General features: G+C 38.1%; 5 protein-coding genes across 8 annotated transcripts; 3 read left to right on the top strand and 2 right to left on the bottom strand.

The window, feature by feature from the left end:
- Positions 1 to 28,389: 28,389 nt before the first annotated feature.
- Positions 28,390 to 199,340, bottom strand: LOC101746443 (uncharacterized). Its single transcript, XM_012694336.4, has 15 exons — positions 199,146 to 199,340; positions 198,682 to 199,066; positions 149,290 to 149,613; positions 45,191 to 45,331; positions 44,512 to 44,689; positions 42,898 to 43,149; positions 41,921 to 42,169; positions 40,988 to 41,247; positions 40,145 to 40,286; positions 39,535 to 39,675; positions 37,721 to 37,875; positions 37,321 to 37,391; positions 34,411 to 37,157; positions 33,793 to 33,945; positions 28,390 to 33,212 (listed from the first exon to the last, which is right to left on the bottom strand). The coding sequence occupies exons 3-15, from the start codon at positions 149,574 to 149,576 to the stop codon at positions 32,958 to 32,960; spliced, it is 5,031 nt and encodes a 1,676-aa protein (XP_012549790.2). The 5' UTR covers positions 149,577 to 149,613; positions 198,682 to 199,066; positions 199,146 to 199,340; the 3' UTR covers positions 28,390 to 32,957.
- On the top strand, positions 81,527 to 101,821 carry LOC101744332 (uncharacterized). Of its 3 annotated transcripts, XM_038019521.2 has the most exons (9): positions 86,693 to 86,974; positions 91,902 to 91,992; positions 93,078 to 93,212; positions 93,705 to 93,805; positions 95,238 to 95,264; positions 95,588 to 95,614; positions 97,638 to 97,775; positions 100,925 to 101,048; positions 101,682 to 101,821. In XM_038019521.2, the coding sequence occupies exons 1-9, from the start codon at positions 86,902 to 86,904 to the stop codon at positions 101,752 to 101,754; spliced, it is 789 nt and encodes a 262-aa protein (XP_037875449.1). In that variant the 5' UTR covers positions 86,693 to 86,901; the 3' UTR covers positions 101,755 to 101,821. The 3 variants fall into 3 exon arrangements, 2 of the variants coding, with proteins under 2 accessions (XP_037875449.1, XP_037875452.1); XM_038019524.2 differs by lacking the exon at positions 91,902 to 91,992 and having other exon boundaries at positions 86,834 to 86,974; XR_009976298.1 differs by lacking the exons at positions 91,902 to 91,992; positions 95,238 to 95,264; positions 95,588 to 95,614; ... (1 more) ...; positions 100,925 to 101,048; positions 101,682 to 101,821 and adding an exon at positions 94,316 to 95,231 and having other exon boundaries at positions 81,527 to 86,974.
- Positions 199,341 to 204,161: 4,821 nt separating the features above from the next.
- LOC101744096 (THAP domain-containing protein 1) lies at positions 204,162 to 207,798 on the bottom strand. Of its 2 annotated transcripts, XM_004930650.4 has the most exons (5): positions 207,527 to 207,798; positions 207,310 to 207,393; positions 206,704 to 206,818; positions 205,685 to 205,877; positions 204,162 to 204,802 (listed from the first exon to the last, which is right to left on the bottom strand). In XM_004930650.4, exons 2-5 carry the CDS (start codon positions 207,386 to 207,388, stop codon positions 204,206 to 204,208), a joined length of 984 nt encoding a protein of 327 aa, XP_004930707.1. In that variant the 5' UTR covers positions 207,389 to 207,393; positions 207,527 to 207,798; the 3' UTR covers positions 204,162 to 204,205. The 2 variants fall into 2 exon arrangements, with proteins under 2 accessions (XP_004930707.1, XP_004930708.1); XM_004930651.4 differs by having other exon boundaries at positions 207,310 to 207,776.
- A 2,628-nt stretch (positions 207,799 to 210,426) lies between these two features.
- On the top strand, positions 210,427 to 217,423 carry LOC101743947 (ras-related protein Rab-39B). Its single transcript, XM_004930649.5, has 3 exons — positions 210,427 to 210,649; positions 210,721 to 211,072; positions 211,734 to 217,423. Exons 1-3 carry the CDS (start codon positions 210,542 to 210,544, stop codon positions 211,940 to 211,942), a joined length of 669 nt encoding a protein of 222 aa, XP_004930706.1. The 5' UTR covers positions 210,427 to 210,541; the 3' UTR covers positions 211,943 to 217,423.
- Positions 217,424 to 221,469: 4,046 nt separating this feature from the next.
- Positions 221,470 to 223,705, top strand: LOC101743795 (trafficking protein particle complex subunit 5). Its single transcript, XM_004930648.4, has 5 exons — positions 221,470 to 221,830; positions 222,088 to 222,214; positions 222,822 to 222,905; positions 223,134 to 223,232; positions 223,542 to 223,705. Exons 1-5 carry the CDS (start codon positions 221,673 to 221,675, stop codon positions 223,638 to 223,640), a joined length of 567 nt encoding a protein of 188 aa, XP_004930705.1. The 5' UTR covers positions 221,470 to 221,672; the 3' UTR covers positions 223,641 to 223,705.
- The last annotated feature ends 2,359 nt before the right edge of the window (positions 223,706 to 226,064 follow it).

The raw sequence follows: 226,064 nt of genomic DNA, 5'->3' as shown, positions 1-226,064 counted from the left end.
TGTTGATTTGGAGATGAAGTCACGACTTACTTAGTTTTTTTTATCAGCCCACAGACTTCCACTGCTAGGACATAGGCTAGTGTGTAGTAATAATAGACTCACCTAGTGTTAAGTGGTAATCGGGTTTCATATCTCAAGGCGAATGCCAATATCCACTTTGAGTTATAGAGTCGAAGTGTTTGTATTTTATTTGTCGATAGGATGTCGTGTGTCGATGACTAAGCAGTCGATAAGCATACTGTCTATAAGCATAGACAGTCTATTAGCACAGCATGCTTTTTTTACACTTGTTAGGTAGACGAGTACACGGCCCACCAGATGGTGAGCAGTTACAGTCACTCACCCAATAATGCCAAGGGTAGAGTCAAGTCGCTGCCTATCGGGGAGTACTCTCAGTAAGCATTGTTTGAAGAAGTACACACCGTGGAGGGCAATGCATTCTGAAGCCGGACGGTGTGTAGGATGGTATGCATAGAAGACAATAGAAACTACTTCCTAAGCAAATAATCGTTAGTTAATAATACCCATTTACTCCTGTCGCTGTTATTCTTATTTTTATAATATTATCAATTTAATATTAGGTATGCGGAAAGTGAATTTACCGCCTTTTTCTTCCAGTTACTTTAACTAAGAAAGTATAAATTATAAAACATAAGTTCGACTCTGAGCACAGAGGCAGGGACATTGCCCGGACGAAAGCTGTGTGCGTGCTTTGTGTGTATTGCTGTGAGCGTGTGCGTGTCTAAGCACACATTACGCGGAACTGGAGCTTTTTTACACTGTAATGTGGCTGTTTAATTTAAAAAAATAACGATTTTTATTTTTATGAAACGAAATATGGACATTAAAAAGAGACAAAGCCTATAAGAGAATGAGACAGAATGCTTCTGTAGGATTTGCAATTGTTTTTATTTATTTGCTATAAATAAGCTCACAATGACTTTGTGTGACTCCGGTGCTATGTAGTTACAGAATCTCGTACCCCGGTGCTTTGTAGTTACAGGAGTTCACCGAGCCGAGAATCAGGGACTGCTTCAGGGGCATAAATGGGCAGTATCCGTGTACAAACAACGCCCATCCTTCTTACCCTCCATCAGTCAATTTGTAAAAAGAAGTCACGTATATCCGTGAAGCAGTAATCCGTTTCGCTTTGAAGGATGGAGCAGCTGTTGTACTACAAATCTGAGACTTAGAACTCAATGTGGGTGGCGGCGTTTACCTCACGTCCATGGTCTCCGGTAACCACTTAACACCGGGTGGGTTGTGAGCTCGTCCACCTATTTAATGATTGAAAAATCAAAAGTAATATTAAAGAGCAGTTTTGAAATTGTATTAGTTATTTTAAATTGACGGTTCGATTTTGGCACACTGTATAACATCAGCTCACAGCTTGATAGTAGGAGAACGAAGTTCATCTATGCTTAGAGTATATAGAAAAAGGTTGACGCACTATTAAAAATTATTTTGGTCATTAAAGTTACGTAACGGTGTGAATACGGACATCGCATCTGACAAGTACCAAACGGGTAGTGAGTTCAGTGCCAACGCGGCACCGTCCTATGTAAATGGCAACACCGTCATTACGGAACTACGCCGGTGTTGCCATTACATAAAAATTGTTAAGGGAATTATTTTCCAACGTTGACTATTGTTTTGTTGTGTTCGTATGTGCCGATAATTTTTTTAGTAGATTTTATTGGTTCTTTTCCTAAGTCGTTCAGGGTAATCGTGGTTGATGACAATGCATTCACATTGGCTACAGCAGTCCTCGCGTTGCGCTTCCACTTGTCTCGGTGTTCAGCAACTCTGAACCTTACACCATGGAGCTTCGTGTCACAACTTTGATGAACTCTGTCCAACGCTGTGGTGATCGACCGCATGACCTTTTATTTGTTGCAATGGCGCTTTTAACTTGACAAACGAGCACAACGACACTAGTGTCCTTAGTGCTTAGTTTTCTAACGTTCTCGATAGCGTAAAAGTTAACTCTAATTTGTATGGAGTTGCCTACGTTTGCCGCTAGGGGCGCTGTTCCAACTGCATAAAAATTTGAGTTAACTTTTATGATATCGAGAAAGTTAAAAAAACTCGCACTAAGCATACAGGACGTGTTCAGGAGTTACCAAAATCGATAATCTGAATAGCACGAGGATAACGGCGTTCCTATAGCTCACCACTCCAGTCCATCTTCTCCCGTAAAGGTTATTAATGACTTCATTAAAGAATAGATAGCAGATTTAGTACTGCGATAGCCAACCGACATGAACTGATAGGACGTATTATGAAACCCCACGGGCTGGTACCACAATCCTGTTTATATCTTTAACGAAGCACTAATTTGCTTCGGCTTGAAGATTAAGACTGTATTCCGGCTTGAAGACTGAAACAGACGTGACACAATACAATTAAGGCTTCGAGCTTATGTTACAAGGTGAGTGGCGATATTTTTTTAGGATTGAAGGATTACTGGTGGCCCGGAGGCCTTTCCAGTTTCACCAGGACAGGTGGGCGAGCAAAAGCTCAGACAAGATGGGAGGGATTTGCTAACAGCTGCCCGAGCGCCTCCGAAGAAGATCTAACAACTCGAGAGCAGCTGCTTCGCGAATGAATGTACTACTACGGATCGGAATTGCGACCCTCTGAGAAGATCCAGCGAGAAATTCAGCGGGCTGATGCATGGGTTAGCTTGCACATTGAACTCGTTGTCGTAACAATGGGCTCTGGTAACCAGTTTAGACCAGGTACGCAGTGAGCTTGTTCATCGATCTAAAACAAAAATGGAGCTCATGATGGCTTCACGATACGGCTTACCCATAAAGAAACAAGCTATGTGTTTCACTTCATAGAACACACTCGTTATTTATGAGCGATTATTTTTTTATTGCTTAGCTGGGTCAACGAGCTCACAGCCCACCTGGTGTTAAGTGGTTACTGGGGCCCATACACATTTACAACGTAAATGCGCCACCCGCCTTTAGATATAAGTTCTAAGGTCTCAAGTATAGTTACAACGGCTTCCCGCCCTTCAAACCGAATCGCAGTACTGCTTCACGTCAGAAATAGGCAGGGTCGTGGTACTTACCCGCGCGGACTCACAATACGTCCTTCCACCAGTAATTACGCAAAATATAATTATGTGCGTTTGATTTTTATTACACGATGTTATTCCTTCACCGTGGAAGTCAATCGTGAACATTTGTTAAGTACGTATTTCATTAGAAAAAATAATTCATATTTTGATATCTCAAATGCTTTTGGCGTTATGGATTGTGGTGTCCATAGGCTTCGTTATAGGTAGCTTCGGATAGCAATAGGATCTTTAAACCAGCCCTAAGAGCTTCTGGACGCCGACGCGTTTTAAAAACAATTTATTAATACCAAGCTCGTATTCTCGAAGATTATGCAATTCGCGTCACAAGTTGCGTATTCCCACGGACTTGCAATTAAACCTGCCGTATTTTATTGAAGCGGCGAACAAAAAGTAGCCCTTAATGGCTAACGCACATACTGGTTCTAAGTCTTGAACAACGTTATGGATCGTGCACACGAATGTACAAAATGCTATAGCTTTAGAGACGATTTCTTTTAATTATTAACTGCTGTTTTTATACCTTTAATTATTCTAGTTAGTGTCATCATCATCATCATTATCCTGCCCTTCTCCCAGTCACCTGGGGTCGGCGCAACATGTTTTCTCCTTCCATACTCTTCTATCATATGCCATTTCTTCGGTCACATCCCTCTTACCCATATCATCTTTCAAGCAAACCATACATTTCGTCTTAGGTCTACCTCTTCCTATATATCCTTCCACATTTATAGTTAACACTCTCTTACCAACCTCATTTTAATTTCGTCTCATCACATGTCCATACCATCCCAAACGCGCACTTCTCAACTTCTCTGTCAAAGGTGCCACTTTCAGACTTCCTCTAACATATTCTTTCCGTATTCTATCCATTCTCGTTACGCCACACATCCATCGCAACATTCGCATCTCTGCTGCATGCAATCGCCTTTCATCCTCGCCATAATTATTGTAGTTAGTGTATTGACAAGCAAATGACCTCACGGTCTACCTGGTGTTGGCTAGTGACCAGAGCCCCACTATCAGATGGCTTTAGTGAAGATCATGACCTTAAAACCGCAAATCATCTGCTAAATCCTTGTTTGGTGAACAGCTGCGATGTCATGACTTTGTGTAGTCACTTTAGAAGTTTTAGCACAAGATAAAGTCAGCTTTGTGTACTTTCAAACTATTCATTAACAAGGAGATTATTTTATGGTAATATAGATATGAGCATGTAAGAAAATTACCTCTACTTTGTCTGCAGCGTGTTTTTGTTGCGTAAACGCCACTGACTATTAAACACAGACATTATTAATTTAAAACTTTAATTCGGTATATCAAGGTGACACTTACTTTTGATATCTATGAGCATCGACGATCACATAATACCCGCTGGATCGTGGTCTGTCCATCTAGTGTAATGATAAAAAATAAAAATTAAGTTCATAACCATAAAGGAATATCTTTTGTGATAATAAAAACAATATGAAATATTACAGCAGGGTGTTACTACGATTTTTAATGATAACGAAATCTCGATAAGAGCGCTATAAATAAAGGCATGAAGAATGTAGATAGGCGCGAAATTTTAAAACAATTCGGATAATTTACTTGTAGATAAATTGGTAAAGACAAAAGACTACCAAGTACTACAATAGTATCTTGGTCAACTGTTCTTTTTTTGTATTAACATGCTTTAAGATTATCAAATTGAAAATGAAATTGCAAATACACAGTTTCTTTTTTCAATATGAATAACCTAAGAAACGACAAAACGTATTACATAAATTACTAAATAAAATGATACTGAAATAATACTGAATATAATCGAATTTCCGACCATAGGACGAACGCTACTAAATATTATTAAATGGGCACGATTAAAAACACTTTCACAGTTTAATCTCCCGTTTATTTATACGATAAATCGTTCGTGCCCACGACATTTTATTGGAAATTGTAAACAATAAACGTCATTTATAAAATCGTTAAAAAGCGAGAGAAGTGCGATTTACTTTACTTGAAATCAGTAAGAAAAACTGACATTTTAATTTTGTTGCCCACACGTACGTGCCTCAAAGATGATTTCTTGATTCAACTAGTGTGAAACAATTGAAGAGCCCGCATCAATGGCACCGCCGCATTGGCTTCTTCGAGTTTCAAATGGTCGAATCTGCATGTTGGATATTTTCACTTCAACCAACCTAGTTCCCTAGAATACTATTCATTTTCGAGACTAATTCGTAATTTCAAATACTGACACCTAAACTTCTAAAGTTACAATTTAATTTCGCCAAAAATATTTAAAAAAAATATTGCAGAAGTGGTGACCAACATTCGTCTACATAGTTAGTTCACTTCAATATTATCTGAATACATATATGCGATTTCAACTAGTGATGCTTACGCTACGATTAATAATATAATAGAGTGCATTGTACGTAACATTTACACTAATTGGTCACGAAGGGTGGAACAGTCACAAGGGTCGAACATTATACCAGTGATTCTCAAACTTTTTTGTCACACTTTTAAAGCTTTCTAAATTTTGACAGCACATAAAGAACAAAATTTCAAAAGTTGTTTACTCACCTAAAATAATGACAAAATTTAAGCGCGTATTTTAAGAAATTGACGGCACACAAATGTACCGTGGCACAGTGGTTGGTAATCACAATTCCTTAAGCTAGCATTGGCCCTCTTGGGTCTCGAAGCAAAATTGAAATTTATGGGCTCTAGTGACTGCTTGGCATCACCTGTCCGGTTTCACAGAATAGGACTCCCTGATCTCTGCAACTGTCACAAAAAGCGATTAAGAACTTTACAGAAGAACGGATAGGAACGACAAACAGTCGCCGTCGCTTAAAATATGTCATTTCGGATCCTCCCGATCCATTCTCGGAGCTTTTAGGCATGCTAGGCACCGGCCATCGTTCTCGTCGAACCTGTTGTAGGTTTCGTCGTCTAACTTGAGCCACAGACATAGCTCACTGAGTTTTTCTTTGAGTTAGACGAGATGAGAGTTTTTCGTCTGATTTTCTTCACTAAGATCAGACGAAAAACTCAGTGGGCTATGTCACTCACTAGTGGCGATTTCGATTCACTGGTACTTTTTTTAATATTTTTTTTATTGCTTAGTTGGTTGGACGAGCTCACCGCCCACCCGATGTTAAGTGGTTATCGGAGCCCATGGACATTTCAAACGTAAATGACACCACCCACCTTGAGACATGAGTTGTGAGGTCTCACTTTAAGCAGAACAACGGCTGCCCCGCCCTTCAAACCGAAGCGCATTACTGCTTCACGACAGAAATAGGCAGGGTGGTGGTACCTATCCATGCGGACTCACATGACGTCTTTCCACCAGTAATAATAAACCAGTAAATAAGTAAATTTATCATAGCACTGCTCTTACTGGGGCAGATGTTGGCGAAGTCTCCCGGATTGAGCCCCGTGAGCTCACCTGCAAGTTTGGTGAAGCTAGCATAACCCTCCGAAGCTACTAGCAATAGGTAGGTATTAAAAATAGAACAGGTGACGAAGCTATCGTTGGAACAGCCCCGGCGGTAGGGTCTATTGGAAGCCCGCATGGTGAGGGTGAGTTCCTTCGCGCTGCCTCTTTCTACGGAAAAACAATTATGAGTCACGGTTGATAGGCGAGACTGCTTTTAAATACGAAAATTGTGACTACTTATGTCTCAAGGTAGATATAACTGGAGACCGGTGGGAGGAGTTTCCATGCCAACAGCATTACGCTGAGATTTTATGGTGAAAAATCATACTTATTTATTATATACTTGTTAGCATTGATGACATTAATTTTTTTTCCACAAGCAGTTCCGTTTCTTGTTGTAAAAAATAATAAATAAGTACGATTTTACAACATAAATAATGCTATCGTTTAATAAATAGAAACATCTCACAACCATACGTATAAAATAAGCGAATAGCAACCGAGTTACGCAAATAATATAACATAACACGGGATGGAGCACACGACGCGGGAGCATTGAAACTAGATTTTTTTCTCGTTCTAGCCTGTTCAGACCCAATTTAGAGCCACATCTAACGTAGGCCTAAGGTCTTAGACCTTATAACAAGGCGTATGTGACTCCTATGGGATCCATAAAAGGACTGTGTCAATTTATTGAACACAGTATTCGCTTACGTTCCCGCGTAAACAAGATGGCCGGATGTTTTCTTAAGTTATTTATTTTACTATCCGACATTGAATTTAAGATTAAAATAAGACATTTAACTAGATTTACTGCATGTTTTATACGCTGTAAATATTTTTTGCCAGGCTAACAGACGCAAAACGGTTAAAAAGATAACATTTTCTAAATTAGCTGTATCTTAAGTTTCATTCGTATTTATAATTTGTTAGAAGTTAAAATTTCCGTCACTCTGCGACCTAACTATAAACTCGTTTGAGAATAAATCATGTCGATTCATTGTTGCGTGAAAGAAGAACAAATCGTCGCTGTCAAACCAAAACTATGCTATGTGCAAAAATTCTATTTTGAATTAATGAGTAAAAACATTTTCGTATAAACTTTTATATGAAAGTGATTTTTTAAGAACTATATATATCAAATGAAAGCTATAGATAAATATGAAAGCTATATATATTAAAGCTATATATTACCCATAACAGTTTTTTTTATACGGTACATAGGGCTTTGAATTATATGAAAAGGTCAAAAAGTAAAAATCACGTAATCACGAAAAAGTTACCGCAATTTTTCTCGCTTTACCCCTTTATTATTTCTACCTTTTTTATATCGTTAAATGGGAAGACGAATTCATCTAGCATTGAGTGATAACTGGAGCCTATTTACTTGAAGTCCTGTCCAGAACGATACAAAAACACACAATACGATTTACGAGCAGAGATTATTTAAAGGACATATTTTTTTGGTCGTAATGTTTCCTAAAGTTGAGTGCAATAAACCGATTTTGGCCGCATTTAATTTAAGCATCAGAATTATCAACGAAAACAGTTTTTACATCAAAAACGCATTCACTTGAACATTCATCGTATTCGTTCTTTGCAAAAGAAACAATCATGTATGGTTGTGATAATTTTTTTTAATTTTTTTTTTATTGCTTCGTTGGGTGGATGAGCTCACAGCCCACCTGGTGTTAAGTGGTTACTGAAGCCCATAGACATCTACAACGTAAATGCGCCACCCACCTTGAGATATAAGTTCTAAGGTCTCAGTATAGTTAAAACGGCTGCCCCGCCCTTCAAGCCGAAACGCATTACTGCTTCACGGCAGAAATAGGTAGGGTGGTGGTACCTACCCGCGCGGACTCACAAGAGGTCCTACCACCAGTAAGTACAGTATGTTTCCATTTATTAAGCTATAGCATAATTTTTTTTTTAAAATTGTATTTATTTATGAGTTGTTACAACAAAGAAACAGAACTGTTTGTGGGAAAAAAATTAAATGTCATCAAAACTGACAAACATATATAATAATAAATACGAATTTTCACCATAAAATCTCAGCGTAGTGCTGTTGGTATTGAAAATCCTCTTTAAATCTCTATGTTCTTAATAAAGACTCCACAGTTTTTAAAATCTAACATAGCTGTAAAAAATATTTGAATCAACATGCATTACTGGTGGTAGGACCTCTTGTGAGTCCGCGCGGGTAGGTACCACCGCCCTGCCTGTTTCTGCCGTGAAGCAGCAATTCGTTTCGGCTTGAAGGGTGGGGCAGCCGTTATAACTATACTGAGATCTTAGAACTTATATCTCAAAGTGGGTGGCGCATTTACGATGTCTATGGACTCCAGTAACCACTTAACATCAGGTGGGCTGTGAGCTCGTTCACCTATCTAAGCAATAATAAAAAAACACTTTTTACCGCGTTACATTTCACGTCTAATATAATATATTCGCAAAGTTGATGCTGAAAGCAAAAATAACATATTTTGATAACACACATTATCTATCGTTGCAATTCTGATCATAAACCACGAATGGTCGAGAATTCTTGTTATTCCCTCCTCGGAGGTTCGGAGGAGGGATGGAATCCGTTCGCAGTCTGGAGTGCTTTTTACTAGAGCTCTCGTCGGAACTTTAAAAGGGCCCAGTTCCAGTGTAAAACGTTAATGAAATTTAAACTTTATTGCATGATATTTTCTAAAGATGTCTTGATGAAATTTAATCATAAAAAGTATGAGGCCACTTACGTTAACCAAAAAAACCCTTTATGATTTTATCTTTGGGCATATCTATACAACTATAGCTGCGAATTTGGTATCGCAAATAAATTTCTCTCTAACCTTTCTAAATGTGCACGATTATTTTGAAATACAAATTAAAATGTTGTCAATTAGAACGAAATCCTTTTAACGCCATTTTTATTGTCTAAGGGTTAGGGATTTGTCGAGATGTGTACTGTAAGTAGGATACGAGTGATATTCCGTGGCGATTCCCAGCCATAATCTTCGTAAGAGATCCGAGATTTAGGCGCATTACGATTTTACGAATTGTTTTAAGCTTTTGTGGTTGTCTACGTTAGACTCCGGATAGGATATCTCTTCCTCCACCTCTGTTCCAATGCTGAGTGTAGGTCTCTTCATAGTTACTGGATTATTTTAGGCTTCCTGCTTTTCGTATAGGAAAAAGGGTAGGATATCAGGATCAGACAAATCGGTCTACCCTTTTTGTGGTACATTTTTGCGTGCTATCATTGGAACTATATGAGCGGGGGAGGGGGTAAACCCGGCCTTACTTTTACGAAGTAGTCGTGCTTTTCTGTTTGGATGTCGAGAGAACCGATTTATATAATACAACTGAAACTCATTCTTTATCTCGAGTGGGTGACGGAGTTCATGTGACGTGATGGGACGTGAGATCGACTGCACATACAAAATTACAAAAAATAGTTCGCGCACAGCCGATAAATAGCGACGGCTCTACTTGTCTTGAGATTATTAGACGAACAAAATAAAAGCGTTCGCCTAATCTATCGGCATCGTGTCTTATGATATAGTGACTGTTCCATCTTTTGAATTTACACGCATTACCTTTTTTTCCTTCCCTACGCTGGCAGCCTAAGGGGCTATGAGGAGGTGAGCTCACGGGCTGAACCTGAGAGAATTTGATAAAACTAGCCCTAGCAAGAGCAACGCATCGCAGCGTCTGCCATCGGATCGGAATTGCGACCCACTGAGTGGATCCGGCGAGAAACTCAGGGGGCTGTGTCTATGCCTTTCACCCCACGATATGCGCTAAATTGTATTTGTTTGTACAAATTGTCATTCATAGAATCCTATTTGATGTTATGAATGCAAAAACTTGTGATGATAAATAGATCTTTGTTAGGCTTCCACGCAAAAACTCCTGGATATATTTTAATGAAACTTCACAATATCATATAGCCTATATATACATCGGAATTGAATATATAGCGAAAATAGTTTCAAATAATTAATGTTTTTCGTACAATTAGTGTAGATCACACGTCATCAGTGTCAATTATATTTGAATAAAGGCTTTTTTTACAAAAGAACGAGACTGTAATTTCATTTAATTTCTTTCAAATTATACAGGAGAGTGGAACAGAAAAACTCGCTGTGCCGATCCCACCTAGTGGGATAAGGTGGAGTCAAAGAAGAAGAACGACACTGTTACCTTACACGTAAAATTGTTTTAATGACAATTTTAAATTTAATCTTTAACATTTAAATTATCAAATTAATTAAATCTAAGCGTTTACATGTCGTCAAAATTAGAAACAAACGGAAAATCTGAAGCCTGTTACTCAATACAAATTCACGTTGATATTTCTATATACAAACATACCATACATCGTCGGTTATAAATATGTATATACACAGCTCGCATTCCGTATTGGGCAGTTTGTCTGTCTGTTCTCAAAGTCATTTTTTTCGTTTAAATATTTTGACGAGCGAAGCCCACGCCCGAAACGGTGGCTCGCCGGTGTTAAATACCCAATCGTTGCAAAGGGTTGCCAGCCTATAGCTTAGAAAAGCATTTGTTGGATTTCGTGCTTAAGTTATTTGTACGTAACAACAAATGCCACTAAAAAGGAAATATTTTGCAGAAAGCTGCATTTTAATAAGTCTTAAAATGAAATATAACTGTTAGGGACAGTAGAAACTTTTAAAGAAGACATGTAAAGAAACTATGAATTCTAGAAGTATTAATTATTAAAACTATCAAAAATTATCTTAACCAAGATTTTAATAACTTAACAATGTCTAATTCCTATATTACTATTGTTTTATTGTCCACGTAGGCGTCGTCGTAGCCTAAAGGATAAGACGACCGGTGCATTCGTATCGAGCGATGCACCGGTGTTCGAATCCCGCAGGCGGGTACCAATTTTTCAAATGAAATACGTACTTAACAAATGTTCACGATTGACTTCCATGGTGAAGGAATAACATCGTGTAATGAAAATCGAACCCGCACAATTATAATTTCCGAAATTACTGGTGGTAGGACCTCTTGTGGGTCCGCACGGGTAGGTACCACCACCCTACCTATTTCTGCCGTGAAGCAGTAATGCGTTTCGGTTTGAAGGGTAGGGCAGCCGTTGTAACTATACTGAGATCTTAGAACTTATATCTCAAGGTGGGTGGCGCATTTACGTTGTAGATGGCTATGGGCTCCGGTAACCAGTTACCACCAGGTGGGCTGTGAGCTCGTCCACCCATATAAGGAATTAATTTTTTTTAGCTAATATATTATTAGCGGTGGGATTGGTTTTCGTTTTTTTTTTTTATATAATAAGTTGACAACCCAAGCCCAGACAGGTTTGTTCTGTTGTCCTTGGGGAGAAATGCGTGGTCCGAGCGAAAGTGCGCCCGGCCGCGCCCGCCGTTCCTGATTGACTCTTTTACACTGAATGGAAGCGCGCAATCGTGAATTAACTCGGATAATCACATTCTTGTACGCAATACGATTAGAAGATTGCACAAAGTGAGAATGAGTTGCTCGCTCCGGGCATTTCAATATAGCAATAATTGTTACGTTATAATACTCATTGTAAAAATGAATATTAAAAAAAAAAAAAAAGGTATGCCCGCTGAGTTTCTTGCCAGTTCTTATCAGGACGGAGGCTAGTTTTTGTGAATTGGCGGTAGTTCTTTTTGACGTTCAACAAGTATGTACTTTCATTTATGTTGATTTTTTTTTAATTGATTTAATTTAACAAATCACAATCGAACTCTGGGATTGTTGCGTATGAATGAATACTAGTGGTCCCGCAGTAGTCGAAATTCGACTATAATTAATTTTAATTATAAGTTTGAACATTATTATGGTTCTATTGTCAAAGACTATTTATACTTCTATAATCACAGATTTCGCTAAGACTACACTATAGACAAATAATATTAAACATAAACTATATTAGCCTATTCTAAATTTCATTTACAGATTTTAAGCAATAACAAAAGTTTGACAATAAACAAAGAGTATATGTGTGTGTGTCAAATACATGGTAGTGCGTGTAACGTTTTCTTTATTGATTTAATGTATTTTTATGCATAATTTAAAAAAATATTAGCACTCTGCTCTTCTCCTCTACATTCTCTATAAGTGTGTGAAATTTCATATTCCTCCGTCCGCGCAATTTTCGTAAAAAGGGGTACAAAGTTTTTGCTTCACGTATTAATATATAGATTAGCATTTTTGACGTATTGTCAACAATATCGGTTTTGCTGCAGTCAAACTATGAAACAATTTTAGCTATTTGGGTCGAAGTGATGATAATTTAGGCAGGGTAAATAAGTGGTAAGGTGATAGGGGATAGGGGACAATCAACCACCATTCAGTTCTTAACAAAAAATACAAAGTCGTTTATTCCTGTAACTATATTTTGAGCGGGCGCGGTGCTCACATCAGGCCAGCCTGCATTGTGAGCATATGATAATAATTATTTCATCTCGGCTACCGAATATGACATAAAGTAGGTACAACACTATAACCTTCCCTATTTTCTTGGAAGTTAAAGACGTTATCAATTAAGCATTTAGTATAGATACATAATTTTAAAAGAAAGTTAATTTTAATTGAAAGATTAGTTAACACATCGAAGAGTGGCAGGTTATTTGGCTTAAGCGACATTTCTGTAAATACGCGACAATTGTCTTTGTCGTGTCCGTTTTATTTGTTACTAGCTGACGCGGCAGACTTCGTAGTGCCTGAATCGATAAATAAAAGACCTAAACTACTGTATAAAACAAACTTAAAACAAACTAAAGGAATCCGTCTGACGGGGGACACATCAAAGGGAAAACAAAATTGTTATTTTTATTTAATTCCGAGCAATTTCATATTTATCTACGTTTTAAACCTTCTTTAGACTTCCACAAATAATTCACGACCAAAATTAGCGAAATCGGTTCAGCCGTTCTCGAGTTTTAGCGAGACTAACGAACAGCAATTCATTTTTATATATATTGTAGATTGTAGACGTAGATTAGCATCAACAATTCGATATTTTTAATCGAACTTCAATTATATTTACACCATTCAAATATGTAGCTGATGAACTTTTCTTTTCATGATATGTATTCAAAATTTTAATCTACAAATTATTCTCCTGTAAAGTTTCAAAAATTACGCTTAAACCACCTTTCACCCTTCGTTATAATATTTACTGTGATACTTGTACAACTCGGATTGCACGCGAAGCAAAGTTTGTATACGGAGCAATTTGTATGTGGAGGGTTTCAATTATCTGTACGTATCTTCACGGTATATTCTGGTGACTTCGTTTGGAAGAGTTGCGTGGGCGGCACTCCCACGCCGGCGGCTTCACTCAAGGGCCACGTAACTGGTTTATTAACGTCTATATTATGGATCGACTTGGCAATACTGTGAAAGGGTTTCTATTTTTTTATTGCTCAGATGGGTGGACGAGCTCACAGCCCACCTGGTGTTAAGTGGTTACATCTACAACGCAAATACCGCCACCCACCTTGAGATATTAGTTCTAAGGTCTCAAGTATAGTTACAACGGCAGCCCCACGCTTCAAACCGAAACGCATTACTGCTTCACGGCAGAAATAGGCAGGGTGGTGGTAAATACCCGCGCGGGTCACAAGAGGTCCTACCACCAGTAAAAGAATAACTTAGAAGAGTAACTACCTAATTTATGAGTAGTGCTTCGCAGAATCTATCGGCGGATCGGAATCGCGACTCATTGAGAAGATCCTGCGAAAAACTCAGTGGCCTGTGTCTATGGGTTAGTTCGCTCGTCGACCGGTGCTTGAGAGTCCTAAAAGCACCGAGAGTGAATCCGTGGGATCCGACCAGAGATGTTTCGGGCGACAGCGGCTTTGCGTCGCCCCATCGTGGTCGGATAAGTAAAACTATATTATGATCAGCAATTTACAGAAAGCATAGCCCATAGACACGACCCACCTAGTTTCTCGCAGGATCTTCTCACTGAGTCGCGGTTTCTATCCGGTAGTAGACTCAGCGAAGCGCTACTGTTCTGTTTTATTTTTTTTATTGCATAGATTGGTGGACGATCTCACAGCCCACCTGGTGTTAAGTGGTTACCGGAGCCCATAGACATCCACAACGTAAATGCTACCACCCACCTTGAGATATGAGTTCTAAGGTCCCAGTATAGTTACAACGGCTGCCCCACCCTTCAAACCGGAACGCATTACTGCTTCACGGCAGAAATAGGCAGGGTGGTGGTACCTACCCGTGCGGACTCACAAGAGGTTCTACCACCAGTAATTACGCAAATTATAATTTTGCGGGTTTGATTTTTATTACACGATGCTATTTCTTCACCGTGGAAGTCAATCGTGAACATTTGTTAAGTACATATTTCATTAGAAAAATTGGTACCCACCTGCGGGATTCGAACACCGATGCATCGCTCCACACGAAGGCATCGGACGTCTTATCCTTTAGGTCACGACAAGAAAAGGTCAGGAAAAGAAAAGCATTAATCGATTTGCAATGGTTAAAATATTTAGAAGCAGACAGAGAAAGAGCGTATACACCACCAAGTCCATTCCAGCTTGGAGCTATTATTTAGTACCGCTATTAATCAGTAAAATTCCTGCGATAGTAATACGATATGATTGACATTGTACAAAAGATTGCCTGTGACATTATGCGTGGTTAAAACGTTCGAATCATTACATTTTTTATCGGTTTTGTAGCGAGCTCACGGTTAATCTGATGAAGAGTGTTCACCCTAGTCAATGGACGTGCGCAATGCCAGGATACTTTTACGCGACAGCTGTAAAATCTAAAGTTATTATTGATCTCCACAACCAGGAGGACCTGAGCTGAGCGGTATCAACATTTTTAAGTAAATACGTTTTAATACGTTTGTTTACGAAGGACTTCCACGATGAAGGGATATTGTCTAATAAAAATCGATTCAGGAATTTATTTACGTACTACCCATCTACTAGCTATTTGTCCTGCGTATGACATATGACAGCATATTACGCAGAAAAACCTTGGACCTTTTAAATGCAATAATGCAATCTATCCTCAATTCTCCGGATCCCTGACGTATGTGGTATCAACCTGTGTGGTATAGCCACGGTAGGCACTCTTGCTTGGTCAGCATTCAAGGTATTTAGGTTCATGATTCTCCAATTACACTAACACTTTGAAGGTTAGTCTGAGATAAGGATTCAGTGAGTCTTGCATCGGATTGTTACAACGTCTAATTGAAACATGATATTTATGAACTATGCACACTGGTGCACAAAATCGCTGCTGTGACGTCACCGCGAGGCTTGAGGTTCGCATCTCGTTTGAGTTGGCAAATTAAACACAAAAACAACTCAAATTTACATTTTGCTGACCTAATCTGTAACGAACTCCGACTCTGATTGGATATCGAACCCAATAGGTCTGATACTATAGCAAAGAACGAATAATAGACAAGCGGTTACTGTGTCCCAAGCAGGCTGAGGTCCCATATCGATCCCTATATTAAGCTGAATATTTCCTCAGAAATTCCAGGAAGCATTTGACAGTTTACAATCTAGAAATGCTCCCGCAAGCAGAAAATGCAAACGAAAAAAAAAACCAAATCTCGTTGCATTTATTCTAAGTTTTTCTCAATGTCGGTCTGGCAGCAAAGCGCAGCCATTAGAACCGGTTTAGCATCGTTGGTCCATTGCTCTTTACGTGAAGAACTCAACACCGAGCGCGGCCCGCTGTGGGAACGGGGCGCAACGCTGACGTTCGGCTTTTGTGTTAGACATAACACAGTGTTGCCACATTTAGGAAACCAATTATCTGGAAATATTATACGAGCTGTGGGATTATGATAAAGGCTGCTTGTCGTACCTGTTTTGATGTAGGTTATGTATGTCGCATCTGGACACGACAAATGAAGCGAAAGCGCGCCACCTAGTGGATGCTAGGCGCAACTACTCGTCAAATATCAGCGTCAAAAAAAAAAACTTTGGGTGCTTCGGCAGAGTCGAGGTGTCATCGTTCGAGTGGAATCGAAGCACATTCATTGCCTGACTTATGAAGAATGAAGACGTCTCAGAACTGTCAGCGTTTCGTGGTGCGCAAGCTCTTTGCACGATTACCCACCGTGCGCCCACTATGTCAAGAAATATTTTGTTTTTATTTATCGCTTAGATGGGTGGATGAACTCACGGCCCACCTGATGTTAAGAAGTTACCGGAGCCCATAGGCATTTACAACGTAAACGCCGCCACCCACCTTGAGACATTTGTAATAAAGTCTCACTTTTAACAGTACAACGGCTGCCCCGCCCTTCAAACCGAAGCGCATTACTGCTTCACGACAGAAATAGGCAGGGTGGTGGTACCTATCCATGCGGACTCACAAGAGGTCCTACCACCAGTAATGGTGATATCGGCTCCCCCATGCGACATATATTATTAATGATTAAGTTTTAACTGGTGGCGGGGAGTCTTGTGAGCCTTGTATGGGCGTCTTAACTTTTTGTAAAATAAGAATAATAATATTAACTGGAAACAAATCAAGCACGGTCATCCGGTCACAAATTAGGATTCCCTGTGTTATGGCACCAGAGACTGACAAACATTTTTTAAACGTTTAAATATAAACATATATAAAAGAACTAGCTGTACCTGTCCGCTTCGCTGGGCATTTAAAATTAACATTATTATTTCTCACCCCCACAAAGATTCTCATCATTAACGTCCCTGCAACTGGTGTAGGGAGTCCAACACTCATATAAATATTAGCATCATATCCATTAAGTACATGTATTTTCTACTTCGATACCAAGTTTTAAGTCAATCGGATGCATGGTTCAGTAATTATAACGGAACATCCGTAGAAACCACTGTAGATTTATATACTAGTATAGATAAACATCCATCAAAGAACAAATAAACCTGTTCATTACACGAACGTTAGTCCGATGTGGGAATCGAACCCACGACCCTCGGCGCAGCAGTCAGTCAGGGCTGTTAACTCTTGCTACATAGAATTATTAACCGAGTTTCCAGATATTTCGTTTGAGCTGGCAATCGTTCCGTCGAGTAATGAGTTTCGCGGACGCAGCGCAGCGATGCATTCGCCCCTCGGAGTTAGGTTTTAGTTGAATAGACCGCTGGTCCCGTAGGAATGCTGGACGTCGTCTAGCGATAAAACGAAACAGGATTCATTGACATCGCTCCGACATGTTATATATTGCTTAGACTGGATTAGAAAAAAAAAAGTGGAATGCGAGCTTTGTTAGGCCTTAAGTTGAAACACGAGGCTTAGGTTGTTGGTATTTTGCTTTTATGAAAACGCTCATATTTGATAATGAAGATTTGTATTTAGAGTTTCAAGAATTTTTTTAAATACGTTCGAACCCTAAGATTTTCCTATTTTTAGATAGTTTATGAATACTCACTTAGGTATTTAAGAGCGAGATATTTTTATTCGGTAATTTTTAAAGCTCGTTATAAAAGTATTAAAAATAATTATTATAAAAACCAAAATGGTGTACTGGTCTTCCGTGAGTGACCACATCCGAAGGAAACCCTCTTACTCATTCATATCCCGATTTACCATTTCAAGACCTATTGCCCCTACGGTCAACTCTCCTTAGGTCGTCAAACGATGACCAGTCGTGTTAGAAATGATATAATAGTAAAAGTTACTCTTACGGATTCAACAAAAACACACCTGGCATGAGCTATTCTAAGAAGATTCTTTCTCATCTCCAGGGAGTTTTAGGATAACTAGTGGCCCCTCTGTAGTCGAAATTCGACTATAATTACTTGAAATTATAATTTTGTACACTATTATGCTTCTATTGACATTTCTGTAAGTAAGAGTAATCACAGATTTCGCCAAGACTACACTTTAGACAAATTTTAATATTAATAAGGACAAATAATTTACAATTTATATCTATTCTCAATTTGACCACAGACTTTCAACAATAACAAAAGTTTGACAATAAACACAGAGTATATGTGTGTGTGTCAAATACATGGTAGTGTGTGTAATGTTTTCTTTATTAATTTAATGTATTTTTTATGCATAATTAAAAAAAAAATTAGCACTCTGCACTTCTCTATATTCTCTATAAGCGTGGGAAATTTCATACTCCTCCGTCCACGCAATTTTCGTAAAAAGGGGTACAAAGTTTCTGCTTCACGTATTACCTACTTCGACGTATGTGCCACAATTTGATTATAACTGAATACAAACTGGCGTACGACGACTGTTAAAGTAATTAGTCGTTTGACATTTAATGTTGTTTTTGAACCTAATTAACGATTAACAAAGACATGACCTTTGTGTAATTATGGCTAAGTAGGTTTATGTTGAAGAGATCCAACCAATATTTTATTCAATTGTACGATGCAATAAGTCAATTAGTCGGTCAACAGTTGCACGATCTTCTAACATCTCAATTTAAACGTGATAACTTACTTAAAGTTATGGGCTCTATGGGATCTTCTGATATCTGTTTAATACCAAATGGAACGTGAACCCAACTATACTTAGTCGCTAAAAAGAAATTGTTAAATAAATAGCGGTTATTTCTATTATTATTATTTTATAGCTTAGACGGGGGGACGAGCTCTCAGCCCACCTGGTGTTAAGTGGTTACTGGAGCCCATAGACATCTAGAACGTAAATGCGCCACCCACCTTGAGATATAAGTTCTAAGGTCTCAAGTATAGTTACAACGGCTGCCCCACCCTTCAGACCGAAACGCATTACTGCTTTACGGCAGAAATAGGCAGGGTGCTGGTACCCACCCGCGCGGACTCACAAGAGGTCCTACCACCAGTAATTACGCAAATTATAATTTTCCGGGTTTGATTTTTATTACACGATGTTATTCCTTCTCCGTGGAAGTCAATCGTGAACATTTGTTGAGTACGTATTTCATTAGAAAAATTGGTACCCACCTGCGGGATTCGAACACCGGTGCATCGCTTCAACACGAATGCTCCTTTAGGCCAAGACGACTTCAAAATTCTATAAAATTAATCTAATTCTATAAAATTCTAAACTAATAGAATATTATTGGATCTTTACTGCATGAATGGATCAAAACACGACCGTGACATTTTGAAAGAAATAAAAAAACAGTTCACAGAGATTAATTACTGCGTTCTTATTGCTAATGTTAATGTGGGACTGTCATATCATACTTTCGCCTCAGACTTTTTTTTTATTGCTTAGATGGATGACTAGCGTTTAGTTAATTAATTTCGTTCGTAAACGGTTTTAATACTGTTACGCCGATAAGAGCAACGCCATCTATCCCCGAATAGCTGAAACGAGTATCAAAAGAACTAGTAAAACTGAGAACGCCCGAAAAGTACAACGCCATCTATTGTCAAATGGCGGAAACGTATATCGAAAATACTCGACTTGTTAGGAATATTCACGATAATTCTAAGGATGTCACGAAGGCGATTAGTAGGCCTTTCTACTCGAAGCGAAACAGCGAGCGGATCACCTGAAGCAAAGCGGAAGAAGTGAATTACAAGTTGTTAAGCGTTCTGAAGTCGTCGTGGCCTAACGGATAAAAGGCGTCTGGTGCATTCGTGTTGAGCGATGCACCGGTGTTTGAATCCCACAGGCGGGTACCAATTTTTCTAAAGAAATACGTACTCAACAAACGTTCACGATTGACTTCCACGGTGAAGGAATAACATCGTCTGATAAAAATCAAACCTGCAAAATTAAAATTTGCGTAATTACTGGTGGTAGGACCTCTTGTGAGTCCGCGCGGGTAGGTACCACCGCCCTGCCTATTTCTGCCGTGAAGCAGTAATGCGTTTCGGTTAGAAGGGTGGGGCAGCTGTTGTAACTATACTTAAGACCTTAGAACTTATATCTATCTCAAGGTGGGTGGCGCATTTACGTTGTGGATGTCTATTGGCTCCAGTAACCACTTAACACCATGTGGCTGTGAGCTCGTCTACCCATCTAAGCAATAAAAAAAAGGTGTCCTAAGTGTTAAATAGAGTTTTTATTTGTACTTTGGTGGAACGTTTACTTTTCCTGAACCCAAGCGCGTAACAATACCATCAAGTTAAAATTATCTATACCTATGTACCCTTGTAGCCTAGGAGCGGCCATCGTGGTGAACCTTGAGGAGGGCCTATGCCCAGTCATGGACCTCTGCGGGCCGATTATAATTACACTGGATCTATATCGTATATCAATCTATACTATCCATACTAATATTATAAAGAGGAAAGGTTTGTTTGTTTGTTTGTTTGTTTGTATTGAATAGGCTCCGAAACTAATGAACCGATTTGAAAAATTCTTTCACTGTTTGGAAGCGACACTATTCGCGAGTGAAATAGGCTATAATCTTTTTTTTTTAAAAAAAATTGGGATCCTTACTAAAACTCCAATATAGTAACCCAAGGTGTAAAAAAATTACCTAAAATATTTTTTACATCGCGTGCCCTGCGAAAAGAATAAAATAATGTACTATGACTTTGTAGAACACATTATTTATTACAAAAAGTGTCGCGACAGCATATGTATATCTATTGTAGTTATGCCGCAATACATTTTATTTAAAAAAATAAAATAACGTCAAATATCGTTGAAATATATGTTAAAGACCTGAGCGGAGCCGGAGCGGCCGCTAGTTGTAAATAATAGTGAAATTTTGGGTATTTTTTAGTTTTACTATTTTGGTATATTTTAGTTTTCAAGTTATTTGATATCGTTTAATCTATAATAGAGATAGAACCGATAGAATATACACATCGAAGGATACATGGAAAATTAGCATTCCTGTGGGGGAATCTATGTACATCCATTTTCTGAACCGAAAATGATCGAAAATATTTTGATTTTATTTATTTCTTTATTTTTACTTACTGTGGTATTGTAGAATCAAATAAATCCGGCAACAATCTGAATCACGCTAAAGATAGTTTCAAGATGAACTTGCATACAATCTCCGCAGTTGAGATTGTAACAGCACTCGCTGTGACAAAAAAAAAAGCATCAGGACTAAGTTTTACATTAGTACCATCTATTTCATCATGGCCCGCGGTAACTACATTGCCCACCCTGCGGACCGAATGGTGAACAGTCGACGTCGCCCAAGACACGTCATCTCGGATCTTCCCGATCCACTAATGGTGCTTTTAGGTACCCCAAGCACCGGTCATCGTTCTCGCCCTTCGATCAACAGTTACTATTGTTGATCGAAGTAAATTAACCCACAGACACAGCCCACTGAGTTTATCGCCGGATCTTCTCAGTTGGTCGCGTTTCCGATCCGGTGGTAGATTCTGCGAAGCACGGCTTTTGCTAGGGTTCGTGTTAGCAACATCGTCAGGTTTGAGCCCCGTGAGCTCACCTACTAGCCTGGTGACGCTGACATGGTCTCTCTAGACCATCAGCTTAGGTAGGAAAAGAAAAAAAAATTTGTACCATAAATTGATTTTTATCAACGAACTTAGCGTATGAAATGGAGATACTTAAATTATATCTCAGCTTCATGTATTTATCTTCGGTAATCACTTATCACGAAGTGGGCTGTTTCACCAGTCTCAGCGGTGAAAAAACCGGTTTTCTTCGTTCGTAAGCATCGCCCGCATGAGCTCAGCAACAATGCTGAGGAATAACAGGTGGTACAGATAACCGATCTACGTATTTGTATTTTTTTCCCTACCTATGCCTTCACCCTAGCATTGAGACGCTATTTCAGCTTCACCCTAACGTTTAGGTGGGCTCTCGGAGCTCAAAGCGGAGGTGTTGCTAATACTGGCCCTAGCAAGAGCCGTGCTTCGCAGAATCTATCAACGGATCGTAAACGCGACCTACTGAGAAGATCTGGCGAGAAACTCAGTGGGCTGTATCCGTGGTCCCACATAAATTAAATTAATTTGTGTTTTGACTAATGCCTGTCGATATCGATAATATTATCAACTTGTGCCATAACTACACAGTATGCGTTACAGTTTGAAGGTTGGCATATCTGGAAACTGTTTTTAAAAAATCTACTCAGCGGTGTGCCTGGTCTGACATCGGTCATCGTTCTCGTCGAACCCGTCGCTTGCGACGAAGGGCTCGACGAGTAAATTAACCCTCAGACACAGCCCACTGAGTTTCTCGCCGGATCTTCTCAGTGGGTCGCGTTTCCGGTCCGGTCGTAGATTCTGCGAAGCACGGCTCTTGCTAGGGTTCGTGTTAGCAACGTCATCAGGTTTGAGCCCCGTGAGCTCACCTACTAGTTAAGGTTACGCTGAAATAGCCTCTCAAGGCTCTCAGCTCAGTAGGAACACCGTCACATGGTCTGTATGCTCCTCGATCTTTAAGGGCCAAAAAACGTAAATTCTACACCACGATTAAGACTGACTCTCTTGAGATATATCTTGAGAAAACACTTTAGTATGTGATGGCATTAATTATTGTAATGATAGGTAACTAATAGTAGAGTAAGTAATTAAGATTAAGTACATATCCACAATAAGAGCGATAAAGAAAACCTGTTTTTCCGGTATAATAAGTAACTCTAATCTACCCACTACTACATATGTACAAACAGTGTGTTATTTTATTTATTTGATTACATTATAATATACTAATGGTCCCCAGTTGTCAAAATTCGACATAATTAAAATTAGAAGTTTGACAATAATTATGGTTCTATTGTCAAAGGCTAACTTCTTTAACTATGTTCTTTAATCACAGATTTCGCCAAAGCTACACTATAGATAAATAGCTTTAAAGACAAACAATATTAATCTATTCTTAATTTGACCACAGACTTTAACGTTAAACAAAAGAATTTAAATGAGTGTGCATGTGAAATACATGGTAGTGTGTGTAATGTTTTCTTTATTGATTTAATGTATCTTTTATGGATTATTTAAAAAAAATATTAGCATTGTACACTGCTTCTCTATATTCTCTATAAGTGTGGGAAATTTTATACTCCTCTGTCCAGGCAATTTTCGTAAAAAGTGGTAAAAACTTTTTGCTCACGTATTAACACAAAGATATTTGTTTGTTTTATTTCTTGTGTTAAAAAAAAGACAGTTTCTAATTTAGGTACACAAAATTAAATAAATTATATTTGTAACGTCATTTTTCCCATAAACAAAGATTTATTTATATCATTATGGGCGTAATGTGAACGAACTTTAGATCAGGGCAGCCTTATTTGTAAACACTGGAGACATAACTCGATGCGATCAATGCATTAAGACTGGGCACTCCAAAAGATATGTTGCTACTATCATTCTAAAGTATATTTTCTATTACGAAGAGAACAAATCTCTTCTTTTATAAATATCCACTAAAACTGGAAAAAAAAATGATTGGGGGCGTTGATACTGGAGATTGCTTTTTTTATTGCGTAGATGGGCGGACGAGCTCACAGCCCACCTGGTGCTAAGTGGTTACCGGAGACCTTAGACACCTACAACGTAAATGCCGCCACCCACCTTGAGATATTAGTTCTAAGGTCTCAGTAAAGTTACAACAGCTGCCCCACCCTTCAAGCCGAAACCGCATTACTGCTTCACGGCAGAAATAAGCAGGGTGGTGGACCTATCCGTGCGGACTCACTCATTGATTTTCAGTTACGCTTCGGTCTTTGTCCACCCCGTCTTCAGGCATGAGGTCTACATATGAACGAAATTTAAATTAAGGTATCATATGTATAATGTACTACTGATTTAGTTATATTTTGTTGATGTCATCTTTTGGGTCTGATTTTGATATATTTAGAACAAGCTCAGAGCCTCTTGCCGGTTCGTCTTAGTATAGAAACTGGACTACGAATCGATGGTAAATTGTAACCATTTAATAGGAATGTTTTTAATTTAACTTCAATTAAGTTTACGGCATTTGAATGACTGAAGAAGCTTTTGTGTCATGATATTTTTAAACTTTAAATGGGTTCCCTCTAAAGTTGCAAAATTGTCGTTTAAGCCAAATAGGATTTCATCCGTCGATATAATCAAAATGTAGATATACCAATGTAGATAAACCATAGTAGTTTTTCTATAAGAGCGCAATTTAATCTTGACTTATGAAGCGCATTGCACGAGCTATATGCCAGTGGATAACCTTCTTACAGATCCTGCATCTGGAATCACTTTTTTTGCTCTCTTGCTTATCGTGGACTCTTTTTAGGGATCCTTTCGAATAAAACATTACAAAAAAAAACCCTTCAGCAAACTCCTATTGAAGATAATTGATAAATATATAAGTAAGGCTATATAACATCACGCTAAGACCAATACAAGCGGAACACCGATAAAGAATGTTTCAAAATCGGGGCTATTTTTACCTTTTGAGAGCTTCCGGTGCGTGCGCTGCAGAAACGGTTAAATTTCGCTAAAATAATGATTGACAGAATTGTTCCCCTTTAAAAGATCGAAAAAAAAAGTCCGCGACAGCATATGCCTATATGTTAAGGTTGGCTCACTATAATTTTTTGTTAACCAAAACTGTTCTAAAATAAAGCATTATTTGTGAACTATTTCAACGCGGACGAAGTCGCGGGCAAAAGCTATAAATGTATAAATTTTAGAAGTCATCGTGGCCTAAAGGATAAGACACTGGATGCATTAGTATCTAGCGATGCAACGAATTTCGCAGACGGGTACCAATTTTCCTAATATATAGGTATCCTCCGTCTATTTCTGCCGTGAAGCAGTAATGCGTTCCGGTTTGAAGGGTGGTTTCCGGTTGTAACTATACTGAGACTCTAGAAGTCAGGTTTCAAGGTAGGTGGCGGCATTTACGTTGTAAGTGTCTATGGACCCCAGTACCACTTAACACCACGTGGGCTGTGAGCTCGTCCACAGATCTAAGCAATAAAAATAAAAAATGGTTTCACTTTGCAACGGATGTGTAATAGAATGCAATATTGTCGTCAGGCACGCGGCTGGCCGTAAAACTTATCCCAAATGCCTCGCAGCGTGTACACAGAGCCTATTGTGCCGATCGATACCACATAATGGGATAAGGACAAGAACAAGAAGAAATGTTTAAATCTGTCTTTTTATAGATCGTTTATGTCACGTCCCTACGGATCCATCAGATCCAATAACCTTTGCATTAGACGCCTTTAGCTCTAACACTAGGAGCAGGCTTAGGGACCCTGGGAGCCGTACTCGTCGAACTCGACAAAGAGATCGACGTGCAACCTAGCTCATGCATCAGCTCGCTGTGTTTCTCGTCGGATCTTCTCAGCGAGTCGCGATTCCGATCCAGTAGTAGATTTATTCGCGAAGCAGCTGCTCTTGAGTTGCTAGGTCTCCTTCGGAGACACTCGGGCGGCTGTTAACAAATCCCACCCACAAAGTTGATAACGCGTGCGCTTGTTCGATTGACATTACACATTTTTTTATAATTTATTGCTCAGAAAAAGATACGGAACCAAACATAAAATATTATTATTGATTAGTCTATACGTACGTAACCTGTACTAGTTGTCTGAGAACCTGACTCCTAGCTTCGCATGACAAACATCCTCTCTATTTATAAAACAACAGGGTTGTAAGTATTTCATTTTCTAATAAAACAAATATAATGTGACACACAAGCGGACAGAGATAGCGCTATACGAAGCCGAAATCAGCCGTTGGTCTCTTTCTAAAGGCTCGACCTTTATAGAGCAATATTTATTGGCTGGTATTGTAATTCATTGGAAATTTGCGAGCCAAAAAGCCTAAATATCACTAACGAGTAAAGATTAAAATCTGGAGTTAGAGAATAGCCGCTTTAATTCTTAAAGGCCTATCTACCGTTACCTATAGTCTTCATTTATGTGCTGCCAACGTGATAAAAAGCGACCAGGTGACAGTAATTGTTTTGATCCAAAATGTTATCTGGGAATGCATAGGGCACTGTCCATTCGAGGTCTATGTCCATGTCCTTCTTAAGACCAGGCTTGCGGGGAGTACTCAATGTTAGCCAGCGACTTACCTGTGCCCCTGGCATTGCTGACGTGTACGAGGGACGGTAACCACTTGCCACCGGATGGCCGTGTGATCGCCTGTATACCTAAGCAATAAATAAAAAGTTCGCTAGCCGAGAAGGCCTACGGAGGTGGCATTGACAATAACCCGGAATCACGTGATGTATTACTTAATTTACAGAACCCTTAAATCACAGTCTCGACGTCAAGAATGACTGGACAATTCAATCTGCCAGATTAAAAACAAGCCCGACATCAGAAACTTAATAATAACTGGCCCATACACTTTCTTTTGTCACTATGTTTATTTAAACCTACCAAGATACCCTAACTAATGGGCTAAAGTGTTTAAAAGATTTATTTCTACTGAACATTTTACTGTTTGTATAAAATGTTATTTAAGAACAAAACAAAAATCTGTTCTTAACTTCTTCGTCTGCATTAGTTAGTCAATTGTTTATTAATAGAACAGACAGCCCTGGTCTTGCCGTGTCTAATTAAGGGTATCATAGATAAACGCGTACAGAAATAAATAAATATTCTATGAACCTATTTCTAGTTATGTACCATCGTAAGCTCGATTTTTATTTTATTGTCATTCCATATCTGACGGCCATTACTTCGGAGTTCGCGTCTTATTTTCAGAATGAAAAATTATCGCTTTACGCCCAATTGATTATTATCGTTTGGAAGCTCTGCGTTTACGAAAGGACTTCAGTTTTGTTTCTGTCTTTTGGACCGTGTGGAGTACAGTACATCCATACTACGGCTGTGCTCATGCACAGTCCATTTCCAGAGATCGTGATTGCCACGTAGCATCCGGCTCTGGAATGAACTTCACGGGGCTTGCCGAGTGCTATGTCATCTCCTTCAAATGAAGCTTGCGGAGTTCTCTTGGTAGTAGGCAGCGACTTAGCAATGTTGATGTTTATGAGCGACTTACTTACCAAGAGCGCATCCATTTGTGACACACAGTCCACAGTGCGTTTTCAGAGGTCTTTTTTGCCAAGTACCATCCGGCTATGGAATGAGCTCCTCTCCACGGTGTTTCCCGAGCGCTATGACATGTCCTTCTTCAAACGAGGCTTGTGGAGAGAATTAAGCGGTAGGCAGCGGCTTGGCTCTGCCCCTGGCATTGTCCATTGTCCATAGGCAACGGTAAACACTCACCATTAAGTGTGCTCGTCTGCCTACAAGGGCAATTTTTTTTTTTGTGACAAATGGATCAACATGTGGGACGCAATGTCACTAGTTGTACGGTTAAGTTTTTATTATACGATATTGTGATAATGTTGATGTTGTGATTCTTCGTGAGCGCGTGTTAGGTACATTTTTAGGCATATTTCCTTAGATCAATTAGCACCTGCCTGCGAGGTTTGAACACGGATGGTTGTAACGCTTGCTAAGACTTTTTTAAAGTCCGATGTTAATTTTAATTCGTTTTAACATACCTTTTGTGTTATAAATGAAGACATCTGGTGGTAGGACCTCTTGGGAGTCCGCACGGGTAGGTACCACCACCCCGCCTATTTCCGCCTTGAAGCAGTAATGCGTTTCGGTTCGAAGGGTGGGGTAGACGTTGTAACTATTAGCCGTTGTGACCTTAGAACTTATATCTCATGGTGGGTGGCGCATTTACGTTGTAGATGTCTATGGGCTCCAGTAACCACTTAACACCAGGTGGGCTGTGAGCTCGTCCAACCATCTAATAAAATCCCACCCAATAAAAAAAAAACATTGTAAATAAGCGGGTAGACGAAAAAATCTTTCTTTCTTTGTCTGCTTTGAAATTCCGACTTTTGTTTGTGCGTACACAATCATACCTTAAGTATAGGTAGAAGGGAAGATATGGGAAGGGAAGGAAGAGATGCTTATCGTACCTACCTCGCAGCGAATGCTAACAAAACGAAATTTTTTTTCATTAATATTGTTTATTACATGAAATGCATTACATATCGGGCAATACAATGGGACTGCCCACGATACAGTTTTTAGATAATTTTAACCTTTTCAACACATTAATGTTTCATTTTATACACATTCAACTATCGATATTATTACTATAAGATCAGATGCGTAATAAGAACAATTTTTATAAATATCTAAAATCTTTTAAATACTGTTGTTTAAGTTGTGAGAATTACTATAATAGAGCCAGTAGCACTAATTAAAATGTAATGGATTCATTGCTTCGTAACGATCGTACCCCATTTTCTAAAGTCAAAGACATTTGACATAAATGATTTTTTTCAGACCAGTATCTTTTAATATAAAATTGCATTTTTTTGCGGGCTTAGCTCCCAGGCCTAGTGAATTACAGCCCATTGAGTTTCTCGCCGGATCTTCTCAGTGGGTCGCGTTTCCGATCCGGTGGTAGATTCTACGAAGCACTGCTCTAGCTAGGACCAGTGTTAGCAATACCTCGGTTTGAGCCCCGAGAGTTCACCTACACGCTAGGGTGAAGCTGAAATAGCCTCTCAAGGCTATCAGCATATGTAGGAAAAAAAGTGGATTATGAAAGGTAAAATGCAATTTGATTACTAAGGCTGATTTAAAAAAATATAAATACGTGACGATTATTAAGATATAAATACAAGTTAGAGAACAAGCTGTGGTTATAGTTTACTTTTGCGATTTAATTTTTTTTAAAGTATGTTAAATAAATTTGTATTGGATTTGAAAGTTACGAAGACACTGTGAACTTCCATCTAATATTTAGTAGTTCACAATTTGATTGACAATGATGAAACACCGGTTGATTTGCAACTAAAAGTCTCCATTTTTAATACTATTGATGCATAATTATATCCAAAATTTTCAGTTCTATTTGTATGATCTCACATCCAACCTTATAGTAATTATCACTTTATAAATAGTTCAGCTTGATACACGACACCGTAAAACTTCCATAAAGTATTTGAAAGAGAACAACAATGTGCTGACTGTTATAGAGACGTTTAATTTGTTTGCAAGATTATTTCATAGCTCCTAACTTACTTAGAAGAACTTAGTTAGTAGTTAGAAGTGTTGGGATTTAGATCTCGTGCTTAAGGCGATTGACAGTATTGACCCGCGTCCCAAAGACGTGTGACGGTATTCACGATGTGATGTCCATAGTCTCTGGTAACTACTAGCATCGGGTAGACCGGTTTTATATTGCCTAAGCAAATTATTTAACTAAAGACACTTCGTAAATTTCCTTAACACTACAAGTGTGATGATAATGGTTTACTTAATATATTTTTACTTTAAACTGGTAGTTTGTTCTTATTTCGAGGGATATAACGATCTTTTAACAAAATCTCTGTATAATGATTTGATTAGCCAAATTAAGACAACGGAAACAGGTAATAGAGCTCTAATTTCCTTGCATACGTCTAAAATCACGATCGAAAAACTGTTATTTTAAATCTCCTTCACCCTTCGGGAAGGGAAATCTAAAGTAAGCGAATGACGTCACATAGTAATTCAGTTAGATTGCACATCCTAAACAAAATAATACTAATATTTCCGTTGTGATGGGTTTGTTTGCAGTTTCAATTCTTCTATTTCGGAAAATCGATTCTATTTTTCAGTTTTGAAGTTTTCAGTTTGAGTCATGAAGAATTGATCAAATTAGTAATATTTTTGTATTAGAATTATAATGCGAGAAATTTTGTTTTTTACGTACTATTAAATAACATTCATGGACATGTCAATGAAAAGTCATGATTAGGTATTACGTGTATCAAGCTAAACAATTTTAACAGTTATTTTAATGGTACAAATTAATTTCTAAGGCGAAAATAGACTATACCAGCGTTTCCGTAAACAATTCACCGACTATTTTAATATCACTTTAACTATCAGACAAAAACTTTTAGGTTTGAGGAGAAAAAAATTAAAAGACAAACTGAATAAGAAGATACATTAATTTCTCACTTGTTTGAATATTATCCGTAACTAATTAAGTGACACACATTTATTTAGTAGTGTTTTAGATCGTAAATAAATCGAATTCAAAAAGGTCCATTTGGCCGTGAACTTCATCGGAAAATTGTTTACCGGAAAATGCGGAAATATTCGAAGGAATGATAATATAATACAGAATTGAAAAAAATGTTTTCAAAATAACATCGATAAAACTCTCGTCTTTGGCTAATTATAACAAGCTTTGGAATAAAATGTGTTGTACTAAACAGGATGAACGTAACAAATTTCTTCACAGCCACCTGGTAGATACGCGCTTAAAGATTGCAATATTTATTATTAAAATTTCCATTAATAAAATAACACAGGAGTCAGAATTGTTTGAAAACTCAGCGCAGTAGTCCTATATCGAATCTGAGTTTTTATTCTGGTGATACGCACTCAAATTTATTTAAAAAAAGCTGTCTAATAAATGATTAACGCATTTTTTTTTTATTGCCTAGGTGTGTGGACGAGCTCACAGCCCACCTGGTATTAAGTGGTTACTAGAACCCATAGACATCTACAATGTAAATGCGCCACACACCTTGAGATATAAGTTCTAAGGTCTCAGTATAGTTACAACGGCTGCCCCACCCTTCAAACCGAAACGCATTACTGCTTCACGGCAGAAATAGGCGTAGCGGTGGTACCTACCCGTGCGGACTCACAAGAGGTCCTACCACCAGTAGGAATTTATATACCACGTAATGTGTGGTATATAAATTCGCAAGCAAAGTAACATGCTCAATGGCATCTGAGTTTTAAGCTACATGATATTTCCGGAATAAGCGAATTTCAAATCACACCGCTTACGTAGACAAAATAATAATAATAAATATTTTCAGTGTCTTGAGTTGGAAATTGACGTTAATAAATGTACTTACCAGGCAGTTGTGGACTAAGATTGTGATTAAAATAGAGAGATCTATATTTTGATTTTACTACGTAAATGATTAATGTTGATTATAAGTAATATATTATTTATGTTCCTTTATATTATATTATATACACGCGTAGAATTTTCAAACTATAATTGGTTTTGCTTCCCGCATAAGTTCTTATTTCTAGAGTCAGTGTTGCCAGATAAGATTGTATCTAATCTCGTTTAAACTAATGTATTTGTGGTTGTAATGTTTGTAAGTATAATAATAAGTATTTTTTTTTATTACAACGATGTGTCTTTATTAAACATTGGTACGAATGAAAGTTTTGTAGACGAGGTTCAAGTTCTTATGTAGTCTTCGAAACACAAACAACAAAAAAGTTTTTTTTAAGTGTAATCACCCGCGAAAGTTTAAATCAATTCATACCAAAGTCGGATCAATGATACAGCAGTTAACGGTCCTAAGCTTAGCATAATATGTAAGTTCAGTAATAAAAAAGTCGTACAAACCGTGTCGGATGGGAGTCGCAAAACCAAAATTCATTTTTAGAGTAGGTACTCTGTAACATGAAGCAAAAACGTTATTGCTATAAGACCAAACTACAGATCTCTTTCTGACTCGTTTTCAGTCATTACGTCGAGCATCTCAAATCTCTAATGCATATACTGTTTTACTACCAAAAATGATACAGGTTTAAAAATTAAACAGCAAAACTTACATTATTCAAAATAGCACCAATGTTTTAGCATTTCACGCGAAATAAAACGCTGTTTATTTGCGGAAATTCTGGGAGTTTTTTATATCATGCAACACTGTGCTGTAGTTCGTTTTAAGAATAGATGTTTCAAGTTATATAATTGCAAACTTAAAGTATAATTCTGAAATTATCATTTACTATTTATTTTATGCTTAAATTCAATGTAAATTTTACAAAAAGTCAAATACCAATAGACTTGAGATGTCAATATCGATTTTATAAATAGCATTGAGATTTTTGTTCTTACGAAATTAAGATATGGCTCTCTGATATTAAGTAGATATGATTACAGATTTTATTTAAACTTGTTCACAAAACGTTCTACTAGAATTATAAAATGTACATTTATTTTAGTCATTAGATATATTTATAGGTAAAATTAATTAATAATTATGGTAACATAACTCCTACGGTATCCATAGACATTACGGCTTATAAAACAAAATACAGATAATCGAAAATTTGTTTAGCTGCACTCCAAAGTCTTAAGACTTAAATTATCTGTATCAATTTTTATTAATCGATTTTCATTTGTTTTTGGACATAATTAACAACATATTTTCTATAACATATGTTAAAATTTACAATTCTACAACTAAAACATTGTGTTGCCAACTACAATTAAAAAAAAACCAAGAAAACAAACATACCTAATTTTATTTGGTCTCATTTTAGTAACGGTTATGTTTTACAACGAAAAACTATCAAAATCTTAACGAATTAAACTTAATTATTGTAATGTGGTAATAATAACACATTCTACTATTGTACAGATAAAACTCTGTATTAAAGTATTATCCGTGCAAAAAGTGTTAACTATCATTCATAATAAAATTCAATGCTCTGTGGCGCGAGCGGTTAACGTGTCAGATGTTCCCGCTAAAAATTCACGGCGAAAACACCCTCAGACTTCTTAGTAATGTTGCCAGAACGTTCGCTAAGCATTCTGCCCTCAGGGCTAACTGCCCTTCTAGAGTGGACGCCGTGTCTTGATTTTGCTGCTTGTTAGATTTATTGTTGTGCTCGTGAATTATTTGTGCCATTTCCTGCCCGGCTAGTTCCTTAAAAGCTGCCGTGACGTCATGAACACGGAGCACCAAATTCCTTGTTTGAAGCGGTGAGGATGTGTGCCTTCCAAGCGCCTGTGAATGAATAGCTTTTTTTGGGCACAAATGAATAAGACGCTGACATTTTTTAATCAAATATGCAAAGTTGCTGACGGTATCTACTGCCGTAGTCCGCAGATGTAAAAACTTAAATGTAGCCGCTACGTAATACTGAAGACTATGTCACAATTTTGTTCTAAATTGGGCGTTCTTTTCGATCCTGCGACGCGGATTATCTTCAAGTTATTTTTTTATTTCTGACTTCATTTCTTACTGGTGGTAGAACCTCTTGTGAGTCCTCGCGGGTAGGTACCACCACCCTGCTTATTTCTGCTGTGAAGCAGTAATGCGTTTCGGTTTGAAGGGTGGGGCAGTCGTTGTAGTTATACTGAGACCTTAGAACCCATATCTCAAAGTGGGTGGCGGCATTTACGTTGTGGGTGTCTATGGGCTCCAGTAACCACTTAACACCAGGTGGGCTCGTCCAACCATCTAAGCTATAAAAAGAAAGGTGAACTGAGAAACAAAATAAATACCAGTAAACCGTGACCTTAACTGGCTTAGCTTAACTGGCAAGTTAAACAATTTTATCAAAACATCATGCAAATTTTCGAACCTGAGCGAGATCGGTCAGTCGTCGGAGAGGCGTCAAGCAGTCGGCTAGTGCAGTAGGAGCCGCACCTCCCCGCGCGACCCCCAGCGCCCCCACTAGTGTCCGTGAAGCCCCAACCAACGACACAGCGCACGAAGTCAATTCGCTGCGCGCTCGCTGGGAAATACAAATAGGCCTTTAAAGTTTTTTCCATGCTATCCTGGAATAGTACACTCAACGAACTCATGACATAGTCTTAAAATGACGAGAACTTTGCAATAAAAAAATTACATAATTAAAAGTAGAGTTAAAGAAAAACAGGATTCTAATAAGTTTGAGAGAATAATATATGGAAGAGCTTAGGTCTCATCGAGATTTTCCCTTTATCCTTCCCTAGATGTGTTACCATAACACATTTCTGTTTTTTCGCAACATCTTTAGTTTCTATTTTCGATATTATTGTGAAGATACCCGTTGTATCATTGCAATTTAGACTTCAATTTAGTTTATAGGATTCCAAAGTGAGCTATAGAATTGAAGGTGTGGTGTTTATCTTTTCTGGTAATTGTTTAGCGCTAGCCGGACCTTTAAACAAACTTGCAATGAAAAACGAAGTGCACAATGTTTTTTAAAGAAGCTTACCTGAAACTTGGCTTCATCAATATCTTCTCCGCCTCCGTGCGCGTGTTGATGCGAACATTTCTGTGCTACCTGATGCAGCCTCTGCAGCAACCCGTCGACGGCCACCTCCGTTTTACATAGCAAGTTCTCTATGGACACGTGCCCATTGTTCCCCGCCTGGAACTCTGGAAACTTCACCGTCGGCGGCGACGGAGGAGTCGGAATGTCATCCACTACGTCTTCTTTAAACCTAACATGATTCACTTTTGGTGTAGGACTTGAGCTAAAAGTCTTTCTGTCTAGAGGAGGGCTGAAGACTTTTTGGTCGCACGGAGCGCCGTTCAATATATCTGGTCTATTGCTAAACCTCCGATTCATCTGAGGTGAGCACAAAGATAAAGCTGTCGACATTTCCTTGTTCTTCAAGATTGTGGTTTTCGTTTCTGAATTCGATCTAACGTGTCGACTCTGCAGCGTCATGGAACTGTAGTTTGGGGTCGATCGGATGTGCACTTCGTCATCCGCACGGCTTTCGTTCTCAAGGTTCTTATAACTATTTAAATTTCTCTGAAAATGTGGCGATCCGATACTGGCCAGTCTTTGCTCTTGGTTCCTGATTGGAGAACTTTTTTGTAATGTCTTCAGTCTGAGTACCTCGATGCTCGGAACTGGTGGGAGAGGTGGCTTCTTTGGAGGTAGTAATATAGGTGGGGGTGGTGACAGAACCTTGTTCTCTAATCTAGGAGGTACTTGGGGTGGATTTTGTACACTTTTTTCATTAATATCGCAGATAACCTTGTAGTTCAATTGTCTATTATTTAGCGTGTTGAAATGATTGGTGCTGATTTCGACCGCAGTCAATTCGTTATTGAGACACGTGAAAGAATTGGACCGAGGTCTCGGAGGAGGTATTGGAGCTGTCTTCGGAGGTCTTTCAGGAGGTTTTTTGCAATCAGAACTTTTTCTTCTCGGAGGAGGCCTGATTTCGCACACGTCGGGCATTGAATCAGAGTTCTGTATTTGAGTTTCAACTTTTTCTCCCTCATCGTTGCTATCATCTGACTTATTTTTATCTTTACTGCAGCAGGAGAACATGCCTTTTCTTTCGACTGTCGGGTATTCTATAACGTGTATGTTACCGTTTGCTTGTTTATCACCTGAGACGCTCTTCCGTTTACCTTTAGGGGAATCAGATTTCGTTTGTGTTGTAGTTTTACTTTTATCTTTGAGCAACAAACTATTCCTAGCTTCACTCAGACTTTTAGCTGCAAACATATTCCTAATTTCACTGACACTCAGCTGTCCCTTAACTACATCTCCATTTGATGTTTTGGTGTTATCGTTTACGTTTTGTGCAAGTTTTGCTTCTAAGATCTGGGTTTGGTTCGCGTATCCTACTTCATCTCTGTCTAGAGTAGATGTATTGGACCCTGGGGGTGGCGGAATGATGTAAGACATTATCTCTTCTGGCGTCAGTTCTATTGCAGGCGTGACTTTAACAGTGGGCGGTTGTATTGTAACATTGGCGATGAATTCTTCCAAATCACTAGTTTTTGGTGCATCCGAAATATTTTCTGTTGAACTTGTTTTTTCATCTGCGAAAGAGGGTGGTACGACTGGGAGAATTTGAGGCACTTGTGTGGCGCAATCCAATTCATCAGGAGTTTGTGGGGGTGGTATTAAAGTTAAATCTATAAGCTCGACGTCACTATCAACTAGGCTCTCCTGATAATAAAATGGATGATACTCTGTACTTGCCGCTTCATCTCTATTGCTCTTTTCTCTTAGTTGCTTCAAGTAATCTTTCAAATTCGGTTCTTTATTTTCTTGTATTGCCTCTGGGCTGTGCAAACCAAAACTAGTTCTAACTGCTTTATTTGGCGTTTTGTTCTGATGTCTCCGTATGGGGCTGTTCGTAGGAGTGTATAATGAATCATTATCACTTTCTGAATGACAAATATCATTATTTAAAGCTATTAAAGCGTCTGTGAGACCACAATTATTTAATATGGTACTAAGCCCTTGAGACTGTCGCGCCGTCAAGCCACTAACATTATTGTCATTTTCTGACACAGGCAGTACACTCAAACCCTGATTTATAGTTTCAGTTAGAAGCAAAAGCGAATCGCTGTGTTTTAAGATGCCAGGAGCGTCATCAGCCATAGACATTCTACTATTATTAGACTCAGTATCGCTTTCCAAATTATCGACACTGGTCTCTCTACCAACTAACTCATCTCTTATAAACGCATCATGATATAAATCCTCACTATAAACATCACAGTTTTCAGTTAAATACTGTTCAGAATTCTCGACCAATTTCTGCATTTCTGCCACTCTCCTGTGCACCTCTTCATTCTTGGCTTCGACTAGTCTTGGGTTATTGCTGGCGTTTTCCAAGAGCTCTATAGAGAGTATGCTCTGAAGATCGAAACCCATACCGTCGTCGAGATAGCAAGGATCGTTTGGATCGAAGAGTCTAAAGTCTTCACCTCTCTTACACTTCTCGAAGTGCACATCGTGTCCAAGTAGACTGGACTTATTATCAAAACCAATCAAAGGACTGGAGTTATTGCTGCTATTTTTGTTCGTTATATTCGCGTTCATATTGGAATCTAAGCTATTCTTAGCTTGGTCCGGAGTGGAATGGTAGGGCGGAGGCATACTGAAGATCGCATAATGCTTTTTCGATAAAACGTTGGGATCGTCGTGGTGTAAGTAGCTCCATTTCGCTGGGACTACGTTGTGCTGGGACAAGTAGGGTGGAGCTGGAAAACAAAACCATTTCTTGCTTATTAGCGTAGTCCCCGTTTCGCCTTGTATGATAATAGTATTCATATCTAAATATTGGATAAACCGATATTGAATGTGTTTATTTATAAATGTAATAAAAAGCAATTAAATGAGTTACTATGGTCGCCATGCACCTACCTATATCCTCCGTGATGGGTTCCCGTTCAATTTCCACATTCAGCTCTTTACCGGTCGCCAGCTTGTAATATCTGTAATGGGATTAATAGTTCAAAGCGTTCAACTATGTGATTTGTGTAAATAAGAAGTAAGGTGCAGTCTTGACTGGTGGTAGGACCTCTTGTGAGTCCGCACGGGAAGGTAAGGTACCACCGCCCTGCCTATTTCTGCCGTGTGCGTTTCGGTTTGAACGGTGGGGCAGCCGTTGTAACTATACTTGAGACCTTAGAACTTACATCTCAAGGTGAGTGGCGCATTTACATTGTAGATACCTATGGGCTCCAGTAACCACTTAACAACAGGTGGGCTGTGAGCTCGTCCACCCATCTAAGCAATAAAATAAAAAGAAATCGGTACATACCCGGCGATGACGAGCGGCATCTCCGCGGCGTCCCTATCATCCATGAGCAGCGCCAGCACGCGGTCGCGGCGCAGGAACACGGCCAGTTCCGCGCATGCGCCCGCGCGCCGCACCCGCACGCACTCCACTTCGTCTATGGACGCTATTTGCTGTGGCTGTAACATAGACAAATACATCAAATACTTAGTTCCTCTCTCTTAGTAAACTTTTTTTTTTCTTAGATGGGTGGACGAGCCCACAGCCCACCTGGTGTTAAGTGGTTACTGGAGCCCATAGACATCTACAACGTAAATGCACCACCCACCTTGAGGTATAAGTTCTAAGGTCTCAAGTATGTTACCTCTCTCTAAGCTGCGGTGTGGTGCGGTAGCGGTTATGTCTGTGGGTTGCTTTTTTTGCCTACCTGCTCTAGTAACCTCGAGGGGTTATTCTAGATTAACCGAATTAGTAGGCACGAGCTCACGGGGCTTAGCCTGGCGAATTTGCTCTAGCCCTAGCAAGAGCAGTGCTTCACAAAATTTAGCACGGGATTGGAAACGCGACCCACTGAGAAGGTTCGGCGAGAAACTCAGTGGGCTGTCTGTGAGTTCATTTACTTGCCAAACTCTTCGTCGCAAGCGACTGGTTTGACGAAAACGGTGCTCAGGTACAAGCATCGATCGTGAATCGGGAGGATGCGAAATGACTTGTTTATGGGTTGCAGTAATCACTTAAAACTAAATATGTGTTTTTAAGGAAATAAAACCTGGATAAGTGTCCTAGAAAATTGGACATATTAATACGTTTTTATTAGCTTCAGACGTATATATCTTAGTATGTATGTTTGTAATGGAATCTTTGAACATGATTTTGAGCCCTTCAAAACGTCAGATCAACTCGAAATTTGGTATACTTATTAAGGACCGATGACAATTCAATCCTAAAAAAATAAAAATGTGTGCGTGTACTAGTGTACACACGTAAGAAGTGAAACTTGTTTATGGCCTTATTTTTCGAAAAATGATCTACATGCAACTTTCTAGAAATTGGTTAAATAAAGTTAAATTAGATAAAGTTTAAACAAAAGGATTTTATTATCATAGACATGAATACAAATAATACAATTATTTCACTTTACCTTTTTGCTACTAAGATTATTACAGCATTTCATTAATTGTAATAGAATTATTACTATCATTGTCATTGTCATTATATATTTTTGTAATTAATGGCTTATGGTAACTGAAATATGAAATATATGGTTTACATTCCACGAAATTTAGTGACCGAGTAAAAACTCCATCAATTGTAGTGCCAGATCTTGTTGTTGACGTTTGAGGACTGTTTTTCATGGATAAATTCAATTTATCTTTCAGAAATTCAACTAGCTTCAAAGAATTTTCCGATGCAAAATTTACATTAAAATCTCCACTTAAAATCATCGGTATTTTATAATTATTGTTACCGAGTAAAGAGGCACCTTCACTTGTGTACGGCAACAATGAATGGTGAAGAAAAAGATGGCGCGTAACGGAAAAATGTGACGCGTAACCGAAAAATGTGACGGTAAATTTTTTTCCAACGCCGATAAAGAAGTTTCACTTCAAAAAAAATTGAAATAATATCCTGAAAAGTGCCCCACGCTCTTTTTACAATAAAATCATTTTTTCTTACACTATTTTTAAATCAAATTTATTAGAATTTATTTTCTATAGTTGGATTTTCTATCAAAGCGTATTTTGTTCGTTTTTTTAAACTATTATTTTTTAGAAAATCAAAAGGCAACAGAATTCGTTGAAACCTAGATGGCAACGCCGGAAATAACGACAACGTACCACAGAGTTAGTTCTCCCCACGATCTGACTGAGACCGAACCTCGGAGAGACCAGCAGCACTCGTTCTGGTCTGCTGCTGCTGAAACATTTCGCTCCGTAGCTCGGCAGTCCTCCCACTATATCGAGATAGTGAAGCTTGGCCTGGAAATTTAACAAATTTTATATACCAAAAACAAAAGTCGATGAGAAAATTTTACATGCCATTTTATAATAAAACGTTTCACAACCCTATATCACGATCTTACGGTGGTTGGTTTTAAAGATTCGAGGACCCTGTTGTCTCCTCAGGTCTTTTTTTTGTTTTTATTTCTTAGGTTGGTGGATGAGCTCACGTTCACTTGGTGTTAAATGTTTACCGGATCCCATAGACATCTACAATAAATTCCGGCACCCCCGCCCTTCAAACCGAAACGCATTACTGCTTCACGGCAGAAATAGGCGGGGTGGTGGTACCCAGCGGACTCACAAGAGGTAAATAAAAATCGAATCTTCAATAATCTCTCAATAGTCCTTGTAGTACAGATATATTAGAAAGGAGGCTCCTATCATCATTCATCTTAAGCTGTACCTTTTACGAAAACCCGACTTGGAGCAGAAAAGTCCCACTAACCTGCAGCTGCGTCAGATGCCGCTGGCTGCCGGTCATCTGCGAGTTCAGTTTCAGGAAATGAGCGATCAACCTCCTGAGCTCTTTGCGTTTCATGCTCTCCAATAGACTGCTCGGCACGAACCTTTCCAGTCCGAATTCTCTTCTGAAAAGTTAATTTTGATCTTAGTAGATATTTGTTATTAGCTAAGTTGTTTATTTCAAAGACACTTTATGGCTTGGATTGAGGAACAAGATGACGACTTCCGCCTCTGTGAATGAGTCTCTACACCTTGAGTCCAAAGAATATAAATTGCTAAAATGTATTAAGCGCTGTGTGTCCCACATTTCAAACTGGTATGCCTGACTGCTTGCCTGCAGAAATAGAAGCACTGCTCTTGCTAAGACCAGTGCTAGCAACACTCCGGTTTGAGCCCCGTGAGCTCACCTACACGTTAGGGCGAAGCTGATATAGCCTCTCAAGGTTATCTGCATAGGTAGGGGAAAAATATATATATGAGATCTGATGATCGCTTAACGTCAGTATCAATCACCCTGAGTTCGATATAGTGTCGATATAGTTCACTCTGTATAGTGCCAAAGAAATCGTAAATCTGTGTATAGTTTTTAAGCGGTAGGCAGCGGCTTGGCTCTGCCCCTGGCATTGCTGAAGTTCATGGGCGACGGTTACCACTCACCATCAGGTGGGCTGTATGCTCGTCTACCTACAAGGGCATTAAAAAGAAATAGACATGATGATGGCGCCTACCCAATCGTACTTATAACACGCTTCAGTAATAACATGAAAATTAACTAGATGGATGATGATCTTGGAAGAACATGTGCGTAAACTCATCTGAAACTCACTCGACGGCTTTAACAGTCAACTTGGCCGGCGAGAGATTGTTGGCCAGGGCGTGTTGGTGCATGTGCAGGGCCGCTAGTCGGAGGGCCACCTCGGGCTGGAGCTCCGGGGCGAACCTCTCCTGGGCCACGTCGTTGCAGCACTGCAGGTACAAATAGTCCAGCGCCGCCAGGTCCTGCTGGGCCAGGTCGGCGGCAGACGTCGGCATGAAGACCACTCGGTACAGGCATCGCATCTTATGCGAACCGGGACGGGCTGCTATCTGGAGTTTAGAGAAGTACCCTATCTGTTAGTTAGAAGTGTGAAAAACACTAATTCCTACCCCAGTTACACCCATTACCTCGAAGAAGTTACCCTGAATTGTCTTCTGCTATACCCGAAACTTTCAAAGAAGAGCGACAGAAAACTAAAGTAACATTCTTACAGATTTTAAATAAAAAGAGAAATTTTATTATCATGTTAGCTGCTCTTGTTCCCTTCGGAAAAGAATAAGTGATATTGGAGGTTTAAAATGAAAGGTACAGTGTGATTATATTGGTATGTTTTTAAAATATAGTATACTATTGTATTTATTATATTGTGTAATTATCAGATTCAGTAACTACTTAACATCAGGTGCGTCGTGAGCTCGTTCACATATATTGGCAATAATACGAGTGAGCTCTCTAATATTAGTTGATTTAAAATGATCTTAATTGATTATTTCATTATTAAAGTTTGGTATAGCTTGGTCTGCTAATTGCGCTATGTTCTTTAATTAAGTTTAGTAGAAGGCATTCATCAAACCATCAGCTTAGCTGTGCCCCTGGCATTGCTAATGTCCATGAGCTACTATGATCACTGATCAGCAAACTCATCTGCCTATAAAGGCAATAAAAAAAAAAAAGTAGCAGATTAAAAAAAAGAATGTAATAACACATTTGATATACGCCTACCCTTGCCAAAGACTCCTTAGGATCGAGCAGAGTCAGTTTATTCCTTCTTAAGCTTTTCACGTGCTCCACCACCAGACTGAAATGCTCTTCAGCAATGATGCAGAGTTTCTCTTTAAGATTCGTCACCACGTCCGCGACTGTAGTTGTAGTGTCGTATTTGAAGGATTTCGTTTGACCGTTTTCCAGGAAGACTTTGAGGACGTTCGCCATCGGCGGAAGGCACAAGTCGCCCAGCGAGAATGCTGAGGGCTGAAACAGTGAACAAACTAGTTCAGATATAAAAATAATGGAAAGATAAACCCGCTGATTTTTTTGTATTTCGTCGATCTTTCTACTACTGTTATAAAAGTCTTGAAGAATTGCCAGCGCTAACCAAGATTTCAATATTAAATGCTAAATAAATTTATCTTAAGAATGCTGGTCACTTTTGCCCGATTTTAAAAGATCCGATTTCCAGGAAACATTTTTTGTTATTTCCCAATAAAAGACTACGATCTTCCAGGAGTGTTTTATTTCAGTAGACCCACTGCTGTTTAGGAAAATTTGCATCAACATTACACAACAAGAATATAAAGTGGATTTTAGATGCATAATCTACAGCTTTTACTGATGGTAGGACCTCTTGTGAGTCCGCACGGGCAGGTACCACCACCTCGCCTATTTCTGCCGTGAAGCAGTAATGTGTTTCAGTCAGAAGGGTGGGGCAGCCGTTGTAACTATACTGAGACCTTAGAACTTATATCTCAAGATAGGTGGCGCATTTACGTTGTAGATATCTATGGGCTCCAGTAACTACTTAACATCAGGTGTGCTGTGAGCTCGTCCACCCATCTAAGATATAATAGAAAAACGTAAATGCCGCCACCCACCTTGAGACGTTAATTGTGAATCTCTGTTCTTGCTGCTGCCAATCTCTGAGTACTCTCCGCAAGCCTAGTGGTACTTGTCCAGAAGAAACTAATGATTTCAATACTAACCGGATACATGGGAGCTCCATTCAATTGAACTGAGTCGGCGAATCGAACCCTCGGCGGTCTGGCTCGTAGCCTGGCTCTCTTGGCAGCTGATAGCAGCGCGGATCTTCTCGTGGGATTCCCAGCTCTGGCCGGTTGGCATACGCGAAGGGTGACCTTCTCCGTACAGGCCCTGACTGCGGATATGACGTGCTCGCGGGCAGCCATACTCACGTCTTCCCCATTCACGCATAGGATCTGATCACCGGGTTCCAACTGCAAATTTGACATATTTCTTGATCAGTTATAGCCATGACTAGCGACCCGCCCTCGCTTTGCTTCGGAAACAACAAATTTTATTATTAATGTTGCGCGCGGTACGACAATAACTGCGGGTGACGCCGCGGGGCGAAGCTAGTCTAAAAAAAGTAGCCTAAGTTACTCCTTATATCATCAGCTACCTCAAAGTCTCATCAAAATCGGTTAGACTAACTTCGCCTCGCGGCGTCACCCGTGGCACGACAATAACCGCGGGTAACATCGCGGGACTCAGCTATCAATAGTAAAATTTAATGTTTCCGAAGCGAAGCGAGGGCGGGTCGCTAGTATTAAATGAGGTAAATTGAAAGCAAACGCCATACGTCATTCAACATTATCATCAGCCCACCGACGTCCACTACTGGACATAGGCCTGTCCGAAGATTGACCACAATGACCGATCCAGCGCAGCTCCTATCCCGCAGATTCCAGATGTTATCGACTTTCTTTCGCAAAACGTTTCCTACTCAATATTGGCATAAAATACTTTTACAGGATACCTCATAATGTAGATATTACATATACCTTATTTCCTCACCCTCTCGTGTTTCAGGGCCGTAACTTTTACGTCCGCCCACCTCACGTTTACAACCACGGTGAAGCCAACGAACAAACTCCGGGTTATGGTACGAAGGAAAATTAGGTACTAAAGTACATATATTCATTTGTTCTATTGCTCTTTTTCCCTACCTATTCGCTGGTAGCCTAAGAGGCTATTCCAACTACACCCAGAGGGGTAGGTGAACTCACGGGCTGAACCTGAGAAAATTTGCTAACACTAGCCCTAGCAAGAGCAGTGCTTCGCAGAATCTACTACCGAATGGGAATCGCGACCCACTGAGAAGATCCGGCGAGAAACTCAGTGGGCGTTCTATTGCTCTTGATGGGTAGCTAAAATCAGGGCACGCCTAGTGTTCAATAATCTATATATATAAATGAATTTCTGTTTGTTAGTCTCGCTAAAACTCGAGAACGGCTGGACCGATTTGGCATTGGTATTGAATTATTCGTGGAAGTCCAGAGAAGGTTTAAAAGGTGAAAAATATGAAAATGCTCGGAATTAAATAAAAATAACAATTTTGTTTTCTTTTTGATGTCCCCCGTCGGACGGATTCCTTTTGTTTGTGTCTTTTATTTATCGATTGAGGCACTACGAAGTCTGCCGGGTCAGCTAGTGTTCAACAATTACAGTGTCCGAGTTTAATTGTTTTACGGGTCAACCTTAAAAGCGAATCGGAGCGTTCTTTTGCGAAATAAACTAGTCCCTTAGTAATAATTACTCTAACGGACTCACAAAACATGCTTGGGACAATAACTTACTTTTCCAACACTAGGTGAATTATCAGTGACGAATCGGACTAAGACAGGCTTCTCGGAGCCGGCCACGAATCCGAAGCCCAGCTCTGGGTCTCGCTCGAGCACAATGTCCCTGGGTGCCGGGGGAGATTCGCAGGAACAGCCTTCCGGAGCCACGTATGTTGTAGTCTTGTTGATGTGGCTGTGGAATGATATCTCGTGAAGTTCGTGACGTGGTTGGTATTTTTACCGCTTTTATTATAAAACAGTCTTAATTTCGAATTTGAGGGGGAGAAGCTGTTGGCTCCCAACGACCGTCGTCTGTATGTCTGTGAAGGCTTTGGCAAACTTTTTACGAGAGGTGGGTTGTAAACGCGTTTGCCATCTAACTCCAATTACTATTAAAATTGTTTAATAATATGTTATTTTGAACTTGATTCCTTTTGGTGCATTTATTGTCTGAGGACAACTGATAATGCCCGCGAAATATTGACGTACATTAAAAACAATTGCATTTGAAAATAATATAATATTTTATAAGCTGTAAGTTACGTAAGTATATTGAAATGCAGCTGATAAACGGGGTCAACGACCTTCTGAGTCACAATGACGTAGATTTAGATTACCCGTTCACAAAGCACGAATTGGTAGCATGGGGTAATTAGCGTGCAGTCTCACAATGACATAAATAGCGCTTACTTACTTGACATAATAAGATTTCCCTCGATTGTCCAAAGCCTGTTCCCAGCCATAAGGCAGTTCTTCTGTATCCGGCTCCTGACAGTCCCGCGGCGACGACCAGCTCTCGGCGGGGGGTAACCAGCTCGCTGTTCGTGTCATGTGACTGAAAAATAATTAAATCCATATTAATTTTCGTAAGCACTTCGTGAGACGCAGATTTCATTTAAGACTAAACGATTTCTCTTATACCTCAGTGTGCTTAGTGCGAGTTTTATAACGTTCTCGATAGCGTAAAAGTTAACTCAGATTTGTATGGAGTTAGAACAGCGCCCCTAGCGGCAAACGTAGCCAAACGTTAAAAAAACTCACACTAAGCACACTAAAAAATTCAAAATGATTGGGTCGTCTGAAATTTTGCAAAACTCCGAAACATTATGATTTACAGTAATATGTGCCTACAGCAGTATAGTGTGTAATCTGACAGCCACTTTTCAATACTTTAGTCCGGTTTTCGTTGGGCCCACGGTCTGCTCCCAACATCTTTAAACAATTAATCAACATATCCCGTGCACTCTGTAGGCGCGGACACCTCGTACGAGGTTCAGTTCCTTACCCGAGGAAAAGTTCCTTTCCAGGTCATTGACCAACGGTCTAATTATTAATCAGAAAATACAGTTATTCCACGCATTCAAAATCCCAATCAGAATATTCAAATTATAATAGGCACTTTACTAATTATCTTTCAAGAGCGCGAAAACACAATGGAAATTATAGCAGACGCGCATTGGACTCAGAGATATTAATCAAAAACAGAAAAATCGCAACAAAAGATCATGATTAATGAATGTACCTACTACGAAAATTAATGTATTTTAAACTACGCGCCAGTGTAATTCAAAAATGAACCGTCGAGTCCGATTAAATGGTATCGCTGCGTCAAAACAAAAAAATCTACACTTAGCGCTGTTTGAAAATCTTCGCAAGGCGTCTCTGATGATCGTCAAATAAATCCTGAAGACACGACATACGTATACGCTTTTAGAGTAATGAATGTCTGTGTTTATGTGTGTAGCGCCCTTAATGTTAGAACGTGAATTATATAAATACTCTTCAAACGGAAGGTACATATTTTTCAGCGGTACAGGGTCGAAATGAGGAAAAGACTTGTTTGCAGCATCCTACCTATTTCTTTGGCAAAGCAATTGTGATTTTTTTATTGCCCTTGCAGACAGACGAGCATACAGCCCACCTGATGGTAATAGTGGTAATAGCAATAAACATTTATTCCAAACATAAATTAGGTACAAAAAAATAAAAACAAAGACAAGAAAAATAACGAGGCTTGGAAACGGTTACCGGCTCAGCAATGCCTAACAGTAACGAAAAAATCGGTACTGGGGCGCTGATCTTCCGCCGGCACCTGCGGAGTGACGCGCACACTAGCATCAGACCGACCAATCGTTATGCACTGGAGTATGAGTTCAGCAAATTATTACTTTTCTTTTTAAAATTGGAACACGTTACACTTATTACGGAAGCTAGATTTAAACAAACACAAGTACACAACAATGTAAAATATAAAAAAAAAATCAAAAATTAAAAAAAGTGTTACGAAAAGGACAACGAAATGACATATATTAAATTAATTAAATAAAAATTGCAGTTGCAATGCACAATTATAGTACGGAATAATTAACTATATTGGATATTTTCGAATTTTACATTTTTAAATGGTGAGCAGTTACCCGTCGCTCAGGGACGTCAGTATGGCAAGTGCAGAGCTAAGCCGCTGCCTCCCATTAGGTACGTACTCTTTTGAAGAAGGATACGTCATAGGGCTCGAGGAACACCGTAAATTGGAGCTTATTCCAAAGCCGGATGATGCGTGGCAGAAAATATGTCTGGAAAGGCACTGTGGATGAATGCAGTGGTTCTAGGTATTATGGATGAACTCTACTCCGGTGGCGGGCGGTGTTGCATGAGGTTCGCGGAAAAGAACACACATCACGCATAATAAATAACCTCACACAGTACCTCACACAACCATGATTTCCAATCACATAGTATTCGTGTAGGTAACCATCGTTTTCTTGTGAAATTTAGGATTAGTATTTGGTAGAAGAAATAATTTCTTGTGTGTTAATTAGTTAATTAACTGTATTCCCACAAAAACTCAGTTGAAATAATTTAGCGGAAGAAAATAACTAATATTTCCTCTGGATTCGTTCCCTTGCAATCTCTCAGGCTACTCGTAGCTCCCACCGCGTAAACACTATGTCGTAATATTTGTTGTACCACGCATTGTCGACTATGATATAAATAAAAAAAATTCTCTTACCTCTGTGCGTAATTGTGGTTGAGGTGTGTTGTCTGTGCGGGCGGACTATGGTTTTTCTCTTAAGGTTCAATATCTAATCAAGATTTGGCATGAAATTTGCGCCCGACGACCCACCGACTCAACGCATGATTTTTTCCCTACCTATTTATTCGCTGGTAAATGAGCTTACGGGCTCAACCTCACGGGCTCAACATGATAGAATTTGCTAACACTTGCCCGAACAAGAGCAGTGCTTCGCAGAATCTACCACCGGATCGGAATCGCGACCCACAGAGAAGATCTAGGGCTGTGTCTATGGGTTAGTTATAGTTAGCTCGTCGATATAGTCGATACGTTAATAGCGGCAAACGTAGGCAAACGTTCCAACTCTATACATATTGAAGGTCCTTACGAATCCATCGGATAAAATAAACCTTGCATTAGACACCTTTATCTCTAACACTAGGAGTAGGAACCCCGATAACCGTACTCGTCGAACTCTGCAAAGAATTCGACGTGCAACCCAACCTAAGCATCAGCCCGCTGAGTTTCTCGCCGGATCTTCTCAGCGGGTCGCGATTCCGATCCGGTAGTAGATTCATTCGTGAAGCAGCTACTCTTGAATATCTAGGTCTCTTTTGGAGGCGCTCGGGTAGCTGTTAGCAAACCCCACCCTTCCTGGCTGATCCCTTGCTCACCCACCTGCCCTGGTAAAACTGGAAAGGCCTCCTGGCCACCAGTAACCTCTCAAACATAAAAAAAAACATATTGGAGTTAACTTTTACGCTATCGAGAACGTTAAAAAACTCGCACTAAGCACACAGATATATCCTGATCGACGCGGTCGAGAAACGCGATAATATTCTAGCAACAAGATTTAATAAAAACCTTCACACCAAAACTCAGACCACGCCTCGCACAGAAACATGATCTCAGTGATATCCCACATGTCGAGTTTCGCACTCGGCACAACGTTTGTGCTTCGATTGTGCCCCCGACGACGGCTCGACTCACACAATAAATCTGTGCAAATGTTAGGAGCACACACACGTTGAGAGAAATAAACTTTCCCGAATTTTTTCGTATGTTTTTTTTGTGATATCTTTTTAGTTGTTGGTGTAGGCCGTCGGTTCGTCACGGCGTACTTGCGATCGAGCTAATTTTGATGGTTAAACGTACTCACAGCCCACCTATTGTTAAGCGTCCCCAAAGACTAAAGACTCAAGATCTTGAATTCTGCCGCCTCTATTTAAAACTTAGAATAACATAATGGTAAATGACATAAATCAAATAGCGCCTGGTCTATGAATCTGTTATAATAACCACAACATTACATTATTTTATTTATTATTATTTATCTTTTTTTTTAATTATCATCATAATATTATTATTTGTTTTTATTTTATTATGTTTGACGGTCATGACATTACGTGCAAACGAATGTATAAGTCGACTGATAGTTTACTGACCAGAGAGTGACCCAGGTACGTCTTTGTTCCAGCAAAATTACACGTGTTTCAATCAATTTGAATAACAAATTCTAACAAATAAAACAACATTAAAACAAACAAAATTAAAACAAATTTAACCCGAATGAAACCGGGGGCCACGTTCGATCATTCATATTTCACACAAATAATGATAACTGGCTTAAAGACGTTTTTATCGGTGATTTTCGCTTCACTATTATACTGTTAAGATAAAATGAAAACCCAGCTGTATCCAATTTAATTAGTCGGGACATACATATGGGTATTGCAGGATTTTATCGCCGTTTCGCTCCAAGTGTCCCCGTATTCGCTTACATATTACACGACTATGTCCTTGTTGTTGTTGATGCTTGTTCTATTTGTTTTAACTTCATTCAGTAGTATTTATTACATTGGTAGAACTGACGAAGCTAATGTGTAGTAAGAGCGCTCTAACCTAGTCAACCTTTATGACATTAGCGGAAATATTATAGAAAAGTTTTTTAAATTTAATATAACTAATTTTTCTTTTTCTTTATTTAACAGAAAAGTAAACCTACTCTAACAAAATGAAATGACATGAATGTAGTTGAAGTCAGTTAAATATGACTTCTATAAAGATAACTCAAAAACTCCTGGTCCGATCTTGTTAAAACTTAAATAGAAATGCCAGATTTCATACCATAAATACCAGATTTCAAATAATAATAAGAAAACATTAATATTTTTTTTTATTCCCTTTTTTTATTGCTTAGATGGATGGACGAGCTCAAACGAGGGACGAGCCCTTACGAGCCCATACGAGCATACGGCCCACCTGATGGTGAGCAGTTACCGTCACCAATGGACTTCAGTAATGCCAAGGGCAGAGCCAAGCCGCTACCTATCTTTTTCCTATTCCTAGATCCTAAAAAACAGTCGACTTTATAACCCCCTCCTTTGTGTGAATTGGCTTACCAGACAAATTATAACTCAAATGACTCTCACTGGTGCTAGAGCAAATTGTCCACCCAAATGCATCAGTTCCTTCAAAAAACTTCAGGCTTCAAGATAATGAGGGAGACGAATGTAAAATTTCGGGAAGAAAATAATTGTAGGCTTTAGTAATGATCATAGTGATACAAAGAGTTTGATAATTATTTGACATTTTATTCGTATATAAGTATATTACATAGATTTATTCAGAATGTATTATGTATGAATATGCAGAGCACAAAGAGAACCACGAATATAAGTAACACTGTAAAATGCTTCCTATCTCATTTTCACCCACGTTAAATCTTATGAATTATGTGTCTATCTCTTTTTCCTGCCGCTTTTTCGTTTCACCAACTTTCGATTCACAACGATGCTAAATAAGTTTTCACTTCAAAAACGTAAATTTTATTTGGCAAATACTTTATGAGATTCTTGGAATTATTGCACAATTATCAGCTATTGTCATACACCGAGCCACGCCGAAAAATATCTTCCTCCACCTCGTATCAGATTTACTAAATAAGCAGCCCAACCCCGACGTAATATGTAGCGGTAATAACAACAAGCAATACAACGCGAACACAGGATGACCACGTAATGACCGGACCTTTCTGCGGTTTACCGACAATCTTGCACGTTTCGGTCGAATTCAATGTTACGGACAGGTTGTATATTTCGGGACCATGTCAAAGTTGCTAAATAAGTTCTGTAGTTGCTAAAAGCAAAAGATTTTCGTGGTATATTTCAATGCTTCATTCAACTGTAGAAAACGTCACTGTTTTCGTGGTCACGATCGAATCTTGACGGCTGTCTGAATGCTTGAGGAATACTGTGGCGTGTAGCCATCATACAAAGCAAACTATTTGACAGATGCCTGAATCTCCCTCTCTATCTTCTCTCCGTCGTTATGCATCCCGCATCCCTACAAATACTACGATGATGATAATTTAGCCTGGTGTACGATAAGTTCATGCATACCGCCGAGAAAAAAGGAAGATGGCGAAACATCAACCAGAGAAAAATTATGGGAGACGGTTACGACCCTCAGACATGAGGAATTCGATTCAAGGAGGAGAACCGTAAGTCCATAGACATCACAACATGAACGCCACCAGCCACCACCAGCCCTTAACCCCATGGTTAATGAACAACGACCCTATAAACTATGGCCGGTACCACGTCTCAGAAACTATCTCTCTTATAGCCATTCTATTTCGCGTCAAATAGTTGCATCGATCTATTACACGGCTTTAACAAGAACAGTATAATTTCGCAAGAATAAAACAACGAACAATGCCGGATTATATGGTATTGTTTCGCTTTATTGTTCGCCGAGATTACCTACAGAGCCACAGGAGACTCACGTTTTTGCCGACGGAACTCTGATAAATGCCTGGCTTAAAAGATTGCATAATGTAGGGGAATACGAGTGTATTGTTACGCGCTGGGATTCGGGATAAATAAAAATTCTACCAAATTAAAAGTTAACACTGTATTTATCACTTGAAACGCTTTAAACACTACACAAACACTTTACAACTCTCAATTCGCTTCTTCCGCTTCGCTTCAGGTGATGCGTTCCCGGTTTAGCTTCGAGTAGTTCAGATTACCGACTGCGTGCCACCTCTGCAACGCTTTTATAGTAGAGACGAAATCCCTAGAATTGTCGAGAATATTCCACAAAAGTCTAGTATTGTGTTTCCGCTATCTGACAATAGATAACGTTGTACTTCTCGAGCGTTCTAGATGCTACTAGATCCTTCGATATTCGGCGATAGAGTTACTCTTACCGGCGTAACAGGATTTTAGACCTATTTATTGGAATAATGTGGGTTTTCGTTTAATATTGCAGCGATAACTCATCATCATCAGCCTCTATTGCTGGACACAGAGCTCTAATTGCTCGCCACTGAGCACAATCCTCGGCTTCTCTCATCCAGCTCCTGTCAGCCACCCCGTATAGGTCATCACTCCACTCCTGAGGGCATCCTGCACTGCGTTTAACAATTCGCGGTCTCCACTCAATAACGCATTTATCCCAACGGCTATCAGTTGTTCGGCTAATATGGCCAGACCATTGCCACTTTAGCTTACTAATTCGATGAGTTATGTCGCTAACTTTGTTTATCTAGTATAGTAAGCTATAACTATTTACAAGTATTCTTTTTAAGCGGCACCATAAGGCCATGCCCCCGTGGAAGAGCTTCATTCTAATCAGATAAATACTACCGAGAGTAGCTAGAAAGTGTAGTAGAATTGTCGTAAGACTCATTTCGCACTGGGAGGTATATGTTTCATTTAAGTATCTTCAATCTCAGAGCAAACAGTCGTGACATTTCCTTGGTACTTTATCATGGACTATATCACGCCACATCAGTCTAACATCCTTTATTAAATAAATGTTTTGAACGATTTGGGTACCCGACCCACGACCCTCGGGCCACAGTCAGGGTTGCTAACTACTACACCGCCGAGTCAGCTAATTGTTGTCACGACTCAATAAGAAGCAGACAATAAGCTCTCGTTTGCACTCCCAATAAAAATAAATAAAAACAATTGTTTAATTAAATGAAAAACAGCTCCCCAAAGATTACAAAAAGTAGTAATTGATCTGCAGATCTTAGCAATCTAATAAATTGTCTTGACTAAGATAAATGGGTTGTTTTTAGATGTCTTATTTAGGTTTGTTTGTGAACGATCTTTGAAAATTATTGTTTTAGCCTCGAAGGAAATTCTTTTAAAAACATCACTTTTGAATTGGTTAAAAAACAATCACTTCAATAGAATAGACACGTCCTAGAATTATATCAGCGAGAATTTTGAACCAATGATAAGGAAATAGAAACAAAAACCCGCAATGTCCAGTCTCGGCGCTCAATAAGACGTAACGCACTAAATATTGCGTCGGCTACATCCCGGAGACAGGGCAAATGAACTGGAAACTTGCTGATACGAAGCCCGAGTCTAACTCAATCTGACTTGTACTAATGTTGTGTTGTGTTTGAGGTTTATATGTACCCGTAAGATTGAAATCTCAATTGATTCCTATCAGTAATAAGCAGGGTGCTGGTAGCTTTGCATGTGTATTTGAAATACGCCCTACCACCTTTTTTCCTACCTATTCGCTGGTAGTCTAAGGTAAAGTGCAGACGGGTAGGTGAGCTCACAGTCTCAACCTTTGAGAATTCGCTAACACTAGCCCTAGCAAGAGCAGTGCTTCGCCGTATCTACGAGCGGGTCGGAATCGCGGCCCACACAGAAGATCCAACAAAAAACTCAGTGACTCCCTACCCTTCACTGGTGGTAGGACCTCTTGTGAGTCCGCACGGGTAGGTACCACCGCGCTGCCTGTTTCAGTCGTGAAGAAGTTTCGTTTCGGTTTGAAGGGTGGGGCTGCCGTTGTAACTATACTGAGATCTTAGAACTTATATCTCAAGGTGAGTGGCGCATTTGCGTTGTAGATGTCTATGGGCTCCAGTAACCACTTATCACCAGGTGGGTTGTGAGTTCTTCCACCGATCAAAGCAATACAAAAAAAAAACACCATTTGACTACTATCACCACGTTCAATTCTCTGTCAAAGTATTTGCTAAGGCAAACAATCCATTCGCACTGGACCTTTGTCCCAATGATTAAAGATGATCAGTGAGATTGGCGCTACGGTTCTTGATGATGGGCTAACGTCATGTTAGTCGTGAGCACGATTTTAGCATCGAACGGATCAGCATTAGACTTTTGAAATAACAGCGAGCAGCGACATAAGATATTTCCATACGTAATAAAGAATATTTATATGCTGTGAGATTAAAATGCGATCGGCAGGTCACGTGGCAAGATTGAGTGACGATAATAGATGAACCTCTCGGCCGACGTCATGGCCAGGCCCTCGGGGAAATAGAAAAAGAGGAGCACCTACAAGCAGATGCGCTGACGACATCGAAGGGACGGCTGATGAACTGTGGATGGAAAAGGCCACAGATAGAGACTATTGGGTATCTTTGGAGGAAGCCTTTACCCTCAAACAGAGGAGTTCACGCTAATCTAAACTTAAAACAAATCAATTCAAAGTAATTAAATAAAGATTAGGTAGTTCATAGTAATATTAAAAAGAAAAACAGATTACGTAAAAGGTATTAGTTTTTTTACGGGTGAAATAAAAGGCTTTTCTATTTATTTATTTTTATATGTCGTGCAGCATTGCTTGCATCGGCAGATACGTTTTGAAAGTGCACATTCCGTCAAAAGGTCACGACCCTGTGCACAGCCAGAACGCAATGCAATTTTCTGATGCCCTTTTGTTAACTGTTATCCTTTCTACTATACGTTTGTATCAGCAATTACCGTATCGATCTCAAATATTTCAGTGAACATGAATCAGTTCTATAGAAGCGAGTAGAAGCAAAACTATTGGCAAAACTATTGCACCGATCTTAAGTAGAAATTTCAGAGCCAGGCCTTATGTATCGTATGACCTTATAATACGACTAGCTGTACTCGTCCGCTTCGCTGGGTATTTAAAATTAACATCATTATTTCTCACCCCTACAAAGATTCTCATCATTAACGCCCCCGCAACTGGTGTAGGGAGTCCAACACTCATATAAATATTAGTATGTCCATTAAGTACGTGTATTTTCTACATGGATACCAAGTTTCAAGTCAATCGGATGCATGGTTCAGTAGTTATAACGGAACATCCGTAAAAACCACTGGAGATTTATAAATTAGTATAGATACTGCCGCCTTCTTGGGTTGAAACTCTTTAACAATACTGTTGAGGCTACGGCATTAATTAAATATCCACCTTACCAACCTAGTTCTGATCGGAACAAGTATCCTTCCACCATGATCTGAAAAGATCGTGCCCAATAAAAGTTTAATTTATAAACTCGTGTCCCTTCATAAATTCTTAACAACCAGAACGTGATTAGTTCCACGCCCGGGTAATTAAGGACGGCCGTAAGTGAATTTCACTCGTGTCCGGATACACCCGGACGGATATTGAATTAGCCGGGCGAAACGCTCAGCGTTGACGTGTTGATTATAACAATGTTACGTCAGCCTAGATTCGGAATGCAATATTTAAATCAATATCTGTATATCGTACCTAATTGTATCGTTATAGTAAATAGTGTTAATAAAGTGGAACAAAGGGAAAATCTTCCACCGAGAGGGTGATATTGTTCGGTAGATCGATTTTTATTTTCTTGCCTATGCTGATAGCCTTGAGATGCAATTTTAGCTTCACCCTAACATGTAGGTGAGCTCACGGGGCTCAAACCTGACGACGTTTCTAACACGAACCCTAGCAAGAGCCGTGCTTCGCAGAACCAACCACCGGATCGGAACCGCGACCCATTGAGAAGATACGGCGAGAAACTCAGTGGGCTGTGTCTATGGGTTAATTTACGTCGTCGGCTTCGCCTTCGTCGCAAGCGACGGGTTCGACGAGAACGATGACCGGTGCTTGAGGTACCTAGAAGCACCGTTAGTGGATCGGGAGGATAGTAGATCGGAGGTCCAAATGCTGTATATATGCAAATTTATTTAGAAATGTCGTTAACGCGATTTAGGCAATGTTTAAATGTTGTTTTATTATAGCTACCGTTACATCTACTTTTGTAAATATATGAATATATAAAACTAATTTCGTAGACAGTAAAAAGCTCCACGCACTAAAGTTACTACAAACGAAATTTACGGACCATTATGACATGCGTCCATTATCAGCTTTAAGCACATTTATTAAGTTTATAATTAACCGCTTGTCCCGTTAAATCGGACATCGAAAATCCATTAACTTCGCTTCATATTTTGTATCGATCATTCCTCTTTGAATATTCATGGACGTCGACAAGTCCGGGAGGCTATTTTGGAGCTATATAATATTATAAGCAAAGGTCAGATACGCGCATTGTACTACATGTTAGTAAAATCAGTAGTGTATTTTTATAGCAAACTAGGTAATCCGGCAGACTTCGTAGTATCACAATCGATAAATAAAAGACCTAAACTTTTGTATAAAATAAACTTTAAACAGACAAAAGGAATCCGTCCGACGGGGGACACATCAAAGGAAAAACAAAATTGTTATTTTTATATCATTCCGAGCATTTTCATATTTATCTACCTTTTAAACCTTCTCTGGACTTCCGCAAATAATTCAAGACCAAAATTAGCCAAATCAGAGACTAACGAACAGCAATTCATTTTTATAAATATAGATAGATAATAATAGATAGATTGTCACTATTCGGGGTGATAACCAAGTTACAGTTTAAGCTGTTGTATACCAATTTATCGAGTAAGATCGATACATATTTAAGACAACTCCCTCACAATCGAAATAGTAATAAATTAGCTGCTCTATTGACGTAAATATTTTTGCGGCTCAGCATTGAAGCATAGGTTAGCAGTTTTAATATTGCAATTGCGACTATTACTGGTGTTAAGACCTCTTGTGAGTCCGCGCGGGTTAGTATCACCGCCCTGCCTATTTCTGCCGTGAAGCAGTAATGCGTTTTGTTTCGAAGGGTGCGGTAGCCATTGTAACTATACTGAGACTTAGAACTCATATCTCAAGGTGCGTGGCGGCGTTTACGTTGTAGACGTCTATGTGCTCCGGTAACCACTTAACGTCAGGCTGTGAGCTCGTCAAACTAAAACCGACCGCATACGATAACATAGTGTCACGGTTGACTGGCCACCACACGATACCTTGCGAGCTCACAAGCTTATTAAAGCTACAACTATTCATTCTTACGTTAGTGGATTGATGTTGCTTTTTAAGTGTATAGGTAAACAAAATGACCGTCGCCTGTTGTTAAGCGGTTAACGAACTTATAGGCAATAGAATGTGAAACCTTCCTCCAACCTGAAAATACTAGGTAGATGTTACAATTCAATGGCAGCTATAAAGAGCTTATGACTTAGCAGCACAAGTAGATAGGTACTAAGTCGTGACATCACACGTTACTTTTTGGTTTACAAGAGTTAAATAAGACAAGCCCATTGATTTACTTTCAGTGGCTTTTTTTGAAGCCGGTGGTAGCGTTAAATGCGACATTTAATAACGTTGCGCCGGTACGCTCGAGAATTACAACGCCATCTATTGACAGATAGCGGAAACTACGACTAGAGTTATGTGGAACATTCTCGATAATTATAGGGATGAGGTATCGACTATAAAAGCGTTGTAGGGATGGCACGCAGTCAGTCAGTAATCGGAACTACTCGAAGCGAAACAGCGAACGGATCACCTGAAGCAAAGCGGAACAAGTGAATTTAGAGTTTTAAAGTGTTTGTTGAGTGTTTTAAAGTGTTTGTGAAGTGTTTAACTGTTTTAAGTGTTGAATATAGTTTTTGAGTTGCACTTTGGTGAAATTTTATTTATCCCGAACCCTCAGCGCGTAACAATACCTAAGTACTTTAATTAACATGCAATTCGATGAAACAATGTTTCGAATTTGAATATCTTCTAGAACATTCTGCCAGTGGAGTATTTCATTTAATCGCCCTTTGTACGCTAGAGTACAGTATATTAAATTCCAGGGAGCTCAATAAAAATTCCTTTATCTAAACTTTGAACTCAAAAAAAATGAAAACATAACGAAGTCGTCTGAAGTTAATGCGAAATTTATGATTCTCTTACAATAAAAAGAAGTGAATAATATGAAATATTTTCAAGAAAAAACTTTTTATTAACACACTTTCATTAGCTTCGAATGTATTTAGGTTTGTACGTAATGGAATATTTGACTGTCATTTTTATTTGTAGCCCTTGTAGGCAGACGAGCATACAGCCCACTTCATCAAGTCAGTCACTCACCATCGTGAGTGATTGCGGTCACCCGTGGACTTCAGCAATGCCAGGGGCAGAGCCAAGCCGCTGCCTACCGTAAGCAGTACAGACTTCAGACTCACAGACTTCATGACATCCGTTTTAACTTTAACTGAAGTTTAATTTGAAACTTTGCCCACGCATCAAGGTCGTCTGTGACGACACAATAAAAGTAGGGTCGCTGTTTCAACTGCATACAAATTTGAGTTAACTTTTACGCTATCGAGAACGTTAAAAAAGTCACACTAAGCACACAAATACCCTGACCGGTATCAATAGGATAACAAAGATGAAATTTATTATTCGTTCGAGTCGGTATTTAAGTGAGTTTTTTTAAAAGATCTAATTCAGATCTAGAATACTTGTTAGTTGTTCGTTTTCTACCTATTCTAGTAACCTCGAGGGGTTATACTAGATTCACCGAACTAGTAGGTGAAATCACGGAGCTCAAACCTGAGAGAATTTGCTAACACTAGCCCTAGCAAGAACAGTGCTTTGCAGAATCTACCACCGGATAGGAAACGCGACCCCCCTTGTCTGTCGGTGTACTGATCAAGCTCTTCATAGCTAGCTCTAGCAGCTGTACTGTATCTAGAATCTTCGATGGAAACAAACGATAAAAATTCGCTGTTCTAAATCAAATGATATCGGAAAAGGAATAAAATCGATTTCCAAAGTATTCGAAACGTCTCACCCTTCTTATAATAAACCTGTTGGCCGATATAAATCGTTCGGCATAGGGCATACCATTTATCGGCTACGGAAACCCGTTGGCAGTTTATTAAAGGATGCCCGGAGGCGGAAAAATATTGATATTACCTATAACCTACCTCTTTCTTATTACATATTTTTCGTATTGAATACATTTCGTTTCTTACGTAAAATATATACGTAATATGAAATCTATTAAATTATATATTTTATTTAACGGTAGGCAGCGGCTTGGCTCTGCCCCTGGCATTGCTGCAGTCCATGGGCGACGGTAACCACTCACCATCAAGGGGCCGTACGCTCGTCTGCCTACTAGGGCAATAAAAAAAATATTGTTTTAAAAATCGAAGGCTAATTAATAAATAATTAAGCCTATTATTTACTTTTATTAGAGTTATATTTAGAAGTGGCTAGCGGTTTCGCTCGTGTTGAATTTAGAATTTACTAGATGATGACCGAGCTTTGCTCGTTTTTTTTTTTGATAACGCCATCTTGTTGTGTCTTTAAAGCGGTTAGTTGCTCTCAATTAAGAAAAATAGTATTCTTATTCGCCAATAGATGTCGGGAAGAGTTGATTATTGAAAACACGAATAAAACAACATTTTCTGAAAATTATTCGTAGCTAGATCGATTTATCGCCCCCGAAATCCCCTGTATACTAAATTTTATGAAAATCGTTGGAGCCATTTCCGAGATTCAGATTATATATATATATATATATATATATATTAATATACAAGAATTGCTCGTTTCAAGGTATAAGATAGACAGAGTCATGATAAGTGTGCACCTACGTCTGTGCTATCTTCGGTGTGATAAACGAAATTGAGTTTCCGATATCATGAGCCAGGATTCGGATCTCTGTAGCTGTAACCTAGTCAGTTGCCTTCTAGTTTTAGCTTGTGTTTTTCTGGGGAGAGCGGACTTTTTTGTTAACCATTTCTATGATCAAGCTACAAGAGCATAAAACATATATTTATGGGAACGTGACCTTCCCTTCTACTTTAGGACATAAGGCTGAAGTCGAATTAGTATAACGGCTGCCTCATCCTTCAAACTGTGATGGATGGAGTTGAAGTCGTCGTGGCCTAAAAGATAAGACGTCCGGTGCATTCGTGTTGAACCGATGCACCGGTGTTCGAATCTCGCAGGCGGGTACCAATTTTTCTATTGAAATACGTACTCAACAAATGTTCACGATTGACTTCCACGGTGAAGGAATAACATCGTGTAATAAAAGTGAAACCCGCAAAATTATAATTTGCGTAATCACTGGTGGTAGGACCTGTTGTGAGTCCACGCGGGTAGGTACCACCGCCCTGCCTATTTCTGCCGTGAAGCAGTAATGCGTTTCGGTTTGAAGGGTGGGGCAGCCGTTGTAACTATACTGAGACCTTACAACTTATATCTCAAGGTGGGTGGCGCATTTACGTTGTAGATGTCTATGGGCTCCAGTAACAACTTAACACCAGGTGGGCTGTGAGCTCGTCCAACCATCTAAGCAATAAAAAAAAAAAGACTGCGTCGCGGTGGAAACAAGAACAATGGTATCTACCCGTGCGGGCTGACAACATGCCCTGACAATCAAAGCGTAGACTAAATCCCTGCGAAAGACCAGACAACACCTAATTAATTGTCGCTCGATTTATTATCGTATGAATTCAGTCGTGAAAGTCATTGGTTATCGCGAGTTCAACACGTAATTACATTACCAAATTTGGTGTCTGCCATGTGATTCGCTTCGGTAAAGTCACAAGTCCGTCTTACCCACTAAGCCGGATAAATTTATGATATTTTAGACCCGGTTTTAACGAACTCACAATTTGCAGCTAGACCCCACTCACCTAACAAGTCCCGACCGCATCCTCATACATAGTACTTTCATTTTATTTCTCTGCACTGTGACAAGCGCTCAGAGTCTCACACTCGCCGGCAACGTGTTCGTTTCTGTGGAAACAGATCTAATTTTTCAGTATTCCGTAGACGAATAACAACAAAAAAAAACTTTGGAGGCTTTGATCTTGATCTTGTGACGATACTATGTTCGGCAGGTATTAAGAAAAGAAACGCGATTGCAATCCCAGTGTTATTGGAAGTTAAAAAAACAAAGATTTTGTGTGGTTTATTAAGACAAAAATTATAAGCGGTCATGATCTTCACAGCGTGAAACGTAACGCATATCCTAATTTTTTTTTATTATCTGTGCATTTTTACTCACTCACGATTTTGGCGCCTTTTTATAAATATTCTAATATTTTACCATACTATTATTAGCGGACTAAAAATATATAAAATCACTTCCACAAACCGACTTATTATTTATTCCGCGCATGGACAAAGAGGTTTTAGTTATTTTATTCGTGCAATTGCGTGAAAAACGCAAAACGCAAAACGTGAAAAGTATTAAAAACACCCTAAAGTTCGAACAACAGGTGCATTAAGCTAAGATTGCGAATAATTAAACATTGTACAATAACTTAACCATTATCACAAGATTATAAACATTAAAATGGATTAGTTAGTTATGTTTGTTACGCTTTCATGTCTTAATTATACAACAGATAATCATGGAATCTTGCCTAAAGGCTTTCATTGAGATAGAAAAAAACATAGGGTACCTTTCATTGAGAAAAAAGGAATATATTTTCTACAATAAATATAAAAAAAAAAGATTAATCTGTAAAATCAAAGAAATTAGATGTTCCGAATCGGGAAATTAATTGTCTGAATACCAGGAGGATTTTCCTGAGTTTCCACCAAAAACCACGCTTCCTTTTGAACCACAAGCTTTTAGCTTAATAAACAAACTTAGTAGTTTTAGCTTTGCAACTTGTGGGACGTTGCGTTATGCTGTTGGAAAACACTACGAAGCACCGTGTTGGCACTCACAGCACAAACTAGGTTAGACATGAATGAATGTGGATGTATGAGCGAGCTTTCTAGCTCCACTCTATTTTATTTTTAAACTATGTTTATGAAGAAAACCGCAGTTATACTTCAGCGCTGATTCTATGAAATTCTGTATTCTATAGCTTTTAGCGTGCACTTGTCTGCAATTCACATTTATGAAGAAAAAAAACATGTATTTGCTCACAATACATGAACATGTATAGTTCAAACCACGCGCCTCGTCTTCCGAATTCCTCATTCGATGTGACACGACCTGAATTCATTAGCAAAACGAGCTATGCCGCGCGTCATGTGCGCAGCTGATGGCGCCGCACAAAGCGAGCTTGGACCTCACAGAATGTTCGTGGCTGAGGTAATATGAATGTTCAAACAATGTCAAGTTGCGTGCTTTGCTTCGTATTTCTGAAGAAATGAACGAGGAATTTAGGGCTAGGAACGTGTTTAAGCTCGCTTATTCGAAGCAGACCGAGGGATTAAATTTAAACCTGTTTTATTAGCGCTGTCGCAACGCGTAACCCTTAAATATATAGTAATAAATACCATTTAATTATTTAATCATAAATTAAATTTAAAGTAAATATATAGTATAACTCGATGGCGTAACTTACACAGCCGCGTGTCAATGTCACTTGTGAGAAAACTTAGCCTGTCAGTTTATATGGTCGTCATTATCACGTGTGGGGGACCATGTCGATAAAGTTAATTGAGTTAGTGCGTGCAGGGGGAGTCCTCTAACGAAATATATCCGTTCTCATCCTATTCATCTGTGATTACTTGTGATTTGTAAAGTCATAGAGTAATTAAAGAAAATAGTTTTGTAGTCGTCGTGGCCTAACGGATAAGACGTCCGGTGCATTCGTGTTGAGCGATGCACCGGTGTTCGAATCCCGCAGGCGGGTACCAATTTTTCAAATGAAATACGTACTCAACAAATGTTCACGATTGACTTCCACGGTGAAGGAATAACATCGTGTAATAAAAATGAAACCCGCAAAATTATAATTTGCGTAATTACTGGTGGTAGGACCTCTTGTGAGTCCGCGCGGGTGGGTACCACTACCATGCTTATTTCTGTCGTGAAGCAGTAATGCGTTTCGGTTTGAAGGGTGGGGCAGCCGTTGTAACTATAATTGAGACCTTAGAACTTGTATCTCAAGGTGGGTGGCACGTTTACGTTGTGGATGTCTATGGGCTCCAGTAACCACTTAACATCAGGTGGGCTGTGAGATCGTCCACCCATCTAAGCAATAAATAAAAAAAAAACTGACTAGCTATCTGCAGTGTTATTTCACATATGAATAAAATGCAAGATCGTGATGGTATATCTAAGAATTTCTTTTTGGTCCAGTTTACCACTTTATTGTGGTCTCGAAGAACCTCGTACAGCACGGCAGGTGAAATGTCAAAGAGTAATAAACCACGTTAATGCTCACATTATTCTCATTTTAGGCCTTTTCTCACATCAAAATTTATTCGTCTAGAATGTAGAGTTAGTGCCCACAGTACTGATATTATTCAAGGGTCAAGTACATAGCAGGTACCCACGTATTCATGTATGCGACGTGAGGCGTTGAGGTCGAATCAAATCACTTCACGAGCCAAACATTACACATTGCTCATCTAGTTATTTATCGATTAAAGCATGGATAAAAGATATTTAATTTACTTATTAACCCTTTGAACCCGAATCGTTTACAGATCGACTCTATTAATGCGTATAAAGTGTGGAGCGTCAGAATACCGACTATTGCGCAGTTTGAATATGGTTATTAGATATTGACCTGTACGGACGTGTCTTAGCGCACGCACGTGAAATGTTTTAAAAAAGTTAATAACATTTATAAATAGCCATTTACGAGTATAATTATTTTACTGTGACATTAGCATTGATTTTTGTATTTTTTTAAATTAAATTTCTTCAAAAATCCTTTAACAAAATCTGTAAAATATGTGAAAATAAGCTCAACACTAGAAGTGTCAAATAAAAAACTTTAGGAAAATATTTAGAAAATTTTGTGTGAAAATGCATCTCATAAAGTTAATGATTACGTAATGGATAATATGATATGGGAATGTAATGCTTGCTAATGGCTGTTTCACACTATTTTTGCTCACTGCATTTCTTTGAATATATGAGTCGTCTATTATCAAAGGTGGCAATCTGTGCATTTGGACAAAAAAATGTTATTGATATGTCAATACAGATTGATTTGAATATAATCGTCTCCTTCAAAGAATACGGTTCAAAACCTGCATTAAATAAAGGTTAATACTTAACCTGTTATTTATCTAAGATGTCGTTCAGAAGAGTTTTGTGACTGCCAATGGAATACAAAGTCAATAAGTCGTTTTTCTGATTTACCAATAATTTCCAAAAGTCACATTGCCGGCTTTGATAATAGTCGACTTATATATAGCTTTGTCCATAAGTTTCTGTTATGACTAAAGAATAATAACACAAAATGATTACCTACTAAAAAACAATTCCGGTGAGCTTGTTTCGCAGTCTCTAATCGTGATTGTGCAGTGAATATAAATTTTACGACTTATTTTTGTATGAAAATTAGAAACATTGTCCCCACAAAAGTGTTTGAAAGTAAAAACCGCGCGAGTTAATAATCAAATGTATTATACGCAAAACCTATTGAGAATTACAGTGTAGCGTAGCAAATGTATTCCTGTTATTCGTGAAAAATAATAACTCAATATCATTTTTCGACGAAAAACATTTTGATACAAAACGGGTTATTTCCGAACTCTTCACCATTATACTTCACATAGCCCGTCAATATTCATGCTTGCCCTAAAGCTGCTCGTATTGGGACCGGCGGTACAGATAAATTATCTTGACATTCAACAAGTAGATTTTATCAAAGAACATGACTTGTTTTATTTTATTCAGTCAAAATTTTGTGGGACAGCAAACAGCCAGTTGAGTAGACCCACGCTTTCACACACTATGGGCATATCATTTCGGATCCTCCCGATCCACTATCGGTGCTTTTAGGTACCTCAAGCACCGGTCACCGTTCTCGTGAACCAGTCACCTCCGAAGAAGGGTTCGGCGAGAAAATTAACCCACAAACACAGCCCACTGACTTTCCCGCCGGATCTTCTCAATGGGTCCCGTTTCCGATGCGATGGTAGATTCTGCGAAGCTCTGCTTTTGCTACGGCTAGTGTTAGCAACGTCGTCAGGTTAGAGCTCCGTGATCTCACCTACTAGTTCGGTGAATCTAGTATGACCCCTCGAGGTCACTAGAATAGGTAGAAAAATAAACGCTGTCATGCGACAGTTGACGTTTCTTCAAGAGTTTAAAACACACCCTGTATGTTATCGGTTTTGTTATTAACCGTACAAGTTGTCAAAACGGTAATGACATTAAAGATTATACCAAGCCTGAAAATTTCAACCTCCTCCCGATCCACTAACGGTGCTTTTAGGTACTTCAAGCACCGGTCACCGTTCTCGTCGAACCCGTCGCTTGCGACGAAGGGCTCGACGAGTAAATTAACTCTCAGACACAGCCCACTGAGTTTCTCGCCGCATCTTCTCAGTGGATCGCGTTTCCGATCCGGTGGTAGATTCTGCGAAGCACGGCTCTTGCTAGGGTTCGTGTTAGCAACGTCATCAGGCTTGAGCCCCGTGAGTTCACCTACAAAAGTTAGGGTTACGCTGAAATAGCCTCTCAAAGCTCTCAGCTTAGGTAGGAAAAAAAAAAATCAACCTCAAACACACTAATCAACACTTTACTGGACGTGTATGTGTGGATAATAATTTATACGCACTGTTTGAAATTCCACCATGATCGATGATAGCTTAAAATATAATTTCATTATAATAAAACAAAAGAATATTTCAAGAAAGTATTGTAAGGGGTCGGCAATATAATAAAGATACTTACTAAGATACTCTTACTGGTGGTAGGAGGTCTGGTGAGTCCGCACGGGTAGGTACCGCCGCCCTACCTATTTCTGTCGTGAAGCAGTAATGCGTTTCGGCTTGAAGGGTGGGGCAGCCGTTGTAACTATAATGAGACCTTAGAACTCATATCTCAAGGTGGGCGGCGCATTTACGTTGTAGATGTCTATGGGCTCCGGTAAACACTTAACTCCCGGTGGGCTGTGAAATCATTCAGCCATCTAAGCAATAAAAATAAACAAGATGGCAATAGAAAAATCGGTTGGCAAAGAGTAAAGAGAGAATGATATAGTACCTTGTTTGTTATCTTTGCCTATTTACACTCTTAGTTCTACCAACCGCTTGTACAAGGTACAGATTGCGTCGTCAAGCACGCGAATGAGATTTCAACTCCCCTCCGAGTGATTTATCTACTTCATTGATATTTAGATTGGCTTCCTGTACTGACGTACCTTCAGCAAATTCTGTTTGCTACAACTTATCAAGAGCTAATTTGTTTGTTAAGGTACTAAGAAATCAAGTGGGAAGGATTACGTTCCGATGTGTTTTGTGACTCATGAATGCACATACGTTTACTAGTTATCTAGTAGATAGTTCCAGTGTAAGGTTGCTTTAGCAAGAGTAAAGAGTAAACTGCCCTTTACTAATGAAACAAGTTGATTGCAATTTGAACTCCGTATATTCACCAGTGTCTGCCGTGTCGGGTGGGCTATGTACGACTGACTAAATGCATGCGATGCACAAAACTGCATACGCTGCTAAATGTGTCCCTACATCCAGTAAATAAACTTTCTAGATTCAAATTAATGAATGGTAAGCCGATGCCGATTCGATTTTATATTAATTTTGCAAAATGCCAAAAACCTCCAGATAGTTAGTTCTGTGTAAAAAATAGTTATCTAAATGTTGTTTTGTAAATTGAATCCTACTAATATTATAAACGCGAAAGTTTGTAAGAATGTACAGATGAATGTTTGCTGATCTTTCACCCAAAAAACTACTGAATGGATTTTGATGAAAGTTTAGAATAATATACTTAGATGAAACATTAGAATAAAACATAGACTATCTATATCTATATATATCTATATTAATATTATAAAACTGAAGAGTTTGTTTGTTTGTTTGAACTGGCTAATCTCATGAACTACTGGTTCGATTTGAAAAATTCCTTCAGTGTTAGATAACTCATTTATTGAAGAAAGCTATAACAGTTGAAAGCTCCTCCTCATATTCCAAGGAGAGTCGAGGAATTCATGCATGCGAGCTTGCAGGCTGCCATTGTACTCTAAAAACTCAGAACTAAGAACTCAATATGTCATGGTACGCTGTAGATGTCTATGGGCTCCGGTAATCACTGAACGCCAGGTGGGCGTGAGCTCGTAAAAAATATATCGTCTGGTCACAAAGGGTATTTTTGCGTATCATTTTATTTAAAAATAGTTCGTGGTCGCAAAAATTGTATTCGACAAATAGGAAATTGTTAATCGAAAGAAATAAAAAAATATTTGAAGCTCGAAAACCGTGCTAATTAAATCTACGACTAGCGTTCACCTTGAGTGCCACAAAGTATCCTTCAACACAAATTACCGACGCCGGCATTGACACTGGCTTATCATGGCGCGGTTAATTTCCGTTGTCAATACACACTGACCGTGCGACACTGCCCCAAACGTTTTGCCTTTTAAAAGTATCAATCCTGACCGGACCCTGAAGTTGCAAAGTTCGTTTGAGAGTTCTTTGGGGGCATGCCGTTTATAATCAATTGAGTTGAAACTTTTTTTGTTGTTTTTGGCACTTGCGGTAAAGATTTTTTGATATGATCCAATTAAAGATGGATAGGTCGCATGAGGGCGTTTGAAATACGGTTCTTTTTTATTTACACACGTAAAAATAACTAATAATATGAAAAGTTTATTTGTGACCTCGAGTGAATTGTTAGAGATGATACCGTCATCTCATTTTTACCATCGCACCGCCCGCCACCGGAGTAGAGTTCATCCACACTACCTGGAGCAACTACGGTCATCAACAATGCGTTTCCAGAGATCTTTTTTGCCACGTACCATCCGGCTATCGAATGAGCTCCCCTCCACCGTGTTTCCCGAGCGCTATGACATGTCCTTCTTCAAACGAGGCTTATGGAGAGTATTAAGCAGTAGGCAGCGGCTTGGCTCTGCCCCTGGCATTGCTGAAGTCCATGGGTGACGGTAACCCGGGCAATAAAACGGGCAATAAAAAAAATACCTCTTTAACCTCTCTTAAGACTTCTATAAAAAAAAACTGAAGTTGAACATTAACACTTTGATGTTTAGACACTTTTATTCTAAAGATCAAAGTGTTAATAATAAGAAAAGAGTAAATAAAGAATATTAATTTCAAAAAAGTTTTTCAGTTCCGAAACTTTTCAATATTCCAATTTATTCGAAATTAGACACCATCCTTTGTTAATAATAAGTTCGTGTATTTTAAATTGGCGTTTCGAAGCCGAAGTTTGTGAAGTTGAATATTGAAGGTTACGGATTCAAAGCGACTTCCACCAAAACAAGTGGATTTCGTCAATACGGGGCATATATTTTCTAAATTTAAGTTTCATTCAATTTTATTTTACAATCAACTAATTTGAATAAAATACTGTACTGTTTACTGGTGGTAGGACCTCTTATGAGTCCGCATGGGTAGGTACCTCCACCCCGCCTATTTCTGCCGTGAAGCAGTATAGCGTTTCGGTTTGAAGGGCGGGGCAGTCGTTGTAACTATACTGAGACCTTAGAACGTATATCTCAAGGTGGGTGGCGCATTTACGTTGTAGATGTCTATGGGCTCCAGTAATCACTTAACACCAGGTGGGCTGTGAGATCGCCCACCCATCTAAGCAATAAAAAAAGGCGATACGCAATGGGTATTCGCACTAAACAAAAATACGTATTTTTATATTAGCGTATAAATGTCGCCTAGAAAACTAGTAAAGTAAAGTAAAGCCCAGTAAAACAGGAAATGTATCGTTGTGATTGTCGCAAAATGTGTCAAAAACACCTACTTCTTAAAGATATGTATAGTTTTAATGTAAATTTTCAATTTCTTTATAAACAAAAGTTAAAATGTAATAAAAAAAGCACTTGTTGCTCCCCTAACTATGAACCTGTCTCATTAAGATCAATATTGTAGCGGCAATAGATTTTCCGCATTTGTAATTACTATTAATATTTCTGGACTTGATATTTACGTGAAATTGCATTGCTGAATTGCTGAAGTCCATGGGCGACCTTAACCACTCACCATCAGGTGGGCCATATGCTCGTCTGCCTACAAGGGCAATCTATACTAATATTATAAAGAGGAAAGATTTGTTTGTTTGTTTGTTTCGAATAGGCTCCGAAACTACTGGACCGATTTGAAAAATTCTTTTTCCATTAGAAGCCGACATTGTCCCTGATGAACATAGGTTACTTTTTTTTAAAAAAAATTTTTTTTTTTTTTTGCTTTCATGTTTGTATTAATGTTTCCGAAGCGAAGCGAGGGCGGGTCGCTTGTAAATAAATAAAAATATATATATAATTAAAAGATGCGTTTATTTTAAAAACAAGTTGGCGTGTGTATTTCTGTATCACTAATGGTACAGTTTTATAGGATGGTCGGGTCAGGGAACAATATTCGGAATCAATTGCAACCGCACATGTTTCTTGCGTCACACACAGCTCGACTGCTCTATTGGTGGAGAAAATTTACACCACAATACCAACAGTAAAATTCAGATACAATAATTTCAAGGATCGAACATCAGCATGGCAGATGCGTGAACAATATTATTATTTATAACAATATATATAAAACTTATTAAGTATTATTATTATATAATGGTTCTTGTGAACCGGAAATTCGCAGACGGATTGGGATGGCAAAGGGTATCACGTCTCAGCTGGACAAAATATGGAAGGACAAAAATATCTCTATGAACACCAAGAAGAGCAACCTAGTCCGCACACTAGTGTTTTCAATATTCATATACGGAGCAGAGACTTGGACTATAAAGAAAGCTGACCGCAATCGGATTGGTGCCTTCGAAATGTGGTGCTGGAGGAGGATGTTGGGTATTCCCTGGACCGCACGCCGCACCAATGTATCCATCCTAGCTCAGCTCAAGATGCGGACTACTCTCCACCATTTTCCTGCGAGGGATTCTTGAATACTTTGGCCACATTGCAAGGAAAGACAGTGACAACTTGGAGAAATTGGTGGTCACTGGACAGGTCGAGGGCAAGCGACCAAGAGGCAGGAACCGGACCCGTTGGACGGACTAAATTCGTGCAGCCCTTGATACCACAGTGCACGATGCTCTGCACTCAGCTGCAGATAGGAACAGATGGCGGTGCATAATAAAAAACAAACTGTTTCAAGGCCATGACCACGACCCTTAGTAATGAGGAAACCGACGCAAGGAGGAGGTGGATTATTATAATATATTACTATTATTATGTGTCTTAATTTCAGTAAAGAAACCATGCATTTTGTTAATAAGTACTACTATTTTTTTTTCCCAAGTGCCAACTGCAAAGGCTATCAATTAGCAGATTCATAGCAATATTGTTATGAAAATTTAAACAGAATTTAACGTATCTGTGTGAATTCGTCTTGCATGCGTGCCATGAACCATTCATCTGAATGTGATTGAAGTTGGTACAGTTGTTTTAGGCAGTTCACGGAGGGTTTGAGTCGTAATGCCATCAACGCACAACAAATGGCAGGCACCCTACGAGTTTTAACAAATGAGTGTTGTTCACTTAGCGACAGAAGCCGCAGAGCGAAGTCGGGTTTGACTAGTATAATATTCGTATATATTAAATTTAAAACAAAAAACAAACACCATAAACCGTCTTAGTTTTAAAGGCAAAACCATTTGGCTGTTAAATTGAGTAGTTCGGCAATTTTAATCAAATCATTTAAGTCAACGTTTTACGCTAAACAGTGACAAAGCCCATGATAGTTGTACTCTGCCGATACATTAACGGTGCTTTTAGGTACCTCAAGCGCCGGTCACTGTCCTCGTCGAACCCGTCGCTTGAGACGAAGGGCTCGACGAGTGAATTAACTCATAGACACAGCCCAGTGAGTTTCTCGTCGGCTCTTCTCAGTGGGTCGCGTTATTTTGCGAAATAGTGCTCTTGCTAGGACCAGTAATAGCAACACTCCCGGTTTGAGCCCCCTGAGCTCACTTACACGTCACGGAGAAGTTGAAATAGCCTCTTAAGGCTATCGGCATAGGTAGGGAAAAAAAAACATGATTGTAGAAATTATTATTACTAGGTAGGCTAATGACTTTATTATTACTCCTTACATCGGAAGGATGCGGCTCGGCTCTGGCATTGGTGACGGTAAACACTCAACAAAAAAAAACTTAAAGAAATTTTCATGAAACATCCGACGATCATGTTCATCCTTATCCCTTGTACTATTTAACGATATTAAACTGTGCAAATCTGTTCACAGCAAGCGCGCGTATATATCAATAACTTATCAACTCCAGGCCGCAATATGGTAATGTGCTCTTATTTATTGCACTCTCCCCCAACGCTTCTAGTCTGGTTTCAATGAATAGAATGAATAGAAAATCTAATTATGGTTTTATACTTTTAATACCTGATCTGCAAACAGATTTCTTGACCCCGATCGCGTTAAGATTAAGGAACCTTTTTGGTGCGAAGTCTGCAAAGTAAAGACTGAAATGCGAATCGATACCAATGTAAAAAAAAGGACAATGACAGAAATGAAACTCATCCATTTCAGTTCAAAATATAACAAAAGACATACAATACCTCTGGCAAGATATAATTAACAGCTATGAAACAGAATCTTACCTGTAAAGAGAAAAAGAAAATTATTTTCACAAAAAATCATCTTAAAATATAGAACAAACTTAGGTGGTATTTTTTTAAGGTTAGGTTGCCGCGTTCTTGGGCTCAGCTTAGTATAGTGCTGGAGAGCTTAACCAATAATCCTGCACTGTTATGACAAAGTTTCACTACAAAGACTATGGGAAAAGTTGTAACAATCTTCCTTGGCGCAGGATGAAGAATATGAACCGGTTAAAATAGAAAAACCTCAAATTGTTTCGCGGTAGCATTTGGCAGAATAGTATTCCAGTAATTGTTAAGAACAGCTGTACGTATTGTCTTATTTAGCACGCCGAGGCTGCTAAATAGTAGCCGACTTCGAGGCTGAAGATAGCGTAAGAATACCTCCGTAAGACTCCACTATAATATCTTGTTATATGAAATGGAAACGATAGTGAAAGGCAGAAGGGGAAGAAGGTCGACTGAAGAGGACATGGATGAAGTGTGTGAATGGTGAATGACAATGAGTGTTGAGATGACGGCTTATAGAAGAGAATGGAATAGAAAAATTCGCTGTGCCGACCCCACCTAGTGGGGTAAGGTAGAGAAAAAAGAAAATAATATCTTGTTATATCGGGTTTTTACAACAATTTCCATAAGTGTCCTTTATTTCAACGTATCAAACTCCACGAAACGATATGTTTATCCAAGAATATACAATTGTTAAGAGAAAAATGGCTGAACTGAGCATTTTCAAAATTATAATATATAAATATAAATAAAAATATAAATTCTAGACAATAGCATTCGTATGAGATACATTCGGGAAAACAAATCTCTATCATTTTGTTTTTATGACAGTGTCCGTTACTCTGTGAAAGTTCAATTTGTATAATATTGGTGTTAATAAAAAATGAAAATACTGCATGTTCCTATCTATGACTAGGTGTTATAATAAAAGCTCGATATTTCAAATGAAATCGCTTTGGATCTGACTAGTGCAATGCCGCGGACGCTTCATCATAACGATTCAAATTCTAACCGCATTGTCGAGGTTAGTACTTGAATTTCAGTTAGCCCGACTGCAATCTTCGTATTTTAGACGAGTATTTCAGTTGCATTTGTATTAGTAGGGTAGGTCTGGGTTTATAGCGTTGTGTTTTGTGTTGCCAATGTCATTAACACCACTAACTTGGAGTTATTTAATGTGACAAGCTTAGTTAAGGTGCTTTTTTTTTATTGCTTAGATCATAAATGGGTGGATGAGCTCACAGCCCACCTGATGTTAAGTGGTTACTGGAGCCCATAGACATCTACGACGTAAATGCGTCACCCACCTTGAGATACAAGTTCTAAGGTCTCAAGTATAGTTACAACGGCTGCCCACCCTTCAAACCGAAACGCATTACTGCTTCACGGCAGAAATAGGCAGGGTGGTGGTTCACCCGCGCGGACTCACAAGAAGTCCTACCACCAGTAAGAGTGGTAATGTGAAATGAGCTTGCCTAAGCTTTACTGTTTAAGCATTTGAACCGTAAATTCGTCGATCGCAGCCGCATAAAGCATTTTCTCAACTAAAAATAGGCATGATTAAACAATACCGATGTAAAACTATAATTTTAAAAACAAAATGCGGCACAGTTCTATGAACTTCAATTGTTGTTTCAATTGAGATTAATTGTAAGAGCGAAATATTAATAGGTTTGTATTTTTGGCACCGTCATTCAAAAAGTATCTATTTTTTTTAACTATAATTAACATGTTCTCGTGTCTCGAGCGAGGTCTTTTAACTGGCAATAGAATTATTATATAAACTTAACGGCCGTCTGGTGTAGTGGTAAGTGACATGGTCACTACACGAGGGGGTCGCGGGTTCGAATCCCGCCAAGAGAAGATATTTGTATGATAAATATAAAATGTCTTTTCCAGGTTTATCGATGTATATTAAATATATAATATGTAAGTGTATAATAAGAATCTTACATTTATTTCCATTATCTGGTACCTGTAACACAAGTTCTTTACGAATTTAGCACGGGATCCGTTAACATGGCGTGATTGTTAGTAAATATTTATTTATTTAAACTTTGATGAACGCATCACACTGATTGGCCATTTCACTTATCAAATAAGCGAAGAAAACGAAAAAAATGAACAAAAAAGCACTGACACACTTAATATAGATGAATTTAATAACGAGATTTTAATACAACATAATATAAACGCATCCTTACGCTTCCTAAACCTAAATTAGACTTGAAGTCAATAAACTACATTACCCTTTACAAATCCCGAAACATTTAGGTCTGACAAATGATTTGCTCAACCGGCACTTAGTTGTTAACCTTTTGAAGGCATGGGCCATCAAGGGCGCGGCTAAGTAGACCGAAGGGACTGGCCTAAAAGGACTAAGCTTGATATGTTGGTTACCACCACAGATTACGCGAATTATAATTTGTCCCGTTTTGATTTTGACTACGCAACGTTATTACTTCATCGTGAACATGCATTAGGGACGTATTTTAAGGAGAATTGGTAAGATATCATGTTTCGAACAACTACATAATATACTAACCAGTGATTACTCATGAACCTTAGTTCACGATCGGGAAAATGAATTTAACTGGTGGTTTTTAGGTGAACACAATTAGAATCGCCTGATGCACGGCATTGACATCTCTTAGATATGTATGTTTCCGTACATATAAACTTTGACCAAGATTTCGGTCCATCAGTCTACAGAGTACGTGCGTGGAAGCCTCATTGTCGAAGATAGAACGAAATGGAGGAGTAGAATAAGGAAAGCTGACACCACCACCATGTGAGATAAATAGCTAGGAAGAGAGAAGGAGAGAGTCTGCAGAGTAATATCTCCCGTTCAGAAGGTTTTCTCCTTCGAAGTTCTCACCGCATGTTTATGCTGTTTCCAATGTTTCCCGAGTATGTGAAGGGACAATATGGCTCCCGTATAGTCATCCGACAAGTTCTGTACATAGTTCGTGCAGTACGTAGGTACTTATAATTTTCCATGAAAACCGCTATTCAATGTGTCCTTGCTACTTTCTAACACGCTAACTATAATTTTAAATGTAATGAAGTTTCTAAAGAAATTTACGGCACGATTTGACTGTTTTGGATTTAAATTCAAAATAATTTATTTCAATTTAGGTGTGGATTACCAAATTATCCGTTCGTGACTCTCTATTTCTATCTAACGTGAAGGTAAGAAGAGGACGAATGATATGAAAAGTTTTCAACGGTTTGCGGGCTTTAGTACAAAATGTCTGCACAGATTTTTTAAGGTACAGGTAATTTCAAGATCTCAAAACGCACTGTACTTGAAATAATTGGTTTCTGTAAAATATGGAAATAAATTAAAAAATTGATGTTTTTCGTGTTTTATGTTGTAAAGAGAAGATCTTCCAGCGATCGGTTGTTTTAGCTCGGAAGTGGGTCTGATTATTTTATTCAGATGCTTTTAAGCTCTCCAAGCACCGGTCACCGTTTTAGTCGAACTCGTCGAAGAAGACTAGCCCATAGACACAACCCACTGAGTTTCTCGCCGGATTTTCAGTGGGTCACGATTTCAATCCGGTAGTAGATTCGGCGAAGAACTGCTCTTATTAAAGACACTTCTCTTAGGTTAAGCCCTGTGAGCTCAATTGTCGGTGCGTGAGCAGCTGCAATAACTTTTCAGGCTACCAATAATAAGGTAGGGGAAAAATCGTTTTAACCGGAGCTCGACTTTGCAAATCTTACCTTTTAAAACTACAACGTAAATGCCACCACCCACCTTGAGATATTAGTTCTAAGGTCTCAGTATAGTTACTACCAACAACAAGTGGTGGTACCTAAACGTGCGGATTCACAAGAGGTCCTACCACCAGTGATTATGCAAATTATAATTTTGCGGGTTTGATTTTTACTACACGATGTTATTCCTTCACCGTGGAAGTCAGTCGTGAATAATTGTTAAGTACGTATTTAATTAGAAAAATTAGTACCCGCCTGCGGGATTCGAACACTGGTGCATCGCTACATAATACTGCACCGGACGTCTTATCCTTTAGGCCACGACGACTAAGCTCGGCTAAGAGTGATCCATAAACTCATCGCTAACGAATAAGTATTTAAAGTGACTTAAACAAACGCATGATTAAATCATAACAGATGTTAGTAATAAACTAATTATGTTCACCCCTATCTGCTATTGCAAGGTACACAAGCCCGGATTTCAGGGCTGCCCAAACGATTGGTCCTGATTTATAAGAACTATCGATCAAGTCGTGAATCAGCAGGCGCGTTGAGTGGTGACCCGGATCACTGTCAGTCAGCCTTCACTGTGAAACCACATGGCATTGGGACAGCTCCTCTGATATCTTCCAATTGCATTAACTTCCTTATACATGCAGTTGTAATGGTGAAGGTTGTTTATTTTTCTTTTTTCTTGTAGCGGCTAAAGGTACAGCCTATATTCGACCGTTGTGCATTCTTTTCTTAAGTTATTGAAGATTTTCATTATACATTATTTTCATTTACATTATTACACACACAAGTTTCAACTCGTCGTGGCCTAAAGGATGAGAAAGACGACGGTGCATTCGTATCGAGCGATTAAAAAGTGCTTATATTCAAATTCCTCCGACAGATAGTAACTTTTCTACTAAAGTATGTATATCTATACTAATATATAAATCTACAGTGGTTTTTCCGGATGTTCCGTTATAACTACTGAACCATGCATCCGATTGACTTGAAACTTTGTATCCATGTAGAAAATACATGTACTTAATGGATAGGCTAATATTTATATGAGTGTTGGACTCCCTAATAATAATGAAAATAAATAATAATATTAATTTTAAATGCCTAGCAAAGCGGGCGAGTACGGCTAGTACTTAATCTATTTGCACAAATTACTCCTACGTGTAATGGAAATCAGATCCGCAAATATAAGTTTTTAACTTCAAATTCAATTTTATAAACTTCAAATTCAATTAAAAACGTATATTAGGCTCCGCGATTACTCATCGTAGGGCGTGTTATGAGCTTGCACGGCTAGATGCCTAATGAAGTGAAGCCGTGAAGCAATAATGCGTTTCGGGTTGAAAGACGGGGTAGGGCAGCCGTAATATACGTATTACGTATAAAAATAAGACTTAGAACTTATGCCTCAAAGTAGGTGACTATTTACGTTGCTGATGTCTATGGGTTTCCAGTAACCACTTAACACCAGATAGAGTGTGAGCTCTTCCACCTATCTAAGTAATAAAAACAAAAACAGAATTAGGATTAAGTGCACGGACAATGTATTCTTAAAACTCTCACCGTGCGCGCAGTTAAGTTACCAAGTTTTTTATTCAATTATCAATATCTAGATAATGTTTACTCATTTTATGTCAAATGAAGTAAGGTACAAAAAAATAATCAAAGGAATAAAAATTATAATCTTGGACAACTATTGGAATCTCTACGAGCGGTCGTTTCAATCAGTATGTAGCTATTGTAGAAAGAATGAATAAATATGCAAACATTATTTTGCAATACCAATGCGAATTTCGATCTCAGGCAAAACAAATCTATACTTTTCCCATTTTTTGTTACTTATTGTTTTCTGTCGTCAATACTATTTTAAAACTATAAATATACATTCCACGTGCTACGACTGCTAGGATATGGATACCGTAAACAGATATATACGACATATGGCAAAACAACGTTTGCCGGGCCAGCTAATATTCCTATAACTCTCTGGCATTTAAAATACATTCTCATGCCTCCATTCCAATACTCGATGTAATTTTTGGACTTAAAACCACCACGCCATGCCGCGTGTAACTTTTGATAGAACAGCATTTAGAACGTTCGACTTTCCGTGATAAATAGAAAAGGGTTTGAACCTCTCAAACATTTAATTACCAAGGGTTTATTACGCCCCTCGGGCGAGGGCGCCGACACCCGAAACATTTCCGGAACGTATCGGCTTTCTGTTGTATCACCATGTTTTTTCAGATGGGAAACATAAAAGTGGTCTTTTCGGAGCCGGAGCCAGATGAAATAAAGAAAACAAAAACCAGGCAAGCGACTATCAAAGAGCGCACAGAGAAGAGTATGAACAGGATCAACAATCACGATTGAAAATTAAATTGAATATGTTTTTTCCAGAGTTTCATGTTAGAGGTTTACTGGTGGTAGGACCTCTTGTGAGTCGGCGCGGGTGGGTACCACCACTCCGCCTATTTCTGCCGTGAAGCAGTAATACGTTTCGGTTTGAAAGGTGGGGCGGCCGTTGTAACTATACTGAGACCGTAGAACTTATAGCTCAAGATGGGTGGCACATTTACGTTGTAGATGTCTATGGGTATGTAACCACTTAACATCAGGTGGGCCGTGAGCTCGTCCACCCATCTAAGCAATAAAAAAAGAGGAAGTCTGAAAGTGGCACCTGTGACTGAGAAGTTGAGAAGTGCATTGGGATGGTATGTGATGAGACGAAATGACAATGAGGTTGTTAAGAGAGTTTTAACTCTGAATGCGGAAGGGACTTTAGAGGTAAAAATAGGTAGATTGCGTGAAAGGCGATATCCGAAAAGGGGAGTGAGCGAAGAAATTGTATATGCTAGAGGACTATGGAAGGAGAAAACATGTTGCACCGGCCTCAGGTGACTGGGATTGATGATGATTATTTCAGACATTCGTTTTATTGATTCACACTTTTTAACTCGCAACTAAATTACGGGATCGGTATTATGGCCCGAAACGTATCTAAATCATTTATTTAGTGTCATCATTACATAATATGTACACTATGTTTAACATTTCAAATAATACATTAACTGCCTTCCATGTGTTGATAATTGTCATACGCAATATTTAATTTAGTTTAAAACTTTATTCGTTTTATTTAGGCTTATTTTATAGCCCATATTGGCTGGCATCATCTTACTGCTTAATTTTGACGCGAAGCTGTTATGCGTTGCGGTTCAAAGACTTTGAGATGTTTCAAGGAGAGAGATGAGGTCATGAGGATTTTTATATCTATCGATTCCAGTAAAATAAAACCAGTTCAATCATAGACGCTAAGATCAAAGAAAAACACATTTTTTTAAGATCAAAGTAAATGAAGTTAATCAAAAAGGACAATGTGCTAAACCTCGGTTTAAAATCTCGTTAAATCTGTCTGAAGCTTTGCTATGATCGAACGAGGAAGGAAAACAACTTTATATAATATTTATAGGACGATACCTACTGACCGCAGACGATTTGATACCAAATTAATTACAAGTGACGTAAGCATTGAAGACTTCGTTTTAGTCTGAATTAATCATTTTCATTTGCACGAAATCCGTCATCCACTGGACGTTTACTGGTTTAAATAAAATACATATTAATTTCAGTGTCAAATATTTCATTTCAAAGCATTTTCAAAGCTTCGAATTGTTTGACAGTTTGTAACTTTGAAAGTCGTCGTAGCTTAAGGAATAAGACAAGCTCTGTAATCGTATCGAGTGATGTGACTATGCCCGAGCTTAAAGCTCGCAGCCAAACTGCCTATTTCTGCCGTGAAATAGACAGTATGGCTGCCTATTTCACGGTAACGGCAACGGCACGGCAATTAACGTTGTGATTTCATGTGCTGAATGAGTGTGAGATCATCTGGCTATTTATGGCTATAATAAAAAAAGTGGATCAATTCCATTTTGAAATCTAATCTAATATTTATAAACCTTTGTTTAGGGCCTTAACGATGTTTCTTGAACACACATACTGTTCTTCTAACAAGGTTCGAAAAGAAGCATCTTCTATAGACCATGACAATTCACCCAAGGAAACCGCATCCGCTATTCATGCATGAAGAAGATCACACATAATCAGTTTAAATATTTTGTACATTTTTTTGAAAGTGAACATTGAAGACAAATAAGCGAAAAAGAATTCTATTCCATTGTATTTGGCACGGTATTCTATCGTTATCCGTGCATTGTTCTGTAGTTTGGTCCCATTACGGGCGGATATTAGAATCCTCTATGGTTATTACCTCGGGGAATTGCGATGTTACGTCCTGAACGATTTTTGATAGCGTCCCTATAAATGCTTTACTATAACAAGAATGGAGATTTTATTTCAGGAAAATTCACGTTCGCAACGCGCTGTCACAACAAGCGCCTCACAATCAGTGTGTTTAGTGCGAGTTTTTTAACTTCTCGATCGCGTATTTATACTTACTAGTGGTCCCGCAGTAGTCGAAATTCGACTATAATTAATTGGAATTGTAAGTTTGTACACTATTATGATTGTATTTTATACTTCTATAATCACAAATTTCGCCAAGACTACACTATAAAAATATTAACAGAGGTAAACGATATTAATTAATCTATTCTCAATTTGACAACAGACGTCAAGAACAAAAGTTTGACTAGTGTGCATGCGTGTGTGCGTCAAATACATGGTATGTAGTGTGTGTAATGTTTTCTTTATTGATTTAATGTATCTTTTATGCATTATTTTTAAAAAATATTAGGATTGTGCACTTCTTCTCTATATTCTGTATAAGTGTGGAAAATTTCATACTCCTCCGTCCGCGCAATTTTCGTAAAAAGGGATACAAAGTTTTTGCTTCACGTATTAATATATAGATATATAAATCAACAGTGGTTTTTACGGATGTTCCGTTATAACTACTGAACCATGCATCCGATTGACTTGAAACTTGGTATCCATGTAGAAAATACATGTACTTAATGGATAGGCTAATATCTATATGAGTGTTGGACTCCCTAATAATAATGACAATAAATAACAATGATAATTTTAAATGCCCAGCGAAGCGGGCGATTAAGGTTAGTCGTATATATTTGTATGAAGTTGGAACTAGCGGTAAACGAAAGGAAACTGTTCCAACTCCATATATATTTGAGTTAACTTTTACACGATCGAGAACGTTCAAAAACTCGCACTAAGCACACAGGTGTGAACAGATTCGAGACAGGACGAACACCAGTGTTTTCGTTGTTTGACTGTTGTGATTTCAAATGAGTTCTTGTGAATTCAAATTAGATAGAGGGCTTTTTTTATGAGCTCTTACATAATATATGGAACTTCCTTTATAACATACTATTGAGATTTCGACCTCGGTGTATATGAGATCTGATGATCGGTTAATGTCAGTATCACCCTGAGCTCGATCACTCTGTATAGTTCAAAAGAAATCGTAAATCTGTGTATAATCATTAAGCGGTAGGCAGCGGCTTGGCTCTGCCCCTGGCATTGCTGAAGTCCATGGGCGACGGTAACCACTCACCATCAGGTGGGCCGTATGCTGGTCTACCTACAAGGGCAATAAAAAAAAAAGATGGCGTAAAAAGCAACATTTATTTATTATTTGCGAAAACAAAAAAAAAAACACGCAAGGTTTTTCGTACATTATAATTAGTCATTAAAATTTTGTTGAGCCCAAATTCAAAACATTTGCATCTTAATTCATTTTCGGTCTCTATTTATGAATCGCTCAAAATTCTATAAATATTTGGGGACAAATCACACACGGTCATCTGGTTCTAGAATAGGGTTCCGTGAACTATGGGAAATAAAGATCGATAATTATAATAGTTTTATTGATTACATAGAGATAAACGGACGCGAAATTTGAAAATTGTTAATTACGTATAGTCCAGATATAGTTTTCTTTAGCAGGCTTGTTGTCATATCAATGTAAGTAAACGTAATGTCGTAAAATGATTAAAATTTAAACGTGTTTGTCCGCACCAGACGAACTTCATGTTTGAATTCGATAAGGCGTGATCGTATGTTTAATACATTAAGAACATCGGTCTGTTATGGTTTTAACATTAAACAAATGAAGTTGCACGAGGTCTGTGGACTTGGGTAAAAATTTAATTTGGTCATTTTTCTGTCAAAATATTATCTTTTTTTTTTCATTTATCTATCTATATATATAAAAATGAATTGCTGTTCGTTAATCTCGCTAAAACTCGAGAACGGCTGGACCGATTTTGGTCTTGAGTGATTTGTGGAAGTCCAGAGAGTGTTTAAAAGGTAAATAAATATGAAAATGCTCGGAATTAAATAAAAATAACAATTTTGTTTTTCCTTTGATGTGTCCCCCGTCGGACGGATTCCTTTGGTTTGTTTTAAGTTTATTTTATACAAAAGTTTAGGTCTTTTATTTATCGATTGAGGCACTACGAAGTCTGCCGGGTCAGCTAGTATCATATAAAAATTCACAAAATCAGCTTTGCTACTACATCAAAACGCATACGAACTATAATTTAAGAGTTATAGATTTTTAATATCTCAATTCTGATGATAAGGCGCTGGCTCGTTGACACAGATTGTCTCAAGCGACTTTTCAGTCTCCGAACCTTGACCACTGCACCCAGTCCGACAGAAGCACCCGCCGCCTGCGGACGTGCTCACCGACCACTCAATCGCCCGGCCATTGTTCGCCTGGTTTTATTGTTAGCCCGGCCTTTGTTCACCCGGCTTTTGTTCGTGGCACATCTGCCGACAAAGTGTGTTCCTGGAAGTGTTTGTTTTGTTTTGGTTTATTTTGTTGTTTCCTTTTTTTTTTTTTTGTTCTTTCTTTTTCCTGCAGTAATTGTGCCGCATCGCCACCTGTGTTCAATCGAACCGCTAAGTACCGAGAAGTTGGGGCCTCGCCGCAAGGCGAGTGTGTTTAAGACCCGGGACAGCCCCACCTGGGTCAGACATCATGGAAGCTTTATTTTCAGAATTCCTCCGACTTCGCCACCCAAAGCTCACTTCTGAGTTTCTGGCTTTCAAGGCCGATCACGCCGTGAGCCCTCTCGCGGATTCCGCCGTGCTCGTCGCTCCCGCGTCGTACACCGCAGCGTCCGCCATGCCTGCCACTCCCGCGTCGCCTATACTAGTGGGTAAAACTGCTGCGTCGTCCGCCGTGGCCGCTGCTCCCCTGGCGCGATCATCCGCGGGTTCCGTAGGGTCCGACGGACGTCCTGCATCTGCCCGTAGGTCGCCTGCTCCCGAGCCTGCTGCCTTCTCGTCCTCCGACTCTGACTCAGACATGGAGGTCGACCTCGCCCCCGCCTCATCGACGGATGGATTCACCCTGGTACAAAAGGGTAAGAAGCGCGCTGCGGAGTCCCGAGCTCCCGCGGCCGCTAAAATTATTAAAGCCGCGAACGCGTCGCGCCCTCGCCCTCCGACTCCCGTCGCTCCCCCTGCCCGTGCCACACCGTCGCCGCGTCCAGTGGCACAAAATAAAACTCAGACCCCTCCCCCGGTAATCCTTCAAGAGAAGGCAGCTTGGGACCGAGTTTCCCTGGCCCTTCAGGCCAAAAAAATTAATTTTATCAGCGCCCGTAACCTCGCGAACGGGATTCAAATTAAGTTAACGACACCCGATGACCATAGGGCCCTCTCAAGCTACCTCCGAAAGGAGCGTATAAGTTTCCACACTTATACGCTTCAGGAGGAGCGTGAACTTCGCGCGGTCATACGCGGCATCCCAAAGGAATTAGATGCCGATCTCATCAAGGCCGACCTTCTAGAACAAGGTTTGCCGGTCGATTCCGTGCACCGCATGCACACAGGACGCGGGAGGGAGCCATACAATATGGTTCTCGTCGCTCTCCAGCCTACCCCCGAGGGCAAGCAAATTTTCAACGTACGAACAGTCTGTAGGCTTTCCGGAATAACCGTCGAAACCCCCCATAAAAAAGGCACTCCGAGCCAGTGCCATAACTGTCAGTTGTACGGGCACTCTTCCCGTAATTGCCACGCGCGCTCCCGATGCGTCAAGTGTTTGGGCGATCACGCCACGAGCCTTTGCACTCGCGATCAAAAAACCGCTACGGAACCGCCTAGCTGCGTCCTGTGCCGAACACAGGGCCACCCCGCGAATTACCGTGGTTGCCCCCGAGCCCCTAAAATAAATCGCCGCGTCGCCCGCCAAAACCGCCTCCGAGCTTTCGGCCCAGACATCAAAGCCACGGCACCCTCTGTGCCGAAGGCTAAGCCTGCTTTCGTGCCGGCGTCGGTGCCCAGCGTCTCGGCCTGGGCTAAACCGTTGCCGTTCACGAACACGGCTACAACTCTCTCCCCCGCGACTCGTCCCACCCCCGCGATACGTCCCTCCCCCGCGACCTGCCCTCCGACCGCGTCCGACAATCTCGCTCTAGCGATCGACTTTTTTCAGTCGATCAACTTTGATCGCGTTAATGCTTTGGGCGACGCCATTCGCGCCGCCTCCACTGCACAACACTTCATCGCCGTTGTGCAAGAATACGCTGACGTATACGCGTCGTTAAATACGTACGTCCTCCCCTCACTCCGCCGGTAATCAATGGCGTACATAAGTAGAATCAAGCCCCTATCCGTAACGATAGGATTTTTTAACGCTTACGGTCTCGCAAATCAACGTGATCAGGTTTGTGATTTTTTGCGTGACCATCAAATTGACATCTTTTTGGTGCAGGAGACCCTGCTTAAGCCCGCGCGCCGCGACCCTAAAATAGCGAACTACAACATGGTTAGGAACGACAGGCTCACTGCTCGTGGTGGTGGTACCGTCATTTACTATAGAAGAGCCCTGCATTGCGTCCCACTCGACCCCCCCGCGCTTTCTAACATCGAAGCATCAGTATGCCGAATCTCACTGACTGGACACGCGCCGATCGTTATCGCGTCCGTTTATCTTCCACCGGATAAAATTGTTCTAAGTAGTGATATTGAGGCGCTGCTCGCCATGGGAAGCTCTGTCATTCTGGCGGGTGACCTAAATTGTAAACACGTCAGGTGGAACTCTCACACCTCAACCCCTAATGGCAGGCGCCTCGACGCGTTAGTCGATGATCTCGCCTTCGATATCGTCGCTCCGCTGACCCCGACTCACTACCCGCTAAATATCGCGCATCGCCCGGATATTCTCGACATAGCGTTATTAAAAAACGTAACTCTGCGCTTAAATTCGATTGAAGTAGTTTCAGAGTTAGATTCAGACCATCGTCCCGTCATTATGAAGCTCGGTCGCGCTCCCGATTCCGTTCCCGTCACGAGGACTGTGGTGGATTGGCACACGCTGGGCATCAGCCTTGCTGAATCTGATCCACCATCGCTTCCGTTTAGTCCGGACTCTATCCCGTCTCCTCAGGATACCGCTGAAGCCATAGACATCGTAACGTCACACATCACCTCGACATTAGATAGGTCATCGAAGCAAGTTGTAGCGGAGGACTTCCTTCACCGCTTCAAATTGCCCGATGATATTAGGGAACTCCTTAGAGCTAAGAACGCCTCGATCCGTGCGTACGATAGGTATCCTACCGCGGAAAATCGTATTCGAATGCGTGCCCTACAACGCGACGTAAAGTCTCGCATCACCGAAGTCCGAGATGCCAGATGGTCTGATTTCTTAGAAGGACTCGCGCCCTCTCAAAGGTCTTACTACCGCTTAGCTCGTACTCTCAAATCGGATACGGTGGTAACTATGCCCCCTCTCGTAGGCCCCTCAGGCCGACTCGCGGCGTTCGATGATGACGAAAAAGCAGAGCTGCTGGCCGATACATTGCAAGCCCAGTGCATGCCCAGCATTCAATCCGCGGACCCTGTTCATGTAGAATTAGTAGACAGTGAGGTAGAACGCAGAGCCTCCTTGCCACCCTTGGACGCGTTACTGCCCGTTACCTCAATGGAAGTTAAAGACCTGATCAAAGACCTACGTCCTCGCAAGGCTCCCGGTTCCGACGGTATATCTAACCGCGTTATTAAACTTTTACCCGTCCAACTCATCGTGATGTTGGCATCTATTTTCAATGCCGCTATGGCTAACTGTATCTTTCCCACGGTGTGGAAAGAAGCGGACGTTATCGGCATACACAAACCCGGTAAACCAAAAAATCATCCGACGAGTTATCGCCCGATTAGCCTCCTCATGTCTCTAGGCAAACTGTATGAGCGTCTGCTCTACAAACGCCTCAGAGATTTCGTCTCATCCAAGGGCATTCTCATCGATGAACAATTCGGATTCCGTGCAAATCACTCATGCGTACAACAGGTGCACCGCCTCACGGAGCACATTCTTGTGGGGCTTAATCGACCAATACCGTTATACACGGGAGCTCTCTTCTTCGACGTCGCAAAAGCGTTCGACAAAGTCTGGCACAACGGTTTGATTTTCAAACTATTCAACATGGGCGTGCCGGATAGTCTCGTGCTCATCATACGGGACTTCTTGTCGAACCGCTCTTTTCGATATCGAGTAGAGGGAACCCGCTCCTCCCCGCGACCACTCACGGCTGGAGTGCCGCAAGGCTCCGTTCTCTCACCGCTCCTATTTAGTTTATTTATTAATGATATTCCTCGGTCGCCGCCGACCCATTTAGCTTTATTCGCCGACGACACGACTGTTTACTATTCTAGTAGAAATAAGTCCCTAATCGCGAAGAAGCTTCAGAGCGCAGCCCTAGCCCTAGGACAGTGGTTCCGAAAATGGCGCATAGACATCAACCCGGCGAAAAGCACAGCAGTGTTATTTCAAAGGGGAAACTCACCGCTTATTTCCTCCCGCATTAGGAGGAGAAATATCACTCCCCCGATCACCCTCTTCGGCCAACCTATACCCTGGGTCAGGAAGGTTAAGTACCTGGGAGTCACCCTGGATGCATCTATGACATTCCGCCCACACATAAAAACAGTCCGCGACCGTGCCGCATTCATTCTCGGCAGACTCTATCCCATGATCTGTAAGCGGAGTAAAATGTCCCTTCGGAACAAGGTGACACTTTACAAAACTTGCATAAGGCCCATCATGACTTACGCGAGTGTGGTGTTCGCTCACGCGGCCCGCACACACATAGACACCCTCCAATCCCTACAATCCCGCTTTTGCAGGTTAGCCGTCGGGGCTCCGTGGTTCGTGAGGAACGTTGACCTACACGACGACCTGGGCCTTGAATCAATCCAGAAGTACATGAAGTCAGCGTCGGAACGGTACTTCGATAAGGCTATGCGTCATGATAATCGCCTTATCGTTGCCGCCGCTGACTACTCACCGAATCCTGATCATGCAGGAGCCAGTCACCGTCGACGCCCTAGACACGTCCTTACGGATCCATCAGATCCAATAACCTTTGCATTAGATGCCTTCAGCTCTAATACTAGGAGCAGGCTTAGGGACCCCAGTAACCGTACTCGTCGAACTCGACAAAGAGGTCGACGTGCAACCTAGCCCATGCATCAGCCCGCTGAGTTTCTCGCCGGATCTTCTCAGCGGGTCGCGATTCCGATCCGGTAGTAGATTCATTCGCGAAGCAATTGCTCTTGAGTTGTTAGGTCTCCTTCGGAGGCGCTCGGGCAGCTGTTAGCAAATCCCACCCCTTCTGGCTGAGCCTTTGCTCGCCCACCTGTCCTGGTGAAACTGGAAAGGCCTTCGGGCCACCAGTAATCTCTCAATCATAAAAAAAAAAAAAAAACCACTGCACCAGAGGGCCCGGATACGATTCTAAGTCGTATTCTATAGCAAATAAAAAAATATTTATTGAGTATTCGAAGTTTTAATGTAAATGCTGCCGTCTCGTAAAATCATATTCATTGTTTTGATAAAATGTGACAAGTTCAAAGTTTCCTGTGTCGTTATCGCATTACCGGCGTCACAACAGTACAGAAGTTATTAATTTACAGTGTTAGTATCGTTGCGGAGTCGCTAACATCACATTTATTCGCCAAACAACATTTATTGAATTTTTCGTAACAGAAATGCTTCAATTATGTTTCGTTATATTAATCATTAATACTGTGAATTCAATTGGAAAAACTCAACATGAATTCGGTAAGTGTTAACCAAAATTTTCGGTACAGACTATTTATGTAATTTAATATGTATTTACTTATTTTATTTTTATTTATTTTTTATTTATTTTATTAGGCTCACAATACACATCACAAGCTAGAGATACATAAAAACACAAATAAAAAGAAACAAAATCTGGCTTGCAACATAAGTTATGTGCGCACGACAAAACAAGACATATAGTGCTGAATTTATATAACAATGTTCCTTACAATTATGACAAAACAACACAATAACAAAAACTAATCTAACGAATAATGTAAGGAAAAAAATGTATTCACAATATAATACATTAAACAATTACATTAACCTACCTATTAATAAAGTGGAGGATGCCCTTGAACATTTTTCTAAACGTAACTAACCTACAAGTAAAATTACTAATACTATTTATGTAATTTAACCTCTTTATACTAATAAACCTATTTATACTAAAATATAATGAGCTGGTCTCCAACTTAGAATCAATCACTGTTGGAGCCACAGCGAATTCTATGCCGGCACAACGTCAAGTCTACCATGCACAAGTGTATAGTATTTAAATTTTTTTATGACATAGATTGGTGGACGAACTCACGGATCATCTGGTGTTAAGTGGTACTGAAGCCGATAGACATCTACAACGTAAATGCGCTACCCACCTTGAAATATGAGTTCTAAGGTGTCTATATAGTTACAGCAGCTGCTTCAACCTTCAAGCCGAAACGCATTACTGCTTCAGGGCAGAAATAGGCAGGGTGATGGTGCCTACCCGTGGGGACTCACAACAGGTCCTACCACCAGTAATCTATTCTAAACTATTTTAGTTAGATTGCCACCAGCCAGGTTGGCGGTGCTAACACCATCAATCTAACTGGTAATTGTTTTGATAGATGAAAGAGGCCCATCTTGCGATCCCTTACGGGGAGGTATCGCTCTACCTATTTCTGCTGTGAAGCTGTAATGCGTTTCTCTTTCAAAGGGCAGGGCAGGCGTTGTACTGTAAAGCTGAGACTTAAAACTCACTCACATTACTGATGGTAGGACCTCTTGTGATACCACCACCCTACCTATTTCTGCGTTCGTCTGCTAATGCATTTCGGTTTGAAGGGTGGGTCAGGGGTAAATATACTTGAGACCTGTAGAACTTATATCTCAAGGTGGGTGGCGCATTTACGTCGTAGATCTCTATGGGCTCCAGTAACCACTTAACACCAGGTGAACTGTGAGCTCGTCCACCCATATAAGCAATAAAAATAAAGCCTCGAGATAGATAGCGCCGTTTACTTTGTTGATGACTATGGGCTCCGTTAACCACTTAACATCAAATAGGATGTGAGAGCTCGTCAAACAATCCAAACAACAAAAAAGAAAAATAATGTCAAGAAAAAAATACATATATATACCGTAAAATTTTTGTATTAGCGTTTTTAATTATTTGCGTGTGGAAGTTCGTCATTTCCAAAATTAGAAAAAAGTACGAAATTTCATGTAATTTGCTTCTGAAGATGACTTCGGAGTTGAAAATTTATAAATCGTAGTCAAAGCGTCCTTTAAACAAACAAAAGAAAAACGATGCCAACCAAATTCATCACGGAGAACTCTTACAGCACCGAGTAAAAGCTATTATTATGCGGCATTTTCGTACGTCGAAGGTCCGTTTCCACTTCGTTCATTTCTCCTTATGTTAGACGACATTACGCGCGTGTGTTGCGACTCTGGAAATTGTGAAACGCGTCGCGAGATGGGCGCCCTAATTGGAACGAAACTTTGTTATAAGACTCTTTACAGCTCTGTGTTTCACTTTAAGTCATAATATTACGACTTCTTTGAGAAGTTTGTGTTGGAAATTTATTGCAAACATGCGCGCTTGATGTTATGTTAAATCATTATTGTCGTAAGACAAAGACTGGTTGTTGAACTTATATCGCCGATTCATCGCATTCATTCTTGGGAGAGGTAGCAGAGATTTTGCTATTACATTTCAACACGTATGTTCTAACGACATTTAAATTGTAATACGGAATTAAAATTTGTGCCATAAAATCATGTTTTTCGGTACTTACGTATTAACGCCACCGCAGCAAAAATTCTATTATAGTAAAATTGCTCGTGTTTTGTTGGTAATAAAATTGCACAAATATTCGAAAAATATGGAAAAGCGAATCAGAGCACCCCACTTTCCACCTGGTCTTGTCTGCCCTACCCCTAGAGTGTATATAAAAACTGGAGGCGCGGAGGGAGAGCAGTCCTCGCCCGCTGTGACGGAGCACGGAAACAGTGCGAGGCGGAGCGGCTGAGGCTGGTCGACCAACAAGCCGAAGCTACGGAGCGGAGCACGAGTAACCGTGCTTCGGCACGCAAGGGCGAAAGGGCTGCTCTTCCCGCAGCGCCGGAGATAAGGCGGATTCAAACTTAAGCTCAAAAATCAGCTAAAAATCAGCAAACAATAAGAAAACCAAAAGATAGCTTCGTGCGCAAATAAATAAAAAGTTGCTGCGTGCAAACAATAAGGCTACTATATAAAAACTTAAATATTGCTTTTTATCGGCTTTTTAATAGAATTTTTGCCGCGGTGGCGTTAATACGTAAGTACCTGTTTTTCTTTTAATTGTAATGACGCCATCTACCAAACTCAAACCTAATATGAATTTGTTAGTTAAAGTGTGTCTATTAAGCAATAAAGATCGAGATGTCACAGTCTCAAGATGATCGGTTTTATGAACGTTATGTCGCCTATGAGCTCTGTTAACATTTAACATCAGGTGACAAGTGAACTAGGTTACCCTATGGAGGGTATAGGAAAGGAAAACCGTCTCATATGGGAGAACCTAGAAAAAGGTTCCCACTAGTTCAAAAACCACCAGAATGGTGCTAGCATAGGCACAGGGTATGATATGAATTGAGCAGTGTTAACTGATTGAAGTATGCTGAGTTAGGAAATTTAATATATTTAATGACTAGAGTAGTTAGTCACAGTTTATTATAAAGACCTCACAATATGTTTACGTAGTCCAAACTAATTTTGTCAATATAACCTAAAATTATTGCTGTGGTAAAACGTGGAGACATCGATTGCATTTTCTTATCAGCTTTAAATAAAATATTTTTGTGATTTTGTAGTGCTTACAGTTCGTTCGTCCTTCTTTATTTCTCTATCTTATTCTAATAACTTTCAGCGCCTTTTTTAAAACTTACCCAGCTACTGTATCGAAACCCTTATTTAGCAGAATTTAACGGACAATGGGGTGGGGCAGCCGCTGTAACTATATTTGAGACCTTAGAACTTATATCTCAAGGTGGGTCGCGCATTTACGTTGTAGATGTCTATGGGCTCCAGTAACCACTTAACACCAGGAGGGCTGTGAGCTCGTCCACAAATCTAAGCAATAAAAAAAATTAAAAATTATATACACAGAGACTGTTTTCCTAACCTCTACCCTCCATAGGTTACCCATATAGCACAATAGAAGAATGCTTTGACTGTTCTGTAAAATGTATCTCAGTCGTACTTGGAGAGTGGTGCACGAGAACTTAGTCTGTGTATAGTATATAGTAAATTGGCTTTAGTGCGCTCTCCGTTAAATATGACGGCAGAAATAGGCGGGGCGGTGGTATCTACCCGTGCGAACTCCCAAAAGGCCCTACCACCAGTAGTTACGCAAACTATAATTTTTCGAGTTTCATTTTTATTACACGCTGAAGATTTTTTAAGTACGTATTTCATTAGAAAAATTGGTACGCGCCTGCAGGTTTCGAACAACGGTACATAGCTTGATACAATTGCACCGGACGTCTAATCCTTTAGGCCACGTTGACTTCTACATCTGCGACTTCTATGTCCTACCACCAGCTATTATTAGCTTTGACGAGGCAGTACACGCTGTTGAATCGACCTGCCTATTCTGTATGCTGTATGCACTTCTGCAAGTCATCACGATTCACGGTGCATCTCACGGGTTCAGTACAACCGTTTATCCTCTCATCCTCAGTTTGATATCATACAAAACACTCGACGCTCTGAACGCAAATAAGAAAGTGAGATTTAGTCTTAATCTTCACAGACGGGCTCCCGGTTCAGCGCAAACATTTCCTTCGCTGACACTCTTTATAATCACAACAGTATAATTTATTAATGAAATCGTGCTGGTCAGTTTATCCTTCCTATGTAATCAGTAACGGATCATCATAATAATAACGTAGTTTTTTGCACAAAACATCTGATTGGGCGGAGAGTAATCTGGATTTATTATTCAATTTAAACAACTATAGATCTGGCGTTTATCATTGTCACTCGTCCGCGAGAACGAAAACTGGTGGTAGGACCTCTTGTGAGTCCGCACGGGTAGGTACCACCGCCCTGCCTATTTCTGCCGTGAAGCAGTAATGCGTTTCGGTTTGAAGGGTGGGGTAGCCGTTGTAACTATACTGAGACCTTAGAACTTATATCTCAAGCAGGGTGGCGCATTTACGTTGTAGATGTCTATGGGCTCCAGTAACCACTTAACACCAGGTGGGCTGTGAGCTCGTCCAACCATCTAAGCAATAAATAAAAAAAAACTAAAATATTCGAAACATCGGACTGTACAATGACAGTAAAACCTCGAGACTAAACCGTAAAAGTGCTTTTAATTGCGTTGTTTTTACGTACAGGTGATGTCTTATTATAACACTACACAATAACTATGATCAATTGTGCGAAAAGCATTAGTTGATTCGCGTACCATTTTTCGTACGTTAATTAATTAATTAAATCATTAACATAAAATAAAACATATTGATTTGCTTATCTAAAATGTAAGGAATCGTTGAGGGCTCTCACGCCTCCACGTTTTATCAAAGCAGACTCAAAAGCCAGCGTTAATAGTGCCGTAAATGTGTAATGATTATCGATTATCAAACTAATATGAACCTAAACGATTCGCAGAACGCCACATTATTGCCTGCCACACAACCGACTTTGAATGTTTCAAGCGACAGTACAAGTCACTGAAAGACAACGCACTGCTTAGACCAGGGTGGGTCGATAATTTTTAAAACCAAAAAAATAATAGTGGGATGAAACCCATTAGAAAAGGAGGGGAATATTATAAAAATCAAAGAAAAAATTATTTACGAGCGATCTGAGGTCGGGAAAGGGGATGGGGGTGAGTTTTTAAGGGTAAAAAACGGATTTTCTCGATTTCCGGCAAAACTAAAAGTCCTATGGAAAAAAGTCAAATGGTAAAGTTGTAGGTAATAAAAAGATCTAAAAATTTTGTATTTACACTTTTTTCACATAACCTCAAAATTTATGTGAAAAATTCAAAAAACCAAGTTTTTGGTTTTTTATTTTTATCCTTTTAAAAAAAAAAAATCACGAAATTTGGTGAAAACTTACCTTTTTATGTCCCAAATACGCTGTAATTTATTTGATTAGAAATATTTATTTTTTTGCCTTATTTTGAATGAATATCGAAAAAGCACCCTAATTTTCAATCGAAAATTCACCAAAATATCAGCTTTTTCCAAAAAGTTGGTATGTTTTCTGTTCGTTGAAATCTCTACTTTCCGATAGTGAATGGTATCTAAAATATATTTAAAATATATGAAATATACATGAAAATCGGCCAAAAGTTAGTTATTAAAATTATATTTACTATACATATTTTTTATATATTTATACATTTTTATAGATTTTTAATATATTTTTTATGTATTTTGAAATATATATTTTTTTCACGGGAGTAACTAAATTTGTTTGTGCAAAATTAAGGAGATTATTATTTTTTAATCTTATACTAAAATATCATTCAATTTCAATCTTTAGGTTATGTTACGTTAAGTATACTATTTTTTAAAGAAAATATTACTATTTTTATCTTTGAGTTGATTGATACAGATAAAAATAGAGATAGTATTTACCTTACAATGCAGATTCAAAAAGTTTTTTTTTTTAAGTAATGATGGGCTAAAATTTTTCGAACTTAAAAACTCACCCCCATCCCCTTCCCGACCTCAGATCGCCCGTAAACTATTTTTCCTTTCATTTTTATAATATTCACCTCCTTTTCTAATGGGTTTCATCCTACTATTTTATTTTCACTTTTTATAATTTTTAAAGGCTTCTACCCTGGTCTATGCTGAGCAATATGAACCTCGGTATTGAGACTTACACGCCTTACGTGTACCAATATGCGGACACCGGAACTTGCATCCAGATATCCGGTCTAGAGCAAAGTGAATTAGTTGCTATCAGGTACAAATCTATTTAAAGTAATTTGATATATTTACAATTTTAATGCTCAGACGTGTGAACGATCTCATGGGTTAGCTGGTGTTAAGCGGTGTACATTGGTCATAGACTGTGGTAGGTGTGGTGGTAGGACCTCTTGTGAGTCCGCACGGGTAGGTACCACCACCCCGCCTATTTCTACCGTGAAACAGTAAAGCGTTTCGGTTTGAAGGGTGGGGCAGTCGTTGTAACTATACTGAGACCTTAGAACTTATATCTCAAGGTGGATGGGGCATTTACGTTGCAGATGTCTATGGGCTCCAGTAACCACTTAACACCAGGTGGGTTGTGAGCTCGTCCGCCCATCTAAGCAATAAAAAAAAAAATTATTCGAGAATCGATCAAGTTTCATGCGATCAATAAATAGTTCGATTGAAACACCGACTTCAATCACTTGTACTGAATTATTATAACTTACGTAGTTCATGACTCATAAATTAAACCTTCTTTTTTCAGTATGAACAGCCAGTATAAGGAATACTCTATTATGCTAGAAATGCCGTTTAAAATACAACAAATACTGAATGGAACCGAACACTGCAATGAACCTGATCGTGGTATGACCGAATTTACTACTTTAATCAACCTTACTATAGGTTTTTTTTTATTGCTTAGATGGATGGTCGAGCTGACAGCCCACTTGGTGTTAAGTGGTTACTGGAGCCCATAGACATCTACAACGTAAATGCGCCACCCACCTCGAGATATAGTTCTAAGATCTCAGTATAGTTACAACGGCTACCCCACCCTTCGAACCGAAACCCATTACTGCTTCACGGCGGAAATAGGCGGGGTGGTGGTACCTACCCGTGTGGACTCCCAAGAGGTCCTACCACCAGTGATTACGCAAATTATAATTTTGCGGGTTTGATTTTTATTACACGATGTTATTCCTTCACCGTGGAAGTCAATCGTGAATATTTGTTGAGTACGTATTTCATTAGAAAAATTGGTACCCGCCTGCGGGATTCGAACACCGTTGCATCGCTACATACGATTGCACCGGACGTCTTATCCTTTAGGCCACAACGACTTCTCCTAGGTAGTAATAGTGTGTTTTATCCTAGATTGCCGGTCCCCCTGAAATTAAGCGGAAAATGTGAGTTGTATAGCAACTGTTTCACTCTTCAAGTCCGAACCCGCTTGGTTGAATTTGCAGAATGATGCCAATTCGCTTGCGAATAATATGGCCCGCAACAAGTAACTAACATGATAGAACAGTTTAATTTTTGTAATAAATCCAAATGATTAGAAGTATCGGTGTTCCTGTACCTATTTAATGTAAACTCTTGGAATGTTTGCAAATTTAGCTAGCCATATGGATACGAAAGTAGTCGATGGTTGATAGGAAACAAAATATAAAAAGTTTGTAATTCATGTGTGGCGAGGAGCACATTCTCATAATAAATACTACAGGGTTTGCACGATGTACGGTCGACGGTAACTAATTTACTGGTCATCGTCGGCTTATTACCTCCACTGCTGGATATAGACCACAAGACTCGCCACAATGACTCAGTCGTGAAACTCTTTAACAAGCACGCGTTTATATTGTGTGTGCCAAAACACCAAACAATATACAAAGCATGTATAGCACGCTTTACCCCTGATTTCGAATGCTATTTCACCAAAGTAGTATCGGCATTTCAAACTCAAGCCTCGTGTCTGAAGGAAACTGCCGGTTACCACGTAATGTCTACGGGATCAGCAATCTACTGTACACCATGTACATCATAAACCAGGTGGTTCATGTACGCAATAAACGAAACAAAAATCTCCCAGAAACTTGAGCCAATACTGGTAAATTTACAATGATATTAAATGGAAAAACGGCTTTTGGTGAACAAAACTTTCTTTCCTCCTTCTAAACAGTTTTCATTTTTAACAGTTTACATAACGTAATATTGAATAGTAATCGAAAACGTATTCCGGATAAAAGTAAGCGGTTCCAATAAAAAAATTATTTATTCTTCGTTCTTATTATTTCAGCATTTCAAAAAATCGGACTTCATAAAGGTATGTAAGGAAATTTTATTTTTATTAATCGTTCAAGCCTGAAACGTTAAAGAATTTTAATTATTCCGTCTTTCAAATCGGAACCTAAGTTTCCTTGCACAGTACGGTAGGGAAAGGAACAAATTACCGAAGAAACAAAATATACAAAGCTAAATTTTAACTAATTAATATATGCGTCTTCATTTAAATTCCATAAGTAACATAATTTATGTTCAAACGTTACACATACAGCTACTGAATATAAGAAGTGTCTAAAACTTTTATTCTATGTTAAAAAAAAAACTATACAAAAAAAGAAGTTGAAATGAACAAATTGATTTCAGGGCCATTACGAAGATTCACTGGCAATGGTGAGTTATATTATATGATAATATATATTTTTTATTCACACTTCGCTAATTGTAATGTTAGGCCGGTGGAAGAATTCATTCCATCATTATGCACCCAACTCGGGTTCATTGAGCTGAATAATAATTGATTGATCAGCGCAGTGACATTATGGGCTGCAATGGCGGTTGAAGGTCACAGTGGATTATGGTGCCGGCACTAAGAATACTACCTAGTATATCTCAAGGAATAGTATCAAGCCTGGAAATATCGCTTGTGTAATCAAAAGCTAATTGATATCGAAGGGTGAAAAGCTGTTTAAGCGACACTTTTGTAACTTTACAGGAGAGTCATTCAAACTAAAAAATTTGGTAAAATATCATAACAAAAAAGCTTCTTCTGATATTTGTAACTTCTTTCTTTTTTTTTGCTTAGATGTATGGAAAGTTCACAGCCCACCTGTTGTTAAGTGGTTACTGGAGCACATAGACATCTACGACGTAAATGCGCCACCCACCTTGAGATATAAGTTCTAAGGTCTCAAGTATAGTTACAACGGCTGCCCCACCCTTCAAACCAAAACGCATTACTGCTTCACGGCAGAAATAGGCAGGGTGGTGGTACCTACCCGTGCGGTTTATATTCTCTCTATATATATACCTATATATACATTATGTATACCTATCTAAGTAACAAATATTTAAATAAGCTGTTCTGACGTCCGGAAAGACATCTACCCGAAGATTTACATCAGCTATTTTGAATACCGAAAATGTTGCTAACAACAATATTATATCCGTGACAATGGCTACATAAACAAGTCCCTTAGAGGTCCGAGGGCCCATTCAATATGCCTCTCTCGGAACACTCTGTAATCATCCTATTGTTCTCACACTCTCAAGTTTACCGCGCCAGATTATAGACGCTAAAGTCCCGGGGCGCACTTCACTAAGTTCTCCTAAGTTTATGAAACATATACTGTAGAATGTTTACTTATAAATTGAGGTTAAAGGGCTACGGTTGTTGACTCTGTTATAACGCGGACAGCTTTTATTCTATACAGATGTGTTCTCCCTATTTCCTCTCAGAATAATAAGAGTAGAGAAAATATTTTTAGACAAAACCATCAATAACAGCCACTGCTATATCTCTGTTCCATTTCTTCATTCGTTAAAAGTTGAGCCTCTACCAATTTTTTTACTGGAGGTAGGACGTCTTGTGAATCGCACGGGTAGGTCCTACCTACCACCCTGTCCACCCTGTCCATTTCTGCCATGAATACGTGTCGACTTTGAGGATTTTTTCCCCTACCTATGCTGATAGCCTTGAGAGGCTATTCCAGCTTCTCCTTGACGTGTAGGTAAGCTCACGGGGCTGTTACTAGCACTGGCCCTAGCAACAGCAGTGCTTCGCAGAATCTACCACTGGATCGGAAACGCGACCCACTGAGAAGATCCGGCGAGAAATTCAGTGGGCTTTTGAAAGATGGAGCAGCCGCTGTACCTACTGTAAAGACTGGAACCTTAGAAGTCATGTCTAAGATCGTCTAAGATCTTAACACCAGGTGGACCGTGAGCTTGTCCACCCATCTGAGCAATGTAAACAAAAAAAATCTAAATATACAGATGTAGCGGGCAACATATATAATATTGAAAAACACTTAAATAGTGTAGATGTTTTTGAAACAAATATGGCGCCAACTACCCGTCGCTATCACATTAAAATAATGCTATTAATATACTGAATGAAACTGTGAAACTGATCTTAGCCCACTGAGTTTCTCGTTGGATCTTCTCAGTGGGTTGCGTTTCCGATCGGGTGGTAAATTTTGCGAAGAACTGCTCTTGCTAGGGCCAGCGTTAGCAATACTCCCGGTTAGAGCCCCGTGAGCTCACCGACAGGTCAAGGAGAAGCTGAAATAGCCTCTCAAGGCTATCAGCATAGGTAGGGGAAAAAAACCGATCTATTCATGTCTACAGCTGAACATAAGCCTAAAGTAACTAAAATTTTTAACTAAAATAATAATAATGAGAGCATTGTTTACAGCCACAGCACAAGTCACGTATCCATACCGATTAGATCAAAGTGAAGGCGAAACGTACTTAAGACTTGAAGAAGAGAATCTGGATATGATCCTCGATCTCCCCGACCTCAGTCACTTCGATAAAACAGACCCTACACAAGGTGAGGAGAAATCTTTTGAGGAGAGATTACCGGTGGTAGAACCTCTTGTGGGCTTGTGGGTCCTTAGCTAATACATAGTCCTTAGAAATTATATCTCAAGGTAGGTGGCGCATTTACGTTGGAGATGTCTATGGGCTCTAGTAACCACTTAACACCGGGTGGGCTGTGAGCTCGTATACCTAACTAAGCAATAAAAAAAACATAACTCCTTCAAGTCCCACTTAGGCTCGAACCTGGAAAATTCATAAAGTCCAACTATTAAAATGCTTTATGGAACTTCACCAAATAATTGGCTTCTGTAGAATTAGCGGACGTTGGCAGGAGAGTTCTTGAGTTCTAACTGAGTTATAGAAAGCGCAGTTTGGTGATCCTACAACTTGAACTGTCCAATTCGTGTAGCCCCATAATAGCCACGGGACGGAGACAGTCAAGACGAGTTAGTTGTTTCGCGAACAAGCAGTGAGTGAATGTTTTACTGATTGATTAAGAAAAAAGCATTTTTAAGACTTTTTATGTCTTGAAATTGTGAAGTAGAGACGATAAATCTAAGACAACTTACTTTATTGTTAGGATGAGTGGACGAGCTCGCAGTCCATGGTGTTAAGCGGTTACTGGAGCCTAAAGACATCTACAACGTAAATGCGCCACTCACCTTGAGATATAAGTTCTAAGGTCTCAGTATAGTTACAACGGCTGCCTCGCCCTTCAAACTGAAACGCATTACTGCTTCACGGCAGAAAGAGGCAGAGCGGTGGTACCTACCCGTGCGGACTCACAGGAGGTCCTACCACCAGTAAAAGTACTTCTTTTATAGAATGTTTTTTAATTTAGTATATAAGTAATTTTGTTAAGTGACGTGTCCCGTTACTTATGTATATCTATTTTACTGATATAATAGCATCTACCTACTTCAACAAATTCCCTTCACATCAAAACGAAATGACACAAAATCATCTGACGGCCGTGGGCGGCTACGTAATACGACGATTTTCTTAAGAGCCTCCACGAAAGATACGCCTTCTTTAGAATTTAACAACGAGACATCGTAAAGAATTACTGAGTCGTTAAAGGGAGCGCTTCGACGATAATTATGAGAGTATTCTGATTGCGCCCCCGGACATTTCGTTGCGTTACTCTCATTTTAATGGTCTCCGGGAATCGGAGTAAGGGCTCGCCAGGGAGAACACTATGAACTGGAATACGTTTAAGATTGAAAGATTATTAAGAAATGACACGAATTCTCATTTTCGAAAATAATGATTTAATACTTACTAGAGGTCCCGCAGTAGTCGAAATTCGACTATAATTAATTGGAATTGTAAGTTTGTACACTATTATGATTATATTTTATACTTCTATAATCACAAATTTCGCCAAGACTACACTATAAAAAATATTAACAAAGACAAACCATATTCTATTCTCAATTTGACAACAGACGTCAAGAACAAAAGTTTGACAATAAATAGTATGCATGCGTGTGTGCGTCAAATACATGATATGTAGTGTGTGTAATGTTTTCTTTATTGATTTAATGTATCTTTTATGCATTATTTTAAAAAAATATTAGCATTGTGTACTTCTTCTCTATATTCTCTATAAGTGTGGAAAATTTCATACTCTTCCGTCCGCGCAATTTTCCTTAAAAGGGATACAAAGTTTTTGCTTCACGTATTAATATATAGATTCCACACGGTCCAGTGGTTACTTGTAGGTCCTATTTACTGGCGGTTCTCAACCAACACATTGCGTCGTGAAATTTACAAATACTTTTGTCTGAAGTGACCCAAGGACTTGAGTGGGCAACTAGACGTTAGCTGTACAGTTTTTAATAGATTAATAATGTACTAGTGGCCCGCAGTAGTCGAAATTCGACTATAATTAAATGAAATTATAAGTTTAAACATTATTATGGTTCTATCGTCAAACACTATTATAATTCGATAATATAATCACAGTATTAGCCAAAACTGCACTATAGATCAATAATATTAAAGACAAAAAAATTCGACCACAGACTAAACAATAACAAAAAAATTCCAACTGACAGTAAGCAAAGAGTATATTTTTATATATGTGTTGTGTCAAATGCATGGTAGTGTGTGTAATGTTTTCTTTATTGATTTAAAGTATCTTTTAGGCATTATTTTAAAAAAATATTAGCATTGTGCACTCCTTCTCTATATTCGCTTTAAGTGTGAGAAATTTCATACTCCTCCGTCCGCGCAATTTTCGTAAAAAAGGGTACAAAGTTTTTGCTTCACGTATTAATATATAGATCAATATAAATTGTAAATTTAAATATACCTTCATTTCAAGTATCAAAAATAGTGCATATAAGAGGCTAGGGAATTTTTGAAGAGTAGGTACATTGGCGTTGGACTTTTTGGAGGGAACGCGAGGAGTGAAGTTGTGTGATTTGTTTTATTTGGTTTATTTAATGTTTCTTCAGGTTTAAATGTGTAATAAAGGTAGCTTATTAACTATTTAGTATCTGTGAAAATGCACATATGTGGAAAGAAAGAAAGAAAGAAATCATTTATTCGCTAATATATATAGTATAGTAATATATATAATTTATATAGTGAAGATGAGTTATTACATAAATTAAAAGCAGTGTGTATGCTTTGTCATTATTTGACATGCGAATTTTAGTGCAGTTCAAGATATTATTTTATTATATAATTTACCATTCATTCATCCATATTTCAACTAATATTTAGTAATAGAGAAAATAAAAAAACCACTGGACGTAAATTCTCGGGATCTTACAAAAATCCACTGAAAAAGTCTCAGTAAATGACCACCATTTTACTGAGACTTTTTATATTTCATTCTATATAATCTCATCTCATTTCGTTTAATTTCACTCCACAATATCATTTTTGATAAAAATAAGAATATAAATTAAAATAAGACTTGACCAAAAGGTCTTAGTTACCAGGACATAAAATCCCTTAAAAAAGTATGTTGCTGCGTTGCTGAGTGAAAAAAGTTGATACGTACCTACTATATATTACATGTATGACATGATTGGCAGTGATAGGGCGTTTCGATTCTTGGCTACTCTGGGTTCATTTGTCGCCATTTGTAAGGCCATAAGCTTGCTTACCTATATGGTCCAGTAAAATATAGTTTTACAATTGCAGCGAGACTATCAGAGTGGTCGGCGTGGGCCTACCGAGTAGTCCAGCACGCGGACATCGCGAAGCATGTCCTGATGTCACACACGACACTACTGCGCGACCTTATTGGTCGATTCCCACTAAAGAAGTAAGTCTTATGTATTTATTGTACTACCCACCACCTGTTAATAAACTGTTACGGAGTATATTACTGCCCTCCCCCAAATATTAGAGACAGAGAGAGCCAGAGAGACAGAGAGCCCATAAATATCTACAACATAAATATAAATTCTAAGATATAAATTCTAAGGTCTCAGTATAGTTACTGCTTTACTTCTGCTGAAATAGGCGGGGTGTGGTACCTACCCGTGCGGACTCAAAAGAGGTCCTGCCACCAGTAATTACGCAAAATCTTAAGTCTCAATGATACTTTAGATATAGTGGTTGTCTCACCCTTCAAACCGAAAAACATTTAAACAGTATGCTAATAACAATCCGATTGAGCTCAGAAAAAGCTCCACCAATGATGTAACTAATCAAACCACGCTTTAATCTGACTAATATGGTCGCATGAAACACTTTTTTAACAGGAAGAACGGTTATTGTGCAAAATAATTTTGTAAGAGGGCTTTAACTTTTTACTATAGGCAACGGCTTAACTGTGGCCCTAGTTGTTGTCCTTAAGCGACATTGACAACTTACCACCAGTCGGCCCGTACTCTCGTCTGCCTATAATGGCAATAAAAAAAGAAACAACTTTTATCTTGTTTTATCTTTGCAGATTCCTGCTTCTTTATCCCGAAGAAGAATATTCAAATATACAATTTAGTTTCAGTGAAAACACAGTGTTGTAGACTTACGCATCAGAATACAAATACAATGAAAGAGAAAAAAAACGCTAAATTAAAGTATTGCATTACATTCAGTTTCTTAATCACTCTCTTGCCTAAAATACACATAATTCTGAGATCAAATTTAACATAATACATATTATGATCAGAGGATAGGTACAATATTAGATACGTTTTGATCGTCATCTTGCCTGAGGTTAAGACAAAAGCATAGATTGCAAGCCATTTCAATACGACCTGGGATTAGTGTTTTTAGTGTTTTGTTCTGTTTTTACTGACACATTATTAGTGTCACATTTAATATATCGTAATTTAAAAGAAAACACATCTCACAATGATTAATCCAATTAAATTTTTGGCTAAATTTACGGCGTGAAAACAGTAAAATTCACCCGTTAATTTATTCGAATTCACAGAACGGCTATCATCCAAGCTTCAACAAATAGGCTATTAGGCGGAAAATAATTAAAAAATACCGCCCCTCGTCCGTATGAAACGATAATTTATCCATCTACAGGGATTTTGTTTGTAAAAACAACGATACGAAAAGATTAATTTGCGAAAATTACACGGCTCCGCGTTATTGTAGACTGAAAATGGCGCTTGAAAAATAAATGCTATTATCTTTCTTTATAGGTGTGTATTGAATTTATGTGAGTTATTGACTGTGCGTTTTTTTTTTTGCGATTATCCTTTTTTGTCTATAAACAATAATCAATATATTGTTTGCAGTGTTTGCTACGTGCTTGTAAGGTATTCTTGTAAAGTGATCATGATGCCGCATTGAATTTTTGAAATTCTGTATACATCTTTTTTTTTATAGCTTAAGAAGATGGATGAACTCACGACCAACCTGTTGTTAAGTGGTTACCGGAGCCCATACACGTCTTTTTTTAAACTATTATTTATTTTAAAATAAAGTTTATTATAATCCAGAATGTATGGCTAGGCATACACAAATTACGTTTCAAATTGCCAGTATTGTAAAACGGCTATTTCATCGTTTATTAAATATTATTAAATCTATTATTAAATATTACGTTATTCTTCTTCTTTTTTTATTGCTCACATTAGTGGACGAGCTCGCAACCCACCTGGTGATAAGTGGTTACCGGAGCCCATAGACATCTACAACGTAAATGCCGCCACCCACCTTGAGATATTAGTTTTAAGGTCGCAGTAGTTACAACGACTACCCCACCCTTCAAACCGAAACGCGTTACTGCATACGGCTGAAATAGGCAGGGCGGTGGTACCTACCGCATTGTTTTCCGTTGTCCTACCTTGTGCGGACTCACAAGAGGTCCTACCACCAGTAATTACACAAATTATAATTTTGCGGGTTTTGATTTTTATTACACGATGTTATTCCTTCACCGTGGAAGTCAATCGTGAACATTTGTTGAGTACGTATTTCATTAGAAAATTTTTACGACAAGTATTTTTTTTTCTACCTTTGCTGATAGCCTTGAGAGGCTATTTCAGTTTCATCAAAAGTATTGAACTCGTCGGAATGAAGAAATCAAAATACCGAAATACATACATACATATTTAACACATACATACACACACAATACATATTTAAAACATTTTATTAAATACGTCCCGCTGAAACACTTAACCGTATCAACAAGAAAGTTTAATTAAAGAAACATTATCAGCTTCTTATCTCCTCGAGTTAAGCAATTTACTTTTTTTTTTAATTAAGCTGATTCAACTTCCCTTCGGAAAATTTAAAACGAATTCCGAGAACACTTTTAAGCTCGTAAGCTAACACTCCGAACTTTAATTGAGTGTTTCGAAGTTTTTGTGTGCTTGTAAGTTAAAGATTAAGATGTCTTTCGGATGTGAAGGGAGCAATAAGCGTTGGTTTAAGGCATCCTTAGGTGCTAAAGTAAATAGGGTGTATAAGTTACAAAGTTGCTTCAGCGATTTTCTGTCACAGTGTACCGTTGTTTTGTTTTAAGTATCTTAGATCTTAACAGGCAAAATAAAAATCTTCTATCTTTTTTCGATCTTTTTTGTTATTCGTGTTACTTTAAATACATTATTTCGTTATTTTATGTTATTTTTGAAACCATCTCTGTCGCCAGCTAAGTACGATTACCGGTGGTTATCTCATGACTCGGGCAAGTTTAAATCTATTTACGAATATCAACAACAAGAAATAAAGTATTTGGGTGGGTGAGTTTAGTATGTCCAGGGAATGACTCGTCATGTTTTACTAAACATTCAGGAAATGACGCAGCTTATCGATATGAAAAGGCCGCTGGGGTATTCGAATAGACGAGTGAGTGATCTTAACAGCTATTAATCTCCGCGATAAACTGTTTAATGTACCTAATAACGTGGTCACTTTACGCTAAGTTCTCACCGTGAATTACATTAAGTATCAATACGTCGATTGTGGCGTTCGGTAGGTATCTGATATCAATTTAATCAGGTAAGAAGTCGAAAAACAGATTTAAAACGACATTTAAGTATTCAGCTAGTCAACACAACCTTTCACAGCCGCTGTCCGCGAAGTAATGACACAAGCTACGGTGAGATGTCGTTTCGATCTCTGATTTTATGCATACCATTTACCACAGCGATGATATATTTTTATTCTTCTCAGTCGAACACTCTTGTCAGAGTGGTCGTGGTTGCGCTGATGTATGTGCAGAAGGATCCGTTAGGTCTCCCATGCTCCCGAGGACCGCCCCCCAGGCATTGCGCTTCCAGGTCTGGCGGTTCGAGGCGCTTCGAGTACTTTCGACCATAGTGGACTCAGTTCTTTATTAAGTCAGTCCAGCGGGTCTGTGAGCGGCCGCGTGATCTCCTGCCTTCCACCCGGCCCTGGACTACGAGTCTCTCCAATTAGTGCTCTTTTCTGGAGATGTGACCAAAGAACTTTAAAACCCTCAGTTGCGCAGTTGATACAACGATAATATTTAGAAAAGGAAAATATCTAGTGTTATTATGTATACATTACATGAATGTCATAACGTTTCAAGAGACTTGAGTTCGTAGTCTCAATGGTATTTTAATGTTTTCCGCAGTCTTTTAGTCGCTTTACGACAGAAATAGATAGCGGGACATACGCATATGTCATAAAGTATGTCAGAAACCAAACTATAGAAATGACAATGAGGTTGTTATGAGAGTTTTAACTATAAATGTGGAAGGCTTTAGAGGAAGAGGTAGACCTAAGAAAAAATGGATGGATTGTGTGAAACTTGTGAAAGACGATATGTGTAAGGGGGGAGTGAGCGAAGATGTGTTATATGATAGAGGAGTATCGAAGGAGAAAACATGTTGCGCCGACCCCAGGTGACTAGGAGCGGGGCAGGAAAATGATGATATGTCAAAAACTATAGCCGATAGATTACCAACTCGAGAATATCTAAACTATTATAGTTATGTCACGATAAGGGTTCTTTTATTAAAAAAAAATAAAACAACTTCGAATATCGTTTATAGTGAAGCTTTGACTCAATAAACTCAATGGTTTCAGTTTTGTATGTATGACCTTTTTACGAAAATTAGAAGAATCATAATATAAAATAAATAAATTAAGAGATAAAAAAAAATTTAAATGAAAATAAAAGTTCATTAAAATAATAATATTCAAAACTATCTTTATAATTTTCATTTTTTAGTAACCTGACGCAATTAGAAAAGGACTGATGTGCGTGTATTATAATTTTTTATTTCTAAATTTTTGTTAAAGACCCGAGCGAAGCTGGAGCGGGCCGCTAGTAATATTAAATATATACCTATTCTAAGCTTTTCATGCTTACGTAAGTAATATAATTCCAACATTTAGTCTGGTAGATTCTCTGTGGATTCCGTGACCGAAAATGATACATCCGCGGGCATGATCCCTTTCGATATATCACAGAGTAAACAAAACTCGAGCATCGTTACTCCTAAATTATTTTTAATTTAAAAAAAAGCCGTATAATCTTTTAATGCTTCGTTCAAGTCTAATCATCTTTTGTGCTCTAAAAATCTTGAGTTGTTCTATAGATCAGACCTTTTGTAAATACGTTTATTACGATGATTCTCTATTACCCTCATCTTGAAGTCTTACGGCACATATAAAACGCGAAGAAACTCAGCGGAACGTATTCAGCGACGAGTGACAATAGGAATTATTATAACCGACGAGTGAACCCTTCACAATGCTCCCGCGAATACACTAAGCCTCCGACGTTGCCTTCAAACACAAGCGATAGCGTTTTTATTCTTTTGATTTACAAAACAGCAATATTTTTGTTGGCTGTCATCGTCAATACCTAAGCGTATGGTAACTCAAAGCTGCCGTCGCACGAAACATGTCTTGTCGGATCCCTGGATTCACTCTCGGAACTTTTTAGATGAGCGAACTAACCCACTGAGTTTCTAGTCGGATCTTTTCAGTGGATCGCGATCCCGATTCGCTAGTATATTCTGCGAAGCACTGCTCTTGCTAGGGTTAATGTTAGCAAATCACTTACTCGTCCGTGCGTAGCCGGAATAGCATCTTAGGCTACCAGCAAAAAGGTAGGAATAAAAAGCCAAAAAACTAAATATCGTAATAGAAATATACAAGCCTTTCTAGAAAGGACGCAATTCATTAGACAAACCACATCAGTTGGCTCATTATATTTCGAGTAAGAATAACCTTGATACACCACAGTTTGAAGATGGAGCCGCACTAATCGTTGCAATAATACAGTGCATTTCATATTAACGCATACAAGAGACCTACTCCTACTTTTTCATTGCGCGGGCTAACAAATTCACGGCACAAATTGTGTTAAGTGGTTGCTGTTATTGTGTTAAGTGCCTATAAACATTAACAACACAAATACCGAAATGCACTTTAAGACAAGCGTTCTAAATCCCAGTCTTATAGTACAACCGTTGTCCTATTCTTCACATCGGAACGCATTACTGCTACGCGGCAAAAATACAGTAGACAGGGTGGTGTTATCGACCCTCGCCGAGTCATAAAACGACCTATCACCAGTTAATCGCTCTTTTTTAAAACCTTAAAACGCTATCTCTCACAAAATTGACCCTAACAGAAAAACAGAGAGAACTGTATTACGCTGTAGCGTCCCTGGCGACAGAGCTTTACCGTAAAGCTGTAAAAGGGCTTTCTTTTACTTGAGCCTTAATGAACAGGATTCATAGCTTTTAATGAAGAACCTACTTAATACTTATCTCTGATGGCCTAATATCTTTAAAGTTCTGCCATGACGCAATTACTGAAACTCACAGATAGGTAATATAACGGAAATACTCCCATATGCCTTCTGATATAAGGTCTAAGTATCAGTTTTCATAATGATGACGTTAGTGACGCATACCCATCGTGAGATGAATCATCATATATTATATCGAATTTCAGCTAAATGTGAGTGTAATTTAGATTATTGTAAGAAATATTCGAAAAAGGCTTATTCATTAGATTTTCCAAATGGACCAATATTATTTTGATGCTAACGTTGAAAGCTACTAACTCAGCGGTAGATTGAGCATCGTCAGCTTCCACGCTGTTGACTTTAGTTTTCGGGCGGTTCATTTTTAGATTAAAATTTCCATGTCGGAAGCATTCAAACCAATAACGAGTCGTGCGCTTGTTTGTAGTGTTCACTCCGCACACGTCATTAATGTTGTGAGCCGTGGCTACCGCTATGGCTACCGTGGCGGAACTCTTTTTCCATTATTTTGAGTGATTCTCCGAACCCTAAATTTTCGATGTCATGAGGCTTATTTTTCTAACTAACTGACAAATCAGTCTGCAATTAATTTGCGTGCGAAAATGCTCGGAATTAAATAAAAATAACAATTTTGTTTTTCCTTTGATGTGTCCCCTCTCGGACGGATTCCTTTTGTTTGTTTTTAGTTTATTTTATACAAAAGGTTAGGTCTTCTATTTATCGATTGAGGCACTACGAAGTCTGCCGGATCAGCTGGTCGTTTATTAAATATTACGTTATTCTTCTTTTTTTTATTGATTAGATTGGTGGACGAGCTCACAACCCACCTGGTGCTAAGTGATTACTGGAGCCCATTGACGTCTAACTCGTAAATGCCGCCACCCACCTTGAGATATGAGCTCTAAGGTCTCAGTATAGTTACAACGGCTGCCCCACCCTTCAAACCGAAACGCATTAGTGCTTCACGGCAGAAATAGGTGGGATGGTGGTACCTACCCGTGCGGACTCACAAGAGGTCCTACCACCCGTAAAGCTACCACCATCATTAAAATCATCTTCTACTTCTTCTCGCCCTTATCCCACTGTGCGATTTCGGCACAACATACATATATTTTTTTTTCCTTTATGGATGCACAAAACATATTACAACTATAGAAATTATAAGTTTAAAAATTTAATATACCTACAATCTGGATTGCAATTCAAAACAGGTGCATACAGAAAAATTATAACAACTGAATAGATGCCTAAATACCTTGTTTGTAAATACTTAGTCTGGCCATAAATACTGTTACAATTAAAAATAAACAAAATATTACATTTGAATTTGGAATCTGTTATTTTTATATGATTGCTCATTGAGTTTTCTCGTTTTGGCGCCAATACATTGTACAATATTTTGCGATATTAAAATGGAGTGCGGTGATAAAGAGAACTGAATCGCTGTGATTGCATCACACAAAGTAGGTATGGGGCCAAATTCATTTTTTAAAACTCTCCATACGCTTGGTATTAGTAAAATGTTTGTGTAGCGGGTTGTGTAACCATGTCGCGTATTTTAAAAGATGACTTAGGACATGCAGCCTATAAGAGACGTACTGGTCATTTCTTAATTGATAATTTAAAAGAGAATAGGGTGGTAAAAACGAAACAACTACTGAAGCGATACGCAAAGGGAGGTCATAGAAAAAATTTGTTTACGGATGAGAAATTTTTTACAATTGAGTAACATTTTAACAAACAAAATGACCGTATTTATGCTCAAAGCTCTAAGGAAGCTTCCCAATTAGTCGACAGAGTGCAACGTGGGCACTATCCGACTTCAGTGATGGTTTGGTGGGGTATTAGCTATGAAGGAGTGACTGAGCCATACTTTTGTGAAAAAGGTATCAAAACATCGGCACAAGTGTATCAAGATACCATTCTTGAGAAGGTAGTGAAACCCCTTAACAACACCATGTTCAATAATCAAGAATGGTCCTTCCAGCAAGACTCGGCGCCAGGTCATAAAGCTCGGGGTACGCAGTCTTGGTTGGAAACGAACGTTTCGGACTTCATCAGAGCTGAAGACTGGCCGTCGTCTAGTCCCGATCTTAATCCGCTGGATTGTGATTTATGGTCAGTTTTAGAGGCTTGCTCTAAGCGCCATGATAGCTTGGAGTCCCTAAAACAATCCGTACGATTGGCAGTGAAAAATTTTCCCATGGAAAGAGTGCGTGCTTCTATTAATAACTCAACGTTTAAAGGACTGTATTGCAGCCAATGGAGACCACTTCGAATAAGCTTTTTATATTTTAAATTGTTTTATATTAAACTAACACACTGTAAAAGTAATAAATGTTACTTGCAATAGATTTTTTTTCCTTTGTCTCAGTATTTATGGCAAGACTAGGTACATACACACACACATAATCGCACGCACACACACTCACACACATATTATGTAAGTTACTATCTAATTAAATTAAATCGAATGTATCATTAACCGGACAATGTTAATTATTTGAGAATATATTTAACTAATTTACAATATTTATAAAAACTATTTTCAAATAGTGTTGTTACTTGCCAACTCATAATGTACCGTTCTAACAATGAGATTAAAGTATGAGACGTTGTTTTTGTGAACTTTAAGTGCAAAAAGATTAGTGCAATGTGATCTATGCGCAGTAGGTATATCTTGTATTAAATGATATTTCTATATTCTCTTTTTCCATTTCTTTGCATCAATGCCTTTCTTGCGTATATCCTCTTTGACAAAGCAGATTTAAATCTTTTTAAGAGACTCCCTCCTCACACAGCCGCCTAAATTGTTAAAATCATTGAACCTACATATTTCCCTATATACATAAATATATCTGAATGCACAATTCATTTACAAAGATGTGCTACACTTGATAACACATAAAAAATTCGCAGCTTAGCGACACATAATTGGTAGCCGGCATAAAGCGTACTTAATCTCATATAATATCCTTCTTTAAAAGCCTTTAGTGATTAATTACGTCCAGTTTCAACGGACCTCTCACTCAGAGGGATCAACCTTTTGTTTGCATGAAAAGGCTTTTCGTGGGAATTATGATAAGATAATCAATTAGTGTTGGTGGAAACGACGATAAACTGGTGGTACAGGGACATTGTCCGTCTCTCGTGTGAAAGATCACCGGCTTTGGATGGCTCTGTCACAATGAAGTTTTCATTTTTCCTGTAAATATGAATTGCGGATTCTATTTAGTATGAGTCTGTTATTAACTTTAAGATTACACGGACTCTGATCGCTCAGTATCTTACGTGTATAAATTTATTGTCGTAATCATGAACCCTATAAAATTTTGAATCCATTACTTTTCCCCTAATTAGCTGTATTTTTTTTTGTTGTCACTTAAGTGAAATAGTTTTATTCTGAACTTAGATAATTATGTATCTTTTTCATTGTATTATTATTTAGCTTGTTTTATTTTAATTCTCGTTATCTACTGCACTGTCGTCTGTACCTACAATAGAGGTGATATTTATCATGTGCGATAGCGACTATTCAGATATGGTAATACCGTTCCGCTGTTTCTCTTGTGGTATAATGTGCTGTTCACTCTGCAACGCGGGGAAGCTATTGTTGTTGAAACTTGCATCTTTGGTTTCATGATGAGCAACTATAGTTGTCACTATAGATATAGTTGCAGTTGTAGAGCGACTATAGATCAAGTTTTTAATAAACTTTATTAATTATAAGTCATTAATGAAGTCGTTGTGGCATAAGAAATGAGACGTCTCGCTGTAGCAGTATTAAGCGTTGCAACTATGCTAGTGTTCAAATTCACCTAGCAAGTACCAATTTCTCTAATGAATCAACGTACTTGACATTAATTTCCTAACGACATACACTATGATACAATAATTTTGTGTTATATAAGTCGAATTACAGAAATTTATGAATTTGCATAATTGGTGGGCTTTTCGTATGCCCGCACGGGTAGTAAATGCTATCCTGTTTATTTTTGTCGCGAAGTACTCCGAACTTGCGAAGTAATTAAATTCCAACTTAAAGAGGAGGAAGGTGTTCTGTTGTGATGTCTATGGACTCTTATAACAGTTCACATTAAATTGACCGGGAGATCGTTGACCCGTCTGGTGCAACAAAAAAGCGGTGTTACGAATCCTAGCTTACAGCATGTGTTGTTACAATAATTCAAATATTACATGAAGTGACTATTCCTCAATTACACTACATTCAGTCATAAGATAATGTCCTTATGTGCTGGTAGATAAACAGTTTATTTACGTTCATAAGTTGTTAGTAACAATAGTGCTTTTTATCAAATAAACTAAGCTCCTAAATTACTACAATATAGTATAAAACAAAGTCGCTTTCTCTGTCGCTATATCTCTATGTATGCTTAAATCTTTAAAACTACGCAACGGATTTTGATGTGTTTTTTTTAATAGATAGAGTGATTGAAGAGAAAGGCTTATATGCATAATAACATCCATTAAATAGTGGAGAAATCAATAATAAATTACAATTTACGAAGCGAAGCGAGGGCGGATCGCTAGTATTCTTATATATTTGAAAATACGGTCAGACATTAACATCGGTACCGCATTAACGGTCAAATAAAAAACCGCCTAAATCTAGCGTTTAAATAGATGGCCCATCTTCACAAAGCAACAGGTTCGGATCCTGACCTCGGACTCTGCTGACAGCTTTACGAGGCAATTCAGGACCCTCACATCCGGTAGCTTTCACGAACAATGTCATTTTATTTTTATCATCAGCTTTAAAGTTTAGAAGGCGCTTAATGTGCTCTTGAATTTTTGTGTAAAATAGAATCTTTCACCAAATTAATCCTCTGTCACGCCTTGCTGTAGCTATTACATTTAAGAATAACAAATATGGAACTACTTCTTGGGTTGAAAATAATTAATCTGATAAAAAAAACTAGCGTAATAAAATTCAAAAAGGCAACACACTTGTTAATTTATAGATGAAGATTTACTTTACTGTCGAATCCCAGCCATTGACTCTTGCTATAGTAACACTGAGCCACTCAACACATGAATGCTACCAAATGTCCTCTGATGTTTGCTTGCGTGAACCCACAGGCCCTTCAATCAGAAGATTAATTGGAATGGATCACTAATAATAATAGTTAGATGAAGGTAAGGTTTTATTCATCAGTTTCGTTCATAGAAAGTGAGCTTCAGTTTCTGTGTTGCCCTTTTTAACCACTCGCTAGTACTAGGAAAGGGAGATGATCGAAGAAGACAAATATTGTTGGCGATTATGTAAAGCATTTTTTTAAATGCGATACTACTTGGCTTAAAAGTCTCGTTAGCAATTTAAAAACTAAAAAACAAAAATATTGCCATACGTAATAAATACGAATTAATAATTTTCCTGTAGCAATTTTAAGCTTATTTATTTTTGTCGGTTATTTGAATACTGCCACAGAATATACTCGTATGACATAAGCAGCGGTCTCAAACAAGAATTTATACTTATCTATGGTAACTAGTGAGCGTCACTAATAGTGAATTCACAGAATAAACAAATTCTGCTCTGAACACTGCCAAACAAACGCGTTCATTTATAATTTTAATTAAACCTTTATGTATGCTTTACAAGGGTAAACATTTTCAGTAACACTAATTAGACCATTTCATTCCCTGCAGCAGAAGTCAGTGGACTCGCAAAAGTTATGCAGAACAGTTGATAATGCAAGACGAGGAGTTGAAACTACGTCGAGAGTGCTGCCTCACTACTCTAGAAATAGGGATGGGGCCATGTCGATATTGTTTTAACTGTCCGACTGCAAAATCGATCTTTCTAAACAATGAATAATATTTGTCTTCAACGTTATCTTTGTTCATTATAAACATTTCCTTTGGTTTGTTCGTTTACATCAAAATTCATTTGATCTTTTTAACTTCGTTTATAGATTGCGTACCGTCCGGCTCTAGAATAAATATCGCACATTACTTCCTTTAAATTAACTTCAAAAAGTCCTTAGTCCTTTATATGTGGCTTTGATAACGGTCCGCATGTGTCCCTGCTATTACTGGTTTGCATTAAAGAGGATAACCACTGATCATCAAATTGGCTGTATACCATTTCTGCTTACGTAATTATCCATGACTGAAAGAGCAGATTAGCGGGGCCGTATGCAGCGAAATTAAAATACCACATATCAACAGCACGTCTCGTGAAGCTTAGTAAATTTACTATCGATCTTAGTATCATCCCTATAAAAGACCGAGTGTTGAATCCAATGCGAGCAAAAGTTGTTACAAACACAAAAACGACTTCTCAAAGTCTCTTCCCGTGAATGACCCCACCCCGAATCTTATTCGAGATTTCGTCTAAAAATAGGAAAAAATAGAAATATTTGTTCTTAGATTTTCATTTTAGTAATCATTCACCGTTTAATTTACGTCTTATAAAGCTATAAAAACAAAATACCAAGGCTCCGACGTTCTGAATTCTTCACGCAACCACCGATACAGTACTATTGTTTATTTAAAATTTAATGTAAAGTAAAAAAAAATATATGGAAACCCTGAACTCCAGAATTGTTTGATATCACTTCTTTATTGTCGTTGGTCGTTCGTATACTGCATAACAAAACCCGACCGGCATCCCGCTACGTATAATAGGGTCGAAGACATTGGATGAAAATTTGATCTTATGATATTTGTACTCGTAATAGCGCGCGCTCGTGAAAGAACCAAAGATTGAATTTGCAATATGATATTTTCTTCGACTTTCGCCTTTTTTTTTAATGCTTAGGTAGGTGGACGAGCTCACAGTCCACCTGGTGTTAAGTGGTTACTAGCCCGTACACATCTATAACTTAAATGCGCCACCCACCTTGAGATATAGGTTCTAAGGTCTCAAGTATAGTTACAACGGTTACCCCACTCTTCAAACCGAAACGCATTACTGCTTCACGGCAGAAATAGGCGGGGCGCTGGTACCTACCCGTGCGGACTCACAAGAGGTCCTACCACCAGTAATCGTGAACATAGTAAAAATACTATAATATATAATTGAAACTACATAATCAAGACATTAGTTCGTTCTGTCTGAAATGAGCCATTAAAGTCCAGTATTGTTTATATAGAAAAACAGACGGTAGTTAGCGCAATATTCAAGTAACATTTTAGTCGTCCGTGACCAAGAAAACTGTGTTATATATACATACTGGTTTACATTTACTGGTGGTAGGACCTCTTGTGAGTCCGAACGGGTAGGTACCACCGCCCCGCCTATTTCTGCCGTGAAGCAGTAATGCGTTTCGGTTTGAAGGGTGGGGCAGCCGTTGTGACTATACTGAGACCTTAGAACTATATCTCAAGGTGTGTGGCGCATTTACGTTGTAGATGTCTATGGGCTCCAGTAACCACTTAACACCAGGTGGGCTGTGAGCTCGTCCACAAATCTAGAAAACAAAAAACAAAAAAAAAACATAAGTATTCAAAACATCGGAAATGATTTAAGGACTGTAAAAGCGCGAAAATTAACATCGCTAAAGTTGTCTTATTTCAATGTCAGTTTAACATTCAATAAATAAAGCTGTGATCGAAAAGTTGTCTTTAACAGTAAGCATTAGATGATTTGTATATCTAAAATACCTAATTTTCACCGACTCCGCAACGAAACGTTCGAATAATTGAGAAAATTTGGACCCCTATCGAGAATAGATAATGGCGAAAGTAAAAAATCATTTTATTGCACCTCACGCATTTTTTTAAATTTACTATATTGTTTAGAATTGACGCACGAATGCGGATGTCTCTTGTTAATTCTTTCTTAGTCATCAAACAATATATCGGTACATAACTATTTCTGTTGTCCACTCAGTAAGTACAGTTAGCAATAAAGTAAATTCGTTTAATTTTAGAAGGAACTCACGTTTGATTATACTACAGCAGAACAAATGACGAAGAAAATATTATACACTATAAGATCTTTTAAAATAAGTACTTCTCTAATTTCCCTATAAAAATATATTTTAATGAATTTGAATTTTAATTAATTACTGAAATAATGGATTGTAATTAACTTAGCGAAAACAATGCGGCAAAGTCATTTTTTCTGATACCATAAACGGTTTATTACGTTTGCAATATGATATGACTACTGAAATAGGCTATGGGAATCCACGCCCCGTCTTTCGGCTTTAAGCGGACTGTATTACATGTCCTTCTTCAAACCAGGCTTGTGGAGAGTACTTAACGGTAGGCAGCGGCTTGGCTCTGCCCCTGGCATTGCTGAAGTCCATGGGCGACGGTAACCACTCACTATCAGGTGGGCCGTATGCTCCGACGCCTACAAGGGAAATAAAAAAAATCTATAGTCAGATAATTTATGAATTTTACAATGATGCATAGAAGGAACCGTTCACTAACTCATCCAGCGTTTTCCTACTAGAGTTGGCTTTAGTTTTTGTGGGCGACCACCACCCTCCTCGCCACTGGACAATCCTGGGCGACGAACGTCATCGCGAACCACAATGCGAATGACGATTATGTAGCTCGCTATTAAACATGCGAAAATACATTAGATTACAAAAAAAAAGATGTGTGGTGTCGTGGGACAACGGATAGGAACGAAGTTTCCAATTATAAAAATATTAATTTAAAGTTCTATTCGAGGTATGAAGAAAGAGAGAGAGAGAGACAGAGAGAGAGAGACAGACAGACAGAGAAACATGCGACGCCGCACAGCTTACAATAGCTTACTATAGCAAAAAGTGTCGTGACAACTTTTCGTAAGAATTTTTTCCGTCTAGCCCCCTTTCACAACGCACGATAAGGAACTTCGTTCCAAAAGTGTCGTGACAACTTTTCGTAAGAATTTATAGCAAAAAGTGTCGTGACAACTTTTCGTAAGAATTTTTTCCGTCTAGCCCCCTTTCACAACGCGCGATAAGGAACTTCGTTCCAAAAAATACATTAAATCAAGAAATAAACATTCCACACACTACCAAGTATTTGACACACCACGCATGCATACTATTTGTTTATTGTCAAACTTTTCTTATTGCTTATAGTCTGTGGTCAAATTGAGAATAGATTAAATATTGTTTGTCTTTATTAATATTTGTCTAAAGTTTAGTCTTGGCGAAATCTGTTATTATAGAAGTATAGTAGTCTCTAACAATAGAATCATAATAATGTACAAACTTATAATTTCAATTAATTACTACAGTCGAATTACAATTACCGGGGGATCACTAGTAGGTACATTATAAAACAGCCACTGAAGGCTTTACAGGTTGATGAACCCTTAAAATGGTGTTACCAGAGTTGATTTAAATGCATAGCCTAGAAAACAATTGATTGCTAGGCTACAGTTCTCCAGGCTCATGTTTGCTACAGTGAGCACCTGCAACTAGCTGAGCGGAAGGGAGACGGCCGAGACGCTGAGATAAGCTCACAGCCAAACGGTTCTGTTGCTGACAGCTAGCTGATACCGAGAATAGCTGATTTCAAATCGCTCTATTGAAGTGGAAAATCTAGACGATAATGTACGACTCGTACCTAAACTAGTGCATTTATTTTTAAATGAATCTTAACTTCGTAGACCGTTGTCTGACTGACGAGCATACGATCTACTATATAAATAATTGGGCCTTAGTCTACATTCTACATATGTCGAGCGGCATTTAAGTTAAGACGTCTATGAACTCCAGAATTCAGTTAACACCAGTTCGAAAATGAGTCCTATCCAAATTTAAAAAGGCCGATCAAATCATGAGGTTATGAACAATTCGTATTCTGGAAAGGCTATGACAGCTTATTTCAAGTCCGAGGTAAACTGCCGAGGAATTGCTGACGTCCATGGGTGACGTAACTACTCACCATCAGGTAGGCCGTATGCTCGCCTGCCTGCAAGGGCAATTAAAAAAAACACTACCGTACAATGGGGTAAATAGGGACAAAATCGACCTTCAGATTGAATTTTAAAATAGTTCCAATTAAATAGTCACTGCTCAACCAAAGAAATAAGTTGAGTCTTGAACGTACCTAGGTGATAAAAACCGTTACATTATTTTAATTATTCATTTTAAAGAAATAATCGGTAAAATAATGGCCGTCCCAATTTACCCAGCGTCCGGGGTAAATTGACACGGTTAAGGGTTAAATTGGGATATTTGTAAGGGTTATCAACTCGCAGTACTGCGATATATAGGTAGGTGCCATATAATTATTTATATGGACTGAAATGATGAATACAATCCATAATTTAAGCACAATACACAACATAGTGTAAATTAAGCTGGTTTCTATTCCGAAGCGATGTGACGTGAATGATAATCAACAATACAATGATCAAAAAAAGTATGTGCATGTTATATTTTAGAAAATTATTATTTAATTTCCTTAAAAATCACAACTCTGAAACAAAATCATAAAATAGAATAAAAAATAGAAAACAAAAGGACTGGAAATGCATTAATACAATTTTATTTAATCAACATTTTCAAAATGATCTTTGAGCAAGAGTAAGATATCAGGTGAATAAGATAAAAAAACAGCTTTATCTGATTACTGCCAATAATAACAAAAATAAAAGAAATTCTTTCTGAGCTAAATAACTAAACTCAATTAATTCACTCACTCATAATTGGATATCTCGGATTTTTAATTAATGTTACATTTAAAATCTGAGGCCTGTTTTTATTTGTGTGTGTTCGTTGTGAATGTTAACAAAATCATGATTCGACGCGTGAATAGATTCTGAAATAACAAAAGTTTTGATTCGTTTGAGTTCTTTTAACTTTTAATTTTTTTATTGCTATAAAGAACATACGACTGGGCAGATATTACAAGGTAAATGTCGCGAAAAAAATGTAATTATATATATACTTTTCTTTTACCTATAATACTTACATAAACTAACTGATAAACACATTAACCTTCTTTATTAAGTGATAGTATAGGCTAAAAAATCTATTATAAGATATCAGTGACAACCCTAACAAGCCATCCCTATTTTGTCTTTTGGCGTTCCAATTTTGTGTTTTCTCGTCCCTAATTTTTCCAGTCTCGTTCCAAATTACCCTACATACGTCCCAATTTTCCCTAAAAAGAAAGGAAAAAATATACATTTTTTATTTTGTCGAAATATTGTATTTAAAATAAGAATATTGCAACTTACCGTTTGTTGTGGTATTTCCAGGTGTATTAAAAACTTATATAAACTGTGATCTTATTGAAAAAACAACGATAATATTACTTTTTTTAAAAGTTCTTTAAGCTGTTTTAAAACGCACTTTTCAACCACTATTTTAAATTTAATTTGACCAATTTTTGGGACCAACTAAACTCATGTTTAGTACTTCCATAGTTAACTTGGTTTTTCTTCTATACATTGATAAATATTACCTTAAAGAAAATTAGGTAGATTCCGTGCTACAAGTACTTTGAGAATCTTCCGCAGGTTTGTCCCAATTTACCCCAGGATCCCAATTTACCCCATGTCATGGTACTGCTTTAAACACAATAGAGCAGAAATTGAAGCTTTCAAATCGAATGCATTCCATTCCGCTTAGTATTCACGGGCCACTCGTAGCCGACCCGATGAGATGATGGCAATGCAATCACAATTATACCAAATCACGGCTTATCTTATTAACTAATAATATCACAAGCAACAGCGTATCGAATGCTTTAATTAGATTTCAAAGGATAAAACTTGTAAATGCAATAAAATTAAACAACATAACTCAGAATAAATCTCTTTGTCTACTAAGTTGTTGTGTAATGACAAATTTGTATCGAGTGAGACGAATATAACGAGCTTCTCAGATTGAGGATAGCTGGGAATGGGAAAGAGCTCAGTTGTGAATTAAAATCTGAAACCGACGCTTAAACTAAAGCTATTTCGGAACTGAACCAGAAAGATATGCCCCAACTTTTGAAAGCCGCCCATTGGTTCGTGATTCACAACTGATTCGCCATCAGAGTAGCTTAGCTAAGGTTTTTGGGTTACTAGTCACATGTTTTTACTGGTGGTAGGACCTCTTGTGAGTCCACGCGGGTAGGTACCACCACCTATTTCTGCCGTGAAGCAGTAATGCATTTCGGTTTGAAGGGTAGGGCAGCCGTTGTAACTATACTTGAGACCTTACAGCTTATAATCTCAAGGTGGATGGCGCATTTATGTCATAGATGTCTATGGGCTTCAGTAACCACTTAACACCAGGTGGGCTGTGAGCTCGTTCACCTAACTAAGCAATAAAAAAAATATTTCCCGTACCCAGAATACAGGAGAAAAATACCTCTAATAACTCTTGAATAAACATTGTATTTCTTCATTAGCTTTCTGTCCGCAGCTTCCACCTACGTAGATAATATTAAATTCCGCATACGCGGACACGGGCTCGACAATACGACGAAAGATGCTATATTATTTATTTCCCAGAGCTCAGGTTATTCCCATATTGAATTTCGTCAAAATCTGTGCAGTGATTTAGAATATAACTGCTACTTTCGTACTCACAATTTTTGTTTTCTCATAATATCTAAATTCAAATAGTTAGTTAGTGACTATTTAATTCCAAAAAAAATCAAATTGATTAAAAATTGACGATGCAAAAAATTTTAATGAAACAAAGTTTATTATTCATCTCTATTATTCTAGTTCAAATTTATGTTAGTCTACATGTGAAAACTGCGTAAAAATCTAGTCGTACCGTACTCAAACAAACAAACTGGCACACAGAAAATAATTCCAAAAATATTAATAATCATCTTTAGAATTACCCCCTCTCTATTTTGTCACATTTCTTTAACATAGAGACACATCTGATTCTACTGTTGTATTATATATATGGCTTTGTTTACTACCAAAGCCACTATCTTAGTTTACATTATTATATAACCAGGACCGGCGGCTAGCCGATAACATGAAAGTAATTTCTCGGTCGGCAGCTCACCAAACACTATTGATCGGACATACTTAACACATATTCGATATGCATACGAAACGAGTAATACCTAATGTAGTTTGGGAGTATTTAGATAATAATAGACAGTACGCCGGACCAACCTATCCATTCTGAAGGGCTCGGTATTGCCACAAGGCTGTCCGCTATCTGCTTCCAACGTATTCTTACGCACTTCGGCTAAATCGCTCGTAGAGGCCCCGATAACTTAGAGACGCTGATGGTAGTTAGTCAGGTTGACGGGAGAGGATCACGCGGACGCTCACCTACCCGCTGGCCTGATCTGGTAGAGACGCTCACTGGCCTGCCAATAACCGAGGCTATAAAGACCGCCGAGTACAAGAAGACGTGGGGAAGCATTGTGGATCGAGTGGTCAACATTTAAAATTAGACACGACCTTCAGCAATGCAGAGACCGATTCAGAAGAAGACAGTAATATGAGGGTGAGTTTCAAATTTAAATCGACAAGTATCCAAGGACCAGCTCCCTATATTTCTTTTTATATAATCGCATGTAACTTCGCATTCAAAAAGAAAAATACGTTGTATGTAGCACCTTTCTTGAAGTGCTATCAATATCACGTGATATCTATAACTACACGAAGATTCAGCTATATTGAACAAAATACCTTAAGAACGTAGGTATAAAGGTCAAACTTGAATTATACAACTTGAAATCATTGTGGCCTAAAGGATAAGATTGCTGGTGTACAGGTATCAATTTTAATGAGATATGTAATCCATGCTTATAAATAAATGCACTTCACGGTGAAAAATAATTTGGCAATTCATGCTATGCGATTGCTAGTACAAGAACATCTCGCTGTCTCTCTCTAACGCCCGCATTTTAGTGTACTGACGTCACAAGCCGTAATGCACTTCCTTTTTTGTTATTTAGCAACTACCCGTTTCATATTAAAGGTTCTCTGATCCATTTTTTTTTTGCTTAGATGGGTGAACGAGCTCACATCCCACCTGGTGTTAAGTGGTTACCGAAATGCATTACTGCTTCACGGCAAAAATAGGCAGGGTGGTGGTACTTACCCGTGCGGACTTACACGAGGTCCTACCCTCAGTAACAAGTACCAATTGCTGAAGGAAATCTATTTATGTTATTTGAGAAGTAATTACAAATAAGTCCATCAATGTTAAACCAACAAACTCCTGAGTTCTCTAATTTATAGAACATCCAAAATACCTCGCCGATCATCTCAAAGCGTGGTTCGAAGGTACGGCGATATCCTTACGGCTCAAAAAAGATTATGTTACATATCCCGTGAACTATAAAGAACCCTAACCATTTCCGCGTCCGACTAAACTGGATTTGATTGAAAGGGTGAGCCTTTCCATGACAACTAGTGAGACAACTAATCCATTAATAAAATTAATAGGTCGAAATACTGATTCACACTAACATACTATGGCTGATTGGAAGGTTAGTGGTTACACTAACTCATAAACAACATCAATAGCAGATGTACATACATATAGCCAAGTCGCTTCAGATTTATTTCATATAAATCCGGAAATCCCTTAAAATTTCGTGCGCCGATCCTAACACCATACCTAATATACCAAGAATCAAGAAGGGGCTATTTGTTAAAATTATCAAGCATATCAATGAACTATCACGACAAAATTGACTTGCGGAAATAGCAAATCATACCGGTACTGTCGCGCTCAGACAACGAATCTGCGAGCGTCGCTGGCCTCACGCCAAAAACGACACGTTTTAATAAACAATAAATTTAACTTCTGTTTGGATTTGACGTCACCGCTTTAGTGAACGAAAAACGTCAGTACCTACGTCACGCTGAATGATGTACTAAATTATTTCGAACTTTACCAATATTATAATAATTATTAACCCGCAAAATTATAATTTGCGTAATTACTGGTGGTAGGACCTCTTGTGAGTCCGCACGGGTAGGTACCACCACCCCGCCTATTTCTGCCGTGAAGCAGTAATGCGTTTCGGTTTGAAAGGTGGGGCAGCCGTTGTAACTATACTGAGACCTTAGAACTTATATCTCAAGGTCTGTGGCGCATTTACGTCTATGGGCTCCAGTAACCACTTAACACCAGGTGGGCTGTGAGCTCGTTCACAAATCTAAGCAATAAAAAAAAACTTGTATACCTTTTTTTTCTCCTACCTGTTCTAGTGACGTCAAAGGGTCATAGTAGATTCACCGAACGAGTAGGTGAGCTCACAGGGTTCTCACCTGTGACGTTGCTGACACTAGCCCTGAACTGACACTAGCCTAGTGCTGAATTTTAACAAATAACCCTTCGTGATTCGCGCTATATTAGGTATGGTGTTAGGTATCGGCGCACGAAATTTTAAGGGATTTCCGGATTTAAATGGAAGTAGTCTGAAGCCACTTGCCTATACATCTGCCATAGATGTTGTTTATGAGTGAGTGTGACCACTAACTATCCAATGGGCTGTATCTTAGGTTTTTTTTCCTTGCAGATCGTTGAGTCTCACATACCCTGCGCGCCCCTTTTGCGCGGGGACCTCGTAGGAGGTTCGGCCCTCTACCCGAAAAAAGGTGAGCTCACTGGGCTCTCATCTGTGACGTTGCTGACACTAGCCCTAGCAAGAGCAGCGCTTCGCGGAATCTACCACCGGATCGGAAATGTAACCCACTGAGAAAATCCGGCAAGAAACGCAGTGGGCTGTGTCTAATGGTTAAATTGCTCGCCGAAACGTTCGACGTAAGCGACAGGTTCGACGAGAGCGGTGATCGGTTGAGGTACCTAAAAGCACCGAAAGTGGATCGGGACTTGTAAACCATGTGTACCATCTAACATTAGAAAAGATACGGCGACAAAGCCGCGTAATGGCGATACGTGATAAAAACAATTGTAAGTATAAGTATCATATCTTCTTATATCTTTAAACGAGCAATTCTTGTATATAAATATAGATATATATATATTCTGAATCTCGGAAACGGCTGGAACGATTTTCATAAAATTTAGTATACAGTGGATTTCGGGGGCGATTAATCGATCTAGCTACGATTTTTTACATACTTACAACTTAAACATAAACTTTTTTTTTATTGAAAGAAAATAACAAATAATATAATAATATCAATATGCAATTCGTATTTAAATATAGTTTCTAAAAAACACAACTATTAAAATCAGATTTACGATTTGGTTTTTCAGTACTTCACGATTCTGCGTTGGTGACTATGAGCTGTCAAGTATTTGAGAGTCTTCTTGGCCTCCGAAATAAAACGTCCGGTGCATTGGTATCTAAAGCGGTGCGACTTTGCCAGTGTTCGAATCCCGCAGACGGGCACCAATTTTTCCGATAAAATTCGTACTTAACAAATATTCACGAATGACTTCCACGGTAAAGGAATAACGTCGTGTAATAAAAATCGAACCTGCCAAAATTATAATTTGCGTAATTATTGGTAAGCGGAGTGCCTTGTGAGTCCGCACGAGTAGCTACCACCACCCTACTCATAGGTATCTGCGGTGAAGAAGTAATGCGTTTCGGTTTGAAGGATGGGGCAGCGGTTGTACTGTAAAAACTGAGACCTAAGCACTCTTGTTTCAGGATGGGTGGCGGCATTTACGTTGTTGGTGTCTATGGACCCCCGGTGACCACTTAGCACCAGGTAGGCCGACCGTCCATCTTAACAATTCGCTAAATTCGAACAATATACTATAAACTACTATATTATAATGAAACTACTTTAAATATTAATTCCATCTTACACTGTTTAATTGTATATTAATTGCATCTAACAGTGATTCAACACAGACCAGTCAATAAACTCTAATGCATTCTACAAGTCTTCTAATTATTATTCTATGAAGAAGACTACTGTAGTGGATTTAGCTAAGTTAAATGGGATATGGCCCACCCTCCCGTGTACACGTTAGAGTTCATTCTGTTATTCAACGCTAAGTGATTAATATCCAACATATAAGGTACGGAAGACAGCCGGCGGGCGGAATGTGAACGCGGTTGGATTTAGAGGTTGATGCATGCAGACTGAAAACCGTATAAATTAATTACGTAAAATGAAAAGTTATTTTGCGGTAGATAGTTGAAATACCACACGAGCCTCTTGAATGTAAATGCTTACCAGGGCCCATTGAAGACAACAAGTACATATATCAAAACGTGACTGTCTTACCTGTTGTACCTTGAGAAATGAGTGCGTTATCCCAATTCTGTTGCAAAAGGTTTATATTAACTATCAAAGCGAAACGCATGAGAGTTTCGTGGTGATAGCTACCCGTGCGTAGAATACGCTGTGGAAACATTATTACATACCCGATCCTGTGGACCGAATGGCAAACAGTCGATGTCACCCTAAGCACGTCATTACGGATCCATTAACGGTGCTTTTAGGTAACTCAAGCACCGGTCACCGTCCTCGCCGAACCCGTCGCTTACGACGAAGGGCTCGACGAGTAAATTAACCCATAGACACAGCCCACTGAGTTTCTCGCCGGATCTTCTCAGTGGGTCGCGTTTCTGATCCGGTGGTAGATTCTGCGAAGCACTGCTCTTGCTAGGGCCAGTGCTAGCAACACTCCGGTTTGAGCCCCGAGAACTCACCTACTAGTTCGGTGAATTTAGAAAAACCCCTCAAGGTTTCTAGAATAGGTAGAAAAAAAAGGAAGCATTAGTTACGCGTAAACATAGGTTTGATTTAGAATTTGTGTGTGTGAATGCAAGAGCTAAGATTACAGTTCGATTTTGAGGATTAAATTTTAAAATCTCCCGCCATCTTGCCCGGTACCAGCGCAATCAACTGAACGCGATACTAGCGCCACGCGTTGCCGCAGTTTGTGCAACATTTGAAAAACTCAGTCGTGAAATCTTTAAAACTTAGAAATTCAATAAAACTGAGCTATCGTACAATTACAATTGATAGAAGATAGACAGAAAGACAATGACTTGGATTACTTACTTCTGAAATCTGTATACATATTTTTGGCATAAAATTACAATGATGAGTCTTTATAGAAAACACGGTTCGCTAGTCAATGTATGTACATTTGAACAGGAATGAGAAGTAAGAAGGCTTGAAATCTGTTGAACATCGCCCGCGACCCCTGTCGGCGGCCTGGCACGACGCCAAGCACGACCTTTGATTACAATCCGACTGAACCGCTAACGCTAAGCTGATCTGCTTAATATTTACAAAGAAATTCCTATTTAATTCGGGCTCGAAGCTTTCATTACTTACTGGAGAAGACATCATGCTCAGTAATTTATTTATTTATTTGTTTTTTTTATAGCTTAGATGGGTGGACGAGCTCGGTGCGGAGCGGGGTGGTGGTACCTACCAATGCGGACTCACAAGAGGTCCTACCACTAGTTAATTGCACCAACAAAGTGATCAAAACAAAACATTGACAAATTGACAATACGTACATGACAGATGTCCCCTCAATTATAGGTACAATCAACAGAGTAATAGTTGACTTGACCTTGAAATTAGAAAAGTAAATGTACAATGAGTAATTTTAAGAAATATGAAATCCAGAATAATACTTCGTCACTAAGTAACAAAGTAACAGTAATAATTATATTTAACATGCTGTTAGATCTATTATGTGACATAATATTTCAACGTTCCTATAACTAACTAAGTTGAAGACGCGAGTTTGCATATTATTATGAGATGGTAATATAGCAGTCGGTGATTTCCCTAATATTGTTTTTCCTACTTGAGCTGGTAGCCTCAGTAGGGCTATTCCAGCCACACCGACCGAGTAGGCGACCTCACGGGGCTCTAACCTGACAACGTTACTAACACTAGCCTTAACAAGAGCAGTGCTGTGTAGAATCTACCACTGGGTCGGAAACGCGACCCACTGAGAAGATCCGCCGAAAAAATCAGTAGACAATGTCTGTGGGTTAATTTACTCGCCGAACCCTTCGTCTCAAGCGACTGGTTTTTCACTATTATGTAAACGTTACCTGAATCAATAGAACTTATAAGAATACCGATCGATAGAGAGAGAGAGAGAGAGAGTATTCTTTATTATACACCAAAAAACAAATAAACAGTGCGATACATTAAACACAAAAAAAGTACAATTGGCGGTCTTGTCGCTAAGATTCGATAATTATTTAAACAGATTTCGTCCCGCAGACGAGTTCAGCTCACTTGATTCAACAATAAAATAAGCAAATAACTAGTGTTCTATCTACTTTTCGGCATTGTAAGCACGTAGTTTAACATTTCAGATTCATAGAGTACTCGACGAACATCCTAAAACAACAAGTAAGTACATATTTTTGGGGTTCGCTAAGCATCTCGTTACGTGTTGTCAAATCGTTTCCCGCTTGCGTCGGTCCAATAGTTTATGGTCGTTCCGGAACCCTACGTAATTTACGTAGAAGGGTGAATAAGTTGACAGGGCTAACTTTATAAATAAAAAAAATAAAAAAATTCTATTTATTTTTTGCATAATTCAGATCGATGAACAAGCTCATGGCTTTGGATATATGATGGCTTCGTGGCAGATATAGGAAGGATGACGGTACCGGTAGATAAACAATATCCAAAAGAACAATACGAATACTTTTATATAGTTATATCGATAAAATTAACAAAAGAACTGTACGAATATATAGCGATAAAATTAAGCATGGCGATACTTATTTTTTTCTTGTTAACCTATACAATAATTAATTCAATAATGTTCTTAAATTATCTCAAAGCACCTATTAAATTAGCATCGTATTTATTTATTAAATTGGAACGACTAATAAACTTCAAAAACGCATTGTAACGCAAACGTATTATGCAAACGTTATCGTGGTCAACATGGCGAAAAATGAAAAAAAATCCCAACTTTGAAAACCCGACCTGCAGGAAATCGTAAAGCATGAGGTTGCGATTGAGCCAGCGGCCGAGAGCACTGTATTTGATCAGGTCTGGCCCCGCGCCAGCCGGCAACCTATCTGGTTTTTTTCCGGAATTCTATGACCTGGTAACTAAGTCCTTTAGGTCATGTCTTATTTTAATTTATATTGTTATTTTCATGAAAAATGATAATATGGAGTGAAATGAAATGAAAATGATTAATTTGAGACATTAATCAAATGGGATGAAATTAAATTAAATGAGATGAGATAAATGATAGGATGAAATATAATCTCAGTAAAATGGTGCACATTTACTGAGATTTTTGCAGTGGACTTTTTGGAGGATCCTGAGAAGCTACGTCCAGCGGCTTTGTTTCGTTTTCCCACATTTGTGAACTTTCAGAGATATTAAACAGTTAATAAGCCACCGTTATTACACATTTAAACCGAAGAAACACTAAATAAACAAAATTAAACAAATCACACAATTTCACTCCTCGCGAAAAAGTCGCAACCAATCTGTGATCACTCTGCGGCGGCTTATTACGAACATGTTTGGGTCGTGCATATGTTTTAATGGATTTAAAAGGGATTTTTCTTTTCCTCCACCGACCTACATGGAGATATAAAACCGAAACCTTGAATACGTAAAAAAGCTACGCATTTAAATGAAGTTTGGCTTACGAGAGAAATTGGAAGAATTTGTGCTGTTGGATATTAATATAATCTATATATGAGTATGTATATAAAAATGAAATGCTGTTCGTTAGTCTCTCTAAAACTCGAGAACGGCTGGACCGATTTGGCTAATTTTGGTCTTGAATTATTTGTGGAAGTCCAGAGAAGATTGAAAAGGTATATAAATATGAATATGCTCGGAATTAAATAAAAATAACAATTTTGTTTTTCCTTTGATGTGTCCCCCGTCGGACGGATTCCTTTTGATTGTTTTAAGTTTATTTTATACAACAGTTTAGGTCTTTTATTTATCGATTGAGGCGCTACGAAGTCTGCCGGGTCAGGTAGTAATATTATGAAATAACTTAAGCACGTAGGAGAAGAGTGTGAGGTGCTTAAAATCATATCAGCCCTCTGCTTCTAGGTGTTGCGTTAGATAATAAAAAAAATCATCGGAAAAAGGACTGCAGTGTCCTTTAAGTATTACTATTCGCCAACCAGCATATACTTGTAGGGCGTATAATAAAAGCAAATAAATATACAAGACCCTTTTTGCTTCTGCGGCGAAGGAATCTCGCGTTTTGTTTTAATAGGGAGGATTGCCGATATTAAATAGTATTGAGACTTTTGCTCCGTGTCCCAAGGCAGCATCAATCGTGTTGTGATGTCTATGGAATCAGACAACGGCTTAACATCAGATGGCCTGAAAACTCTTCGGTCCAAATACAAAAACAAAAAGGACCAATAAGAATTAATTAGAAGTTTACCCGCAGTGTAGGTGACAAGCCTAGCTGGTTTTATGGATCTGACAACAAACTTTAAATGGAGAACTGAAGTTGGAGGGTTGCCAGCTAATTAACGGACACTTGTTTTTGCGCGGGAAAGACACGGTAAACCGGAAGCGGGACTAACGTATGTTTTGTTGCCATCTGCGAACATTTTCATTGAAGTAAGGTCGTGTGCTTTTTTAGTATATTTTTTTAATCATTTAAATCACAAAAAACATTATTTTTTTATTTACAAATAGCACGCGATCCAAGGATATCAACCAGTGTTATTTCAGACTATGTATAAGAATATCACAAGCATACATATTTCGAACATAAGCATTTATTGGATTGAATTCCACATTGATATCTTAATAGTGGTAGGACCCCTTGTGACTCTTGTGAGTCCGCACGGGTACGGGTACCACCAGCGGGCCTATTTCTGCCGTGAAGCAGTAATGCGTTTCGGTTTGAGGGGTGGGACAGCCGTTGTAACTATACCGAGACCTTAGAATTTATATCTCAGGGTGGATCGCGCATTTACGTTGTAGATATCTATGGGCTCCAGTAACCACTTAAAACCAGGTGGGCTGTGAGCTCGTCCAGCCATATAGGCAATAAAAATAAAATAAAATAAATATTACGACACTAATGGCATAAATATTAAAACAATTATTTTTTGCCAAACTTTTTTTTTATTACTCTTGTAGGCAAACGAGCATACAGCCCACCTAATGGTGAGTGGTTACCGTCGCTCATGGACTTCAGCAATGCCAAGGGCAGAGTCAAGCCGCTGCCTACCGCTTAATACTCTCCACAAGCCTCGTTTGAAGAAGGATATGAAGTTATATAGTTTTATTGCATTGTGATTGTAATTCTAGTCTAGTAAACAGTCTATATGACAAAAATAAAAAAAGTGAATTGAGAAATTATAATTATTCGAATTATTTATTGCAAAAACATGATCGTCATTTCGAATCTGAAGCTACGAAATGCATTGCGAGGGGTGAAATGAAAGGCTTATTTGGCTTAAACGACTTTTTTGTAACATTATAGGTTTAAAATTTCCAAATTTGAAAATTTGGAAATGCTATCATAACAAAAAAAGCTTCTTCAGCTATTAGAATGGGGTGAACTTAATTGGAGTTCAATTATAAAAATCGAATATATGATGCTAATAATGCCAAATAAAAACGGACATTTAATTACTAGAATAATGTGGCGTATTAAGCTAAATATCGCTTAAACCAAATAGCCTTTCACCCCTCGATATCTTATATCCAGCAGATATGCAACAATATTAATTTAACGGAGCTACAAATAGTAAAATAGGTATTAAGAAATAAATTTTACAATTACAATTATATTATGTTTCTTTCCTCGACCTGTGTCGGCTTTAATAAATATCCCGTCTCGTTTCCTACAGGAAAGAAGATATCTATACCCTAAAATTTTATTGAGATTTTATGTGAATAAAAAGAGAAAATTACTAAGCGATTCTTCCTCGTCGTCCTCCTCGCTGCGTCATACTATAATAATCATATTATATTATATAATAATTATATTATGTTATACAATAATTATATTATATTTATATTATACTAGCTTTTGCCCGCGACTTCGTCCGCGTGGAATAGTTAGTTTGGCATAGCGCTAAATTTTACCCATGACTTCATTTACGTAGAAAGTGAAAATATTTTTGAATAATACAATGTTAAGGAGCTATTTAAGATACCAAAATCACGCCTTTTAACCGACTTCAAAAGAGGAGGTTATCAGTTTGCATAAAAAACGTTATAGTGAGCCAATTTGAAAATATAGACATACGCTGTCGCGGACTTTTTTTTAGAATTTTTAAAGGGGATTTTTTTGTCATATATTATTTTAGCGAAACATTAACCGTTTTATAGTACCGTTAACAGTTAGTATAGATTATAATAATCAAACACGAATTTTCTGTCTTGTTTTCTACCACAAAAAATATCATTTAAAAATCGTAACCGTGTTCAAAGCTTAATACACTAAAATGTAATAATACATTTAAAAACCCCTTCATGACGAGAGATAAAGGTCGAGCCACGCCCAGCGGCAGTCGGCGGTGGTCAACGAAAACATGAATTTAGAAAGGTTCAACCTACACGTACCTTAATTACGACGAAACCGCGTTAAAGCGAAGCGACGCTTAAATATTTATTAAAGGTTAAAAAGAACTTTTCGTACTGATCACAGACAATGTGAAATACAGAAACGCTTAACCCACAGACACATTCCCGTACTGATTACAGACAATATGAACGCTTAACCCATACACACATTCCACTGAGTTTCTCGACAGATCTTCTCAGTGGGTCGCGTTTCCGATCCGGTGGTAGATTCTGCGAAGCACTGCTCTTGCTAGGGCCAGTGTTAGCAACACTCCGGTTTGAACCCCGTGAGCTCACGTACACGTTAGGGTGAAGCTGAAATAGCCTCTCAAGGCTATCAGCATAGGTAGGAAAAATAAAATATTAAAAAAAACAGGAACGAACTTTTTTTTATTTATTGCTTAGGTGGGTGGACGAATTCGGGGCCCATCTGATGTTAAGTGGTCATCGGAACCCATAGACATCTACAACGTATATGCCGCCATCTACCTTGATTTTGAGATATTAGTTCCAAGGTCTCAGTTTTTAAAGAACAACGGCTGCCCCACCCTTCAAACCGAAACGCATTACTGCTTCACGACAGAAATAGTCAAGGTGGTGGTAGCTACCCGTGCGGACTCAAAAGACGACCTACCACCAGTAATTACGCAAATTATAATTTTGTGGGTTTGATTTTTATTACACGATGTTATTTCTTCACCGTGGAAGTCAATCGTGAACATTTGGTGAGTACGTATTTTATTATAAAAAATTGGTACCCGCCCTCGGGATTCGAACCCTGGTACATCGCTACATACGAATGCACGGGACGTCTTATCCTTTAGACCACGACGACTAAACTCAGGAATTTAATTCATTTCAATATACCGATTTCAACTTATCGTAAAATTTGTTATATGTTCTATATATTTATGTAACGAAATAAGTGATAAATAATCTAACAATGAAATTAAGATACAGTAATCTTGTGAAGAAATACATGCAGTGAACACCGAGAATATACAGGCCAATTAATAAAATGCTAAATCTGTTAAATGTGTAATATGTAGCTGCGTTATTTTATACCTTTGCTCGTATATGCCATATTTATGTATAATTTGTTATTAAATTATTTTAACTATAGGTGAATCACACAGTATTTTTTTTCCTACCTAAGCTGGTAGCCTTGAGAGGTTATGTCAAACGTGTAGGTGAGCTCACGGGGCTCAAACCGGAGTGAGGCTAACACTGGCCCTAGCAAAAGCAGTGCTTCGCAGAATCTACCACTGGATCGGAATCGCGACCCACTAAGAAGAACCGGAGAAAAAGTTAGTCGGCTGTGTTGTCACTCACTATGGGTTATCACTAAGTAAATATCTATTAAACGTCTCTAGAAGACAAATGTAACTATTGTCCTAGTAATTTAGTGCAGAAGCTAAAAATGAACTTTTCCAAATAACTAATATTCTAAAACTCCAGATTCAACCCTGTAAGAGAGTTTTCAGCACGTTTTCCGTAACGAGACTGTGAAAATATTTGATGCATATTGTTGTGGCATCGACATGAGCATGTGGATAATAATAGTGTAATAATGTATTATTAATTTATAACTAATAACAATAATGTAACATAATAACAATAATCATCGAATAATGTATTATTCAACAAAAACGAATACAAAGTACTGTTTGTTTACAAAAACACATGCTCCCGACCGACTTTAGTGATGGTGAGTCAGTATCGTTTACTATGAATTTAAATCCGCAATTTCATTCGTAGTAGAATCTGTAATCTGTTTACTACATTTATCACAACGTGGGTAGACAATTAAAAAAAAAGTGATTAGAATTTAACCGACCGCAAATAGCTTGGTTTTGTTATATGCGCTTTACTGGATTCCGTTGTGAACAGCTTTTTGTTTTTTTGTCAGGAGGAAATCGCCGGACTTCCGACCTCGACTGGGGATGGCGGGCGGAGCATGTCGGAGTCGAACCGACTAAAACCTCCTGACGCTCAACAACTAACCTCCAAAACTCGCATGACACAGAACTCATGAAAAGGCAAAGGGGGGAAAGTGAAGCGTTAAGTGCGGAGCACATCTCTCCCATCACCCTCCCTCTCGGGACGCCGGACCGCTAGACCATTCATCTTGGGTTATCACATTTCAGCCCGACCGACTTTAACGGAACCACTCCGTCTTAACTAAAATACGTTTTAGAATTGTATTTTTTTTTTTTTTTTTTTTTTTTTTTTTTTTTTTTTTTTTTTTTTTTTTTTTTTTTTTTTTTTTTTTTTTTTTTTTTTTTTTTTTTTTTTATTGCTTAGATGGGTGGACGAGCTCACAGCCCACCTGGTGTTAAGTAGTTACTGGAGCCCATAGACATCTACAACGTAAATGCGCCACCCACCTTGAGATATAAGTTCTAAGGTCTCAGTATAGTTACAACGGCTACCCCACCCTTCGAACCGAAACGCATTACTGCTTCACGGCGGAAATAGGCGGGGTGGTGGTACCTACCCGTGCGGACTCACAAGAGGTCCTACCACCAGTAAAATCAATCTACTCAATGTAGCCCGGTTTATGACTGCAAGACTAAGTATTGTCTGAATTTAGATTATGTCCAACAAAAGAGATATTTACGATTGTTTTCTATTGTACTTGCGAGTTTTCGTGATACACGTCATAATTTGAAGGTACGAAGAGTGTTAAAGAAGAAGAAGAGAAGTTAAGAAGAAGTATCAAAAGTTAAAATTTTAAATATGCTCTCGTCAGTAGGAAAGGTTCGTGCTTAGTTTGTGCTGGTGCAAGGTTGATATTCCTTTGCATTGTCAAGACAGCCGCCAAGAGAGCGTCACCCAGTTTAAGGGAAAAAACTTTAAATGAAATTAAAATCTCAATTAACTTGTCAGAAACACTGAAAACAGATTTTAGCCGTAAATATAATGTTTCCCGAGCGCCATGATATGTTCATCTTCAAACGAAGCTTGTGGAGGGTAGTCGGCGGTAAGAAGTGACTTCACTGTGCCCCTGGTATTGCTGACGATCATGAGTAACGACAATTACTGACAATTTGGTGGCCCGTATACCGGTGTACTCAAAAAGGCCATAAAAAGACAAGTTAATCCTTTGACTGCCATATAGGTCACACGTGCCCGGCGCGGCGCACTGTAGTGATTTCTGTTACTAAGCGTCTAGATAGCCTAATTTTGCCTTTCTTTTTTTTTTTCTTTAATTGCTTAGATGGGTGGTAAATGCGCCACCCACCTTGAGATTTAAGTTCTAAGGTCCCAGTATAGTTACAACGGCTGCCCCACCCTTCAAACCGAAACGCATTACTGCTTCACGGCAGAAATAGGCAGGGCGCTGGTACCTACCCGTGCGGACTCACAAGAGGTCCTAACACCAGTAAAACGTTCTTTGGTTTCAATGTATGTTTTAGTACTTTATATCTCTTAGAAATAGATTAATTCTCAATGTCTTCGGATTCGTCTTTCCCAGAGTCTACTAGTCTAGTCTAGATATTCCGGTGCCTTAATAGGAAAATTAAAGAGAGAAATTGACATAATTACTTCATCTACATGGCAGTCAACGTATTAAAGATATCAATTATATCTTATAACTAGCGACCCGCCCTCGCTTCGCTTCGGAAACATTAAAACACACATGAAACCTAAAAAATAAAATAAATAAAAAATTAAAAAAAGTAGCCTATGTTCATCAGGGACAATGTCGGCTTCTAATGGAAAAATAATTTTTCAAATCGGTCCAGTAGTTTCGGAGCCTATTCGAAACAAACAAACAAACAAATCTTTCCTCTTTATAATATTAGTATTATCTTATAACAAAATAGGAGTAGAATGTTTCCGCCAACATTGAAAGCATGCGGAACAATGATATAATATTAATATTTCACAAGCGGAACAACAAATCATATAGGTAGTAGACAATAAACGTTTCTAGAAGAACGAGCAATCCGTGTATTAAAATTAATTTATCTGCACGTGTAAGCACCGCATCCATCATGGCGAGCGTATTCGCGGGAATTAATTATAGTTTGACGAGTTACAGAACGGTCGCGCTACGAGCTTTATTGGAGACTTCAATTTTAATTTCATTACGTCTGCTGAGTATTTTCGGTGATGTTTTACATCAAAATTTTGTCTGGCTATACTTAATTTTGTAAAAAAAAACAATGTAATTTTAGTTTAAAAATCTTGTCTGCAAACCGAAGATTATAATATTATGGTTTTTATAATTCCTATACGATATCACTTCATCGTGACTAACAAACCTTACATTGATTAGTTATCTGTAAGATTTGAAAGAAAGCCTATGCCATACTTTTTTGTTTGTGATAGGCTTTTTTTTTCTGGCTTAACATAAATATTCATTTAATAATTGAAGACATGAGTGGATGAAGGGGATATAATACACTTTCTTAATTTTGAGGAACCGGACAACAAACTTTTGTTATTTGTACTTTTTCTTGTAAACGAAGACTCCTTCCTTGCATGCAATTTCTAAAAATACCCTTTAATCCCGAAGTTTTAAGGTCTAATATGGTTTACATAACACCTTCATTCAATGTAAAAACTCAAAAATCTTAAAAATGGTACTTAACCCCTTCATCCACTCACGTCCTTAATTATATGCATAGATTATTTAGATTATAAACACTATTTTCCTTGTTTTCTTTTCTTTTATTTATCTACTTAGCAGTAGTCTAAATCTGTGTGAAAGTTAATAAATGATTTTATAAATATTATTATTATTTATCGGGTTCTAAACAAGATTTCCACATTTAACGAACATCCGATATTGAATAGATTATTAGGTATCTGGAAACGGAATGGAATTATATGTATCTTGTAAGCAATAATGTTACTTTTAGATAACTTCAACAGTTTTGTTAACAATGTTTAGTGGTATTTTACTCGTATTCACATTTTTAAAACTATAACAAAATCGAGTCTTAATTTTTTTTATTTGATGTTTAACGTTAGTTGCTGATGGCCTGGAATAACCTGACTCCATCTCTTCCCGTCTTTCCCGGATAACGGGCAGTAGCGTTCTCTACGTTAATGCTCAGAGATACTCAGTTATACTTAGGTATAAATAGCGCACTGCGATGACAACCGGTATTCACCGTGATGGTAGGACTTATTATTAAACGCGCACGGGTAGGTACCATAATCGTGACTATTTCTACCGCGAAGCAGTCTCTGCGTTCAGATTATCACATAAGACCAGTTGAGCCGTGAACTAGTTCAACAATAAAGCGAAAAAAAGGAAGAAATCGTAAAAAGTTTTAGTTTAACAAAATCTTGAAGGTATCATATTTTTAACTATAAAGATATTAGTGTTTATCACTTAATAAGTAAGTAAGTCTTGATAGAAACTATGTATTACTTTTTAAAATCTTGAATTATACTTTTAAATGAAGTGGACATTTTTATTAAATTAGCGAAACGCTTTAGTTTGTAATTCATTCACAGAACGGCCTTAATAAAAATGAATCATCCCGGAAAAGAAACGAGAGTAACGTGAATCTTACAAATATATAAATACATATATACCGCTGCCCCGTAATCTCCCCGGGCCCGGGCAGGTGAGCCGGGGCTCGACCCCGGTACTGCTGCGGTGCGATCGCAAATTCAATTAATCCGACCTCGTCACGAAAATTAGTTGCGGCCCTCAAAACTTAATAAAACAAAACGCGAACAAGCCATAAGAGGTAGCGCGTTGTCTGTCACAAACCGCATATATCGCACAGACACGTGCTCTGCGACAGATGAGACTGCAATAAAAGCAATTAAAGGAATATCCTTCGAAAATCGTCTTTAAAAGTAAATTAAATTACGTATAGTAGTGGGTCATAACACTAATTGTTGTTAGCGGTAACAGGGTCTGGCATTTCCGAGGGCTAGATGATAAAATTAGCAATAATCAACGCTACTTGCCCTCGCCCTTTTTCCCCGCCTTTTTTTTTAATATTTATTGTAACACGGTTGGCAAATCCCATAGACAATATGAACGTAAACGCCGCCACCCACCTTGACACATGAGTTTTAAGTCTCCGTTTTTATGGTCCAACGGCTACCCCATCCTTCAAACCGACACGCATTACTGCTAGATGCTCGAAATCTAAGATGTCGATACATTTACAACACACTTAGAGCTATACGATTCAATCGCCAGCAACAAATAGAAAGCTACCGCTTTCGCTACCTAGCGACGCTTGGTACTAACAATCTCGCCGGATCTTCTCAGCGGGTCGCGATTCCGATCCGGTAGTAGATTCATTCGCGAAGCAGCTGCTCTTGAGCTGTTAGGTCTCCTTCGGAGGCGCTCGGGTAGCTGTTAGCAAATCCCACCCCTCCTGGCTGAGCCTTTGCTCGCCCACCTGTCCTGGTAAAACTGGAAAGGCCTCCGGGACACCAGTAATCCTTCAATCATAAAAAAAAAAACAATATCATTAGTGCCCATAAAAATAACAGGCAAAGCATAAACGTCGGGGATGTTTGTGGATGCACGAATAGATAACTTCGCAGCAATCAATCGTAAGCGAATTACTTCCCTGATTGGCCGCGAGCGGGTCAGTCGCAACAGCTTCCTGCGGCTGTTCGCCTCGTGGATGGGTCTGGACTGCCCAATAATGCAACACTGGACACGTGCGCATTTTGAGCACTCTGGATCCAAACCAGCCTTTAGGTTAAGGTAGTTTTAAGATTCATTTTTTTTCTTTTTGTATTATTATTTTTATTCCCAAATTGTAATTATTGTTTTTATTTAATTTTAATATTCTATATGAAATGTTACTGTTAATGAATGTAAAATGGACGCAAAAATGGAAGTGTAAATGAAATAAAAAATGTGTGTGTGTCCGCTCCGACGCACGACTGGAGTTTACTGGATATAAAAAATTAAACGAAACAATACGAGAAATAGTTCTATATTACGACAACACGATACACTACAGATTATTAACAAATTAACGAGACACAAAACAAACGACTAACAAATATATGAAAATACAATAATGAGAGAAACGCGCGATCAGTACGAGGCTTTGTGGCGGACTGCCGGCGCAGCAGCCCGGCGTCACCTGCGATAACGCATTTCGTGTGACATGCGCAATCAGGCGCATAACGCATTTCGTGTGACATGCTAGTACGATTTTGGTCCCCATAATTTTCATACCCCGGGCCTATATATGTAAATCGATTCTAAAGGAGTAAACTCCAAAAAATAAAATAATCAACATCAAAAGCGAAAATCAAATCGCAGAAACCCGTGTCTTGGTCCATCTCACGTCGAAACACCCATAACTCCATCCAGGTAGGAGAAACCAGAGAATTAATTTGTCTAAAACTTTATTATGACAAGCGACGTCGAAGAGGATTTTATCGATCCCAGGAACTAAGTCGTGTTAAAGTATTATCGTGAGTCACATTTGCGATAACGATAATAGTGGCTTCACAAAGTTAGAAATGAGCAAGTCGACTCGAGTTTATTTTGTCGAATTTCTTCGCTTAATCTTGTGACTGTAGCGGGCTTAGATTGGTCTGTGTCGGATCGTCGTACAATAAACAGATCGCAAGCTTGAGGTGTCTTTATCATTATCACTCTGCATAATAAACACGCTCTAGATATACGCGCAGACTCAAAAGTGGTGAACACGACGTGATTTGAACCCGAACGATGACCCCGAATTGCTCTTGTAAAAAATGGTCAATTGCCAGTTTTTGTCCAGATAGGCCCTAAGGTCTCACTGCCCCCAATAGAGATATTTTTGATCGTCACAAGAACCCGCAGACGTGTTTAATATGAGTTAAGACATTTTTACTCGTAATAGGGCAAATGGTTTCAGTCTACCCACAATCATAGCGCTGAAATATCAAAAACTGAGAGGGAATTGAACATCGTTATAAACCCGTTGCACATACGGATTCACATTATTGGATGTCAAGTTTTATGACTGCTACGTATGTTTCATTAAAAAAAAACCGATTCCAATCGTAACGAGAGTGGAATAAAGGCATCAGTTTTGTGGTCATCATCATCTTTAGCCCTTTAGTACCTGCTGCTAAACACAGGCCTCTCTTTTTATGGCAAAATATTCGCTTCTACATCTACCTCGCCGTCCTAACTATGTTATCAGTTCACCGTGCCATGGGTTATCAGGTACCTCTGCGTAGGTCATATCTTGGTCACCATTCCGTCCTATTGTCATTATCCATATATTGTCATTTCGACTTGCTAAATCTCCAGCCCAACTGCATTTTAGATCTGCTACTCTCTTATCAACATCAGTAACTTTTGTTTGGCATCTAACCTCGCTATTACGTACCCGATCCAATAGATTGATGCTAAATGACGTAAGCCAAAACGGGTCCATTTTTCTACATGTTTGTTAATTTGGGCAAAAGGCTTTGATTGTAGAGTCTAGTCTTGAGATATAAGTGATTTATTTTCTTCATCTTCAAAATTTATATAAATATTGTGGTATTTGAGGTAAAACCAAGATCGTTAAGTTCCGTGAACTCGACAGTTTTAAAGGTTATAACTGACCATGCCCAACACTTAACTGTACAAGAAACTTTTAAATATCTTTACGAGCTTTTGAGTTCGTCCCTCCGTTTCTTAATGTAATCCAATCCAGCATTCAGAGGGCCTCTCGATGGGAACAAATCAAATTATCTTTCTTTCTTTAAGATTAAAAAAATGTTTAAAGGGCGTTCGTTATTTTGAGTGTTTTTATGCCCTCAAGAGTTTCTTCTCGAAGAAATACTGTAAATGCTCTTGTCTATTTGATTTGTCTATCTCTGTGCGCTATTTTGAAACTGTAATATTATGTCTGGCAAACAATGACAATAAAAACATAAGTGTATATTTGTTCAGCTGTAACTGATTTCTATTCAACAATTTGACATTTGAAATGTTCTTAATGCATTTAACAGACGCAGAGAGACATATCACATACGTTTATATTTGAATAGCTGACGTCAGAAATAACTAAGTTCACTAGTTCGCGTTTTGTTAATTTATTTGTCCCGAAGAGGACCGTAGCGGCAATAATGTCGTAAAAGTAAAACATATAAAAAAAAACGTGATACGCGAAGCCCTTAAAATAGTGTTTATCTAGCACCTGGTTAACTTATCAAACCAACAATCAGACTTTGAGATACTTCACGTATGTTCAAAAACAAAACGATAATTTATATTTTTTCATTATATAAATAAACGAAGTCGTCAAATGAAAACACAGATGACGCGAATAATCCGCAAAAGTAGTTTTAGACAATTTATCATTTCCATCTTTGTTTGTTCCATCATCACTGTATCTTCATCACTATAAGTGTATTATAAGTTCATATGTTTATATTTTTATTGCATTTTAAATTATATTACCTGATAAGCACGCGGTTGGAGCAATTTAAAAATGTCCGCTAATCTACCCTTCAATCAGAACTCATTATACTCATCATATTGCGAAAGAAGTGTAAATAGTGGTTTCTTACGTCATTTAAAACATACAGTAAAACATAAACACTTGCTCTGTTATAAATCCAGACTTTCGCGTCGATTCGTCCACTGCACTTGTTAGCTTTTACGTCTCAAAGCCACATCGGAGCTTTCCCGACGCTATTTAATTTAGTGTAAAAGTTCCTTTTTAAAAAGCTAAGGTAATTCAAGATGAACGTAGAGACGAGGTCGTGTTAAGGGTGGTGAAAAGGGGAGCTCTCGGACACACTGCTTATGAAACCGAGAAACTTAAATTAGTATCCCGCAATTAACATGAGCCTTTAGCGTTAGTAAAAGTCAGAGTTTTTGTAACAGTTTGACAATAGCTGAAGCAATATTCGAATTTACAATATAAGACGCTCATACGACTATTTTTAAGTATTGAAACAGCGGCGGTAGCCATTATAGAACACACAAGACACAGATGCCTAAATCTCGCTTACGACATTTTCAAGATAAGCTTGCATATATACAAGTTCCGAACAACAACATTCGGCACGTTGGTCTACCGAGCAATATCACCCGTTCGGTAGAAGATCTTCCTTTCGTCGTTATACCTACATTTGCATATATACGAATTCCAAACAAAGATATTTTGACCGTCAGTCTACTAAGTAGCAGGCAGCAGCTTGGCTCTGCCCCTGGCATTGCTGAAGTCCATGGGTGACGGTAACCACTCACCATCAGGTGGGCCGTATGCTCGTTTGCCTATAAGGGCATTAAAAAAAATGCTCTGCCCACTCGGTGGAAGAACTTACCTTCGACGTCATTCCCACAAAACAGATGCTATATCAATCCGCTAAAAGTGCTTCAATCAGATCCAACCTGTTGTCAGTTTTATGCAGCGGTGTGTCAGCCCGGTATCGGTCGCCGGAGCCGCAAGCTAATGAATACAAACCACTCGATGTCCCTCTCTGTGCTATCGGCGTTGGTTGCGACTAAAGTAGAGGTATATACAGATCGTGTCTCGCCATTTTATACTTTTAAAACGTGCCCTTTTCATTACTTTGGTACATTACATTTACTGGTGGTAGGACCTCTTGTGAGTCCACACGGGTAGGTACCACCACCCCGCCTATTTCTGCCGTGAAGCAGTAATGCGTTTCGGTTTGAAGGGCGGGGCAGCCGTTGTAACTATACATGAGACCTTAGATTTTATATCTCAAGGTGGGTGGCGCATTTACGTTGTAGATGTCTATAGGCTCCAGTAACCACTCAATACCAGGTGGGCTGTGAGTTCTTCAACCCATCTAAGCAATAAAAAAATAAAAAATAAAGTGTAACATATTACTTATTATTCAGAAGCTGTATTACCCGCCTTGTGTTAAATAATTACCGGCGTCTATGGATATCAGGATTCGACTGATGCATAACCACGACCACTCTGTCAAGAGTGTACGACTAGGAAGAGTGGACGTCGTAACGTGAATGCTATTACCCATATTGAGGCAAAGGTTAACCTCTCAATTAAACTTGTTTAAGTTCCCCACCCTTCAATGGCACTTTGGCGTATCTTTATATGCTATGCTACTTCTATGCTATCCTTTCGTCACGGAAGATATTTTTAGACACATGTTTCCTTAGAAAAAAATTGTACCTACGTAAATGCGAATCGTACCCAGATCTGGCAACCCTACCTCACCATTAATTTAAAACCCTTCACAGAAGTTAACATTTAAAATGTTTCAGTCGTAACTCTAGCTCTGGTTAATTAGTCTATCCGTCGTCCTGATTTATTCAACTAATTCAAAATTTAAAAAGTATCCGAGTGGTGAGTCCTTTATCTATACTAATATATGGTTATAAATATTATACATGGTTACAGTGGTTTTTACGGATGTTCCGTTATAACTACTGAACCATGCATCCGATGGACCTGAAACTTGGTATCCATGTAAAAAATACATGTACTTAATGGATAGGCTAATATTTATATGAGTGTTGAACTCCCTACATCAGTTGCGGGGGCGTTAATGATGAGAATCTTTGTGGGGGTGAGAAATAATAATGTTAATTTTAAATGCCCAGCGAAGCGGACGGGTACAGCTAGTACTTTTATAAAATGCAAATACCCATATTATAGCTTATAGTTAAAAAGATCTCGGTTAAGAATATTATCCGTGTACGTGAGCTTCTGAAGTTGTATGGGGTAGCACTATTTGTCGGAGTTATAGAAATTAACTTTGGTGCTACTAAATTACAACGAGTAGGTAAATAAACGCTTACCCATAACCCTCTTCAAAAGACATTTTCAAAATAATCCTTAGTGGTTTAATTGTGTCTTTGCCATTTTCTGCGCTCTCAAACCAAAATATCCACTTTCCACCAAGAAATATAAGATTCCTATAACCAATACGGTCTGCATTATGTACGACAGATCGTCGGATTAAGATCCTACGAGGGATTACTCAGAGGACATCGCTTTAAGAGGGTAACAGGATATTGGAAATCTCGAGTTCTCTCCAAGGGTCCCGGCGAAATGAGTTTCCTTACCGTCTGTGTTTTTTATGTGGACACTATGTTAATATCGGTGGATGTCGATTGGAATTTTAGATCGTGACGTTGCAATAGCTCCATTATTAGAGTATTGCTTTATCAACGACTGTCGTTTCAAGTATGTTGTATTGTATGTTGCAGGCATCAATTCCCACCACAGCCACCAATTTGTTATAGAGAATGGAGAGAAGATCTTTTTAAAAAAGATTTTAATAATAAAATAGAACTATAAAGAATTACGACGACAATGACGGCAAAAGTGCCGTGTGGAATTAGAAATAGGGCTGACTGAATAGGAGGAGATTCTTCTCTAATCAAGGATCGGAGTGCTGATGATATTCGGGATAAGTGACGATCGAAGCAAAACTATGAACCAGAGGATATCTTAACAGCATATACTATGATTTGAGATCGTACTTAATATTATAAATAAGAAAGTTTGTTACTCTTTCGCGCAAAAACGACTGGACGGATTTTCGACGAAGCAATGTAATAGCTTATACATTGTTTGCTTGGACTGACTCTGTTGTGTAGTAGTAAGCAGCCGTGCCTGATGCGCCGAGGATCGTGTGTTCGATTCCCACATCGGGCAAGCATTCTGCGATGAATAGGTTTTTTTTCTGATTGTTTACTATCTATATATGTATATATTTAAATGTACATACATGTTTATCAGTTTCTGGTAAACCCTACCACAGGGTTCTGTACCACAGGGAACCCTAAATTGGGGCCAGATGACCGTGCGCGATTTGTTCCCTGCCTTTTTCTGCCGTAAAGCTGCGATGCGTTTCGGTTTGTTAAAGCAGCCGGTGTACTGTTAACGGTGGGATCTTAGAACTTATGCCTTAAGGGGGGTAGCGGCATTTATGTTGTAGATGCCTATTGACTCCGGTAACCATTTAACACCAGGTGGGTCGTAAGCTCATACACCAGTCTGAGCACTTTTTTTTTAATCATGGATTTCGACCGCTTTTTTTGGACGATAAGTGAACCATCTCGGAAACAAGTTCTCTTCTGCTCCAATCCCTCAGGGAAACATCCCTTGTCTTTTGCCTCCAATGAAAACGCAGTATATTAAAATGATTCATGTTGGTCCTTGTTTACGATTGTAGAGAATATGGATCTGTTTAAAATCATGCATCGAGCTTATCAAATTAAATCAAATCAAATCAAATTTTTTTTATTCAACATAAATGAAAGTACATACTTGTTGAACGTCAAAAGAACTACCGCCAATTCACAAGAACTAGCCTCCGTCCTGAGAAGAATTAACAAGAAACTCAGCGGGCATGTTTTTTTTTTTTTTAAATATTAGATTATTTTTTTAATATTAGATTTTTTTTAAATATTCATTTTTACATGAGTATAATAACATAACAATTATTACAATATTGAAATGCCCGGAGCGAGCAACTCATTCCCACTTTGTGCAATCTTCTAGATAATCATTGACTTTATAGTAAGCTTTATTACACAGATGTTCTTTAATAATTTTCTTAAACCTATGTATATGTAGGTTCTGAACATCTTGTGGGATATTGTTGTACATATAAACGACACGGCCAAACTTTATAACAATCCGTAAACACAAATAAATTCTGTCGTTAACTAAATGTTAGCTCGAAGGCGAGCCCAAGTTTAATCTAATCAACGAGTTAACCCTTGGATATTATCCTTTGAAGTGTAACAAGTATCCGGAGGACCTAACTTCACGTTGTGCATAATAGGTTTTATTTGTCTAGTGCGAAAGGCTGTTTGCTTAACATTATAATATTTAAAATATAATTTCGCCAAACATATTTTCGAAATTTATTTAAATATAATCCAAATCCTGGTGGTAGGACGTCTTAAGAGTCTGCACGGGTAGGTACTACCACCCCGCCTGTTTCTGCCGTGAAGCAGTAATACTTTTCGGTTTGAAGGGTGGGGCAGCTGTTGTACTGTAAATACTAAGACCTTAAAACTCGTGTGTCAAGGTGGGTGGCCGTATTTAGGTTGTAGATGTCTATGGGCTCTTGTAACCACTTAAAACTAGAAAGGTCGTGAGCTCGTCCACCAATCAAAGCAATAAATTAAAAAAAATTGTATCTAGGTCAAAAATCGCGCCATGTTAGCGCAGACGGTACAGATTTGAAACCTTGGCAAGCACAGACTATTCTCCAAATACATCTTGCTAGTTTAGTGCGTAGATTAACAACTATTCACATAGAAAATGTGGAATTAGTAAAAAAAGATGAACCCAAAAAACTCACACTACACACTACTCGTAGTTAACACTACTTATCAGAAAGCGGCCCGTGATTTAAACAATAAAATATATTTACACAACCCTTTAATAGCCTCATTGTCCTATTAAGAAACTAGCACCATGACCTGTCTGATACTTCATTTCCCAGAAGACTAGTACTTGAATTCCTTATTGCATTAAATTCCCAACCTGACCCCTCGCAATCCGTTAAATACGTCATCGTTCTATATTCGGAACAGAACTGTAACAATTCATTACGATCTGTCACTAAGATGTTATCAACGCCCCAAAGATGGACGCCCACTTAATTTTACGTAATCCCGAACATTAATGGAACCGACAGTACTTCGGTACAGAGGAAAGCAGTTTTACACATCCATAAATCATAACTTGATGGCATAAAAGCTTCTACGGGTTACGGTGGGTTTTCGTTGTTTGTTTGAAGAACGATACGAGAAAAACACTCATGACGTATGAGTTCATCGTTCTTTTTTTAATGAAGAATTATTTGTGACCCGGAAGACCTTCAAGTTTCACCAGTACAGGAGAACGAGCTAAGGCTCATCCAGAAGCAAAGACTCAGTCAGCAGTATGTTTGAGATGTTTGCATGCGAACTGTAATCACCGTGCCTTTTTTTTATTCCTCTTGTAGCCAGATGAGCATAGGGCCCACCTGATGGTGAATGGTTACCGTCATCCGCCAGGGGCAGAGGCAAGCCGCTGCCTACCGTTAAGTACTCTTTACAAGCTTCGTCTGAAGCAGGACATGCCTGCAATTGAAAGTCGGTTATGATTGAGCATCGCTTATTTAATGCTTAGTAGACGTACTAGCAATAGTTTGGCTATCGTTGTCAGATATCCAATAGTCAATGGATAATCCGAGGCCTTGCACAAAGAGCACGCACAAGTAAGCGCAATGCGGGATGAATTCTCCAGGATTTTACTATTTAAAAACCTAATGTTTTGGGTAAATCGAGGATCATGCTTTCTCTTCTGAATCTCATGTATCAGAGCTGATATTCACTAGCACATAATGATGTTTAATTAACAAAATCCAAATGAACAATATTCGATGCGTAGATAAAGTCACAAAAAAACATTCCATTTTGCACGACAGCAGACTCCCACTTTGTACTGTCCTAAATATGAAGCCAATTGGCAGACTAGCTCGCATCTCATCTGGTGCTGAATAAAACTGTAACCTGTAAATACCACAGTATCTGATGGTGGTGTGAAGGTGTGATATCCTTATTCATCCTCGCATTACTTAAACTTACTTAAAGTATTGAATGGAATCAACTCAAGTTATAAATTTCAGTGTCATTTACTTTTTCTTTTATATTTTTTTGTCTTTCAATCAAGTTAATTGAACAAACACTGTTAGCTTAATTTTATCTGTAAACTATATCCAAATTAGTTTAGTTAAGCATCGAACTTTGTGTTCAAACATACTTCTTTTTTTCTTTTTTTTTATTGCTTAGATGGGTGGACGAGCTCACAGCCCACCTGGTGTTAAGTGGTTACTGGAGCCCATAGACATCCACAACGTAAATGCGCCACCCACCTTGAGATACAAGTTCTAAGGTCTCAAGTATAGTCACAACAGCTGCCCCACCCTTCAAACCGAAACGCATTACTGCTTCACGGCAGAAATAGGCAGGGTGGTGGTACCCACCCGCGCGGACTCACAAGAGGTCCTACCACCAGTAAATACTCAACGAAATACAAAAAAAAAACATTTTGTTTGTTCTATTTTATTAATTTAATAATCAAATTAATATAGGGTTACAATAAATCGTTCGTGTATTGGAAACGCGCACGCCGACAAATGTGGGCCGGCGGTCTTCTACCGCTGATACCGAATCGAAGATTTTGTAACCGAAAAATATTATTGTGCGTAATCATAGAGTGGAAAATGTTTAGTATCGATTTATTTTAACTTTCACTGCATAGTGGAGGAGCACTGCAATATTTGAAAGAATATTTACAGAACAAGATACAAAAGGAGAACACGTGTTCTATAAGAGTCATAGCTACCCCACTGGTCCCTAGTAGAACCGCCACCGGAGAAAAATTCATTAATACTACCTACCACATAACCGTCAGCTTAGGAATGAACTTCCCTACACGGTGTTTCCTGAGCGCTATGGCATGTTTATCTTCAAACGAGTCTAACTGAATGTACTAAGCGGTAGGCAGCGACTTGGCTCTGCCCTTGGCATTATAACACCTTCCATGACCGACAGTAACCACTCACCACAAGTTGAACCGTATGCTCGTCGGCCTTTTTTTTATTTCTTAGATGGATGGACGAGCTCACAGACCACCTGGTGTTAAGTGGTTCCTGAATACCATAGACATCTACAACGTAAATGCGCCACTCACCTTGAGATATAAATTCTAAGGTCTCAAGTATTGACAACGGCTGCCCTACGCTTCAAGCCGAAACGCATTACTGCTTCACGGCAGAAATAGGCAGCGTGGTGGTACCTAGCCGCGCGGACTCACAAGAGGTCCTACCACCAGTAACAAAATGGCCTAATGGCAATAAAGAGCAACTCTCATGTTTTATAACGTAGACAAAGTAATCATCATAATTTCCTTGTTTCACGGTAACTGTTAACAAAAGAATAACAATGTTGTCGAGTTCCAAAGTTCGAAGTTCGCTATTAATGGGCGCGTTTCCGTCTGTGACCAACGAGCCCTGAAGGTAACAGGCAAACGGAATACAAAGTACCCAGCCCACAATTGGCGAGGAGTCGCGTTACGATTTTGTATAATATCGATATTATTCACAATATCTCGATTGTTTTGATGACGTCGACTCAATCGATTCATAAATGAAGGATCCCTGTTTGGGTACGTAATCTTTTCTACATCTATATGACGGATACAAATGATTATTTCGCTAGGGTGTGGACCTACAAAAATGTTATTATTCGATATCCTAGTTAGCTATAAGTTAGCTATATAGTTCAGGGTTCTTATCCTTGTCCAAAAAAATATCGTTATGCAATGGATCGGCCGCATTGGACATCAATTGGAGGGGCCTATGTTCATGATGATGGTGATGAGGAATGATAATTCATAATCGAGGCTTTACTTGTCCTGGATATGTATATTTGTGTCAACAAAGGAGAGATTTCAAGCGCCAAACGTGTTTTAAAACACATTCGTTACTCATATTAAACAACAACTAGGGAACAACTCATATTAAATTGTTAATGAATAAAGTCTTGACATCAGAGAGGTAAGGACGGATATCTCTGTCAACTATTCACACTGTACATTTCACATTGTTGTTGAAGTATCTAATATGTCTTTATACATATATCTCTTCCAAATAGAGATGTGTTTAATAAAAGCTTTGTTGTGCTAAACGCTTATTTATGAGTGAATAGAAATAAATACTTTTTAATTTCTGTGTAATAGCGTCATTTTTGAAGTTGAATTTTTTATTTCTAAAGAAAAAAATATTTAGAAACGAGATAGGTCTAGTGATTTCTTTCGCGTACAATTTTACACAACTTTCAATAAATAATTGAGTGTTTTCGCCATTTCCATGAGATTGACTTTGACTCGAAGTTATATTATAACGTTTAAAAGCGATAACATGACGTCACGTTTTAAACTTAAGCTAACTTTAAGCTACGTTTAAAAGTTTAGTCAAACTGCCGCAAACGGTAGCTTTTACGAACAAGGTTGAATAAACAAGACACAAAAATGCATTACGTTTAAATGACTCTTCTACAAAACGTTTTTCTTTATACTAATCTAACCTCGGAAGCTCGATTTACATACAAATTGAAAACTGCGGATCGGTTCGTGCTTATAGAACAACCTTCATTCGACATAAACTGATTTATTTGTAGTTTTCATGTCTTTTTCCGATTTCGTTCGTGCATTGTTGTTTTAATTTTTATTATTTTATTATAGGACTTATAACGTAATGGCCATCAGTCTGTAAGCTGTCTGTGCCCTGCGGAAACCGTTTACAAACGTTCCGTGAACTTGTCAGCCAATTATTATTATAAAAAAAAATAATGTCGTTAAAAATTACCTTTAATAGTACAATTAAGTCAGTAAGTAGGCAGCGGCTTGGCTCTGCCCCTGGCATTGCTGAAGTCCATGGGCGACGGTAACCACTCACCATCAGGTGGGCCGTATGCTCGTCTGCTTACAAGGGCAATAAAAAATAAAAAAATTAAGGCTTCTTCATAATCTGGCAACTTGACTAGAATACCGAAGTCAAATGGCCTCAAAACAATATGAATATCACCGCCATATTGAAGACAAGTCAAAATGGCATGTACACAACAAATTCTTTAAAATAGCTAAATTATAGTGAGTTGCGTCAACCCTATTAGGTAAAATTCAGGGGACATAATATTGTCCCACAAACGTATGTTCAGACTCGCCGACGAAGCGGTTTACCTAGCCATTGTCATCTCATTGTTCACCGGTAAACACATAGCCTTTGTGTAAATCAAAGCACATAGTTATCTAAAAGGCTTTAGCCGGATAAATATTTCCCTTTTTAAAGCTTACTATTTTCATTGCGTACTATTACTGTTTACGAATAACACTCACGTACAATTTACCGTAGGTTGATAGCGCTATATTATATATTTTCTGAAGATTGCTCGGCGTTGTAAAGAAAATTAGGTTTGTACGATGCTTTAGTAAAAAAAAAGCCACTTACTTGCAATAATACAATCTGCCGTCGCGACCCGTGTGCACAGTCCATCCCTCCTTCAGTTCGGTCTGTAGCCTCTCCAGCGCAATCTCGTCTTCCTCCGCCGTCTTCCCGGGCCGAGGACTCCCTCCCAGTCTCGGACTCCCGTATTTAGGACTCGCCCCCAAATTAGGGCTGTTGGCGCCCAAATTCGGGGTGTTCGAAGCTCCATCATGTCGAGTGCTAGACCTTGGACTCGGAGCGGGTTTTGGACTAGCCGTGCCGCTGGTACCGGGCGACGACTGTAGCAACATTGTTCACACGTCATCCCACCATTTTCGTTATTTTGTCCTGTAAAAAAAAGAAATAATCGTTATGAGTAAATAATTCTTGGTTTGTATACAATCCTATTAGACTACGTTTCCAGACTCGTGACGGTAAACACGTTTCTGATGGCTTACGTAGAAGTAAAGCTGTGTGGCCTTTTCCCTGCAATAAAAAATACCAATATTTTTTCTCTACAATAACCAGTGGTATAGCGTGTTAGGTACGCTTTCTTGTTCTATCGATCTCTGCCATATTGCAGTCGTCCGTGAGGTTGTAGAGAATACGTTAAGCGTTTTCCGAATACAATGGAGATTTTTACTTATAGCTCGGCCTCAAAATATAAGGCCGCGTTGTTCTATGATACAATTACGATAGAAACTATGCTTTGAAATTCCCTGACAATTTTACATCTATTGTTCTCAATATAAAAACTAATTCTCAAAATGTCTCAGAACATTTTCAATATTCATAAGAAATAAAAACAAAACATTTTCTATTTTACAAAAGTTTTATTTCGGTTCATAAGACACAGCAGATGACACAAATGCCAGTTTCACGTAAAAAAAAGAAACACAAAACGCACCGGGCAAACGGAATGGCTCCGTCGGCCCTCTAAAATGGCAACACCGATTAAAACTGGCCGCAAAAAGTCCACGTGAAACGAGCGAAATTGCCGCGAAAAAAAAGGAATAGACCTTTCCCGCGTAATCGCCGGAACGTAACCGTATGAAAATCCGCCATTTTGCTCGTTGCCATTTTGTTTACACGGATCTTCGTTTTAAGTAGAGATTATGGAGCTACTTATTTTTATATGAATGGTCGGGATCGAGTGTTTTTTATCAAGTGCTAATAATATATTTTGCCGAAACGCACTTTCAAAATTTCGCTGAGAACGAGATAAAATTTATTATTTCGTTTAATATTTTGGTGCGAACAAGGATTAGTACCTACCGGCGCACTTAAGTCGTTTTTGGTTAGTCTATCACTATAAGGACTTGTCGTTGTGAATTTTAAGATCGATGGGAGAGCGCGATGTACTGAGGGGCCGGACTATGGTTATGGTTACAAAAAACCTACCAAAATAAACTATAATTTAATGGCCCTTCTAAAACTGGGATTCTGCGGGTTTTAAGTGTGGGATAGCCGTTAAGTGTGTATTAAAAGACTGTGACCCTTCAATTGAAGGTGGGTGACAGCACTCATGTCATGATGTCCATGGACTTCTGTAACCACTAAAACCATGCGTCTGTTCGAGTGGGCTACTCATTGATAACTATAAAAAGTGTACATTTTTAATAAAAACGCTAATTTTTGTTTTACCATTGTGTAAAATACTATAAATAAATCGTATTTTCATAAGTATTTATTAAAAAATTATATCATAATCGACTTCTTTTATTACTTTTGATTATTACGCCAACCACAGACTAATTTTGTATTTATACCAACTTATTATAAGTAGAGTAATAAACAATGGATTATAAAATAATTATTCATTAAAAAAATAGTCGGCTGTTAGCACGATTAAGGCATTGTGTCTACGATTTGTGAGAATCGAAGCATCAACAAGTACATGTCATTTTATGATAATAATAACGCTTTGCCGACAATTATTAGAATAGATAATAAATGAAAAGCGTTCATTCGCCCGATGACATTAAAATGAAAGAAGTGGACCATAAAAAAAAGTGAATATATTGAACGGCGACTGTGATACGCTGTGGGGTCGTTAACCTTTACTGACGGACCGCTTCAATATTCGTTTATTGCGAGATATGAACTTCAATTTAAGAGATGCTCTAAAATTTATTTCACAGATAATTGCTGTAGTTTTAAACGCCGATGGGACAGAGGGATCCTCGAGTGGAGACCACGGTAAGCGCAGTGTGGGACTACCACCTGCTAGATGGACCAACGACCTGGCAGTAGGACCTCTTGTGAATCCGCGCGGGTAGGTACCACCACCCTGCCTATTTCTGTCGTGAAGCAGCAATGCGTTTCGGCTTGAAGGATGGGGCAGTTGTAACTATTCTTGAGAGCATAGAACTTATATCTCAAGGTGAATGGCGCATTTACGTTGTAGATGTCTCTGAGCTCCAGTAACCCCTTAACTGTGGGCTGTGAGCTCGTCGACCCATCAAAGCAATAAAAAAAAAAAAAAACGTCCTGGTGAAAATCACTGGGTCACGTTGGATGCCGGTGGCAACGGACCGTCCGCACTGGACATCAATTGGAGAGGCCTATGTTCAGAGTGGACAGGCTGAGATGATGATGATGAATTGCTGTAGTTTTCATGAGGTATTTACGGGTTGCGAACCCAGTTTTGATAACATTCTTCATGTTATCATACGTAAGTGAAAGAGTTCGAATTCCACTCAGGGTTGAACACATAGACATCGCAATAAATCGCAATAACCTTTTAGTACAGAATTAGTGCGAGTTTTTTTTACGTTCTCGATAGCGGAAAAGTTAACTCAAATTTGTTTGGAGTTGGAACGTTTGCTTGATTTTGCCGCTAGGGGCGCTTTACACTATCGAGGATGTTAAAAAACTCGCACTAAGCACAGTATCTACCTGTACTTAGTCTGTATCTGCTGCGTATCAAACGTCGAGTTCAGACTGATACTTGTGGATGTCTAATAAATTATTTATTGAAGCGCTATTCGCTTTTTAATACTTAAAAAGAATAACACAAGTAAAATAAAAGCACGTACGGCTTTTAAGATGTCTCAAGCACATACAAATAATTTTTATTAAACTATAGGCAAAACTCTGGTTGTAATCAAATTCACATATTGTTACGCCGGTAAGAGTAACGCCATCTATCGCCGAATATTCGAACGAATATTGACGGATCTAGTAGCATCTAGAACTCTCGAGAAGTACTACGCCATATATTGTCAGATAGCGGAAACACAATACTAGAAATGTGTGGAATATTCTCGATAATTCTAGGGATGTGGTATCGACTATAAAAGCGTTGCAGAGATGGCAAGTAGTCAGTCAGTAATCGGAACGAAGCGAAACAGCGAACAGATCACCTGAAGCGAAGCGGAAGAAGCGAATTGAGAATTTTAAAGTGTTTGTGAAGTGATTTAAGTGTTCTAAGTGTTGAATACAGTTTTCAGTTGTACTTTTGTGCAATTTTATTTATCTCGAACCCCAGCACGTATCAATATCAATTAGCATTAGTAGTATTTGCATAAGCAATACTTTTTAGTGACAAGCGAAAGGTATGATAATTAAGTGCGTTCACGTTGTGGTATCTATGGTAAACGATTAGCGTGAGGAACATCAAGTATATTGGCCAGTAAAAATCACTGGGGCATTGCGTGATACACTTAATGAGATCAAGCGCTCCGAAATAAAACACGCGACATCACCTTCAACTAAACGTGCCATTGAACTATGCAGGATAGAACTAAGGAGTACCATCTCAGTGTATTAAAAGTATTCGCTGAAAGGGAGCCATTTCAGGTGGCGCCACAGTAGCAAATGGAAAGATTTTAAAAACTACCAATAACCAATAACTACCGCACTTCACTTCAATCCAGCACATATCACTCTGTTTAAAACTGCTATGTTCATACCATTTCCACTTTCTACACTAGATCTATTTCGGTAAGTCTTCCACAATAACTTGTCGTTTACAGATGTATATTTTCCAAGTTCAAGTTGTCCCCTATACAAGATGGTGCTCCGTATCTCTACCCTCCATATATTGAATATTCATTAAATTGAACTAATGAACTGTGTGCTTAGTGCGAGTTTTTTAACGTTCTCGATAGCGTAAAAGTTAACTCAAATTTGTATGCAGTTGGAACAGCGCCCTTAGCGGCAAACGTAGGCAAACATTCCAGCTCCATACAAATTTGAGTTAACTTTTACGTTATCGAGAACGTTAAAAACCTGCACTAAGCACGCTGAAAGAGTATTGAGTAAAACGATGCGTATAATGAATTACAGAACAAATTTCAGTAATATTAATCATCATCATCATCATCACCATCATCAGCCTTTATCTGCCCACTGTTGGACATAGGCCTTCCCCAATACCTTCCACATAATGCGGTCCTCCGCCTTCCGCATCCAACGACTTCCCGCCGTGCGCACTAAGTCGTCAGTCCACCTGGTTGGAGGACGCCCCACGCTCCTGGTACCCAGGAGTAATATTATTGATAGTCGGAAAAAATGTGTTTATAAAAGTTTAGTCGTTGCACACAATGAACACAATATACTTTAGTTCAAGAATGGAATAAGTACGTACCATAGAAATGTGAGTCATACGCGTGGGCCTCCGTTGAGGTCAAACGGCTGACACTTGTGTACGTACCGTGTTTGTGTGGCAGGCGTTGTGCGAAAATTATCAAAATGAACATTTTTAAAATAGTCGGTTTTATTTATTTGATCTGTCTAATATAAAAATATTAAGTTTGATGTGTTTATGGGAATCATTCAAAGTGTAGGGTATTTCTAAAGCCATATCTTTAAAAAAATTACTTTTTTTTTAAATATTTATCCACGGCACACATGATTCCATTTACGTCATGCCACGCTTCGAAACAATAACCAACTGCCTTAACTTTAGGCCATGCTTTTACAAGATATAAGCTTACGATTATATGTCCTTATACTGACATTAGTATTCGATCCTGCTAAACGTTATGACCTTTAAAATCAAACCCGCAAAATTATAATTAATAATTGTGAGTTAGCGCGGGTAGGTACCATCACCCTGCCTATTTCTGCCGTGAAGCAGTAATGCGTTTCGGTTTGAAGGGTAGGGCAGCCGTTGTGACCATACTTGAGACTTTAGAGCTTCTAACTCAAGGTGAGTGGCGCATTTACGTTGTAGATGTCTATGGGCTCCAGTAACCACTTAACACCATGTAGGCTATGAAGTCGTCCACCCATCGAAGCAATAAAAAAACAAAAAAAAACCCTTAAGCTTCGCGAGTAGCTACCTCACAATATGTTTGATAATAATACGGGTTTTCATGCAAACTGTATAAATAATAAACACACGACCAAGCTTTACAGTCGTTCAATAAATAGTCTGATTAGCAGTAAGTGTATTTTAACGTCTGACGAAAAAACACTCCAAGGAATATCCTGCACAAAATTGGCATTATTTTCAAAAACATTACGTCCCTCGTACTACAATCCAAGTCAAGGATAGCCAAGTACTCCAATAAAAAATACACATAAATTTGAGGTCACAAAGCTCCTATTTATTATACACTCAGATATATTTTTGTTTGTCAAGTGATTTAAATACTAAATGCCTATTCACAGTATTCATGTTATAGGGAATAACGGCATTTGTTAGCTACTCTATCCGTCGACGACCTTAAAAAATATCCTAGTACTTTCTGAAAGTGACAGATTTCACTCACAACCATACAACGTAACATTTTTGACAGGCTATTAACGACGCCATCTTAGGACGCCGTGGTCGCAACACTGCTCATCCGCTGATGACAATTGTCAATATTTCATTTCTTTGCGTCAAGGTTAGAGTGTCAAGGGGAGTTTGAAAAGCGTCAAATGCTAATTTTAGATGTACATATTTAATATTTTTTAAAGAATAATACTAACAGGGTGGTGCAGTAATTAGCGTTTCTGACTCTTACTCCGAGGGCTGTGGGTTCGCTTCGCACATCGGGCAAACATTATGTGATTAACAGTTTTATTTGCTCTTTGTCTGGGTGTTTATTATCTGTATATGCATGTATTTAAACGTATATAAGTATTTATGTCAGTCTCTGGTACCCATACCACATAGAATCCTAATTTGCGGCCGGATAACCGTGCGTATTTTATTCCCAATTATTATTACCTACTAGCTGTACTCGTCCGCTTCGCTGCCCATTTAAAATTAACATTATTATTTCTCACCCCCACAAAGATTCTCATCATTAACGCCCCCGCAACTGGTGTAGGGAAGCCAACACTCATATAAATATTAGCCTATCCATTAAATACATGTATTTTCTACATGGATACCAAGTTTCAAGTCAATCGGATGCATGGTTCAGTAGTTGTAACGGAATATCCGTAAAAACCACTGTAGCTTTATATATTAGTATACATTATATTTTTTATTACTCGTGTATAAAAATAAAATACTTACATTCAAGTAACAATGTGCGGATAGCTGTTCCACGCCCGGTATTAATTATTTATATTGGCCGCCTCTTCAAACCCTAATTCATGAATATTCTTGATACAAAAATAGCTCAGGTAGGTACAGCCTATATTTTCTGTGGTATCTACCACAAAAAATTGCATAATATACCGCACTATCATTTGACAGTATGCACTATCATCAGCTAACAACAAGGAGTATCTATGTGTATCTATGCACCTCTTTCATTAAACACTAGAATAAGCTGCAAAACATTTTCTAGTTACGTTTACGATTCATTTAGAAAATTACGTTTATAAAAAATGTTGCCACATCCACTTTTCCATCATGTATAAAACCGGGTGGCAGCCAGGAAGTCTTCATATGGCTTCATTATTAAATAGAAAGCGGTCTGGTCGCTGTCTAGGCTTGGCGCGTCGTGTTAATGGATCGATACCTAGATAAATCGGCTACGTAATGAAGTACATACCAAGTAAACACATTAACGCACAATAGGAAGTTTGAAACGGGAAAGCACTTTTTATTGCTTTTGTAATGTGTACCTGTTATAGCTTCAGTGTTAAGCATCACCCGTAGACATGAGATCACAATGTCAATTGTAATGCCATGGCCTAAAAGCCCTTGAACCTTCAGAGACCTATTTAGACAGGACCCTGGTTACATGGCCTAATCATATTTAGTGTTTCTGCAATATTTTTTTGTATTGCTTAGGTAGGTGGACGATTACACGGCCCACCTGTTAAGTGGTTATCGGGGCCCATAGACAACTACAACATTAATGCCAACAACTACCTTGAACATATTTCAAGGTTCTAAAGTCTCAGTACACACTCTCAGTACAGTTTTACAGTACAACGTGGCCTGACCCTTAAAACCGAAACGCAGAAACCCTATTTCTGCCTATTTCTTCACGGCAGAAATAGGCAGGGTGGTGGGACCCACCCTTGCAAACTCACAAAACGTCCATCCCATCAGTAATAATTATGGTCTAATTTTTATTGCTTCGTCGTGGTTCGTGAACACGCATTACCAAAGGATTGAACTCTAGCATAGCCTGATGTGAATACGCCTGTCTGAAAAACGACTCCAATTAAATAAATAATATCAGAATCTATACTAAGAATTCTGCCATTGCCGGTCCCAAGCCCGGATGAGAAAAGAGGATGGTTGGCGTCGGTATGTCACCTACCCGGCCGTAAAAATATAATGCCGAGCAAGGGGCGGCGGCCAACTAACCCGAACTAGGGCTTCAGTAGCCCAGAGGAACTAAATCGCCTCTGAAATTCTGCTGTGGACGGACGCGAGAACCCCCACTAGTAATTTTCCTTTCCTTTACGTATGTACTCCGTAAAGGTCACGATCCTCAGCACTGAGGAACACGACGCACGGAGGATATATAAATAGGTAACGACCAAATATAGTATTTTTATATGTAATTTTATTGTCATTATATTGGTAACATCATTTTCATTGTCGAATACTGTACAGTTTTCGTGGTCAATTATATAAAATACGAACGTATTGTAATAACAATAAGAGCCTATCTCGCGACTCTTAAAAGTAGTTTTTTTCTTCTAAAAAGACAAAAGAGTTCAATACTATTTTCTCCTGAAATTTTCAATCGATTTTCCTCTTTTCTTTTGGTGGGTAGCTATTAAAGAACTTTTGTAGTAAGATTGTTTTTTTTTTTCAGAATGTCAATAACTAGCCGAAAAATAAATTTAATACATAAAATTGATTTAGACCTTAAATTAACAGTGACTATAGTCTAAATTCGATTGTCGTGCGAACGCTAGCTTTCTTAAACGTAGGTACGGTTTATTTTTTATGTATGTACATACATATAACCGACGTAATAACGGATCGTACTCGAGGGAAGCCACATGAACGCGTAAAGTGGTCAGCTCAAACGGTCCATGTAATTGGGATCATCCAGCCGCTGTTATGATTGAAGCGGTTTAGCAGCTTTGTTATAAACGGACTTCTTTATCCTGACTTTTATGACCTTCATAATATTACGTTAGCCACGACGGTCAGACGAGTTTATGAGCTTGATGTTGGGCTGCTATCGGAGCTCATATACATCACATACGCTTACCACCTTACACTAGACATGAAATCTAAGTTCCAATCGTATTGTATCGATATACGTAATCGTGTTCGTATCGGTCATCGTCTCGTCGAACCCGTCGCTTGCGACGAAGGGCTCGGCGAGTAAATTAACCCTCAGACACGGCCCACTGAGTTTCTCGCCGGATCTTCTCAGTGGGTCGCGTTTCTGATCCAGTGGTAGATTCCACAAAGCACGGCTCTTGCTAGGGTTCATGTTAGCAACGTTGTCAGCCGCGTGAGCTCACCTACTATTTCGGCGAATCTACAATACTCCTCGAGGTTACTAGAATAGGTAAGGAAAAAAAGTATTCGTACGTAAAACGTAATTCCTTAAAAAAGCACCTGCGATCTATGAGTTTTTTTACTGATTTTGCAGGTAGACGAAGCTTACGGTTGACCTGATGATGATGTGGTTTCCGTCGCTTCTGAACATGTTATAGCTCCCGGGAAACACTGCATAGGTGGGTTCCTTCCAGAACCGAATGGTTCGTGCCAAAAAGTGTCTCTGGAAACGTATGCATGTGGAAATGTGGCATGACGAAGCGATTTTCGGCAGTAGTAATAGAGCTGATGCTAAACTGATACAACAACCTTAGTGTTGCTACCAACAACGGGTATAAAATTGAAGTCTGAATTGGTATAACGAATCTTACCTTCAAACAACACATGAACACTACTTGACAAGATGTTGGTACCAACCAATCCTTTTTTTACTTCGTTTAAAGTTTATTGGAAATAAAAAACTGGCGAGAATGCTTCTTTCACGGATGAATGTTAGGTAATTAGCAGAAGTACCCCGAGAAGACAAGGGTAGCCTACCTTAAAACTTAAAATATCAAAAGTAGAATTCTTTGAAAATACAATTACTATTATAAAAATGTACCAGATATATGTTACTGAAAAAGCTTTATCATTCTAAAAATAAAAATATCATTTTACGCTACAACAAAATTGTGAAGTCACCGTAATATCATTTTTAAGTTACGACAATGTCGAAAATAGCAGTATTAAAATTTTCTAAATTCCACTCTATTTCTAGACATTTGCAATGTAGTTTCATTTTTGAGAACCCATGTGACCCAGAAAGGTAATGACGAAAAAGTTTTTGTTTTGAATTGCCGTTGCTTAAATTGTTTTTATTTATTATCTGCACTGTCTCACTGAGAGACTGTCAAACGTCAAAACTCGTGAACGTCACACCACCTGATATTAATTGATTAAAAGAGGTTCTATACATTACAACGTGCATCCATATCATCTTGACATGTGGACTAGATCTTCCTTGTATAGTATAACGTATGTCTCAACCTTCAAACCGCGGCGCATGACTGGTTCTCGATAGAAATAACAAAGCTAGTCCTGGTGCGGCTTTTTATTTTCGCTCCGGTAGCCAAACCTCCTACGCTTTTCCGACTTAAAGAGACCCTTAGGGTACGTGGAACTGCAATGATGTTGAATGCGACCCGCTAAAGAATTCCTCTACACCCTCGCCCAACCGTGCGAAACCAGACCCGCAGCTTAATTTTTGCTGCCTAACAAGCTATCAATCAGTACACAATTCATCATCAGTCTGTATCTCTCCACTGCTGGATGTGAGCCTCTCCCATAGTCCGCCACAATGAACGATCCTCCACCTTCCGCATCCAATCTTTCCCAGCATATCGCTACAAGCCATTGGTCCAACGGGCAGGGGGACACCCAACGCTGCGCTTACCGGTACGTCCAGTCCAAAACAATCTTAGAAGTCTTAAACAATATACACAATGTACATAATTATCCTCTCACAACTATTACTACATTTTAATAACACTACATTGAACAACAGTTTACAGATAGCACCAATAACAGTATCTGTTTGGTTAATCTGCACACTAAAGATAGACCTGGCTATTAAAGCTGATAAAATGTGATTAACTCATTAACTCGGGCCACGGGACCAAAACAAATACAACTCGGAATAAATCTATTCTTTGAAACGTTGTTAACGGGAATGTAATCAGGAATTTATTTGGGTCAAAGGTCCATCTGATTCAAGTTACATACGTAAGATACAAGTTGCTTATGAAGTTAAGTACAAGAGAAAACGGACACGATCCACTCTGACTTTCAATTAATTTATAAAAAATACACCTATTTCTAAATTGGGAGTTCGATTTTAATTTCACAACAATACTTACTAGAGTACAACAACAACTGCACAAAATTTCATCGATTAATCTGCTGTAACTAGTTTTTTTTTAATTGCCGTATACAACGAGCTTACGGCCCACCTGATGGTGAGTGGTCACCGTCGCTCATGGACGACAGCAATGCCAGGGGCAGAGCCAAGCCGCTGCCTACTGTTAGTTAGTCTTGATGTAAAACCCAGAGACTGCTGCCGCTTTGCTGTTTTATGATGTAAATAACTTTACCCCAATTCGGTAGATATAAGAATGAAACTTCGGTCTCGCTCTCGAGTAGAGCTTTGGCATTCTTGCGTGAGTTCTGAGCTATATGAAATGTTTGTCTCTCAGTCGATATGCTACTTGCATATGGACTTGCCTGGGAAGAAACCTACGAAAAAGATAATGTTTTTTTTGGCAAGACTGCAGGTCTTAGCTGTTCCCAACCAGTTTCCCAGATTCAGCGATGATTATAATCCAGAGCCACGACCGGGAAACTGATTCGGACTATCAATTCATAAGTTGAAGAATATTTTAAGTTTTCCTCTATTTTTATGACAACTACATACTTCGTTTCCAACAAATAGCTCTGTAATTTCTTCCAAACATTTTTTGTTTCATATTTCTATTGGAATAATCATTTGTAGATAAATCTCACAAGGCGTGTCTACTTTTAACCTCTACAATAAATTTCTCAGTATCAAACTCCATCACGAAATACTATCCTACCACTCTCGACGTCACAACCTGCGTTTCTATATAAAATTCATGATTTTCTGTTCCGTTGTAAGTTCCCGCTGCATCTCACGATTAGGTTTCTACAGACAGTGTATTGGCACGAAGTTCCTTACGGCAGGCTTGGAGGGGATAGGGATTTTGCTGCGCGACCGAACTGAAAACAATGTGATAGTAAAACCGTAACAAAAAATCCGTGGAAGTCGTTAGCCGAAGGAACTTCGTTCCTACCTGGTGTCCCACGACACCACATTTTATTATTTTAATTGATAATTTGAATTACGATTTTATTTTTATTATTTACTGTCACATTTGGATACTTTCGTACATGATTCCGTGATCATACATGATTGTATTAATAAATAAAAAAAACTAAAAATCACTATGTGAAATAATAACGGAATGAAAGTGCCTAACAACGGCCCTGTGTCCCGAGTCCTAATGTCACGTGTAGGGACGAACCGACACCGCTCACTCCGAAACCCTCATTGTTTTGTTGTATTGCTTTTTAAGTGTAATTAGGACTTGTTTGGTGTATAATTAGATTGTGTTACCTACGCCCTTTGACTTAATCGTAATGATGTTCTTTTTTTGATTTTATGTGTTGGGATTTTTTTCTGACAATTTTGAGGGGAGTATTTTTATGATGGCAACTAGCATGGACAGGTATACTAGATACTAATTTTACTACCTAAAGCCTATCTTAAAATCTAAATACTTATTTATGCAGTGAAACAAACAGGCATTTCAGTTTGAAGAGCCGGAATAATTTTTAGCTCAAGGTAAATTTATTTATGATCCTGTCTCTGCTTTGAATCCTAGTAACAGATTAGGACATGTGAACCGAACAGATGAGACACCTGTGCCTAACATGAAGAAAATGACCGCGAATTGAAATGTACCTCCCACAGTAAGCAATCTTATTTCAACAACTTATTCGTATTTAAATGAATAAATGAATGAAAACACCTTGCCCAAAACACGTCATTATGGATTCTCCCGATCCATTAACGGCGCTTTTAGGTACCACAAGCACCGGCCACCGTCCTCGCCGAACCCGTCGCAAGCGACGAAGGGCTCGACGAGCGCATTAATCCACAGACACAGCCCACTGAGTTTCTCGCCGGATCTTCTCAGTGGGTCGCGTTTCCGATCCGGTGGTAGATTCTGCGAAGCACTGATCTTGCTGGGGACAGTGTTAGCAACACTCCGGTTTGAGCCTCGTGAGTTCACCTACATATTAGGGCGAAGCTAAAATAGCCTCTCAAGGCTATCAGCATAGATAGGAAAAAAAACACCTTTTAAAAACCCAAGTAAATATGACAAATGGAATTACATAATAACGAACTGAGAAATAAAACAAAAAAGCAAAAATATATTCGCCATGTGTTCGAGTGAATCATGCAAGACACAGAGAACATTTTTAATACATCTATTCACTAGTCGTACTACATAATATAAGAGAATGGCAGCTTTAATAACATTCCATTCCGTTCCCACACATTGTAGTGCTCTAAAGTGTGAGTAGTGGCGTGTAGGTAGAGTGCAACTATGTGCAATATCGGTAATCATTATTCAGATATTGTGCGAAGCGCTGTTGGCATCCGCTTTAGCTTAACTCTGTATATCTATTATGACTATAATCCCGCTGTAGAGTTTATGTACGCAAGACCAAAAATCTTTCATCATCATCGTATGAAAATTTTCAACATCTCACTGAGAGGATTCTTGACAATCAATAATTTCACAAAATTAGATTAATAGTCAGGCGGTTAACGGCTGGAGACAAATAATAAAAAATAATAAACTTGAAATTGAAAAAATATATTTTTTTAATTTTGCTGGTGGTAGAACCTCTTGTGAGTCTGCACGGGTAGGTACCACCGGTCTGTCTGTTTCTGATGTGTAGCCGTAATGCGGTTTGAAGGGTGGGGCAGCCGTTGTAACTAAACTGAGGCCTTAGAACTCATATCTCGAGGTGGATGGCGGCATTTACGTTGTAGATGTCTATGGGCTCCAGTAATCACTTAACACCAGGTGGGCTGTAAACTAGAAAACTAAAAAAAAATTGTTTGTATGTGTTTTTTTAAATATAGGTTAAATAGCGAACGTTATTTTAGTAAATTTGATTGCGCGATGACCGATGCAGAACAAATAAAAAAATCTGCTTAGTTTTACTATTATACGGGAATATAATATACGGTATAGAAAATTTCCTGTATCCTCCTATTCTTGGGCAGATGTCCCGGGTCGGAACATCCGGGACCGGGTAACGAGTTCCCCCGAAAGACACGTCCCAACAATCTAAAGTTGCTCGAACGTTACTATTTCGAATTTTTATAACTTTATTTTCTAGTATGTTTTCTGTGTTTTATTGTTTAATCGTACCATTTTATTAAAAAGGAGTCTTATGCTTGGATGTCCAAGTAAAGGCTAGTTTGGTAAAATAATGATGACTTCTCCTCCTCCTTGCATTATGTTCCTCAGTGCTGAGGATCGTAACCTTTAGGGCGCAGTTTTGTTCGGAAAAACCTCCTCCATTCTTTCCTGTCCTCTACAGAGTGGATAAATGACTTAAAGGACGTGAAATCTTGTACGTATTCGTTTGAAACCGCAGTCTAAAATCAACCCTTATTCGTCTCAAGCCCAAACCTCAAACGTACACCGGACACGATTCAATCAGAACAGAGCATCGACTCGACCAAATCCCTCGACGTACCATCCTTCATACTTTCAAATACCAAGCAAACAATCTACATCAAATAAAATCCATTAAAATAAAGGAGTTTCGCTGTAAGAGGACCCCTAAAAGGATTAAGTGACCCGACGGTCCCCGGTGACCGGCACGCGAAGACATAAGGAATTTCATTACGTGCTTATACCCAGTTTTGTTCAGAACACGTCTTTTCTTTTAAAGATATTGCCGGTTCCAGGGAACGGAGTAAAGTTTTATTGACAAAGGCAAATGTTCGTGTTTCTTTTCTTAATTATATTTGTTTTTGGGTTCGTCTTGTTTTGTTTTTATAAAGCGTAATCACTAGAATTATCGTATTACTAGTTTTTATATCTGTTTTGTTTTTTTTTCTCCTCCCCAACCGCTGGTAACCTGAAAGGGCTATTGCGGCTTCTCCTAACAAATAGGATTTTTTTATATAATTATGATAGGAACATTAGCCCCGTCGTCTATACGAAGTTGTGTTACCGCAACACTTAGTCCTCACTAACTAACACTAACACTAACACTAATGCTCCCTTGGAACTTGGAAAAATGTATTATATCTTTATTTTTCGCAATAATGAAATAACACTTTTTTAAACATATTATTATCCGCAACACGCTTCGTCAGATTATAGAAACAGAGTTAACAGCAACATGCTTCGTCAAAAAGTACAATACTTACTTTCAGCTACAAGCGTCGTCATGGAAAAATGAGTTAAAGTATTAATTATATTGTAATACAATTAGAGGCTAAACAATGGCAGCATTGCTTTTTCTATTGCCGTGAATGGAAGACAAGACAAGGACCCTATAATAAATGGTTAAAGTACCAGAAATGTAGATCTTAGAAAGACGTCATAACTCTTTCTTGATTATCTATTAACCTAATAACACTTTCGTTTAGTATGGCAGATTGTTACGCTATTGTAAATTGGCAGAAAAAGTTACAATGTAATTAATTGTGTCACCAGAATCCATACACAACGTGAAAAGTCTAATTCTCGTTGTGTATGGGTTAATAATAATAGCTACCATGGTATCATTAAGGAAAACGATAGAGCTCATTATTGGTAACTAATTTGAAGTGGTTCCAGATTATGCTAGGTATTATAGTATGGTCGACAACCTGACCACTATAGCCGCAACTGGGTTGAGTAAAACAGAGGCCGGACCATCCGGCATCATTCTGAGCGACTCGACACGGTAGATACGATAAACTTAACTTGTCAAACTCCGAGTTCGCAACAAAATTGCACATTTACTGAATATGCCGTGGTATAATCTAGCATATATTGTATCCGTGTGGATCTGATTAATAATGATAGTATTTTCTTCGGTTTCCGGGACATAGACGTAATCAATAATGATGATGATAGGGAATATTATGAGCCCACAATGTTGGCAGCGTTGTGACAGCAGTATTGTTTTCACTATTGAGGTTAGACAGGTCATAGAAACTAACGGATTAGAGATATCCGGCTATTAACTCACAAATGCTTTACCGGAGATCGTTTTTTACCATGTACCATCCGGCTCTGGAATGATTTCCCCTCCACGGCGTTCCCGGAGCGTTATGACATATTCTTAAAGCGAAATTTGATGATGATTGCTCTCAGCCGGCAGCAGCTTAGCGATGACATTACCAGTGTCTATGAGCGACAGTAACCATTTATTATTAAGTGGTGTGCTCTTCTGCAACTATTGGCCAGATAAAGAAACACAATACTAGAAATGTGTGGAATATTCTCGATAATTCTAGGGATGTGGTATCGATTATAAAAGCGTTGCATAGATGGCAAGAAGCAGTTAGTAATCGGAACTACTCGAAGCGAAACAGCGATCGGATCACCTGAAGCGAAGCGGAAGAAGTGAATTGAGAATTTTAAAGTGTTCGTTAAGTGTTTTAAGTGTTAATACAGTGTTAATTTGTACTTTGGTAGAATTTTTATTTATCCCGAAACCCAGCGCGTAACAACACTATTTCCGCCGCGAAGCTTCCTTGCCTTTTATTTTAAAGGGACTAATCCACTTCAGATTTTTTGTTATGTTTTATTTATCGTATAACTTATATTACTATTTATTTTTAATGGCAATTATTTTTTCTATAGCCGGCTCCTCCGTACTTATAGTTTTCAATATCAGAAACGACAATATCTACCAATCGCGAAACAAGAACTAATAAGTTGTAATTAATTTAATAAGAGCATGTTTTATGGCGGTCATTGTTAAATGGGATGAAAGTAGTGAGCGCGCTGCTCCGTACAAGATTATTCGCGGTTGAACCCGGTTATCAGTGAGGGACGCACGCCATCTAATCCGGGATCATCCGGGCCAGATCTCCGACGAATTCATACCAGTTAATATAGTCTGAATACGACTGAAAGGCGAGTAAGCGACATTGTTTTCAATTTAAGGACGAGAAACTCATAACTTTTGCAATTACAATTTTATATAGAAACAATTCGAAAAATCGCAGTTTCTATATTGAATATTGTTATATGTACCCTGTAGTTGATTTGAGTTTTAAGAGCACTAAAACATCTACTTACTACTGTTCAGCCCAGAGTATAAAACTCGAATGACACTATGCTTCTCTATCTTCTAATTCGTGACCTGAGTCAAACATCTAAATCCTGCTTTATACTATTTCTAAGTTACATATAGCCTTTTTTCTCAATTTTTAGAGAAACTTTATTAGTTTTTTAAACAATTCAAAGACGCTTCATAACAACACGAATCAATGGACCAAGCAAAAGCGAGATGAAACGCGGGATTGGGCAATTAAAGTGGTTTTAAATATAGTTCTATGTATATACTTATATGTAACTATACTTGAGACCTTAGAACTTATATCTCAAGGTGGGTGGCACATTTACGTTGTAGATGTCTATGGGCTCCAGTAACGACTTAATACCATCAATAAAAATATACGACTCGGGTAACTCAAAGAAATAATGGCAAACAATTCATTGATTGTATGTATATAATGTTGTCCGCGTTAGAGCGACGACCCGAGTCCTAAATTCAGAGACATTACACTTTCATCAAACGTTCAAGAATGCACACACTTACAAGTGGAACGGACTACTATACTACATACTTGCACGAGTCGTATTCATAATGTGTAGTAACTAAAACAACAAACCGAACTAACAATTAATTTCATCTGTATCCTGTTGATACAGGAAATTCAGGATATTTGGTGTTAGAACGTCCTGTGAGTCCGAACGGGAAGGTACCACCGCCCTGCCTATTTCTGCCGTGAAACAGTAATGCGTTTCGGCTTGAAGGGCGGGGCAGCCGTTGTAACTATACTTGAGACTTTAGAACTCATATCTCAAGGTAGGTGGCGCATTTACGTTGTAGATTTCTATGGGCTCCGGTAACCGCCTAAAACCAGGGCTGTGAGCTCGTCCACCCATATATGCTATAATATATATGTATCTACATGTACGCCTACATTCGAGCGATGTTATAAAATTAGTGTACTGTCATCGGTCGTTGATATGCAACTTTTCAAGTTAATCTGATGTCTTCAATTCGATAAAAATTACATTCAACAAACAAAAATACGTACCAGTTAATGTAAATAGTTCAAAAATAATACGTAATTAAGTCGTAAATTCATTTTGAATCACTTCTAAAATTTAGGAAGACTTCAGAGAACTAGATATCTCGACGGTCGGATTTACGAGTACATCCTTTGGCAAATTTAACGCCTTAAATTGGATTCGTGTGCTCTTTAAAACTCCTTCTTGCATCGATAATCCTCAATGCTGAGGGCGTGTCCTTATGAGGCTTTCTTGGGAAAATACAAATGGTGGGGTCCCGCGTCCTTCCACGGCAGTGGTTTTAGAATAGATTTAGTTCTTCGAGGCCGCTGAAGCCTTATTTGGGTCCGGCTAATTAACCACCGTCAGACATTCGGCGTTGACTTTTACGGTGGAAAGGTCGAACTCCAACTCAACCCTCCCCTTTTCTCTCTTTTAAACTACACATTGCTATGTAAACTGGATCCTGTAGACATCACAATGCCGCTCACCATGAGACATGAGGTCGTGGTCTCAAATATAAAATGTCCGCCCTCCTTACTACTGAGAGAAAAGAAAAAGAAAAGACCAAGCTTTGAACGTTCCACATATTGATATGCGTCTGTGGTTGGATCGATGGCATCCGCATTTAACGCGTGCCTATTTCTGCCGCCAGGCTGTCATGTCTTCCGGTTTGAAAGGCTATTAACCTTTTGAGCGCGAACCGTCGATAGATCGACTCTCTATTAATGCGAATAAATACGGAGCATCGGAATACCGACTGCTTGCGGAGTTTGATTATAGGTATTGTGTATTGATGATTACGGACTTGTAGCCCGCGAAAGTTTTAAATTTTTTTAATACTATAAGTTAATAAAATTTATAAATAACCGTTTATAATTTTGTTTCGCTGTAAAATTAGCATTTTTTTATTACGTATTTTTCTCAAAAATCCTTTAGCAATTTCTGCAAAATATGTGAAAATAAGCTCAGCACTAAAATGGTTAAAAATACACCACAGCCATTACGGAATACAATTGAAACTTCGAACTCATATCTTCAGGCGCATATCAGAATCTCACGTTATTATTTCAAATTGGCTCCAGAAACTTCTAAGTCCTGGTCGGCCGTTGGACCGCTCCCTTAGATACAACAAAAATTATGAACTAAACTAATATTGTAACAGCGGACGCAATAATGATCCAACGAAAACCGATTTCACAAAGATAATTGAGTTTCGTTCTAATTATCAATTTCCTTTGATGAGAATTAATTGTGAATAATGTGTATTTATATAAATCAGAGGTCTTAAAGCTTGAAGTCGATTTATCGATATTATATTTAAAAAAAAACGCTTGCTAATATAATTAACTAATTACGCATCATACATTTTATCTATTATACGTAAAGCAAAAACTTTGTGCCCCTTTTTACGAAAATTGCGCGGACGGAGGAGTATGAAATTTCCCACACTTATAGAGAACATAAAGATGAATTGCAAAATTCTAATAATTTTTTTTAATTATGCATTAAAATACATTAAATCAATAAAGAAAACATTACACACACTACCATGTATTTGACACAACACATACGTATAAATATACTCTTTGTGTATTGTCAATTGTGAAACTTTTATTATTGTTTAAAGTCTGTGGTAAAATTTAGAACAGATTAATATTTTTTGTCTTTAATATTATTTATTTATAGGGTAGTTTTCGCGAACAATATAACCATAATAATGTTTAAACTTTTAATTTCAATTAATTATAGTCGAATTTCGACTACTGCGGGGACCACTAGTAAAATCAAAACCACAATTACTGAAGAAATGGATAGTTCGCACATCACGATCTCCCTGCTTGAGCGTGCGACAGAAATCGGATTACCGGTTCGCTGTCAAGCTGACAGGTCGAAATGGCTCTAGTTTTCAGTAGCACAGATAATACGACACGGAATGAGTACAAAGTACAAAGGGCAGGAAAAAAATCTCATACGGGAGGCGCGTTGAAAAACTATTCACCTGTGAACAGCAAATTACAACTCAAATACCTACTTTTATTCCATATGTTTGTTTTTTTTATTGCTTAGATGGGTGGATGAGCTCACAGTTGTTACCGGAGCCCATAGACACCTACAACGTAAATGCGCCACCCACCTTGAGATATAAGTTCTAAGATCTCAGTATATTTACAACGGCTGCCCCACTCTTCAAACCGAAACGCATTACTACTTCACGACATAGGCGGGGTGGTGGTACCTACCCGTGCGGACTCACAAGAGGTCTTACCACCAGTAATTAAATGCAAATTATAATTTTGCGGGTTTCATTTTTATTACACGATGTTATTCCTTCACCGTGGAAGTCAATCGTGAATATTTGCTAAGTCCGTATTTCATTAGAAAAATTGGTACCCGCTTGCGGGATTCGAACACCGATGCACCGAATACACCGGACGTCTTAGCCTTTAGGCCATAGGTTAGACAACTTCAAAAAGTTTAGAATTTGGAAAAAGTATCATAACAAAAAAACTTCTTCAGCTACCTATTTTAATGGAGTAAACTTCATTAACGTTCAATTAAAAAAGTTTAACAGTTCATGCTAATATCGAATAAAGCGGACCTTTAATTACAAAGATAAATGACGCGTAATAAGCGAAATGTCGCTTAAACCAAATACCCTTATAACCTCGATATTTATTAAAATTTTCATTGACAAATTTTGTATGTCCAATAAAAAACCAAACTGCAAACGATACGGGCTCTTCGGTTACCATTTCCTCGTCACTAACATCTCTCTGGTGAACGTATCCTTTGCTTCCTTAGCAATCTGACTTCCCCCTAATTGTGCTCTTAAGTAATGATAGATCGAGTTGACAATGCCCACCCGCTAGGATTTGTACAGGATAAACCGTTCCAAAGATACATTTGTTTCCAAAAAATGTATTTTTTATTTGATTTTTAATCTATATTTTATAGAATCTGAATTGGCTTTTATGCTATTAATTTTTATATAGACTTTGTTTTTTCGATAAGGCAATTTAAATTTATTTTTTGTTTTTTAGTCAACCAGTTTTAAATGACGCACCTATTTTTGGCAGATCATAGAAAGAATTCAAACCCAAATACGTAGGTAACAAAGCGGTTATTGGTTTCGACAGACTCAGACGAACTACTGGAGCACGTATTATTAGGGAACAATATAAAAATAAATCTATTTTAGTATTGTAACACCAGCGCGCCATAGTTTCCCCTCGCGCCTTGATCGGCGTCACAGCGCGCGCTTTTCAAAAAAGGAACGTGACCTGATTACTGACGGAAACTGTCAGTTGCCGGCGCCACATTGAAACGTCACAAGCTACCAATAAACACTCGATTCAATATGAACTGAAACCTTCACGGCGTAAGATCGCGAATCGCCCGTCAAAGTTTACAGGCCTAGTACAATTCATTCGTCTGTGAACAGTTGATTGTTCGAAGAGGCCGTTCCTTCACACTTCTCAGTAATAGAACGAATTAAGGTACGCACCCATGAAGTGAAGCGAGATAAATTGGTATAATTCTAAAGTTAATTGAGTTTTACGAATGGCTACGTTAATTAGAAAATTCCGAACCTACATATACATAAATCTGAACCTATTCTATTTTCCTCCAATAATTTCAACGTGTATATTTCGAAAAAAAAAGGCCTACAATGACTATAATGATTAATTATCTAAAAGGCCCTATAATGACTATGATTAATTATCTTCGAGTATAGAAGAAAATAGGTGCTGACCCTAAAAGCTACACTTGAGTAAACTTTATTTTCTATACTTAATATAAATTCTCTACTGGGGACGACCGACGAAGCAGACGAAATATTTTACGAACCATGAGTATGTACTTGTTATGTGTATCTTTCCGAGAAACAAAAGAGGTTCGTGACAAGTTTAGAGTAGTCTCGAACATATGACGTCACGCGCCATACTCAGTACGATCTCTCACATCGAGTCATAGACAATAATTCAATACAAAAAATGTCAAGATAGTTTTGATGGGTAGTGTACGACGACCCTTATTTGCCGTGTTTCAGATCAAAAGAATTATTTCGCAACAGATTGCTCTGACTTCGTCAGGTGCTAATCTCGTAGTCGAAACACATTAACGGTTTTGAAAGTTTTCATAATTCAGTTATATTTTCGTTTAAAATTACCTGAATGATATAATTCAATAATTTCCTGTGGCCGCCGTTGAGTAGTGGGGAACTTCCTGACAGTATTGACCAGTGTGCTTAGTGCGAGTTTTTTAACGATCTCGATAGCGTAAAAATTCACTCAAATTTTAATGCAGTTGGATCAGCGCCCCTAGCGGCAAACCTAGGCAGACGTTCCAACTCCATACAAAATCGACCTAACTTTTACGCTATCGAGAGCGTTAAAAAACTCGCACTAAGCACACAGAGGTATTGACAGTAGATGCACAAGAAAAATCTCGTTTAAAGGTGACATATGGGCACCGCCATTTCAATGCTATTCGTAATAGAAGCTATATGTATAACCAAGAAGTTAATATTTTTAATATGTTTTTCCTCCACGTTAGGGTGATGGCTTAGCTCCAGGAATTATAATATTATTTTTTCCCTCTATTTGGTAGCAAAGATTTAATTACTAATGTCAACTTTTGGCACAATGATAACATATATTTGTATTAGGCACACAATAATCATTACAAGCTAAAAGACACAGAAAAAAAAAAAACAAAAAGTAAAAAAAAAAAATACAGGCAAAGACAATTCAATACCTTTAAGTTAAGTTACGTGTTTGTCAGTTATTGTTACGTTTTTTTTCTCACCGGGCGAACATTAGAAATGGTTTAATATTTATTTTGTTCATTCTTATTTATTTCCAGCTGTTATTTATTACATTATTACCAACACGTTTCGAATATTTTACAGTTTTTATGGTCATGTTTTCGACTCTCGAAGACTATAAATGAAAACGAAAAAGAATAAAATTTGAATTTAACATGACAAATAATTTTCAAGTTATAGAATCAAGATTACAAAACGCGCCAGTGTGGTTTTTTTTATATTTCCTTCAATTGCTGGCAGCCCTAAGCTCTACGATTTCGACAACAATGAAGTGTTGTTATAAACAGTTTTCTATCCTCTCGCGTGTGTTGCGATAGACGATAAAATTGTATTCGGAACAATGGCCTATATGGAGTTTAAAACTTTACTGGTCGAGTTCTGAACGGAATGAGTACACTCGTAATCAAACACACTTCGGGTCCGAACTTTTGTCCGACATCGTAAAACAAAATATATATTTCAAAACTCTATATTTCGTTTCGTGATTATATTTTTTTTTGTTGAACGAAGCTTTGCTTTGTTTTGTTTTCATGTTTATTTCTCGATGATAATAATTTTATAGAAAAATAGGTAAACGAGCCCTGTAAAATATTTCCTACCTAAATTAATAGTATCAAGTCTGTAAATACCAGTTGTATAATTTTCGAAAGTAATCTTTAATTCTTAAGTAGATTGTGCTTAGTGCGAGTTTTTTAACGTTCTCGATTGCGTAAAAGTTAACTCAAATTTATATGCAGTTGGAACAGCGCGTCCTAGCGAGAAGTTAAAATACAATATTAAAAAAACGCCCAAAAAACAATATTATTCAAGAGTTTAGTCCTTAAAATAGACAAATCATAGGCGGGGCGTGATAGTTAAAATTTTATTTTTGTGTATTTCAGCCTGTGAATACACCACAGTAATTCGTATTTAATTTTTTCAATACTTGTGTTGAAATACTTGTGGTTGTAATACGATGAGCTTGTATTTTGTATGTTAAATTTAATACCAAAAAGGTCATGTTTTAAGTCGACAGCTAAAATGTCCGGAGCGTACGAACAATCAATCAGCGGGTTTGGCGGGCAAGCGTGGGCGAGTGACCGCCATATTGGAAAATGGAAACCAAAACGGTGCGTCGGCGGAGCGATTTTTAGATACTTCTATCCAAGCTTTTCGTTTACCAAACTAAGTTATATTATTTACTGAATTAACAGAAGAGCTCTGCGAATACACCCACCAGCAAGATTAACAGACGTCATTACAAATAACAATGTATTCGATAGTATTGACTCAACTTCATATTTATATCTATTATTTTTAAGATACCGAGGTCTGGTAACGAGACCTTTAAGCCAAGTTTTATTTTTCCTTCTTATATTCTTTTATCATGTGTTAAAAGCTGAAATGAAGCGAAATGAGATGAATTTGATTACTTTGACACTTCAACCAATTGTGATGAAATTAAATGAAACGAAATGAGATGCGATAAAATAGTTTTAGTAAAATTTTTCTTTTTTTCTGGGACTTTTTCAGTGGACTTTTTGGAAGAACCCGAGAAGCTAAATTAACACTTAAAATGTACATTACTTTAAAAAATATCATATTAAGCTACTAGCTACTTGATGTAAATAAGTCCAAGAATGTTTAGAGAATAGAGTCGGAATCTTGTATCATCTTCCCACCGGAGAAATTGTCAAACGTTTCAAGTGAAATCTAAAGTATATTTCTAATATTTTTAATAGTTTAATGACTTTTTAATTTAAATTATATTTAGTTAAAAAATAAAAAAAGAATGTCATTCTTTGTACTAATTAAACACTGCAACTCGGATTCTGAAATCTGAAAACGATGGTAGAATAACTTGAAAGGAACTAACATGCTAGATATTATGTTATAGAAAATACACTAGTCTCTAACTAGAACTGCAACTGCCATTTTGCAATTGCCATTTGTAACTATGACATACTTTCAACAAATTTATTATAAAAGAGGACTTACAATTTTTTTTTTTTTTTTTTTTAATTATTTAAAAAATTATTAGAAAAAAAAATCAACAAACACCGACTTTTTCAAAATAAAAAGCTGCCGAAAAACAATTACATCGTGCCAAAAACAAAGCCTCCAAACATTCACAAGACGAAGGAACATCTGTCGCGCATAACGCCAATATCAAGGCTGCAGACGCAATAAATCAAAGCTTCGAGAGAGAAAAAAAAACGAGCGGGAAAAATCTGTCATGGCGTCGAACAGTGTGGCCATTTAAAACGATCTGTTATTTTCCCTTTTGCGATTGTAGAGTTATTAAGATTTATATGACAGCACCAAATCTCAATGAATATATCCGTGAGGTATTTGCGTGCTATTTGTTTTACCGTGCCAGATAATAGTTAAAAAGTACTTGAATTTATATAGTGTGTTTTTCGATTCGTAGACACAATTAACACTGCTCTAACGATTTGATCTCGAGTTTTTAAACATTAACAATGGCCACGACGACTGCGAAATATTCGAAACGACGAGAAATAATAATACAATCACAATAACAAAAAAAGCGCTAAAGCACCATTAATTAAGTATGACTCTGCCATAAACAACATGAATACATACAAGTGATGCAGAAGTCACAAAGACAATGAAATCAGGGCCCGTCAGCTCCATCAATACTAAAAGCTTAATGGTAAAAGCATATAGTAAAAACTCTTTCTTTCGCGTTTCACTATTCGCGGATTAAAAACGTGCGACCCAATTTCTATGTTCGCGGCTAAAAAAACCTTTATTCGCGGATCTAATCGGTACATCGGTACATAGACAAAAATAAAAAGGATTCCAATATGTAGATAACAAAACGCTGTATAATATTATTTAGACTCATTCAGTTCAAAAGTTAAATACCAATTTTGTCTTTTGTTATCATATGAACTTATGATTTTGTGTTAATTATTCCACCATCATCATGTTAATAATTTCTTCTATATAGTTCCCTCGCTACTGAGAATCGCGACCACATGTGACGTTCCTTCACTGTGTTAAGATCATGGGTGGGATGGACGGCATGGTACAGACTACCACCAAGTGCTTCTTTTACTATATCTGACCATCTGGCTAGTGTTTTGCCCACGGCGCGCTTATGGAATTTAAGAATATATTCACTATATTTTAAAATAAGTAAGATAGGAACATTGACCCCGCGGCCTATACGAAATTGAGTTACCGCAGCACTTAGTTCTCACAACACTCGTGCTACCGCTTGGAAAAATGAGTCCACAGTAATAACTATATTGTAGTACAATTACACGGTAAACTATTGCAGCATTGCTTTTTCTATTGCCGTGAATAGAAGACAGGGCAGCGGCCTGGCGGTAAATGGGTAAACTACCAGAAATGTCGATTGTAGAAAGACTATAGCTTTTTGTTACTTAACTAATAGCCAGTAGCCTCGAGGGTTATTCTGACTTCATCCTGAATGGAACTCAGGGAGCTCAGCCTGACAGACTTTGCTGACATCTACCCTAGCAAGAACAGTGCTTCGCTGCATCTACCGCCGGATCGGAATCGCAATCCACTGAGAAGATCCGGCCAGAAACTAATGAGTAAATCAACACTCACGAAACACCGTAGAGTCCATAATCGAATGATACATGCCATGAAATAGTTTCCTATCAGATCCATAGTTGCTAATTTAAGCAGATTTTTCATTGCTTAGAAGACGGGTGATCGATCTAACTCTCTATCTGGTACTAAATGCTTACCGGAGCTAGTATAGACATCAACAACATAAATGCCATTACCGACCTTGAGATCTCCGTTCCAAGTCTCAGTTTTACAGTACAATGGCTGTCGGAACGCATTACTGCTTCACAGCAGTGCTGACTCACAACGACGCCCTCGCACCAATAAACTGTAACACCATGCAGATGCTGATGGTAGGGAATATCGTATTTTATTCATGTGTACGAGCCGTGGTCATTGAAATCGTAAAACCAAGATTAGGGTCACGCACGTCACAGAATACCAACGTGCCCACTTAGTAATCACGTTGAGTGGGAGACTAAGCTTCCAATCAGCTGTTGAGGGTCGATTGGCGAGCGCACAAGAGTGTGTGCGCTTAGAAACTCAGCGGCAACGTATTGAAGCCTTCGTAAATAAATATTTATGACTCAATAAAAGAGCGGGATGAACCGGAGTGAACTAGGCTTTACGATATTAAACATTAAACCGTCTACCCTCATATTTTAGAGTCTGAACCATACTCTTACTCTATGTTTGTCGTCACGCGTTGGAAAGCGAATGCGGATGAAGTGCGTCTGTGGCCCAGCCAAGGTGATCTGAATGCAATTTGGCATCATTTTTCCTAGGCACTTTTTTTTCACACATCATATACGTAGTTGAGATACTACTAACACTAACGAATCGAATGTTACAAAATAGACCGGAGCGTCTAGAGATTTCGACGGATAGGCTACCTCCATAGGTTAATAAGTACACTAAAAAGCTGCTTTTTCTAGCTTAAATGGGTGAACTAACTCATCGTTTATTGGTTACTGGAACACATAGACATCAATCACTACATGAACGCGGCTACCCACCTTGAGATATGAGGTCTAAATCTCAACCGTGTAACGGCTGCTCCACCCTTCAAACCAGAAAGCATTACTGATTCGCAGCAGAAATAGGGAGAGTAATAGTACCTACCAGAGGCCCGAATACCAGTAAAGTCTGTCTTAGAATTCCAAATGGCTAGTATCAAGTAAGGCGGTCTGGGTGCTTATGCATTATTATTTACTATAATTAGTCAAAGGCCATTATTGTTAAAGAATACATACTTTTATCACTAAGAAAATCATTAATATCACAATTTCGCCAAACTGTAGTCATTGTTATAATTCTCAATTTTAGTACATTTTTACTTTTAATTTCATTCAGCCCTTAGTACCATTGATGATATAATAATAAAAAATGATACTAATCAAATGAAGACTCTATAATAAACTGACTCTATAATAAACTAAGCCGACACCAATGGAGAAGGAGATCCTTACGCGGAAGTGGCATTGGATTGGTCACACTTTGAGAAAGCCCGATACCCACCTATCAAAGAGAGCACTGACCTGGAAAGTGTCTGGCAAAAGGAAGAGAGGCCGCCCCAGAACAACTTGGCGTCGCTCGGTGGAGCAGGAGCTAGGGGTCTTGGGCACGACGTGGGAGGAGCTAGAACAGACTGCCCAAGACCGATATAAATGGAAAAATTTGATTTGAGCCCTACACCCCAGCAGAGGGTAATAGGAAAGAATGATGATGATGATAATAAACTGTTAAGGGCAATTGAGCATTAAGCTCACTCAAACATCGAATAAACAAATCAATTTTTACAAACATGTCAGTCGTTTGCGAGGATGAAATGACAACTATCTATTAACTATCAAAAATCATAAAACATTCATCAATTAAATTATTTTTGAACTACAACGGACTCTACGGAGTGTTATGGAGTGGATAAATTCTAATCACTGGGCAAATGGAACGTCAGTCATTTCAGGGGTCCCCCCTGAACTGACATAGACACTGAGCATATAATCTTTATTGAATGTGTTAGTAAAAACAAACAACTAAAGGATGAGGGAGGAGAGGTATGCGCACTTTTGTTCTTTGGCGCGCTCAGTATTAAAACTACTTTCGCTTAACCGCGCCAGTCGCCAGGCCGTGGTTAAGTGTTATTATCTATGGCCATTGGCCAGAGGACACCTGGATCTCACGTTGGATGCACGTCCATTTGGCTTACTGAAAATCGTTCGCTTAAAAATTCTTCAATTGGACTATTTCATATTTACTTGTCTTTTTTTCTCCAAACTTTTCTAAGATAAATTTTATAATTTACTTTTATTTGTGGCTAATAGGCAAGAGAAAATTGTCGTATTTCGTTACGTGACGTTGTGTATCAATCAACCACAAGTCAAGGAACTGCGTTTGAAAATATATAAATTGTCAGCGAAAAATTATCTTTTACTCGCGTTCCTACTTTGCGAGTAATGAAACGCAAATTTAATCCTAGAGCTACTGGACATCAAATCAAAACTAAAACATCCGAGTAAAATGATTCCGTAAACAAGAATCGCAGCACGCGTCCTACAATAATAAAGACTCAATAATTACGACATATTATCATTAAATTTAGAACGCGTTTTGTTACTTTACAGTGTGAAAAATGAAAACAATAGTAGTGCAGACAATGTTAACCCTTATTCCACAATAGATACAAGGTTGATACTGTGCTATCAAGCTTCGGATGTAGAACGTAACCCCTCGCGTTACGCAGACAGGAAGTAGTGGTAATAAGGAATTTTTATGTGCGTTTCATTATACGAATGTTCTTTGTTTATTTATGTAGTGTCGGTTTCATGGGGAACGGATTTGTGTACGAGCGGCTACGTGGCTTTAGGGTTTCCTATTAAGACTTTAGATACATTAGCTATCTCTATATTTTATGCCGTATGTACATGGGAAGTGCTCTAAGATCTTAAATTTTGTTTCGCTATGGCATATAAAAAATATTTCGTAGCACAACTAACCATAAAAAGGTTCAAGGTAAAGAAGAAAGACAGTGCAATTCTAATACTTAGTTACGGGGCAAGGCAAAGTCGACGTCGCCCGAAACATGTCTCGAGGGATCCCCCGGATTCACTCTCGGTGCTTTTAGGGCTCACAAGCATCGGTCGACGAGCGAACTAACCCATAGACAGCCCATTGAGTTTCTTGCCGGCTCTTCTCAGTGGGTCGCGTTTCCGATCCGGTGGTAGACTCTGCGAAGCACTGCTCTTGCTAGGGCCTAGTGTTAGCAAATTCTCTCAGGTTGAGCCCCTGAGTTCACCTACCCATCCAGGCGTAGCTGGAATAGCCCCTTAGGCTACCAGCGAATAGGTAGGAGAAAAAAAGAGATTAATTTGAACTCTTTCAGAGAGAGAGAGATAGCGCTCTACGAATCCAAAATAATCCGATTGTCTCTTTCCAACGGACGATGTGCAATATTTATCGGCGGGTACTGTAATACTTTAATTAGCAAAGCTAGGCACAGAATAGCCGGCACATAATAAGAAATGTATGTTACAGTTTTCTTTAATTATTGAACTTTCTCTAATTCGCTATATAATATCGCACATTTCATTAAAAATTCGGTCATTAAACATTTCAAAATTTAATGATTATAGAGTCAACCAAAACAATATCTTTGCATTATTATTATTTTCTAGGTGGTAGGTCCTATTGTGAGTCCGCGCGGGTAGGTACCACCGCCCTGCCTATATCTGCCGTGAAGCAGTAATGCGCTTCGGTTTGAAGGGTGGGGCAGCCGTTATAACTATACTTGAAACCTTAGAACTTATATCTCAAGGTGGGTGGTGCATTTACGTCGTAGATGTCTATGGGCTCCAGTAACCACTTAACACCAGGTGGGCCGTGAGCTCGTCCATCCATCTAGCAATAAAAAAAAAACAAAAAAAAGCTAAGTTATAAAAACAATATAATATTATCTTGCTATAATCCAATTAATTACCCGCATGTCTTGCACCTATAACAAACTTGCAAAGTCGTCAACTGAATTAAATATTTTTACTTGGAAGTTAATGACATATATAAAAATCGTTCAAGGGCATTTTCCATGTTAATAGTATTATAGATTAAGTAGTGTAATTGCTTAGTGTTTATTGTGAGTAGAATTATTTTCATAACATTATAAGTTAGACTAGTTTTCGTTATCATCTTAGTTTATCCTATAGTTTTTATTTTTATTTTTTTTATCGCCCTTGTAGGCAGACGAGCATACGCCCCACCTGATGGTGAGTGGTTACCGTCGCAAATGGATTTCAGCAATGCCAGGGGCAGAACCAAGCCGCTGCCTACCGCTAGTTATAAGAAACTTAGCATATTACTTACATTATATACTTAGCATATTGATCTTGATTAGTCGTACGTACAGGGCTTATGTTACAAGCCAGATTTCTTACTTGTTGATCTTTATTATATATATTTCTTTTTTAGCATATAACGTTGTATTGTGTGCCTAATAATTTAAAAAAAAAAAAGTGTAATCTCCATTCTATTAAAAATCTGTTATAAACAAAATGAAATATAGCACTGTCTAAACAAAGTTACCTTGCATAAATTTATTCGTTTTCAAATGGTCTGCAGTACTTAGAATTCGCACTGTATTACAAAAGGCGAGGCTTTCAAGGTAATTGTGTTGTCTCCGACCGCCGCCTGAAATAACTCCTCCATCGATCCTGGGTCTCCTCGCTCGACACTACGCTATCAATTTTTCATAATATCGCTCGTTTTGATTCCTAAAATATCTATTTACTAATGGCACTTGTTAAATTTAAAAAATAATCTATATATATAAAAATGATTTGCTGTTCGTTAGTCTCGTTAAAACTCGGGAACGGCTGGACCGATTTGGCTAATTTTGGTCTTGAATTATTCGTGGAAGTCCAAGGAAGGTTTAAAATGTGAGAAAATATAAAAAAAGCTCGTAATTATATAAAAACAAACAATTTCGTTTTTCCTTTGATGTGTCTTTTATTTATCGATTGAGGCACTACGAAGTCTGCCGGGTCAGCTATTATGAATAAATTTTTACAAGCAACGTTTTGATGCAACTCGTTCGGATAGCTGCGAAAGACATTTGATAAGAGTCATAGCTCTCGAAGCTCCCGCATTTGAAACACTCGAAGGACCTTCGATCTGGAGTTAGCAGAAATCATCTTTAGAAGCGCATTGTGGTTAAATACAGTTGCAGGTAGCTTTGAAATCTAGTGGAGAGTCGGTGCGATGGTAATGAGGCGAAGACTTCAAAATACTTACGTATTGAAACTACTGCCGCGACATCTGTAGTGCAATAACGGTATTATAAAAGAAAGACTCCTAAAGTAAGTATTAACTTGTAAAAATGTTTAATCTAAAAGAAAAATGGTGGGCGTGAGAACCGGACACGAGCTAACAATCAAACAAATATATTCACTTTTTATCACGCCTTTACTAGCTTAGCAGTCCATACATGTTTGTTTGTACGTAAAGGGATCTTTTAACGTCGTTATCGACGACCTAAAGACGTAGGATTAACTTGAAAATAAATAATTTTACAACTTCTCTCTGATATCCTGATCAGTTCTATTTGCTATTAAAGCGTATCTTTTTTCAATTTTTAACCGAATTCAAGAAAGGAGGATGTTCTCAATTCGACTGTATGTTTTTTTTTATGTTTGTTACCTCATAACTTTTGACCGGGTTAATCGATTTTGATGATTCTTTTTTATTAGAAAACTGACGCTTCCCGTGTGGTCCGATTTCAATTTAGTCCAGTTTTGATAATGGTATCCATGAGAAAACCATATTAGTCTTAAATTTGCATTAAGTGCGTGCGCGACAAATAGATGATTATCTCAATAACTCAATAACTCAATATCATGATTGTTGATTTTAGTGTATATGAATTTGGAATATCTCTTTTTTCTATTTGAAGTCGATTTTTGTTAAAGCCTGTCTATTTACAATTATTATTAAATGCATAGACAACAACTGATATTGACTCTACAAACATAGATTATACACATTTAACAGATCTATGATACAGAGGCCTCAGGGTAAAACCTAAAAACTTTTAAGTGATTCTGTTCCGAGATTTTCTTTTTAATTTTAAACATAAAGCTATCACATTTTCCCTGTGAGCTCACCTACTATTTAAGGTTACGCTGAAATAACCTCAAAAGGCTATCAGCATAGGTAGGATAAAAAAAAACTTACAATTCCAAATAATTCTGTCAAAAATTATCATATCATCAAAATGTTACCACCTAGCAAAATGAAGAAAGACCTTTCAACGAGGCAATCGTAATCATCGAAGGCATCACGTAGGTACATCAGATACCAGGTATTATTTTTACGAAGTGTCGGAAGCTGACAGATCAGAGACCCGAGATAACACGGCCGCAGTCTCGCAGGCCCGCGCTGAATACACAAAACATGATACATTAGAGAAAATACCGAGTTCAGTTTCTTGTTATATTCATCCTGCATATTGATGTATTGTCAGGCTTGAGGTCGAATAGATTTGTATGTTAATATTCGGGTCATTGATTTGTGAGGGTCTCTGACGTGCGCCGGTGGCAAGTAAGCTTAAATTTAATTAAATTAAAACTGAAATATGTAAAGGAAGATGCCTTAAGATGATTGTTTCGCACCGGAAATATGCTGATTTCTTTACGTCATTGCTTATGTTAACGTTAATAAAAACAGACAGAAAATAATAACGTAAGAGTTGGATTGTTGTTGACATTTCATCAAAGAATTAAATATGCTGTATTGGACTGATGAAATGGACTATGATCGCTTCTAGCCTTGCTTAATTTACAATTTATGGTTTTGGGTAATTAAATCAGTAAAGGAATAATGCGCTCAATTTAAAAATATCTTGTTCTTCTCTATGTTCTTGTGTGTTACTGTTGATCGAACCGTGAGGCCGTCTGGTCCAATTGGTTAAAGGCAATCAACGGTGAGATGTTTTTGAAATCACAATTAAGGTATTAACACAATCTGATGGCTTGTAATAGTGTTAACCGCGGTGACCCCTGCTTTGCCCCGAGTTCTGTCTCCAAGTTGCGGGAGAGTTAGTGTTTGAGTATTTACTATTTTCGGTCACAGAGTTCTAGATACCCCACCCTTGGGCGCGAAATTCTTGTAGAGGGTTTGGACCAGACCCGGAAAAAATATATGGCCTCGAGCAGCGAAAGATGGCGGATCACCGTGAGGCATAACAAAACTGCCCACATTGCTAAGGCTACACGACAATCATAACCATTATGCCAAAAGCGTAACGAACAAGAATTACTGCATAACAACATACTTAGATTAATGTATCACAACACAACACAAACGAACCTGGAGAGCTTTTACAATTCAAAAAAAATGGCGAAATTCTTTTAAAAAAAAACGCGCCAAAACATTGATATTCATAATGCAAACAGCCGTAAAAATTCCAGAATACACAATGACATCTCGCTGCGAATTAGATTGTTTACGCATTTTTTAGCTTTGATGTTTTGCAAAACACCCCTCTCACTTCGTGTTGGTCTCGCTTTACGAGCGCTCACTCACACAGAACACTTTTATTTGGTAACCGCGCAAAGAGAAAAAGACAAACACGAGGTTTTCGCCGTGTCTCGTAAACTAATTAGAATACAACTCAACTGATGACAACACAGTCCAGGATCGAATGTAGAAGGAAACAATTAGCATCTAATGCGATTGAAACGGTTATTTTAATTAATATGGAGGCCAGTAAGTGGTGGATGAGGAGAGCCGAAGACCCAGCTCCGTGGTGTGGATTGGGAGAGGCCTATATGGCCAACTGCAATATTAAATTAACTCCTAACATGAAGGACCAGAAATTAGACGAAGTTGCTCTTAAGGACTACAGACGGCTAGTGATAACTAGCCGACGATTGAGTAGAAGACAAAATACGTAACTACATATGTAGAAAATATTCTTCTTCTTCTTCTCAATCGTGTCACTCTTGACAGAGTAGTCGTGATCGTCATGTAGTCTTGGTAGGAGCAGACTTGATGCGTATCACGATGTGGTGCTGGAGAAGAATACTTGGAGTTTCGTGGACCGACTTTCGTACAAATGTCTCGATACTTCAGGAACTCGGCATCAAGCAGCGTCTATTTGCTATAGTACAGTCTCGAATGGTGGATTTCTTCGGACACGTTTCGCGACGAGATGGCCGCTCCTATGAAATCATCACATGGATTTTATTCACAATTTAAATAAATTGCCCGTTATTAATTACATAAATCGTACAGAAATGTAACATTACAATTTACGGCCAACCTTGACATAAAAGCTTAACAGAACGATCACTTTCACAGCCCGAAGTCCGCTGCACAATTAAAATACGTTCCCAAAATGTTAATGATTAATAAATGTTTACTAGTGCTCGCACAATCAAGACTTATAACGTTACAACACGAACAAAAATCGTTTTTTGATTCACTACCCCCTTATCTCCTCTTCTCACATTTACGTATTTAATCTATACTAATATTATAAAGCTGAAGAGTTTGTTTGTTTGAACGCGCTAATCTCAGGAACTACTGGTCCGATTTGAAAAATTATTTTAGTGTTAGATAGCCCATTTATTGAGGAAGCCTATAGACTATATAACATTACGCTAAGATAAGAGCACCAATAAAGAGTGTTTCAATTCTATGTTTCAATTCAAATGTATTATACAAAAATATTTTCACTTTCTACGTAAATGAAGTCGCGGGTAAAATTTAGCGTTATGCCAAAGTAACTATTCCACGCGAACGAAATCGCGGGCAAAAGCTAGTTAATTACAAAGTTCTTGATGGTAAGTAAAAAAAAATTTTGCTCGTCGAAGGAAGACTATGACCTGATCGTTAGGGTATGCCGTGAAGATAAGCAATGCCAACTGTATAGCCAAGTAGGATTGTTCACAACGCTCTCTAAGGGAGTGAACGCGGAGTGTGGGTTTATTCTAAAACTAAAGTACATGACAAAAGGTAGCAGGCACGAGATTATGTATGACGGCACCTAGTAAGAAAGAACTTTGACCCAGTGGCTAGTGAGGCATAATAAAAATAAGATAACAGCATCAAATAAATTCTCGTAGCCTCGTGGAGCATTTGGCGGAAATTACAGAAGGAACTAATGTTTTTTTCCGTAGGCCCCAAGGTTTGAGCAGCTGTAAAGAACCAATTGATTTGTTGAAAATTTCGAATGGCATAACGATTAAGAAAACAACGTGAAGGATATGCAGTGCATTCCAAAACAGGATGGCACGTGAAAAACAAATCTTTAGATACGGAATTTGGATGAACGCATCGGCTCTTAATTCCTAATGGCGGACGGTGTGGACTCCTCATAACACCCCGTGTGGAAGATTCAAAACAAAGAGAACCAAAGTCCCTTCGTAGATACAAAGGTTTTCAATGATCCAGGAGAATGGGATTATCGACATTTATTTTGCGGGACTACTCCGCTTTATGTTCTGACATACGGCTCCGTCTCTGAAACGAGAAAGGCAAAAGGTTGCCTCGCATTATTGATATGCAGGATGAAAGGCGTAATTCAGTTGTTCCCAAAGTGTTTAACTCGAAACTCACTTCACTCGAAACTTCTTCAAGTTTTAATATTCACTCGAAACTTCCTCAAGTTTCAATGTAGGTACCCCTGATAGTACGCACATTTAGATGTGAACGGGCTACGTAATCCACCTAAAGCCAGGTGCATTTGCTAAGGCACTTGACTATTAAAACCAACACAATAAAATCGCAAAATATTTAAAGAGCGTAACTTTAAAATGTTCTCATATTTTCGCAGTTATACAAATCATAAAATTACGTTACTTGTTTTTTTTTACATCATAATAAAACAAGTTAGCGTCGGCCATTATTGAATAACTCGCTTCCCACCCGTTTACATTGTTTGGCGACCCGTGACGAGTTAGGTTCTTTCGATATTTTTTACTTTTCCTACTCTGTTGTTGTTCGTTGCGTAATATCGTCACAATGTTGACAATTTCACATAAAACCTACATAATATTTTTAATACGACCGTTTAATACTTTGTAAAATGATACTTTATAAGGTAACCAAAAAAAAAAGTTATAAGTATTTATTTATAACCCAACAAAAGATAGACACGTCCTTACAGATCCATCAGATCCAATAACCTTTGCATTAGACGCCTTCAGCTCTAACACTAGGAGCAGGCTTAGGGACCCCTGTAACCATACTCTTCGAACTCGACAAAGAGGTCGACGTGCAACCTAACCCATGCATCAGCCCGCCGAGTTTCTCGTCGGATCTTCTCAGCGGGTCGCGATTCCGATCCGGTAGTAGATTCATTCGCAGAGCAAATGCTCTTGAGTTGTTAGGTCTCCTTCGGAGGCGCTCGGGCAGTTGTTAGCAAATCCCACCCCTCCTGGCTGAGCCTTTGCTCGCCCACCTGTCCTGGTGAAACTGGAAAGGCCTTCGGGCCACCAGTAATCTGTCAATCATAAAAAAAAAACAACAACAACAACAATATTGTTTTTAATAAGAGTAGATAAAAAAAACATTTGAAAGTGTATTTATTGATCCGGCAGAAAGAAGAGTGCGCGCCATAAGCGTTTGTTACAATGGCAGCTTCATTTCGCGCGCTATCTTTCTTTTCTTTTTCGACTTTCGGCTTGGGTTTTGAACGATTTCGCATCCTAGTCGCCATTGTCTCGATTTTTGTTTCGAAATTGAAAACGTTTGTTGGAGGTTTTCCACAAGACCGATAAAATAAAAATACGACTAAGTATTATTATTAGATGAACGAGATATAGTATTTTTACTCAATCGATATTAGATTGTCAGACTATTAATAAACTAAACTAAACTATTAACATCATTAAACTAAAAATAAAACGAAAATTTACATTTATAATAATCATTAGAAAATTTTTCGTTCTAGTAATTCTTTATTCATTTGCATTAAATAATATTATAATATATGAGTAAATAATATTATAATATATGAGTAGAGAGGCCGTTTGGAAATCGGTAGTCTTAGAGCATTAGAAAACAGTTTAATATTCAGAACTTTTTAAAGATGCTATTACCACAGCGGACCCTGTACCTAATTCGTATGATGTCTGATTTATTCGAACAAAGTAAATTGTAAAGGCAAGACGCCTCATAAAACAGAATACGTTGTGGAAAAAAGTGCAATATGTCGGATAACCACACACGATACAGCATGATTGATGGTCGAAACTCGAACGGAATCAGTCGCGTGTGTCCAACCGATTGATTGCAATAGTAACAATAAAAAAAATCCAAACCATATTGTTGTCTAAGCTAAATTAGCAACTAAATATACGGTGTGTTTTCACTTCAATATGTAGCTTAAATAAAATTATATTTTAAATATTTCGTGTTTTAACACTACAAGTCCGACTGGCGGGCTTTTGTGAGTTTTCGTGAGTTCGTTGTTCCGGGCTGTTGGCGAAGATGATATAGAAATAATGTTTACGCCGATTTGGTATGAGGTTTTAATATAAAAGCGACACAATGACTAACACAAATATAAAATGAGTTGAGAATCGTACGGTTAAACTAAGACTCGCAATATTTTACTGGTCGTCGTCGCGCGCGCTGAGGGCGTGTGTTTTCGCGCTCAGAGAGCTCTGTCTCAGCGGGCGGTAAGGCGGCTGCGGGGGCGGTATCGCACGTTCGGAAATTTCGTTCCGTTATAGTGTTGAATTTTTCAATACTATACGTTTTCAGTTTCACTTATGTCGTTACATAAGGTTAGAGAAACCTGGCCCGGTTTGCCGACTGAAGTTTGGTTTGACTGTAATCAGATCACCACCAAGGGATCGTCCCTAGGCCAAACTGAAACATCCCAGAAAAAAAATAACGAAATCCGATCCGATCCGAGATTTGAAGCCGATTTGAAGTCTATAGAGTTCATATACTCGTTGATTTGTTTTATGTAGACTACGTACAACACTGTAATTGAGGGCACAGATTGTACTATGAATCCGTTCGTCAGTAGAAATAAAGCAAAAAGATAGAAGTGTTAGTCGTACTGAATGTAAATCACTATTTTAACGTTTTTGTCGTGTCTGTGTGTCGTGTATAATCAATACTAACCATCTCGTAATTCAATTTAAGCTACATAACTAATCTGTATTTCTAATAGAATCTGTATCTAAATACTCCTCTGTTATTGACAAATTTTACGCGGGAAACACATCCGATTCTTTACTTCATCATTTAACTAAAATATTTAAAAAAAAACAAGCGTATCTAAACAAATTGTTGTGGAAATATAAATAAAGTCTCGCAAGAAACAAAACGAGATTTCTTTGTATCATCAGTTAAGCACTGGATGCATAAAATTAGATTAGATAGTTCTGAATTATAGGAGAAAAGAAACTGGAAGAAGCATACGTTGTTATAAAATGCTCACATTAATCTTATTTACAATATTTATTTCCTTAAACCGCTTAACAGGGAAATTAAACACGCTGACGTACCAGAGCTTGTTACTATTAACAAACGCACGCTAATATTATTTTAGTTAGAATAGAATACCTTTGAGACTGGTACGGTTTGTCCAAACAACCCTCTATTGTGATAATGATAACAACTCCAATGATTGAGTTTATTGATAAGCTTATAGTAATTGATTGATGTTTATATGATAAAAACGATATTATGCGAGTACGCGACGCGACGCCTTGCTAATGGCATTACACGAACTGACTCGAAACTGAATGACTTCGATATAATATGCATCCGTATGCACTATAATGTTCGCGTTTGCCTGTTACAGATCCTCCCGACCCGTTAACGATGCTTTTAGGTACCTCAAGCACTGGTCACTCGTCGAATCCATCGCTCGCGACGAAGGGCTCGACGACACACCCAGAGACACAACTCACTGAGTTTCTCGCGGGATCTTCTCAGTGGGACACGTTTCCGATCCGGTGATAGAATCTGCAAAGCACTGCTCTTGCTAGGGCCAGTGTTAGCAACACCTTCTGGTTTGAGCCCCGAGAGCTCACCTATACGCTAGGGTAATGTTGATATAGCCTCTCAAGGCTATCAGCATAGCAAAAATACAAGACTATACGCCCTTGAGTCCTCTCCGAAAGTCGTAGCGGGTCAACAGCCCAGAGCAAATACTATTGGCGAACGGAAGTAACAGACAGAAAAATAGAATCTCGCAAAGGAAAATTTCAAGAAACCTTGCACAAATTCCAAACAACAACTTTAAAAGCGTCGGAGTTCGGAGTGGTTTGAGCAGAATGAAGAGAGAAGTTTTCTTTTTTTTATTCATATGTCATACGCGTTCCGTACCCTCACGGAAAACAATAAAAACTATCTCGATGAAGGAACTTTGAATGCAGTGGCTCTTTTAAAGGAGTTCACAGAATTATTTCAAACAAATCAGAGGCGAGTTGCGTTCAAAATTATTTGTCGGCCAGCGTCAAACGCTTCGAAATGTTGACTACGAACCATGGAACGTTAAATACATGAGTCTTGTAAATTACATCGGTTCAGACTTTGACATTTCGAGAAGTTCAGTCTGCGCGTTGTCAGCTAAACTGGGACGTGGTAAAATATGGCTAATCCAAGATCTCAAGCCATAAAATATCTTCTGAAATTTTCAGGAGTGGCAGAGGTCGTTACAACAGTATTACTCTTTTAAAAAAACGTCAGGATTTTATTGGGAAGCTATAGATTAATAATATATTGTCATCGGTACTTGAGAAATCAATAATACATTACCGTTTCCGAAGCGAAGCGAGGGCGGGTCGCTAGTTAAGTATATATTCTTTGAAAATCACCGTGCGACTTTCCATGCTATTTGTTACTCTAAAAGAGACCTCTATCGACTAAGAGGCCGTGCGTTTTCCTATATTTATTTATGTGAAATCAAGAGTTAACAAATGCTTTCATATGGCGCGCAGTGGATTGAAAACAGACTGAACTAAATCATTCTCAGCGTCTACTACCCACACCGATAACTGATCTCTTGATATCACGAACTGACAAGATTAAGATCACTTTATGGTCGATCAAATCGTTGCCCGGTTTTACGGGTTACAAGCTTAATGCTGGCTCATAATGCGTGGCCGTAAAGAATATTGCGTTGTCTACGTGACGGATGGCGGCTACTGACTGATGAATTCTAGAGAATACGGGACAAATTCGTTTGTGGGTTCGTTTCAATATTGTTCAGTTTATGAAGGTATAATAAAAGTTATTTCGCAAATTTCGTGATATAATATGTCCCAAGTGATTGTATAGCGTGTTATGACGCACTCCAATAACGTAGACCTGGTTCTTTTGCCACATCAATCTATATATTTCACAGATATATCAGAAACTTCACTGGTGTTAGGATCTCTTGTGAGTCCGCACGGGTAGGTACCACCACCCCGCCTATTTCTGCCGTGAAACAGTAATGCGTTTCGGTTTGAAGGGTGGGGTAGCCGTTGTAACTATACTGAGACCTTAGAACTTATATATCAAGGTGGGTGGCGCATTTACGTTGGAGATGCCTACGGGCTCCAGTAACCACTTAACACCAGGTAGGCTGTGAGCTCGTCCAACCATCTAAGAACACAAAAAAAAAGAAAATTCGGGAGCTACTAAGAAATGTCTCAACCGAGAATAAGTTAAGTTTGGTTATACATCCGAGCGACAAGATGCTGTTGGCAACTAATTCTTAGAATTAAAAAAACGAACCGCTAGAATTAAAAACATAGCTCCTTATGAATGTTAGAATAAGTTGCGATATTTTTAAGGATACCTTTCACCTCCCTACTCCCTTCATCTTCACTCCACATTCTGTAGTACGTGTTGCCAACCGTACAACATTTATTCAAAGTTTCTGTAGCACAGAGTAGGTACTTTGATGTTTTCCCGGTATTGATAATCTGCAGCGTGTACTCATTACCAAAAATCGTTCGGGTTATTTGTCAAGAGTTTGTGGCGAGGGATTGTATCTTGACACCTCGTCACGTGTCGATAATTCCGTCAAACAAACCGCAAATTGTAATAAGACTCCGAATTAATTCTGTTATAAAATACAGGGTGTTTGGTATTGTGGCCGAAAAAGTCGTACTGAGCCGCTACGATATTCAGAGAAACAATATCAATTTTCTAAGGTAAGCATTATCTAGTGCAATCGCGTGAGCCTGTTATTTGTTTTATTGAAGTAAGCAAGTTTAAGGGAACGCTTGTATCATCACCATTATTTAAATTCGAATTCAGTTTCACCACTCAGACGATTTCTTGTTTATCCCTTATAGGCAGATGAGCATACGGCCCACCTGGTGGTGAATGGTTACCGTCGCCCATGAACTTCAGCAATTTCAGGGGCAGAGCCAAGCCGCTGCATACCATTAAGTACTCTCTATAAGCCTCGTTTAAAGAAGTATATGTTATAGCGCTTGGGATACACCTTGGAGGGGAGCTCATTCCTAAGCCGGATGGGTACGTGGCAAAACAGATTGACATCAAAAAGATGTTACTCTTTCCCAATATAGGTATGAGCATCATAGCACAGATTTTAATAAGTTTTTTTTTTCAAGACAATATGTAAAATAAGCACGAATAGATCTGCAATGCTGAGGACTGACCAGAGGTCGATTCATTGAAGCTACTCCTTCTTAAAACTTTATTTCTACGTCATAGAAGTTCTTACAGCACTCTGCGACCGTAGCTCCGGATCTATCCAGCACTAAAATGCTATTTTTTTCCCTTACCTATTCATTGGTAGCCTAAAAGACAATTCGAGCTACGCCTGAACGGGTAGGTGAGTTCACGGGCTCAACCTGAGGGAATTTGCTAACATTAGCCCTAGCAAGAGCAGTGCTTTGCAAGATCTACTACTGGATTGGAATCGCGATTCACTGAAGAGAACCGGCGAGAATAAATTATTTAATTTTAGGTTATGGAACGTTTCACTTAGACCCTATGTATTGGTTACGTTTTCAAACAAAATGTAAGCGCAAAACGCAAACTTTAATCATAACATGTTTAAGTTTTGATCTCACGTGCATTTGACAATTTTCGATGTGTCGAATGCTTTAAATTACATGGACGATGGCAAATGGATTCGTAATCTGCTGAGAGACGATATATGGTGCATTTGGATACTGATTTTGAGAAATTAGATCTTAATTTTGAAAAAGGACTTCAACTACAAAAACTAGTAAGATGGACAGTACTAGACTTCTTTGTACTTCAGTTTCCTACTTTTTAGCAGAATTTTAAACCTTAGCTTGTCTACCGATGTTCACGTTCATTTAAATCTTAAACTATAAATCAAAACAGAAATTACGACACGACAATGCACGTCGGACCTGAATATATGTATTGATGAATCGGTGCCAAGCACGCAATGAAATACTCACATGTAACAAATTGACTGCATGACCGTATAAGATATATAATTGTTCTACCCTCATTCTTAAGTTTTTAGTTTGATCGCTTTAGAGATAACATTTCCTACCCGCCTTAATTTTCGGTAGCAATATCAACACACCCTGTTATACAGGTGACAGGGTGACGGGTGACTTGTGAGTCCGCACGGGTACCAGCACTCTGTCCATTCTGCTGAAAGCAGTAATGCGTTCCGGCTTGAAGGGTAAGGATGCCTTTATGCTATACAGAGACTTGGACCTTATATCTTAAGGTGGGGGTGGCATTCACGTAGTGATGTCTATGGGCTCCGGTAACCATTCACCATCAGGTGGGCCGTGAGCTCGTCGACCTATATAAGCATATAATTATCAAATTCTTACAGAAGTGAGCCTGGATTATCTCATTTAGTAATGTTTTTACTTTTATTTTTATTAGTAGACACTAGCAGGCTCTTCGTTAGTGCCGGAGTCAATTGCAATTACTTCAGAATTTGAATACTGTACTCAAAATATTGACAAGGGCTGTCACTTACAATTGTTTCTTTTTTAATTATTTTTTTAAGATAGAAGTATTGCTGGACCATGGACCTTTTTACTTTGGAAACAGCACGAGTTTTTTAACTTCTCGATAGCGTAAAAGTTAACTCATATTTTGTATGTAGTTGGATTAGCTTCTCTTCGTTTGCCGCTATGGGCGCTGCTCCATACACGAAGCTCACAGGAGTCTCTTAAGGATACTTAACACCTCAAGGGAACCTGCTCCGCGGATTCATCTACTACCGGATCGGAGCCGCAACCCACTTAGAAGATCGGCCGTCCAACTTTCTTATGACATAGATGTGATGTCTTATGACATGTATATGATAGTAATTTTAACCTCGTGTCTTTTACTTCAAAAACCACGAGAACTGCTAATACCTACGACCACTTTAGTCGGAGTTTCGCTTTGAATACGGAAATTTTATGTTATCTTCTTGTATCGAAACTTTCGTGTCGATTTAACTTTTTCACGTGTTTGTTATGAGGCAAAAACGAGTAGAGTGGCATTAAGTTGTTCAAATGTTGTGTCATTTATGCGATTAATTTATGAAAAATGTTTTAATAGAACCAATTTCGAAAAATCGAGATAGACAAAGGAAATTGTTAATGTATTGAAATTGTATTTCGAAAGTATTCTTAGAAGTTGTCATCACAAAAAAGCACATGATTTCGTATTATGCTTTCAATAATATACCGACAAAGCTGTATTCTAACAAACAGTTTCATTAAATGATTTAATAACTTCTCGGGCGTCCCTGCTTGTGACGTCACATCACAGCATCGCTCGGCAACCAATTACGGACTTCAAACGAACGGCTGGTTCCCAGCGTGACTGCGTCGAAAACGAGACGCCACCGGATCGAACGAAGTCGCGTTCAATTCATAACTTGATTATTCAAAGTTTCGTGACGTATATCATGTACACGAATATTTGCTTTCAAAAATAATAGTTTAAAAAAACTAACAAAATACGCTTTTATAGAAAATCCAACTAAAAAGTAAAAAATAAATTTTAATACTTAAATTTGAATAAAAAATAGTGGAATAAAAAATGATTTTATTGTAAAAAAAAGAATCGGTTACATGGTATAAGTAGTTATATATATTTTATGAACAGATATGAGTAGAAGGGTTATTTTGATAGTATCCTGAAAAGCACACCACGATTTTTTACAATAAAATCATTTTTTCTCACACTATTTTTAATTCAAATTTATTAAAATTTATTTTCTATTCTTCAGTTGGATTTTCTATAAAAGCGTATTTTGTTAGTTTTTTTAAACTATAATTTTTTTTTATTTTTTAATTGAATTTCAATATTTTCTAAATTTTTTTATATTAAATTGTCATCGGTCTTTAATAAGTAAGTATATCAAATTTCGAGTTAATCCGACGTTTTGAAGGGGGTCAAAATCATGTTCAAAGATTCCGTTACAAACATACATATACGTCTGAAGCTAATAAATAAAAAAAAGCGTATTAAAAACTAAACTCAAATTAGCAGCTGACAACCAAGTGACAATTAGCGTTTTATGACTCCCTGCGCGTCCTTAATTGAAAGGGGAAGGTAAGATTTACAGCGTCCCCGCAAGTGTAACGTTAACCGCTCCAAGTATCGTCCAAACTATTTCCTAGTTCAGTGTTACTCGCTCGTTTGGCACGTCTCTGACTCCGAGCGTCTCGGCGACGTTATTAAATAGAGATGTAGAGAGAGATGAGATTAAATAGAGATTTAAAGTCGTCGTGGCCTAAAGGATAAGACGTCCGGTGCGTTCGTGTTTAGCGATGCACAGGTATTCGAATCCCAGGCGGGTACCAATTTTTCTAATGAAATACGTACTTGACAATTGTTCACGATTGACTTCCACGGTGAAGGAATAACATCGTGCAATAAAAATCATACCCGCAAATTATAATTTGCGTAATTACTGGTTGTAGGACCTCTTGTGAGTCCGCACGGGTAGGTACGACAACCCCGCCTATTTCTGCCGTGAAGCAGTAATGCGTTTCGGTTTGAAGGGTGGGGTAGCCGTTGTAACTATTTTTGTGACCTTAGAACTGATATCTCAAGGTGGATGGCGCATTTATGTTGTAGATGTCTATGGGCTCCAGTAACCACTTAACACCAGGTGGGCAGTGGGCTCGTCCATCCATCTAAGCAATAAAAAAGGTACTTGCGGGGTTTCATAGAAGTGCAATTCGTAAACAAGATTTTTTCGCACCTTACCTGATTTCAAGCGGCTACCGTGGCCATTCACTTTGATATGTGAGTTCTAAGACTCATTTTCAAATTACAACGGCTGCTCCGTACCCTTCAATTGAAGTTACTGCTTCGCGGCCGAAATAGACTGGGTTTGTAACCACTCGTGCGAACTCACAAGACGCCGGAGCGTCAGGCGACGAGTCAGGCAGATTGTATTAGTTTAGTCTTGAACGTACAGACGGTCGACTGCATCTGGCGCAATCTACGATCTTAATTGCAACGTAAACAATGTCGATCTGATGCAACGTCCTAACACAGCCATTAGCCGAGTAACTAATCAAGAGTTACTCAGTTAAGCGAGCACACAGGTGGTCAGGCAATCAGCAAATTGCTGGTCTAGAACTAGTTGCGTGTCTTTATTGAAAACAGCTAGAACATAATGAACAGGTAGGTAGTGGGGTAGATCTCTGAGAATGGCAAATGTTTACTGTTTATTTCTGTCGCGGCAAGATAGGTACTGATATAATGAAAACTTCATGCTCATATCTCAGTTCAAAGGTTTAATAGTGACGATTGGGCAGTTCTTGAAAAATAGGAGGCATTACGCGCGCAAGTGAATGAGAGTGTTTTCACAACGCGGTCAATTTAAAGTATTATTTGCGCATTTTAAAACAGATATCCAGGGTATTTTTAAAAACCAACTATGCTGCAAAATGCTTAAGTTTTCGCAAATTTTGGACTCTTCCCCTTTGATTAGCTCTCCGATCTTAATGGCACATAGTGAGCGTGAGATTCGCTATTGTCTTTCGACATTTAGGATCGATGACTGGACTCATTTAAGTAATCTTCGGTCATATTCCATTTTAAATGGAAGTTTTAGTCCCAGGTCTTCCCGTCTTATCCTTCAATAACTAACTCAACAACCTCAGTGATATATTTTGCTTTTTGTTATGAAATATTTTACTTTTGCTGAACAAATGTATTCTAATTATGTATATTATTTCTGTTTTAGAAAGTATATGTCCATGCTCGTGGCAAATAATAAGTCGGTTTGTGGAAGTGATGTTAAATATTTTTAGTGCGACAATATGTATGTAATAAGTATCTACTTAATTAGATAAAACGTTTGAAAATTATAAAAAGGCGCCAATGTCGTGATTTTTTTTTAAAGAGATTTTATGACCTGGTAGCTAAGACCTTTAAGTCATGTCTTATTTTACTTTATATTCTTAATTTTATGAAAAATGATAATATGGAGTGAAATGAAATGAAGATGATTAATTTGATACATTAATCAACTGGGATGAAATTTAATGAAATGAGATGATATGGGATGAAATATAATCACAGTAAAATGGTGGTCATTTACTGAAATTTTTTCAGTGGACTTTTTGGAGGAACCCGAGAAGTTACGTCCAGCAGCTTTGTTTCATTTTCCCACATTTGTGCACTTTCACAGATATTAAACAGTTAATAAACCACCATTATTACACATTTAAACCTGAAGAAACACTAAATAGACAAAATAAAACAAATCACACAACTTCACTCCTCGCGTTCCCGCCAAAAAGTCCCAATGTCGTGAGTGAGTGAAAAATGCACAGATAATATAAAAAATGAGCATATGCGTTTCGTTTCACGCTGTAATCTCTCGAACAGTATCCGTGTCATGGTTAAAGAATTCACCGGTTCTCAGATTGACGGATTTTGGACAATAGGAAGATACTTTAACAAAAAGAACTCCGAATTGTCTGGATCGCTGTGGGCTGAGTAATAGAAACTTCTAAAATATGAAATCTTTTGTGGACACTCTATTTCTCGTCGAAGAACAAAATACAGGTCTGACTAATACAACTTGTGCAAACGTATGAAGAAAACCCTCAAATAGTCATAATCATAAAATATTATAGAACATATAGAATTAAATACAATTGAGTAATACACGATAAATTGAATCGACTGTTATCATATTTTCCCGAGCTATTCCGATTCGGTAGTAAATGCAATCGCGAAGCATCTAGTTTTGGGTTGGACTTGGGACTGGGTCTATGACCGCTCGGGCAGCGATTGGCAAATCTTCTAGCTGAGCCATGAGCTTGTCTATCAGTCCGTGTTTAAGTGGCGGCATTCCTGGACCTTCCACAATCCTTCCATCCCAATAAAGGATGGCTTTCACGTAGGAAAATTTTGATTGAATAAAATAAATAAATAGCAATAAGCCGCATACTACTTTATAAATCATCATTTTACATTTAAAATTATTTGTCTCCGTACAAAAGCGCTGATGGAAAAAATTTGGTAACTCAAAAAAATATTTTTTTTTTTTCAGTATCAAATCAATCAAACCGATTATCAAAACAAATAACTAATATGTACTTCAGAAATAATGTTCGTAATAACTGTGATTTACATTTAAATAATAAATTTGATTTACACATATTATAATCTAGATATAAATAGCCAAAGACAAACAGTCAAATATTATTTTCTACTCTGTTTGTCGACCTCTTTTGGTTTTTTTTAAATAGCTTTCGAAAAACTTGAATATTATTTATGATAAGTTTACAAATAATCGTTTATTAGATAAAATAAAATAAATTTACACAAAATCAATGTAAATCGGTGTCAAACTTGTCAGTGATTATGGTCAATTTTCAATCATTGAGCAAACACTAGTTACAAATAAATAATAGTCAATTTAAGAATAAGAAATCACAATAAAGCTAGTAAATAAAAACCGTCTGTAGTTTCATTCAATAATTACAAAACAGTACAATATGCAGTTAAGTTTGGTTTATTCGTCGAGCGGTGTGGATGTTGCGCAAACTTGGACGATTTCAATCATGTACCAGTTTGGTTCCTTTTACGTTTGCCGGTTTTTGCCAACAGGTGATTTGATATGCCAGTTACATCAGATTTCCTGTTAGTACAGTTTCTTTAGGTAAAAAAAGACTACGTTTGATTTTCCACAGTGTCTTATAGTATTTTGTCTACTCAATAGTTAAAAAAATTGTTTTGAATCCTGTCTTCAGGCTTTTCTTTTATAACCTAGTAGTGTACATGATGATATCTACATTGTGGTATTTAGGTCGTTCAGTTCCTTTAACATAGCTTTTCGACTCATCCGTAAAATTAGACTGAAAATTAACTATCAACCAATTATAGGGTGTAATACTCGATTAACATGATAGTAGAACAATATTAAGTCAGAAGGGTAATCAAATGATTGCCTATTGGGCAATGTTCTACAATTTTTGATAACCGTAACTTTTGAATCATTAGATGAAAATATATTCTCTGAATTTCTGAATCTTCTGAGAAACTAAACTGCAAAATTCGCTTGCTTGTTGGATAACATTCGGCAGTCAATCATTTTTAAAAGTCTATGAACAACGCCCGAGAACCTGGTTGAAAATACTTTTAAAATGTTCGCATAGTAAGAGTGCGATTGCGGTTAGAAATTGAAGAACCGTCCAGATTTAATTTCAAATTAGATCTCAGTTGGATTGATAGTGTATTAATTTGATTTCACTCAACATTCAACAGCTCAGTAGTGACAAGATTTCACCCACTATTATCATTTGTAACTACATACATTTTTTTGTTTAATCACATGAGATTGACTATTGCATTTTATTTGTTTAAAATGATCAACCACTATTAAGCATTTATATGAGTGATGAATAGTGTACGTTAACAATGAACCAGTTAATTACTAAGACATAAAAGAAATCAGGAACCAATGCTTTCAATGGCGTAATGCATAATATAGAAAATTATTTCCAGTCCATAAAAAGCGTAGAGAGATACCTTCGAGCATGAATGGAATACTAACGTCATTGTTTATTATATTTATAATTGTTTACTGCTGTATAATGGCGAACATTAAAAATTTTACACGTATTACAGAGTATAGTCAACGTCGGCCGGTTAAGGCAGCGGTTTGCATTTAAGGCTGCTGAACACGCACAAAGAATAAAGATTTCGAAAGTCCTGTTACCGACCTAGCCAGTAACGACAATTGCGCTCGCTTACTTATTTTGCTTCTTTTATAGAAAACTAGACCCACACGTTCACAATAAAACAAAATACGTAAAATTCTAAAATAGAACAAACGTAAGTACCTTACGACGCATCCGCCTTCATAATCGAGTTTTACAAATCCATTCACAACACACGATACAAAAACAAAAACCACTCGATCACTTTGCGAACACAAAATAATAAGAATGGAACTAAGGATCTTCACGAGTCAAGACTAGACTGCGACCCAAACACGCACATTCTCTGCACTTGTTTTGGAGGAAACAATAAAAAACTTGCACAATATTTGAACAGATGGGTTTTTATTTTTGTTGACGCGCGACGTGAGATCGACTCAGCCTCGATCGCGTCGTACCTTCCTCGAGGAGGGAATCTCGGTACTGAGCCGGATCCCCGAACATTTGTTTGGTTCTTCGCGCCTCTGGCTGTCTCTTTCTAGCAACGTGGACTAAGTGACAGCGCCATCTGTTGAATATATGACTAATTAAATTAATGTCAAGTTAACGGATTGTGAAAATGAGAAAAATTGGGTTATGGAGCTTACGCCGTCCGTCGATACGGATTAGAATTTGAAGGCGCTGACTTCTTAATATGCTCTAGTTTTATTTTTCAAAATAAAACATAAATCACAATAAAATTAATAGATTTAAGAAATATATTGTGACCGATATAGATACAGCTGTTTTCGATTGTTTGAAGATGTGAAAAGCAAGTTCTCCGTTGGACTGCTTCGTGGCAAGAAGCATTGTGTATTCGCATACGTAGGCACCACCATACTGTGTCTACATCGTGAAATCGTAATGCGTTTCGATTTAACTCGTGGTATGGTGGTATTACATAATCCTGCAAGGGTGGATACCACAAACCTATCCATTTTTGCGGTGAAGCATTCGTGTGTTAGATTTTTTTCTCTTTTTGATTTGAATTGTAATGTTTAAATCATACTCAGCTGTAAACTATGTTTTTACATGGAATTTATTACACGCTTTTTATTATATGGTTCGTAACTCAAAAATGAATGAAAAAAAATTCGTTTTCTACCTACCCGAACACCAAAAGAACCATCATTTTTTAAACAATTACTTATACGAAATACTTATAATTATCGACCTTTTTTCATATTAAAATTTATTAGCGGTTAAAATTCAGTTACCAATGAGTTCTAATAAATTCATTCATTCAACATTCTTAAAATAATTCATAACTATGAACTGTAATTATTTTTAAATCATCCGTACTATTGACCTAGAAGTTTCAGTACTTTGCACAGCTCATAATTTTAGCGCACGAAGAAAATGTGTATCTACTGAAAATCGTATCGAAATTTACAGAATCGATTACGCTTCGAAAATCAATTTTGATCAAGCTAACACATTGGCTCTGGACTTTCCGGATTACAAGTCCCGCTAAAATCCCATCTTATATACGAAAAAAGTGGTGTTCACGTAATCTGTCACATTGCGTGATATTGAGAAGCTTAATTAAACTACAACTTAACTATCGCTTCTTAATTGTATCATGTCACCCCGAAAAATTCCATTTGTATTTTTTACTAGCGACCTGCCCTCGCTTCGCTTCGGAAACTGAAATTTATTATTGATCTTATTAAATTTTCTATCTTCATCTTTCCTAAATCACGCACTCAGCTGCTTATAGTCATAACTATTCAAATATTTGTCCAAATGATGTAGTGTAAGAGACTAAGTTTAAGTACTTTAAATACGAGATGCGATAAAAGTATTGCTTTTGATTTAAAGATGAATTTGTTACTACAAAATGTGCGTTTTTATTGTTTTTATAGTTCACTATTGTAGGCGATAATGACTTACACATAAAAGATAGATATGTATATGCTGTCGCGGGCTTTTTTGTAGGATTATTTAAGATAAACATATTTTCCAGTATATACGTGGAACTCCAACGATTTTTACAGCGCACGCCAGAATAGCTCGCAAATGATAGAATTTTTCCTACTTACTTTTATGTTTTTGGCAATTCACACGAGTATATCTATATAAATTATAGCCTATGTGTTATTCTGATTTGTCAGCTATATTATTGTAGTTCCATCAAACCCCATTCAGTAGTTCTTGCGTGAAAGAGTAGCAAACTTAGGTACATCCATACATTCTTACAGACTTTCACGTTTATAATATTAGCAGGATTTGCAATTTGACTCCCGGTTCACATGATGTTAAATGATTACCTGATCCCAAAGACCACTATGGGACATCACCTCGGTCTTAATAGTATTGGATAACGGCTGCCCCACTCTTAAAACAGAACGCATGACTACTTTTCGGCAGAAATAAGCAGACTATCAGATTAAAAAATATTGATGGTTCCATTATGTTTATCCGGCATGGTGGAAGTCGTTTGTCAACATAGGTATTTTTAATACGTATTCCTTTAAAATGTTGGTACGTTCAAAAGTGTCTAAAAGGGGCCCAGTGACCGCTAGTCCAGCATTCCGTGGTTGGCGAGATGCACTTTGAGCCAAGCGCGTAACCATCTCGCCCAGGACCTGACTCATATTAACTACCGCTCTGGGACACTAAAAAATCCCCCTTTTATACATATTCTACATAACTCAAGTAGCTTATTTCTTCCATTTGACTCCATACAGAAGAGGGCCGTTCGGAATATCGATAATCCCATACTCACAGATCGTTTGGAACCTCTGGGTCTGCGGAGAGACTTCGGTTCCCTCTGTATTTTGTACCGTATGTTCCATGGGGAGTGCTCTGAGGAATTGTTTGAGATGATACCATCATCTCGTTTTTACCATCGCACCGCCTGCCACTGGAGTAGAGTTCATCCATACTACTTAGAGTCACTGCGTTCATCCACAGTGCTTTTCCAGGGATCTTTTTTGCCACGTATCATCCGGCTTTGGAATGAGTTCCTCTCCGCGGTGTTTTCCGAGCGCTATGACATATTCTTCTTCAAACGAGGTTTGTGGAGAGTACTTAACGGTAGGCAGCGGCTTGGCTCTGCTGCTGCTGGCCCCTGAATTGCTGAAGTCCATGGACGACGGTAACCACTCACCATCAGGTGGGCCGTATTCTCGTCTGCCTACAAGGGCAACAAAAAAAATAAAGGTAGTTCGGGTTACCATAGACATTTCGTTTTAGCCATTTATTATATCTTAGTGTCCATAATTTTGTACCTAATTAACTTGATTAAAATACAGAACGATATTTTGTTATTTTCGAAAGGCCCTGTTTTTGGGTTATGTCAAGTTCCTTAGTCGAGTATGTTCCTTGAGATACTTATTGGAAACCTGCTCTGCTGGTAATCAACATATTACCTACTCCTGACGCGTAAAAACATCGCCATAAACTCCCAAACTTCAATTCGATTAAGCACATTTCACTTTTTTTTCCTACCTAGGCTGATGGCCTTGAAAGACCATTTCAGCGTAGCCTTAACTAGTAGGTGAGCTCACGATGCTCAAACCTGACGACGTTGCTAACACTAACCCTAGCAAGAGCAGTGCTTCGCAGAATCTACCACCGGATCGGAAACGTGACCCCCTGAGAAGATCCGACGAGAAACTCAGTGGGCTGTGTTTATGGGTTAATTAATGCGGAGTTTACATTACGAAATTAGTGTCATGCATGTTGAACTCAGTTGCACGAAAGTAGTTTCGATATATGCGAAAGTAATTTCGTTAAAAAATTAGTGTCGCGAAATCCACAGTAACGCAGTAACCATGGCGCCGCCAGCATCAAAGCTATATTTTGCTATATTCAATGTAGCTAAAGAAATGCTTATATATATGCTTCTTTGACATATTGCATCTCCATGGCTTCCATAATTATTTTGTAGGCCGCATCTCGGGCATGCCTATTTTTATATTGTAAGTGTTTCGGGTCCCAGAGACACTCTTGTCGCTGATATTCATTAATGAATTGTATTTTTTTTCTGTACTCCATCGTTGGTTTGCCATTTTCAACGTTTGAAACGCGTCCGAACTAACAATACACACGTCCGCATAGCGCAGGCCCTTTCGCGACATTAGTTTCACGTCGCGTCTACACTATGAAATTAGTTGCATGACACTAATTTCACCAAAAAATCGCGCAGGGCACGAAACTAATTTACATGCATGAAATTAATGCATGCATTACGAAAGTATTAAATTACACGTGAAACTGTTGGTAAAACTAATATCACGAAATTAATTTCATGCCACTAATTTCGTAATGTAAATTCGCCCTAACTCGCCAAGCCCTTCGTCACAAGCGACGAGAACGATGACCGGTGCTTGGAGTACATTTCACTCTGTTTAAAATTGCTACATTCATGTCGTTTCCACTTCCTACACTAGCGCTATTTCGGTGAGTGTTCGAACACTAACTTGCTGTTTAGAAGCGGACACTTTTTGAACTTGTCCACTATTCAAACTGGTGCTCCTTATTTCTACCCTCCATACGCGATACGTAGATATAGAATTTTAATACTGCAATCTTGTGTATTTTATTGTCATTATATTATTTCCAATATTTCCAATAAACTTAAAGTAGCTTTTTGTTTTAAAAGTTTAATTAAAAACAAGTTTTGCAAGAAATTTGATTATTCGTAACTTTCTGTTTGATGGGGATTTGAAAGTTTTTAACAGAGCGACAATTTTCGTAATTTTAGCTGACGTGTGAGACTACTTAAGATATTGATCGCATGTTTGGTTGGTATCTTGGGAGGTGTTCCGGTCACCGTCCTCACTGAACCCGTCGCTTGCGACGAAGCGCTCGAATAAATTAACCCATATACACAGCCCACTGAGTCTTTTCGCCGGATCTTCTCAGTGGGTAGAGTTTTCGATCCGGTGGTAGATTCTTCGAAGCACTGCTCTTGCTAGGGCCAGTGTTAGCAACACTCCCGGTTTGAACCCCGTGAGCTCACCTATACGTCAAGAAGCTGAAATATGCTCTCACGGCTATCAGCATAGGTAGGAAAAAAAAGGGAGGTGTAAATACGGTAAATGTAGAAGTGCTTAAAATCCAATCACCTCTTCTGTTTATGATGAAAACTAAAAAAAAAGTTGAATTAATTTATATTATTCCCTAGCATTAATCTCTTTGTAGTAACGGAACAATAAAGACCCCATCGCCAGCAAAGCGTAGAACAATTAAATCCGGAGCAATGCTGAAAAGTGCCAAATGCCGCTGTCAAGATGAGGATTACTCCCAACTGGTGGTAGGACATCCTGTAAGTCCGCATGGGTAGATACCACCACCCTACATATTTCTGCCGTGAAAATGCGTTTCAGTTTGAAGGGCGGGGCTGCCGTTGTCGTGTAAAACTGAGGCTTGTCTCATGCCGGCATTTACATTGTTAATATCTATGGGGTCCAGTATCCACTTAACACCGAATGGGCCGGAGCTCGTCCACCCATCTAGGCAATAAACACAAAAACTCCAGTCCCCGTTGAAGACCTTCCCCCTGACCACACACGCCAAAGGGTTTTGGTAATTTAGTAAATTTTTACTTTAAAATCTCTAAAAATGTTTAGTTGATAAAAAAATGATTTCTGGTTATTGAATAATAACAGTAATAATTGACATTCCTTCATAATTAATTTATTTAATAAATCGAATTCCATTAACCTAAAGTCACTTTACAAGATAATGATGTTTCAGTCTGTTCCGCCACCACTTTAATCATATTGGAAGCTACATTTTTAGGCTGGTAGCCTGCAGTCACCCACGATTCTAAAATTTCAGTACTTGGCAACATTGTTCTCAGGGTATTCCGAATGTATATGTATGCTTGAGGAGAATATTTATAAACACTAAGTGCAAAATTTTTTAGGTCTTCCGTTTGTCTCATCGGCATGGCTAGAACCAAACCACTTGTGTCTTCCTTGATTTTGTCTTGCAAAGACAATAAAATTCTACATTTTTTCTTTCTTTTCTGATTTAAAATCTTCTTTTTCATTTCGATTATTTCTCTAATTCTCAGCAAGAACCTGTTCTGTTTATTGTGTATTCTCATGTTGTGTTTTAATTTCTGCTTTAGAGTGACAGCCAGCCTTTGCATTCTTTGTACTTCACTGAACAGTTTGAGTAATTCAATATCTGGTTCTTTGTATGTGATGGTTTTCATTATTTTTTTAGGCCTCTCTGGTTCTTCGTCACTCTCAGTCTGAATATAATTATCACCTTCATTGTCTAATGTGTCTTCATCAATGTATTCAACCTAAAACAATAGTCCTTTTTTATTGCTACGTTGGACGGGTGAGCTCACGATCCACTTCGTGTTAAGTGGTCACCGGCGCCCATAGACATCAACAACGTTAATGCCGCCACCCACCTTGAGACATGAGCTTTAAGTCCCAGTTTTAACAGTACAACGGCTGCCCCTCCCTTCAAACCGAAACGCATTACTGCTTCACGGCAGAAATAGGAAGGGTGGTGGTACCTGTTCACATGGACTCACAAGAGGTCCTACCACGAGTAAAAATACTACTAAATATTTTCCCAAAAAATGATTGTATATTTGAAATGTATTAATTAACCACCTTGAAATGTAAGGTTGAAGTTTTAATTGATCAACAGCTCTCTTGTTTGTCAATCCTTCAAAAGAGAACAGTTTGATTACCTCAATGCAGTAGGCAAATCATTGGTTCGGAAACATACAGATATGAAACGGTACATAAGATAAAGAAGCTTTTATTACTTTTATTAACAACCTTAATTCATATTTAGGTACATACTATTAATGTAATTTTTATAAACTTTTGACATTGGCAAAGATTGTTTTGCTTTCGCATAGGCCTAAGTACATAAAAAGTAGTAAATTAAGAATGATAGAAGAGGAAAGCATGCTACATACAACTACAGATAAATTATAGGAAAGTTAGTGAAGGAGATCCGTATCTTCAAATTCAGAGCTAGGCAGACATTGCCATTTTTTTTTTTTGTCATTGAGATGCTCTGATTTTAACCTGATTTACAAATATATATTGCATTAATAGAGCCTCAGATATATTAAATCTGACAAAGCCAGTTTGATCACTATCGCCTGCCAAATAATACTCGCACAAGCATTTCCTAAGAGTGCAGGTAATTGACTACATACCTCTAAAACATGTCGAGGCAATTTCAAAGATGGCACTGCTTTATCCACAAGCACCATTCTGTCTTCATTGTCTAATTTGAAACAATCTACAGAGAAGTGTTGTATGCAAATATAGGAAAAATCTGTTGGAGTCCAATTATTTCTGCCCGTGAGGTCTGTCCATATTTGTCTGAGACTTGAGTCCTCAGGAAACCTTTGAAAACAAATTAATCATGTAATATCATTAATCTTGCCATTTATAGACTCACTTGGTATTTAATGATTACAGGAGACAAATATGAATGAATGTTATCTAGTTTCAAATGAAGTCAAATTTGCTCAATCGCATTTTGTAAAAGTTGTTGCACACCAATCAAAGTAGATTGCAATCACATTAGGAATTTCTCTCGAATTTGCTATGCTGACCCTGACTATAACCTATTTAACCGTTTAAAAAGAAATGTTGCAGAATATACATTGGTATATTGGTAAAAAAATAAAACAAAAAGAAAAATTGTTTTCTTTTTGTTTTATTTTTTTCCATCTTTATATAAGCTATTCATGTTATGAAGACAAACAATGCTCTAATCCTAGTTAATAAAGCTCAGCAGAAATCTTTCAATATTGAAGAATCATAATATATGTACTTCCACTATTCACTAATATTTAACTATTTAAGTTTCTGATTTTACTCTGGTTTCTGGCATTGTAAAATAAATTTATTGTTTTAATAAGTCACTTGGAGAAAATCAGTGTATTCAACGTTTAAAGGGAGTGTGGCAATAAAGTATGGCTGAAATTGCTTTAAATATTAAGAGTAAATTAATGCTTCTTACTACCCTTATTATTTTGCTTGGTAAAAACATGGTTAGACAATAAATCTTGACCAAGTTAGACATGCAGAAATGAGATATTGTCCAATATTGAGATAACTACAAGTCAGTTGTACAACTAGATGGTCACTTACCTCTGACTGGATAATATTATTATTTAATAAACAGTACAAATGGTTATTACGTTGAATTATGAATTTCACATACCTAAAAAACATAATTGAGTCCATATTCTTGCAATCGTCACATCCAAGTACAGCACAAGTTTTCGTTATACCCATGTCCGTATCAGCATTTTGTTTTAATTCAGGAGCTACCTTCGCTGGAAGTGCAAATAACATTGATTGATAGATTTGTTACATATTGGAGTTTAAAATTAATTTATAATTTACAAATATTCAATGGTGTACAGGCAATCTAAAAAAATAAATTAATTGTTCCATTTAATTTAATGATTTAAAAAAATTAACATATCAATATTCAATTAATTTAACTTTCTTTAGATCTAATTCTTGGTTTTCTTTTTATAATTGGAATCCGGTTCTTAAGCCCGATTTTTTTTTAATTAGGATATGACTTTTAAAGTGACATTAATCTTTCTTATGAGAAATCTGATTTTTGTTAATTTATTTAAACCAGATTCTTTCAACGACTAAGCATCACCAAAATTAAGTGAGTTGGAAGCTTCATGTATTACGAGGGTGGGATCGGGTATTACACTTAGTAATATAAAGTAAAAAGCTCATTCTGTTATGAAAATATATTAAACGCTTAGGAAATATATTTTTTTCTAATGAATTGAACAGTACTCACCTATTGGCGTTGGTTTCGTTTTATTATCGTTAAAATCTGCTAAACTATCCTTCATTTTGTATACTAGATTGATATTCATATCAACTGAAATTCAAATTTTACCAATTTAAATTTCACGACTTTTATCTCAAAATGGCATTTTTATAATATTCACAGCGAAATTTTACAACATTTTAATGAATTATTACTAGTGTTTAATTCATTTTAAATAGCTTACAAAATTTTGTTTGGCGGCAAAGTTAACACCACGTAGGTTATACACACAGCTTAACAATTTGAGTTTTATTCATTAATGATATCATCATCATGTTTTATAATCATATTTCATATTTAGCTTTGTAAATTGTCATTCAAGTTACTTTTTTATTCACTTAGGATCAAAAACTAGAACGCATCCGAACAATTAAATTTATTTCTCAAAATCACAGACTACACAATAAGATGCATAACAATTAACAATGCCAGTGTGCTATCTAGTGTATAATCTATGGTACTATCAATGACAATGCTTTAAAATTTTTCAAAATCGTAATAGGTGAAGATACTTTTCTACTTATAACTTATGATTTTGTTTTCACCTAGCATACTTTGCTTTGCAGCTTTGGTCTTAAAATATTCACAAGAGAAGGATATTATTATTTAGCTTGGAGAACTTCAGTCTTTTATTGTAGCAGGATTTAAGCTTGATGCCGCCCTAGGCCCTGTTTATCGCGCCGCCCCTTTAATGCTACAATTTTATTTTTGAATTTGATCCAATATTTTTATTTTAAATTTAAAATAAATTTGTATTTTATTTTTTATAAAATGTAATATGAATTCATTTTTAAAGAAGACTGGCTTTACTTTTTTTGGTACCTGTAATTTTAGAATTTAAATTTTTTTATCGCCCCTCAAATCATGCCGTCAATAAGCGTCAATCCATCACTGGAAACTTGAAAGAAGAATACAACGCAAAAAAATACTTAGATGTTTAGTCTTATTTGCTTCCGCAGAAAAGCAAAGCAAACCTTTGAAATATTTTTTTTTTTTTACCGGAAATGAATGTGGTTTTCTAACTGCTAAATATCTATATTCGGATTCGATTTACAATCCGAGGTTTGTTTACCCAAGAGTTGTGGGTCCGAACGGGTAGGTACCGCCACCTTGCCTTTTCTGCCGTGAAGCAGTTATGGTTAGGTACATTTCGGTTTGAAGGATGGAGCAGCCGTTGTACTATACTGAGACCTTAGAACTCTTATTTTAAGGTAGATGGCGGCATTTACGTTGTAGATGTCTATGGGCTCTGGCAACCACTTAACACCAGTAGGGCCGTGAGGTCGTCCGCCCACCTAAGAAATAAAAAATAAAATTAACAAACTTTGTATACTCAAAACATTTACGTTGTAGCTGTGTATGGGCTCCGGAAACCACCTAACTTATGGTGGGCCATGAGCTCGTCCATTTATCTAGCAATAAAAAAAATTAAAAATAAAAAAAATTGTGAAACTGATAAAGCTACAATAAACCTTTTTAAAACTTTCTATAGTTTAATACAATTAATTTTAGTTAGCTCTTTCGCCACTGATTGATTTTCATCAAATTCTTTCCTATTTTAATACCTTCGCTGTCATAGCGCAAGTGTTTTTGGTTCAAAAAGTAATTTTGAATGTAAAATTTAATATAAATAGACTTTAAAATCCACCACAAGTTTTACGGTGTTTTTTTTTTATAGAAATGGAAAAATCAACTGCATCTGAACAATTGATCTATTTCATTATTTTCTACGTACGGTTACTAAGCAGATTGAATGAAAAAATAAAAATGTGTTGCCTATCTTTATTTTTTACATAAATGGGTATACGATTTTACTGCTCACCTGATGTTACATGGTTACGGTTGTTCTACGTACTCTTTAAGCCGGAACGTATTACTGTTTCACCGTACCGCACAGCAAATAATGTAGGTGGTGGTCCATACACTTCACAAGAATCCTATCATCAATCATTTCACAAATTGTATTTTTTCGGGTTTGATTTTAATACACCTGTTACTTTACCATGGAAATAACTCGTGAGCATATTTTAAATATTTATTTCATTAAGGGCGAAAACCCTCTATCGGCCCTGGCTCCGCGGCAACGGATCAGTGCGGAAACGGAAGAGTTCACTATCTTTCATTCCCCGACCTCCTGCGCAGAAATGAAGCAACGCCTTCCAAGGGGTTGCCTGAACTTCATCGTACATTTTCTAGTGGCTGTCGTCATGATGTTTGACGAAATTAAGTTTGAAATAGTTTGAACTCTAGAAAAGAACCAGGCTACCTCTAGTCCGCTGGATATTTTAGAATTTCGTTACATGTAGCACAAAGGACTTTATTTTCCACAGTAGAAAATCGCTGGATCCCCACCTGCGTGGCAGGTGAAGTGTGTGGGAGTTGAACCTTACTAAAAACTCCTGCCGCTCACAGCCGGCGCCCTACCCTGGACCGGGCTGGAGACCTGTCGGGGCTGTTGAAATGGCAGGACAGGTTGACGCAGACCATATTACATTCATCTCGCTGTACTTTAGACGCCGGACCAGCGGCCGCTGACGACACGACCGCCGGTCCCCTCGATTTGATGGCGCCGCGCTGCATCTTCCCCGGATCGGTCGAGGGAACGCGGTATACCATCACCGGATTTCCATTACGAGCGTGCAAAACACGCCGCCCCACGCTTAGGTCCCACCCCGCATAAAGCGGGTGGATCCCGAAACTCTTAGGGGGGGCGAGTCACGGATGGCACCCGGATCCCGACCCCCTGCTTGGTGGCGGCGGATTTCTGCGTAGTGAGGAGAGCTTTACTTCATACGCCTCGCCGCCTCCTTCCGCGAGATAGTACACTCGCAGAAGTCGAGCGTAGCCTTCCAGGACTCATCGCCGTTAAACATCGACGCCACGATGCCAGGCAGCGACAAGTCCGGTTTTATATTTGCGACCAGGACACTGCACGCTGCATCTCCCAAGCGGGACAGACAGCGGTCGTATGCTCCGCCATGTCCAGGGCGTGTCTACAATGGTGACACCTCGTCGTCGGCTCTGCTCCTTTCCGGTGCAGGAGCACAAAAGTTTAGGCCGAATGAGCTATGCTTCCCTTGCTCGTTGTAGTGACAAAACAAACCAAACAGAATCTTTTTGGATCATACGTAATTTTGACGAGATTAATGTTGCTAACAATTTTATTCAATGTTATTGAATTGAATGTACAATAAAGAAAATGGTCGATCCGATATTTGATTATCAGTTCAGGCTTATCCTAATCGGAGATAGCACGGTCGGCAAGAGTTCTCTGCTTAAGTATTTTACAGACGGGAAGTTCGCTGAGGTGAGTGATAATTTCTTTGTTTATGTGATATTTTTGTCAATTTATTCATATAATTGCGCATTTATTTTCAGCTATCTGATCCGACTGTGGGCGTAGATTTCTTCGCTAGAATCATCGAGATCCAAGATGGAACAAGGATTAAACTACAACTCTGGGACACGGCTGGACAGGAGAGATTTCGTTCCATCACGAAATCGTATTATAGAAACTCTGTTGGAGCTTTGTTGGTGTACGACGTCTCGAACAGATCCAGTTTCGAACATATACCATTATGGATGATGGAAGCCAAGAGGCACATAGAACCTCACAGACCAGTGTTCGCATTGGTTGGCTGTAAGCTCGACCTAGTCGGAAGTGATAACAAGAGTGAATCAAGACGAGAAGTGTCATGTGAAGAAGCCAGGCTATTTGCTGAGGAAAACGGTATTATTCTAATTTAATATTATTCAGTACACTAATATTGTTTGTCTGGTTGAACACTTCAATGAAACTTCATTTGCACATTTAAAGCTAATTCGTAATCATGTTATCAGATACATAAAAAGAACATTAAATATTAAAATTTCTTTAGCTCAACTACTATAAATTATGGTTCTGAATCAGAATATATGTGACCATAACTACTCAACTAAAAATAAATCCTTTAACTTTTTGTTATGTTTTGAAATAAGTTAAGATAGCTAATCTAACAGTCATAAGACTGTGCTTATCTGGATATGTAAAAACACAAAAAAACTAACCAAACTAAAATGTACACCTTTGTAATGATTTTCAATTGTGCCACTTCATTGAAATTAGGCAGTTTTCCTCTTCAACATTGCTAATGTACAACAACACCAAAATCTGAATCATATGAAAATGTCTATGGAAAAATACATATTTTATAAAACAACTATTTTATAGAGATATTGAATAATACCTTGATACATAATTTGAAAAAATGACTGTATTAGTGTGCTGTAGTTAAATGGTGATATTCTCGACTATAAATGAACTCCGATGGGAAACATTGCCATGGCAGAATATAATTTTCTCTTACTTTTTTTGTTTTCTTGTAACATACAACTAGAATAACTGTTCTCAGGCCTACATCACATAGAAACATCAGCAAAAACTGGATTAAATGTCGAGCAGGCATTTGTACTTGTAGCTCAAGAAGTCTACAACCGAATCCAGACTGGTGAGTATAAAGTGGAAGACGGATGGGACGGAATAAAAACAGGATTCAATCGACCAAATGGTACTGATTTCAATTTACTTGAAGCAGAAGCTGTACACTCAACGTGCTGTTAGATGAAGAGCATAAAAAGGCTATGTAAATATGATTCACAATAGTTGTAATTGATATTTAAGGATAAATATACTTTTTTGTAATATCGAACAGGTAATGTAGTTAATGTTCTAATTACAATATTTGGGTTAATGAAGTTCATAATGACTAACTTGCAGTGTTAAAGAATGCAGCAACTCTTTTTTTTTATGTTTAGTGCTACTGTCTGGTGTTACTTTATTTATGGTTTATTTATTTAGTAATATTGTACATGAAATAGAAAGTTTCCAGTATGTAGTTATTGACGATGCTTATTGAGCAAAATCCTTTTTTTCATTTTTTATAAGCCAATGTTGACCAGTGTTATCGCACCCTAATTGGCAAGTGATTCCTCATATGACATTAAAGCTGTATGGTTTATGAACTGTATTTATCAATAAACACTGCGTATGAGTAATGTGAAGCAATATCTAAAACATAATAAAACATCACTACTGCCCTCCATATTAATAAATGATTTGAGTTTTCGTTTTATTAAGTACTTAGGACATATTATATACACACACACACACATACTTGCTATTGGCATAAATAGGGTTATATAAATGTGTTATGTAGACATAGGGAAAATATATGCGGGGATTATACACTAGCCCAGAAATCATATAACTGAATTGCACATTGCATTGGCTTGTTGAACGTAATATCAAGGTTCCCAAAGCAGATAAAATCAAACAATGTTTGCAACCAGATTTGTAATACTTTTACATGTGCATGGTTAACAGATATAGCTTATCAAAAAAATGACTGTTAGCAGAAATTACTGTCTGAGATTGATAAACTCTGACCTCATTCCCCCGATTGAGATGAAACTTTGTACAATTGTCAGTTTGTGACATTTCAGAGACATTAGTAACACAAGGGCACGAGTCATTTTAAATTCATTCATTTCATTAGGCCGCGATCACGCTGCAGTTGGCGGTAGTATAGGTGACTATTTAATAAATTGCATAGCATTGTAGGTTAGGGTGAACATCGGTTGAATTTGCTACGGTAAATGAATACTTGTAATTTCTATATTGAAGCCAAAATGCAAAATTTAAAATAAAATATTCATCCTAAAATAAATTCAGGAAAGCGATCAACAGGCCTATGACAACGACAAACAATAATAAAACTTAACGTTTGCCGAAAGAAAATAAAATATTTTGTCCGTTGGGTGGGATTTGTCTGGCCCCTTATCTACGAATTGTGGTGAGATGCGGTCTTTTTGAGCATTACCACTGTTCTTTTAAGTTATTTTGATAAGAATGCCATCTGAAGTGTGAACGTGGTTTTAGATACAGGAAATCGTGACAAGAATTCGCTAATCTATGATGCTAAAGTGTATAATCTATGCCGTATTGTATTGCCGTCAACATGCGAACCGGAACTTTCATGAAACATAATTAACGGATTATTAATGTGAAATTTAATAAAAAGCATTGCTATGTGATAGCTAACACAAGCTAATAATGCACCGTTTATACAAGTGATGACAAGCTATCAAGCAATTTATTAACATCGCTGATCGTATCATATGACTGTTTGCAGTTTCCGCTAATTGACAAGCTAAAGACGCCAGATACATGATTTGCACACGTTTTTAATTACTATTATTTATATATGGTCATTCTCAGTAAAATGCGGTATTTTTAATGAGGGCTAGAAGCCCGAGATGAAGTTTCGAGTATTTTGTTTCATTATTATTACGCTCTTTGACACATAATAAATATTTAATAATCCCTGTTACACACTACAACAGAAAAAAGACTAAATTAATAAATAAAAAATTCAATATGTACCTACCATTATTTTTCCATAAAAAACATGCTCGCAAAAGGGGTGGCTGACTAAATGTTGTCAGTCAACAAATAACCCTATTTTTTATTTACAGAATTATATTGAGGTGACTTTCATCTTTAAGATTTGAATTTATTTACAATTATTTCAAGAATACTTTATCGTTACTTTGCTTTACAAATATTATATGGCAAATATAGCATATAGCATAATACGAGTATATTATAGGTAGGACTGTGGAAAATATAGCATTTCTAAATATCATTGATATTTAAGTTTAATGCGCGGGTTCACAGATATTTTTAATTATGTCACTGTGACAATTATTGTAAGCAAAAATAAACGTAGCCGATCAAATTAGGTAAACTTTTTTTTTATAAAAAGTAATTTTCGTACGTATGTATGAATGACTATTTCTTTGGTACTCTGGGACTACTAGCTAAACCTGTAACGGATTATAACACATGTGGAGGCATTAGAATTGTCCCAGTAGTAGGAGTAACCATTATATCTAGGTATATGGTGTTTGCGAAAAAAAATCCAACAGTAATCGAATAAACAAAAAGTGTGTCATAAAAAAACCAAAAAAAACATAGCCGCATGATAATACTAATTAAAATGCGAAATTTAAAATATGTTTACACTTAAATAAATTGAACTTGAATGTTAGTAAAGGTATTGCAGGCACGGATAAACAATGAAATTAAAATATATTTTGATGTTACTTAAAAATCTCATTTTTGAATGGGTCTGCTTTAGGGGCACTATTAAATTATGAAGATAATATCCCTGAAAGCTAAACTACTCTTTGTACTAAAAAAAATTGGTACTTTACCAACTAATTCCAATGACCAAACGACCGAATACACTGTTTTGTTTATAGTCATTATTTTATTTTTTCTTTGTTGTTTTATTGTTTTTGATGTAAATAATGTACAGTATTGACACGTTTCTATTGTTCTGATTTATTTTATATTTCTAAACAGTCAAATCGTATTCCACGTACAATTTCATTTTAAAAATGGACATTTCACTCCAACACTTCATTACACCAAAGTACTTTCGAACCAAAATTCAATTTCACTATGAATTTAAAATTTAATTTAATTTGTTTAAAGACACCAAAGAATTGGTAAATCTGGTACACCGAAAACTTAGCAGAAAAATGAAATAAGTCTTAGATTCTAACTTGTTTTTAGTTTTTACTAACAAATTGATTTGTACATTGAATTAAACTAACCTAAGTAATTGTAACATTAAAATTGTACCTGCGATTGTTAAATGATTAATAAACACTTTAGTAGTCATTTGAAATATTTCATTAGTGTTAAAATAATTATTATAAATATTTTGAATATTAAGAATCCAATATACAGATGCTACATTCTAAAACTTTAACGTGCTAATTCTACCGTCCAAGGGAAATGAGCGCAAAAATATATTATTCAAATATCCATTGATTTTTATGAGACTAAATAAATAAGAAACCCGATATATTTAATTAAACAAGTAGTCATTTTAATAGCAAATTCATAAAATATATTTAGAATTATAAATATAAATGTTCGGATTCACCATATTGTCTTAATTTCTATTGCAAACAGGACAATAGCTACCTAATCTTGTTCACGCTCAAAAAAATACCAACAACTTTTGCTTACCTTTTTATTGAATTTTAATTGTTTTAATGAATCTATTCGGATTATAGTTATGTAACTACACTACAAATATGTTTTTCTACCTACCAACAACATTACGTTTAGCAATGACTATCAAATAAACATAATAATGGCAATGGAATATGAATATATTGATTTCTAGTTCAAATTTGAATGTATATAAAGCAACCTACATTTTGGTATAACTTATGCTTTTGCATACTTTATTATTTCTGAAAACATTTATATTCTTAAACTGTTACAAAAATCACAACACATATGCCTTTAAGCAGTCAATATTATTATATAAAATTGATATTTAATTGTGATTATAGGAATAAACGTGTGATCAATTAATTGTTCGAAATATTTACACTAAATTCGAAACGTTCTTAGATATGTCGAGGAGAGCAGAGTGGTGTGCATCATACACAACGATTATTAATTTGGATGCCTTATGTACTTATTGTACAAGTAAAATTATCGATAAATCTCCCATCCTTATAGTACACATAAGCGTATCAAAGTGTAAAATCCTTTTCAATGGTACTACTTAAAATCAGTATGGTTACTATTTTCTTGGAGTACCCACAACATTTACTCTGAAGCATTATTATGCTTAAAAGGTTAGGTTTAACGTTTATAATCTTATAGTAATAAAATAATAATAAAAAACGTATTGTATTAAAATGTTCATGTTTATTTCTTCAAGTTCTTCGTTTGATAAATCAGATTTGATAACATGTATAGGGCTTTTTGTAGTCAGTATACTTGTGAATAAGTTGCATATTTAAATGAAAAAAATATATTTTAAGGAGCTCGCTGGTGTTATATGAACTGGCTACTGCGCTGCGCAGTATATGTATATTTCTAATGTCGCACTCGTGGATGTTTTGATCACCCACAGCTTAGATGAAAATGCTAGCTTGAGATAAATATTTTACTGTTATTTCCCATACAAATTCCTTCCCGGCTCGTACGTCTGGCGAATGAACATAAACGTGGCCTTCATTGGATATGTCGTGTATTGTGTTCGAATTCGACTGCTCCATTAGCTATTGGTTCAGCAACATGTAGCAGTTCTGTTCCCATTTGTTCTTTTTTTTTCCTACCTATGCTGATAGCCTTGGGCTACATCAGCTTCTCCTTGACGTGTAAGTGAGCTCACGGGGCTGAAACCGGGTGTGTTGCTAACACTGGCCCTAGCAAGAACAGTGCTGCGCAGAACCTACCACCGGATCCGAAACGCGACCCACTGAGAAGATCCGGCGGGAAACTCAGTGGGCGGCGAGAAACTCACTATGCTAATCACACCGATACTTCGACACTTTTCAATTTTTTATCAACCAAAGATATTGCCAGCATAGCCTTTACTATGTACTATTCGTGTCCTGTTAATACTTTAAATCATGATTGGCAACATTTATCAGGAAGCTAAAAACAATACTTCGTGCTAGAAACCATGACCATCAGGTTGTGCCTTTTTTAAACGTAATAGCAGCTGATTACGTCTATCGACCTCGACGAACAATTATTTGATTTATCCAATGTTTCATTATATCTCCTATCTGTGAACACCTCTCACAACATCGCACGCTGGAATTGTGTGAGCTATTGCAGCTGTGAGACTAGATTGGATATCGCCGAAACTGTTCGCAGTAAAAGCGATAGCTTTCGTGAAGCTCATTGGCGACTATATCAGATAGTCTTCAGTTTAGACCGTCACAGTGAAATATACCTATACAAGCAGATGATGTAATAACAGTTTGTAGTAATAACGAAAGCATGGCGGCTCAAATATTTTTTTCTGTAAAATGATGTGTTCGAACTCCAAACTGATTTAGATATTCGAAGCGCAAAAGTTGAAGAACTGTAAACGGAACTCATTTTATGTAAGTAATTATTATTGTTCTTTTTTATGTGTTAGACTGTTTTAATAAATAGCCAATATGCTATCAAATGAAGCTTTATGATTAATAATAATATAGTTTTTGTTAAATGAAACGTTGTTTTATTTTATAGTGTTCACCCAGTTTTGTTTAATGAGGTCAGAATGTCTGTCTCCTAAGATGTGATAACTTTGTAAAAGAGTAAAATTAAATTATAATAGTCCGTCGGACTATGCCGTTAGAATGTGCTGATAACAGATTACGGCCCTTGATGTAGTACTCCACTTTACTGTAAGTAAACCTTTTTTGTAGTGTATCCATATAGGATTGACAAGCGTAATTTTCTTTGTCCCTATTTCTATCGTGAAAGAATCTCATTGATGGGATTACCGCAATGGTCGACAAACTTATCAGCCAAAGAGCCAAATATGCAAATTAAAACGACTTAAAAAAATTGAGAGCCAAATCTGTTTGTAAATGTAGTAAACATTTATTATTGTAAATCATTAAATAAAAGCTATATTGTATACTGCTTCGATTAATATACATAATAATCGACATTAGTCAGGGGTGCTGATATTAAATGACCGTACATACTATTAACCGGCTTTTTCGTCCACACTGTCCACAGCCGGATAATATTAGAGGCCGGGCAAGCCTGTAGGATATTTGTGCTAGAGCCACACTCAAGATTGCAAATAGCCGCATACGGCTCCGGAGCCGCACTGACCTCTGGTATAGCGTATTATCGATGGAACGTATGATAACCGTTATATCGAGCATGGCCTGGAAATCATTTATTCAACTACGTCGCAAAATAGTAGATACCTACTAAACTTCAACCAAATCGTAGTCATTCTTCTGCCCTTTTCCCAGTCACACAACATGTTTTCTCCTTCCATACTCCTCTATCATATACCATTTCTTCGCTCACTCCCCTCTTTACACATATCGTCTTTCACGCAATCCATCCATTTCTTCTAAGGTCTACCTCTTCCTCTATATCCTTGCACATTCATAGTTAACACTCTCTTACCAACTTCAGTTTCATTTCATCTCATCACATATCCATACCATCTGCATGCAATCGCCTTTCATCTTCAACTTTCAACTTCAACCAAATGTGAACATAAAATTATCTACCTACTTAATGTAACATTTGTAGTTTTCGTAAACATAATAGATATTTACATAAACCATTGTCTCGAATACTGCACAGTCATAACGTAGAATGTTAGGTACTTATAATTATAATATATAATAGTCCGACATAACCCGGTACGTGACCCCCCCGGACCGGGTATCCGTAAATGGATTCCCCAGCGTTAAAAAAAAAAAAAGGTACTTATAATTACAAAAATATACTGATTATTTACTTTTCTAGGTGAAGCATTGAAAACAAACAGCACACAGGAAACACGGTCAGTTACGAGTCAATGTGTGCTTACACATGTCATATTAGAGATAATTACTGTTTACAATTTGTGCGGTGACTGTTGGAATAATTGTACAGGGCGTAAACAGACCGTTTTCATTGCTAAAGCCGACAATGAATAATAATTAAATAACAGCTAACTTAACATTAAAAAAAAAAGGTATCTAAATAGATCCAGCCGTTACGTTTTCTCAAAATTAGGAGATAGTTTCGAAATCAGGGATATGTTGAATTATTTATCAGTTCTTTAAACTTTGTACCTGGTAAGAGTCAAAGCTTTATTTGCTAGTCATTTTATTTAATTGAATTACAATTATAACCCTTTTTAAGCTGTGTTTTGTGTATATTATTTAAATCGAAAGGCAAAAAACCCATAAACTGATAAGAAGGCAGCTTCAAAAATCAGTAAAAAGATAACAAAAGAACAATACGAAAATAGTTTTACTTAAAAATTACTCAATAGACATAGCACACGAAAAAATTACGTATTATTTTCTTTTTTTATTTATTGCTTAGATCGGTGGACGAGCTCACAGCCCACCTGGTTGTTAAGTGGTTACTGAAGCCCATAGACATCTACAACGTAAATGCGCCACCCACCTTCAGATATAAGTTCTTATGTTTCAGTACCTATAGTTACAGCGGCTGCCCCACCCTTCAAAACGAAACGCATTACTGCTTCAGGGCAATAATAGGTAGGGTGGTGGTACCTACCCGTAAGAATCACCATCCACCACCACCAGTAATTACGCAAATTATAATTTTGCGGGTTTGATTTTTATTACACGATGTTATTCCTTCACCGTGGAAGTCAATCGTGAACATTTTTTAAGTAGGTACGTATTTAATTAGAAAAATTGGTACCTGCCTGTGGGATTCGAATACCGTTGCATCGCTAGATACGAATGCACCGGACGTCTTAACCTTTATGCCACGATGACTTTAGGTGTGTTCAGTGTGAAGGCCTTGAGACTATGGAGTTGCTAGAAGTAATAGTGTTCTGTGCTATGGAGGGTAGAGGTAAGGAGAACCGTCTCTGTGTGTGAAAAAGTGTCCGTTAAAATTAAAAAAAATAAGGGTGGCGCTACAGTACGAACCGGGTAAATTTAAAAAAAAGGCGCTGTAAGTTATTAGAAAAAGATAGAAAAATAGAACAGAATAAAGAACTGTAAGCACTACATACAAAATCACAAAAAGTATTTTATTTAAAGCTGGAAAATGCAATAGATGTCCCCACGTTTTACCACAGGAATAATTTTAACGAATAGTAAAGCGGAATTTCTTTTACGAAATTAGTGTCATGCACGTTGAACTCAGTTTCACGAAAGTAGTAGATATATGCGAAAGTAATTTCGTTAAAAAATTAGTGTCGCGAAATCCATAGTATCGCAGTAACTATGGTGCCTTCAGCATCAAAGCTATATTTTGCTCTATTCAATGTAGCTAAAGAAATGCATAAATACCTATAAACTTAAAAAAAGACTATCTAGAAAAAAAAGACGTTGGTAGATTCGAGGATGGTTAACAAGAAGGCATTTAGGTGCAATGAAGGTAGTCTCTGAATTAGCAGATGAAGATCCTGAGAGTTATAAAAACTATTTTCGAATGAGTGAAGATTATTTTGCTTTTTTACTGTAGGTGTTTCGGGTCCTAGAGACACCCTTGTCGCTGATATTCATTAATAAGATCTTTTTTTTTCTGTACTCCATCGTTGGTTTGTAATTTTCAACACTTGAAGCGCGTCTGAACTAAAAATACACACGTCCGCACAGCGCAGGCCCTTTCGCGACATTAGTTCCACGTCGCGTCTACACTATGAAATTAGTTGCATGACACTAATTTCACCAAAAAATCGCGCAGGGCACGGAACTAATTTGCATGCATGAAATTAATGCATGCATTACAAAAGTATTAAATTACACGTGAAACTGTTGGTAAAACTAATGTCACGAAATTAATTTCATGCCACTAATTTCGTACTGTAAATTCGCCTTAACGAAAAATAATTTTGACGAAATTAGTTTGGACTACGTAAACATGTAAGGTCTTGTATATTACACTGTCACTAACTACTCTAGTCATTAAATATATTAAATTTTCTAACTCAGCATACTTCAGATAACAACTGCTCAATTCATATCATACCTTGTGCCTATGCTAGCGCTATTCTGGAGGATTTTTGAACGGATAAGTAGTGCTGAAAGTGGGACACTTTTTCAAGTTTCTCCCATATGAGACGGTTTTCCTTATCTCTAAAAAGTCCGTTATTTTAATTTTAAATATTTTATTTCTATTAAAACGTTTATGTTTACCTTGGTGATCTTTACTACCACAGCTATGCAATAGTAAATACTGCTAGCAACTTCTACAGGTATAAACTTAAAATCAGCTTATTATGTGGCCAAATTTACAGAATTGTTAATACGTGATATTCTAGGGAGTATTATGATCCTCTAGAAGTAGTCACCACGAACTTATTTCTCCCCCGAAACTGTCATTAGTTACTAGATTGCTGTTTTACAAAATAAACAAGGCGACGCACTCAAGCCTCCAGCTATGCATTTCGGTAACATAATATCGTGTGTGAAGTCTTTGGTCGTCCACCCATATATTGCAAAACAAGGACTGAAACAATGTTCGTAAATTGGTCAAACAAGAAAAACATACCGTATGTACCTACCTACTCTTTTTAAGGTCTATGCTCCTTTCCTACTGACGTTTGACATTTGACACTTGACACTTGACAGTTAAAACGTCTCAGAAACGCTTAATTAGACCTAAGTTTCTGTTTCTTATTAATAATAGTATTAATAAAATAAATTATCATCTGAATTCTAAATATCAAATTTTAAGTCTCACTATATATGTACATACTTGAACTATTTTGTCAATAAATCTAAACGAATATCCTCATTAGAAAACCACATCAATGAACATGTCCTCCAGTCGTTCGAAATCATCAATATTAGATAAACCATTACGAAAAGGGAAAGGGGAGGTCTCTTTAGCCTTTTATGCCCTTTTATTTTCTGAAATTGTTCAGTATAGTCAGAATCGATCGCATTCGATACAAGATCTACAGTTTAAGTAAGTTTAATAAAAAAACAAAATTATATTCAATTAAGATTTGTGCATTTAGATGTAGGTAGTTAATTGTAAAATCAAAATCAAAATAAATTTGCCACTGAGTAAACCGCCTAATTATAACTTAATTCTATATATTGTGTTAATTATGTGACAAAACGAAACGTTGACTAAAATTCAGTGTAAACTTCTAGAAGATGTATGTACTGAAACAATTGGTGAATTTATTACTGTTATTATTAACTTAGTTTAATTTCCAGATTGTCTGAAATCGGACAAGATGTGGGCACGAGACTGCTCGACTTGTATTTTGTGAGAGAGAGAAATAGCAAACGTGAGATAAAACTGCTGAATATGTTACTGTTTATCAAGTCTACTTTATGGAAGGTTAGCTGAAGAGATGTTTGAATTTTATCTTCAGCTAGATGTGCCCTTTAAATAATGTAGTATATCAGTTTTTTATAGTCCTCTATCACTTCCTGAACCATGAGCAGGCTTTTCACAGAAAATCATGATAATCTGTTGCATTTCCAAGTAGAAGAACAAATTATGCATAATTTTTCTACACCTTCCTCCCTGATTGTGATATTCCCATATGAGTTCTTACCACTATCTTGCAAACACCTGTCATAAATCAACCTACCTTTACTGTCTGAAATAATGAGTCCATTAAAATAAGTATTAAATGTTTTGAGGGTGACAAAATTCACATTATTGAATAGGATGTCGATGATGATCATAATGATTATGTATATTTGGATGGTTGTGGAAAGGTTGGTGCTGATCTTAGACAACAGGATGCATTCATTGCTAACTATAGAAGACTAAATTTTAAGATCAGAAAAATTATACATAGTGGACATAAACATGTAAACTCTGGCACAAAATCGACTATGTTGGTGCAATACAATCAATACAATCCAACGTAACATCTACAACAAAATAAGATGAAAAATACATGAAGTAGCATTGACTAAATTAAGTTTATTTGCAGGTGCTTTTTGGTAAAGAAGCTGATAAACTGGAACATGCAAATGATGATGAAAGGACCTACTATATTATCGAGAAAGATGCTCTTGTAAGATATGTTATACATTATTTGTTTTCTATGTTACAATAACTTCAAAATAATTTGGCCAATTTTTTTTTAACTTGAAACAACTCTTATGTTTCTGGTACTTAAATACATTCTGATACAAAAGACTATTTTATAAGAAAATCTCAGGTTCTTAACTAAACTGTCCATCAAAATCCATAAATAAAAAATTCATGAAAAGTCTATACACTGTTTTCATTGGAATTGCAGGTAAATAAGTTTATAAGTGTACCAAAAGACAAGGGTTCATTAAACTGTGCCATCTTCAATGCTGGCATCATTGAAGCTGTTTTAACTAGGAGCGGATTTGTAAGTTTAAAACTTAATTTTGTTAAATTCAATTTCAAGTAGATAGTAGTTTACGAAGCAGTCGCCTGTAGCATTATAAGAATTGAGTAACTGTTAAAACAAATTGTACAATGAGTATTTTTTTTTATAAAAAAAAAGTTCTTCAACTCTAGGCATTGATTTTGTCAATGTCACAGTATACACAAAATAATAGGTGATTAGAGAAAACAAAAATCTAAATACAAATAAATTTGATTAGTTTTTCCATGATAATCTGTGATTTTAAGAACAGCACAAACTCAAGCTAATTTTGAAACTATTATATTCCAGCCAGCAAAGGTGACAGCACACTGGCACAAGGGAACAACATACATGGTCAAGTTCGATGATTCAGTAATCACCAGAGACAAAACATTGGATGATCGTTAACTTTTAAATTATACTGCTCTTTAAAGTCTATTTAAATGTAATTATAAGCTTTTAAAACTTGGTCTCTTAATGCATTTTATTGAAGGTACATAATGTTTACCATCTTAGGCACTAATGAATACTGAAATAAAATTATATAAGCTATTAGATTACATGAGCCCCAGAACTCATGGTCTTCCTGACATAATATGATACATGATAGTATCACCACACTCACTCTCGTTCAGACCCACTTCATTGACTCACTATCTCAGTTACAACGGAATAACGACTATTTAGTTCTTAGAGCAGAACACGTAACTGACACAACACATCGAAATAAACCTCCGCGTAAGAATTAGAGAAAGTTTCGCAGTAGGTCGCGACTTGGCTGCACCAGAACTACTATGAGAGCAACAACGGTAACTTTTCGCCATTAGATAAGCTGTAAGCTCGTCTGCCTCCTAAAGAAATAAAATAAAGCGAAACCAAGTTAAAATTCTACTGCTGTATATGGAATGTATTTGTGGTGGTAGCTATCATGTATACTATACAAAGTATAGTAGTAGTATATAGTTTGTAAAAGGTCCTGAATCGCACTAACATATTCGCGAGACAAGCTTCTTCACCTGTTTTTTCCTTACATATTTGCCGATATCCTAAGTGTATTCCGGTACCTTACGGACGTGAGACGTAGGTGAGCCCACAGGCTCTACTTGAAAGAATTTGCTAACACTAAGGGTCAATTCCTACTGAAAGAGCAGCGACCGGCAGCGTCTTTTTGAGGCAAAATATTACAAACTATTTTGAATCTTATCTACGTGATTAAAAAGTTCATAGTCATTTGAAGGCAAAGGAGGGGTAGCGTGGCGTCGCGAGGCTGCACGAGCCTTCTACCGACTAGTCAAAAGAGGCGCCGCGCGGCTGATCGCGGCGCAGCTAGCTGACGTGCGGCCGACCGCGGTGCAGCTGACAGACTCGCGGCTGCGCGCCAGCGACCATTTCATACCCGCCCGCCCTGCCGCTTGCGCATTTCGCGTCATTTTATTAGAGGGTATCTTGTTCTTCTTCTACAGCCAGTGCTATGATACATAAATCCAAATCCACCATATTTATTGCCACACAACTTTCCTTGAGTGAAGTAGATCGCACACTAGTTTTCAAAGCTACCACGCGGAGGCTCATTGCGGCGCCTCGAGATGCCGCGCTGCCTCTCGCGGCGCCGCACTGCCCCTTGCGGCGCCGCGCTCAGTCACTTGCTCTTACGGCCGCTGCGCGCCGCTGCTCTTTCAGTGGGAATTGACCCTAACTCTAGCAAAGGCAGTACTTCGCAGAATTTGCCACCGGATTGTAGATATCAATATCGCCTTATTCAGTCGAGTCGGCCTGAGGGGCCTACGAGGGGGGGCATAGCTACTACCGTATCCGATTTGAGAGTACGAGCTAAGCGGTAGTAAGACCTTTGAGAGGGCGCGAGTCCTTCTAAGAAATCAGACCATCTGGCATCTCGGACTTCGGCGATGCGAGACTTTACGTCGCGTTGTAGGGCACGCATTCGAGTACGATTTTCCACTGTAGGCGCGGATCGAAGCGTTCTTAGCTCTAAGGAGTTCCCTAATATCGTTGGGCAATTTGAAGCGGTGAAGGAAGTCCTTCGCCACAACTTGCTTTGATGACCTATCTAATGTCGAGGTGATGTGTGACGTTACGATGTCTATGGCTTCAGCGGTATCTTGAGGAGACGGGGTAGAGTCCGGGCTAAACGGGAGCGATGGTGGATCAGATTCAGCCAGGCTAATGCCCAGCGTGTGCTAATCCACCACAGTCCTCGTGACGGGAACGGAATCGGGAGCGCGACCGAGCTTCATAATGACGGGGCGGTGGTCTGAATCTAACTCTAAAACTACTTCGATCGAGTGTAAGCGCAGAGTTACGTTTTTTAATAACGCTATGTCGAGTATATCCGGGCGATGCGCGATATTTAGCGGGTAGTGAGTCGGGGTTAGCGGAGCGATGATATCGAAGGCGAGATCATCGACTAACGCGTCGAGCCGCCTGCCATTAGGGGTTGTGGTGTGTGAGTGCCACCTGATGTGTTTACAATTTAGGTCGCCCGCCAGAATGACAGAGCTTCCCATACCGAGTAGCGCCTCGATATCACTGCTTAGAACGGATAAATCCTATAAACGACAGCTGATGTGCAGTAAAAGATCACAATAGACTAAGCACTCTATCTCGCTCACACCCGCTTGAACAGTTGCTACCTCGCGCTCGCACCTACAGCGGGCTCTCAATGTGTCAGGCAAGATGTAAGAACTATTAAAACTGTCCGGCTATTGGGGTAACATATTTTTATAAGTCCCTAAGTAACATATATAAAATTTAGCTTTTATAGTATAACGAAAGTATAATTAAAATTTATTAAAGTTTAGGGGTGTCTGGCAG

The sequence above is a fragment of the Bombyx mori genome, chromosome 23, assembly GCF_030269925.1.
Source record: "Bombyx mori chromosome 23, ASM3026992v2".
Taxonomy (NCBI): domain Eukaryota; kingdom Metazoa; phylum Arthropoda; class Insecta; order Lepidoptera; family Bombycidae; genus Bombyx; species Bombyx mori.
This window is presented reverse-complemented; position numbering and strand designations above follow the sequence as displayed.

Excerpts from the sequence above, each read along its gene's own strand:
- LOC101744332 (XM_038019521.2), top strand. The coding sequence starts at position 86,902 with ATGCTTCAATTATGTTTCGTTATATTAATCATTAATACTGTGAATTCA. Across the intron at positions 95,265-95,587 it reads AAAAATCGGACTTCATAAAG|GGCCATTACGAAGATTCACT; the intron begins GTATGTAAGGAA and ends AATTGATTTCAG. Across the intron at positions 97,776-100,924 it reads TAAAACAGACCCTACACAAG|CGAGACTATCAGAGTGGTCG; the intron begins GTGAGGAGAAAT and ends TTACAATTGCAG.
- LOC101746443 (XM_012694336.4), bottom strand. The coding sequence starts at position 149,576 with ATGTTGCTACAGTCGTCGCCCGGTACCAGCGGCACGGCTAGTCCAAAA. Across the intron at positions 41,248-41,920 it reads CTAAGGAGTCTTTGGCAAGG|ATAGCAGCCCGTCCCGGTTC; the intron begins GTAGGCGTATAT and ends TCTAAACTCCAG. Across the intron at positions 37,158-37,320 it reads ACCCATCACGGAGGATATAG|CTCCACCCTACTTGTCCCAG; the intron begins GTAGGTGCATGG and ends TTTGTTTTCCAG.
- LOC101744096 (XM_004930650.4), bottom strand. The coding sequence starts at position 207,388 with ATGAATATCAATCTAGTATACAAAATGAAGGATAGTTTAGCAGATTTT. Across the intron at positions 206,819-207,309 it reads AACGAAACCAACGCCAATAG|CGAAGGTAGCTCCTGAATTA; the intron begins GTGAGTACTGTT and ends TTGCACTTCCAG. Across the intron at positions 204,803-205,684 it reads TGCCTCGACATGTTTTAGAG|GTTGAATACATTGATGAAGA; the intron begins GTATGTAGTCAA and ends CTATTGTTTTAG.
- LOC101743947 (XM_004930649.5), top strand. The coding sequence starts at position 210,542 with ATGGTCGATCCGATATTTGATTATCAGTTCAGGCTTATCCTAATCGGA. Across the intron at positions 210,650-210,720 it reads CAGACGGGAAGTTCGCTGAG|CTATCTGATCCGACTGTGGG; the intron begins GTGAGTGATAAT and ends ATTTATTTTCAG. Across the intron at positions 211,073-211,733 it reads GCTATTTGCTGAGGAAAACG|GCCTACATCACATAGAAACA; the intron begins GTATTATTCTAA and ends AACTGTTCTCAG.
- LOC101743795 (XM_004930648.4), top strand. The coding sequence starts at position 221,673 with ATGAACATGTCCTCCAGTCGTTCGAAATCATCAATATTAGATAAACCA. Across the intron at positions 222,215-222,821 it reads TCAAGTCTACTTTATGGAAG|GTGCTTTTTGGTAAAGAAGC; the intron begins GTTAGCTGAAGA and ends GTTTATTTGCAG. Across the intron at positions 222,906-223,133 it reads TTATCGAGAAAGATGCTCTT|GTAAATAAGTTTATAAGTGT; the intron begins GTAAGATATGTT and ends TTGGAATTGCAG.